The following is a 288,358-nucleotide window of genomic DNA, read 5'->3' on the forward strand; positions in this document are numbered from 1 at the left end:
CCTATACAGAACCATCCCCAAGATTCACACCATGTGCCTGAGCGTATTGCCCAAATGCTTCCTGAACTCTGTCAGGCTTGGTGCTGTGACCACTACTCTGGGGAGACTGTTCCAGTACCAACCACCTCTGGGTGAAAAACTTCTTTCTAACATCCAACCTAAACCTCTCCTGGCACAACTTCAGGCCATTCCCTCAGGTCCTGTCACTGGTCCTACAAAGCAGAGCCAATTGACTGAAGAACACCTTAAACGTATTTGAGCAAATGGCCCTCATGGACAGCCCACAAATTATTTTCAGAGAAAACTTAGGTCCCAAGAAAGCAGGAGCTTCTTTACATATGATGAGCACACTTACCCATTTGGAGACTATAGGGCAAGACGAGACAGCTGCTAAAACTCTTAAAGGGATCTCTGTGAGAGATGTTAACCTGGTATTCCTTGCTGCAATAAATAAGGATGACCATGCTGGTTTTTAAATAAGACAATTAAGTGACTTATGAAAAAAGTAATATGGAGCTTTGCACTGCCTGGCTGCTTATTTTTTCCCTCATCTCTCTTTCATAGGCAATGCTGTGTGTGCTGCTACAGCTCCCACACATATGCTGCACATAAACACAGATGAACTTTTGGAACTGCTACATGAGTTAGAGAAATGCACAAACTGAACCCAGAGGCATCTGTGGTAAACAGAAGAAACACAGGGCAGTGACATCCCTCCAAAGACGCTTCTTTTTCTTTCATGCCAAGCTATCCAAGATGATTGAGGGGCTTAAATTGGAACTGTCACCCAGTGCCACATGACCCCAAGTCCTCACTTGTGACAACAGGTCAGAGAGCTGTTTGTTTCAAAGGGCTAGTCTGTCAAATTCTCCTGGAAAATTTTCATGGAATCTAGCATCCAGGAAAGCATCTGAGATGCCAAAAAGCTTCCAGCCTGATAAGAAGGTGATCAGTTTCACAAGCAAAACTTGTTTGCAGAAGCAGGATCCCAAGCAGATCTCAAACAGACAGCAGAAATAGCTGCCACTAGCACCCTCAAGGCAGGGCAACAGCAGCCTCTGATAACCTTCAAAATACAGTGCGATCGTAGCATTTATTTGTTACCACAGTGCTTATGAAAGTGGGGCTTGTACAATACACACACAGCATCCCTATTCCACAACAATTTCTTATCTAAATAGACAAGTAAATAAAAGCTAGAGAGAGGATTAAGCATACAAACAGAGCAAGAGGAGTAACAGCCTGCAAATTTCATGTCAGTTCAGCTACTTTTATTTACTTCTCCTTTGGGCAGAGTTTAATTAGTAAGGGATTAGTTGACAAAAAGAGGACAGGGGATATTAAAGATATGCATGAAAGCGACAATGCAATGGCTAGAGGGAGTGAGAAGAGGTACACAGAAAGCAGCTGGAGCGAGGCTGAGCTCAGAGTTTGTAAGAAAGGAAGCTCAGGGGGTTGCAGAAGGTGGCTGCACGGCTTAGGGCAGCAGTGTTCATAACTGGAGCTGTAAAAAGCAAGCTGATGCTTGTGGTGTTAACTGCATAGGGACAGAGGCACTGCCGTGTCTTGCCTCTAACAAGTTCATAGCACAGAGGCAGTCCTGAATTGGTAATAAGGATACACAACCAGCCCACAAAGAGTCTCACATAGGTACTATACAGAAAAGTTGCAGATTTTAACTACTACTGTGCCAGAATCAACCTTGAGCTGGCTCCTAAAAAAAACATTTGTCTGGCAAAAAAGCTGATGGATCTCAGAGGGTGCCCATTCTCTGCTGTTCCAGATCAGAATGCTGAGAAACCCCAGGAACTCCCACTTCACTGCTCAGTCATCTCAGGGCTAAGGCAGGAGGAATCCATAACATATCCTCTTCCAAGGGCATTGAGCAAAGCACCACTGAGCATCAGCGCAGCTGATGACAGGGCCTGGTTTCTGGAGCCTCCTTGGGATCCAGGAAGGGCCCTCAGTGTGGCATGAGAAAGCTGGGGCTGCTGTGGGAAACTGAAGTTAGCAATAAAGAATAAGAAATTGAAATTAAAAAGATGTCTGAACAGGAACTAAAACCCTAATGTTAACACAATCCGGGGGGGAGTAGAAAGAAGGTGCATTGCTGTTGCTTATTTTTTTCTAGTGAAAGATAAGCTATTCGGTCTTTCTAAATTTTAATTCTATGCCAAATTTTGAAGACAGAAGCTATTTGTGTATTGCTGTAGCCATCAGTGAAATGTAGAGGGAAAGAAGGAGGAACTGCCAGTGGATGGTGGTATTGTATAAGATAAAATAAGTAGCTTCCCACTTCTTACCTTGCATTTATCAACCAGCGGTAGCTAATAAACACGACAGTCCTTCACTACACTCTTAGCTTTCAAAACATCATCTCATAGTGGGCTGGAAAGCAATTGAGGCTGAGACATGGAGGAGATGAAAAAACTGCAGAAATAAGCAAAATGAAATTAGGAGATGGGATTAAATAGGAAGGTCAGAAAGCAGAGAGAGCAGAAAAGGGGAGGATGAAAACATGGGGAAAAAAGAAACCAGATGAGAGGACAGATAGTCACCAGGGCAAAGAATTAAAAAATGGTGCTTGGGCAAATAATTTATTGAAGAATGTGATTTTTAAAAATGAATACAAAAGATCAATTACAGATTGACTATTTAGAATTCATTCTGGACTGAAGGGGAAAGAATAACAGCATTTGTGTACAGCAGATTTTCTGACCCACCTTCTCCTTTCCTGCCAGGTATATGCTCCATCATTGCTATGCACGTTACAGAGGGTAACTGTACTCTACCTGAAGGATGCAGGTTTTAAATGGAAAGTAACTTAACCACAGCTGATCCTGTTTATACTGTGAAAGCATTTTTGAACTCCCATGCTATTACTCTGATCAATTCTGCGCATTCTTTCCTGCGGAAGGGTCATCTCTAGTTGAGCATAAGTGTTGTTTGAATTGTTGAAGTCTAGTTTAAGAATCACAGACAGAATGCTGATAAAAAAAAATATAAATCTGAACAGCTTATTAACACCATTTCTAACAATACACGGGAAGAAACTTTTGTCTCACAGAATTCTGTTCCAGAAATTAACAAATTCTATAATTTTTTCCTTATTTTTCAGTTTTAAGTTTTGTATCTTTTAAATGTAATTTCAGTGGTTATGTGTGTGTTATACTCTAAAATTTTTGTGTGTGAATATATTTGCCACATCAAAGAATCCCTTTGAAAATACTGTTTGGAGCTGAATGTGGCTTATAGAGGCCCTGCAGTAGCCTGAATTGCTGCTCAATATGAGATTGTCATAGAACGGCTGAAGTAGGAAGGGGCCTGTGTTGATCACCTCGTCAAATCCACAGTAAGACCAGGGTCAACTAGGGCAACACTAGGTTGTTCAGGACAGTGTTCAGTTGGGTTTTGAGTATTTCCAAGAATGGAGACTTTACAAGCTCTCCAGAGACCACTGTCCCAGTGTTGGATCACACCCTTATATTAAAAAGTCTGTTCAAATGGAATTTTTTGTGTTTCAGTTTGTGCTCGTTGCCTCCTATCCTTTCACCGGGGAATGCTGAGAAGCCTGGTTCTGCCTCTTTACTCCCTCTCATCAAGTATATTTAAATGTTGTTAAAATTCCCCCTTGAATCTTCTCTTCTGAAAGATAAACAATCCCAGCTCTGTTCAGCATGCAGAGTAATACATGTATAATATATTTGGCCTTGTAGAATAGTATACTGAAACTGCAAACACTTCCAGAAATACAAATCTGTAAGAAGGAAAAAAAAATGGAAGCAAGAGGCCAGTGTCATCTTCATAGAAAAGCAAGATCACAACCTTACTAAATAATACATGACAACTACTCAAGCTTCTTCATGAAAGTGATAAGGCAATTTTTAAATATGAGAACAAATTTACAATTACTGCTTTTGGAAACAATAAAGATATACTCGTCTTCACAGAAAATAGTCAAAAACTATTCAAAACTTTTCTGTTTGGAATTAACACCAAATAAGAAGCTTCCCAATACCAAAATATCAAAATGACGAAGGCCAACTGAGCAACAAAAGGTTTTAAAGAATTAGAGAAAATGTTTCCATACCCTTAGTCTGCATCAGCTACATTTCCAAAAATGCAGCCACGAGATGCAGATAAAGTCAGTTGGCCCAGAGCCCTTCAGAAAGAATAGAAAATAATAAGACTTCATTTAACAGTGTAAGATAAGGTGACTAGAGATATAAGGAACAAAGCATGATCTGAGTAGTGGCAACGTCACACTGGTAATGTTACACTGAATAAATCATAAGGGAGTCTACTGGTGGTAACATTATCAAAATTAATTGTGTGAGATTCCATGGAGGGATTCAGCAGCAACAGTACTGGGAAAACCAGCTTCTGCACATACTGAGAATCCCTTGTATAAATAATGATAAGTATGATACTGTTGGCTGGATAGAAAAGAGACAGGAATCTATCAGAAGCATAAAACAAGCTTGTTAGAAGAGAGGTCAATACCTGTACAGCTGACAGACAACTTATTTCTCAAAGCATCTTTGACAGAAGAGGTTTTTTCACAGCATTTCTCTGAGTTCAAAGAGAGTAGGTTTATTATGATACTAAATTAAAAAGAAAAGCAATACTATAAATAAAAGTGGTGTTTAAATTACTTAATTTTCTAAGCCTTGCCAGGCCTAGTTAAATCCAGCCTCTGCACTACTTTTTCCAATTTTTCTACATTTTGTAATGAAAATATTGGAATTAAATTTGGACATTTATTCTTTCTGAACTTTGTGTTAGGACAGCCATTAACTTTGCTAATGACAGTCCTCATCACACATACAGATCAGGACATTTCAGCTCAGGTCTGTAAGAGTCCTGCTGACAGTCACCTGTCCCTTGCTGAAAACAAAGGCAACACCCATCCCTCCTGAAAAAGGAGAGTAAGAAATTGTTAATTATAAAAAATATACAGTTTCCACTGTAGCAAAAAAATTCCATACACTTGCACATATTTTTATATTTCTAGGTAGGTTTTTAATTTATCTCCTTTCAACCACAGCTTCAGTGGCACACAATCCTGGTGCACATACTACAAGACCTTTTCTTGAGCCAAAACTATTCCCTACCAGATGAGTCCTGTGCACAGGAAGTATGGTCATTTCATACTTCACTCTCACATGGTAAATGTAGAAAGTAAAATACTGATGAACAAATGCAGCCACTGCAGATGGCAGGGAATAACTACAAAGTGTGAAAAAAAAAAATGTGAACAGTGCTACGCTAATAAACAAAGAGTAACTTTTACCTCACACTCAAAGAAGGAAAAACTAAACTAGTGTAAAGATACAAACACGTGTCATACTTTAGATATCTCCCTTCTTGCCTTCTCTCTCACTGCTAAACATCTCACACTATCATCAAAAAAACCTGAGCTACCAATGTTTTCTGTTTCTGATTAGACCAACATGTATTGTAAAAGACCCCATCTCTGCTTGCTTCATGTACAGAGACATACTAAATAGCTTCAATTTTTTTATAGCTGTTAACTAGGATGTTCAGCTTAATCTGCTGCATTGCTGAGAATGGTTTTGTGAATAGCAAATCCATCAGTTAACTCAGTCACCTAAATCTAGAAAGACCCTTTCCCAGCATCAAGAGAAAAACAACTTGTCAAGCATAGGAAGAAACATGTTTCAGCTCATTATGGTTTCCCAGGATATACACTTAAGCAGCTCCAGGAATAACAGAAAGTTGTGTGTTGGTATGCAAGCAAGTGCCCAATAATCTCTTTGAGCAGATGTCCTGTAGTCTTTATCTCCAGTGACTGGAAGTTAGTGGTCACCTTGCTGTTTTACTGCCCACTAGGAAAACAAAATCATTTTAATCCCATTTAATCTGATGTTTGCAGATACCAAAGAAAGATCATATCAATATCAACATGAGCATAATTTGCTTGTCAATAATCATCCTGAAGCAACAGTCAGGCTGAGGTATTTTTCTCATAATTATGATGAATTACTGAGTTAATACTGTGCATTTTTCATATTGATTGGTAACTTGTCACGTAAACGTATGCACACAATAGTTTTTCCTTTTCTTAATACTAAGAGGTGCTAGAAGTTCATAATTGTGTTAGCAACAGCATAACAGCAAAGCTTTTAAAAAATCCCAGAGAAACTTAGAGATATCTTTCAACTGTAGAAGTCTAGGTTTACATTCATTAAAGGCGATGAAGAGCTGCATTAATGCATCACCTGCTTCAATTGTGAGTTCCGACTAGAATTCCACAATGTTCTCTGCCAGTGCAGAACAGAAGAACATCAGGCTTCTTGTCTTGGAGGAAAGAGGCATTATAGAAAATAGACAAGTTTGTTGTACCATTCAGTCTGAGCAGGAGTTGTAACTACTGAGTAAGCTTGATTTTAATGGCAAATTAATCTGAAGGATTACAGCTCAGTGCCTAACAGTAGTCATGGATCAGATCAAAGACTCAGTCAATCTACTATCTTATCTGTATTTATGGCAAATAAATGGGTAAGGAAATCACATAAAGAACAGGCAAGCAAAAGTTACCCAGTTCCTAGCTTGTCTTTAATGTGTTTGACTGACTTTGCGGAAGAGCTTGCAACTGGAAAAACACATGTATCCCAATCCTTGATGGTCCTACCATTCAAGAATTTCTCAAATTCCTGCTTATTCTTATATAAAGGAAATAATTTTTTATGAAATCATAATTAAATTGGGAATTTTATTGTCTCAGCAAGTTGTGGAGACCAAAAACTTGAAAGGCTCAGGAAGAAGCTGATAGATGCCTGAAAATTAAATTGAGTATTTTCCTGTGCTCATATTACAAGAAAAACTAAGCAATTTAATAGTTTCCTCAACTTTTCTGTCATTTCTCTTTCAGGACAAAGACTCCAAGCCTGTGTGACGTTTCCTTGTATGGAAATATTCCGTTCCTCTGATAATCTTCATCACAATCCCATTTAAACTTCTAATTGCTCTAGGCGTTATTGCTACTGCAGAACAACAGTATGAGATGCCATTTCAGTTTTTAAAAAATTTGCTTTCCTTTCTATCCCTTTCTAATAAACCACTAATATTCTTTTTCCCTTTTTGATCATGGCTAAAGATTAAACATTATTCTTTCAATCTCTCCTTGCCAAATGGCTGTTAATGATTCAGTGCTAATAAATATCTGTTCATTGATAGCATTATTTTTTCCCCATTGATACAGTTTATCTGCAGCCTTATGATCTACATTCAGCGACCAGGACATAGGTCTGCATCTGTTCACTATTATTATAAATCTTAGAGACTTTGAGCAATTATGCAACATCAGCAGATTTTGTCGCCTTATCATTTTCTCCACCTTCCAGCATAAAACCTTTGACTGGGAACACCTTTGAAATGCTTGATTTTTTACAGATGATCTTCCTTTTTACTCCACAACAACTTAGCTGGATTAAGAGCAGACTCATGAAAAACAGTTGGGTGACCAAGGACATTGTATCAGCTAAATCATTCTTGTTAGCATGTTTATTTATTTTATTATGTCTTCTGTCCATCTCCCCAGTACAGAAGTCAGACATGCTGAAGCACAATTCTCCAGCTTTGTGCCACAACCTTTCTGAAAACTTTCCTTTGATATAGAGGCTGACGTAAACACTCAGTGGCACAGTCAGCAACTCAGAATCTTAACCTCTGAGTTTCTTTTAAACTCTTGAATCTGTTATTGGTCATTTCTTGTAATTCAAATTTACAGCTTTATTCTAAACCAAACAATTATTCCACTTCTGGCATTTAGTCAGACTAAAAAATATCTTCATTTTCACAGCATTTTCTGCATTACTGTTGTTGGGATGAAAGGGTCAAAAGCAAAAGATATGGTGAGGAGGCAGTAGATTTAACTCAAGAGACTTTTGCAGCTGGCAGTGTGAGGCCTGGGAAAGATCAGTGGGGGAAATCCCATTTCTTACACCTACTGATGTTTATCCTCTGCCTGTTTTGAGAAGTAGGATTCCCATGTAGAGATAACACCTTCTCACAGATATGCCTGAGGGCCCTGCTGGAAGGGAGTGAGACCATAAAGCCCAGGGGAGAGCTTGAGGTAACGCGCACATGCCAGGCCTGTTGTGATGTAGAGGCCAGGAACAGCCCCCATGATGCTCTTTTCCCCACTGCATGATTTTGCAGTAGTGTATTTAGGGTTTCCAACTTTGGAATAAACTTTTCCTTAATACCTTAGCCATGCTTTGGTCATCTGCGTTTACCTGCGTGCATATCACTTTTAACACTGTTATTTTAATGACACCCCAGTAGAAATGTAGTGCACTAGCCCAATGCTGTCACAGTCTATGGCCATCAGCAAAGTAAGTTGTATGACACTCTTCCAGGATATACTGGCTGAGTTCAGTTTTTAAGGAAGAATATAGGAATTTCCAGAAGAAATGGGTTTTAAAAAACAATTTGTTTGAAAAATAAGAACATTTGCAAGCACAGTGTCTGGACGCCAATCTGTTCTTTCAGGGAGAAAATATTTAGCTTAGTTTCAAACTGGCTTTTCCTGATGTGATCATATTTGTTCCCTGCTCTTAAGGTATTGTCAATGAAACATGAAAAACCCCAGTAAACAAAATATAGGTATTTTTTACCTGACCTGAGAGATATGTACTTCTTTTTTTTTTTTTACATCATTTACTGAATAAATATAAATCTGGTATTAGTTCAGTAAGAAAATAAAAACATGGTAGTTGGGTAGCAATAGAGGGCAAAATACAAATACTGCTCAAGTAGAAAAGCTCAAAAAGCAAAAGACATTTTTGTTCTTCATGGCAAAGTCTTTAAATCTGTTACAGGGCTGCTGATGCCTAACTTTGATATGCAAACCAGAATATCTAAAAATAAAATATTTGTAAAATTCAGAATATTACTTTATGAAATATTTTATCTGCATTTTAATGCATGAGAAAAGGGTGAAAAAGTCATTCTTGCTTACACGTATCACCTTGTTTGTTCCTATTGAGTTTTTTCTATTTCTCCCAGGGTCATTCCCTCCATTTGCAGATATGGAAGCTGAGAAACAGGGCTTGGTTTGGTCAAACTAAACAGCAAAGAAGGGAGCAGAAGAACCCAGGTTTCCTCACTTTTAATCAGAAGCCTAAAGCTGTGCCTGGTGTACTTTGGCTGCTAAGTACCAATCTGGCTCTTATGGAAACAGTGAATGCCAGAGACAGACTTGAGGCTATTTAAAATGTATTTCAAACTTTTATAACTCCCCTTCCTTAAGGTGGGATACACCTCTCAGGTGCACCATGAACATTATAAAGAAAACAGTTGGGTAAACCACGAGGTGAAATTGCTCAGGAAAACTACAACCAGAAGTCGAACTGAGATGGTATGATCTGTGACTGGTGGTATAGAATCTGACTTTGTTTCATCAGTAACATGAGTTAGCTGTCACCCTGAGAGGTGGACACCTAGGTAAGGTACCTAAAATGCAGCACAGTGCATAACAACTCCTAGGTCATCTTTATGTGACAATGACTTAACAATTTACAACAAAGGTCTTTCAAATAGAGTCCTCGAAGGCCTAAAGGGTCATTTTTCTGCAAACAAAGGAAACAGCTTTAGTTGTACCTAAACAGCATATCAGTTTATTATTTTAGGTATGTGCAGAGATACACTGAGATGACCAGTATTGAGTTTGATTTAACCCATTTACAAGCACTTATCCTGGGTGAATGGATATTTTAGCATCCAGTTTTGCCCTTTGTGGTAGTATATTTGTTATGCACTATTGAATTTCAGCAGAATATTTTAATCACCTTTTTAACAATATATAATTATTGTTGACAGCAAACCAACAAGAAGAAACACTTCTAGATTAATTAACAGTGACCTATAATTAAACATTGCAGTACTTAGAGATGGAGTGGTCCCTCGATAACATTGCTCTACTTTTAATGAGTGTTTATCATTCTTGTTTGCTTCCCCTGTGGCAGTTATCAAGGTTAGTTACAAAATTTCTTAATTAAATGGAAAAACATAGAAGACATTGTCTTAACAGAAAACAGCTTGAAATATTCGTGACTTAAGCATAATCTTAAAGTATGCAGACTCCTTCCCCACAAATTTTTAATCACAGTTTACCTCAAGTAATACCTAGAACTAAACTACAGTGCTGTATTCTAGGATTGTGCCTGTTCCTTTTCCTCTGAAGACAGAAGTATGTGTTATTAAATGTTTATCTTCTCCAACATGTGAATGACTCAAAAAATGTGTTTTTAAATTAAGCTTTGATATAGGATTTGTGATTCCTGGTCCAAGCTTCAGTAACCAGTTTCTACAGTAATTATGTAAATCTCTTTATTGCACATTTTCAAAATGTAGTCTGATGCTTAAATTAGATTCCTAATGGAATTAAAGGATCACATTCCTACCAAATTCCATATGGAGTTTGGTACCCAGAGTGCTCTGAGGAAATAATCTGACTTTCACCAATTCTGCATTTTCAGATGTCACCAGAAACAGAAAATTCCACCACACTGAGAAAAATTCTCTGCAATTCCTGTTGTTTCAGATTGAAAGCTGAACTAAAAAAATAAGATATAACTAAAAATAAGATCACATATAAGAGGGAGCTTCATCTTTAAACTATAACATGCTTATAAATTCTTGCTAAAGCTCAACTGGTTCATACAAGTACTATTTCTATGATTACACTATATATAATATGATTATTATATGTAAAATATGTAAAGACAAATTCTGGTAAAGAATGATCCTTATATAATATGAAATTTTTCTTCAGTAGAAATCCTGATTGTGCTGCTGGCAAAATATTCTTTATTTTTTTTCTTAGAACAAAAAACAATGTGCATGAAAGGTTATATATAAAACATTAAAAGAAGCACTAGAAAAATCAGAAAAAAAAAAAGTGAAAATAAAAAAAAGACCTTGTTTGGTCCCAGCCAAGTCTCTGTACTAGCTGGTCTGAGTAGTTAAAATCAGGCAATCTTGGGAAGGGAGGGAGGTTACCATTGTTTAAATCCTAGGTAAAAATAGAATACTGATTGGGTTCAAATGAAGGTTGTTCTTAGAGTAACTTGCTCTTACAGATTCTTATTGCCAGTCCAGATACTTCTTATGTTAAAGCACAGTTGCACAAAAATCTCCAAGGGGTACAGAACATCAGAAATTGCTACCTGGTAGCATTTTTAGTAGTGATGCAACAATAAAAAAGGTCTTGAAAAATAAAAGGATAAGGATGGACCACTTACACATGCCAAATATGTAACCAGAATAGTTATCTGGGAAACTGGAGGAGAGCTGTCTGAGAAGTGTATTTACTCACTGCCAGTTCTTGGCCTGGTTAGAGCTATGTGCTTGAAAGAGCATTTCCCAGCACTTTCTGTTTTTCTCCCACCATGCAGCACTTTCCCTTCCCCACTCACAGTTTGGCATCAGAGTCTGCCAGCCCTGAACACTGCTGCAATTTACTGCTGAGTCATCACTTCACCACTGTCACAGAACATCATCATCACTGCTCTTACAGGAATATTGCAACAGCAACCTTTTGGTATGAGGAGAGAGGATTCCAAGACATAGGCAGTGGAAGAGCAGAGCATAGTAGGTTCTTTCAGAAAAAGCTATCTTCTTCAAAGGAAGTTCCCTGGGGTTTGTGATCACTGGTTTGGAAACAGCAGAATTAGCGCTCCCCACGCTTTCATCTCTGCTCACATGCTATACTTCCAGAGCGCCCAAAGGATCAATGTTCGAAGGCAATGGGAACTAGAAGAGACTTCTGTTGTTTATCATGGTGTTGCTGAAGTCTTCTGGGGTTGACAGATGCCACTGCAGAAGGTTAATAAGATGAAAAAAGCTCTTCCAGCTGGACCGTAAGAGGGATTATGTCTGAGCAGCAGATAAACAGATTATTCCAGAAACAGACACTGCTTTTTTTTAAAACTTCGTCACTCTTGTCTTACCACTCCAGTCCCCCAGGCTAGAAGTGTGTGTGTTGAAGGGGCTTGCCCAGCTCTTGCATTCTGGCACCTGTTGCACTCTGCCTAGTTGCAATTCAATGCAGTCCAAGGCGGGGGACACCTGAAAAATAATAAGACAAAAGACGTTTGGGGATTTGAGTTCGTTAAGAAAACAGAATTCTTCTACTTGACTGAAATATTCTTATTTCCTGCATGATTGCTCTTGAAAACTGTGAATGATCAATAGACAGCATGCATTTGAAAACTGGATTAATATTTTTGATCATTTGCCTTGCTCTCCAAGTTCAGGGAAGCAGAGGTAAGTTCACGTATTAAAGGTTTAGATTAATTTTACATTGCATATGTTAAGAAACAAAATAATTTCAAGATCAGGAGTTTTCATATTACAGAATTTTGTGTTTGGAATGTGGTATTTTGACAATTCAACTAGAGACAGTACAGTTACTGACACACTGTTATAAAGCTGAAAAAGGAAATGTTGGCCTTAATTCTCATGTATGTTTCCCATGCTTTACAATCTCAGTAAGAGATGCCATCTAGATCCATTTTAGCTGAATATGTTCTGTTATGACAAAATATAATTTCAAAAACAACTATAATGAAGATGAAAAACAGTTGAAAGAACATCTAAGTGCTGACATTTTAAAAGATGGTCTTTCATCCCAGAAAAAAAGAGAAAATAGTAAAGTCTATCTTTGCATTTACTAGCCACTGTCAGAAAAAAAGTTCAAAAACTTTTAGATAGACAAATTCTGGAGGAATACACCATGCTGACAAATATGCAAAAACCAGCAATACTAGTAAGGATTACTGTAATAATAATTGTAAAATGATTTGCAAGAAAAAAATACAGACAACTCCTCTGTACTTAATTCAATAGCTAACAATGACTCATTTTAAAAATATTAAAAAGTTCACAGCAATTTCAAAGTTCCTTCAACAACAAAAAAGAAAAGATGGTGATGTGATTTTTCTTGATTAGTTCTATATTCAGTACACTTAGAGCTTTGGTGAATATGTTTAATTTTGGAGGAGGTTCCTTAATAACATTTACATCCATGCTTTGATATTTACATAATCGAATTAAAAGCCAACATAACTGCTTTATGTGCCCCCATGTCAATGATTTCTTTTTTTATGTCAATCTCAGGCCTGTTCATTAAATGCAAAGAATGTAAAATGATAAAAGAGAAGTATCCTCAATGTTCTCTAAATATTTGTTAAAGAGACAGTGTGAAATATAGTCTGCTGTCAATACTATTTGGAAAGTTTTATTTGCACTTTTTGTCTTGCTTTTCTTTGCACAGATTTTCTGTAAGAAATACAGAACACAGTTCTTATATGTCACCTAAATGATGTAAATCTTCTCCAGTGGACAATTAAAGTACTGAAAAAAAAATCCCTGGAGAAATGTACTGTATAAGTTAACCCTAGATTCATATTGTGGTGCTCTTTGATTTTACTTTTTAATACCACGTAAATAGTGTCATTTAATCATTAATGATACTTTAGAAATGTGGCCAAAAATGAGAGAATGGGTGGTATTTCAACTCTGACAAGAAGAAAAGTTCTATCAAAATGCACTGGGTTTACGTTTAAGTTGCATATTCTATGATGGAAAGAGACAGAATGAATTCCAGACAATTCATGCATGTTTGATGGCATCATTGTAGTCCATATTTATAATTATGAACTGAGAAAGTAATAATGTTAAAAGTGGGATCATATAGTTTCACTCCATTGCAAACCGTGATTGTGTTACAACACATTTTGTGTAAAACACCAGCCAAATGCTGGGAGGCTATCTTGACAGGAATACAAAATTGTCTATCACCTGCCTAAGAGATGCAGTAGAAGACTTGCTACATAAAATGTTCATCAACACTCAGGAAACTACGACCAGTCATAAACTTTACTTAACATCTTGCTTATGTAGCAATGTTCAAATTTTCTCATTTTTGATGGCTTTCAGGGGAAAAAAAATATTTCTATACATTCATGTGAATAATTAGAAAAATTCCTCCCCTTTATAAAGTATATATGATATGCATAAATGTATAATAATTCCTTTTTATTGACATGTAGTCATGCCACGTATAATATTTTTTAACTATGTTATTTCAAATGTATGCACACAGATCTCAAAAAACTTAATGGTTGTAGTAAGAAACTTCTTTTTCAGAGCAGAGGTGCTTCCAGAACTGTTATTTTATGACTTAGCATTAGGGTCATATACTTAGAGAAAGTGTTTTTCAAAAGTACACAGGCTGTCCCATTAGTCTGAACACTTGTATGAATCACTCAGTAGTGAACCTAACACAGATGTTTTGAGGGTTATTTTGAGGCTATTCAAGTTTGCAGGACATGTAAACTGTGACAGGCTAGGAAATAAGAGACTACGATATAAAATATCCCCATCTTAAATGAAAAAAACCATACAGACAATTTCTAAATATTTATAGAGTTAATCAGTTGATATCTTTTCCTCGTTAAAAAAAAACAAAACAAACAAAAAACCAAAACCAAACAAAACTATCTTAAATTCAAATTCTGCATTTACTCGCACTTTTATAAAAAGTGGGTTAACTTTTTAAAAGTGAGGCTTGCTTAGTAATGTGTTTTGGTTCTTCCTCCCTGTCCCTATTTAAGGACCAAAAGAGTGCTTCTTCCAGGCATTTGGAGGCTGTCCAGGAGCACCTTCAGTTCCACAGTAAACAAACAGGAAACTGTAGGAAGCAAAATAAACACTTTAGACATACAGCGTTTAACTTTGGCCATAATTTTCCCACTGTCCTGACACAAACTGTCTCTAGCAATGGAAAGGGAAAGTGAGGGGAATAAAATCTTTGTAACAGCACAAAATCTATGCACAAAATCTGGATAGAAAACCAATGAACACCCAGACTAAATACCAAAATCCAGAGAAGCTTTGAACACTCAAAACTATGCCTTGAGGCTGGGTACATCCTGGCATTTGATACTGAGAATGTAAGGGAGCTAGAGCGCGTTCAAGGCTGTTTTGTGTTACTTTTTTATTCAGCAAGCAAATATTCGCTATTTACTCAGCCATTCCTTAGGACACAAAGGCTTTGTGTTTGCTCTATGAAATCATTTTAATTCATTCTGACTGACCCCTTCACACTAGGCTGTTCCAATTCAGCAACAAATGTTGCAGATCTTCATTACTATAACTGCCCAATAAAAAAAAGGGTTAAGTAAATTTGTTAAGCCAAAGGAAAAGGTAATTCAAAGAACATAAAGCTTCAAAGAAAGAAAGAAAAAGACATCTGCCTTTTGCCCTAATATTATCTTCTACCTTCATCCATAAAATAAGAATTATCAAGTTAAAGTTAGGTTTCTTGGTTGTGCTTATAAACAAATGAAAAGTAAACTTTTTTTTTCCCCCTTCCCAAGCAAACATAACACTGCATTTTATATGGGTTTTAACATACTAATTTTCTGGCTAAAAGCCAAACTTGAATACAAATACTAGAACATTGTCACTGAATCTTAAAGATTAATTCCAGAAATAGTCACACCTGTGACAAAAGGATCAGTGAACCAAATGTGAATGAACAGCTAGGTATGTGGGATTTTTTCTCTGAAAACACCTGTGGACAAGATCACTATTAATAGGATTTCTCCTTTTACAGGACATTAATTTACAGGCTGTTATAAAATAACCCAAAGTCTTAACCTCCTAGAAATCCAGATCATTTATCCTATTCTTTATTTCTCAGCTAACTGTGGAGTCCCTATGGCCTCAGCAGTGCACAAAGTGACATGGCCAACACCCATCAGATGTAGTCAAACAGTGTCTTCTTTCCAGAGGAAGACAGTTCTTCACAGAAGGAAAACTGTGTATGCATTCTACTACATGCATTTCAATGTTTTAAAATATTTTATATATGTTTTCCCCCTGCTTTTCTACCTCTGTCCAACCTAGTTCCCTTGGGATTAAAATTAGTTTTCTGCTCATTTTCTATCACACAATTATTCTATTTTTATCAGGAATTAGGTGCACTATCCTGCACGTTCCATGCATTTTGTACTTTGTAAGCCCAGCTGTGCTTTAATTTCTTCCCTTTACGAATGTGTGATGTTGAATAACACGTGCTAAAAAGAAATATCTCTCTCTCTCCCCCTGCTTTTATATACATGTACACTAGCATTTAGTCACTGTCAGTTGCTATTTACTGGACAGACACTTCAGAATAGTAACCTATCTGGAAAACATAGGATTAACTATCATCTGGGAGTACCCTGACCCCTGCCACAGTGTAGGTGTGTTTTTATACCCTTACATAACAGCACACCTTATCACTGTATGCAAGCATACCACCAGTCTGACAGAGTAACACTATCATCATTGCACAAAAGCATGAGGACCCGAGGTATAACTCAGAAATTGAAGTCCTGACTTGTAAGAAGCATTGCAGTCATAAAGCAGGACTGCGAAGAGTTTGCTGGGCTGATTCTCAGACCAGCTGCCTAGTCATACAGACATTTGCAAATCAGTAGGACCCAGACTCATAGCTACACTAATTGTACTTAGGCCACCATGCTTTTCTTTTCAGTGGTGAGGTTCTACTAGCTTTTAAACTTCTACTTTGGTGCAGAGCCAAAATTATCTTCTTATTGGCCACTCTGAATCTTTCAATACCTCTCTCAGATTTTACTCAATTGTATATTAACAATCTTAGTAAGCCAGTTACCTGAAATACCAGATTTAGTGGCTATGTTCTAGGTATACCTTTCATACATATTAGTCAACACAGATCATAGAAATCCCAGGAGTTTCAGGTAGGAAACAGCAGCGCACTCATCTTTCATTTTGTGATTTCATGGTGACAGCACAAAACGAAGACGGTTCTAATTGAGTTCTTTTCCCTTTCCTCTTCTCCATCAAAACTAGACAAACAAGTTGCCATGCTTAGATCAAGAATTGGACTAGGTGTCCTCCAAACCAAACTTGGTCTATGCAGCTTGATACATAACTAAGTTAAATAAGGTTAAGTCCAAGTCACTCTGGCTAATTGACTCCATCTCATTTTGACACAGAGACTGTAGATTGTACTGCAGGATAAGTGACCCTAAACCATGAGGAAAATCAAACTGTTCCAAATACACAAGCTGAAGCAAAGAGATGGCACTGGGGCTTCTGGCAGCTGGAAGCATTCCCTTATGCCAACCATCCTAATTGTCAATATATTTGAATACAGGTATCTCAATAAGCTCATTCTGCACCAAGACTCTTTGCTGTCTATATCAATATTTCAATAGTTTTGATAGTGTGAGTCAAAGTATAACTGCAACTTGAACTTACACTGTGTCACTGGCTTTCTCAGAGGATAGCTGTACATCTCGAGAATGACTACTCAGAAAAATAATAGCAGAGGTGTTCAACTTAGTGTTTCATCACTACAGATTGGATGCATGCCTCCAAGAACTACTGAAACATTTAAAGCATTTTCTTGCATCCCTTGATGTAAACCATATCAGTTAATAGAACAGCCTTTCAGGTCAGATGCTACAAAGATGGCCAAGGAAAAACAAATAGATACACATTTCATATGTCAACATTAAAAAAGTCATTTTCAATGCTGTTTCTAGTCCAGATTCTGGACCTTAAGAAGAATGTTATAGGATTCAGAGGTTGGCAATGAAACCATAGATGGTCTTTGATATTTTCTAAGAATTCCAGTAGCAGAAGTTCACAGAGTTGATAAATAAAAATTTGTACTTTTCTGTCTGAAAGAGGATGTATAAATTTCTACCTTTAATGAGAGTTATTATGTCTAGGAAAACATGAGTTTCTCATGATATTTTTTCAGGTTGGAAGAAAATGTGTGAAAATCACATGCTGACTCATAAAGATATCAGCATGTTCAATATTTGTGGTTGGTACAGACAACATTTAATGTGAATGTGGATTCATCATTAGTATAGGACAACTATATTCACAAAAACAGGAAAAGCTTATCAGTGGCATATTATGTTTTCTATTCTCATCTATAATAATTATTTTGCCATGAATTGTATAGTTAGCACAATTCAAAGATAGTACCAAATTATCTGCTTACAGAGGGAGAAAAGACTATGTTTGCCTGCTCCAGGGTCTATGAATAAATTTCATAAAACTGGCTTCAAATTATCTTCTTACCTTTCTTTCTGAAGTTGGTTAACAATTGCATTTCTCCACTTGGCATAGAAAACCACATGGCTTTGTGTATTTGAGAGGAGGGGAATAGCCGAGGGATTATGATATTTGCTTTAGTTTCTCTGTGTTACCTACTTGCCAAAATTAAATTCTTCACACTTACTGAAATCCAAAAGCACATTGGCTGATGACAGTAGTGACCTTTGGTACCGAAACGTAAATCTAGGTTAATTTAAAGGGTTCTGAAAAAGAACAATTACCTAATGCCATCTCCTAGCTTTGAATATAAAACCATTAAAACAAAAAGGTTTCGAGGTTTTAATAAAATTTACCCATTTACTAATATCATAGATTTCAAAATAACTTATTCTTCTTCAGATTTGTTTCCATACATGTTCTGTAATGTAGATTGTTTCATTATAACCAAACATTTAGTATTCTTAACGTAAGAATAACAACAGGATACATATCACGTAAGGATTCATGGGAACCTTACCTTATTTGAGCACTGTTAACAGTAACTGCATTCCTCATCTTCCATAAACATTTAAAGAAACATCCTCATGCATTTCTGCCAAGAAGCAGATTTATGAAAACCCACCATTTTCCCGGATTCTCAAGAAAGAAAATCCCTTGGTACAGATCTGTTTTTAAAAATTAACCTAGTCTTTAAAAGGTTGAAAATTATAGAACTTACCTTTTAAGCAGAAGCCAGGAATTCCTCTCCTGTGTCATAGAGAGCTTGAATGCAGCTTGGGAATATGTGTAAGGTGATGTTTTGTCATGGTGAATCCAAGCAAGAGATACAGGGTTCAGACCAGTATTGTCTCCACTGCACAAGCAGGGTCTAGCACTTCCCTGATGTGTAAGGTGATGCTGAGTCTTATGTCACAAGATATGAGAGGTACATGAAGCGTTCTGTATTGCTGGGTGTAACCAGCTTGGTGGTACTTGTACGGGAAGTTTGCTAGGAGATGTTGGCCAGCTTACCACAGCTTAACTTTACACTGGAGGCCTGGACCTGGCCCCCAGAGCACTTTGCCACAATGAGATACCCAGGCCTCACTCCACAGGCAATGTTACTATTTAGTCACATTTAAGAACAGAATTCGCAAACTCAACATACCAAACAGGAATTACCAAACTCATCTTTGTCAATATTTTTTCTGAGAAATTAGAATTATTCACTTTTAATATAAATGCCTTAGCACTCTTTCCCTCTTTTAGAAACAGAGGCATTCTCTTATGACCACAATTCCTCTTCTTCTGAAGCTAAGCATCAAAGTCAGCTGCTTATCTTTCAGCAAAACTTGCCCACAGTAGTGGATACTGCCCTCTTACCCAGCAGTTCACTGGCTAAGTGCACTAAACCTGGAGAACTGAGATCTAAAGTGAGTTCCCTCCTGTGCCTCAGCTATCCCAGTTAGAGACCAGATGAGACCCACCAGGATGCAACAATGATTTTGGCTGAGTCCCCTTAGTAATTCCTTTCAATGTTCTTTCACTGTGTGTATTAAAAACAATTAAATAATATATTGGACCCAAAGATAACTACAAGCAAGCCATATAATCTTGTGTTTAAGGGCACTGAGCTCTCAGAGACAAGACTTGAGCAGATTAAATATTAGCATTAATTTTTCTAACATGGAATTCCATACTCTGAAGTTTTTAAAACTGTGAGCCTTTATGGTTGTAAAAACAAGCTTGGACATGCAATGCAAACACAGTTACAGTGTCTGAAAAAGCCCTGGCAAAGCAGGCCCAAACACCAAGAATACAAGAAAAGGGCCTCCACTTTCACATCTGTATAGGAAGATAGACATTGTTGCATGATTCCCTGAGAGAAGATAGGTGCTGCTCTTAGTACTCACACGCAGGATCTAGGTTGCATTTGATGATAAGGCCATGCCATATTTTAATCTGTTCCTGCTCATCTAAGCCCCTTTGGCCCAGTTAGACTCTTCACATGCAAATGACCTGAGGAAATATGGCATGACAAAAAATAAAAATTTAAAAGGAATATAAGGAGAGAACATGTCATGGGCAAGTGCCACTAGAACATGGGATCTTCACTTGCCATGACAGGAGGAGACTAGTTGTAGGTAAGAGTCTAGGATATTACCTCTCTTTGTACTTTCTATGCTTCATCTGGTGTTTACACTGATCAGCCCTTTAAGAAATCTCAAGACCAACTTTCCGTAACCAGTCAGCCACGCTTTGGTTACTGGCTCAGTTATCAACGTAGGACTGTTGGCCCCACTATATATTTAGCAGCAACACATTTACAGGATCTTTGCTGAATTAAACTTGATTAGCTTTCCTCATCATATTTCAGCAGTTCCCTTAAATAAGCCTTAACTTTTAATTAACAATTATTTTATTTTGTGGGCAATACATCTCATTTGTCAGTCAAGCATTCCTCTCTATCCTAAGCACATCCACTTATTTTTCAGACTCATTTGCTTTTTCACACATTTCAAACCTTGTGATGATTTAAGGATGGATTACTCAGACTTTTGTCACCTTGAATTTTGCTGCCAAATCTTTAGTTACCATATCTTAAATTCTTATCTTTGTATACAATAACATCTAAATTTTCTCAGGGCAAACTAAAAGTCTACTGCCAAAATAATGCTGTCTGTAAACGTTCCTACACAGAAGTTGTCTACATTGCTGGAAAAAACCCAAACTACAAACACCAAAATTGGAGGCCTCCCAAAACTGATACTATTAAGAAAGAGAAATTAATAAAGCTGTATAGAGAAGCATCCACTATAGTTATACGAAAAGGTGTGAATATGAGCTTCTTGTTCCTGTGTTTATAAAAGTAAATTTAAAAAAACAAACAAACAAACAACAACCCCCCCCCCCAATGCTGACCAGTAATCCAAATGGCTTTAAACTCTTTCTCTAGAATCCAGTTCAATAATGATATGCTTTTCCTTTTTCATAATGGATATTATTAAAAACTCATAAGAATTCTCACCTTTGAAAAATATTCCTCCTGCCTTGTTATTTTAGTTATGGTGTAAATTTGATAACACAGGTCTCAAGAGACACAGAGGAGAGGCCTGACCTAATTCCACAGATTTCAGATTTTTATTTTGTGAAATGAATACCATTTATCTTCCTGGAAACAAAACCTGAAGAACAGAACTATGCACTTGAGATATCAGTATGGTTATCAAAGCAATTTGATTAGATCCCATATTAATTTGATCGCTGTATCATATTTTGGAAATTGCTTTATGGTATTTTGGAAAAATTTTGTTATATTTGTTTGAGTTCAGGACTAGAGGTCAGGAACTCCAGATTTTAATAACAGCTGACAGAGACTATGCAGACAAAACTGCCTCAATATTTTTCCTCAAGTATGTCACCTGGAAAATGAGGACAACGGTATAGATTCTTTCATGTGAGAATAAAGGAGGAGAATTACAGCTTTGGTTAAGACATCTTGGAGAATAAGCTGAAGTACACTAAACTGTTAGCAGACTTATATAGATGTCTGCCCTTCTGGCCTAAAACTATCAAAGAAAACTCAAAATCTTAAATATAACTCTTAAAGGTAAAACCGAGTTAAACAACAGAGTTAAATAAGAAAAAGTCAAATTGGATAGTGTTTATTTAGGGTAAACTTTGAATGTTTTAATTACATATGTTTATTTCAGAAAAAAGATTGAGGACAAAAAAATTTAGAAAGATTATTTATTTTAAGAAAAGCATACCAGCATAGTATCATTGGGATTTTTTACATGATCAAATGATGTACCCTGTAAAATTGCACCTCTCCAGTTTACTCTGTTACCATGTTGTATGGTAATATTGGGCAGTCATATGGAGAAAAGGGCTGATGCTTTCTCCAATTCAAATTTTGCTTAAGTTTAGTTAAAAAGTGATTTCAAGGAATTATGATAATAAGAGTTATTCTAGTAATGGAAATTTACTAACCAGAAGGTATAAATTAAATGAAACCTATTACAATAGAGATACTTTAGAAACAGACCCCTCAAAAAAAAAAAAAAAAAAAAAAAAGGAAAAAAAATGAACATTGAAGGGAAAGAATGAAAAGAGAAAGAATTTAAATCCATCCGAAACTGGCTGGCAGAACAGCTCTAACTGAAGCAGAAAAAGTATGGTCATTTTCTCAGCCTGAAAAGCCCAAAAAGGGACTCTAACCTAGAGAGTTTGAAATCATTACAACAATCATTTGAAAAGAATCTCCTTTGTCAGTATTATGAACAGTATAGTTCTTAATTCAAGTTAATGACTTAGGGATAAATCCTGGAGAAGAAGCAAATCCTTCAAGAAAGGCCTCTGCTTCATACAAAAGCTATCAAAGAGCTTAGTGACAAAATCCTCTGCCCCAGTTGGTCAGGCTGCCTGGGCAGCTGGTCTGTTGCAGTTAACATACATTGCAAAAGGTACACCTTGTAAAAGGACTTAAAACTGGCTACCTTCCATGTGGATATTTGGTTAGAGTATTTCAGGGGTCTTCTTTGAGGTTTCAATGGCATTGGATTTGTTCTCTCATCCCATGTATCATTTAAATAACTCAGTGTCTCAGCTGATGCAGTGTTTGGCTACTTGTGGTTTCTGATTAACTTAGTAATGCATATTCACAGTTTTTATGCAGTTTCTGGTTCATGATCAGACATTAATGTGGAAAAATTACTTCCATTTCATTTAACGTCAAACATTATATGACTGCATCATCATTTTAAATTACCTTGCAACAATTAGACAGTTACAGGTCTACAGATTGCTGCCTCTGGTATGCATTACAAAACATTATGATAACCTATTGCCCTTATTTTATAACTTCCTTTCTTTCAGACAATATTCATTGTAATCAACCAGTAGATTTTTTGCTCTATCAGAGTAGTATCTATATCAAAATATAGATGTCACTACTATGATTTCTACACTGTAAACATTGGATGTTCATTTTGAAGTTAAATAAGAACTGAGACAAATAGATGCACATACATATGTATACTGACATACATGGTGGAACTTTCCCCATTCTTTATTTCAAGTACTATTCTTTCTGTAACAGTACTCTTTTCAAATATTTTTCTTTATCATTTATCTGCCTACTTTTAACATTTAATTAACACAATTCCAAATTGTCAAGATAATGTGGTTTTAACCTTCCTTATTTTCTCTTGATTTGCCTAAGAACATGATAATTAGTGTTTGTTATATGCAAACATATATCATCATATGTTATATGACATTTCTTCTTTCTCCAGCAAACTGCTAATCTTTTACTTTTTTTGATAGTGCTGCTCTTACTGAATTTATTCCTTTTTAACATGATTATTTCCTTTTATTCTTCTGTTAAAAGCTTTTAAACAATTTTTCAAAGTATTTTTTTCATTTGGTTCATCAGGATTCAGGAACATATACACCTTGTTTAAAGTTTTGTAGTTCTCCGAAAACGTCCTTTACTCTGTTTACATTTCTCTTTAATTTTTATGTGTAATTACTGTATCAAATGTATTAAAAGGCAACTAAAAAGGTATTTCCAAATTAATTGTAACATCTTTATTAATATATATACAAAATTTTGGAAGACAGTCTAAAAGATACTTACTGCTCTTGTCACATGAGCCTGCAAAATGTTATATTTCAGCTCATTTAAATGCGTACTTTATATGCTATTTTTTATCATCAACATTTTACATTAACTTCAGCTGCTATGTCATGTAATACTGAATCACAAATACTTAGGAAGTGGAACTAAATTAGTCATGACTTTTTGCATGCCTTTTGTGATGGAAGTTCTTGTGCTTGAGCCTATTTGGACACTCTAGAAGCATTTCAATTTTTCATAGCTGAATAGCTCCATAAGTAAATTCTAGATCTTCGATTCCCACTCACTGGTTTCACTTTTTTCAACTGTAGTTGTTCCACTTTGCCAGGAATTGTTGAAGATCTATTGAAATACAATGCCAGAGCTTCCACAGCACCTATCAACCAGTTGAAAAGAAACAATTGTAGTCTGTTCTAGCTAATACTTCAGTTTATGTGAGGGAAGGATAGAGGAGTGCAATGTGGAGTAAAAGAGAGAGACTGGAAACAGCTCTTTCTTTTCCCAAGGGCAATAAAACTCCTGTTCAACTTTTGAAAGCTTCAGGGTCCAGTTCTTGGGATAGGTTCAAGACTATGAACCTGATGTAAAGGGAGATGTGCCTTGAAGCCCAAAGGAACTGTAAGAATATCTTAAAGGGTGGAGATTTAAGGTACAATAATTTCTCATTTAACTTCTCCGATAGTGTAGACACCTACTTACACTGTAGACTGATACAGATATTCTTTGTTTTCCCCAGGCTCCAGACCATTACTTATCACTGCTCTGTAAAGTTCCCTACAGGTCAATATGCTCACAAATGAGATGTTGTAGCACAAAGTTCAAGCACTTAAATGTCCTTTGTGGATCTAATCTAAAGTCGCTTTTGAAAACAGGATTTAGGGCTTCTGACACTTTTACCCTATGTGTCCTGGGGTCACGTGTTGAGATATAAGGAAATTAATTGCCAGGTCTCTTGAGCCCCAGTTCCCCCATGTGAACACAGGATGCTTCTCCTCAGCACACTAATTTGGTCAGGGCATTGACACCACTATAATGTAACAAAAAGGACTCTCAAGTTTATGCCCATTTTCCAGATATGAACTTGCCTTGGATACCTACTGCCTATGCAAAGTATGTTTATGTACATGCTTATTTTTATCTTTTCCAGAAATTCCTAATAAAATAAACCATGCTGAAGCCAAACATCTTGCAGACGCCTCAGGGTCAGACAAAACTGAAAGAACAACAAAGAGGTCCAGAGTATCAACCATAAGGAGGATATTTGACATGGCAAAGCACCGAACAAAGAGGTCATCCTTTTTCTCAACTGGTGTGAAAGTTTGCCCACAAGAATCTGTGAAGCAGATTTTAGCCAGTCACCAAGCTTACTATAGATTAAGAGGTAAGATGATTATTGTAGCATGTACTTCCTCCTGCAAAGTCTTTCTTTTAATTGAGGAAACACAGTAATTTTCCAGAATCTTGTTCTTCACCTTTAAGCAGTGTATGTGCTATTTGCTTTATGGTTTATTTTTACCATAGATAAGCATAACATAGATAAAGTTACATGTGCATCAGCAGGGTTCAAGACAGAATTACCAGAAGAAAATAAAAAAATGCACTCAAAGGACTAATGAACTTGGAGTAATTGCATAATGTTCTAGCATGGCTGAACGTGAAGACCAAATTGTGCTTGCATTACTGTGTAAAGATGTACCACCTTTCTCATAAGTGCAGCAGGTACCATCGTTGCAAGTCTGAATTAATCCCACCAGTTTAAGACAAACAATGAAAGTATTAATTGGTCATTGCACAAATATGTTGGTGTATCTGTAGTTACAGTAAGTCTGTAGCAGTGTTAGTATACAACAAGCACTCAGATAATTGTCAGCAGGTCATGAAAAGAACTTAGTCTTATTTTCAAAAGGTCTCAAATATTTCTTCTGCCTTTTCTCAACTAATTCGCTCTCTCCCTAGCCATTTTTTACTTCCGTTCCCCATAGAGAGCCTATAGAGTTATCACTCCAACTCTGGGTCCCTAGAGAGCACGGTGCAAATAGGCTCCTGGTTTTCATATTTTCTCTCTTCCTCCCTCTATCCCTTCCAGTCTTTCACTCAGTGACTGTTTCAATTTGTATTAGAAAAATGCATATTTTTGCACTGCAGCTGGACAGTCCAAAGCTAATTCTAAAACAAAGTCAGCAATTCTGGAATGCAAGTATCCAAGGCAACGTCTGCTCTCTAAATCTCCTCTGCTTATCTGTTTTTCCTCTATATTGGTCTCCAACCATTCACATACATCCATGTAACTTGGCTCCTTCTTGGTTCTCTTTTAGATAGCTCTCTGAAATGAAACCTGGATGTAGAGCTGCAAAACTTTTACTCCAGCAGCCACTTGCTAGAAGTAGCATAGGAAAATTACACTAATGTCTGTAGCTATTCCTATAGATACAAAAGTATTTGGTCTCCATTGTAGCATCGTATGGGCACTAGAGAGAAATCTGAAATGTGTTAAACAGGTTGATCCAAGAAGCATTTCTTAAGTTCAAATTAATCCTGAAAGTCCCTGAAACTCACTGGTTACATCCCAAATGGGGCTGAAAACAAGCTGTCCTGAAACAGGTTGATATCATTAGCTTGAACTCAAAGAACCGTACATATGACCCTTTTTTTAAAAAACTGAATATGACAATACTACCGACTTTTTGGAGAGCAGCACATCACCTGGACTCTATAATAGTGCAGGCAGGTTTAAACTTACATCTCCTTTTCCTCAGCAGTGTTCTACACTCACAAAATTCTCTGAACAGGTGTCATCTAGTTCTTCAACTGAAACCTGAGTACTTCCCCAAAAAGAAAGCAATCAAACAGATGACTGCAGCTGAATAATTTGTACACTCATTCAGAAAAAGGTGTTTCTGCTCCCTTGAATAGTTGCACATATTGCATTACAGTATCCTTCATTAAAACCTCAAAAAACTTTTCCTGCAAGGAAAGATCACAATCCTTGAATCTGTAACCACAGTACAAGCCTTCATGGAAAGGTAATCTGGTATCCATGCTGGAGCCTTACAGCCTGTGCCTATCTGTGGCACAATCTTACCTTCATTTTGTTTCATACATATACTTTCAAGTCTGTTCTTTTCTGTGTCTAAAGTCTAGGAGATCACTTCTACCCCTCCAAGTCCCATGACACATTTAGAACTGTAATAGCACCGTGGATCATATCAGTCTTCTAGAGAATTTTTCTGCTTTCTAAGAAAAATTACACTTTTTTTTTTTTTTAACACACACAAATATACTTCCAGGAATGAGCACATGACACAAAAGAGCTCAAATACAGGAGCTCAGACAGTTTCTATTGGATAACCTGAGGCTACTGTGACCCTACACCAACTCTGAAATAATACACTATAGCATAAATCACAATGAGGACAGTCCCTCATGTGGGGCAAACTGGGTGAAAGCATAGAATCATCTACAACACCTCCTCAACTGGTCATGTGTCACATTTATCTGGTAACTGGATTACTTATCATCAGATGGTATATCTTTATTCAGCAGTTGCCGCTCAGAGAAACAGATACCAGAGAGCTGCAAGAAAAAGAGGATAAAAAGTAGCTTTAACTGCTAGCTCATAATGAATAAATCTCCTCAAAAGACAGCCTGTTCCTTTTTAATAGTCTGAGCACATCTGCTGCACATGCAGTTGCTCTACGGGGAAGGCAGGTTGCTCCTGAGGTATTATTGAGGGGCTCTAACCCAGCTGGGTGAGTACATCCCTACAGCAAGTTTAGAGTATACCTAGAGAAATGACTGCGCTAATTTCAGAGACATCGATAATGCAGATAATGAACTCACTCTAAGTCAAAGTAGCTATCAAGTACTGAAAATAAATGACCCATCTCACAGTAATGAGCTTTGCAAAGTAAAGTGCTACAGGCAACAGTTTTTAAATTGCAAGTTTCTGTTAAAATGTTTTTTTCTAATAAGTTTTAAAATTCCTCTCTCTAAAATTCCTCTCTCTTAATTTTAACCAACATTTCGAAGTGTGTTGCTTCATTTTGCGTGATGAATGTGTAAACGTGCAAATACCAAATCACTTTTAAAAGGCTTTCAAGTTTACTTTTTGGTAGAAAGCATCCATCCCCAGCCCCTTTCTTCTTACTCAGTCTGCCAGGAAGCTGTGTGGGAAGCCTTTCGTATTTTTCTGGATCGGATTCCTGATACTTCTGAATATCAGAACTGGGTTACTGCCTGCCAGAGGGAAACCTTTTGCATATTCGACATTGGCAAAAACTTCAGCAATTCCCAAGAGCATCTGGAAATAATCCAACGGGTAAGGATTACTGACACTTGTTTATAAACTGGGAGAGACTTCCAAGTCCCTCCCTATCTGCTTATTTAAGGGCAAAGTATTGCTCAGGAGGAGGAGGGGGCATATCTTAGAAAAAAAATATACAAGGATAGTAAGAAAAAGAGCTAACAGGTTTCTGCTCTATCTGGTTGGATACACCCACTAGTAAAATGCTGTTTTTCTTAATCTTTTTGCAGCGAGTAAAACATAGAACCTTCCAGGAAAGGTAAGTAGCACAAGTAGAACCTTGTCACTTGATGTTACTGCCTTTTTTGAAAAAGATATGTGTAGATGCATGTGGATGTGAACAGATATACAGATAGTATTGTGGTGTATTTGGTGTGTGCTGTGAGAGAGGTGTATACTGTATGTACCATAGTACACAGCAATTGAATCACAAATAATGGAGGTGGCCAAATGTCTGAGTTACCTGTTCACTTCGAGACACCACATAATGTTTTCTCAGACTGATGTGAGCATGAAACCCTGTCAGAGACATGGCTCTTCATTAGACCAGTGTTGATTGGGAGTATGACAAAAGTTGCTATATAGTTTCTCATATAGGAAAGTCCAAGAGCTTAACAAAGTTTATCTGAGAGGCTTCATTAAGCAATAATATAAAAACTCTATGCCTTCACTTTACCCTTCTCCTGTATTTTTACACATCATGACAGTGTCAACTAATGTGATACTTTCTTCTACAAACTCTTTGAAAGAAATATGCTTCTGGCAACACTCAGAAGTCTGACAATGGCAGGATTAAAGTTACAAAAATACTGAACTCTGTCTCTCTGCATATAAATGCTGTAGTACACCCAGACAAATCATTGTCCATAACTCCTCTGAATAATGTATTATTTTTTCCTTCAAGTTTTTTTGATTTTCAGGACGTTTTCAGGCAAATAATCTTTTGCATTCATAAGTTACACTGTCTCATGATCACAGAGATCTTAGGCATCTCTGTTCATTCCAACATGAGAGATCTGAGGGCTTTTTCTCAGAAATGTATTTTTAATAATGTAGGCCCTAATTAAACTCCCCTGGAAGGCCAAAGGGAGGTCTTTTCATTCAGTCTAGTGCAAAGAGCAGCAGCTAGGCATTAAGTGACTGATCTCAGAGTTCTTAAATTCTTTGTCAACAGTATGGTTTTCCCTAGACATAGTTGAGAAGATGAAGTAAATGCTATGAAATTACTCGTATTTTAGCGGGAAATACAGCCAGCCATGATTATGCATGGTTGGACTTCATCTTTACTGTTATGTGGCTTGGGAAACATTTTGTATCTTCTGTAGATGCCACATAGAGAGATCAGTCTCCAGTTAAAACACAACACATAATTAGTTAGCATTGTGAAAACATTATAAAATAGTACTTTTGTTCTCACTGCATAAGATATCCAGAGGATGTGGTAAATCAGTTGTTGTTCATGTTCTTTATTTATGTTATTAAACATCTCAGTTGGTCCCTTATAGAAATGTATCTCATACATCCTTTCTGTCTACACTGCAGGCTTTATGCTATCTCAGTTAACACCACATCACACATTTACAACACCCTTATTCTTTCGCTCATACCAGTTTTCACAAATACTGCATCTGTGTGCACTGTAGAAATTTTGAGGAATTCTATTCTCATTTATTTCGAAGACTGGGTTTTTTATTTTATGTTGTGGGTTTTTTCCACACCCTACTTAGAACTCAAAACAATTGAAATTCTTCGCACCCCAATTTCAGGAAAAAAAAAAATCTCAAAATGTCCCTAAGAAGATTCTTATCTAAAAATCTAAATTTTCCCAAAAGCTGAATGAATAAAAATTTGGTTTTAGAGCAGAAATTATTCCATAACCTTAACAACATGAATATCTAATACATCTATAATAAAATGTACTTAGATATACATACTAGTTCTGCTTTTCAGGCAAGCCAACAGTTGCAATTGCAAAAGGTGTTCATTACCTCATGGCTGTAAAACTTACAACAGAAAATAATATCAACAATACAAAACCAAACCCTGTGATACAAGGCAGACAACCTTACATCATACCCACCATATTCTTTCTTGGGTTTTCAGCTGTCTTCCATGGGGACCATGGCAGGCATTAACCCATGAACATTACATCTCATAGTAATCTGGATCCAGGAATCTGACTTGAAACTATCATTATTTGGAAGCATTCTTATGATATTATAATGCAGGCCAACAACTGAAAAATAAATACATCCATCCTCTCCTCAAACCATACCATACAAAACTCTCTTGGTACTGTGAAATGTCCATTGGTCCTAAAATTAGGAGAGGCCCAAAGCTCTCACTGAACTATATTGACAGGATGAAATATAGCAAAGGAGACAAAAGTTGGTTTAGATGGTGTACAAGAAGTCTTGCTTCCATTTTAGACAGTGGTCTACCATTCCTTAAGCTCAAAGGGAAACAAAAACAGACCCAGTGCAGTGATTTAATCTCTGTAATCCCATCCCTCCAGTTGCATGGATAAAATCAGTCATGAAATCTCATGAGCAGATTCCTAACAGGACAGATAGTCCTTGGTGGAGGAATATATCAAATCAGTATTTTTGTAAGAGCAAATATTCAACTGAAGTAGAGGAAACGAAATACATAAGCTGTCGAATAAAAAATATGATCTACTGTTCCACTGCCTGTTTAACCAGCTTACAAAATATTCCATTAGAAATAACTTCACTCATTTAAACCACACTTCTATATTTCTAAATTTTTTTACACTTTTTTCATTGCCAGTACAGTATGGAGATAATTAAATCACTCATTTATTTTTAATTGATAGGAAAGATGAAATATCCACAGAGAAAATAGGAGGCAAAAAGGTGGAAGAAATTCCTTCCATTTCTACAGGTAAGATCAAGTCTGCTTTTTGTATGTCTGTCCTTTAAATAGAATTGCTAAAGTCAGTCATTCTTAGGTCTTAAAAGGCTGTAATTTAATGAATGCAGTAGAAGCGTGACAAGTTCAGTGAAGTACAAAAAAAATGTTTTTAACAAAATAATCTTTATGAAGCAACTTTTATCTCTTTACAGCATGTCTGCTACTCAAATGTAGCATTCCAAGTTGATTTTTGCTTTCAGTCACACACATGCAATGCTACTGATGTTTGACCTGGAAGAAAGTCTGTCTATTGTATAAAACATAGCAGCTTTGCCCATGCCATAAGTCACGGCCACCTTCCAGTGGCACAGGCTTGTGCTCAAGCACACCCTCCTTAAGGAAAGCTGCTCCAGTGAGCTGACACCTGACCAACAAAGAAAGGGGAAGATTTTTGATGTGCAAACTTGTTCTTGCCTGACTTTTCTTTTAACCCCCCTGCAGGCTCCCCTGGCACACCCCTCTCTCCATATGCACCTAATGGCACGCTGCTCAATGAAATCGTTAACGACACGAAGACTCCTGTGAAGGTCAGGGCAGCCTGTTTTCCTATCCCATTTTTTCACTCACCTTTTTTTTTTTTGAGCTCAGCTAGAAGAAAAGAGGAAGAAGCCTTATAAACACTTAGTGCTTCAAAACCATGAGTTCTCCCATCTGTTTCAACCAGTGGAACTGAAGGGGTCTATTAGCATCTGTTCTGTACCAGAGTAGGGCATGATGTTTCTCAAGCATGAGATAGAAAGTATACAAGTATGGAAACCAGCTTTTAGGAAGAGTCTTCATTCTTTGAAGGAGGGGCCTGTTGCCTATCTTGCACCATTTTGCAACCTTATTATTTAATAAATAACACAAAAAACCATACCTTCTAGGACTGCCACAACACAGGAGATAAGACTGGCCCTTCCTTGCCTTTTTCTGGCCAGACAACCAGCTATCAAAGAAGCATCTCCACTGCTGTCTCTTCAGAGCAGCCATGCAGCACAGCTCTGGAAACTACCCCTTCCTCCACAGATTTACAGCAGCTGCCACCAGTTACCTCTGAGAGAGGGGTGGAGTGCTGGGAGGAGTTGTTGTTTTCCCTATCCTGGCTGCTAGAAAGGTAGTCCTGATCTCAGCACAGCTGTGTGGCCTCAGGGAACCTCCCTCTGGAGGCATTACCTGGGAGGACCCTGCTTCTGAGGAGCCTTCGCTCTTACATTTTCTCTTTGCTCTGAGAGTTTTTCCAATCTGTAGAACAGCTACTTGAAAAACCTCTTTTTTTTTTTTTTTTGAGGGGGGGTGGTGCATACTGACTGTAGGAAGAGGCTCATTTGGGGGCAGGAATGCTGGGTGAGGCCTTGCCATCACATCCCTGGCAAATCACCACTGTTCCCCATCCCACCTATATAAGCTCCTCAGCTCTAGCACAGGAATTGCACTGGCATGATCCCATATAAATGCTGTTTTTACTGCCCAAAATTATTACATCCTTGTAATGTAAGAAAGCAAAATGATCTTTAAATAGTCTCAACTTTCTATTACCTACCTGTATCTCAGATCTTACAGCGAAAGAGCGAATAGAATATGAGGGAGAAGTGGGTTTAAAATCACTTATTTGTGATGTTTGAGATGTACCAGATGATTGTCATTAACCAGTTTCTCCTTGTTACAGATATCCTTATTCTTTCTTGCCCAATCCTCTATCACCAGCTTCCTAAAGGCTAGCTCCTCAAAAGTCATAGGGCAGCTATGTAGAAAGAGCATATTCCCGAATCTTCCATTTATATGATAGAACATTACAGAATGCTCTTTCTCTAACTCATGAGCCCCATTTCTAGACACAACACAAAACGTACATTCTTCTAAAACTGAGGTATCCTGAGGAATGATATAGCAGAGCTGAGTTTTGCAGAATCAGTGGGTGCAGAAAGTGCTCTCTCCCATTTCACTCCACATTATGTGGTTCTATTATTAACATCTTACTTTCTCTCTTATCCCCTGCCACTGCAATCACACTTATTTCTTGTTCTGCTTATTTTTGGAAGGTATGAAAGCCTAGGTGTTATGTATGGGACAGATGTCTCGAGCAGCCTTATGCCAGTTTACCTGGCAGCAGAAATGGAAACTTCAACCTCGCTGTGAGATTCAGGCTGATGAGCTTGCTGCTCTTTTGGGCCAGTTTCTTCTTGACCTTGTTGTATTTGTTTGTATTTTCTCCAAGGTGCAAGAAGTCTGGCTGAGAGTAGAATTATCCTTGAGCAAATAAAAAAGATAAATTCGTGTTTAAAGAATACAGAATATCTGTGTATTGCAAATAAGTATGAACATGCAATGTATATGCAGTACATACAGTAAAGAAGAATTTGTTTTTTGTTCTGAGATCTTTGTATTTTTAACGGGCTTTCTTTAGAACCCTGAAAGATTTTATTCATTAAAAAAAATGTAATAAAATACACTGGCAGTGAAATGCAACGATGGTATGTGTTAACGTTAGTAACAAGATTTGTGAAGAAAGACTTAGAGCTTGGTAGAAGGCAGGAGTTTCGTGGGTGAGCTCTCTGCATCACCTCTTCAGGTACTTGCATTCCAAGACTTGAAATTTGAAGCTCAGCTCTGTTTGTGAATAAGGAATGAGAGATACCTTCTGATCTTAAAATTATCAAATGTAACTTTACTTTAATAACTTTATATTTAGGATGAACTAGGAAATCTTTGTCAATGCACCCATAGCGACTTTGCCCCTTGGGGCAGCACATCACAGCCTACAAATTAATTGACATTTGGAATTTAATGTAATTAAAGAACAAAAATTAGTAAATGTAATGAAAAACTACAAATACTGTTGGGAAACTGCAAACAAAATGAGTCCTTTTGACAGCAGTAAAGTCAACTGCACAAGAAAGGTGTATCACAGGTAGGGCTAATTCTCATTTATTAACAGAAAACCCAAATGCAAACTTCTGAACGTGAAACAGAGAGTGGAACTCTGCTCTGACTGACCATGGATTTTCTGAGTGTGGGATTTCAACTAGCTTGTAGAATTTTCTTGTCATTCTCCTTGATGTCACACATTGTCCTCCAAAGTGGCAAGTAAAGCTATATGACTTTACAATGATGGAAGTAAGACTTGGAAACAGTTTCTGTGCAAGAAATGGCTTGATTCTCTTCACCTTCATTTATGCATATCAAAGGCAATGCTCAAGTTACAATAGTAAAACTTGTTTGCAAAGAGAGAAGAATTAAGCCAACATATATGTATAGAAACTGTTATCTTTTGTAGAATATGGTTCAGAAAGTTATTTTGGGGATGGGCTTAAAAGGGAACCTAATCTACCTGTTAAATACCAACACGTTGGGAAAAAAAATCACTTTGATTTATTGCTTCACTTTTTTTCATTTCTTCTTCTTTTCCAGGAGCTGGGAACAAATGCAGTCCCTGAACTCCCCATGGAGCAAATGGTAGAGTTCAGTGTAACTCTCACTGATCAGGAGTACACAGCTGAACTTAGTGATCCCAACTCCCCAGAGTATCAACAACTAGCTGCCAAATTTCAGCTACAGGTAAGGAGGCTGAGTGAATGCAAAAATGTTGACTTTATATCTTGGCTGAGATTCATACTATGAACCTGCCCTCACCATGAAATAGAATTAGAATCTACTGCCCTCACTTTGAACAGATAATTCCTGTCATCTCAAGACCTTAAGTTTTTCCCCTCATTCAAGCTATCTGTTCAGCCACCAAGCTAACAAGCCGAAAGCTTTGACAGAAATAGAGCCTCAGATAACTGATGAACAGAATAACTTTAGGAATATCCTTCAGGCTTAATCAAGAATTCATGGACAGTACTTTGTCATAATTTAATTTCTACAATAAACCTAACGAGAAATGTAATATAAATGTTTAAAGTAATTAGTTACTGTTGTCTGAACTATTTTTCAAAAGACTTGCACTCATTTTGTTGTGCATTGACATAGTTTCTGTAAGAATTGGAACATGTCTAGTGTTTTCATATAATTAATAATATTAACTGAATGTTCAGCTATCAGTTTATCAGCAGATAGCAGATAATGACTTGAGATTCCTAAAAGGTTTTCTTAGTAAAATCAGCTAAAGCTTCTCATCAGTTTTATGAACATTCCTTAATGCAAGTTATTTTGCTTTCCTAGTTCAGTTCCAGATATGCATAGAAAAGTGGCAAAGGATGTGCTGGCAGAGCTGATAAAAAATGGTTTTTCTCAAGATTTCCAGTATTACCCTCAAACAGAAGTGCCTGAAGACTTTGTTTACTAACTATATAATGCGTCTTCTATTCAAAACCATTTAATCATACACTTGTTAACATTAAAGTTAAAAGTATATTGTTATTCTGCTTGTACAAAATGGTTAAAACTGTTTAATTTATAAATGACTTGTCAAATAATCTAAACCCATCTGCATTTGGTTAATATTTCTAAGTAATTAACAATTTACAGGTGATTTGAATCACAAAACTATACATGAACCAAAACTGCTGAAAAGCCATTTGGTTCATGTTATTTGACTTGCTCTCTTATGATCTAGATTATCACTGATTTACATAATTACTGAAAAAGAGCTATATTTTGTGCTTTATTTTGCCTGTTAACAGTTAATATAGCCAGTATATACAAAGCAAACACTGTAAACTGAGCAATTATGATACCACAAAGAAGGCAGTTGAGACTGTTTCATAAAGCTCTTTCTCAAAAATAAAAAATATTGTCTAGATGGTCAACCTGTGCTTGCCTTTTAGTTACAGATCTTACACTATATTAATTTTTTATGGTTTTATACAGATGAAAAGAATATTTGAGAAACTTCCAGGATTCAAAGAAATCCGCGTATTAGGATTTAAGTAAGTAAGAAAACAGGGCTCTCTTTTCTGTTGGCTTCTAGGGTTCTTCTGTTCCTTCTTGTCCTTCAAGATGAAGAGGCCTGTGGACTAGTGTGGGGGCGGAGGAGGGGAGGGGTATGTTGCTGTAAACAGAAAAGAGTTTTATGGTAATACTATGGAGACAATATGGCAAGAATTGCAAACACATTCCAAGTGAGACTATGAGGTTTTGAATTACTAAATAGAAGTAGTTTTGATTCACTGAGAGGTGAAGGGTACAATAAATTCTTTGAATTGTTTGCTATCAACCCTATATTAAGGACTTTTTAAAATTACAGGGTACAGAGAGTTAGCAGTACGATTATTTAGGTGACTACTTTTTTGTGTGTGGATCCTGTGCTGTTCAGAGATCACAGTGAAGAGAGGATTGCAGGAGGCTACACGTCTCTACATATAAAACTTTTCCAGTACTTGTTTTCCAGGTGTTTCAAACAATTTAAAATTTTTAATTTTTTTTTGTAGTAAATTCGAGTTCTGTCTTTCAATTTCTTTTAGTTTTAACTTCCTTGTATGTTTATTACTAATACAAGCTCTTATGTACTTTTTCAATAGAGAATCTACAGGGGAGGGGGAGATAAAAAAATGGGTTATGCTTCTACAGATAAGAGCACATTGTGTAAAGGATTAAATGAACAATAACTAATAGTAAGAAACTATACAAAATTGAAAAGGAATACAATGCAGGGAGAAAAGACGTAAATTTATGTGGGCTTACAGCACTGCATCAGAAACATTCAATCCTTCTAGTAATATTTAATACATGTTAAAGAATGCTCATGTTGCAATGTAATTTTAGACAAGAGCATCCTTCTTCCTAGCATTTCTCTCTGCAAAACTGCTGGGAGAAAGGAGAGAGAAAAGCAAAATAGACTGAAAATTAGTTGCTTTTATTTTTATATTGAAATCAATAAAACAAAGAGCTGCCACAGAAAAAGCAGAGAAGTCTATAGTAGCATCTCATAGTTACAACTTGCAATAACTAACCCCTTTCAGTTATGACTCCAGATTGGGGATCCATTTCAGTTTAGTATCTTGGACTTAGGAAGTGACATGAAAGTATATTCATCAATATGGAAGACCAGGATTGATTCCCACCATCTAGTAATTTAGTTAACTCCTGAGAGGTACAGATCAGCAAAGACAGGTGTTGCTGTCCATTCTCCCTAAGCCATATTAGTGTATATTAGCAGCATTTCCCCCATGACAACATTATATTCTGAATTCTAGAGAATTCATCAGGGAAAATAACAAGGCATTATATACAGAAGGTCAACATAGGCATGTCTTCCAGAGGTAATTAATACTTCAAGTTACCCCTGTACCTAGAGTCTCAGTAGGCACCATGTATGATAACAGTAATCATTGCTGCTACTGCCACAGGTGTTCATTGCCACCATAAAGACAGAGATTAGCACAGACAGTGCTCAAACTGCACCATTTGGGGTGGGAAATAGGAAAGCTTATATTTCAAACTATCATGGTAAAGTAAAATTCCTCTGTCCCCACACAAAACATGGTGATTACTATTGTTTGGAAGGGAAAAAGTGAACTGATTAAGAGCAGACTGTCATTTTCACACAGAGATAAAAATTATAGATGGCACGTACAAGATAAGATAAATTGTCAAAAGATGGTTGTGATGTGTATGACTGAACGATTCACCAGTATACATGAATCTTTGTTTTTCTTTCTTTTGCAATCCTTTCTCACACCCTTTCTTCTGTGATGAAATGAAGACAGAAGAAGGAGAAAGATGGGTAATCTTTCTGTAATGCTTAATTAAGATTAATAATTTTATTGACTAATTATTAATAATGATTATTAATCCTTTTATTATGTACATAGATACATCAGTAAATATCCTTTATCTTGATGTGGCAAAGTGAATTGATTATGTTCTGCCTAAGTACAATATCTGTGATGTGAAGCAGCAGGGATGGCTTTTACTTTTATCTGAAAGGTTCCTGTAATCAAATTTCGTCAAGATCTCTCTGAAGGAAAGAAAATGTTTGATCTAAGAAAATTCACGTTCAGATGACTGAAGAATTTTATCAGTCGTATACTGAAAGTGAAAAATAAATAGGGAAACTTTATATTCCAGTTTCATTTTTGATCTGCTGTTTCCTAACTGTATTCCCATATACACATTATTTTCAATAAGTACGTAGAATTTGATTTGTTATCTCCATTGTCAAGCCAGATAAAAAAGCAAAGAGACCAGTTACTAGCTTGATAAAATGCAGGGAGTTTTTGACTAGTAATACAAACAGATGCAGTCTATTGTTGTTGCTGCTTAAAAGTGCTCCTGGGGAATAATTTGTCTAGCAGTTCCCAGAATTTCTCTTTTACTCATACTTTAAAAGGAAGAATTGTCTGCTGTTTTTCCTGAATTCTTGCAATGTCATATAAATTTAAATATATATACATACTAGATAAAGTGAAATTCCTTTCTCTACAGTTATTTGATATTGTAAAAAGCAACATAGTATAGAAATGTTTACAATGTACTCATTATTTTTCATTTTAATTAGGTGATTAACATTTATGAAAAGTCATGTGTTAATAATGGTGAGCATTTGAGACTTCCATTGAACATCTAGGGAGAAGCTATAAACACCCATTTGGAGTTGGAAGAGCTAATACCCCTTGTGAAAAGTGATTTGCTTGCCACATTAACTAATTTTTTTGCTGTTCTTTGAAAAAGAGTAAAAAATTGCCTCAGTTGTGATAAGATTTTTACTTATCTGCAGTTTTATGGACTGCCTAACCCCTTTTCGGAGGATCCTCCATAATGTGTGATTATGGCTTCTAGTAACGCCAGCATGCATTTATGGCTGTTTGAATCAGTAGTCAATGACTGATCAGTAGTCAAGGTTTCTGAGTAGTGAGATTAAACTGTATTATATTAGAATATTTTTACAATTTTCTTCATAATTTGAATTTCTATTTAAAATCATGACTAGAAGAAAAAAGGTATAGCAAAAGTAATTTGAAGGTGACAATCTGGTTAGAAAGAAGTAAATCTGCATCACTTTTACAGAAGATAATATGGTTGCATATTTGTTTGTTGGTAAAATTGGTTCTCAGTCAGTAACTGATTTTGCTGCACTGGGCATTTTTACCTTTCCCCTTGCAGATCAAGCAGCACTATAGCACGGTATGTGGTGAACTTTGAGAGAGACGGCTCAGAAATCAAAAGCACAGCAGATGACATCTCAACTATTGGATCTAATAAAGTTGAAAGTGAAAAAATTCCAATTTCTCCAGTGGAAGAGAGGGAGATATCAGGAACTAAACTCACAGTAACAGACCTTCAGCAACTGGTTGCCATTGCACTCCATGAAGACCAGTCCCTGCCAATGGACCTCGGGACACTTCAGTTTACTGATGGTTAGTAGGCAGGCAGGTGCCAGACGCAAGTCTGAACCTTGCCTTTCCAAACTGGTGCAATTTCAGTAAGGTGTATTTCGCTGCTCTAAAAGATTGTTTTCATTTCTTTAGTGTTGCATAGCATCCAAAGGATGCAGAGATGTAAGTTAAATTTTATAGCAAAGTGTGCCTCTGTATTTATACAGCCAAACATCCAATCATATTAGAGGATCTATTTTTTTCTTTCTTTGTTTAGAAAATCTGGATATTTGGCACACTAAGATAATTAAGAGGAGAAAAATAAAAGAAATACTATGAATATTCACTGTATCATTTTAACTTCCCAGTCTGGACAGTCTCCTCTCTTTAGCAAGACAAAAAGTGAGGGCTTCCTCCAACCTAAAAATTTTCTGAAACTTTCTGAAAGAACTTCAGAACTTTCTGAAAGTTCTGTCTTGATTGTCAGCAAGCCATCTAAGCTCTCCATGAAGTCAGAGAGACAGACACTTTAAAGAGCATTTGGTCCCAAGATAAAATCAGTAAAGGTGTGTTTCACTCTGAAACACAGAGGGAGTATAGATGACAAAGCTGGGTGTGAGGACCTCCAGCAGAAGGTTGAAGGTCTGCACCCTGTTCAGTAATCCAGATAATAAATATCCCCTTCTGGTCCATCAATTATTTTTGCAAAACCAGCATATCCCTAATTTTGGGAAGGTGGGTTAAAAGGTGGGAAATTATTTAAAATAATTTTTCATATGTATATTTACCAAAACAATCTTAAAACACATGCTAAATTTAACTATAGTGTTTAATTTGCAAACAGCAGCATTTTTTTGCCAAAAAAAATTATTCAGATGAACTAATACTTTCTGTAAGAATAAAATGTCATATTTAAACGTAGATTCAAAGTCCCCGCAAAAAATAGATATAGAACACTTCAATAATATATATTTTAATCAACTTTTTCCCAGCCGTTATTTTTAATAATCAGTTTTAGAAAAACAGCTGTTGTGCAATGACTTTTAAAGAGCTCCTCTGGGGGGGTGAAGGGACCAATGGGGCACTAAAGCCAAAACACTGACGTTAACAATGGTGTGGACTCTAGGTAAAACTGAAGTAAATTTAGGCTTAATGAACAATTTAATATAATGAGTCACCATAATCTATGCAGATTTAACTGAGGGGTTCGTACTTCAGCTGATTTTAAGCATTCCTCCATTGTTCAGCTCTCCACAGACCTATCCCATTTATACTAAGTAAAGCGTACAAAGAACACTGCATATAAAATTGTGATTTTCCTCATAATTGTCAGGTTGAATGGACATTGATGGCTCACTCTTCTTAACATGGATTTTAAAAAGTATTTTTTCGATGGAGAACAGTTTACTACTGGTTTTTACTGACCTTATGTGTTTTGATCAGTTTTCAGCGTGCCGATGTTGAAATGTTGTTTTCTCTCTCTCTCTAATGTTTTTGATTTTGTTTTGTTTTGTTTTGTTTTTTGGGGGCTTTTTTGTTTTGTTTTGTTTTGGTTTTGGTTTTGTTTTTTTCAGAATCCATTATACCACCTAGTGATTTTGATAATGATATCCAAGGCATGGTCACTATTCCTCTGGCAGGCCCTGATTTGGTAAGTTAATACTGGTTGTCATATTTATTTATTTTTCCATGGAAAACAAAATTAAACAGCGTTAAGGTGGACATAAATATCAAAAAAACCCTCGTTTCATATGCTAACATCTGCTTTTTGTACTTGCTGTAAGGATGAATGTGTTGTTATACTGCAACAAAGATAGTGTTTAGAGCATTTACAGATGAGTATTGCTGCCTGATTACCTTTTCCAGTTTTAATTACAAAGTAAGCAAGGTCTTACTAGTTCAGTAGTACAGAGCAACTGAGAGAGATAATGAAGGCCATTTTTAAAATTACAGGAAACATGATTAGGATCACATGCACATGCCAAACATTTTATACATCCCATGACTTCATAGCAGCCTTCCAGTGTCTGAAGGGGGCCTACAAGAAAGCTGAAGAGGGACTTTTCGTCAGGAACTGTGGTGATAGGACAAGGAGTAATGGGTTCAAACTGAAAGATGGGAAATTCAGGTTAGATATATGGAAGAAATTCTTTACTTTGAGGGTGGTGAGGCACTGGAACAGGTTGCCCAGAGAAGTTGTGGGTGCCCCAACCCAGGCACTGTTCAAGGCCGGGCTGGATGTGGCATTGAACACATCCAGTGGAGGGTGCCCCTGCCCATGGCAGAGGGGTTGGAACTAGATGGTCTTTAAGGTCCCTTCCAACCCAAACCATTGTATGACTCAGTGTTGACTTAACTGTTTGCAAGTTCATGTGGCTAAAGATTATTGGCCTTTTTAGGAATAAAACTTAAACATTATAATGAAAGCTGCTTTTTTAAAATTTTTCAGGAGGAATCTATGAGTGTGGAACTTCCACTAGGTTACCCCAGCCCAGCAACAGTGGACCAAATAGGAGACACCTTGGTTGATGAATTTACAACTGGAAGTCCTGCTCTAAGTGAAGAAGAGATCAGCATCCCTGAAGAATTTAATAATTTTATTACATCTGAACCTGAGTTCCCTACCAAACCCTCCAGAGACCCATTTCAGGACAGATCTCTACAAAAAGTTACTGACCACCAAAGTTTCACAGTGCCTTTCAGTGCTCTGGGGAGCACTAGCAGTCCTCCAAAATCAGAGGTTTCCTATCTGCCTCCTCCAGCAGATGAATCTGCTAGCAGTGGCTTAATCACTGATGGTTATGAGTCTCCAGTGGAGCAGGCTACCACACTGGCAATTTATACCACAGGTAGCTTTACCCCACCTAGTCTGCAAGCCAGAGATGAGGATTATGAACATGAGGAGAAGACAGAACTGACTGATATAACAGAACCACCTTTCGAGGAAGCTGACCAAGACATTCCGCCTGAACAAGGTAAGACACAAAAGATTTTTATGAGAGAGTGTAGGAGAGATGTATGTGATGACACATGCAATCACATGTTGGTACAGCAAGCATTCCTTTCCATTGTGATAGGAAATTTTTCTGGGCCATCAAAGGTGAAAAATTTACATTTCTGATGCCCACTTCAGGAAAATCCTAATGTAGCTCACTTCAAGGTTGTCAAAGCCAAAAATCCAAACCAAAACAAAACCAACCTAACCCAACAACAGATGTCTAAGGATAAGGCACACTTACTACAGAGTATTAGGGGAAAATTTCAAAAAGGCAGGGCAGAAAGATACGTCAGGGAAGAAAAAAAGGATATCCAAGGCTAACATAAAAAAATTGGTATTTAAAACATGGAAAATAAATTACTTTGGGATCTACAGTCGGTTCTGGATGACAGCAGGAAGAATATAATGAAATAACTTATTCAGATTTATTATTCAGAAAAGTTTACATATCTGCATGTCTGATCAATGTGAAAAACTTTTAAAAAATTCTGTTTTCTGTGTTTGTTTATTCAGTTTTATCCACACAGGAGGGTTTTTTAGAGGCACCCAGCTACATGAGAAAAAAAATACATAATAAATAAAAAAATCTATACATGTGGAGAAAAGTCTGTATAATGTAGCCTTTAAAAAGAAAAATACATGATAGATATGCTTCCCACAGTTGACCCTGCGGATGAAAAAAACTTCAGACAAAGCTTTTAGGGTCACCCTTAGGGCACAGACAAATTATATTTTTCCCTGAAGCAGCAGAATGACAGTAAGGGTACTGCTTCCATCACTTCCATTAGCGCCTCAGAAAGCCATACTAGGCACTGTGGAGACCTATGGTGTGCAGGTAGCTAAATTGTGTGGGGCAGCAGCCTCCACTGGCAAAGAAGCAAGAGCCACGATTCCTGCAGTTGCCCTCCATCTCTCCCAGCTCTTGTCGGCTCCATCTCCTCTCCTGCTCCCTGAACTGGCCTTACCATCTGAGCATTAGGTCAGTAAATTCAAATTTTACTTGCACTTCAAAGCCTGTGCTAGCTGTCTAAGATGCAAGAGGTCACTATAGACACATGGGAGGAATTAGGTCTTGGATGACTATTCATATGTTCTTTGTCTCAGATTTTTGACTGACCCTCCCAAAAGAAAAGCAGAGGGCAGGTAATCACTTCATAGGGGTCAGCAGGACTCTCTGATGTCCCTGCATAGTCTCTAAGCAATACTAAAAAAAACCTGCAGAAAAAAATGAACTAAAGACAAATTCAGGGCAAAATTCCCAAATATGCATTAGCTCACACAACACACTTGTGTTTCTGGATCCACAAAAACATCATGCTCAACGCTTGCAAGTTTGTTCCCTGCTGCAGGAGAGTTTGTTGTTCCCTTAGGAGGCTCTACTGTGTCCCTGTTCAACGAGCTCTGCGCTTGCCCAGTCCTTGGCCTTTCATGTCCCTCCCTGCACTCCAGATGTCTCTTGAAATGAGCATAATGAACCTTCCTTCCACTTTGAAGGTATTTTTCCTGATCCAGCATGCCCAGATACATGGGCATACCTGTACCCCTGCTGCCCAGCCACATCCTGTAAGGCAAACACTGATTTCATAGCTGATTGGAAACACCCCACTTGCCTGTTGATAACATCCTTTACCATGGCAGAAATGTGACAGTGGGGAATGCCCATATACCATACTGTCTATGATATTGTTTGTCTGGATCCAGCAAATAACAAGACTGGCATTTTAAAGAATAAAGGGTGTAAAAACTGCCACTTGGGAACATACAGGAATGAGCTCTGGACTTGGAAGAGCATAACATTTCCGTGGTCATGTTGTTACATGGTAGTTTATGCACTGAGTAAGAACTTCCCATTCTATAATCTTGCCTTTTTTACACGGAGTTATGAAGTGAGAGGAAAGCAAATACTTTATGATTAGCAGAGTGAGTTAAAGATTAGAAAATCACTTCTTATATGAATCAGTTGTCAAATGTTCCTGAAAATAAAGTTTATGATAAAAAACATTAAATGCAACTATTTTCAAATTCGTGCTGAGAAGTCTTGCAGTGCTACTGATAAAAGCACAGCATACATTCAAATAGCACTCATTATAACCGTGGAAAAGCATTACATTTGCAGGGGAAAGAAAGTCATGCATTTTTCATTCTATTCACTCGTTGCGTTAAGGACTTGATATCATAAAAAACACATAAAGCCACATATCTGTTTCGCAGTTTGCTAAATAGCTGAAAAACCTTGTCACTTATCAGCTCCAGATGACTGAAGAGAAGCAGCAGAGGGTATATGACTCACCTGTGATGACCCTTCAAACACTAACAAATTGTTGTATATATGGGTTGGAACATGTCAATCTGCAAGAGAACAAACTGTCTAGAGTTGTAAGAAAAAAGATCCTCCCACAATAAGGCATACTATCTTACACAACTTATGTCTAAAACAAGCACTTGAGTATATGAATTCCACCTTTATTTCTGCAGCTGAGTAGCAGAGGGAAAATAATTGTCCTTGTCTAAAAAGAATGGATGCTGTATTAGCAGTGTCTCAAAACTGTAGTTATTATATTTTTTTTAAAGCTTATAGTACACAAAACATGCTGCATGCTTAACAGTCAGGAGACCTGTTGAAAACTATTGAGGTTTAAAATGTATTCACTTTAGAACTTTTTCTCTTTTTAAGCTCTTCTCAATTCTAGCAGTCCTGTGTACAGCATCTCCTGTATTTTTTTGTTTCCCTATATATTGCATATTTCATAATGATAGAATGCGATCTGGAAATTCAGGTTTTATTAAAGTCAGCAATATTGGTGCAATTAATTTTCATATGGTAAGCAGAATTTGCTAGGCCCAGAATTTTTCACTCTTTGTTCCTGGCTGCATTTCATAGCTGCATTTCTTAGTAATATTAAAAAAAATAATCTTTTAACTATTACTCCTGTGAAATAGCAAAACTACTCTGACAGTGCTTTATGAGGTTGAACAGAAGTTTAGGGTCTAAACAGTTGCCTGGAATTCTACTGCATTAATTTCCAGCTGTCCCCACTCTACTGTCCAGAAGATGGAGCAAATTTTTCTTCCTTGCATGTTCAAAACTTAAAAGTCACACTTCTTTGCCTTGAAAAGAAGAGCTGGCTATCAAAAATAACACAGTCTGAGATTCTTTTAGGTATCAGCTCTTCTTCATGGATGGACTTTATTGCATTGGTTATCACATGTGTGCAGCTACAGGCTGAACATTACTACAGAATTCTGAATATTGAATGTCTACAACCTACACAACTACTTTAACTGTGCCTACCCGAGGTAGCAAATCAAAGCAATGAAAAAAATTCTTTCACACCTCCCAAAAAGATAATCAGACTTGACCTCACACACACAAATATACACAAAGTTCTGCATACAACATTTAGAGAAAGGAGAGTAAAAACATGTGAGGGATGAAGAGTCAAACTAATGAGAGGTGTCCTTTTAAGGCATGCAGGATGGGATTTGTCAGGCTTGGGCTGCCAGTGGAAGGAATGAACCAGGAGTATGTGTGAGGCTTCCTTCAGACAGTACTGTGCTCATTCTGCACAGTGATGTTGTCCATGGGCAGTAGAGAGCAGGTCAGTGAGGATTAGACAGACATGCTGGCCAAATGGTCATGGCAGTCACTCCACCCCTTGGAGTAGGCCAGAACTATAAGGAAGATGCCAAGCTGTCTTTAGAGTAAGCCTACTCTTCTGAGATTTCACAATAGAATTGAAAGAAAACCATGACACAAATTTCCAGATGCCTTATTGAAAAGTTCTGAAACACCTGCATCAGATGTGGTTTAAACATTTGACTTTTCAAAGAGTTTTCCTTTGCTCTAGCACCTCTAAAATCTCAGCTATTTCTATTTTTCATTTATAATCAGAGTGAAAAAAAGGTTTTTTTCCTACTGTCAGAATTGATATGTGTTCACTCTTATCTAGCATTCCTCTTTCTTCTTCATATTTTTTCCCTTCTGGAGTTAAAGCTCATTAATATATCTTCTGTATGGTTAACTTCTTCCTTTCTTTGCAGTCTTCCTGTAGCTCTGTCTAAACCAGTATGACAATTCAGAAAGGAAGCCCTTTGTGTAATGTATTAAGAAGGCTGTTATTTCAAAACCTAAGCAAATTTCAGCAGTAAAAAAATGTAAACAAATATATAAACAGATAAAAGAGTTCATAATGTCTGCAAGAACAATAATGATATATTTTGGCTTCTTAAATAGTAAGAAGAAATTTAATTCGTATTTGTTTTAATTGTAGCTACTAATGAATTGTACAATCCAGGTAAATGGTTATCCCAAAATCATCATGACCATCATGGAGGAGGCATTATTTCTGAAGTTATTCCAGAAGTGTAGGACAAAAAAAAGCTAGCAGTAAAATCATTCAGCTGTTCAGTTGTACTGCTTCTCAGTCTCTTCAGGCTGGGTCATCCTCAAGCTCTCAAGAAAAAGTCTGAGACAAAGACTCTGCAGGGTATACCACAGGGGTTTTTTTCTGTGAGAAAAAAATATTGATGAGGAGTAGATGGTGGTCACATTTCTGTATGTGTAACTGATAAAAAGCCTAATTAATTGCCTTAGTTGCTCTCATGTTCACACAAACTTGTTGTGAGTGGTACCCTTTAATATTTTCTTCCTACCCAACAGTTAATTCAGTGGTGCACTCTTCACTCACTACTATTTCCAAGTAATCTTTAGAAAAATTCCGTTTTCTCCATGTTCTCTTTCTGCCTCTGGTTCATCCTCAGCTGCTTAAGCACTGTCTTTGCTTAGCATAACTTTCTATTTGGCATAACCAGCATTGTCACAGAAAAGAAAACCCCACTGCTTCTTGCAAGAACGTCTCCAGATGTTCCCAGGATTGGAATTCACTCATTCTTTGTGTCAGGAACACTCATCATTTCTTTCACATCGATGGTTATAGAGGGTAAGAACCCTTCGTTTCCTTGCATGTTTTTCTGGTTTTCGTACATTTTCTTTGACCATAAACTGACAGGATTTTCTTGACATTATCCCCCATCAGCTTCTCTCTGTGCCCTTTCTGCTTGCTGCTTCAGATGTGCAAAGAATGATTTTTGTGAAGGTGCCAGCTGTTTGATGTTTGGAGAAGTGAACAGGTAGGTCTAACTGTGTCATTTTCTCAAGCCCTGTATATGATATTGATTAGTCTGAAAGTTGTCTATGAACTGAAGATGAGGCTGAATATGTAAGAGTTTCAGCAGGCCCATATTAGGATATGTCACATTTAAGGAAAGTTTCATAGTATGTTCACTGTTTTGAGAAGTTAGAATTGCATACTCAGAGAACTACAACTATCCTGAAGAATCCTAAACATATTAGACTAAGTTATTAGCGTCTACTCAGAATTTAATGATAGGCTGCTACCCAACTGCCTCTGTGCTGGGAACAGCAGGAACAATCTGAATAGAACAAAATCTACATCACATCTTCAAAACATACTTAAAAATGCTAAAATGAAATGACTAGTCCAAGCAAAAAGGTATGAGAGAAAGAGAGCATTATCTATTTTCCCAATTTAACACATGAGTTGTTTAAATTATTAAGCTACCTAACTGCTTCGGTTTAGTTTTACTTTAAGGTTAAGCTTTGCTTGCTTCAAATATTATTTCTTGTTCATGACCCCCCAGATACACAATATAAATGCATCTTAACCAAAACAAGTGATAATTTTGTTTATATGCAGTTGGTAATTCCAATGACTCATTGAAAGGACTGTGTGAAGCACAGAAAACAATTTATATTTTTGCGAAGAAAATTTGCTTATCCAGATGCCAATCTTCTGAGCTAAATGTATAATGAAAAAATGTAACACCTCTTTCTGCACCCACATAGACAGCAGGAAGATATATCTCAGTGCTCTGCCTCTTGTTCACACATACTGTTAAGTCTCTTCCCCAGACAAAGGTGCATTGTTTCCATGTGTTTACTCCTGGACCAGATGCTCATAGTCTACACACACACTTGGAGTGTCTTTCTCCCACAGTCATTACTGTGTGTTGCTGGTCAACTCCATTGTACTTGCCACTAATTCTCAGCTACCTGTGCCCTTTTAGACTTTCACAGCTAACCATCCTTCAGTACCTCTATTTCCTAAATGCATCATTTCTCCTGTAATTAGCATCCCTCCTGATGATCTCCCCCTTCCAGTTCAATGCTATTTCACTGCAAACTAATCATCCCTCCAAATTCACCATAATACTCCACTTGTCAAAATTTAATCTTTTCATTGTTTGCAAGAAGCCCTCCCCTATGAGTGAGATGCAACATATGTAATACAGGCTTTCATGCATTTCAGTCTTGGATCCCATCTTGTGTTAAAACCAAACCTTTCTGTCTGTGTGCAGAGACAAGATCTAAAGATGAAAAATTAGGGGGTTCTGTTGCCTGCAGCCTAGGAAGACAGGAGCAGCCACAAAGGCTACAGAGACTCAGAGGAGAGGAAGGAAGGAGTACTTGCCATATGCTAACACTGAAAACTTGACAAGCTAACAACCCACCCCTAATTTTTCTTCATCTTTGTTACTGTGTGTGAAGGAGCTCTTTCTCCGGGGGGGGACATACAGGTGTTGCCACATGTGGTCTAATTCCACTTTGTTCCAGAAAATTAGTTTTCTTTAGAAATAAAGGCAGTTTATTTGAGGCAGTTTACAGTCTTTAGACACAATTGCAATAATTCTAATCTCCTAGTAAAAAGAGAATATAAAAAGGCAGAAATAATTTCAGAATTTAAAGAACCAGTATCACAAATAACTTATATCAATGTCCTGAATAAAATTATTTTAAAGCCTCTGACCTATGCAGTGATAAAATTAGAAAAATATTTTGCAACAAATAATACAGACTTTTGGGCTGGGAGTGTAAGATTAAACTTTGCCAGGTCTCAAATGAATTAAACTAATGAAGTTTACGTGTCATGAAGTGCAGTTGGAACAAATATTAGGTGAAGTGGCACTGCTGAGACTAACATGCTCTAAATAATGCATTTCCCTCACTCATTAAAATCCTTGGTCTTGCTAGAAATGCTGGCCTTGAGAAATAATGTGTTATGATTAAATGATATTAAAACTTTGATTTTCTAAAATCATTACAGTCTTCTCCTTGGAGGATTCAGTATCCCTCCAGCATAAGAAAGTCCATTTGACCTCAGCTTGGAATTTTTAATAGTCCATTCCTTGTTAGAAAAATCTCATGCCACCTGCACTGGACTATTATAGACAAGTTTTAATTTGGGTGCTCTGAATCATCTCAGCTCCATCATCTGCTCCATGTCTGGATGCAGTTTTGTATCTTGTGCCTCAGAGAGGGCTTGGCCTTCCAACTTTGATCTTCTCAGCCATCCTGAGATGCCTCACATAGATGGCACTGATGCTAATATCAATTTATTTAAGCTGCTTGTTAGTCAGTTTGAAAGATCCCATAGTATTTAAAACTAACAAACAAAAATACATAAAAACCTTAAATGGAGGTATATTTGCAATAATGTTTATACTGAATTTAATGGGTTCATGTTTATGAAAATCTAGTATCTAAACTCCTGCCAGGAGTGTCATACACTTACATGTCGCAATTGAAAAAAAAAAAAAAAAGTAAGTTCTGACTTCTGGTTGAAGATAACATGCATTTTTTCCCAAAAAGTTCTCAACATTTCTTTCTCAATGTAACTTTATACAAAGTTCTGTAGAGGAAAGGACTAAACACAGTCTCAAGCAATGATATCCGGGAGTAAATCAGAAGGAGGGAGAGGTTTCCCTTTCGTTCTGTATGACATCTTCATACCAAGGAAGGTTTCTAAAGGAATTTCAAAGCAAACATACAGATAATGGTTGTGTGGATCCATTTTACTGCACTGTGTAGTTATTGCTGGCTTTAGCATTCAAACTGCCTCCTCCCTGACAGCAGGTCTCTGGCTGGTATGAGCTACTCAGATTCAGAATCCAAGTATGACGGGTGGATTTAAGAAGTTAAATCAGTGCTATGGCATCTGGCCCAAAGTCATTATCCATATCACTAAAATTGAAATGTATTCTTACAATGCAACATAGAGTAAAACCAGCAGGATCTTCCCAGTTAAAGATCTCCTTCTGTCTCTCAGAGTCATTTGTTCCATTTCAAAACTATGAGAAAAATCAGACCATCTACATCCAAGGCAAAATTTAGAACAAAATACTCCTCATTCTGTGACTTTCATTCCATGAATTGTTTTCACATACAAGTGACTATATAGTACAGGGGAAAAAAGTGTATTCAGTGTTTTCATTTTTCTTGGCAAGTCCTACAGTGCTCCTCTGATGATGAGATTTTAAGAGAGTCACCAGATTTAACTTTCTAATTTCATGTTTTTCTTTTCTGTTTTAGGTCATTGGTCAACACATTACTTGAATTTATATAATGTGATTTCTATTTTGTTTTTACCATTTTGCAAACTAATAAACTTCAATCCCACAAAACTGTCTGATGGTGTGATCATCTACAAAAATTTGCTCTGTTTTTTTGAGAACAATTGAGAAAAATAGCAAAAATGGGCAGAAATTTGGAGAGTAATTTCAATTCTGAAAGATGAGTATTATAACTTGTCAGACTTTGTTTCCAAACATTCTAAAGTAAAATAAATCAAAAATAGTATTCCAGGTTTTCCATTTGAGGTGCTTCAAAATCATTACAGTGGCATGCAGGAGTGTTCACAACATTTAGATGGATGCTTCTTTATGTTTCCACGTGTTTGTAAAGACCCAGGCTGTTTTCACATAGATTTCATTATTTTAAATTCATGAAAGAAATTTTTCAAATTTAATTGAGAACATTCAAAAATGGGAACAAGAGCTATGGTTTTAAGTGAGATGGTTTTTATTCAGCTTTGATTCTATTCCTTTGTGGAAGGATGCAAATTCATTGATGCAAATACCAATCAAGTCCTGACTTCCAAAATTAGCATGGTACCTTGCTTGTTTAAGATATGTTTAAATGATTTTACTATGGTAGTAAATAGTGCAGAACTTCAATACAAAATAGCTTACAATAAATAATATTATAAATAACAGCATTTTTAAAGTTTCCATTGTAAATGTACTTATTAATCCCCTTACTTCACAAGAGCATTTTAATCTCAGTCAAATAATTTTTTAGCAAGGATTTTACTCAGAAAAATGACTTTTAGAGTGCTTGAGCACTAGTATGTCATTTTATCTGGCAATCTCAGAAGCAGATGAGGTAAAGGTTCTGTAAATGGTAAAAGTGACTTGTCGTGTTATGGAAGCAACCTACCACTGACCTACTGTCCATACAAAGTATCTGATTATACCTGACCTGATTATACTTCTCCTGTCTGTGTAGTATTATAAAACACTGGAATGGTGTCTCAACATCCAGCTTCATAATCTTTATTGCAAGTATGAATAGTGTTAACTGTCTAAAGCATTTAATATGGAAATGCTGACTTTTCTTCTGCTGTAGACAGAAGAGTGCTGAAGTAAATGGATGTTTCTGCATCTTTTCAGAGTCTTAACTTAGAGAGGTAGAACAGTCACCATAATGAGGTGCAGCATCTCTTGAAGTCAGTAGAAAGATTGTAGTGGGATGATGGTTCAGACCTGAGTTTAACAGATTGACCACTCTCCAGTCTCTTTTCCACAGACATTTCCATTGCATAGTTTCAGTGCAAAATGGACTCAAACACTGCTACTCAGAGCTTTGGGGATGCTTCAAAACCACCAGCTATTCCTGTATTGTTTAAAGTACTTTTATGTTTCTAAAATGCCTCGTCCTCTCAAACTGCTGAACATGAGAATGCCAAAAACAGTTGTTAAGGTTTAACAGTCACGTTTCTCAGCATATGAATTTGACACAGGTCTGTAAAATAAGCTTGCCCAATTAGCTCAGTTGATTAGAGCACAGTGCTAATAATGCCGAGGTTGTGGGGTTGATCCCATTTACTTATGAGTTGGACGTGATGATCCTTGGGGGTCCCTTCCAACTCAGAATATTCTGTGAATTAATTGTATATCTATTGTATTTCCACTTGTACCTAAATGATTAGCTTGAAGTTGAAAAATTTAAAAAATTACATTAAATGTATTTATTGCATGGCTTCAAATCTTTAAAGAAATAGTCTTATTCAGAAAACTGTAATTGAACTAAAGTTCTTAATAAAACAGCAAATGGCAAGCTAAATTACTATTTTTCATCCATGCAATGGCCAATGCATCAGAAAACGGTAATCAAAGAAAAAATGAAGTTGTAATACCACAAGAAATTGATATTTCAGAGGGCTCTTACAGGTACAGTGACCAAACATGAAATTGCTAAAGGCAGATGTGGTTAAGGGAGCTTCCATTTCCCAAGGAGAGATGGATCAATCAAAATATTAACCCTCAGATATTCTGTAAAGGGAATTCCTTCTCTGTACTGAAAACATTGTGCGAGTTGAGTAAGACCAGTTAACTTGAATCAGTGAAAAGTTTATGGACAGTCAGGCTGTTGTGAACTGCATCATTCTGCTGCTCTCAGAGAGAATTCACTGCAATGAGGGAAAAGTTGCAGAGCAGTAAAAGTAGTCAAGGCTTGGCTTTACTCTTAATGGTTTGCTCTAAATCTTTATGCATCTTTGAGGAACAAGTGAAGAGTTCTTTGCTTTTTATTTCTTCAGTGATTGCAGAAGTAAGCGATACTACTGACCCCCCAAGAAAGAAATCATAGTAAAGATCTCAAAGAGAGATGAGAGCCGTGTTATAACTCTCTTTGTTAAGAAACATCCCAAATCAAACACAGAGTCTGTTGCCGTGGACAAATTACTCAGCTAAGCAGGAAAGTCAGTAAAACAGGGTTGTCCAGTTGGTACCAAATAGAAAGTTGGCCTTGATGTCGGTGTGTGGAGCACAGCTAAAGTAGCACCCTTGAAAGATTAATTCATAATGAACATAGACAAGATTATTAAGCTATAGTTGGTCAATGCCCTGAATTCTGAAGTGTTTTAGCTTTTCAGGTTTTGATTTTGCAAATTTTATGTTACCCTCAAGGTTTTCAGAGTGTCAGGTAGGACTGAATGGCTCTGAGAATAATGAGACAAGATTATCATTACTAAGTAGTATTTTATTAGGATAGAAAATACTCCTCTTGTGACATCATGTGAGAATGGCATTTATTTGCATCTTTGGTGCCAAGAATATTGATAATGAAGCAGAGGTGAGAGGTATGAACACTTTCAGAATAAACTGAAGGCTTCTCCTGGAAGTTACACAGAGTACTACATAGTAGTGGAGCTAGAGATGCAGCTCTTAGACTGTTCTGTAAAAAGTTAAACTACTCAAAAAGTTTCAGTGTGGGCACTAAGGAAAAAGGGTTAAGAGAGTCAAGATTTTTTTAGGACTGAAGATGGAGAAGAGATGGGGTTCACTCCCAGTGAACTGAGGTTCACTGGAGTCAGTGTCGAGAAGTTCTGTTGGGTTCACTGGACACTGAACCTGGCTTCTGAAGAATTCATATAGACAGTCAGAATGACAGCCATAGATCAGTCTGGATCTTCTGGCTTGCATTTACAATTAAAAAGAAACATAATCAGTAATTATGTACTGCAAGACACTTGTTGTGACCCATTAGGTTAATGATCCTCTTCTCCTAATTCTCCTAATCCTCATCTTACTTGTGCCCTAGTTAAAAACTAAAAGCCTTAAACATAAATTCAGCACTTTGTATACAATAGTCCTGTACCCAGGGATCTGGTGGCATTTCAGGCATCAACAAAATATGTAAATTTGAATGCAGCTATTTGCTGTTTATCCATCTGGTACTGATATCAGCAGAGCTGCACATAAGGTGATCCTTGCTCCACAGTATGAACCAATCTCTTAACTGCACACTCTTTCCTTCATTAGTTATTTTCGTCAGCCAGCAAGTATACAAATAGATACATATACATTGTAATACTGTAACTTTCATATACAGAACATAGACACAATACCCATCAGTGGACTTGGAAAATTTGTCTACTGCCAATAGGAAATGTCAGTGCTTATTAAGCTCATGAATGAAAAGAAATGCCAGGACCTCTTAATGCACAGGCTTCTGGGCCTGCTTATTAATGCAAACCCTCTAGAAAAATGTCTCATGACAATTTGACCTTTCCCAAACAATAACTCCTTATTCATGGTCAATTAGAAGTGTTTTCCTCATTTAAAAAAAAATGAGGACCAACTAATTAGATACCTAAAATAAAGTTGTTGAAATGGCCATTGATTTTTTTCTGGTAACTCAAAACTATGTATTTTATTCCCTCAGCAGAGAATAAATGTCTGCATGCTGCACTCCTTTTACAAAGATTTAATATAGCATGGGCCCAGGAAATGGCCTCTTAATTTAGTGTTTACATGTCTTTGCCAACAGCAGTTTAATTTTAGATATAAAACACTCAGTACAATACTGTCCTGCCTTGTCCATGTAATACAAAAAATTATCTAGAGAGTTCAGTGAACATCTTTGTGGGAGGATAAGTGGTGGCTGAGAGTTAGAGTTGTGGTTTTTACTGCCTGACATCAGTTTTTAATTCCATGACATTGTTTAACCTTCAGTATGGTTACTCTGGGGGTATATTTGAATTGAGCATCTTATTTTGTGCCCTCTGTGGGTTCCCTACACCTAAATGATAGTGTTGTAGACCAAATTTTATGTTGAAATTAAATATGCTGAGATTGTCTAAATCTACAGAGTTTGTACTTCCAGAGGTGTTATTAAATAATTGTCTTCTGCTGTAAAAATCTCATCTACAAGGCAAACTGGTGAGGTTTTACAAATATTTGCTTTTTGATGAACAATGTGTTTTATGTTTAATTGCAGAATTATATATATATATATGTATATATCTATATATAGATATAGTCCAACCCCTTTACAATAAGCAAGGACATCTTCAACTGTATCAGGTTGCTCAGAGCCCTGTCCAACCTGACCTTCAGTGTTTCCAGGAATGCAGCATCCACCACTTCTTTGGGCAATGTGTTCCAGTGTTTCACCACCTTTATCATAAAAAAAAGTCTTCCTTATATATAGTCTGAAAACCAATATATATGATGTTATATTTAAAAGCAACATTTGAAATGCAAAGGGGTTTTTTTGTTGTTGTTTTTTTTTTTTTTTAAGTGACCAGTAGGTCAAGGGAGGTGATTCTCCCCTGAATTCTGCCCTTGTGACACCCCCCCTGGAGTTCTGCATTCAGCTCTGGGGCCCCCCAATATAAGAAGGATGTGGACCTGCTGGTATGGGTCCAGAGGAGGGCCGTGAGGATGCTCAGAGGGCAGGAGCATCTCTCTTATGAAGACAGGCTGAGAGAGTTGGGGTTGTTCAGCCTAGAGAAGAGAAGGCTCCAGGGAGACCATACAACAGCCTTCCTGTACATAAAGGGGGCCTACAAGAAAGTTGGAGAGGGATCTTTTACAAGGGCATGTAGTGATAAGACAAGGGAGAATGTCTTAAACTGAAGGGGTTTAGATTTAGATTAAATATTAGGAAGAAATCCTTTACTGTGAGGGTGATGAGGCACAAGAACATGTTGCCCAGAGAAGTTGTAGATGCTCCATCTCTGGGACTGATCAAGACCAGGTTGCATGGTGTTCTGAGCAAGCTGGTGTAGTGGAAGTTGTCCCATCAAAACTAGGTCATCTTTATGATCCCTTCCAACTCAAACCAACCTATGATTCTATGAAATGTCTAGGTCTTCTTTGTTTCACCCGTAGTTTTTAACTTCTTAGGATTGAATTTTATCAAAATCTCATGTAGACAGATGAAAAGCTTAGTAAAACCAGTTGCAAGTCATTTTACTGCTGATTTCAACATATTGCTTGCGTAGGCAAGTCGCAGTAGTAATGTGACACCAGTTAGACAAAGTACATGCAACAGAACAAGTCAGATGTCCCTGGTTTTGGGACTGATGCTGTGCTACAGTAAGTGCTCAGCAGCCTTTTAGGTGAGCCCGTTTATTTTCCCATTGCAAGGGGACCTCTGTGGTCAGTCACCATCTGTCTCTCTCAGCTGGAGACAGAGTGACTGATAAGAATTGGCAGCTTATGAAAACAGGTGATACATGTGCAGAGATCATCTTGGTATGCCCTCAAGGCCTTTTAAGTTACTTTGCTTGTAATAAGAGGATGCCAGAAGACCTAGTTTATGTATAGACCATATGTATATATATATACACACAGCTGTATGCCAAATATGCAGCATATATATATGGTTATCCTGCTTCAAACCTGCTGCAATTTTAAAGCAATTTCGGTACTTCTTTCTCCCGCAGTTATCTTTCTAAAATATAATGTGCCTAACAAATGCCATCACAATCATGTCCTCAAGTGTATGCCTTCATGCTCAGAGAAGGTTGGTCTGTGGAGCTGCAGGCTCATCCCATCAGTAGATCATCCTGCATTAATGCCTTATGCACTAATGCTAAGAAGGCTGTTCTGAGGTCTCTTAACTGATAAGTGACTCTCACTCCTTATCGGCGTAACAAGTAATAGCAAGAGCTTTGTAAACAGAGAACATCACTAGGCTTTGCTTTTCTAATCTGTCTGTATCTGTGATCACACAAGAAGCATGAGGATATCACAAGAGAAAAGCATCTCAAGTCCTTAATGAAATATCAGGGAATTAATTTAGAAGTAAGGAAACAGTGGTACAAAGAACATCCATGGGCAACTCCTTTGCCATGGCCACGACAGTTGCCACCTCCTTCAGTCAAGGATATTCCCAATGCAAAAGTTTGCTCTCCTTTCATATTTTTATTGGCAACTGGGAGGAAATTAGTGTGTAGGGGATGGGAGAGTTCATCAACTGGAGAAAAACTTCTTTCCTAACAGCTGATAAGTGGTTTTGCCTGCAAGGAGCTGCTAAAACTTCCATGTGGAGAGTGGATGTCCGTGGAAAAGGACAAAGTCATCACCGTGGGTAGATACATGTTGCTTGGAGGCCATCATTTTCTGTGAAGTTATGTGTCCAGGCAACCCAAATTCAGAATCACATTTATGACACTTTAGATTTGAATTTCACCTACAGCTATCAAATATCCTAGATCCATGCCAAGCCCCAATGGAGACCTCCTAAAATTTCTGCTTCAGGTGCAGCAGATGATTTCTTAAGTTTTTAATTGTTTTCAGTGGTGCTGTTGGGTAAAGCAATGCAGCTTGCATCTGAAGGGGCTGTACCATTTTTTGAAACCACAATTTATGATTACTGGCAAATAACAGCTTTAACTTCTCACAGAGGGGAACAGAATGACTCCAGCATACAAGTGATCCGAGCAGACAGTGCAAAGCTGCGATCTACTCTTTCAGACAATATAAACTGACAGTGTGATTATGTGCCTTCAGAACAAGAATGTGCTTTAGAGGCTCAGGAAATACTTACCAAGTGTAAATAATAAACACAGAACCCCCAGAAATCTCATCACTCAAACATGTGCATGAGGTCTTTTATTCCAGTAACTGCTTCCTGGGTGATGGAACATTTTCATGTTTAGATAGTATTAAAGCTTGTTTTTAAAAATTTTTCTGTGGAAATACTATATACAGGGGGGTTTTTCCATGCTCAATGTTTTTTATGCTTGCTTTTCAACATGGCTGTTTGTTTTTACCCTGTTTTTCTGCAGCAGTTAAGATCATGGAAGAACCAGAATCATCAGGCGATGATGTTTTTGTTACAGCCAGCACTTATGAACGTTGCCTTTCTTATTGGTTCAAGTGATCTCTCTACCATGCAGCCTGAAGGTGTTGTTACAGATGTGCTTTCATCAGACCAAATAGCACCACTGCCTGCAGCAACCAGCCCATCCTACAGCCCCTCTGAGATCATCGAACAGTCCCTCGAATTACCAGATTCCTCAGCGCCTACCCCTGAGAGTGCTCCTCCCGATGGCACTGGGATGGGAGTGCAGGATATCGTGCACGAGTTGGATCACATCGGTGGGCTGAGCACAGCAGCTCTGGATGAAGGGGAGCACGGCAGCGGTTATATCCCAGTGCTGACAACTAAGCCTGCAGAAACCACCCCAGCTCCTACGCTGAAATATGTAACTACCAGCTCCATGACAACTGCAGGCAAAGGCAAAGAGCTAGTGGTTTTCTTCAGCCTGAGGGTAACCAACATGCACTTTTCTGATGACCTCTTCAACAGGAGTTCGACAGAATACAAAGCACTAGAACAACAGTTCATGCAATTGGTGGGTGAAAATCAACTTGATATGTGGCAGTTGGGTACAGCTGAAAGGAATACATCAAATTGCACAGTATTTTTACAATATCAGACCCTATTACAGTCAGTCTGATAAGCTGCATTTTTAAAGGATCTATAAACCTCACACAGTATGGAGACAGAATTTATGAAACCAGTGATGAAAGTTTTTACTTGTTCAAGAGACTTCAGACATATGCCTGGCATGTAATTTATTTGGCTTTTTCTTACATTCACTTCAACAGTATAGCAGTGCTGATTACATCTAAGGCTTATGTCTGCTTGCTGGATTTTAAAATAGGCCTTTAAAAATATATCATAGCTTAGCAGGGGGACTGTGATTAGATATGGATTTTCTCTTTGGGTACAACAGGGCAGCAGGTCAGCTCAGTAACATGCCTATTATGCTATGCCCCAACCTGCCTGGATTCAATGTTTGAAAATAATTAAAGTTGGCTTTGAGTGAGGTACTATTCATCTTCAGATGAATAAACTCCCCAGCTGCTATGCATTTTCATTACAGGGGGAATTGCTGCCCATCTATCTCAATCTATTATTGAGAAAGATGCAGAAGTCCAGAAGAAGATAGTGCTAAATGGAAAAGTTAATTTGTTCATGGAGCTTAACAATTGTATTAAATTCAGTGAAATGAGTGTGTGATGTTTGTACTTCATAATGAAAAGTGACTATAAGAGGAAATTAACAGCAGGAAGACACTGACAGGAAGTTAAAATAAAGGCAAATTTCTGTTTTGCAGCTCCTTCCATACCTTCAGTCCAACCTTACAGGTTTCAAGCACTTGGAAATACTTAACTTCAGGAATGGAAGTGTGATTGTGAACAGCAAAATGAAATTTGCCAGGACAGTGCCATACAATATCACAGAAGCAGTACACTGTGTTTTGGAAGACTTCTGTGATGCTGCAGCCCAACACCTCAATTTGGAGATTGACAGCTATTCCTTGGATATTGAGCCAGGTAAGATTGTGTTACTAATGTATGTGCAAAGTCAGAACCAAGCAAATAATCTTTTTCAGATTGTTACAGCTCCAGAAGTATGACTGTTTCGGAAATAACCATATTAGCAATAGCATCCCAGTGATCTGGAATAATAAGGAAAACCAAGATGTTGCAAATTATCTGCAGGCATATTTTCATAATAATGAAAAGCTGGGTGGAGCTGTTGGTCTGTTCACCAGCTGTTGTTGCATGTTCACCAACTGGTTTTCAGAGCCAAATATAGTGACTCTCTAGAATAAGGGTTGGGTGAAGACAGGTATAAGAAATGCTCATGTGCATTTTACAGGCATGACATGCAAATCTTGCACCTGAGTATGTAAACATAATTTCTGATGATTATTCCAAAACTGTAAGCAAACTATAGTTTGTTTTTTTAGCAAACTCTGTAGCCCTTTTTAAAGCCCTTTTTTAAAGGGCTACAGAGTTCACACAACAGAAGGAGATAATTTCTAGAAATAATAGATTCTACAGATACTAATCAGAGCATGACTACATGTAGCAGTCCATAGATTTGTAATTCCAGAATCCCTCTTGATTTAATAGCTTTCAAATAAGTCTGTAGTAGAAAGTCAGTAACCACACATCTGGACACTATTGTTATGTCAGAAGCTTAATGTTTTCAAAAACTATATTGTTTTATAAAAATTGAAGCCTGAATCTATCTTCGGGTTCTGGTAATTATTTGAGGACTGCATTTAATTTCATTGTCATGGAGAAAAATTATATCAATATCTGAGTGTGCAGATGCCTTTAGACATTTTGGTTAAGCTGTCTTTTTATGTACAGAACTCTGACAATTCCAAAACAAAAGTCCATTTACGATTCATGCAGGCAGTTTCTAACCAGTTTTCATTTTACATATCTCCTTGTGGCCACTAAAAGCATAGCTAGTTTATGGTAAAGAAAGTTAACGAAATCACAGCATTCAAACCTTCAGATACTGTCATGATAAACTGATGTTTTGATGAAGAAATTATTAACTAATGATAAAAAGTTAACTTTGGGCTACCACACGTTCTCTGCTTTAGTAGTAAATTTTCATTAAATAAAAATTAAAATGAGAAAGTTGCTAAAATGCAAACACATAAAAATTTAAAAATCTTTCATCTTCATCCATATTGGCTGCTTTCCTGATGTGGTATTTCAAAAAAACAGTATATAATGGTTTGCTGAGACAGCTGTTCTTTCTAGGCTTATGAGCAGTAGTAAAATGTCAAAATAGAAGAATTTGTGTTTAGAAAGCCAGTATATTCCCATACAGGTATTTCAAAGCCCTCTGTTTTTATTTCAGAAAACAAACAAATAAAAAAACACACCCCCCAACCTGTTAGTAACTGAGGTAACAATGTTCTATCAATTGAAACGCTGATGGAGCTGGCAGTCTAAAAATAAGATCAAGAGTCAGGAGCTGCAAAAAGATGACTACATTGGTCATAGATAATACCATAAAGAAGGACTTTTAAAATACCGCATGCATATTCTGTAATCTAAACAAAGTGAAACAGAAAGCATAACCAGGTCACAGGTATGTATTAAGGAAAATGAAATGTTATGACAAAAAAAATAACCCTCTAACCCAGCAAAGTGCTCATGCCAAGCTCTGCTTGTTCTTAAGAGTTTACATGTACACACACTCACAGTCCAGGAGCAAAGTATATCAAATCAACATGAGCATTGTGTATAGCAAGGGAAATTGCATGCCAGAACTCACTAGTCTAAATGCAAAACAGGAACTAGCCATAGAATTACAGAGAGGTCAAAAGTGAACAGGATGGATTCACTTCTACCACTGAAGCATATTCCAGTGTGTGTCTGAGATTTCCAGTACTGCTACAAAAAATTCAATGCTCATTTTTCATTATTATTATTACTGAGCATCTAGTACAGAGCATGAAGTGGCTGCAGAAGAAAATTCTCAGCCCAGTTAGTACCTACAAGTAGTAGCTGCAATACCCAGTACAAATCTTTTTAAAATACGTATGTATTAAGGGTCATATAGCCAGCTCATACCTGTATATCTGCTCTCACTTCCTTCTCTGCATTCTCCTTGCCCAGTTTCTACATCTTTTTTTCCCCTTCTGGGTTCACATATCTACTAAAACTCTTTGCTGGCAAGTACAAATTTGTATCATCTGGTCTGTCTCATCTTTTGCCTTCTAATGGTTTTATCCCATAGTATGCAGAAAACAGGCTCTAGGAGACAAGATTGGTGGATGCAGCCCTCATCTTCACATCTTCATCACCCCATCAGCACAAGCTGGGCTGAGCACTGGGTTAAAATTACTCCTTCTGGTCTTTTTTTTTTTTTTTTTTTTTTTTTGCATTTTAGTAAGCAGCAGAGAATAGAAAGGAAAAATAGACTTGTGTGACAGCTGGAGTTGGACTTTAAGCTGTCTCTGATTTAGGCCTTCCCGTGAACATCAGCAGCTCCTTTTCACTTAATATCAAAGAGGCATCCCTTACTAATATTTAAAAAATAAAACAAACAAAAAAGAGCAAGGCCTGCAAGCACATACTTTCTTTAAACCATGCCAATATTTCTGGGTTGCAGATCATAGTACTGTGTAATATTCAATAACCTAATTCCCTCCCTCTATCTTGTCCTAAATTATGTGTTGAGGATCATTACAGCTGAAACTGTTCTCACACAGAAGTAGCCATGAGTATAAAACTAGCACTTACAGTAAAAACAGAATAAAAATATCCAAATGTGAAAATCCTTGTCAGTGACATAAAAATGACAGCTTAACAGTGATGGGGTAAATAAATGCAGAAGTCGATATAAATTTGCATGCTTGTTGTGTCATCTACAGGAAGAAGGATGTGCATCCTTTATGCTAGACTCCATCCTCCTATTAACATGCCCGAGTGTCAAGGCCAGTAAATGGGAATTGTTTTCTCTAGCTGCCACAAAGCCTGCCAAGTCACTTTGTGGTAATGCTTCAATTAATAATTTACCCATCTTTACAGCTGATCAGGCAGACCCATGCAAATTCATGGCATGTGACAAGTTTCCGAATGCATAATGAACGAGTGGACAAAGGAAGCTGACTGCCTTTGTAAACCTGGTTATGCCAGCCAAGATGGATTGCCCTGCCGGAGCCTGTGCGAGCTGGAACCGCATCTTTGTGTCAATGGTGGGAAATGCGAGTTAGTTCCAGGAAGAGGAGCTGTCTGCAGGTAAAGAGATGGTGATCAACATGAATCTCTTAACATCCTCCTGATAATGTCTATCACAGATCAAGTAGGGCTGAGTATACTTTTCAACAGCACAAACTAGGCTAATAAGCCAAAATCTCAACATTCAGATACCTAAAGTTACACTGCAATACTTTCAAATAGCCTCACCACAGCTAAATCCATTTCAGCCTGTTAGGACGCACAGAACACCGTGACCTAGTTACTTTTTAGAAAAGTACTTTTTAGAAATTTATTAGAAATTCAGCATCATTGGCAGAGATGACACACACAAAGCCATGCATTTCCAAATACATATGGGAAAAATGCAGTAGCACATTCATGGTTTGGATACTATATAGTAGATTTTAAGAAATTACATTTTCCTAAGATGTATTAAAATCTAATCATATAAACACACCAATGAGGACTACTGATTCCAGACCACCCAATAAGCACTAAGGGCTGAGGCTGCTATCAGGGCTTTCTGGGAAAGAGTTGAAGATTAGCAGCTCCTCCTAACTGCAAATATATTCTGTAAGAATTTTCACACAAAAGTATCTTAAGTCAATATTGAAAACTACACAGTACTTGAACATATTAATTCTGTTTTAAAGGATTAAGTTTTTTCTCACTTTAGGACTAGACAATCCAGAGCATTATGTGAAACTGTATATTCAATGTGCACACAGTAACTGACCAGCCACATGTATCAGTAAAAACAAGTTAAAATTCTTGCATTTGTTTATTCCTCTTAATATTGACTTGACTAGGTTAATGATAGGTCTTCTAGCTTAGTTAGGATTAATGTCAAAAAATAAGACCACTAAGCAAATTATTCATACGATAATTTCACTGTAGCAACAATACTGCCATAATCCATTTCCTTCAGTGGCCATCACAGAAAGATTAATAGAAGATTATATTGAATTCACCACAGTTACTGCCAAATTCCTAACTTGCAGAGTCACACTAGGGTAGCTGAAGTTTTATACTAGGAATCAGCCAGTGAGCTACAAAGGTCCTTTTCAAACTTTACTGAGGTAGCAAGGAGTACAGCCTACTCCTCCAAGACTGATGCACTAAGGAAAATAAAACCTTTTCCTTTTAGAAAAGCCCTGACTTGATGAACAGAATAACCAAACCATCATGTGGAATTACAAAGGATTAAAATAATGAGCAAAATTTTAGTGAATTATAGCAAGTTACAAACTTACCCCCAGTCTCATCCTGACAGCTTGTGCAAACTTGTACAGTGAGAGAGAGAAAATTATGGCCTACTATTTGCCCTGTTTTGTGGGTGAATTCACGCAGCACCGTCTTAGTTTTCCACTAACTGGAAACCCTGTGTTTCACATAAAGTACGGCAATCTTCCTTGCTTTAAAGGGAGCTATTTATAGAATCATAGATTCATTAAGGTTGGAAAAAAGCCCCAAGTCATAAAGTCCAACCTTTGACTGAACAGTGTGTCAACTAAACCATAGCAGTGAGTGCCACGCCCAGATGTTCCTTGAACACTTCTGGGGATGGTGACTTAACCACTTCCTTGCATAGTTCATGCCAATGCTTGACAACCCTTTCAGTGAAGACATTTTTCCTGATGTCCAACCTGAACTTCCCCTGATTCAGCTTGAGGCCATTTCTTCTTGTCCTATCATGAGGAGTAGTGTCCCGTCTATTTGTAGCAGAATTTTTATGTCAGGCCTTGCTACTCAGAGTGAAATCACCAGTACGCAGATATAGGCTTCAAAGATATGTTCAGACATTACCTTAAAACACATCTGAACTTCTCGGGTTCTAAAACTCAAATATTATTTCAATTTCACCCGTGGGGTTAGAAACCTGTCAGAGATGTTTAAAATGCACAATTTCCTAAAATTTGTAGGTTGACAAAGAAAATATCAGTGTCTTTTAACACTCATGAATGTAAGAATATTATCTTTCCCTTATTATCAATCACATTATTTCATGTAGATACATAGCAACTAATTGTAGTGGAAATAATGTGCTCATAATTAATTGCAGATTTTGTTTTCATTTTTTGTCTTCCTCTCCTTATTTTAGATGCCCTGTACGTAGACACCAGCTTTACCAAGGACAGCGTGTGCCAAATTTGCTCCAGAACCCACACAACCCTTCATTTCTAAACCTCTCATTCTTGGCTTACTAAGCCTTGCTTTTCTTTTCATCATTTTAATTATTAAGTTAAGAAAATGCAAAAGAAACTCTAATTTGCAGTAAGCTGCTCACAATCTTTTTCTTCAAATTTCAAAATATTCCTTTTGTTTCTTTTGCAATTTAAAATCTTACCTAAACAAAAATGTTCTGCATTGTAGAAGGCCTACTCTCAGCAGCTGCAATTCAGAAAATGCTGTAAGGATTAATCCTGCTTTGAACACGATGAACCCATATCTAGCTTTTGTCACGGCTTGCAGTGTAAGTGCTTGTCTCAGTTCCTCAGAGATCATTGACCATGAAGCGTTACACGAACTTGAAAACACAATTCAGCCTGGAGGTAAAATGCATGAAAATCCTTCTCTTACCCCTCAGCAAACAGCCCCACCTGAAAAACAGGTCCATCTTCAAGTATTAACTCCACAACTAAATCAAACTTGAACCTATTCTCTCTCTTGGCAACTTCAGAACTGAAAATACTAACACATTCATTGCTTCCCACATTTACTGCTGTGTAGACTTCATAACAGGACTACAGAACTGCTTTCTCACAGCTCTTGCATGGCTCTGGTGGTCCATCCTATCTGAGTGCTTTTTGTGATTTAGTGAAATAATCAGTGGTTTGACATTTTGGTTTTTTCTTACTCTTGTAGGTCACCAGGCCAGTTTACAAAGCCAAGACTGACAAGTTAGTCCTTGAAATTCTTCGTTTCCAGCATCAGCCAGACAAAACCAAGGTTTGTGGAACTTTAAAAATTTGTTGTTTCCCATTTGTCAATATACAAGGAAGCCTCTTTGTAGTAATTTTGTACAAAGAAAAACTCAGATTTTTTGGATGCTTGATTTGACAACCATTTCTTCTTAAGTGTTTTTATGCAACAAAGTTATATTCTGTATAACTATGTGCTAATGTGGCAGTCACTGGAACACATGAAGGAAGAAGGAATATCTAAAATGACAAAGTAACACAAAATGCAAACCAAATGGGAGGTTTAAAAAGCAATATAAAAATTTTAAAAATTAAAGATTATACAAAAATAACTTGAGCTAGGTTAAGCTACATAGATTTTGAACGAGTAGGAATTCTAATTTGAGCAGCATACTGTTCATACTTCAAATATTATTTCAAGTTCAAACTTCTTATATCTTTGTGGGGGAAAAAATTGACAAAAATGAGAAAAGCTGAGGGAAAAATTTCTCCAGAATTTCCAGATTGTTTCTTACTTCTGATGTATCTGAGTATGCCCTCTTGAGAGGTAGAAAAAAAGCCTTCACTTTGCTGTTTTCATTTTTCTGAATCCAGTCCAGTTAGGAACCAAAAAGTTTTGCTATAGCTGTTAGTACCCATTGTTATTGTGGGGAATATCAGTACAGGACTGCCCTGGAATTACCTGAACACTATGGGAGACAGGATACCACCTACATGAATCTTTGGCTCGTTACATGTTATTGGTATGTAAATAAAGGAGCACGTAATGATGCCATATAGGAAGATTATTTTCACTGATCTTCATCATACCCAGGTCTGGTCTCTTCAAGTACCAGGTCACAGTTATAGACTGAGGTGAAAATGGGGGGACTGGAATGCAGAGATAGAAATGGACAAAGCAGCAGGGAGCAGCACTTTGGAAAAGCTCAAGAATTAATTGGTTTCACTGCTTATAAAAAACACAAGCACAGAAGTTTGCAATTAGTATTTTACACCCATCTTAAATAAATGTGCCTGTGGGTAATTCAGACAACTAAATTTCATACTACCTAAACTACTTAAAATTACTGCATAGAAAAGCACTTAATTATTAAAGTAATTTAATATTTATTAAAGTAATAAAAGGACACATTGTGAAAGAAAATCAGACCTGTGTCATCAAGACTATTTGAATTGTAAGAAGTATACAAAGATCTTCTCAAGATCCAGTTAAATAAATTAATTTAGTGGGAAGTCAGGAAACAAGAAAATTGAAATAGGTTCAAAAAATTAGGTGGCTTTTTTCACTGTTACTTACATTCACAATGAGTGTTTACATCACCCTTATGTTCAACACATTTTAATAATTTAAAAAAGGCAATGGAGGGAAAAAATTTATGAAGAACAGCTTTCATGAGCTGAAACTAAGAGGACCACTTTGATATCACAATCTAAAAAGCTCCTTTCAGATTAGAATTTTTAAAAAGAAAATGGCACTTTTGAATATGAATTTTCTGGAGGACACGGATCTCTAGGACTCATAGGCCAAACTGAGGATTCCAATAATTAAATTCTGTTTTGCTATACGCAATGAAAGCAGTGACAGCTTTTAGGACGTATTATCTACAATAAGTACAGCTCTATTTATGAAGGCATATTTAAAAATAGGCATAAAGTTCCAACAGAAGCTAAATAACCTTCAATTCCTTCCTAAACATAAAAAATGTCTCCAGTTTATTTACAGAATCACTACACGGAAAATTATTGCAAAGCTCAGTTGTCAGGAGGGGTTTGGCTGGGTAGGTTTTAGCCCAATTAGTAAATAGTCCAAAACCTAACAATCTTTAACACTTCCAGGGATGGGGCATCCACAAGTTCTCTGGACAATCTTTTCCAGTGCCTTGCCACCCTCACAGGAAATATTTATTTACATCTAATCTAAACCCACTCTTTCAGTTTGAAGCCATTCCTCCCTTGTCCTGTCACTATATACCCTTGTAAAAAGTTCGCTAGAAGGTCTCCTGGACCCTTCTCTTCTCCAGTCTCAATTGCCCTTACAATGAACTAAGACATTATCTCAACAGGTGTTAGTGTGACCTTCCCTATTAGCACTAGATACATAGCGTACATTTTCAAATTAAACAATGTTTTTCAAATGTCTTACAAGACTTTCTCTTACAGGTATTCAAAAAAGAAGATCTGCATTAAAGGCTGGACTTCAGGATGATTATGCACATGAAAAAAATTCAAGGATTCCTAAAGATATAACATTTTGGCTCTAAAATCAGGACACATTAAAAAAATTGTTTTACTGAAGAAAAGCAACATGAGCAAGTTGAGCATCTATTATACAGTGTCTAAAATTTACCTGGTAGGAAGTCAATTGTTAAGATGCATGCATTAAGCATCCAGTGCTTACAGGTTTAACTGTTTTATTTAAGAGCCGAGTGCTAGAAACAGATTTTGCTGAAACATGACATTTTTCAGTATTTGTCAATGGAACTTCACCATATTTCCATACCTTTATTAACCTCCTTACACACAATAATGTAAGTGGTGAACAGAAATACGAACTGTGATTGACCAAAGGACACATTAAAAGCATCCGGGAACTTCATTCTCTCCCTCAATGCTCACATTGCAAATCACACACAAGTTGGAATTAATTTTTTTAAGGGTTTCTATGAACATTGTTTATACATATGTACATATACACTTAACTGCTTAATTTCTGGTGACAGTGAAACTATCAGATTATCCTAAGACTTCAAACTTTTTGCTGAGGCACAATACCTGGAGTTTCATCTTTTCAGAACAAGATATTTACATTCACAAGCACCCTCCTGGTAAAAAGTAGGTTAGAATTGCACATGATTGTGTACACTTTAAACTCAGTATGCACACAAATAATTTTGAGAAGTTACTGTTAGTTTTTGTAGAAGAAATCTAAGCAGACATCGGGCAGCCTTTAAGTATTTTGTAGGCTTATTAATTTATGCACTACAAATCCACAATCTTGATTCAAGTATGAGCATTATTTTACCTTGAGCATCTGTTTCTTGAATATATCTATGTTTATATCTATGTTTATATCCTGCACCAGTGTTGTACAATATTCAGGCACTGTCTGCTGCTTGGTGCACACCAGAAGTCGTACTTACAGCTCAAACTGAGCTTTGACAAAGTTCATGACTATTCTGGATGATAGGTCCTCATTCAGATGTGAAACTTTTGTGTATTGGGACAGCAGCTGATTTCAGCAACAATTCTTCTCTCTTCGTACCGCGCAGTTACCACAGCAAAGACTGAACTTTACCTTATTATGTCACTCAGAAGAACTGTTTACGAATTCCAAACAAGTAACTGCACGGATTTGCCTGCAAAACCACCGAAACTGGTGATAGTGTACGAATGAAGGCAAAGCACCAAGAATACAAGGTTGAGTTTCTACAGCTGAAATAGTATTTTTACTTACTTTATTGAAGTAGAAAAAAAGATAAAGAAGAAACCTAAGATGTGGTTTTACCCAGTAACACTTCAGAATAAAACTACTTTAAAAATATTTCTTGCAGGGCACTGGAAGTCATCCCTGCCAACAAATGTTAGCTTTTCACTATTGCTCATGTAAGCTAAGAATACATTAAGAATGCTGATAGCATTCCATCTTTTTTCCATTACAAATGTTTTTGTATGTGTTTAGTGTATTTCAAGTCATACTAGTTATCACTAGCCAGATTAAAAAGTAAGTAGTTTTAAAATGTGTCTTTTAATAATGATTATTCATGATTGTATTTATCACTCTCAACTATTAATTACCAAATATATTTGCTGGACGTAAGCCTTTTGTATTTCAATAAAACATAATAAAACTATTTACTTGAAAATTTCACTGGGAATTGAACTGGTACTTAATGTCAAACTAAAACATATCACATTACCTTAAAACGGATGTAAAGTTACAGCTGGAGAGAAAAGCCATAAGGAAAGTGAAACAAAATTACATTTCCCAGATAACAAAGCCCAAATTACTTGAATCTTTTTATGTTAGAAAACTACCACTCTGATCTGGCCCTTAAGACAAGAAAGTTTTCTAAGACTCTTTTTAAGGGGAAAACAAACAAACAAGCAAAACCCACAAAACTTCTCCATCTCAGACATAAAGTTTCCCCTGCAGCATACAAACTCAAAGCAGTAGAACTGGTTTCACTAGTCACTGACTGTCATGAAAAATGAAAAATATGCAAAGAATACACAGCATAGCAAATTATAGATACATGGGAAGTGATAGCAATAAATAAAAAATAGTAATAAAAGTAAAGATATTTGTTTTAAAAATACTGAGAAATTAAGGATGAAACTTAAAAGTAAAAAAATCAGAATTTTTTAATATCAGAATGTCATTATGGAGAAACACTTACTTTAGAAAGTAAAGACAAAACCTTCACTAAAGTAAAACTTTGAAAAGTAAGCATCAAAAACATCTGATAGAAAAGCAGCAGGGAGTTCCAGCACAGAAATCCTTTTACCCTTCTCATAACTTAATTTACTCTTATTATTATGCTTTAAATCTTCAAAGACAAAATGGTAAGAAGATACAAGTGAGATTTCAACATGGAATGTGTTATTTTTAATTTTTAATTTTCAGTACAGTATTAGGAGGTCATTTAAATACTTTAAAAAGATTTTGAGAAAAACCCAAAGGATTAAACTAAGTTAAGAAAAACAATCTTCTCAGTGGATGAAAGATAAGTATTTAACGACCTTATGATCTTCAAAGTAGCATTCTCAAGAAATGGATATTTCAGGGTTACCTAGTCAGGAATGTAGCCTAGTGTGGTGATTCTCTTCCCTCCTTTGTTTTGTGGACTGTTTCAGGCAGATCTCAACTATAACAAACAGGTTCACTGATAGGCAGGAAGAATTTATTTTTAAAAAAAAAATCAAACATAGAGAGAACCAGCCAATGTGCTTTAAAAACCAAAATTTTTCTCTATAACCACAGATCAGAAGGGCATTAGGTCATACTACAGTCGAACTCCCTCCCCTCTTTTTTTTTAATTTCCTCTCCAAATCAACCAATTGTATAATTATCTGACACGGTAGATGGGATCACAGAAATAATTTGTAAGCACTGAACATTGCTTGACATGTAAGAAAAATAAAATAGTCTGAAACTAACTGAAAATTAATTTTGTTGCACAGAAAGATCAGTAAAAATAAGAGCAGATGCTGCTTTTGATGCAGAGAAAGAAAAATAATAATAACAAAAAAAAAAAGCAGCCTGCTACTGTGCAAACTAGAATATCCTGATTTTGGAATGTATTGCTTGCCTCAGTCATACTGCTGGAGCACTGCAGAGAGGTGGGAATATCTCATTTGAGAACGTCCAACCACCAGACCCTCTTCCACTATTTTAAAGTCCATTTTATTTTCCCAATAGCTATATTTTTTAGTCATTTAGTTAACAAAAATTCCCACACACCTATTTGAAGAACAAATTTTCTTTCTGATGCCAGTCAAGGTAATCCTAGCATAATCAAAGGTACAGATTGGAAAAATTCAGTTAATTTTATTCATTTTAAGTTCCCCACAGGTATGTTTACACATATTTACTAAAATATTTAAGCTTATATATGTGTATAAACAGACACACACTTAAATAATGAGGTTCCTTGCTTACTATGTCCAGTCTCATAAGATCCATGGTTTTGTATATATATATATACACACAATATATATGTACACACATACACTGGGACTGAACATGTTAAGTCAAGCAGCTAAATCCAGACAGTAATAAACACAGGTCAGGTCAGTGATTTTCCTTGTGGGATCATGTGAGTGAGCACAGCTTCCTGCAGTGTTAAGTTTCCAGAGACTGGAAGTTGTGAAACTTCGGTTCCAGTGTAGTAATACATTAAACCAGTAACCTAAATTTCCTAAGCTGCACCTTTAAATTCATGCAACACTGTACAGGTTTGCACACAACTTGCTATCCAGCAGTCTGATGCACCTCTCCTTTCATCTTACAGACAAATTATTGTTTTAGGGAAGAATTTGGGTAAAATTAAAACATTTCCTCGTTTGCAAGAGGCTGAGTGGGTATGCAGCAGAAGCTGAGATTCCCTGATGCAGTGGGTCTGTACAGAGTTAACTACTACTGAATATCTCCACAAGTATTATAGTAAGGAGTGTATTTATAACAACAAGCAGACTGTGGCATACAACCACAATCTAAGGTCAGCATCAGGAGCTCTCTCTGTGCTACAGAACTGTACCTCTTGAAAATTATTAAGTATATTTATGCATTAAAAAACTAACATTTCCAAGAGGTTTCAAACTGAGTAAAGACTGAGGAAATTTTCTTATAGTGTAAACAAAATTTGTCACTTAAAAGAGCAAGACTTCATTTTTGAATCAGGTTAAATAAGTAATTGGACATCAAGCTACTTATATTTTGAATTCCTATTAGAGAGATAAATAGTCAAGTTTAATTTGTTGAAATAATGGCCAGCATAGTAAAACAATGTTCACATAAGTGAAAGAGATGCATCTTAAAACTGTATGAAATTAACGATTCCCACCCACAAAAACTCCCAAAACAACCTGCTTAATGAGGGAACTGTTACAAGCTATGAAACTTGACAGAAGAGATTATGACAAAGCTCAGAGTAGTGTCCAAATCGCTGTAGTATTTCAGTATACTAAAATTTGTAGCTATTTAATTAGCACATAGTATTAAGATGATGCATTATGTTATTAGACCAATGTTTTACACACTCTAACAAAAGGTAGAGACCTTGTATATCTTGTTACAATTAAAAAACACAATGTCTGAGGCTCAGGCCTCAATATTCAGTTAAGTTATACTGACATCAAAAAGCTGAACGTATTTCCCTTATCCTATCCTTAATCTTATACCTCCAGATACAAGGCTTGGACAATTTTGCATAATATTTTGAAATTACACTACCTGGCTAACAAACTGTCCAAGAGTTCCTAATGGAAATGCGGTCAGAAAAATAAGTCTAAAGCAAATTTCTACTGAAACAGAAAAAAGAGAAAAAACTAAGAAGTGGTATAAGCCCTAATGAGCAGTACATTCTTTGAGGACCTCCAATATTACACTATATTGACACATATGAATGCTCTTCTCAGAATGTACAGAAAACCATTTCTCTTAAACCAAGACAGAGAATTGAATTAAATAGGAATTTATGGGTCTCAAGTTTAGGAGGATTTCCCATCAGGTTCTGAAAAAAAAACAACTAAATACAGACACTAAACAGTTTGCAAATCAGGACATAAAATGTCTCAGAGATATAAAAGTATACTCCAACTTCTCCGTAACAGAAGTCAAAGCTAAGGCCTCACAATTCCAGTTAGAAACAGCATATCCTCTTTACTAGATCACTTGAAGCCAACTATTCAGTGTTTGAAGCAGGACTTTTATAAAAAGGTGGTTGCAATGCAGTTCTTTGTAATATGTACCCGAGTAAATAGAGATTGCTTAGAAGTGTTAAGAGTTCTAACAGAAACTGTTAAAGAAAATAAACAAAATGCAACAAACTACACTGACTGAAGTTTCTTCAAGGTCCTCATACCTAGTAAAGTTCACTACACAAATTAAACATCATAAAGTACAAATTAACAAACCACGTGATTAATAAAACCTCTTCACTTTATATTAAACATCTCTAATATGATTATAGAATGTTTACGTCCTCTGTTGCCCAGAGGAACTCTTCCCTTTGTATCACAGGCAAGGGTTCTCATCTCGAACACTACTGTGCAAAATGCCAATTCATTTCAACAGGTTCTGCAGCATCGCCGTAGCGTACGTAGGACGAGCTTGTCTGCTTGCAATTGCATTTTGAAGATATGGATACCTCCACAGCGCTCCCAAATTTCTTCAAACTGTCTCGGCAAAATTTCAGCACCTCGCTTTCGGGTTAACCCAGTCTCTTCAAGATTAAGCTCGCACATATCCATATCATCCTTACCTGAAATGGTAAAGGGAAAATAAAACATCATTCAAAAGTCCCATAAAACAAATTAGATCTTTGTTAATTAGATTCCATCTCTGAAGCTCTGGTTTGTTAAAAGGTTTCGGAGCTTATGGGGAAATAAGTTGTCAGATAAATATTTTTTGGTTTGGTTTTTTTGTTACACACAGAGTACCACAGAGGTATCACAATAAACTAGTATCACATGTTGCAATTGACAAAGTTGTGCTTAAAAAGTGAGCAAAAAGGAACAAAGGAAAGAAGTGAAAAGATCAGCATCTTGATATATTCTCCTGAAATCCATTACAGGCTGACAACTGCATTTGTTTTACGTATACTTTCAGTTTTAGGCCATTTCACAGCAAACTGCTGTTACTATCTGTTTAAATGTAACAAAGCAACTAAGAACTCCAGACTTTTGACCAACTAATCTGTCAGCCTCCCATGCAAAACAAACAGCATTTACCAAATGGGACTAACGTAGGGAATCCAACAAAATGATGGGTGTAGTTCAAACACTAAATTATAATCTCATTTTTAATAGGTGATCCATCGAATGTGGTACTCATGACAGCAGTGCTACTTTTTGCTATGGGCTTTGACACTGAATAGTAACAGTTGGTGTAAGAAATTCTATTAAAAATAATTTGCAGGAAACAAACTTTTGTTGGCAGTAAGGTATAACTGAAGAGAAACAAATTGGTTATAGACTTTTCCTTGGTCTCTAAGTTAAATACAAAACCACAGAACCATAAACAGCATTCCTCCAGTGTTTTCCCCCCCTTTCATTATCCTCCAGAAAAGCTGGATATATTTCACCACCAGACAAATCTCTACTGTCCATTGCAATATTTAGTTTTTATTTTAAACATTGAAGATTAAAAAGCTATTCTCCCACATTAGGCAGCATAAATAGGGTAAAAGCATCAGTTTGCTATTAGCTTCATATTATGGAAAGACAATATAACGTATGCACAAATTGTTGTGATACAAACTGGTTGTAATTTTTCAAAGCTAACTAAAAAACAATACAACGATGAGTAGAACTTTCCCAGATAAACTGTGATTTTTATCTTCGTGCTGTCTCCAGTTCAGAATAATCAGAGGGCACTTAATAAAAATATTTACATCAGAACCACTCTATCTCTGACTTCCCAAATCGAAGCATGTGCACAAGTAGAACATGTGGCCAAATGGTATTTGAAAAGTTTGGCCATTAAGAACAGTCCCAAATCCTAAAATTCTGCCCAGATAAGAACTGCTGGAGGAAAAAAAAAAAAAAAGAAGATACAACTTGGGAAACTTGTATCCTCTGTCTTTTCCTAAAGTAACTTACCAACTCTGAACCTTTTCAAAGTTTTGAATTTTGCTTTCAATACCAACCCGCTACAAGGAGAATGGGTGCCTTGTCAGGATGAAGTTCCATTTGTCGAGCAATCCATGGCCCATCAAAATGTGCATACCACCAACCCTTCTTCTTGTTCTGGGGGTCTTTGTACTGGTCCGCGGGGCGGATGAAGGGAATGCGGAAGTAACGCTGTTGTCTGTTCATTTCAATCTCTTGCTGTCTGCTCGGCAGCTGGGCTGTTGGGTTCTGTTGTGCTATCATACAGAAGAAAGCCCCAAAAATAAGCAAAAAAAATTAGAGAACAAGAAAGCCATATTACTACTTGCTTGATTAATAAGCAAATCTAAAAAAAAAAAAAAACAAAACCCAAAACAACTAACCAAACAAGAAAACAAACTAAACTCCAAAACCCAAGAGATTCTCTCTAATTCAAGGTCAGCTGAAGTCTCATCAAACCTAAAAAGTACTTCCATTTCATATAAGTGGGTTCTGTAAATCACGACAGCTACAACACTGGTCAGGAAAGGCTCATGTTAATATTTTATCTATGGTTGCTTAATGGAATGTTTAGACAAAAAAAGCAAGTAAAATAATGCACTCTGCTTTAAATCAATATTTAAGGTAAAACTTCCCATATAAGATGTCTTACAAACCAGGAACATTCATCAGTAACTGCTTTAGTTCTGTCAATCTCTTTGTAAAACAAGATCAAAGTGTAAAGCATTTAAAGTTACAAAACACAAAACATCACTTTAAGATTTTTGACAGTCAACACAGAAAGGTGTAAATATTGTTAGAAATTACTAATTTGTTAATAGAAATGTTGACAACAAATACTGCTTATCACAAAGCTGCCACCAAACATAACTTTCTGCCTAGATTTCTGTGCGCTAAACTCTGGCATCAGAACTACTTTATTCTTTATTTCAGACCATTAAGATCAACCAAGCAAACTTCTAAAGGGGACAGAGTTATATGAAGTTTTTTGAAGCTTCATATATATTTTTGGTAAATATTTTCTGTATGCATTTTTGGACTCTCTGAGTTCCACACATTTCAGTTTCCAGAGAGAAACTTTCTTTAAAATGAAAGCTCTCTCTGTGTTAATTGATCAATTGATCCAACTTCCTGACGGTATGTATATACTATCATAATTAGTTTTAAATGGCAAATGTTCTTACAAGCAAGATCCTTTCCTATACTAACTGCCTCCTGCAAAAATTTGGTACTGAACTTTTTAGTGTTTTACACCACCACTGTTACATATACCCTCTTTAAGAAACTCTGAATGTGGATCTGTGCCATCTCTACAAAAGAGAGTCAGTATTAACAGTTGCATGTTTCAGCATAAAGAGAAAAATCAGAAGTGAATTCCATTTTTGTTCAGTGTCTACTGAGCAGCAAAGATAATTTCTGAGCTAATATTTAATATGAAAAACAACAATCACTTTTAATAATGTATTTTTACAATCACGAACAAGATTAATATAGACCAACAACTGCAACTTGAAATTTCTTCTGCTTTGATTCAAGCAAAAATAGTTATTCTGAGCCTGAGGAGCAGAACCTTAAAAAAATACCATGTGTTATACATAACATATATACCCCTTTTTTCCCCCATGTCTGCATAAACAAAGAGAAGGAGAAAACCAGTATTTTAACAGGTGAATGCTACTTTTTTACATCGACTCTGATAAAACATGTACCTTACAGGAAGACACAGTTTATAGGAAATTAATACTATTTTCTACAAATTGTCTGAACACCTATCTCAGCAGATCAGTGCTTTAGTATTGTCAAATACTTTTTGCACTGCAATAATAATTGCTAAGGCTTCTTTCTACCCCTATGCATATCTACATCCAAGAGCAAATCTAGAGGACAGGAACACTAAGCAGCCAATATAGCCTCTGTTTCTCAGTGCTATGGAACTGAATTTCTTTATTCAGAAGAAACCATCACCTGAATGTTAGTTTATGTGCTAGGAAAATAGCTGTTATATTAAATTGATTACAGAGTTTTGCTACAACAAAAAGCCATATGCTGACAGTGAAAAAATATTAGAACAAACAAGTTATTTTGTAGGGCGTATGGAAAAAAATGGGAGATTATATCTTCAAATAACCCACATAAAAAGGTTATTTCATTCTCCCTTCCCACTACTGCTCAAATGGGTAGGATTTCATGAAGACAAGTACATTTGTAAATTACTAGAATAATGTATAATTATCATCAAATTAATAACATTGCCAAATTGTAAAATAGATTATTCTCACAATTAAATTCTATGTACAAGTGTAGCAAAACACTGGATTAATTAATGTTAGTATCAAGCTGTCAAGTCTTCCTATTCTTCAAGGTTAGCTTAAATAACCATCTCCTCACTTACTTGAGTTGCTCAAAAATGGTGCAAAATCTGTGAACAATATTACATGTTGAACAAAACATAAAAGCGCTGATCCTTTAAAAGTTACTGTTTCATTACCTCAACATTTTTCACCAATGCTGATGATATACAACTGGGAATTCTAGTTGCAATAAACACAGATACTAAATATTTCTATTAATTTTGTACTTCTATTTTCATCAGAATTTAATCTTGAAATTTATTACTTCTATAATTTGTGATGCCAGTTACAAAAACTCAGTCGTATACATGCTAAGCACAAATTGCTGTGACAAATCCACTCGTTAATTAATGTAGCACTTTTCATTTTTGATATTTCTGCTACAAAAAATTTTCCAAACCTCCGGAATACTGAATCTGCCTATTCCAATAATAATATGCAAACCAATGTTTAGCTTCTATACTGAATGTATTTATTTAAGTAAAGGATACCTGTAAAATTGTATTACATCAATGAAGATATGGAAAGAAGAAACTGCATCATTTGAAGTACACATCCACTGACACCTGAAAGTCTTTTAGCTTTAGCACCCAAGAAGTCAGAATCCCTTCTTACTACCTGCTCAGATCACTATCATACATAGATGTGAAATGCCCACGTAGTATAATTATTTGGAATAGGAAGAATCATTCTGACATTAAGAGTCTCTATAGGTTGCCATCAATTTCTTCTGAACCGCAGTGTCCTTTTCTTCACAAATACGATGCCGTATTTCAAGAAAAGTAAAAAAATGCAATGAGAACCACTGATAAAAATGCTGTAAATGTCTGAATACATGGGATGAGAACATGAGTACTCCAAGCTTTGTGTGCACAAATCCAAAGATTTTCTGCTCTTTGATACTTCCCATCAGCAATACTGTGCATGATATGTATTTTATCCATTTAGCTCCACAGAGAACTTGTCAATTCAAACTCAAAGCAATTTACCGCTTTGCAGAAGTGCTTCAAGTGCCTTTTCCTGCTGTTTCAGTCATTAGCTTTCTTAAGCACTTAAAACCACATTACTGGGCACAGTCATAAGGACCCATTCTTTAGTAATATCTTCTCCAGGGGTTCAGATTTCACTTGCCATATCTGTACCAAAGTTCCCTGAAAACCTCAAATTCTCAAGCAATGCACACTCAGTAAATGAATGAAGGGGAAGGAGACAACTTCATCTATGAACTGAGAGAAAGTAGGGCACCTGTATTCCCTGAGATCTTTATCCTCCATGTCCCAGGACAATGCTCTAATCTCAGGCTAAGGGGACTCTGGGGACAGCACTTTCTCTCCATCTTCCCTTTCCTCTGCCTCTTGCTTCAACTGTATGGCAGGAACACTATCCATTCTGCAAATGGCACTCCAAAATTGGGCACTGAATTTTCAGTCTGGCAGTATTAAACATGGCAACTCCTACACTTTCTTGATGAGCTTGAAAGGCAGTCACTTATTAGTACATTGCTTTGACAATAAACATGCATCTGTGAAATCAGCAGAATGAAGGACTAATAAGAAAGCAGGGACTACAAAATCCCTTAAACAAAAATTGCAATATCACCACTCACAGAATTTTTAAAAAGAGAATGTACGGTAATGTACGTAAGGCTTACCACGATGTAAATGATAAATCAGCACCTTTTAAAAGTATCTATATTTATATCTAAATAGCTATATATTATGAGATAATAAAGTAGCACAGCAATGAACACTTAGCAAAAATGCCTGTATCAAGAACGAATTTTAACAGATGTGACTTGGATGTAAGAAAAGGTTTTAGGGAGAGCTATTCAACACAGTTATCTGGGTCTATTAAAGTATTTTAATTTCTGCAAAGTATTTGCCAGTTTCAATCTTTTCAAAGTAGCTACCTTAAATAGACGTAAAAGTACTCTTAAAACCCCCAGGAATTTCCTTCAACCTAGCAAACTCAAAATTGATTTTAGAAATGTTTTCTTTAGAATATGGCCAAAAGTGATTATAAACACAAAATTATCTCTCCTCACCATAGTCTGTGACTGATTTGGGAGCACGCTGTTCTGTTTCTGCATTGCGTTTCTTATTCTTGGATTTCCAAGCATGATACACCTTTAGCCTTCGGTGGAACTCTTCTCTGCAAGCTGCCAACAGTTCAATATCTATCCCAAAAATGAGGAGGGAAGGGATGAGTGAGAAAAATCAGAAAAATTATTTATTAAATGCTTTTTTATATTGATAGGTATATAATTTGAGATCAAGTTGTAACACTTGTTATAATACTAAAATGTAATATAATAAACTTCATTATCTGTATCACAGGGCCTGTATTTTATGGCCCAGAAATTACCTCAGAGTTCTATGTACCCTTTCCTTTAGAGTAAAGGCAATTCCCAAAGCAACTTTTTACTGGGGGATTTGGAGCAGTGAAATGCGACAAAACTCTTAGTTCACTAAATTTGCCAGTTGACACTATCACAGACAAGCAGTACAGAAACATAAAATTTCACTGCTGAACTTTATTTCTGCAACTGTAAAAAAGAAAACCAGCAATATGACTGCTCATATCTAGGTATATTACTTGCATATTTTCATTTTGCTGAGTTTCATTATACAAAGAGAATGAATGATCTCAAGGTTCTTTCCTTAGTCATCTAAGAGTACCCAAACTGGCTTCACTAGGGATGAACACACGTGAGCACCAGGTATTACTGCAGCACCTAGTCAGGTGGAAAACATTGCTCCAGTCTTGCATGTGTAAAAACAGCATAAGAGAATGGATTTGTTTCCAATTTCTATTCAGCGAAAAATAGAAGGATCTTAAATCAGAAGTTAACCAACCGCTTTCAATGAGAAACAGGAAGAAACAGTAGTATCTAATAAAGGAATAATTCTTATCTTTTCTGTCTTCAGACTGGGGGAAAAGTAATTAATGCCCCAACTGTGAGCTTCCCAAAAGAAGTTGGAAAAATTAACAAACAATCTAAATATCCAAGACAGAAAATATTTTATGCTGTGCTTTATATGATATTTGCTTTCTTTGTGATCTGATGACAGCAAGAAGTGATAGCAAATGATTTCTTAGAACACAAAATTCCAGGTAAAGCACAATAACTATTATCCCTTTGTGGGAATACAAAAATCTGAGACAATTTATTTAAGAAATTATAATACAAATTTCATGGCCCAAGAGTTTACTATCACAAATATATAATAACTAAAGAGAAAAAAAAGAAATTGTTTCCTTAATATGTAAACAGCTTCATTTATTGCTGCTTTTGGGGTAACAGAACTTTTTAAATAATTTGTTATTAATTCAAACCTGAATAAAGTTTTTATCAGTGTTATAGGAAGAAAGTAACATGCAACTGCAACTTGACCTCTTTCTCAAATCAGAAAAAATTCCACTTACCACAGGATGTATTGATTGTATCACGAAGCTCTGCATATTTCCACTTACTGAGATCATGCTTCTTAGTACCAGCAGCAGCTTTTGTGGCTTGCACTGCAGGACCCCTAAGATTATTAAAAAAATATATATATTTTTCAAGTATTAAACAGGAAGTGTTGTAAGAGGAGGAAGAGATTCCATGAACAACACTGCGACACTCTTATTGCCACAAAAATCAGTAGCAAACAGACTGAATTTAAAGGTAAAATACCACATTATTTTCAAGATGTTCATATTAAGAGAAAATTAAAACATATTTTATGTCCAAAATCACATAGTTATCTGACAGGCCTCCTAGAGATTAAAAGGAATTGCCATTAATAGTGCTTATATGTGAAAAGGTGCATGTTCTATCTCTGTGTATCTCATCCCATGCTGATGTCCATTTTACTTAGTACTAGCCAAGATGCAGAAAAGAGACAACAAAGAATGGCCATAGACATTTTTAGTTCCATTCAAAAACAGACAAGAAAAATATTTCTGAGGTAGAACAAGGAGAAGGAAGAAAAGGCACTTCCTCTGCTCTTTAAAATTGGATTAGGACAAAATCCTCGTTCCAAAAGTTGATGAAATATTCTGTGTCTTTAAAAAAAGCCTAATTTGAGAGAGAAATAAAATTATTTCTATATTAATTGTTAATGGCTGTCTGAGAACAGTAACATTTATTTGGGAAGGATATGAATCCTCAAGAAATATCAAGGTAAAAATACCACACAGAGGAAAGGCTGATTAGTACAGAGACATCCAAACCCATTTTTTTTTCAAAGGCCAAAGGTATTCATCATGTAGGTAATATACAAGAAAGCCAACAGCAAATACAAGTGAGAAATTATTACTAAAATCTCCATGATCTTTAAAAGCATGTTCAAGGTTTCCATGTACAAAACAAACATTAAATGTAAAGATAAACTTGAATTTTATTTTTTTCCATAAATATGGTATGGATAAGAAGTGGAAGAACCCTCCCTTAGGAATGGCAAACCTCCCACGGATTAATTGCATACAAAAGGAGTTCAAAACACTCCAACGTTCAGTGATGATCAGCACACTTGAACACTAAGAAATTCAAAAACACACACATGATTTTACCAACCTCCACTAACGCTCATGACTAAAAAACATAAAGCAAATTGAATTATCTTCTGGGATCTGAGAGGATTTGTTCAGAAGAAACTAGATCTTTAACAGGATAGCAGAATTCTTGATGCAATGTCATATTAAAAAATCACAGGAGATAAAACCAGAAGAAAACAAGCCTTTTCATTTGAAGGTCTGTGCAATAATCTCTTTGTGGGACTGGAACATTATTACAGTAAGTATAACCCAGTGAATACTATTTTAACATTTATTTTTCCATAAAGGTCTCATGGTACTCTGAAGCTTGACGTTTATTTTTCCCTCTTTAAAACAGGTTATAAACACCTATTATAACCTGAAAAATTTCTTTATGCAGATATAGCAGTTTTGAAAGCAGAGATAACAAATGCAATTTAAGTTTCATAGAATAAAACAATCTGTTTAACTAAATGTTCTTCTTAACTGCACCATCCCTTCAATATAATTAAAACTAGTTTTACTGTAGTGTCAGCTTAATAATGCCTACTCATACTACTAATCTGACTCAACACACAGCTTCCAGTTATAGTACATGAGAATTCTGACATAAAAAAATTAGCTCTGACTTAGCACTACTCATAAGTGTAAAACAGATAACTGGACAAACTCCTTCAAAATATATTTTAATATTTTGTTATTGTTGGCATACCTGTAGGACATTAAAGGATTGCTGCTAAATATTTTCCACTGCCTGGTGTCTAAACTTCTTGAACCTAATTTAACAAATCCTAAGGATTTTCCTTATTTAGCAACACTACCCACCACTTCAAGAGTTTGCTACATAATTTAGAGCAGCAGAACTAGGCTATACAATCTCTGGTTAAACTAGTAATCTTTAAGAATCCTAATCCAATTGAATGGCTTAGTCTTTCTATTGCAGTACTACTCTGCACTCTGCAGATCACTCTTTTGTTTTCTACACGACTTTCAGCGTAGCAGTCTGGCAGTAAGAGGAGCATCACACTTGACAATCAGTATTCACTGCTCAGTCCAAGAGTTATGTATTGTAAACAATATTTTCAGACTTTAAAAATAAAAAAAAAAATTTAAAAAAATCAGTCTCAAGTAAAAAGTTTCCAGTGTATGAAAAGTGAGAAAATTCAGTTTAACAAGTACGCAGTAAGAAGTATTGCATTTTGAATTCAACCACAACACAGATGCTGATTTTGCCCCGAAGTTTTGTCATTTTTCTGTACATTAAAAATTGGCCATTGTGAATGGAACTATGTCAATATATGCAATGCAATCTGGCCATTTCAATTTGCATACTAACTTAATTACACACAACATGGTTTATTTCCATCCTCAAGTTGCATAAAACACTTTTTAATTACTCACATATGGAGGACATTATAACAAATTCTTTGAATGGAGAATTAGTATTCTAGCACCAGCTAGTGAGAGACTGTTCCAGCAGAATTGTATTCAGACCTCAACCAGCGTTCTCCTTTCCTTCTGCATTGTGCACAAAATCCTGCATTAGCATTCAAGAAATCTCAGAAGGGCCTTTTGTTTAGATGTCTTAAGAGGCATTTTAATATGCTCTTAACATGGTAATTTTCAAAACTGCTTTTATTTGAAATTAATTATATTTAGAATATTTTCTTATTAAAAGCACCAAAATTATGTTGACATAACTAACTTAATTAACTCTGTGCTGAATCTGTAGAAATATGCCTTTGAAAGAGGTGGAGCCCACTGCTTTATTATCACAAAGGTGAAAAGAGAAGAAGCTGGAGAAACATTACAAAATTACACAAATATCAGGCTATGTGAACTATTCTTTTTTTTTTTAATATAATCAATAAAAATTGTAGAAAAATAATTGCTGAAAAAAAGGTGGTGATAGTGTAAATTTATCTGAAAGATAATTTACTTATTGTTTATCACTTGAAAAAACCCAGATTCCATTATTTTTAATTTCATATAATTCAACCCATTTCATGTGAGATTTGTTTTTATAAAATGATTGATTCATTTCATGTCGTCCTGTCACCTACCTAGACAATATTTCTGACATTTCTGTGGCCATTTGTTCCCTATAAGAAAATTGATAAATGATCATAAACCAAACGTACTCATATAAAACAAGCCTTTTTAACTGTGAAAGGTTCTTGCCAATCAAACTGAAGTTAAATAAAGTGCACAGAAAATGGCTACTTAATTTAGATTATTTCCATTTAATATAATATATAATATATATATATGCACACACAGAGTCCTGATTTTGTAAAGAGCAATAAATTACAGGACAATCAAAATGGAAGGTATGTGAAAAACCTTAAAGTAATTATAATTATCCTTAAATAGGATATTATTAGGTATAATATTATTAAAGTATTTATTAGATATAAGCAAAGTAGTGAATATAAGGTATAATGATTTAGAGGTTACAGAAGCATGTTAATAAAGATTATTATGGAGTATTAGTATACAAGAGCACAATATCAATTTCTTTTCAATTAATTAGTGGGGAGTTTTTTCTATTAGGGCATGCAAATGCAAAAAAATGCCATACGCAGTCATTTGTGGTTTTCTCCCATTGGCTCTGCAAATAGAAGATATATGTTAGATAGACTACTTCCCAGTTAACTTTCTAATAATCTGAAGTGGGAAAAGGTGGGTCATAGTATTTCCTGCTCTTTCACATCTTATCTTTTTTTTTTTTTTTTAACTGAGAAACAGGATTTTTCCCCCTCCTTTCTCATTTAATCACGAGTTAAATTATAATCAGGAAAAAATGTACAGCTGAAAACTTTGCCCACCATTCCAAAATCAGAGACTTTGAGCCATGCTACTGATACATTTCTTTCTTGGATATCACAAGAAATAAGCAATCCTCATGCAGCTTCTCTGGGAACAGGGCAGATGCTTCTTCATGCAAGCTGCGAAAAGACTCTGAGTCTTAACTGCCAAACAAGAAACCTACAGGTGCACATATGTAGCACTAAATATGCTACAAATTAAAACTTTTTTGGGTTGTTCCAACTTAACACACAGAACAGATAGTCTAGCAACACTTTCTCTGTGACTAGCTTCTTTTGGTGTCACATGCTATACTGTATCTTTCACTAAGTCGCATAAATTAAAAACATTACACAGTTGAAAGCAAATATCTATTATTAACTTATTTTTTACTTAAGTGCTAAGTACTGCTGTTAATTTACCCCTAGGTGCCATAAAACCCTTATTACACATCCTTTTAAACTATGGATGAGTAATAAAATTGGATGAAGCTAGAAGTCCAGCATTTCCCACACAGAATAAGCACAAATAAAAATGCTGGATCTACTGCCAGAAAAACAATTTTTCTTCTTTGACAGAAGCCAACAAATATTTTTTTAAAGGAACTGCTAATACTTATGTACTTTTAATAAAGTAGAGGCTACTCATTTTCAAATATGGTACACACAGGTACCACATTTTGCTTAAAAATAAGCATATAAAATCACCTTGTTCTTACTCTTTTCACTCCACAGCTAGCACCATACAAGAGAAAATATCCTTTTATTCATACCAATGTGTAAGCATGAAAAGATTTTTTACAAAATTGTGTGAAAACAGCATAGAACAAGTATACTGCACGAATTTAGTATGAAGGGATACATGCCTTATCTTACTACAGTGGAACTTTAACAGAAAAGGTTGTTTTTAGTGTATCATATGGTAATGTGCAAGTCTTAAATGCAGAAGATGGCTTAATGTAACTTCCTCAGACTCTAGTAAAATTTTGATTGGTATCAGTTAAAATAAGTTCTGAGAATTTATGTTTTAGTTATTAAATTAGCATTTTATTCAAACCAAAAGAGTTTTAATTTCAGAGAATTCCTCTAGTTTCTACATTTAAGCCAATTCCTGAAGTTATGTGAAAATCTACCCTTTGATTTTAGTAGAAGACATTGGGGCCTGGGGAATGTTTTAGTTTGGTTTGAAGCAAACCAAAATAAAATAAATCAAAGATTAAATTAAAAGCATTCTAGTCAATTTTTGAACATCCTTAAAACTATTTGAAGTAGACTTTAGAAACGGTAGGGGGAAAAAATTTGCCAATGAGACAAAAGAAATCTCACATAAGCAGAAAAATCTATTATTTTTTCCAGATTTGTGTATTATCAAAGGATTTACATCACTATCCTAACTTGTTCAGACCATTCAGCACTTTCCGATCATGCAAAAGAGACTTCAGTCTCCTACCGCTACACATCAGAGGAAACTGGCAGTCATAAACAGTTATGACGATGGTTAGTTCATCATCCATTCTGGGATTATACAAGAAAGACAAATACTAAAATCACCCATGAGCAGCAGGAAACACTGAGATTAGAAGTTCACTGACAGAAAAAATTATTGAGTTCTCTAAGCCTTCTTGTCTATTGCTTCCCTTTTTTCGTATTTAAGAGAACTCTGCCAGGTTGCAACACTGGAGTGACTTTGTGTTTACCTTTAAAGTATTGTACCAAAATCCAAACAGGGAAAGGCGTGAGGCACTGAAACAGGCTGCCCTGTTTCAGGGCAGGGAAGCTGTGGATGCCCCACCCCTGGAGCTGTTCAAGGCCTGGTTGGATGGGGCTTTGAGCAACCTGGTCTAGTGTAAGGTGTCCCTGCCCATGGCAGGGGCATTGGAACCAGATGACCTTCAAGGGCCTTCCAACCCAAGCCATTTTATGATTTTATGAATTAAGCATGTTAGTCTTATTGGTGACAGCTACTGTATAACTGAGGGCAAGACAACAACGATTTTATTGGAAGCGTCTAGAATCAGTATTGTACATGACAAAAACATTACCCACCTACCTCAAAGTAGGTATGCAGCTATTTAAAAAAAAAAGTATACATCTAGATAAAATTTGGGTAACAAAGAAAACACATCTGGGAGCTTGAAATTCCATGGAAACACAAGGAATTTTTTCACACTCCTTTCAACAACAAACTGAGCAGACTAGTACTAATGAAGTCACCAATTATGTGATCATGCTCATAGGTACGTTTATGCAATTTGACCAGTAAGTACCATCTTTACAGGAACTTCTAAGTTGCTTGTAAGGCACCTTTTACACATGAAGAGCTCTTGCTTTGCAGACAGGTAATGAGGATCTCTATACCAAAAGTCTAGCAATTCTTATGACATATCAAAAGTTCACACAAAATGAAACTAGTACAGTATTTAATTTTCAAATACATCTACATTAGATATTTCATTCACTTAAAAACTTACCAGCATGACACAGAAATAGCTATTATTATTATTATTTCTGCCTTCAAAGAGGGATTCTTGTTTAAATCCCCCCCCCAAATTCACACTGTACAAGCAGAATCATCAAGTATTAGAAAAGGTGTATTTTATTACTACTTACCACTGAAGAAATTCCATTCCCTACTTTAAATGAGTCATAAATTTAAATTGATTGCCATCCTTGTCGGAACTCAAAAAGAGAACTGCAATTGTATTCACAAGCAACTACAAAATTACTGATGTAGCAAGATGCAAAATGAAGAAAGTCTTTAAGCAAAAGCAATCTTTCTAACAAATTTCACAAGTTAATTTGAAAAGATTCTAGTGCACTGACTTAAGAGGTCCATTTAATGAATACAAAGATACATAAAACCAGCAAGAGTGTAGTCTTCTCAAATGGATCAGGATAGGAAGAAGCAAACATAAAAAAAAAAAAAAAAAGAGAGAAAAATGTAACTACTTAACCCCATACCTGCGCAATCCTAAATCAAGCTGAGGCTCATCATTGATGAGTTCTGCTTCACTCTGGGCAATTCTCATTGCAAGTTCGTGGTCACGACGTTCCTGCTCAAGCACTGCCTGGTGCTGGGTTTCCTCTTCTCGTTCTCTAGCTAGCTGAGCTTCAATTTCAGCCTGTTTTATAAAAAGACATCTTTAACCTTATCCAATTGAAACCAAAACGCTACATAAGCAATATTAGAAAAATATGCTAAGTAGCATATTAATAGCTTTCAAAATGTGCAAAATTTACAGAACTGAAAAATTAACAGCATCAGTATTCAGTTTGACCCAAGAAAAATGAAACTGCTACAGATTGCACCTTGGTTTCCATATAGTTTATCAAGTAATTATTGTCCACCACTTGTGTTACCTATTAAATAAAGTGCCAAATAATTATTACTCATTAAAAAAAATACACTAAGCTTTTTGTTCACTATTATGAAAACTAGTCTTCAAAACTTTTTAGAATCATTAAAATTCAAATGATACAGAGCACTATAGTTTACTCCTCCAAGCACTAACACAGTACTTCATTGATATTCTGCACTTGACATTACAGGACTTTGCAATAGGCACTGCTTTGCATATGGGTCCGAATCCAGATGTGACTTCCAGTAAAAGTGACAAACTTGACTGAGATGGAACATCTGCAAAAACTTCAAAGGCTTAACTAGAATTCTCCAGTGTTGTGTATTTTTAACTTTAAAATAACTTTCAAATCCCTTTAAAAACAGATGCACCTCTACTCAGAAGACCAACAGCTGCATGTGAACTAGAAATAGGTGATCTGTCTTGGGCCCTATTCATGACTTTTGCCTTACATTTCTACTAAAGCAACACGGTGAATGACTGAGATGTGCATTTATAAAATTAAGCCATTAGACTCAGTGGAGAACCTAAGCTGCAAAAAAGATTCAAAAATAAGTAAATAAATACAAAAAAACAAACAACCCCAAAACAACCACCACGAACAAAAAAAAAAAAAGTCAAAACCACACAGAGCTAAAATATTAACCTGAATACGCTTTTCTTCATCTTCCCTCTTTTTCCTCTCTTCCTCTTCCAATTTTCTCTTTGCCTCAATATCAGATTTCCTATTACAAAGAAGAGAAGGAAATGAGAACATGTTGTTATGATGCAAGTGAACATGAGATAGTGAGAGACAGAAAGTGTCTTCCAAAACTGAACGGTAATCCAGACGTCAGTACAGTCCTGATAACAGGGCACTACATGTAAAGTCAAGACATTTTTAAGTTCATCTGTACTTGCAGCTACATCATATCATCTCTTCCATTCGCTATTCTAACACTTGCCTTATAATTCACTGGGAAAGGAAACACTTCCACGCTGCACAGCACACCAGGAATACAATCCAAGTAACTTTCTATGTGTACAGCTATTAAAACAACCTCATTAAAAAGCCTTTCCTATTTTCTTCTCATTCTATAATCAGCAACTTATTCATGACTCACAGACGTCTTTCTTCTTCCCTTCCTTCGTTTCTGTTCTTCCTCTTCACGTCTCTCTTTCTTTTTTCCATTTCCTCCTGGATGCGTCGTAGCTCTCTGCTTGTTCCCTCTGCTGCTCTTTTGCAGTGCACTCAGAAGCTGCTCTGAGCTTTTAACTAAAGCATCATTTCTTTCTGTATCTGTTCTCTAGTCATTACAGTGGTCTGCAAAAATAATAAGGGGATTATATTCTTTTGCATTTATACTCTGCTTTTAAAATATCTATTGAAATAATATTAAGTGAAATGACAACACTGAGCACTATAATAAAATATATATACACGTCAGGGTGGGGAAGCTTGAGTTCATTCTTCTTTCTTTCTGAAATCCTGAGGATTCATTATTGTCCTCTCTCATGTAAAACCATAAAAGTAATCTCCTTTTCACCCCAGAAATTAAACATGACTTCTTTAAAACATGCCTTCATATTTTAAATTTTGCAGTTTTAAGCAACAAAAATTAATTCTTACCATGCTAGGATGAAAACTAAGGCCTGTCCATGTCCATTTTGTTCTTATCTGCTATAGTGGTTATTTACAGCTCTGCCTTTCATGTCATAGAATATAATATTTTTCTCACTACTTCTGCTAGCACTCAGAAAAAATATTGGGCCATGCTGTGACTAACTTTTTAGAAAAAGGCATTAGTAGCAAATGACAGGTTGAAAATACTCTAAAAAAGCCTTTGCTACATCCATTTTCAAACCTAATTGACAGCTACAATTTAATTTCATTTTACAATTCACATCATACTAATAAAACTGCAATATGGGATGTTTGCTGACCTTTTCTGAGGGTGTATCATGGCAATAATCAAATTATATTATTTTATTAGAAAAGAGAATTCTAAGTTGACAGGTTAACTCTAGCATCTTTTCAACTGTGATTTTAAATAAAAAGATCTTAATATGGTACACTAAGGAAGCTGTAATATTGCATAAAACAAGAATCCAACAAAAACAATTTTTTCTAACATTAATAAATGCCAGTGTGCTTTCATTTCCTTTTACTTCTGTGGTATGGAACTGAGAACTATAGACCCTGAAGCATAATCAGTGAGTTGAATTTTCTTTACTACCAAGTCTGAAAAACCTCTTAACTGGAACAGAAATCTCTTTATCCTGTGATAAAGGCTTGTCTGTTTCAGCCCTGATGAAGTTAAAATATTGCTAATATGCATTATTCCAATAATAAAAGCAATAAGTAAATTACTGACAACACTTCTCATAATATCAACATGCATTTTTGCTTTAAATTCTTCAGTGCCCATTTTGAAACAAAGATAATAACACCAAAGTATAGACATACAGACCTAGTTTCAGGATTCACTTAGGTTACATTCACAATAATTTTAAACAGGATTTACCCAGTGAATGAAATTAAAACCACTATAGTAAAGTACCTTTTCTATTAAAGAAAAATGCTTTGGCCTTCTACTTTAGATGAAATTTTTTAAAGATTCCAGTGATAAGAAACTATTTCTCTCCTTATTATCACATACCTTAATTTTGTTCATTAATGCATCAATAGAATACTCCAGCTCCTTGACCTGCTTGCTTGTCTCTGCTTTTCCCTCCTTCAGGGCACTTACTACTTCATTGAATTTATCAAGTCTCTTCTTCAGTGTACGCACTTTTATCAGGCCATCAATGCTGTGAAGAAAAGGCAGTTTATCTGTACTTGATATGTTTTTAGAAGGTGATATTTCTAAAACTACCACTAATCACTCGCTCAGAAGAGGAAGATGGCAGACAAATTATGCCTTCTGACAAAAGTCACCCTCTTTTTTGAAATTCAAACATTATCACATCAAGTAACTAAGTAATGTAGCCTTTTGCACACAGTAACTAAAAGTGACTAGCAGTCAATGACTCAAAACAGAAAAAAAGCCTTTTTATTTTGAGAATTAATGTTGGGTTGGTTTTTTCCCCCCCCCAGTATTAAATCCTTAGTTCACTAGAGAATTTTGACTGAAGTGGATAAAGGCTGAGTAGTGCCACTTACTCAAAAAGCTAATGGGACTGAAACAGATAAAACTTAACAACACAGCAGGGAACACAGTCATTAGACCCCGTAGGAGTGAAAAAACAAGGCTAGGGGAAGAATCCAGGAAAACTTGGGAGTTTTTTTTAAGAAACTATTGAAGGACATGCACAGAAGTTACAAATCTACAGTCAGTCTTCCTAAACAGAAATCACGGAACTCAGAATCACAAAAAAACAACACATAAAAAGTAGAAACTAAATCAATTAATTAAAGATGAGCACCAAACAGCTTAAAATAAAGGAAAATGGTCAGAAATGTAAGGTTCAAAATGAAATACGACTTTTAAAGGATGTAAAGGAAAAAATTCTATAAGAAGCCCACTACTGAAGAACAGAGCTGGATCTCTATCAAACAACACAAAGATGTCAGAAGAGCTTAATGACCGAAGTGTTTTTTTCCATTAGTATTCCATGCAGTCAGCTAATGGAATTATTTAATTTCAAGAGGAGACAAGACAGGTAAAACAAAATTATTTCTAAGTTAAAAAAAGAATGGGTAAAGGACAAAAATTACTGAGCTTAAAATTCATTTTAGACAGACTTCTAAAAGAAGGATTTCTAAAAACTAGGCTGCCCCTGAAGGATTTTATGAGCAAAGAGCTACATAAACATCTCTTAGGAAAGGTTTCAGATTTAGTCTATGATCCTTGGGAAAGAGAACAGAAACTCTCAAGGTCTCCTTCAATAGTAAATCTCTGCTTTTTACAGTCACAAGAGAATATTATTTAAAACTATCTTTTCTTCAGCCAAGGAATATCTTCTTACCGTGGTTTGTGCTTTCTCTTGCAAAGCCACATACGACTAGTCTTTTGTATTTTAATGCAGGCACAGGCTCGATATTTTATCTTATTTGTCACTGTAAAGACACAGAAGATATCGTCTCAATGTTTTATACAATTTAACATGATTCCTATATTACACATTTCATAGCTCGAAACCATATGTAGACTCCCTGTGTTTGAGAGCTTGTTCTATATTGGAAACACAAACATTTAAGACACAGTGGACAGCAGAATTAACAATCTTGGGCCAGACATAGAGGCTCCCACCCAAAAACCGACAGGAACAATGAAGCACGTGTGCACCACACACATGCACCATCACCTCCCTCCAGATTCATAAACATCAGTAAACCTCTGTTAAAAGTCATGGGATCTAGCAAGCAGGAAACACTTGAAGTCGAAGTGCTGTGTTGAACAGTAATCAAGCCAATATCTGCTAGAGATAATAAAGTGGATGCAACTTTGCAGAGCATTTCTTGACAACACCAGAATGAAAAAAAAACCCCATGAAACAAACCTTTAGCTGTTGAAATCAATTGTTTGGACTTCCATATGTAACCATCTGCTATATGTGTCCTGGCCACATTTCAAGGTGATAATAATTGCTTTTCCGTCTTTTTAAGAACATTTTGATTTAATAAACATAAAATACCTACATTTAATCACTGAGAGAGAACACCATTGAACTTTTTTCCAACGACTGCAGATAAGCAGCGATTCACTCGTTTAACCAGCTCTGCCAAGTGATCCGGATCAGACTTCATATCTGATCGAACTCTGCAACTATACAATAATTACAATTATTGTAAAATTAGGAGAACAGAGAGTGTTAGACATTGTTATTTAAGATCATGCTTAATTAAAAGTTAAAATATTTTAACATAAATTGTATGTCCTCATTATATCAGCTTTCAGTTACTGAAAGTGAGCAGATATATTTGACATCACTTTATGTTTAATGATAACAGAAATGACAACTGTAGGGTTTTTGTTTGTTGTGTTTATTGATGTCCAACACTTGGCATTTTGAATAATCAACCACATACTAATCACTAAAAATATTTATTGCCAAAAATCAATTGTTTTGCTACATCCTGAAAACTTACTCTAGCTTCCACAACTTCAGGACACATCTAATCTGTATATCTGGGGAAAAACTAAAACCTGAAAATACTTCCCAATTTTTAACCTTTGTATAAGAGCCTGCTGAAGGCAACCTTTTCTAAAAATCCTGCATTCTGATTTTTAGTAATTTGATAGTAAGAACATTCTTCTGAGAGTACAATAATTTTCCTTTCTAATCACAACAGATCCCTACTTCATCTCCTTTCTCGCATAGCAGCAGCAATGCTCAGAATCACAGAAAGAGATTTCAGCTATAAATAGATTTTACTAGAAAATATTTCTCTTTGTTCTGACTTTTTAATAGTCAACATAAGTCTGGGAATACAAATATGCATTAGAATACAGCAGCAGCAGCAAGACTATAAAATCAATGTATCAGTACTAATATTCGGGGGGGGGTTCATAGAAAATGAACAATATTTACAAAAATCCTGGGCAGTCTTATTTAGGTTGGCCACACGTTTAGGAATGAGTTGAACAACATCACCTTCAAAGGTCTCTTCCAACTGAAATTATTTTTAAGATTCACATTCAAGAACTCCAAGAAGAAGATTACCTTGCCAGGTCTAAAAAACACTTGGTTAGCCCAAATTGTAATCATTTTCATTCAGTCCCAAGGCTTTAAATAGTGCCTGAAACACAGAAAACAGAAAGGATTATATTTTGCCCCTTTAAAAAGACAGAAAATTCAAAAAAAACACAAAAACAACCCCCACAATACATTTTCTCTCCTGGCTGATACAGAAGAATTATTTATTTCTTACTTTGCAAAAAAGCCTAGGGTCCAGTCGAGCCAATTTTTCAGGCAAGTATTTCTTGTACATATTATATAATTCATGAAATGAAGCTCGTGAAGGGAAACCACCTTGCATTAAATCCAGAACTGACACCATCCCTAGATTCACAGAAACACATGTACAAAAGCTCATGTTAGTAACATGGAAAGTAAGCACCTAATTTTATGATAACAAGTAGTTTATAACATACGCCTCAAAGACATTGTCCAGAGGACTAACCACAAAGTTCAGTTGAGACTTGATCCAGCCTCTAACATTTTTTGATACTGTGATCAGTCACAAAAAGTTAATACTGAGCAGATGAGAAGAACCCATACAATTTTCTCCCTATTTGAGAGGCAAGTAACACTCAATCATGAAGAGGAATTTTTTTTCTAGTATTTCTTCTAAATATTCTTTTCTTTTTCAGCAGACTTGGCATTTTCATTTTTAAAGGGGAAAAAAACCCAAACGAAACGAAATAAAAAACCCCCCCACCAAATAATGTCCAACCAGGCTTTTATTTTATGATGTCAATGGTATTCGTGAGATGTTGTGCAGATGCAACAACAAATGCATATGCAGTGCTAGAACATTGCTGTACTTAAAATATGAGGTATCAGCTGCTAAGATGAAACTTTACTGTCCTGAATAATGTTACTACATTTTGGCTTTGCAAGGAGGACATCAGTAACACCCAGACACAGTCAGTAAAAGACTCGAAATACTTAAGGCAGCACAGGCCATGCCAGTTTTTGCCACTGCTTTTCATAACCCTACCAACGGAGCCTGCACATAAGTTTTTAAGTTAGCCCCTTTACTTATGGTTGTTGTCTTACAACTTAAACTTTTACATAGTTGCTTTCAATTGAAATTTGATTGTTTTAAACAAAGTCTTTTTCAAAAAGATTTTATAACATTACATCTTGGTATTTTAACATTACCATGCTATGACTTTGGTTACTAGATTAAGCTTCATTTACTGTTGCAAAGAAAGCATAGATAGACAACTGAGCTTGTAAGACTACTGTAAAGCGCCACAGTTGTTGTTGGGGAGAGGAGGTAATTTGCTATTTTTATCTCTCATGGCAAATGCTATAACCTGAAGAAATCTGCTACTAATGATGTTAATGGAACACTAAAGTACTGAAACTTGTTTAGCTTTTGTTATGATAAAATTACATGTGAAATATGTCAGCTTCTCAAAACATCAACTGAAAACTACTGAAAGTACAAAGATACAGAAAAGGGAAAAATATATCGAAGTGCTTTGTTGAACAAACACCCTATAAAGAATGAAAATGCCAGCACAATTCCCAAGCAAGCAGTTACTTCCACTGTTCCACGGGGGCATGAGCAAAACTGCTAATAGTCACTCTTGAAATAAAGCTGTAAATTTGGAAAGCATCTAGCATTTCAAGAATAATGAAGATGGAGCATTACAGTCTTCAGTATACAAAGCAACAAGAAAGACTATACTGAAGTGTCTGTGTTGCATGTTCAGCTCCAAATCAAATGAATAGAGACATAAAGACATTTTGAAAACTAAACCAATATGATTAACTCTATCATAGTATCTATAAAATCTATAAAAGAAACAAGTGTGCTTCAATTATTAGATATCTCAGCTAATACTGACTGCCTTTAAATGCACACGGGAGTTTCTTACACTTCGACTGTCCCAGTAATTTAAAACAATGCTATTGTTCCAGACTGAACTATTGCCCTATTAAAACTGTGGGCACACCAAAGAAATGAATTCAGCTCCAGGTCAGGAAATCAAATTTATGTACCAGTGTACGGCTACATGGTTTCTTACATATGCATGTGGTGCTTGACCTCTAATTATAATAAAACAGTCAATGGAAATTACATCAACTCTTCTTGCAAAGAAGAGACCTTATGGTACTTCAGATGATTAATTTCTAGAGTTCTATTGGTTAAAATGAGTGCTAAGTTACTAAGATCTAAATAACTGCGCATAAGGCATAAATAACCTGCCTTCTAGTAAACAGCAGTTCAAGCAAGGAAATATTGCTTTCATCTCACATATTCAAACTTAGATTAATCTGTACTGCCCAAGGTAAAAAACATAGGAAAAAATATGAGAGGCATATATTACCTGAACACTGAAGCTGAGACAGGATCTGTCCTCCTTCAAAATGGTGACTTGTCATCTTTAAATTAGGTTTGATACAGCGAATAAAGCTAGACCCCTATGACCAAACAAGAAGTTAGTAGAATCTAAACATTTTTAAAACTCCTAAAATAACAGTTAATCATTTAACACTTACGGGTGGGAAAAAAAAAGATACAAAATAATAATGTTCTAAAAGAGAAATGTCGACATTATCATTGAACCACAGAATGTCGAGGGGTTCATCTAGGTCATCTAGTCCCAACCCCATTCTTTTTCTTTTGTATATCAGTTTTGGCACTGTAGCCTTGGTCTAAACCAGTTAACTGATGTAACTGATCTCATGGCTAAGCTATTAATTGGATCCTCAATTTTGTAGAGTTTTCACTCAACAATGTTCTTCTCCTAACATTAGTACAATCTAATTAATATTTATCAGTCTAGATTCTACTACCCTCATTATCTTCTACAGGTCACATCACTTAAAATGCCTCAGTCCTTCAGAACTTCACATCAGTGAACATGCCACCAGACTCCTGACATTAGAATGATGCCAGATGAACTTGACCTTCCCTCAACTTCTACTTTTACAACTTCCTTTGGCTCACAGCTTTAGTCTCCCTTCCCCATTGTTGTTTCAATCTGCTTCTCTCTTATGACCTGTGTTCCAACCTCTACAATTTTGACTACTGCTTCTCTGATCATTTCACATTCATAAGGATGACATTTTGCAAAGGACCATCCAATTATCCAGGTTTTCCTGGAACAGGTGACCCTAATGAAACCTTTATATACTAACAGCAAAATCAGGACTGAGAACACATAGTATTAATCCTGGTTTGCAGCGTCTTCTCTCTTTGTTCCATCTCTCAGCTGAGAGTGAGAGAATATCTTCAAGGGAGCTCTAGGTCAACAATACTTCCTCAGTCATGGGTTAGCTAAACTCAAGAGTACAGCAAGCCTGGCCACACATTTTTTCCCTGGACTGTGTGTCAGTTCCAGAGTGTTTTGTGTGAAAGACATCATCTTTCAGACCAGCCGCATGACTACAGTAAAATCTTGTATGTGGCTACACTCCAGCACCTGACTGACCCCTTTGTTCCACTTGGTTTTCCCCCCTTTTTCTTTTTTTGACAAAGTGCAACCTTGTATATAAAATTGGTTAGAACGTGTGGTTCAGAGAAACAAGACTGTGTGCCTACAACTCCAAGTTCTACAAGAAAATGGGGCATGTTGAACTACATGGAGAATTCACAAGCTATCTAAATACATCTGCTAAATTAACAAATACACATTAGGGGACTAAGTTTCTTTGGCCACCTGTGAAATGAAAAATTTTACTTTTAATAGCTTTATGGAATCTGAAAACAGTAATTAATAATAATTATCATCTGCCTTACTTTTAAATAACATTTCTAAATTTTCTGCAAATTAGTAATCAGTGTAACCAGTGAATGGAAGAAGTAAAAATAACAAAAAGGTGATTGCAGCCCAAATAGATTTCATCTTGTTTACTCAAATTGCATAACTTTCACTCTACGAGAACTTTTTAAAGGTGATGTAGTTTGAGGTTTTTTTTCAAGTAAATCAACAACCATCACATGCACAGGAAGACCTTTCAAAAGTGCCATAAAGCTGCAACTCTAAAGCAATTACTAATCACACTTACTGGAAGCCATATTGAGAAAAATTATGAACCTTCATCGGTATATATACTTACAGATACTGTGAAGCTTCTCAAGAAGCAAATTTAACTGAGTCTGTAAAGAAAACAGGTATTTCAAGAGCCTTAACCATGGCAACTACAGAAATACACACACCAAATAGAAGTATACCATTACTGCATGCATAGTCATTGTTATTACAACAGAATTGATTAAACCAAACATTCACAAATTTTAACAGACAAAATCATGCAAGTGTGCATGAATGGTCCTGAGGAAACTGTTGTGTGTTAATTGCACAGTACGTATGGACTAGTTACTTATTACAAAATCGTTATCAAAGAAACATGCAAGTCCATTGGGAAAATAAAGAAATAACGACTTTCATCTATAACAAGCATATATTTGTATGTTAAATAATTAACACAGAAAACATATTCTCAGAGTTTTCTTGTGGGTTTTTTTCAAGCTAAGTTAACATTCACCTGCAATAATCTATTTTTATTTCCAAACTTCCAACTTTCCAATTTTCTGTTGATGACAATAACTACAATTTTAAAATCGCATTACTGAGGTTGCATTTAACAAACTGTGATGAGAAAAGACTGCAGTCCTACTATTGTCTGAGGGCAAGTCTTCAAGATAACCAAAGACTTAAGGCTATCAGGGAAAACAACTTACAGAGTTGCTTTTGAAAGTAATTGGTAGGGATTTCAATATTCCAAACCACACCAGGAAAACAGCAATATCTTTACTTTAGAGATGTGTCTGTTTTGCCACATAGATTACTGCTGTGTCAGCCTTTCTAGTTTACTAGCAATCTTGAAGTATATAGACTGTAGGAAGACAAAATTCAGTATGGTCCTAACGTATTCTTAATTTTCTGTACTGAAAGCAAATTGAAACTATTTGACTTTTGACTTTCTTTTTAACCAGATCTTTCAACTATATTCTACAGTTGCCAGTTGTACTCCCAGTGGATAAAACTGGTTTGAATTTTTTAACTTAACATGGATATGGTTAGAAAGAGAGAAGTGCCACGAGAGGCATGACAAACACTAATAACCTCCTGCTCAGTTCTCACTTACACATACTCTTTATACCTCAACTTGATCATAATTATTATATTTTCTTAAGTTAGAAACAGCTAATTTTGAAAGGGACAGCCTAATTTCCATCAACAAAATACATTTCTGCTTGAGGAAAAATACCCCTCCTTATACTCTGTGATTTGACAAGAAATAAGCCAGAGCAATGCTCAGGTAAATTTGTCTAATAAAATGTGCATACAAGTAAAACATATTGCTAAAACTACTGCTCTTGAATTGTCACAATTCAATTCATCATTAGCATAGTAAGGTAAAATAATTTCAAAGATTCTTTAATAGATCTGATGATGAATTAATCATTATTTCCTCAACTGATTTATGAGAATTAATTTTAATTAGTTATAAGGAAGGGACATGTGAAGGATTTCATAAAGAGAAGTCCCTACAACATCATCTAATAATTGATATAATTAGAAGAATTTTCATTTTAGAAGACCGACTTACATACTAACGTGCTAAGAATTTTTATTCTTAAAGAGAGGAAGTATCTAGTAAGATAAGAGAACTTATTTTGATGTCATCTGAAGTGAAATTTTCAAGGCTATTAGTGTTCATCAGCATCACATGCTGTGTCTGGGAAGGTAACACTAAATGAATTACTGGAAGGAACACATACATTCAAAATGCCATGAAACTTGAAAACATTGAAAGAATTATAGATTGATGGGCCAGATCCAAAGAGGACTTTAGTTATGTTCTAGGTGCAGAGGTGAACACCAAATTTCAGAGGTCAGTCCCAAAAGTTCCCCACTCAATTGCTACTTAATTTTAAAAATGTCTCCCTTTCTAATTCAGTTCTCCTTGGACATTGGTAACATACAGAAGTCCATATCTACTGGACATGGGGTGCTAAATCTGAGAGAAACTGAAAATCCAGATGGAAGAAAGTGGAAACTCTCAAAAGATCCCACAGTTGGTTTCATTTTAATAATGCGGTTCTAAAAAATAGTGAATCTCACCTTCACCTACAACAGACTCATGGCTGCAGAGTTTGCTTAGGACACTGGCTTATCTATATGTAATTTTTCAGTCTGCCTTCTGATCATGTATTTTATATAAACCAATTGCTACAGTTTAATTCTACAACCACTATGGAATAAGAAGGAGGAGGAAATAATCATCAGAGCAAAACTCAGGAGAGCAGGCTACCCAATTCCCAGTTATATGTCAAAACCACTACCTTACAAGTCAGGCTCTGTCTCCTACTCTTCCTGCCCCATGAAAATTTTACTTCTGGCTACATAACAACACATCTCCAGAAGGTCAAAGAGAATACCCTTGTCAGACTGACCAATAACTTGGTGCTCACTACAAGAAATACAATAGCCATAAAACACAGTATAGACCTGAAGCAGAGTGCTGCTACCTATCCTTCATGTTCTTCAGCCTCTGCATCTTTAGAGAACAGTTTCCAAATGCTAGCCACAAGATATGATTATGCAAGAAGGAATTCATCTTGCAGTCTTGATTCAGCACTTAACCTTGATACGGAGCAGAAATACTCTTTTGCTACTGGCAGTGTCCCACTCTACAAGAAGATTTTTGGATTGTCTAAGATACGTTCCCCAGGGACTGCAAGGAGTCTAGTTAGGAAAATTATGTGGGTTTATGGTTGCTCTAGATAAGGTAGCACACCAAAACTGTTGCCGCACCTGACGTGAAGGCATGCAAATCCTTCATTGGATCTGGCCCAGATGTGTTGAGAAGAGCTCTTGCTGAAATTGCAGCAGCTCTACCAATGCTAAATCCAGGAGATTGAAAAATTTACCTGCAGCCCACGGTGTGCCTGCTTTTCATCTCTTAATTCCCCTATAGTTCTCTTTCTAGCCATCCTGAGCTGGAATAGTCCAGCTAAAATAAAACTGCTGAATGAGAAAAGGATGTAGAAAAAATTTGGAGAAGACAAGGTTTGAAGGTCAGCTTTACAACAAGCAGAAGAAAGGAGAAAATGAGGAGAAGCATCAGATTCAGGTATTGAGAAAGGAAACATTCAGCACAATGGACATCTTCCTGTGTAAGCCATGACTATATTTCAGAAGAGAAAAAAAGTGGTTAAGTATGAATTTTAAGAGTGGCCAACTGTAGTGAATCAATACATCTTCTAGAAGGCATGATTAATTTAAATTTAAATCTCAAACATTAAACATTTGAATAAAGACTTCCATGGGGCTTTGCAAGATTCTGACTTAAAAATCACTGTATAATCTCTGTAAGGACTATTATGAAGATATTTTCATCAGAAATGCATAGCACATAGATTGAGTATATTGGTTTCTTATAATTCCACAGAAAAAACCCCTGTCTTTTTAACACAATTTTCTCTTGAATCTTAAGCTACTGCTAGCTCTCCCATCTTAGGTTCTACTAATGCAGGTAACTTAAAACTGCCATACATTACAAGAAGATAAGACTCTTTGTTATATGATGTTACCTTGAATTTGTTTCCCACACTGATGAAACTAAGTTTCCCAGCTTTTTGTTTGGGATCCTTGTTGTTGTTAGTGTTAGCTTCAAACAATTCTCGAACAAACTTGTCCTTGGATTCACATATAAGAGACTGAAGGGACATGTGCAAGCATCATTGTTTTTTTCCACAAATTGCATCTGAAAGACAACCCAAGAGATAACAGCACATTTGTTTCACTGCCCAGTTACCTTGGTCTAATAAGAAACTAAAGAAACTAAGTCACACACTAAATTCAAAAATCAGCAAGGTGTAATACTCATACATTATTCCAAACAACTTTTCAACTGGATATACAAAAAACACTAATGACAGAGAGAAAGGACATTCCTAAATTTGAAGGATGGTTGTTGGAATCATGAAACCCAAAGTAAGGTTTAGTGCTTTTAAGAGATCAGTTGTGTATTTGATAAGACTATCCTTGTTTCCCTTTCCAGGACTCAGCACATCATCACCCTGAGAGTTTTGAGAGCTTAATTCTTCACTGCTTGTAATATCATAAAATCTGTTGTGAAATGGGAATTAATGTTCACACTTTAATTGGTATATTTATACAGTTTAGAAAATGAAATGAAAACTGGTTATTTTAGTAGTACTATGACTATTTATGAACAGTTGGTTTTAATAAACATATTGTCCCTTCCTACAAACTTTATCTCTCTGGTTTGTTTGAAACGGGATCACTAGCTTTCAGAAGTCAAGAACATACATTACATTGAAATTCAGAGATCAAGACACTAGTATCCAATTTCATATTACCTAAAATCTCAATAGCTTTTGGTGCAACTTTAATAGAGACTTTGATATTAATTAACAGAAGAGGCCAAGACTACTTGAAAGAAAATGTCAATTTGCCAGATATCCCATAAAAGGACTTAATGGTGATGAGAATCAAATGGACAAACCACAGGCCTCCAAATTCCCTGGACCATGAAAACACCAAGACTAGAATATGAATGCAGCCAAATGACTGTTCTCATCATAAATCAGAATATGAGAACTGCCACAAGAGCAGCGAAAAAGAAAAACAAATAACAGAAGAACAAGGCAACTATAGTCCAAAAGTTTTAAGGCTCAAGCTAAGTAAGCCCCTCTGATGGAAAGCATAAATTAAGTCTAGCTTATTAACACAGTTCTGGACCACAGCTACCTCATATCTGATTAGCTCTGACAGATAATATATGTAATCAAATCTGTCACCTCTGTTCCTGAAGACACTCTCAGGCATTATTAATGTACCATGATGAAGTACACAGTTAAAAATAGAGCACTTGGAACAAATAAAAATTTGTTCCAATTTATTGTAATTCCGATTTTTTTTATTATTTTGATATTGACTCTGAGCAACCTCAGAAAAATCATGGAGGTACACAGACTTCAACTTTCTTATTTGTAAAAGGACCTACAGAATGTGTCTACTTCAAAACAGCACAGTAATCATTATCACTCGAAGTATTTTGAAGTAAATAAAACCAAACCCTTCAAGTACACATTTTCAAATGAGAAAAAAAGGTCTTTGGAAGTAGCTTCCTTCATACATGCTGCAGTTACAACACAGAACAACAAAGTATTATGGATCTTCATTTTATCCTAAACTCTTATTTTTAAAAATTGATGGTGTTTCAATGTTTTTGTATGATGAATAGCAGTCCAAAAGGTACAAGAATCTGGAATGTATTTTGAGGGTAGCAATTTCAGGTATTTTTATTCTTACATGAATGAGTCCATTGCCAGCACAAACTGAAAACATGAAGAATTACGCAGTGACTATTTACAAGGATAAGCATGCTAAGCATGCTTCCAAAAAGCTACTCTTCAGTCTAACAAAACTTTTCGATCACACAGTATATTTCTCTCCCTAAGATGAAAACACCTTTTGATGCAAAATTTCCAGTAGATCATGAATCAATATATTTAATATTGACATCATAGACCTATATACTTGAAACAAACTTTACACAAAATATATCAGTAAAATTGTCTGTAACCTGAAAAGTTAAAAGAAACTGTTAATTCTGATAAACACCCAAAAAATTAGTTTCAAAGTTTAGAAATATCACTTCTGAATTTCTCTTCTGATGAAAGCAAATGTTATCATTTAACCTATATACACTGAAAATATAAATGTACTACAAAGCACAACAAAAATGTTTCATGAGTAAAATTACCGTCTCATAGCATACTGCTCCTGCAAAGTGTCGGATAATAAAGCCTTCGTCGTCCCTGATATTTCTGTGAACAGCCAATTTAGACTTCCTAGGAATCTGGAATTAAGAAGTTGAATTACAAAAGAAGAATTACAATGGAGAGTAAGAAAAAGTTTATTCTTAGAACACCACCATGATCTACTGGGAACACTAGGTATTAAAATTACATTTCCTATAAGTACAATTGGGATGATCACTACCATTCCTGTTCAAACCATGACATTCCAAACCCTAATTTCAGTCTCATTCACACTTTTAGAAACATCACATTCAAAATACAAGTCATCAGGATTGCTAACACCAGCTAGTGGATTTTGGTTTTGACTTTATTTGCCAATTCTATACCATTCATTCCACAGCTGATGAATATGATTCGACAGAAGCTTAATATAGGGCTTGGGATGTATATTTTAACAGGCAACCACCTCGCTGATCATACACATACCGACAAAAATGTTTCATTGCACAGCAATCCAGGTAAGTGGAAACTTAATGAAAGACAAATGGATGACAATTTCATTTGGCTTCCCTTGTTTGTGTTTTTTCATTTATTTTTTTTTTTATTTCAACAGGATTCATTATTTAAATTGCAATAATTTGCATTAATTTTCCAATAAAGTGCTCTCTGTTAAAAAATAAATCAACAAAAAGGTTTTCCTTGTATGATCTCTGAACTGCTAGCTAGATACCCCACCTGAGCCAAATATTCTCCAAAGCAAGCAATTTTTAAAAGGAACAACAATAGTTCATCTGATATGAAACAATTTAAAATGTGTTTTTATTTTCTATTCATGCTTTACATGTTAACAAACTTAAAATGTAAGTGAAGAATATGGCTTTAGTTTCAGCAGGATATTAGAATTTGTTGAAGACTTAAGGCCTTCAGTGAACTTTCCATCAAATCTAATAACCAAACTTGTCCTTAGCAAACAAGTACGGATTGTGCAGACAGGTATGGCATGAGATTTCTTAGGAAAGGTTTTCATTAAACTGAAGTGTTACTATCAGCTGTTCCAAGAACTGTTTTATTTAAAACAAAACAGACAGCAAAAATAAACCTACTGAGAGCCTGAAATGGTCCTTGTGCTTTTGGTGCACAACTGAAGTAAATGTTGATCACTTGGTTGGGGAAGACGATTTTCTTCATCCAAAATATCCAGTACACCTACTAATTTTGCTTCAATCAAATCTATTAATAAAACAAAATATATTTACAAAAACTGAATATATAAACTCATATCAGAACTGAACATTGCAAGTGTAAATGCTGCTGATCTGATTCTGTATAAATATTTGTAGGGAAAGTTGTTCACACAAAATATAAGAAGTCATTGCAAATTAATTCTGTATATCTGATTGCTGATTTAATTGATACCCCATACATATCAAGTTCTAACTCATAACACATGCAACACGGGGGAAAAGGATCAGGTATGGATTGTTTGATTTTTACTCTCAGTCTGAGGCGAATTTAGTCATCTTAATTTCCAATAGGTGCCTAAGTGTTCCTATGGTATGATCACAGGTCTTTATGGGATATTGTTTAGATTGTTGGGGTGTTTTTTTGTTTCATCACACATCCAAAATTAGAAGCCTAATACTTCCATTGACAACAGAAGCCCAGGGACTAAAACAAAATGCATTTGTTTTAGGAAAGGCAGACCAGACTGAGCATGTGTTGGTGGTTTCACAACTTCTAACTAGTGTATTGCCTTGACCTCTCACCTATATACCAAAGCCCTTGAAAGCCAACATAGAAATTCATGCTCTTGAAACTGTTAAGACACAAGAATTTTGTAGCTTTTGAAACTTTTTTCCATTGTCTGTGAAACTGTTCTTGTAAGAGGAATTTTTACTACATTTTTCTTCTATGGAAAGAAGAAATATCTAATGCTTGCACTGAAGCAATGCTTATGAACTCTTATTATTTTGAATTGTATGAGGCTATATATAAAATCATAAAATTACTAGTGTTATACACTATTTTGACTCTTCTGCTTGAAGCTTTTTTCTCCATGACATCAAGGAATAGCTTAACATTTCAAGAAAAACCTACCTATACAGTCCTGATTATCTACATAACGCACTCATTAACCCCCAGGCCTTCTTTCTGGTAAAGTTCTTGTTCCTAAATAAAAAAATGTAATTGCAAAGAGAAAACACCACTCATCATATTTTTATTGAATAACATGAAGTTATTTTAAAATATAGGATGAATCAACATACATTTGAGAATTTCCTTACATAGATTAATATATTCCAACGTTGCCACCTTAATGATAAGCCCATGCAAAAGTATTCCTATTTGGTATGAGAGATGTCCAGAGTGTGGATAACTCATTTAACGAGGGGTAAAAAAGAAGAAGGAAAAAATATTGTTGGTTTTCAAAATGCCACATTCTTTTCTGACACACCCAGATGTCACACAGTGTGAAAACTGATTTTTTTTAATTCAAGCATAATGTGCAATCTTACGAAAACCAGAGTTACTTTAGGTATCTCTTAAGCAAAAAAATAAGTGCTCAAATACAACAGTAAAAAAAAAAAAATCCTCAATATAATACTAAATATATCATACCTCTTTCAGAATTCTTTCATTAAAAAACTGCTGCAGTTTCTCATTACAGTAGTTTTATACAGAATTGTTCAAAACTGTTGTGTTCAAAGTATTCTGAAAGACAGAAGTTAAACTTTTATGACAAACGTTCCAAGAATTTATATTAAATAGCAAATAAGAGAAGCTTCACAATGCTAATATTTAACATGTTCGGATCCATACCTGTTTCTTTCAGCAAAATGAAACCTTTTACAGATTTTCAATTTGTACACAAGACAGATCTAAAAATATTGCAGCAGATCGTATTTCTAAGACAAATGACAGACAGCTGACAGTAAACCAAAGCAAGATGCTACCATACAGAGAAATTGTACCAATACGTCCTCATGCACCTATGCTTCAAAAGGCTGGCACAGGATAACATAGCTCTAAACACCTGAAAACCAAAGATTCCCTTGAACAACATTAGAAGGGCCAGAGCACACCACAATACATGCCCTATTCTGAATCTCAGTGAGCTGAAAGGACAGAAGCTTTACAGGGACCTTTAACGCCAAAGAGAAAACCCTCCCACTCCTCGTCACAGAATTTATCATTGAATCTTTGGTGGCAACAAGTGACAGCTAGAAATAACTTTAAGTATACTTACCAAAACCAGCTATATCTAGAACTCCAATGAAGAAAGAAGAAGTCTCAAACGGAAAACACTGGTTTACCCTTTTCACTACATGGTCAAACAGATGACTGTACACTGTTTTAGCCAAGGCATCACGAGCATTGTTGCTTGTTCCACTTTCAAGGGTACCCTAGAAAAACAAATACAGATCTTACTTTTCATAATTCCTTACTCTGAAATGCTGAGATTGGACTCTAAACTTAAAACCAGCCTTTTCAATTACTGCAAATTAGGACACAAAAACCCTCTGAACTCTAAGCCAAGGCAGGAACAATCTTGCCAAGCCAGACTAACCAATCTTACCTGTAAGAAGAAAGAATAATGTTTCGCTACCATCAGTAGAAATAAGATTCTGATGCTTCATAATCATTAGATAATTAGAAACTATATTAACAATTTCCAGACAAAGATACTTAAAATCTATACATCCCCATCGAAAAAAATATTTCATCTATTTATTTATGAGCTGCTTGGTTAGAATAAAGCCTATAGTTTAGTTTTTGTTCTGACATCTTTGTCCTCTATGCTTCTGTAAGGGCTATAACTAAGGCTATAAGGCCATAGGCAATAAAAGTAAAAGTAAAAAGTAAGAAATAAGGCAGTGTGTTCTCATGGTGAAAGATGCAATCCCAAACAAGGATTTTTTTTAAAACACTGGAAGAAGAGGTCTTTTACTAGATGAGAATTTATTTTCATCCTCTTATTTATAGACCTTTCTTCTGCATAATTTATTACAAGTCTATATCATAATTTAAAAGTTCTATTAAAAAACAAAACCCAACAACAATGCCATGAGTCACAGTTTCAAAGCCTATGAAATGCAGGAGGAAACTGTGGGAATATCAGGCAACTATAACCACATGTTTAGATATACATGTAATAATATATTAGCTATTTCATGAACTCAGCATGACAGTGACATGCTTAGAATGCATGCATTTCAAAACACACTTAACCCCTCATATCATGATAAATATATTCTGCGGGATTTTGGTTTTTTTTAAGAAGGTTACAAATTAACAGATAAGAGTACCAAAAGTAAGGAATGGTTATACTGTATGCCAGAAGCAGAATAGGAAAATTCATGTAAGAATAAGTGTTATGGAAGGGTTTAAGAAACAATGTGAGGTGATTATGAAAAATGAACTTTTGGCTTTATCGTATGACTGCAAACTGCACTTGGGTCCTAAACATGTTGCCAGAGAATTTAAAGCAAAAGTCCCACCAATCTGAAGAGAATCAGATAGAACAGAATGAGATTGCCAAACTTCACAACTCCACAGTATTTTTACATGTCATAAAAACTATAGAGAGGAAAAAAATTAACTGAAATACTAATAGCCCTTTGCCCAGACAGTATCAAAATTTCATACATGGAAAGGTGGCCTCCAGTTAAGAACAACTATGGGTATACAAAGTCTTTGCACAACACTGTATCATGACACACAGATATATCCATTATTAAGTAAATAAAAAGAAGAGATTTTTAGGGAAAGGAACAGGGAAAAATAATCCATCAATAATCCTTGTCATGAGGAATACAGGATGGATGGCTATATGCCAAAGATTCTTATGCTTTTTCTAAATATCTCGATTAGCTGGCTTCATAAAATATATCACTTCTCCCCATATAAATTCCTATATTACATCTCCCGATGTACCTTGCCTCTCTTATGTTTAGACCATTCAGCACTACATAACAATAAATAATAAGAGAATAGTCCAGCTAAGGTGGTGGGTAACCAGTTTTAAAACTCCTCAAGCAGGCAGTAAAATCTACCTTTAAAAAAATCTCTTATCTGAGCTGTTTATTAAGCCCTATGTCCACGGTACAAGATGCTCCCAGCGCAGAACTGTGCTATCATCCAACCAGGTAGTTTTCTGTACAGAAGGGTAGAAAAACTGGCAGGTCAGCAGAAGGAAAACTTAACTCTACACAGCTGTGCTGGTTCTTGCTGGAGTAGGGTTAATTTTCTCACAGTAGCTGCTATGGGACTGTGTTTCGGATTTGTGCTAGAAACAGTCTTGATAACACAGGGATGTTTTAGATACTGCTGAGAGTCAAGGCCCTTTCTGCTCCTCACCCCACCCCACCAGAGAGGAAGCTGGGGGTGAACAAGAATTTGGGAAGGACAACAGCCGGACAGCTATAGAGGGACATTGTATACTATGTGGAGTCATGCTCAGTAATAAAAGCTGGAGGAAGAAGACGAAAAAGATGATGTTCAGAGTTACGACATTTTGTCTTCCCAGCTTGCTTTGATTGTGTGTGTGGCTTTTGGTTTTAACCTGTTAAACTGTCTTTATCTCACCCATGAAATTTTCTCACTTTACCCTTCCGATTCTCTCCCCTATCCCACAGGGAAGGAGGCATAACCAAGTGGCGGTGTGGGACTTAGTTGACAGCTGGGGTTAAATCACAACAACAGCTTACCTATATTGCAGCATTTCCTTCACTTCCTAGAATTCATAAGCACTAAACTAACTCCAATTATTATTTTTGTATTTTTTCAAGGATGATATTTCTGATGGAGAAACGCGAGACTGATGGAGATCATTTTCTATTGTGACTGGTAAGTCAGGGAAGCGAGAGACTCCGTACACTAAGGACATCTGCAGCTACAATACATTAGATAGTAATTAGCTTTAACACACAATCTTGTCTTCCACTTAGTATCTCTTCACTTATCTTAAGGTAATGAGTACTGACAGGAAATCTTATCTTATAAATAGAAGGAAGGTACCTTTGTATTCTGTTCGGATACGTTTAAGAGATCAGTATACTAATCCCAACGTCAGCTGCAGGCCTATTATATTAATACAATACACTAAAATCATTTATTGGTTTCCATTTACTTTTTTAAACACATGGCAAATAGTCATACCTCTAGAGCATGTGTTTACAAAATGGTCCTGTTTTGCAAAGCAAATTCTGCCATTATTAAACAAAATTCCAAGAACTGCACAAAACCTTACTGTTCAATTTCATAGTATGCAGCAAAACACATGGAAAGAAAATGTACCCTGCAATGTAATTTTTGCTCAGATGAAAGTACAGACACACAAAGCAATGCTGAAAATGCACTGAGACAGTAGAAACACAAGAGCCCTATTACAGAATTGACGTTCAGACCAAGTAACTTCCTTGTCATGAACTTGCTTTCCCTCAGCTCTTCCTTTCCTTTGGTCTGCAGACAAACAAATGAATATCTTTCCTCCTCCTGTTTCTTGTCTGAACAGGAAAAGATAAATTCTCCTGTCTCCTTTTTACCTTCTCCCCCTCTCCTTCATCCATGAGCTAACTGTAAGGAACAAGGAAGAATTTTTTTCCAAATTCTATGGTCTTTGTTAAGGCAGCAACAAAAAACCCTGTTTGGTCTTCATGCTAATTTCTTCACCAAGGTTTCCACTGATCTAGAGTCTGAGGCCTAGGGGAAAGCACTCTGATGGGCTAGATTTAGGCTGTGTGCAATTCCACACACTTCCCAAACATCTTCCAGAACAAATAAAATTCAATTAAAAATATGTATAATTTGCCCATGGCTGACAAAAATTAAGGGAGTGAGAGCAGGTGAAGCGATACCCATTAAATACTGTCAGCCAATATGGTAACTCATTCATAAATAAATGGCCTGGATTAAATAAATCTACCTATGTAACTAAGGAATATAAGCAGCACACTTATAATTTGAGAAAAGTTGAAGTTCCAAAAACTGTAGAAAAATATTTCTTGAAAAAATGTTTTTTCCAACAGAGGCTTCAGTAGCACCACTAAAAAAAATGCCTTCTGGTAGAAAATCTACTGCAAAAGAAGGTGAAGGACATGGAATGATGTAAATTAATTTTTTCACCCTGTAACATAATTTATTTTGTGACAATGGAGACCTCTTGGAAGTCTTCATGAAAAAGGAGAAACTGAGTAAGAGAGTGGCACAGTGTATTTACAGTCTAAGAGAAGTACCAGATTTTGAATCCTAACACATTATTTCACTCTGCAAACACACTTCACATGGATGGCAAAAACATCAGCCAACAAGGTGATCGTTATGTGCTTTTGGGAGGCAAGGACAGATAAACATAGTGCAGCTGTCAAGTCTCTCTGCCAGTGTTTTTAATAAAATTCAGAGACAGCATTTAGCATCACCCTCCTACTATTTCTTGTTGGCCCAGTAGAACAAAGTCTTTGTTATACTCTAAGCACAGTGATTTCAGCCGAGCTATTTATTCACTGTGACCTATTAGCACTCACATGATCCACTTGCACACAAAAGGTCCCTAAGAAAGAGAGAGAGAAATGACTAGCTCTTTAGGTTGCTGGAACAAAATAAAACAATGTACTTGTCAAAACTCTAATATTAACAGCAATCAAATATTTTCTAAACTACATTACCATAGAAGAAAAATTGTATCTATTTAATTAGTATCTAAAATAGTCCAATCCACTTTCCTTGTATATGCAGTAAGCCACACAAGAAGAAAATGCTGTATTTATTGATGTATGTTTGCTTTTAGCTGCACAAGTTTAGAAAGAGGCTTAATGCATTAATCCTTGAGAGAGTGGAAGGAGCCCTCTGAATTCATTTTGACACCCCCAAAATAAAACACTGGGGGAAAAATAAGATCTACTGGCACAAAAACATAGCTCCTTGTGTTGGCAGACTTTTGAAACAGTACACTGCTAACAATGCCCCAAGTTTATCAGGATAAATACACTGAGCAGAAAATTTTTAAAGTTTTAATCCAAAGTAAACTTAAAGCTGTAACAAAACCTATATTTGTTCTTAAAAAACCTTCCTTGACAGTGTCATTTGGGATATGGTGAAAGGGAAGCAGTATATTATGATGCTTCAGTGCTTGATATGTGCCACCAAAAATTCTCAAAAGGAAACTATACAGACAAGCTTTATCTATGTGTTATGTATACAACAGCCAAAACTAATCCGTTATCAGAGGCTGAATCAGCAGTTCACTGAGAGAACTTCCAGTGGAATGCCATCTGAATCTGACATGGATGCAATTTGTTCAAAGCCCTGCTGCTTCTATTTAACACTTCTACTTAAAAGGAACATGAAAGTAAGAGTATTTTCAAAAAACAGTCTAATAATACTGAACTAAGAAAGCAGAAAATCTTGGTAACATTATTAGCATACAAAATTATTTTCACAAATTGATAATGTAAAAATCCAGAAGATATATTTCAGTAAAGGAAAGTGTGTAGTGGTATGCTTAAGAGAATTCAAAAATACAAATGCAAGATGGAGAATAACCAGGTATGCAGTAAGTTAACAGAGAAAGATCAGCAATTATGGTGGATAACAACCTGAATTAAGTAAAAAATGTTACTAACTTTCCAAATCTGCAATTCTCATATTGCCATGCATTAATATGAATACCATCTGTACTGTGTAATATATAATTTTCTACTCTAATGTTATCCGTAATACTGGTAAAGGCTGTCCTGGGTGAATATATCGAAGAGTTTGCTGTCGATTCAGCCATGGTCTGGAAGAAAGAAAATAGTAAAACTTGGAAAATGTTGACCACTGGAGGCACTTTGTCCTACAGGACCAATGTCTTCCTACACTAAAGGTTGTAATAAAAGAAAAAATTATTTGTAACTTTCCATATTATCTGATAAGGTACCAAGATAATAGTAACTAAAAGTACCCAATTTCTAAAAACTGGAGAGAGGCAGGGGAGAGAGAAGGAATTTACAAAAACTCTCTGGAAATGAACTACTGAATTACAGGATCTAGATCTTGAGCTTTTAACTGAAGGCAGAATAACACATTTACCCCCCCAATCATTACTTACCATTTGTCACTGCGTTATAACTTTTTCGTGGTAGTCACTATGAAGTTCTAGCTCTTGAACATCTGTTCTTTCAAAGTACAGAAATAAGCAGACCACCAAGAAGTCTAGTTGCCTGCTCTATCTAGAAATACACCTCGAACATCAGCTATTTGGTAGTAATGTTTTTTACTTGAACAAGAGCCCACACCTGTGCTAAACTTAAGACTCCTAAATATGAGTTAGTTCAGAGGTGTCTCTGCATTCCCCTGAAAAACACCCCATGGTGTTCAAACTGCACAGGATGTCATGGTTGATTTATTATGCTAAATTTTGGCCGGGGAGATCAGTTTCACCCTGGAGATCAGGAAGTGGGCACGGAACAGCATTTCCACTATAGCTATTTCTTCTCTTTAACAGAATGAGCTCTTGACTACTGCAACTTTCACTGCTCAAATCCATTACATTCCTTAAAGACTTTTTTTAAAAGTCAATGCTCTCAAATGACCAAAGACCAATTTTTCACCTCAGAAGTCTGACATAACCCGAGCACGCATTAACTAACACCTACCACCTTTACTGGTCACAGTGACATACCAAGGTTAAATCGATCATCTGTTACTTTGTTTCAGTTCATAAGTTTATGAAATGTTAACAAATACTTCAATATAAATAATAGTAATAAATTTCAAAAGACAAAATATGCAAGGAACTTAAACCATATTAATACACATAATTATGACTTTCGTGTATGAAACTTCTGGTGTAATGTGCATAAAGTATTTCTGATTCACTGAAACAAGCTGACTGTTTCCATAAGTCAATAAGAAGCACACGTGTATTCTTCCAGTAAGTGAAGAGAATGTTAATTAGTTTCCTAATTAAAAGATTGCTGCGTTCAGCTAAACACTGAGAATTACTTTTAATGTGCGCAAACTGCTTAGTCCAAGTTCAGCTTTTGATGTAATGTTTTAACTCCAAGCAAATACACAACATAGAAAACTAAATGCTAAAACACAGGATTCAGTTGCAGGCAGCTCAGCTAGCATCCCCGACAGCTTGCATGCTAGGATCAACCTCAGCAAGGGAAACTGTGTGGTGGAAGCCAGAGTGTTCCGTTACAAAAGGTAACGGTAATGAAATAATTTTCATAAAACTCAGTTTCACAAGAGTCATAACTCTCATGGTATTGATATGATACCATCAGTACCACGTTTATACATGTTCTTTGCCATTATTCCTTCTCCATGTGCATACAAGAAATCACCATCCTGCTTCTATGTCTAGGAAGTTACTTTGATAATAGCTTCAGGAAAAAAAACCCAAACATTTTCTATTAAAATTATCCTGTTCCATTATTTTTTTTTTTTTATATTTGTGAAACATTATTAACTTTGCAGTCAAACTTTTAAGAAACACTTTTAACTTTGCAGTCAAGACAAAATGTTTGTTACCAGCAACAGCAAGAAGCAGCATTATTTCTGGACTACCATTTGCAGTGGACTTTTTAAACTGAAACATGATTTCAGAAGAATTAGATGTGGCAAACACAGGGGCACTGATTGTTCAGATGTTCAGAAATGTGGATACAGTACCCTCTAATTAAAGTATTCCAGCTCTAATTTCACAGGGCAGTGTTCAGAGGAGCACTGTGCAGCCCTCATGACAAGAGAGATTCAAGTGTCTTCTGAAATACTTTAGGCACAGCATTAACATTCCTTGATACAGTGTATCTGTTAAATCTATCACTATATCAAATTTTCTGTGTAGGCTGTGGATTTAACAGGGTGACTGCTATACTTCTTTAGCCACACAGTGTACTCACTGACATATGAGAAGTTGTATAAACCTCATAGTGACTTACTCAAAGCCTTTCTTTTACCAAAAAAGAAAAGAAAAAAAAAAAAGAGACATTATACAACTGCCACTCTTCCAAGTAAAATTTAAAAAAAACCCTGCAACGTCCCTAAAAACAACAAAACAAGCAAGCCTGGGCATACAAAAATGTGTACCTGGATCAACTGATTAAAATAATAAAAAAAAATTATATATATTTATATATATATATATATAAAATATGGACTGCATATGGATTGTCTATGAATACATATGGTATATTTTACAAGCATTATATATGAAGGTACAATTATAAATATGTAATATAATATATAAGGCCTATACTGATACAGAGAATATATTTAAGACCTATTTTCCCCTCTCCCCCGTCCGTCCCCACACTCGCCCCACGCCCGGCCCGCCCCGGCCCCGCCGCACTCACTTGATGACCGTGCCTTTGGCGCCCCCTGCCGTCGTGAGCATGACGCGCGTAGTGAGGCTCCCGCGCAGGTCGTCCTGGTCGAGGCCCAGCAGGGCGGCGCAGCGCTCCAGCGACGGCTGGCTCCGCGCCCGCGGCGTGCAGCCCCCTGGCGAGAGACACACACACACCGCGTCACACACCCCACAGCACCCGCACCCCCTGAGGGACACACACACACACCGCGTCACGCACCGCACAGCACCCGCACCCCCTGAGGGACACACACACACACCGCGTCACGCACCGCACAGCACCCGCACCGCGCACCCCACAGCACGGCAGGGCAACAGCCACCAACTGGCCAGTGATGATCCCACCCTGACCCTGCTGGTCATCGTCCACTAACACGTAATGTTACCAGTGAAGGTAATGTCAGCTTTGAAGGAATTAAAGGTTTGCCTCTGGAAATTACTTCATATAGTTAAATGGGAAGGAAGAGTCAGTTTTGAAAACCCAAGAAAATGCCACGAAATAAATGCAAAAATAACCCCCTGCCAAAAACTACGCACATAATTCTGTATTTCTAGAACACTGTCCAGGCTGTTCAAAAACCATAGGGAAGCACTATCCCAAAATGCAGAAGTGCTAACACCTACAAACTAGCTGTAGTGACTTAAAACTTCTGGACTTAGATATTCCTGTAATCCTCCAGGCCTCCTTGCTATGCAGCAGAAGTGCCTGGTATGGCAGACTCCTGCCATTTGCATTTTTCAGATACAGGTATGTACACTTCCTAAGTAAACAGCCAAGAGAAGTGCTCCCTTTTGCTCTCTGCACCTCAGCCCTCTGTGCCAGGGCTAGGCCAGCACAGATCTCCCAACTGGAGCACAAAACACTTTAGGAAAATCTAAGTTATTTACATGTATTTCCTGTTTTTTGCAGTAAGAATTTGTTCACAGTAAAATTTATTTCTACAGGTAAGCGAAGAGGCCAAAAGGGATGAATAAGTAGTCAAACATTACTTGAATTCTTTCCATTCCTCTACAATGACACTAAAAGGGGGGGGGGGGGGGAGAAGGGAGGAGTCCTTAAAAGTTTAAGGCTTTTGTGACTTAATTTTGGATGCTCTGAAATACCATCTGACTTGTAGAAAACAACTTTTGTTTGGTGTTTCCCAGAAAGCAGTAACAGAACTTGAGAGAGTCTCTGGTAAGAGACATATTGCCTGGAGCAGTTGGAATGCACACCCTGTGTGAACACACATACAAGGTGAGAGCAGAATAAAGCCCAATGCAATGATCATTTCAGAAGTTCAATAATTTACTCCAGAAGAAAAATTTCTCTGAATTTCAACATTCAGAAAAGACAAGTTTTCTGGTGACCTTCCCTTTTCTAAACCCTGGCTTTCCTCACCATCCATGGTTCCTCCTCTTCTTGTTTGTTTGCCTCCTGAAACTTCCTCTCCACTCACATTTGTACCTTTTTCACTCTGTTCCACCTTGTCAACCCCGAAGTCCCAACTCACAAAAGACCCAAACAGGGAAGCTCCCTGAGAAGCTTGCTGTTGAACTCCGTGAAGTCATTACCCTTCTCTACCCCTGCATCTTTCAGATTCATTCACATTAATCATGTTCATTTCAGTCATCTTCATAAAGATGGAAACATCATGAACTGACACTGGGGAGGTTCTGATTTGACCTATGGAAAGGAGATGAGAAAAAAAAAACAAAAACAAAACAACACCTGCTCTATGCCAACCCTAAGATACCCAGTCTGAATTCAGCATTTGCCCAACTGATGGGATTAGAGACCTCTCATGATCTCTTCTGAACAGAATGTTCTGTACAGTTCCGTGGTGATTCTGTGCTTGGGGTTGGGAACTGGTGAACCTGCGAGGCTAGTACTCATTTAACTCATTTAAAACACCTATTAAAATGTTCTTTGGTATGCCCTTCCAAACAACTTTACCGACAGCTATACATACTTGAAGCAGGACCAAGAGGAACCAGTATCTTGGAACTCAAGGTAAAGTCCTAGATGCTTATATTTTCTACTATAGTTATATTTGTAGTACATCCAGACCATGAGTTTCTTCAGTCCTTCAGGAGTATATAGACAGCAGTTCTCAATTTAGAGAGGCTGATTTCAGTAGTAAGGTAAGAATGACAGTCCCCAAAATATCAATTCTCCTTCCTCAACTTTCCTGCACATTCTGCTATTAAGTCCCAGCTACACCTGTACTAACCCATCTTGTGAGCAACATCTTAAATTAGGAAGTTTATATTGCCCTAAGTTTTTGCTGTAACTTTTTTTTTCCTCACCTCTCAAAATACTACTATGATGGTATTCTTGGAAGCCAAAGGACATAATGCCTTTCCCTACAGATATTCTAATTACAAGATAGTTTCATGAGGTTAGTGAGAAGTGGATTTTAAAATTATCATTAAAACACAAGTATGATTTTGAGACACAGAATGTCTCTTTCCTTTATATTAAACTCTTCACTGAACATTTGCATTGAAAGCCTATTTGCTTTTAGAGCATGTAAAGAAGTACAGTTTTAAAACAAGTAGGTAAACTTGACTTCAAAAGGGGGTGAATTAAGACTGAATTACCCTTGAACACAAAGCAGCTTTCTAAAGCCATAATTCACATGGAAAGGAAACATCTCTAATCAAGAGACATTTCCAGTCTTTTTACAGAAAACAATTTATGCTTCATCTAACCTGATGTACTCCCAGCTTCCTCAAAATCAATATTTCCAAGATGAAGGACACCAGCCACTACTCTAAAAAGATCAAGTTTTTCTTCATCATCCAGTCCAATCTTTTTCATTGCTGTGCACATTCTGTTGAAATCTCCATGATCATCTAACAGTGGATCCTTCAAGGAACCTTCTTTAAGATACTAGAAAACAAGATAAACCACAAATTCAGTAAGTGATTTGAAGTAGGTAGGCAAATATTTCCAGTCAAGAATAAGCCATAACAAAAAGCATAAAAAAGCATGCCAAACTAGGTAAAAAGAGATTCGAGCTCTTCATGTAATACAGGCTTCACAAGGACCCGAATTTATTTTAACTTGTTGATACTTCGAAGCATGATCTTCAAACTTAAATTTCAAAGCAAACTTCAAACTATCTTCAGAAGGCAGAAGCTGGAGAATGTGACAGCTAAGGACAGGGGAACACGGGATAGCAAGCAGGAGAAAGGAAGACTTCAGCTAAGAGAGCTATCAAAGCATTTATACAAAGGAGTCCTTCGAATCCCAAGCAGTTGAAAGAAGATCGAGGTCCTTGTAGTAGGATGACAGAATAACAGGCCATGGGAAAGGACCATAGGACAAATCAGTTATCCCTATTCTAAACAGAATTATTTAGAGAAATGTACCTGGTAATATTTGCTGCTAATTAAGAAATAGAACTTGCAGTGGTCTATGGGTTAGAAGAATAGCAGCTATGTTCTGAAATACCAATTTAACATTTTGCTGATTTTTCTGATTTATATACATAGAAAGCTATTTTAACTATAAACGAGTTTAAACAGTAGATAGTAACACATCTGCATGCAATCAAGAGACTACCTGAACATGCACAGACTGAGCTACGTTTTTACAGTTATTTTTAAATTTTTTTCAATTAGAAAGAATAATTAACTAAATAGAAGCCTTGTTAATGTCAAATAAGCTAACGTCATTTTTATCAAAACAAAACACCACATGCATCTGAAAAATTCACTTCACACAACATGTAGGCACATCAATAACATTAAACTACATGTTAATTATGTAAAATGATCACCTCATCTTCCTGATAAGGAAAACAGAAAAATAATTGAAGTATTAATTGACTATTCCAGCTAATTTATTAAAATAAACAATCTTAGTATTTTTTTATAAAATGACAGAGTAAATACTACATTTCCAATTTAAAAAGCCCAGCAAGGTAATATATTTCCTGTTTAAATGGCTAGACTAGGTTTAAATATCATTGAACTTTGATCCTCTATTGAGCCTTCAAATTGATATACCTGTAACATACAAGTATTATTGTATCAGAAGTTCCAGTACTTTTATGTTTTACATATATTTTCAGAATTATTCTCTTAGTTGTTTTAGTTTAGACAACACTTATTTCAAAGTAAGTCTTCTCTTATTTCAAATTAAGTCCTTTAGAGGACAAGTTTTATGACAGAACACCCGCCTGTAAATCATATCAGTAACAGAAGATTGCACAGGTTCATCTTCCAGTAGCAAGAGTAAGTGAACGTTGATACTCTATGCCTACATAAATGACCTGACCGGTGTCGCTACAAATCTTCGTTTAAGGCAAATTGGGTAATCTGAGACAAAATCTCCAACCCATATCATAGCCTATATGCCTGACATGAACAAAATAATCTCTGAGCTTTCTGCCTCACAGTAATGTAAAATCACTCTCCACCATCCCTGATTATAGAAAATAGCGTACGTTTGAGCAAAAGAAATCAGGATTGTGTGCTCAGTGTTACAACATACAACCACTAGAAATCAAGGGGTAAACAATGTTGACTTGAGAAAAGGAAGTATCTATACTGTCTCTCATAGCTAGGCATGAGCTTCAAACCCAAGTTATCAAAAGTAAAAGAGATGGCCTGGTGATTTGGTGGAAAGAAGCTTTTGAGTAAAGTTATTTTTGTATTTTTGCCAATATATGCAGCTTATCCTGCTACGGAATCACAAATACGGATTTGATTAATATTTGAAATATCTTCCAGCTATACAAATGGATTTCATACTTTAGGTATGAGTAGATGAAAATTTTATTAGAGAACACAGCAGAAGTTTAATTATGTGTTTAAAGAACTTCCAATTCATATATACTATTAATTCAGAACAAATTTTTTAGTACCTCATGTAAACAAGCTCAAAGGCTTAAATGCTAAAGAATCCTGGTAATTCCAGTTCTAAAAAAACATAAGCAGAGGTGGAGCAAGAGGACATAAATGTTTTTAAGATAGTAAAAATGGCTCTGGGAAAAAAAACCATTGCTTCTGACTTATTCTTAGCAGTAGTAAGATTTTAAAAAGGAAAATTACAGAAAGTCTTGGATAGATTTTTGTTTTCCACAGAAGACAAGCTGCATAATTTAGTGTTACCTTATTATAAGAATGAAAAGGAAACCATTTTATATACACTGTTCCGCTTGGGATTTTATGATGCATGTTAAAATGTATTTCTAGGTCTGAACTCCAAAACAGAGATCTGAATAGAGCAGCTTTGACAGCACCCATTAGACCTATAAAGATGTGTAAAATTCATTCCATTCTGTAAAAGTATAATAATTTTCTACTCTATCTGCATTAGTTAATAATATAAACTAACTGAAGATACAAACATACCTCAGGACTCTTGCGATTTTGCAAAATCTGTTTGTCCGTTTCTTTGTTAGCAAAAAATCTGGTACAGCCTCGATTTAAATACTGTAAAAATAAAAAAGTGGAAGTGGATACTTAAAGACAGAAGTAAGGAAAACGTATGCTTTTATTTAAGGCTTGCCCTACATAGCTTGATTTAAAATTATACAAACAATACAGTAAATAGTCAGAATTCATTCCTTACAAATGTATTTATTTACATCTACAAAATCAAAGAACTGCACCAATAACAAACTTCTGTTGAAAGCTTCTTCATTTTGACAACTAAAATACTTTTTGACACATTGGGATATTAATTTTTTTAAGTCACACAATATTTTCCTAATGTTTGATTCTATTAAACCTATTAATGGAGTCCGGGATTACACAAAAGACACCCAAAATTAGGAACAAAAGAAATTAATCTTCTGGCCTATGTATAATACCGAAGTACTAATTTTTTTCCTCACCAGTGAAATATTTCTATAAGAGAGACAGAATGTATTCAAAAACCTGAAGAATATTAAAAGCTTGTAACATGCTATAAGCAGAAGCCTTATTCAAAACCTGGCTTCTGATATACATCTCATGTTGTACAGTAAATTCAGATTTACTATTCAGTAAATCATAGTGAATTTAGATTCAGATAATGACTGCCCTTTTCAGCAAAACAGGATCGCCAGCTTTTTCTTTCAGATTTGTTCAGCTGAATGTAAGAACCCTGTCCAAAAGCTTGGACAGAGCCCTTTGTCTAAAGGAAGTGAACTGATTCTTTGCTCTTTGGTTGAACAAAGATGATGTTTTCAACTAGCTGAACACAGACAATTCTACACTTTGATTAAAATTTATATGCAAAATTCTAAAACCTCAAAATATTCTTCAAAGCATTCTAGTAGAAGAAAACGTGGTGACAAAACTTAATATTAAAACAAAGTGACAGCTGTTCAAAGTTAGCTTTGAACACTGAAAAGTGTTCTTTATCAGCCAATAAGAATGCAAAGTACAGCATATTTTAAACATGATATATCCCTAGATTACAGTATTAGTAACACGATCCCAGAAACTGAGGATGGGAAGTGAAAAAGGTCATGCTCTTCAAGAGAGTGTGAAAACTTATCTGACTGGCTGAGAATGTGAACCAGCATGGTATTCAATAATAATGTAGGATACATTTAATCGCAAGATAATGGCTTTCATTGGAAGCTAAAACCTGAAGTAAATTTGCATACTAAATCAGGGAGAAATTATATTTTTAAAAGCACACAAATACACAGCTTCAGGTTAGCATATAGAACATCTAAATACCACTGTACTTGGGCTTTGGTTCATTTGGGGTTTTTATAATGAAGTACAACATCCCATTATAACTTCAGTGACCCAAATATAAGGCAATCTGACCTCTCTTCCTGAAATTTAGATCTGAAAAAGTTCAGCTTCAACTGAACTGTACTCCAGGTACAGATTTACTGTGCAGCTTTACTTTCACAGCCATGTGGTGCAGCCTAGGGCACCTCGATCTACAATGTTCAGCACAGGGTTACCTCATGACTTTGAATTTCTGAAAACTTTTGCAGAGGAGCCTAAAGCACAAGCACCCAGTGTACTTAAGAGAAACCAGGCTTGAGTCTTAGAATTCAAGCTGGCCCTAATTTGGACTGACTTTATAAGCTAAAAGGCATAATAGAGCCAATGCAAAACTGTGGCTTTAGGGATGAGTTTTTTTAAATAATCAATTTTAGAGTATGAATTTTTAATTAATGGTTTTTTTGTCAAAAATATAGCATTAATATGAAATCACGGATCAGTCATCAAACCCTGCCGAGTATAATATCACCATCTGTTGTTGTTTTATTATTATTGTTATTGAAAGATGCCATTTCTATGAAATTAACTTTTTACAGTTTGTTTTCCTAAAAGTCTCCTATAAAATGATACTTGATGGAAATTCAGTGCAATTCAACTAATAAGCTTTAAGTATATTTATATTAATTTACATACATACAAAGATGAAAATTATCCTAAGGGTTTTTTAATTAATCTATTTTAAGGGGGAATAAAAACAGTGGTAAATTTTTTATTTGACATGCAGAATGGATCTTTCACATGCAAGGAACTCAGGATTAAATACTAATTTATGGTAAAGCAATAAGTATTCTTAATGGAAATTAAAGTGCCCGCTGCAACCTTAGTAGAGGTAAAAAAAGAAAAACGTCACGGTGTGATAAAGCTGGTGTGACTGTAACTCTCTATAAATGAAATATGCAAGTAAGCATCTTCTGTAAAAGAACTCAGGCTGTTCAGTGCTGTACTGTACCAGCCTGATTTTAAAAAGGTTATATATAATTCTGACCTTGACATCTGCAACCTTGGGGGCTCTCACGAGCAGAACTTTTGATTTTAAAAAATCCCCAAGAGTGTGTAGTGAGCATATGCAGTTCCAGAAATAAAAATCTATTAACTTCATAAGTTTTAATGGAAAAGTGGCTGCACAATAAAAATACGTATTTGAATATTTGTTCAAGATTTTAGCTTTAAAACATACAAGAGAATACTGTGCAGAATAATTGCACAGTAGAGAAGAAAATTTGGAAAACTAGCTCCATATTAGACAAAATTAAGAAGTCTTGGCTGTTTTTAAGTATTGTGTTCATTGGGTGTTTCAAAAGAAAAACTTTCCTTCTAGAGAATGGAAGCAGTTCTTTCCTAATAAGCATCGGATCAAGTTTTCATCACACAACTGAGTACAAATAGATAAAACAGAAGAAGATACAAACTAAATAGTTAAAGAAATCATGTAAGCTCTACAAAGGCCCCTAGGAACGCCTTGAGAAAGTAAGGAACCTGTCCTAAAATACTGCCATGGCTTTTACAGAGCAAGATCACCTTGATGCCACAGTACAAATGTACAATGTTGCAGCAGCAACCTGTTTGGTCACCAGCGTACACCCACCTTCCCCACAGTGAGTGCTTTAAGTTAGGTCTCGCCTGTGCAACCCCCACTTTGCACAAAGCTAGGAGGAACTTTGTATATTTTAAGTTCTAGCCCTCTTGGAATTCTGATGAAAATGAGTACAAAAGATATTAGGAAAAGTAATAGATAAGCACAGTCCAAGCTTTATTTAGAAATCCAACAAAGAAAACAATCTACACACTAACGTATTTCTTTGTTAGCAGTGCTTCTCATTTAAGATCAAGGAAGTCTAAAAGATGACAGTCATTTAGCTTATGTCCTTGTAATTCCACATTGTTGTGTTACAAAACCCTTCCAAACCCAAGGGATTTGGTCTGTGTGTTTTAGAAATACACAAAATTCTGCTTTCATGACATTCCAAGCCAAGCATAAGGCAAGAAATGGTAAGAGATGGAGATAAATGACAGAACATAACCAAACAACTGACCAGTAGGATTTGATTTACCAATTATGATTCTTTTCAATGCAAGTCAACAAAGCACGTGGTGATATTTTTAGATATTTCAAGTAGATAGTTCAGGTGTGATTGTCAGAAGGAAAAAAAAAAAACAGAACCAAACAAAAAACCTAATGATTCATTTAAATGTAATTAAATAGCAGGAATGAGTGACTGAAGGCAAGAGTTTTCATCTTCTTAGCAAAATTGGTGATGAGAGTATAAGATGTGAATAGGCTTGGAAGGACCCTGAAAAAGATGGCTGAAGCTTGCTTTGGAAAGAAAAAGAAGGCATAATCAGGGGAACGATGAGAAACAGCTATATCAGTAAAGTTGTGCTAGTTAGAAAAGCATTCAATAATGTCTTTTTCTCAAGGAAAAAAACCCTGCAATAATCGAAATGTAACATACTGAGAAATTAAAGTATAATATTAAAACAAGGGACGTGGTTGGAAGTCTGTTGGTTTACTGTTAGAAACATAACACAGAATCAGGGTTAATCAGGAGAAAACATATAATCTCAAAAAAGGCAAAACCCCTAAAAATAAAGCACGGAGGGAAGAAGGGAAGACAGTAAACAAATCAGAAGTCACAAGAACAGGCAGACTGGATTGAATTAAAGGCCCATATTATCCAACCACAACGTCTTCTCCAACCAAGGCTTTTACTGTTCTTTTCTGAGTTGGGATGACAAAACTGTGTATGTTATTTAGAAATACAGATGTATATTGCTGTAACTCACTATTTAATTCTCCCTTCATTTCCTAACAACTCCTAAAATTTTACTGTGCTTTCTCCCTGCCACTGAACATTAACCTAACATTTTTAAAGAAGTATGCACAAAGATTCCAAGTCATTCCCTTCTGTTTAAGGTCACTTTCATTTAGGTATACTTCAGAGTATTATATTAAGTACTAGTTTTATTTGCATTCTGTTAGCTTCACCATTGCTTGAGTGATTCGACCAGTAACAGGTTGTAGAAAGATTTCAACTGGAAGGGACTGGTGAGTCTTATCCTGTAACGTGGAGTGACCATAAAGGACAAAGTATGATGATGATGCAAATAAGAGGCATAAAACTGGAGCAGTACAAATGTTAGTCTAAAATATAGAGTATGATGGAACAGTGTAGAAAAGACAAGTGTTGTGAAAACATACAGACTGTAATAGAGAAATACAACCATCTTTCACTGTAGTGTGATCCTTGGTGGCAAGCATGATGAAAGAAACATTTAAGAGAGAGAATTGTGGAACAACACCTGTCTTCCTAAACACATGGTTGGGATAGGAAGAAATAAATACAGTTTTTAGGACTTAAAATATAGATTACCCACAGAACAGTTAGATCACAATCAAGAAATTCATACATTATACCTCTAGAAGAGTCCATAACATCATTACTAGCAGCTGGGTATGCAACAGTACATGTTCTGGAAAAGTAAAGATTCCTCAATTATATGACACAGAGAAAAATCATAGGAATTCTTCCAGTAAGGAAAAATGTCAGGCAGCTTTATTTGACAAAAAAAAAATATAATTTTTGTAATAGCAATGAGTCTGTTCAAGATAATACATAGAGATTTTAGTATGATCCATATGAAAAATCCACGTATGACAATATTAGAAGTTTTACAAATGCTGATTCTGATACTCACCCTAAAGTTGTCAGGAGAGCTTAGATATAGTTTTTCCCTAATGTCTTCTGGAGCACCAGCACAAAGCCTGTAAAAGATATGATAATTCCTCTCTTCTTTGCCTTGCACACAGATCCTAGATTTCTCCAGAAGGTAGTGTGATACAAATCCACCAACCACCGAGTTCTAGGAAAAAGAAATATTTTTCTGATTATCTGAATATTTTTTGGATTATTTGAGATTCAGTTTTTCAATTTATGTTTGTCTGATCACAGCTTACTCAATGGACACTGCTCCAAAGAATATTAAAATATCCCTACACCTAATACATACTAAGATTAGAAAAGAAACCATTGCCTTTACCGTAACTTCCCTCAGCTCATGTATTGGGTACATATACACTCTTAAAACAAAATCTGATTCACCCTAAAAAGCAGAAATCCTTAGCAGAATTCCAGTAGTTGCTGCAAAGAGCATTGCTACAGCAATCCTTTCACTTTTTGGATGGCAGTGCTCTTACAACCTTCTCTAATTGCTTTTCACTGAGACACTTTTAAAAGAGAAGGAATGGTTAAAATTATAGAATACATATCTGGACAACATCTTAGGCAAACCAATTGTGAAAGAACATTATTTCCCAAAATATACACTTCTTTTCTGAGATGGAACACAGATTTTGAAAGCCATTTGTTATCCGGCCTATGATAAAATTCCCTGTGCCTAGAGAAATCTTAATAGAAAGGAAATTCCTAAACTTAATGGTCATTACAGCAACTAAGAAGGGCTTACTGACTGACAAATTTGAGTATGGTTATTCAGTCATTCACGAGGTCTCGGTTTGTACTCACATTGCTTTGAGAAATCAGACCAAATAAGGTGACCACAAAGTAAAACAGGGGCTCAAGTAAACAGGCTGATCTTGCAGTGGAAAACTGAAACAATTTTTTAAGCAATTTCTGAAGGTACTGAGTGCTGTTTGCTTCAGCTAAAGCAATTAATCTGAAAGACCATGTAAGTGTTGACAGATAAGTTGACAGATCATGAATGCATCATTTCAAGTAGAAATCTGGATCCTTTCCACAAGCTTATTAACATGAACTGGACCAACAGATAAAGTCCCTCTACCTAGAAAGGAATTTAGTTTACTATCTAAACTATTAGCCAAAGATCTGAAGTTTAGTTACAAAACCAAGTGATGAAAACTTAGGAAAAGACTGCAAGCTCAAGACCAGATAATAAGCTTAAATTCTGCAGGAAAGAACAAATTCTTTCAGTTCCTCTGTCCTCAGTCAGAAAGAGGAGGCGGCATGTACAGAATCTCTACAGAGATCATCAATAAAAGTCTTCAAGTTGGACGTACTGGACAGACATACAGTCATCCTTAATTGTGCGATACATACACTACCCAAACAAAACTACACCCAAACAAAGAAAATTTTTCTTAAATTACACAGTGAGTAGTATTTCTGTCAAAAAACAATTCCTTGACTTCTGTCACATACATGTTACTATGTGAGGTCCTAACATTTCATAAAATACATTAAAAAATCAACAATTCATTTAAAGCTAAAATACTTTATATCTAATATGCAACTCACACTTATTTGTGTACTAAAGGAATGTATGTGAATTATTCTTTGTATATGCCTTTTTGCAGTGAAGAGACTAATTTTTAATCTTTCGTGGGTGGAAGTAATTTTCCTACTGACTTGAACCACTGCTTTCCAGTAATGACACAGTACTGTGTGGCTCTGGTTTTCCTTTCAAGGTGACAGAATACAAATCACATCTGTAAAGTAGGACAGTAGCTATTTGCTGCAAGATTAATAAGTCTATTCAGCCTTCTGCCAGTCTAGCATTTCCATTTTGTGACAAAAAATAATCACTGGTTATTCTGTAACAAGCTCCCAGTACCTTTTCATTGAAGTGGATTTCAACAAATTTCCCAAAACGACTGCTGTTGTTGTTGCGAACAGTCTTTGCATTTCCAAAGGCTTCTAATAGGGGATTTGCTGTTTAAAAAAATTAATTTTTGTAGTGTTAGAATCTGATCAAGAGACTACTAAAAAGAAAGAGAGAACAAACACCAATTATTCAGTGAACTTATGGGGAATAAGGTTTGAAAATTAAAGGGAAAATATTACCTATTAGGAATAATCAGTTCTATAGATTGTACCAGATATATTGTGGTAGAACATAAATCTAGGTACTTAGATATCACATAACACTGCAAAGTATTTTAATCAATACTATAAGAAATTCAGAGGCAAATGCCAAAAATCATTCCGCTATGCTGTTCTACACAAGTAGGTAAATAACTAATACATAAACTATATGAGACAACACACAATTTGACACTTCCTAGTCAGTTATTATTCATAAAATCTAAACTACCCACTTATTCCACAGACAAAAATGCCACTTAAATGTCATGCATGCAATGTATTAGATTGATTAGGGAATTAAAAAAAAAAAATAGACAAGTGTTGATTTCAAAAACTACTTCAAACTGCCCTTTCAAATTAGGTCAGTTAAGTGATTGAGTGATTTTATTTTTTTTACTGGCTGCTGATTTCAAGCACGTTAAAGCCCATACAGAAAGAGTGGCAGCAAGCAGTCTAACGCACATATATATATATATATATGAACACAAATATCATGCACTGTTTAATCTGTTTGAAAATGCTTAGTAGTTATGAAACAAAGGCCTCTGAAAGACTGCATTTTACTAGCTTTGAAGATCAAAAACAAACAGTTGACTGAATCTCACTAACAATAAGCCATTAAAAATATCTAAAAGATATTTTAAGGCTTCTAGTTAAAAATATGCATTGGAAACTAAGCAAGCAGAAACTCAGATTTAAAACTCCACTGACAACCAACTACATATCTGCTCCTGCAACAATTAAAGAATGAAGGAATAACATCAATGCTTGGATAAAGTATGGATGATATGGCATAATTTAGTAGGACATAAGAATTGACATTTTGTTTTGGCTACATTTTCTCTGTTTTTAACTTAAAGCTTATGAAAATACAAATCTGACTTCTTCAGAGATCTTTGATAACTATTCAGGCATTTATGTAATATTAACTTCTAAAGAAAAGATAAAAACATATTGCAAGAGTCTTTCAGCTAGGTTAAATGTTCTCTATTAACACATATGCAATAAGCATGGTCGTTAAACTTGTGCCCAAAAAACTTCAGAATTCATGCATCAGATGCTGGTTTAAACTAAAAAAACCCAAACTCTTCGAGGAATACCTACAAGTACCAATTAATTTGCGTCGGGCATTATCCAGCTCCTGATCACTTTCTGAGTTCCTTTAGCACACAGTGGATTTCACTAAGGAACTGCTTTAAGCAAACCCATGTCAACAAGAGATTAAAGCCTGCAAGTCCTTCTCTTGAACAACAGAAAACAGAAAAATTTCAAGCAAAAGAAAAGGTGAACAAATTTTTAAAGAAAAAGAGTCAGGAAATTTTAAAATAAATTTACTATACGCTATAGAAGACTAAAACTGATATATGAGGCAATATTAGGTTGGTTGCTTGTTTTAGAGATGTTTGTATTTCTCAAAACTTATGTTTTGTTCAGTTAGGAAGTGCATGCAACATTAAAGAGGCTCATCTAGATGATCAACACAGTCTCTTCTGACCTGGTTTGGATTATTATAAGACAAATACAATCAAAGAGCTAATCTGAATTATGTGATTTCTGACAAAAAAAGATGTAACAGAAAAATGACCCAGGACTATAATTTAAAAGAACTTCCCTGTTTTATCTGCCTTTGAGAACTTTATGGTGATTAGGAGGAATTGCACTTTCCTCGTAATAACAGATAGTCATGAAAACATAATTTTGTCCTTGCAGATTATATGCAGTTTAAAATCCAATCTTGGGTACATAATGTGTAAAGTTCAATTCAAACACGCACTCATTTTCTGGATCAAGGACTGTATGATACTATAGTAAACAAAAATAAAGTGAAACAAGAATAAAAAAATATTTTTCAGAATCTAGGATGAAGGTCAACTACCCATAAATTATGCCCTAGGAAGTCTGATAGTACTTATATCCTAGCTTTTATTCAGTTGCTGTTGACTCACACTTCTGAAAAAAATATAAGTGTTGGAACTTTGAGTTAAATGAAAGAAAATTCAATACCTTCTACAATTCTGTCATCAATATCCTGGCCACTGCCATAGGATTCTGTTAAATACCTGTAAAGCAAGAAAAAAACATTGGTATCATTTATCTCATGTCAGATTACCTCAATTAAACAGGGTTAAGCATGGCTATGCACCATGCTTACTAACCATTTACTATAGGGAAAGCATACTGAGTAAGTTACAAATACCTATATGTTTTTAAATAAATGCAGTTTAAATCTTCTTTTTTGTTAAAACAAAAATATTCTTGCATACTTCAGGGTTTTTTCAATACTCCAAGACCTGTTAGAAATTTCTTTTAGACATGTATATGGAAATTACAGTTTTATACAAATACAATCAAACTATTACTCTACTATCTGTATTTCTTAATAAATCTTAGTAAACACATAAGGTTTCATGTCTATTTCCCAAATTTAAGATTGTTTCCATGCATACAGTTTCTGTGTTCATAACTATCAGAGTTAATAAAAACCCCCACATGGAGATGGTGAAGATGGGAAATTGCAGGTGCATAATTAAGGCAAGATTCAATTTAGCAATTGAAGAAATGATTTTAAATAAATTCACAACATATTTGCTCTAAAGTTCCAGCCTTTTTTTTTTTTTCTCCTTGTGCTCAGGGCGTGCTTTCTACAAATTCGCAAGTAAATCTGGGACAAGCTTAAAACAGATACTAAAAATAGGGCCTTCCAAAAAAATTTTATAAACACTAACTGAGCTGTATTAGTACATTTTGTGTTCTGATCATGCAAGGGTAAAATCATCCAGCTCTTAAAACTCAATATGTTTTGTACATGGACTCTATGGGGGCAGGTGGTGGGGAGAAGCAACAGCAATGTTGCTTGTTGTGTGATCAGAACTTCCTTTGCTGAGAAGCGGAGGAACAACTTCCTTTAAGAGCATTCCTCAAGAGATATTCTCCCAGTGCCAGACTTTTTTTCCACTTTTAGCAGGACCAAAGTTGGGATGTCCCCTGTGAGAATCATTACCAGCACCTTGCAGTAATTCTTACAGCTATCTGTGAATTACTGCACAAGGACAGAGAAGAGCAGTATGACAGGCAGACAGACAGTTGGGACAGTTCTTCCTAGGATGTGGAAGATAATAACTCTATATAAATACTAGAAAATACATGATGTCAGGAAAATGGCATTAAAGATTTATAGAAGGAAACAAGGACAAGGTGGGGTGAGGGAGTGTGTTCACACTGCCTGCTCTGTGCTTCCCTGCATAATTGAGTCACCTATGATATAGGTGTATTTAGGGAGCTCTCCAGTTACAGTGTTCCAGAGGGATAAAAAGCACTTAAAGTATAATGCCAGTAAGTGGAAGCAAGACTGATATACATTAGCAACATGGCTTCCATAGAGTTTAAAATGCTTGGCTTAGTATTGCTCATATACAAACATTAACAAATAAATAAACCCCATTGTTCAGTCTTATTCAGTAAACTAGGGTGAAGTACATTACAGTTAAAAACCCTGGATACACAAGCAAACTAAAAAAAAACTAAGGCAGGAAAACAGAGAAATGCACATTTATGGCAAAACCAACAGTGTCTTGCAAGATACAGTTAAAATGTCTAGTTATGTTTTTTTATCTACCACAACACCAGATGTGCAATACTAAAATGCCTGCATCACAAACCATAATAACTACATGATGTCACTACAAGTGAGTTAAGGTTTCTATGAGTATGTAGCTATTTCCACGTATCATCATGTCAGCACTTAAGTTTAATTCAATTAATTTCTTGTAATAAAGTGCATGTAAGAAGCTAATACATATCTTACTGAATTGTGTCTTAAACCTACTGATTACCATTTGCTCTGTATGTCAACCAAATGCATCAACACAAGAGATTCACATAATAACTTTGGTCCAAATGCACAAACCTTAGAACAAATTTAGTGTTTTCTGTCTTGCCAGCTCCTGATTCTCCAGAGACTATGATGGACTGACTCATCTTGAGCACTTTCATGTCACGGAATGCTTTATCAGCTTAAAAAGAAGAATACATTAAACATGACACATACTAATATTCAGCAGAATTGCAAGGATAAAGTTGAGCTACAATGCAAAAATCGAAATGTAACATTTTTAGGAATAAAAAGTAAATCTTTAAATTAAATGCATTACAATTCATTGAAGTCTGTTTCTGTTTAATTTACAGTACAGTTGTTCATCTTCCAACCCGACATGTAAGAACTCGAAGGCCTGAAAACAAAGACCTACTCAACTATATCCAGGACAAAACAAAACCAAACCAACCACCTATAACTACACCTCTTGAATTAAATGTATTTACAAAATAGTAACCAATGTGGCTTTAGTATGTTTTTCAAAGGGAAACTTTCAGTTTCAGTACTTTGCAACAAGTAACATCTGAGACAAGGAAACTTGGAAAAACATCAATTTCTTGCTATGCAACAGGTACTAAACCCCCAGCTATTTATACTTTTGATTACAAAACAAAATGCAAAACAATGAGAAGGCTTTTAACAAGTCAAATCTTAATTACAGTTTCCAATTATTTTTTTTATTTAAAAAAGTGACTGAAATCAGATTTATCCCATAAATAACATTTCAATATATTTTCCATCTGTAACATGAGCATATAAAAGAAAGAGTGTATGTGCTCTGGCAACATAATAAAAGGCAAAGAAAATCACTACACTGAAAGACAGTGCCAATCATTATTAAACCATTTTTCACTTGCAAAATCTGAATTTCTTCATTTCTTTTTTAGAGCTTTTTTTTTCTAAATGGTTGCAAATTAAACTGCTTAGACTTGAAACACTAGAGGTGCAGAATAATCATAAAAGGGTTGTCATGGTTGCTTATTTCCAAGTTCTTCAAACTGCATATTGAAGATGAGAAGACTTGCAATTAGTGGGTTTATTTTATAACACATCAAAATAAATTAATTACTGTTAGAGGTGGAAATTTATAAGTAACTGTGACATAATCAGTGTTTGTTTTTAAAAGACAAATATAGGTTCAGTACATACCAATGGCAAAAACATGTGGTGGCAATGTTCCAAGCGATCTACCCTGGTACTTTTTAATAGTATCTGAAGAATAAAACTTAGGTATATCAAAGTATGGATTCACTGCAATAAGAATGTTGGCTACATAGGTCTGTGAAGAAAACAATTAACATGAAACTATTAGCCAGTATCCAAGCAAGTGGTTAACAGCACTTTTTACAACAACTGTTACTATTGAAGACTACAGTCTAAGTATAACAATTACATTTATGATTCTCTCCAGTAAATGCAGATACAAGACAGGACATATTTTTAGAATTCCTTTTATTATCTTCTCATGACTTCTGTGACATTCCCTTGGGAAAATTTGCTAACCACCAAGCTATGGAGTATGTCCTGAATCTGACCTTTCTTCTAACCTCCTTTTATATTATTTCCTATTGTCTGCATTACTGGATCAAGGATAGGATTCCAAAACCTCCTCCTCAAAAGTGAATAAACTAAGCTCGTGGACAGCATAATGCACTGTCCTCCAGCGAGGAGGATCACTTTAAAATATCTAATGGAAGCAACTCAGCAAGAAGGACTGAAAGGATCCTGCCTGGGAATGCACTCAAGCCAGGCAATAAAAGCATTCAGCTGAGAGAAAATTAGCTATAGCTGCTTCCACAGAGAGAAATACAGAATGCCAATGTTCTCTCACAGAGAAGGAATTTGAGAAGAATCTCAAATGAAGGCTGCTTTTTACCTTTCCACAGGATAAGGAAGACTGAAGAAAAGTTTTTTCTGAAAAAAACTTTCATAGCTTTGTTATAATGGCCAGATTACATACAGGGAAGAAGAGAGGTCAGAATCAAAGATAAAAGCAGATATGCAGCAAAAGATCTAAAGAAAATGAGATAAACTTTCAGCCTTAATAACTTATTTGCTTTGTTGTTACTGAAATGTCACTAGGTAACTGAATTTTGGACACTATTGTGATCTGTTGATAGAAGGTTGAATCACTGTTTCTTAGATGTTTCTATTTTTAGCACTTATTTCACTGCAGGAAAACTTTTCTTCGAGAGCTGCAGGTACTAATATTAATTTTCCTTTTAATAACAAGAGAAATGCTGTTAACCAGGATTTAAAAAGGCAGAAGGCTGTTTACAGGGCAGTTAAAATATAAACCGGAAAAACAAAAGTCAATTTTTTTTCCCCCTCCAGAAAATACACCCACCACTCTGAATAACATATTAGTAGTACTTGTTTACAATGAAGAACAGCTTTATGAACTGAAATGCTATCCTACCTCATAATCAGTTCAGATTCAGAATTTTACCTCCTTAGAGGTTTATTGTTTGGTTAGGTTTTTTTAAGGATTATTTTCCCAGAACAGCATTCAAATGGCCTTTTTTATTTATTTATTTTAAAACTAGGGCTTGATCTTGGGACATAAAAAATTTATAGCTATGTAAATCAACTGCAGCAGAAGAAAACAGCTATACTTTCTTTTTATATTTATATAAAAGGGTTTAACTAAATTAATTTACAGCAGTATGCTAAAAGTTGATTATTTTAACACAGACACTTAAAAATTATGTAGAACTGTTTTGTATTATCCCCAGCCAGCTTTCTATTAGACAAAAAAATAAGAAAGAAGGAAAACTTTATCTTCTGTTTCACAGCTGTCAATGTCCGGGCAGATGGCAAGGACAAAATGTAATTTAGTCAGAATTCATTAAGTACAATTAGGCAATTTGATAGCAATATAAAAGATTAAGATGGACATCTGAGCTAGGAGGTGTCAAAGACAGCACCTGTTTGCTTCGTTCAAAAATAATGAAGAAAGAAAACCATCTTTGCTAACAGTGAAGTAAGGTACCTGTAGGAACAGAGCTTTGTGATACAAAGCAGTGCTGTGGTTGCACATGAACAGTCATGTAGAAAAAAATGTATTGCTCTGCCTGGTAAAAATTAGCTGGCATTATTGTGATTAATGTGATTCTGATCTCAAACGAAGTATAATGTAAGAAAAAAAAAGGTGCAAAAAAGGCCTACAACTTCAACATTTCCGTGTTAGCAGTTCTGTTATAGGAAAAAAAACAGAATTGGAAACATTTGTTGAATGTTTGAAGGGACATCTATATTAGACTGGTTCTCATGACTTATAATACTTACGTAAATTCTGTCCTTACTGTACCGAACTTTGATATTGTGAAGGAGAGTGGCCTCATTTAATACATCAGGGAACCTGCAAGTAAAAGACAATCACATACCATTAAGAGCTCAGGAGTACCTTATGTACAGACAAAACCTAAATTTTAAGATTAAGGAGAATTTTACTTCCCCTCTCTTTGGTTACAGTTTAATCCTATCATTTCCTTACATGTCTTGAGGCAAAACTGCTGACTCAGTATACACTTTAAAAACCACAGACCTGCTCTTTACCGTACTGGAAGCTGCAGAACAAAGAGTCAGACTGCAGGAGCCTCAACACAGGCTCTGCTCAGCATAAGCCTTTTACCAGCTTGTCAGTTGAATACTGTGCATCTCACTCCATGCAGGACTCTAAGCACAGAAACTGGTGCCTACCAAAATCCCTAGCAATGACTGTGTCCTTCCTTCCAGCTCCCTTCTCAAGTCTCAGCCACAGTGTCCCCCAGAGTACTGCCACCCAGCTGACCTTCAGAATAACAGCTAGCTCTGGGGATTGATGGATATGAACATCTAATCGGGAAACACTGTCTGGAGGCAGCAGCAGCCATCATCCCAACAGCAGGCACCAACCCCACCTTCCCTGCTTCAATTCTGAATTTTGTTAGTACTAGGCCTTCTCAGAGAAACTGTTAGGGGAAAAAAATGCTAACACACCAAACCCAAGCTTTATTTTTCTCCTTTGTTCTTTAACAGAAAATACCTGAACTAACTGCTAAAATATACATAAAATATATATAAGGTGGTGGCTCTAGGCAGCAAGTGACCATCCACAGAAAGCTTCAGACCATACAGGTGTACGTTCCAGCAAAGCTGGTTCTTGTTTTCAGCTATAAAGCACTCAAAAGTGTCAGCTGCCTTAATTATAGAGGTAATTTCCACTTCCCATTGTAACATTGTTAAAAACATTATCCCTAAACCATCTGAGGTCACTACTCATTACACAGCCTCCATTTTCAAATATGTGCAACTCTTTTCATCTTGCTGCTTAACATGCACAACACTGTTTTGTTTAGTTACAACTGATTGACTGCCATACTCATAAACTTAACAGTATCAGCACCACTTTAAAAGCTGTATACATCTGAATACTGTGGATGGAGCAAGCACTGTCCTGTAATGTCTCTTCTTTTTAAGGAAAGACTGGAGGTGGCACTTAGTGCCATGGTCAAGTTGACATGGTGGTGTTAGGTCATCGCTTGGACTCAATCTCAGAGGTCTTTTCCAACATCATTGATTCTGTGAATCTGTAATAGTAACTTCTACCCTGTATGTTACACAAGGGTTACATACGCACTTCTCATCTATAATGACCAACAAAGTTGTTTGAAGTTGAACTGATGCCCTTTCTCAAGGGCTTCAGCAGAAAAAAAAAGTATTCCAACTTATTTACACAAACATTTAAGAAGGGCTGCCAGTTCATTGACCCAAAGTCAACCTGTGCAGCCACCTACACGAGGATGCCTGAAGTCAGGTTCACCAGCCATTTGCAGCCTCCCTTTGGGTTGCTTAGCTCCACTGAGCCCTTCCTTCCCTTACATGACCAAATACAGCTTTGCTTCAAATGTCTGGAATCATTCACGATTCTCAAAGGACCTTGCCACTTCTGGATTGGTCAGAAGAAACCATCTTCCTCCACAAAATCCCTTGCACTCACATTCCTGTGTTGGCAGAGGTACACAAAGCACACTTTAGCTTTACACTAAGCAAACTCTTCCTCTGGATTACAACAGCCTTAAATCATGCCTGTGCACAATTCCTTCATGAAGCAGGAGGGTGGCCCCCATCACCATGGCTTTTCCTTTGCCACCACAGCAGACACACGTTCCCACACAACCCCACAGTCTCTGGTAGGTGCAGCAATCAAGTGCAGACACCCAGCACTGCACAGCAGGACTAGTCCTCCCCTCCCCAAGCACACTCAGTTCACATGGCTGAGAAAATGGCTCTGGGACCACAAATTGCAGGTCTGTCTTCACCTCTTTTAATGAGATCATTCCAAGAGAAAGAGACATTAGAAGGAAATGGGCCAGAAACAGAAACTCCGGTTTGCTCTAATGTAAGTTAAAGTCTCCTTCTCTCCCTCTGTATTGCCTGGAAGGAAACAGGGTGTTAAAAAACTAGCAAATTTCAAAATTAAGCCATTTGGATTCTCAGTACTGAGGTGAGAAACAATTGTCCATTGACTCCCTTGACTGTGTATCTTCATAATAACCTCTCAGGGTTTGCAGTGATCAGTTAATCATCAACTTTTTATTACCATGCTTATCTCAACACCAAACGAACCCAGATTTCATTGTGTCCCCAGTACTCTCTTTACAAGTCCTTGTTAAAGCAGTTATACCTGCAGACTCAGGGAGCAAATGGGAGCTTGCTCCCAGAGGGAATGTCACCACCTCCGCTCAAGACATGCAAACTAGGGCTTATGACAGCAGCTTTGAAATGCTTCTCTAGAATAAATCCTTTAAAAGAGGCATCCATATCCAGAGGCAAAGGAAGTCACCAGGAGAAAGAGAATTCTGAATATTCACATGGCTCATGCCTAAATATAGCCAGTGTATATATGTGCATTCAGTTGCCCATATATTTACTTATACACACACACTAAGTTCACATAAGTGAAGTGAAGCGCTAAAAGCTAGGAAATATCAATGTCAAATTTACTCACACTGGCTCTCCTGGCACACACAATGAGTCAGGGTTTGTAAGGAAAATTATTTATCAAGTAATTGCAAGGCTTTGCATATATAGAAGCGGGGGTTTTCTTAAGAGTCTTATCTGATACCCTGTCCCCCTTCATTTTTTTTCACCCCAGAAGTTTAAAAGAAATTAATCTTTTTCTTGGCTATTAAAAGAAATTCCACATATGGTAACACGTATGAGTGGGGCTTGGGAGGACCCAAAGAGGAGTGTGAATCTCAAAAAAAGGAAGTAAATGTGTTGTCTCTGTACTGTTTGCAATATTTACTAAAAATTCTCATTTAAGGATGGGCTTGATAGTAAGAAAGGTGTCTCTTGCAGCTAGTGCATTTGGCACATGGAAGACTAAGGGTGCAAAAAAGCAATACATCAGCAAATTAGTTCCTAGAAGGGAGTTAATCAGTAAAGTATAGCTTGGAATGATAAGCATATTATTAACTAGTCTTTCAGGATTTTTTGGAACAGTATTACGAGCACTCAGTATGGTTTTTTTCTTAAAGATCAATAACACTCAACACAAGTGCTCTCTGACAGAAGGAAAATGAACTTGGGATTCACACATCCTGCAGGTAAACCTCAACTAGTGAGCACCAAGTGAAAATACATTAGAAAAGTCAAAATAATGTTTGATTCAGACAGGATTACTGGAAAAAAGTATTTTTAAGATTTATCTTTTACTTGGTAAGCCAAAGAAGACATTTTCTCTGACTAATTTAATTGAACAGTGTTCTGATGCAATCTCAAATTATTTCCATAATCTCATTCCAAATTTTGATTCCCTGACTATGACACTGAAGTGCCAGGACACCTCAGTAAAATCATTGTGACAGATGCACAGGTTAAATGCATTTCCCTAACAATCATTAAGTGCAGAGAATACAGACACCAACTTTGAAAAATTTCAACCCACATCCTGTTTGCAAAAACACAAGCAACTGAAATCAAGGCTACCAGCTTGGTTCTAATTATAACAACACTGCACCACCTCAGTCAGATTATAAGACTCAGATCTCATCTTTTTGTTCCTTATGGAGCAGCTGTAACAGCTGTATTTCCTGCCATGGGATATAAATACTAAACCCTATTCCAAGACAGGAACTGGGGTAACGTCACCTAAACAACTTTCAGCCTCCTAGCCTCTATTTTAAATGAAGAACAATAGAAGATACTTTTGCTCACTATTTATGAAGTCACCAGTATTTTCACCAAGCAGTAAGTACTACAGGGAATGTTAAAGAGATTTGCCCTCATCAGATATTCAAGGCAGTAGAGGCTCTGTGATTTGCAGAGCAGCAGCAGTAGCAAAATATTTGTTTAAAGTTCTCTAAAAGCTGATGATAGTGCTTAGTCAACTTTCTTGGTATTCTCTCCCTCTCCCCAGATTTGACTAGTTTTCATCCGCCTAACTGTAAAATATTGAATGAAATAAAAGACCTGCACATTAACAGTGAATGTTATTACACAAGGTCACCTCAAAACTCCTCCACCAGTACTCCTGTATCCAGTTCAACTATTTTCTTTCCCAGTGGTCCTGATAGGTCCACATTCCTGTCTCCAGTTTTGGGAAGGTTATTTTAAAATTTATTTTCCATCACCTGTACTTCCACAGGAATACTATCTGAGAAATGTCTTACATCCAGGAAAATGCTGTACAATACAGCTGCTGATAAAGCAACTAAGTCTTTTGCCACACTATAAAAAATTGTTAGACCCATAATGTGAATGCAGTATTTCTGAAGTCAAGTAACAGTTGTATATGGGAATATTGTGACTATCTGTTTCTCTAAACTGTTCAACTGAAAATTAAAAAGCACAATAAATTATATTTAAAACAGGCTTACTTTAAGAAGTTTAAAGGACTAGTAAAGGTCATACATAAATTCAAACAAAGACTACAAGGAAGCAACAGGAAGTTTGTAAGGAAACAATATTCTCTTAATTGCAGATTTTTTTTCAAATAAATAATTTATTTTTAAATTCATAACTTACAATTATCTTCTACATCCTTTTTGCTATCCTCCTCTGCAGGAAACACTTGATTGATAGCAGCCTGGAAGGTCTGTTAGATGAGAAACATTAACATTGTCAGAAAATAAAATACAAATATAGTTCAAAGATATCGCATGCAATGATACAAGTCAGTGCACTGTAATTGTGCATGATTTAAAATTAAGTTGCCAGCTTTATACTTCAGAAATGGAAATTTTACGAAGTTACTAGATGCAGACAAAAGCTGCTGCATTTATATTACTACATGACATTATAAAAATGAAGTCATTGTAATACACATTTTATTGCAATAATATTTGATCCTCGTATCAAAATTTGCATGTAATAATGTGCAATACAAAAAAAAAAGAGACTAAAAAAGTACTGCAAAGGGAACAACATTGTAAATAACACACACCTTCCTCAGTTTTTCTAAGAAGGAACAAAATCCAAATTATTAGTTCAGTCAAAGGACTGTGCTGTCATTATCATACTCTGTTTTAAAATATTCCTACTTAAAATATAAATGTTCGATACATAACATCCTCTGTAACACCAAATATTGTAGCTTTGGTTGTTGTCTGCTGGTGGTTTTAATTCAATAAATCAATACTAAAGTAAAACAAGACCTTCCTTCAACCCCTGTATTCCAGTTATACAAAACAGCCATTTATCAAGTGTTCACATCCAACTGCAAAAATTCATAACAAAAGCAACTTTGTTTCTTCTTTCCTCACCAGAAATCATAATTTATATTCTTGTAAAAAGGAAGGAAAAACATCCCAGCACACATGCATTACAGCATCTGCACAAAAAATATCTATTGTACAAGGGAGATTTTTAATTATACTTTTCTGTTTACTATAGTAATAGCTCGTTTGCACCAGCCATGAATGAACAAAACCCCTGTTGTGCCAATTAAACATGACAGCCGCCATGCCGCTGCAGGCAGAGGCTCCTTTCCCCATGGAAATGGAGACAAGAAGTCTAGTCTCATACTTGAAAAGGCAACTAACAGGATCTAAGGAATGAATTTAATAAACAAACAAACAAACAAACATGTTTGCTTGTTTAACACTGTACTCAGCAAGGTAGTCCCCTGAGAAAGATCTCGCAGGGAAGTTTAGGAGAAAGACAGCAACTTGGTTCATATTTGCTTCAGCACTATATGAGAGCTTCTGGGGTTTACACCATCAGGAACAGCCAGAAATTCCAACTCCCTTTGAAGGGGAAAGGGTTAAAAATGTTTCAGAGCAGAACTAATTGCTGCCAGTCAGAAAACATTAAATCTACTTCCCTACAAAGTTATCATAAGGTATGCAATTTCCAGCCATAATAAAATATATTTTGTCATCTTCTTATCAGGATCTAATGCATAAAAATATGCACAAGAAGCTTTCCTAAGGGAAATGGAGCTGCTTGCATTGGAACATCTGAACATCTGTCAGACCAACTTCCTCCAAAATATCCTTTAACAGAGTCTGGCAGAGCCATGGAAGCCCTGAACGTCTTTACCTACCTCAGAAAGTTTCCAGCTGCTATTCAGAGTTTTAGCAGAGCAGAGATTCCCCACACACCCTTTTCTCCCTCTCACAGTACAGCAGTAATAACATATAATCATCATTATTTTCTCTACAAGTCTACCAATAGTGAAGGTATGTATCATTGGGTAAAGATATATTTGAACACAACAGTTACCCTTTGCATGAAACAGTGGGAAAGTTTAAAAACATGACCAACTTCATGAAAATATAACTTCATTTCTTGTTCTTGTCTGCTGATGTGTAGCCCAGTACAAAACAGTGTAACCACTAAAAATGACAGACTTTTTTTCCACAGAAGAGAATGAACCAGCTATTCTCTAAGACTCTTCATAAACCTCTGATATTTTAACATTTGTGGAATTAAAGTCAGCCATGCTAGAACTATCCCAGAAGAGGAAGAGCTTTTTTAACGTCCTCACCACTCAGCCTTCTGATTCAAGATAAATTTAAATGAGAAAAAAAAATAAGAGTTCATGCTGCATTACTGCCTCCATTTTTCATTCAATGTAAGTTATGAGTAATTTCTAGAATATTTCAGAAGTGATAAAACAAAGCAAAATGAAGACTTATCTGAAAGCTGATGTTTTCCTATTGGAGTTTTTTAGATAAGAACATAAGTCTAGTTTCACAGCTGTCAACAAAAAATTCACTGCTGTATGCCACAGTTTGAATACTGCTTTATGTAAGGTGATTACTTCTTATGTAGGTAAGTATGATACAGAAGAAGTACAGAGCTCCAAGTACTAAAACCTAATATTTTAAATAGGAAAATGACCAAGGTATTCCAGATCTATCAATAAAAAATGCAAAGAAATTCTTTACTATATTGCTCCATTTTTACTGTTTTTAAATGTTTATTGTAAAGAAAAAAATGCTTCAGGTACTTGGTGGAAGACTTTTGCATTAAGCATAGCTTAGCACGAGCTTGTTCTAAGAAATTGGAGAGGTTATTAGTCTTATGAGACAATAAAGTGGTCTCAGGAAACAAAACAGGGTTTAAGGGGTTTTTAAGTGGGTTTTTAAGTGGGTTTTCTTCCTCCCTTTGTAAGGAACCACCCCTTGAAATCCAATGGCAATCTTAACTATTCTCCCAGAAACTAGATGAGTGAAAAAAGATACCTTTCCATTCAAGCAGGATCTTCTTTCTACCATGTAATCCAATACGTGTAACCATGCCCTCCTTTATACTTTCCAGTTAAAGACAGGAGACCTCCCTACTCTCAGCTGTATTTCCCAAACCAACCTAAAGCAGCACAAACGGTGTGTAGGACAGACGAGAACATCTCTCGTTTGCACAAGTAAGTTCCACTCACTGCTAAAAAAAAAACAAAAACAAAAAAACCAAAACAAAAACAACCATAAAAGAAATACAAACACCTTAGCTCAAAGCACTGAACTTTGGACATTCTGATCCTTACTTTCAAAGGACATTTATTCCTTTATACTTAGCCTGAAAAAATACCTTTCTGGTTACTCACAGCATACCAGAGCAGGTGCCCCATAAAGCGCTCTATGACTCTTCCGAACTGGCACAGAGCCATAAGGCACCTCTCAGCTGACAGCAGGAGGGGTGTCAGTAAGTGCCTGCAGCACCTCACGCCTTCCCAATGACTGCCAGAAACTCATTACTGCTGATGCTCTAGGAAGTGCCTTCCCCCCACTCCTCAGTGCCCCATGGAGCCCAGGATGGCATCTCTTCCTAATCGCTTTACTTAGATTTGCTACCTCTAGGAAAAGAGTTAATTCCCCATTTGGCATTTCACTGTCAGCTGCCTTCTCTCCATTACAGCATCAAGGAACAAAACATATGCAGCAACAGGATCTGAGAGAAAACATTCCAAGTAGAAGTGTAAATGCATATCAGCCTTACAAGCCAATGATCTATTTTTTGGGAAGAGGTTCCCATCATGTAACACATGCATCGTCTGTTCAGGCAACACACTCCTGCAGCTTGCATTATTGTTCCTCATACAGTGCAGGCTGGGTGAGCCAGGTCCCCACCTCTCTTCAGACAGACAGCCTTGCCACAGAGCTGTAAACACTTGGGTATGGGCTGCAGTACCCAAAACTGCTATTGCTGGTTTGTAAGTGAACCAGTGTGTTGGCCAACTACCTTCACAGAAACTGGGCTGGGTAACTTGATTTCATAATACAAAGCTATCTACCACCACAGCGACCCCAGCTTGCCACTGCTTGCTGCTCTCCTGAAAACTTTCCACTTCTTCATTTTTAAGGTGGATCTGTTCTCTGACCTCGTTTGGTGTCATGCACAGCTCAGCAGGCAGAACTGAGAGGGTGCCACTCTGCAACACCAGAGCTAGCTACAGGTGGGGCAGGGAGTGGGAATTTTAAGAGAATATTAAACTGCTGCCTTGCAGCATTTATTGCAGTTATTAACAACATAAAGTATAATAAAAGACAATAATCAAACATATGCATACGCATTTCCTTTTCAGCTTGTGACCTCTGGTAAAGCTACCAGCGCCTACAGAGAATACATATGACATGGTAATGACCCAGATTAAAAAATAATAATAAGTTACACTGCCCAGATATGTTTACAAGATCAGGTTACTCCTCTTCTCCCTGTAATTATCATGAGCAACTCTGGGGCTGCTGGATCACTCCTTACTGAAGAGCACGTCTGAACTATTATTTTAAGAAAACAAAGTTGATGATAATGGGTATTAATGCTGACTACTTTAAATGAATGGCCTAAGTACATAGGAACAGAGTTTTCTTAAAAAGACAAAAAGCAATGGGAAAATGTTTCACTGTTAAAAAAAAAAAGGACTGAGAAGGTAATCATGAAAACTTTTTACTCCACGTCTATTAATATACGGAACTTTGATAATTAAAATATAGGACCGTAATCTCTACAGCATTTAGACTGTGAAGTGTTTGTTCCCTTAGACAAATGAACATTAGGCTCTTAATTGATCTGCTTAATTCAAAACAGCCAACAGCAGAATAACAAACTATCTAGACAAAAGAGATTTTTTTGTTGTGAACCATGAAACAAAATATTTGTATTTTAGGATATATTAGGATTTGTTGTTGGGTTTTTGTTTGGTTCAGTTTTATGTTTGTGGTTTTCTTAGTTATATAGGGTCCCTGAAACGAGGGTATATTAGAAATAAATACTGACCCAGAAGAACCCTTGTTGCCTGTTTCTGTTTCAGTATACAGGCTTTTGCTCTTTATTGCATCAGGACCATCTGGGGATATAACCATAAATAGCACTGGGGGTGAAAATTATTTAAGTCAATTAAAGACAACTTAGCCGCAGATTTGGAATATTTAATATTCTTGTCTGGATAATTTTGCTTTTCCCCAAACTCAAGAATGCATGCTCCTCCTCCTACTAAACATATAGACTTTATCTCTCACATTCAAAAATGAGATGTTACACTTGCTTTGTATTTCTAAGGAAAGCAAAATCAACTTCCTCTCCAAGGTGCACGAAAAAGAAAGCCTATAAACATTGCTTCAAAAGGAAGGACTGCTGCATAACCTTCTGACCTGTGACAAGGCATTCTCTACTATTGCTGACATGAAAAAAGAAGTTGCAAAACACATTTTTGTCTTTTTTACATACTTGAAGATACAGAAAGGACAGCATTATTAGAAAGGGCACATAAAACATATTCACACAGAATGAAATCACAAGTTTTAAGAGCGTCTGATCTTATTCCAGCTCGTAAAACCCAGGATGCTGACCATTTGAATTAGGATCACTGATAGCTACAAGGTGCTTCCTGTAAGAACTGACATTTAATTATGACACACTGAATCTGAAAGATGTCATGATAATTGAAGCAGTTGGAACACACTACTTAGGATTAATTAGGTCTTCATTTTAAATGTTACATTTATTTTGACTTTAATTTGATATAGCACTTCTATAGGACCTTTGTTTAACTTCATGTTACTTCTCAAGGTACTTGAGGTAAGAGGATTCATCTTTCAGTCTTCATCAGTCTAATAACAAGGTGTCTAATCTTAGCCAGAGCCTAGCACATCCCTCTAGGACCATTTCTATGCATGTAAGGGAAAAGACATAAGCTAATCTCAACAGCAGGCTCTTAATCAGTCTCTAATTTAGAAAAATAAAGCATACAGTACTGAATCAAATGGCTACAGAGATTCAAACCTCCTCTCTTTCATGAGCACGTACTCAATGCACATGCAGATAACTGACAGAAAGCACACACTTCTTGTCAGCATGAGGGTTCATTGCAATACAAGTTAAAGCTAAGCAAAGATCCTTAGCCAAACTTAGAACAGAAAACTGATTTTCCATGCCTTCAGGCTGTGTGTAATTGTAGATACTGGCAAAGATTTGGCCTACAGGTAAAATGGTTTATTGTATGTTTTTTCTTTATTCCTTTGTTTGTGAGACACTTACCTTGCCTTTCTGATTCAAGGGCTCAATAGTTAAGTTGTCAGTGCCAATGTCCACAATCATCCCCATCTGAAACCCATCAGTTGGGTGTGGAGCCCAAACGGGCTTCCCGTCTTCCATTGTGGGATTTATCCAGTATTTCCTGTAAGAAAAAAAAAATAAAAAAAACTTTGTATACAAATTCCGTAAGTCATCAGGATTCACTACACAGACTTCAGTTTATTATGCTTATTCCTATTATTCAGTGTGAAGGGAGCCAGCTCCCACAGACTGGAGCCAGCCTTTTTCCAACCTGCACCACTTTGCCTAAAGAGGACACCCTCAGATTTGAGTATGGAGAAGATTCAAGAACAGATCAATTTCTCAGGGGATCCACACACTGCTCCCTGCAGCTCTTTCCCCAGCTTCCCTAACTTGTGAACCAAGAAAAGAGATCAATTTAGAAAGGCAAGACAGATTTCAAAGCTAAGACTATACTTAGGAGTGTGTATATATATACATATATGGATAAACATGTAAAGACACACGTACACACACATATATATATCTACCTGGATGTGCAGGCAGAGGGTCACATGACTAATGGATAGTTGTCTGCACCTGATTTGGCGAACAAATACTTGAATTTCTGCAAGACTCACATGTTGAGGCATGTGGGCAGAAATCCAGTCTCTTGGCATTTGAGACAAATGAATGTGTTCACTCTTTTTGTGTGGCTGAGACTACGGTTTTTAAATAACCCACAAATATATTTGGTCTCGATTTATTATACTATAAGCCTTTGAGAGACTGACCTCCTGATACTGTAACACTACAGCTCTGCCTCTTAAGGAACACCAACCTTACTTTCTATAAAAACGTGATGTGAGAATTGTTTCAGAAGAATTTTCACGTACAAGTGAAATGGATGCAAAGGCCAAGACGTTCAAACCTTATGGTCCTCGAGTTATGCAGCTAAATAAGCTCCCAGTTAAAAAGGAGTATTTGATTACACGCAATACGCATTGAGCTGACCAGGAAAGTTGCCAAGATTGGCGCACACTGAATGGCTCATGGTGCCATTTTAAAAATGCTGAATTGGTCCCTTTTTTTTGTGGGTTTTTTTTTTTTTTAAACCTACTTTATAGTCCTTACCCTAATAAGGATAGAGTCCACTCAGCTTGAAAGGCTCACTTCTCCTGGCTGTTTCTTACTCTCTTCCAAAACTCATTCAGATACTAAACTGACATGCTTTAGTGATTCCAAAATTTGTAAAAAGTATCTCATACCACAAAGGTGTAACTTGCATCTCTCAGCACAAATGAAATAAGCCTACCAAGCAGCAAAGGAAACACTAGCAGCAAACGCCAGAAGTCTGTAAACTAGAGAAAGTGTCCCATACTTTCTTTTCCCACATCTGAAGGAAAAAGAAGATCCAAAATTTCTCACAACCAGCGAAGGCTGCAGATCTCTTTGCCATAGGCAGTGGCAAGGAAGAAGAATGACTGGCCCACCAGAAAGCTGTACAACCATGAGCAGAAAAGGACATTCTTGTCCCACAGAGGATCTCTCAGGACATACTGCACTTCACATACTTTTTATTGCCTCCAAGGACAGGTTAGAAAGGTTTGAAGAGAAGGAAAAGGCTTGCTGTGATCTCTTTGAGAACGCTTCTGGTCTTAGCATCTTACTTAACAGCAAACTGTGTCTTATTCCTTTGCAACTTTAATGTGAAATAATAGAAGATAAGTAATTCTAAAGAAAAAACAAAGATATTTTTTAAATTAAGTAGTATTCTAATGGGACTTAAAAAAAAACAGCTACTTACGTTAGTGTTGATGTCTAGTTTTGTGTTTAAATTTACTCAGTTAATCCGTTCTTTTCCCCCGAATTCAGTTCAGGATGCAAAAAAGCTCATGAAGATTTTAACAAATATTTCTCTTGTATCCTACTCATGCAATTCATGCTATTTAAAACATTACAATTATTACAGGAAAACTTGTGGGTTACTTTCCTCCCACAAACAGAGCATATTAACTTCTTTTAACTACTCACAGGAAGTTTATGTTCTAAAATCTCCAGTGTCACATTCACTTCTATTTACTTAAAGCCTTTTGACACAGCCCATGAACTCTACGAAGCAGCATCTTCATCATGTGCTGCCATCACCATACGATAAATCATGTAAACAACATCTGTATTCACTCACAATTGGCTGTTGGCCATTTTTTTTTCACTTTAGGATACTGAAAAAGGAATATTTTTCTTCCAGCAAGATCTGACCTCTGAGTCCAACTGCCATCATGGGCATAGTTGCTAAACAGCTGAGTTTATTTCTGGCTATAACCAAGACTACATTTCTTCACAAACCTATCATTTGCTTTTAAAATGCTAGTTCAACTTAGTACTTAAGCTATATGTCCAACAACCACTAAAAATAAGGCTGTCTTTTATATCCCGAGTAGCATAGCATGGCCAAGGCTCCAGACATAACCATATGGCACAAGAAACAAATTCTAAAATTACTACCAAACTTTCAGCAGAAGTTAGAATACAACCTCCCCAGTTCACATCCAGATGCTTCTGCTTTGCTTACCAACAGGGCCTCCGGCATTCTAATATATTCTTAAGGCTACTTCATACTTTATTAATGTATTATGATAGAGGAGTGTCACAAGTTGAAAAAATCCTCTTGAAGAACAGGGCAGTGACTGAATTCAGCCACCACCAGGAAATGCATGTTTAAGAAGAGTACCTGAGGCTTTGCAAGCACCTAAGAAGCCATTGGGTGAAAGCATCTAAGTAGAAGTGTTTATTCATGAGACAATTAGTTTTAATAAATACAGTCTTCTGTCTGAGAAGTGACACAAAACCAGTTGTAACATTTTGGTTTTGGCACCACTCCATTTCTGTCCACTGTGATTCCACCAGGGAACACACTGAAATTGGATACCAAAACCAATCAGGTCATACCTGCTCTATTTACCCCTTCATCTGATGTATGTGCCATTGCCTTGAGACAGATGCATGAAGCCTATTTCTGAACAAGCTCTTAAATAGCCAATTTCAAGCCCAGCATTTTAAGGTGAGCAGAACCAAAAAGATCAAAGTTCAACTACTAGGTAAGTCCTCGGAAAGAGAAAACATCACTTTTTAACAACATGGAATTGTATTTACTGATTAAACATACTCACAAGAGTACAAACTAGAAAAATACGAGATTTGGATGGAGAGCCTTCAAATCGCATTTTCACCATAAAAACCACAGACCCAGTCTGGTTACAGACCTTTCATTAATAACTATCAGTGGGAACAAACTTTTTTCCCCAACATAGCATGCATCTAATTCAATGTACATGCAGTCAGCTTCACCACACTGCTGAAAGAGCACACAGCTTCTGAAAACAGTCAAAGCAAAGGAGACTCACGTCCAGGCTAAAGCACTAAAGCAACACCAACACCAAGGAGTCACCTGAATGATGCCTTCCAAAGGAAGCCAAAAGAAGCTATCTTCCACATTTGTATTTGTATAGATGCACTCAATATATACCTAACTCTCCACAATTAAGACTTCTTCCAACACGAAGAAGACAATTCACAAAGGTCATGTTTATAACTGGGAAGTCAGCTGCTCTTTCTCTCCCTACAGTCTGCAGAAAGAGACCAGGAACCTGGTACTGGAGTTTTCTCTCTGTTAAGTAGAAAAGGGATAATAAGAAAATAAACCTTTGCCTAAACGTTGGAAACTTAATTCCTTCAAATGGCAGATTTTATTTTTTCATAATTGGCATGCAGTAATTAGACCTTGCCTTAATTATCAGTAAGAGTACTTGACACATTCAGCACTGGCTAAACACTAGTAGCCAGCACTTCAACAACTTGAAAGACAAAGCTATACTGCACTACACAGATTCCAAGAAAAACACTCATCAACATTCCTGAACTTTCCTCTGCACTATTATCTCCCCTTCTGGACAATGTTTAATGGTATTTTTTTCTCAAAAAAATTATCTACATAACACATTGAGTATATGAAACAACTACTAATTCCTCATTTGAAAGCTGACACGCTATCACCCCACTTACATTTACCTAAACAGTATTGATTTTAAAAGGATGTAATACAACTGTATTTGGATGTTTTAGATTATTCAAAAGGAAATCAAACACTACCATCTCATGAAAGAATTCTAGGAAGGCAAAATATAGTAATGCAATCTAAACTTGTTAACAGAGCCCAGAGGTAGGCATTTGCATGATCTGATCCTATTTACTCTCTATGAACAATCTGCTATACCAAAGCATTATACTGATCTCTGAATTAACTCATTAAAACAAATGAAAAATTGGACTTCATTAAACAACCGACAGTATCTCATTAGGAGATGGCTAAGCCTGAGGAAAATAAACTAGCCAGAATAGGTACAGTAGCAAATTATCATAGTAGAACACATAGGCTATTTTATATTAAAAACACCTCGTACTTGTGTGTTTGAGAGCTGCTCAAAATTCTCAGATTACAGCAGGCATGTGAGAATGCTTTGGGAAAGGTCCTGTGAACGTATAGAAGAGAGCAGACAGAGAAAAACATTGATACAGAGTGGTAGCTTACTTTCAGACAAATTACTTTTTCAACCCTAGTTCACTGCTTAACTGAAACTTCAATAAATTAAAGCTCAGGCAGCATTCTGCACTCTACTGCAGGTGACACAGTATTTCAAAGGAGCTGCAGGTATAGTACCGATTTATTTTTATTTAAGCTAAATGCAATACAGCTATAACCACACTGTTTAACTGAATATTAAATCCATTCTGGTTTTATTTTTATTTACTTTTCCAATTCACTACAAACTTGCTCTAACACGTTCTGCTTCATCCATGTCACACTGCAGCTTTCTCATACCTAAAATAACATCAGCAAGGTAAGTCTGTCAAGTGGAGACTTCTGCCAAACTGGAAAAGAAGAAATGAGCTGGAATATAGCTCAGCACAGAAGTATCTTCAAAAATAATTTCCTTGGAAAATCTTAATGCCAACTTGTTAATTATCAATACATTGTAGATGTATGCAAGTAAACAAAGAGTAATTATTCCCACATCTGAGAATTATTAGCTAAAATCTTCTTTTAAAGCTACCTGCTCTGACTGCTGGAGACAATTTGAGTTCAACAGCTGATGGATTTATTCTCATGGCATGCTCATTTTCTTGTATGTTTGCATGTATCAGCATGTTTTCAATAATCAGCAGCCAGAAACTGATTTCCGTAGTATTTCCAGATGAACCACTCTTTGTATTCACTTTGTAATTAGCATTCACATAGGAAATACCTCCTCTGCTCTTGTGTTTACTACTCACAATGTCTTCGAAAAGACAAGACAGTCCCTCATGCTTAAAGCAAAGGAGAAATCTCATTTTATTTTCTCCACAGTAAACATGGCAATTCCCAATTACAAAAAACTGTTCCAGACCTCTAAAGCAAAACTGCAATGCTCTGTATCACTTCTGAAAACAACTTTGCCTAGAACATCTGTGGTCCTGGAAGAACGGATTTTAAGGAGCAGAAGGGGCATGGTAGGGACAGGATTAGCTGAAGACCTGTACAGCTTCCTCTAAACCATCTCACCTTCCTGTCTCTTAACTGCTGCTCAAGCCAAATCACCCCAGATAAGCTTCTGGCTTTGCTCCCTGGTTTTGCGTCTTCCTCTCCTGGCCACCTTGAGAAGTACTGATGCAGGGTGGGAGATGGTCTGAGTAAGAACAAGTACTTTGAAAAAAACATACAACTATTTTACCTAAAAGAATAAATTGAAGGGAACAAGCAGCTTCCATTTGTCCATCAATACCGATAGATTTAGCTCTCCACAATTGTAGTATGGAAGCATTTAAAGAATGACTCAAAGAACAAGCCATTATCTTATATGAAGCTTTTTTGGGGACCCTATGAAAATGTTAACAGTAGTTCCAGCTTCAAGAGTGTAAAATCTACCAAAAAGTAACATCTCACTTTTACTAAGCCAAATCAAAACCGCTGGCTGCAAAACCCTCAGTTGACAGTTTTTCCATCTGCCAACAATGGTGGCTGCAGGAGCAAGTGTTTGGGGGGGAAGCTTTCCAGTGGACTCTCCCCAACCAGGTTTACTAATTTTTTTAATACATCCCTCACCAGATCCTGCTACAAAGATCTTTGTAGCACCTGACCTAACTGTCCCCCAAGTGCCCTGGGCCCACCTGTGCTCCCCATGGCAAGTACAGACTGGATTCATCAAAATGGGGGTTATGCAATAATATCCTACTGCAGAAACAGCTCAAAATGAGAACAAAACAAACAAATTAAAAAACCACTCTTAATTTCATGAAAGCTAGGCTGAAAAAGTCTTATTGCAGCAGGGTAGTTCTAGTTAAGTTCTTAACAAAATTCTAGCTAGTTTTAAAATTCTGTTCAACTTCAATAGTAACTATTTATCCAATTCAACTGCTGTCATACAAGACTGAGATGGATTTTGTACAGCTTGTAAATTTGTAAAAGTCTAAACAGAGAGGTTGTGCTCTTTTGACATGACACTGAGAACTTAAAACTCAAAATCATATTAGGTTCAGCAAGGTCTGATGATTTTCTCTGAGATTCCTGCTCTTCTGCCAGCTTTATAAGCTACTGTTCCCTCAATAACATTGTTTGTATTTTAGTTCCTACCAACAAAATAGTGAGGTCTTTGTCCCAATTCTTGTTCATGAAAATAACCTGAGTGGAGCTTCCTGACAAACCAAGAATTAAGTATGCCAAGGGGATCTGCACAAGCATTTTTAACCAACAGCAATACCTACTCCAGGATAGATATATATATATATATATATATACTCTTTCTGCAACAAGCAGAAAGAGGAAAAGTAGCAAAACCCAAAACACAATGTCAAATTTGAGCAGTGAAGTTAAAATTAAAGAAAGAACTCCTCAGTTATGGTCTGGACACCACTTCAGAAGCATTACAAAACAGAAATGCAGACCAGAAAAAAAGCCTTTCCTCTGCTATGAGGCAGATTTGAAAGAGGTCGTTCAAACCAACTTAACTCTTTCAGGCTGTGCAAGTCAGCCCTAACAAAACCAGCAGGCAGAGAGAGGGGAAGAAAGGACATACTAAGGCTGAACTTACTGAACAGATAAAGACATTAAAGCAAAGCAAAATCATCTCAAGCCATCTCATGATAAAGTATAAAGAACACATAGGATGCACTCCTCTAGATCTAGCTGGAGTAGTTCAAGCAGGTGAGGTGAAATCAGGAGTTTCACTCCTGAAGCAGTTGTCATGCCGTGTGACCACCGGCAGCAGTGCTTAAGCATGCCAACTTAAATCATGCTCCATGATAGCCTCAACAAGGTCAGGCAACTTCAAACCCCTTCAGCTAGCACCTTAACAGTGTACCACCTTTTCCAAGTGTAAACATCAGAAAGCACAAACACTTCTTGAAGGTTGAGGATGAGTCCCTCTAAGCTAATGCAGTTTAAATTCTCCTCCGGTTATGTAATTTCCAGTCTTCCCCACCCATTCGTCTTCTACATCTCATACTCTCCTACTGTCAAATTAGGGAGCCTCATTTCCCCACCTAATGTGCTTGCCAAGCTCTTGCTCATCTTCAGGTGACCTAATACAAGAACTGCTGTTTTTATTCTCTTTTAAGACTATGCACCCACTGGTTTGTTTACAAGATAAAAGCTACTAATTGGCCGAAGTCTACCAAACACAAGGGACCTCACCTCTAGCACAAAAACTAGAAAATCAGATGACACAAACAAAAAACCAGTAAGATAATCTTTCCTTTGATTCCCAGATGTTTAAAGGAAATGCTATCACTCATCATAAACATTGGTTTGATGTGGAAATACCTGGTCACTAGCTTTCATAATCTGAATTGCAGAAGCTGCCCATTATGATAAATTATCAGCACCCCAGAATTATAATCCTCTGTAGACCATCATCAGTGTTGGCTAAAAGCACATCTTGGTGTAGTTAGCAGGGGCCTGTACCAGTTAAAGGAAGCATGTATTGCATTTTACACCAGCTTTTGTCAAGCTGATTTGGAAAGAAGCTGAATCACAGTAATTTATTTTAAGTCATATGAACACAGATACACCCAGAAAATTCATACCCTCAATACGAGAAAATCTGAGGAATATTTCCAACCACCAGTTTCAGGGGAAAAAACCCAAACCACAAACCAATCCTCAGTTTGAATGTTTTTGAATTTTGGTAATCTATCAGCAATTCAAGAACTCTCCACAACTTAACTAATTTTCAGAAAAATACTTGAAGTAGAAAGCCTACATGACCTGGCGACAATACCATTTTGTTAGAAGAGTCACGCTAAGTGCCCAGAATTCAAGCAACCCTGTAATTCCAACAGAGAAAGTCATGACAGAATGGTAACCTTGAGCCTGTCAGTAACTGTTCTCTGTGGGTGCCCTCGTGAATGTTTTAGAAATAGCCTGGGGACTCCCACGGGTAACCAACACACACTCTTGTCACCTCCTTGAACCCATTTGTCTTGTCATGTTTTAAACTTCAGCTATATAGCCCTCTCGTTGCAGTATAGTAGAACAAAGTTAAGTAAGTACAGAGATAAACAAGCAACCAACCTGCACTGAGTTTTATCAGTTTGATAAATACATATGTGCACAAATAACAGAACAGAGACACATTTGCATGATAAATTGCTTCTAAAAGTCCAGCGATTAAAAAAACATTGCCAAACAACACTTCCTGGTACATATCAGAGTGAAAATGGAACTAATACTTCAGAAAAATAAGAATAGATACTCAGCCAGGATCCAAGTCAAGTCAAATAAACTAGACACTGCAGATGGCAGCATCAAAGGCTGCTGGACGGTCTGCAGGAAACCTCAGATGCTTGACCTCAGATCACTGCAAAGAGGCTGGGCTAGAAAAAATACAATTGTACTTTCTGACTTATTACCAGCACAACAAATAGCAAGTAAATCAGATGTTTCCAAATAGTACCAACTTTGATTTAGCCACTTTATTAAAGGAGAAAATACTAGAACAAATGACAATCAGCATCTGCAGATTAACGGGTATAATCCAGGAACTGTTTACTGCCATCCCTCTCTGTACAGAATCTATAATTCTTTCAGAGACAGAATTAGTTCCTAAAAATGCTTACATTACCAGTTTCAATTTCCTTTTTCATCTCTCCGTATCAGCATGTACTTCTCACAAAAAGTACACGTGTAATTTATAGGCAATGGGATGAAACACAGACAATCCACTATAGATCAGTGAACTCGGGAGAAACTCCCTCTTCAGAAACGCATAACTAAAAAGGGAAGATTCTTGTCAAAATCTACTCAAATATTGTCTAAAAAAGAAAAAAAAAAGGGACAAAAATCTATTGCCAAGTTCACAGATGTCATTGATAAAGTAATTCTGAGGGAGGTGACTGAAAGCTTTCTCTTAACATAAAAGAGCAGGAGACTCATTTCAGACAGTCTTAACAGCAAAGGACAAAAAAGCTACTCAAAAAAGTGACAGAGAACAGGTTTTGTCAGCCAATCCATCAGTTTTCTTGGGAAGGTAAGTATAATGGGCCCATTACTATGACACAAGAAAACAGTAATTACAGCAAAATATAAAGATCATTTATACTATCTCAATCTTAAAAAAAGATTTGGAATGTATGCTTTAGGAATAAAATCCACCTAAACCCCATAAAAATTATCAAAGGGCTGGAACACCTCTCCTATGAAGAAAGGCTGAGAGAGCTGGGATTGTTCACTGCAAAGAAGAGAAGGCTCCCCAGAGACTTTATTGCAGCCTTTCCATACATCAAAGAGGCCTGTAAGAAAGATGGAGAGAGACTTTCTGCCAAGGCCTGTAGTAACAGGACAAGGGACAACAGATTTAAACTGAAAAAGGGTAGATTTAGATTGGACATAAGAAAGAAATTCTTTACAATGAGGCTTGCCTGGAGAAGCTGTGGATGTCCCATTCCTGGAAACGTTCAAAGTTAGGTTGGATGGCACTTTGAATAACCTAGTGAGGACAGAGGGGTTGGACTAGATCTCTTTAAAGCTCCCTTCCAACTGAAACCATTCTGTGACTCTAAAATAACCTTTAATTCTTCTACTGTTCCAGAATAGTTTGTATTTTTACAGAAGACCAAGTGCTGTAAAGGCTTGGCATCTGAACAGCAACAAATCAGACAAAATCTGCTATTAGCACTGACAGGATCTTGGCAGCAGGGAAAACTGCAAACCATAACAACTTCCACATTAGCCACATCCTGACCACAGCTCAAGTCTCTCTTTTTTTTTTTTTTTTTGGTAAGACACTAGCTCTCTGCAAGTTTTGAGAAAGTTCTGGGCTTCCCTAAACCTTGGCATGGGGTCATGCAGTATATGGACTTTGGACCACAGCTAATCTTTGCTCAGGTGCCACAGCCGAAGACAAATGTACTCCTTCCAAACAGGTTGTTTTTCTTATTACTGACTTGGTGTCTCAGGAAGCCGCAGAAAGCAACTGCTGCAGCTCCCATAGCTCCATACTTTTACAGACCACAAGTTACAAGAAATCCAGCTCAAGAACATCACGCTCAATTCTTATTCAGAAAATAGTTATAAGATTGAGATCAAAGTCCAACTGTGTTTTACCAACTGATTTTAAAACTTCAAATACATTATCTGAACACTACTTCCTGTACCCATCATGTATAAAATGTTACTTATTAATTTAACAGGAATTCTGCAAGAAAGTGCATCCCTGCTCATGATTCTGTTATAGTCAACAATGACTAAAAATTACCAACCAGCATTACCACAAAAATGGTTATAAATTTTCTGCCCAAGTATTACAAGATCTACACAAGAAACTAGGCTTGGCCAAATCCATCTTTTAGAAGAAATCTGAGTTTGATAGCAAGTGTCATGGTGCAGGCAATATAGCAAACACACTCTCTCTTCACATGCAAGAGCCATCACTGAGGCTGTGAACTGTACTGAAGCACAGCGACTGCAGGCAGGCTGGGTCTAAGTATGTCTGATATGAAAGTAAACTGAAAATAACTCATGCAGAATCACGCTCCCAGGACCAACCCTTAAGCATAATTACAAATTCTGTACAGAAGCTCATGCGGAGGACAAACCACCACAGTCACATGCTAAGATCAGCCTATTTATTTTGGCAAAGAGGCAAGAAGTGAAGTCAAGGAAAGCCTTTAGTCAGGTTGTAAATTCAGCCATAAAATGTGTCTCAGGTGTTTTTTAAATTCAAAACTTCCTGAGCAATTACAGTTGGAAAAAAAATCTGGGAGAATGAGCACTACCATGCTGCCACTGCTATTTCCCAATTGGGGTCAGTAGCTCAAAGATGAGAACATTTTTTTGTGGCACCTGAGCCTTCATTTCAGACCATGCAAAATATTTTATACAAAAAGCATACCTCCAGAGGTTAGAGAACTCTTCTAAGGAAAAACACCAGGTCACCGCGTCCTGCCACATGCAGCCTTCATTTCAATCAGTTGGAATGGTTTCAATCTAGATGCCTAGGACACGTTATCCATCTGATGATAATCTGACGGTTAGATGTTTTTAAGGGGGTAGTGGACCTAAGATCGGATGACAGAGTGAAGCAGGCACTCTGCTAAATAAAAAGATACTGCAATCATCACAGCCATTTTTTCCTTTTCCTCCTTAATTATATGAATATTTAGGTTCAATTTCATTTTCCTCTCTTTAACTAATATCCAAGAATTTCACATTGTAGTGAGGTGAGGATCATATTACATTAATTTTCACCTCAGGAACAAAATGAAAAATGGAAACACCAATATTATTTTCAACTCTAAGTAACACACTTCTTTAATTTTGTTTGGTTTTATCCCTTTCTACAACATTTTTAATTAAACTGAACATATTGTAAGGCAAAACTATTTAAAGTATTATGCTCCCAAAATCAAAGATATCTAACAGAAGTCATGTATGTATATTTAGCTATTTCTGGTTTAGATTTTGGGTTTGGTTTTTTTTACTAATTGTAAAGATTTTAATATCCATTATCTCAATAAAAGGAGAATTTCCGAAATAAAGGGCGTATTATTTACAGATTTTCTTCAAGTCAGTATTTTTTCTGAGTGTGAAAGAAGTTTTAAACTCAAGGGATACACCTATATTAGCAAATAACATGGTACAACAGGAGTAACTGTGTACAGTGAAACAGCAGCACTGAGGGGCCAGTGTCCAAATTACACACATTTTGAGGGGTTTACTAATTTTAGCGTGTACCAAGTATCTCTAGTCTGGTCCCCTTGCCTGAATATGAATGCACAGCTGCAGAATATCAGGTATTTTTCTAAGAAGCATTTTCCATTCTAGTGTCATCATAATGGAAACCACTTTGGTGTTGGGCCTGCAGTGCCATAAATGCAGACAACCAGGAGGTTCACCAGAAGAGCAAGGTCCTGAGATGAACTAAAACACCAGTGGAGGAGACACACCTCTGCTCATTTCTTCATCCAGCTGCTGGTGGTTACTGGCATGGGAAAAGACAGAAATTGTAGGCTCTTGCTCTAATAATCACAAGCCAGGTTTTCTCCTTTTTTATCTGCACTTCACCTTTATCACCATTTTAATCTAGGCTTTATTCTTTAATACTGAGCATGAGTGATCATATAAATTGTAGCTACCAATCATACAGTATTACTTAACGAGAAAACCAGCCTTAAAACAATGCAAAGATACTGTTTTAAGTAACTTAAGCTAAGTTTTTCTTCCTTCTTCCCTCCCCAAGGACTAACTATTGCTACTACAAAAAAATTTTGCCTTAGACCTCCAAACTTCAATATTCTTCTTTCAAAAAACAGAGTCCAAGCACCAGCTAAATGCGAGTTTTGCCCTTCATAGTTTATATAATTGCAGTGTTCTCACTCTCTAAAACCAAAGTATGATTAAAATTATCTTTAGTTCCATCTAAATTGTCCCAAGATGCTTTAACAATCCCCAGCCTGTGAGCTGCCACCAGGCAGTTCTCCCCAGCCTGCCCATGGGCACTGTATTCCAAGTGCCTGACAACAGCTTCCGGACTATGGAAGGACACACGGAGATACTATTGTCTAATCAAATAGGTCTCAAAGTAAAATATCACTTCCATGCTCAGCTGGTAACTTAACACCAGCTCCCCAACAGATGATGCTGTGGACTGGAAATCTGGAAGCAGCAGCAACAGGAATGTAAGTCCTGTTCCTGCATGTTTCGACATAACCCTGTTCAGCAGTCCCAAACAAAGGCTTGTGTTTATTCAACCTACAAATAACTTTAATCATCGTGTGTTGTCTAAAACTGGAGTATGGATTCCTCTCTCTGGACATTAATCTTCCTGCTGCTTGTCAGACAGAAGAGATTTGAATTAGGGCTTTGAGTCAAAAGCACATTTGCAATCGTGCAGACCTAACCATGTATCGAAATTTCTGTTCCTGTTCAACATCATGTTATAAAAGTAAACTTTAATTTCATTAGTGGGCAATATGTAAAACACAACTCCAAATTGTTTTAAAGACACACTGGAAGATAGTATTAAAAATATCCTCAAGGGAAGTGTATAAGGTTCACACACAGAGTTTAAAGTTCCCAAATACAAGATTGGTGTGACATTACTCTTCCCCACAGACACCTCCAAAAAAAAAATCAAAAACAAAACAGAAACAAAACAAGTAAAGCCCTCCTTCCCCTCTGTCAGAACAAGAGGTACCCAGGACAAAAGTCACATTTCCCATTTCTTGGTACCCTTCTCCCCAGCTTGGGCAGTACCAGTCCCAGCAACAACAGAAAAATATCTCTGCCAAAGTGCTTGTTTTAATCCATACTTGAGAGAAATTCTTTACTAAGAGAGTGGGGAGGTGCTGAAATATATTGCCTAGAGAACTTGTGGATGCCCCATCCCTGTAAGTGTTCAAGACCAGACTGGATGGAGCTTTGAGCAACCGGGTCTAACGCCACATGGCAGGGGGGATAGAACTAGATGATATTTAAAGTCACTTCCAACCCAAACCACTCTAAGATTCTATGATGCTGTGTTAAAAACAAAGTAAGTAAGTCTACGTGAACTTAGAATTACAATTAGACTCAAGGAACATATAATCCTTTCTTGGACATAAAAGTTTTCCTTTACTGGAAACAAAATATTTGATACAGAAATACAAAGACTATCCAAAACATTAAGCATATTTTCTAAATGATTCATGTTTAAAACTCAGGCCTTTCTAAACCCATAGGTTTTCCACAGCTTTGAAAATTTTGTTCAATATTTCTGAAATGTCAGCAGGTTCTCATCTTCCCCAGCTGATGTTACCTAAAACATTTTGCAAAAAAATCTCAATATACATACAAGCATGGCCTGAATTACTTGGACACAACCTGAGTTCAGATGTTCAAGACCAATATAGGAAATCATGGCTTTGATCTTCAGAGACTAAATATACATTTTTAAACATTTTAAAATGAAGGATCTGCATATAGTATTTACCAAACAACTGTATTTTTTGTTATTGTGTTTGTGCAACACAAAAAGGCAAAATTTAATAGAATCTCCATCAGCAGAGTTTCTGGAATGTACAGCCAGAATTTCTTTGAGCTCTCTCATGTCAAGGATGGTTGACATCACGTTTCCCAGCTGTAAAAGTAGGGCAGTTTATGTGGATCGCAGAGATTTGGCCCATATGACCTTTAGTATTTAAGTAACACTCCCCTAGAACAGTTAAAAAGAACTGTTGTTTTGGCAGCCCCCAAACGGGGACTAAGAAAAAGTAACATTCCAAAGACTCCACAGCTATGAAATTTTTAACAGAATCCTGGTGCTCAACAGAAACTTCAGGGGGTCCAGAAATCAAAAAGACGAAATGATTTTTTTAGTAAGAAAACTGTCATCAAAGGTTCAAACCATGTATCAGCTACTTATCTACATATACAAAGGGCAGTCAATATGCTCGATATCAAAACCATCAAGAAAGGCAATCAAATGGATTTGCCTAAATGAGTGGAAGGACCAGGAAGCATGAAACAGCCATTTCCACTTAATACTTTTATCTAATTAACATTCTCAAGGAAATTTCTGATTTTCTCAACACTATTTCCAAGAAACAAGCCCAACTCAGTTTAATGCAACCTGCTATACATCATTAGAATGTCACTCAGGTGACACAAGAGGAAACCCTAAACTTAATTAGATCAGTTCAGATCAGTTGCTATAAAATCCATGGGTTTTGTTATTTGGCACATTTAAACCTATTATCCATTTAATCAATTAGAGAAGAGGATAACGTGAAATAGTTCTTAAGCATGCTTCAAAGATACTTAAATCTTCTTATATTTTTTCTTTTAATTCCAACACTTTCTGTGATCAAAAGCAGCATGTTTAAAGCCTTCCTCCAATTGTAGACCAACCTAACTCAATAATTTCAAAATTTTTCCCACTGAAAGACACCTTATTACTAATTTCTAACCTTGAAGACACATCCCCTTGTTCTTCCACGGCCAAGGCAAACATTTTCTTCTTGCATTTCTCTACAACTTTGCTCTAAATGCTCAGTACCAGCCACACAGAAATTCCATGAAGTTTTAAGTAAACCCTTTGCCAAATAAAAAACCAGTAAGGATCATGTAATCACAGGTTAAAGATATATAATATTTACATGGAAAACAGACCTATAGAATTATTCCATCTAGCAGAAGCGGCTGTAATACAGAGTCAGTGGAAACAGACTGGAAACTGGAACTATTTTGAACACAATTTTGAAAATGTTTTGAAGAATTACTTTTAACCCCTAACACAGATTTTAAATTGGGACTAGATTTTTTTTTCCTTCCTAGTTCAATATTTCTCTATCTGATTTGTAAGATGTCCCACTCAGCCTGCAAGGTAGCTACTTTTTTTTCCAGTACACATACAGACACAGCCAAAGGTAAGTGCTAGTGCCTTCTGCCAGAAACACTTGAGAGTCAATTCCAGTCTGGTTTCAGCATTTGCAGATATTCCATGCATTCAGAAATGTCAATGATGTCAATCAAAAGGCCTAGGAGACAATTCAAGAAGTCACATGCAAAGTCATGATGTTAAAAACATTTAATTAACACATTTGTGATTACAAGCAAGACTTTCACTGCTGACTGCCAAACAGCAAACCACAAAACAGTCCCTGATTTTTTTTTCATGGAAAACTACCATGATACTAGTTTCTAAAAGACAAGAAATACAATTCTAAATGAAATGAACTGATCAAAGATGCAAAAGAGACTGTGCTGCTATTGAAAGAAAGACTGTGGAGTCATATGAAACTTAAGAAGACAATTTTTCTCAGGGCTTTACAAAGCATCCTCTTCAGCTCCTGGATTTGTGGTCTACAATGCTGCAACTCAAGTTCACTCAAGCACTCTATTTAGAACTCCAATCTGGAAGTCTTCAGCACTTCCTACATTCTAGCAAATATATTCTTTATTTCAGACATATGGAGTCCATATATCTTCTCTCATCCAAAATTTGAGCTCCATAGGAGCTTAATTTACAGTGATCAGGAATTCAACACAAGTTAGATATGACCAATTCAAATTTCTCCTTGTGAATAGAAACATTTCAAATTTCACAATGGTTATTTCTTGTCACTGTTGAATGACCTGAGCATCATCTTGGAGGGGGCAAGGGGAAGCTAACAGTAAACGTGTTACAGATTTTCTGCATTTCCTTTCTGGAGTAAAAATCTTCCTCAGGGATGAGTTTTTGGTTTTGAATTATTCATGGGAACTAGAAAACTAAAAGCCATTAAGTACAATTGTCTCACGTTATTGTGTGATTAGAGATCGTCTACGGTCATCTTAGAAAATATTCAAAACACAGTGTAAAAGAAACAATTGTGTAGAATGAGACTACGATGAAAAACCTGGAGGATTAACACAAGTCAGGTACTTCCTCAGGAACCCAGAAAATTCCAGTTCCTTGGTGCTGAGACAGCACCAAAGACATGGGGTTCAGTCACCTTCCAGTGAACTGTATGAAGTCTTGAGACAAGAACTCAAGAACAATTGAGTTCTAAGTGTAAGATGTAGTACAGAGCAGCCCAACTGATACAACTCGCAACCCACTGAAATAAGAAAAGCCAAAATGAAACAAAAACCCACAGCCAATGAACAGACTCATTTTGCAAAATGCATCAACACTTGAGTCAGACCCTCATCACACCATGTTAATGGAGACTCCAACTCTCTTTACAAAGACTCCTGTTCCACCCTCCACAATAGCCTACCTGTCTTTAATTACAGGGAAGTACGTTTCCTTTTATTGACTGAAGGACACAGGGTCTGAAGAATGATCTTATTATTTTTATTAATAAATAGAGGTTATTTAAAAGAAGCACTCGACTATAGTTCAGAAGACTGAATTGTAAACCTGGAGTATATTTTTGCTACAGTATCACCCAAAAAACAAAAGCAGACAATATTTCTTTCTTACTACACAGAAAGAAAACTAATAATACCAAGTTGACATTGCATTTTGGTATCAATGCTCTGTTAAAAGGAAATTCACAACTTCCAGAATTTCTGCTTTATTTAGACGACTAGTAAAAAGAACTTGCTAGCTATAATGGTTTGCTCTGACTAACTTAAAAAATATACATGCTTCTTGAATAGCTCCAATAACTTGGGAACGACAAAGGAAACAAGATTAATCAAATGCTTTCTCAAATGCGTGCACATCCTGCAATAGCAGTTTCCTATGCTACCTTCACAGACAAGGGTGAGCCATGCTGGCTATCTTCCCAGTGTTATGACCTGTAAAGGATACAAATCTAAATTTGCTAAAATAAAAATACCACTGCATCTGGTCTGTTAAGAAATAATAAATTCTTTTTTTTCAGAAGTGATAAGTCAGCAAAAGTTGCTGACATCCAAGTTAAAGCACACAAGAGAGAAACACAATTATATTTCACAGGTTATCAAAAAAGTATTTGCTTTGTCAGCTTGCACTCTATAAAACTCACTCAAGTTTTACTGATGCTGTAATTTAACTAATTTCTTCACGCATCCAGCAGCTTGTGTTGTGTGTTGATCCTCCTTTGCTACGGAAGCTTTTGACATCATTCTAGAAACGTATACAGAGCACGTCCCATAATAACAGCATTAGGGAACCCTAATACACCAGGTGTGGCTCTAGAGATGAAGGCTGAGCCACCCAGGAAGTGCTCTAATAACTACATCAGCCTTCCCGTAAGCCTTTACTGCTAAGGGTCTCTTGAACTAGATTTATACAGAAAAATATCAGAGAGGTATAGGAGGGAGGACTGATGTTTTGCCTGACATGTTGTTCTATTGTAGCAGTGGATTAAAAATTAGACCTTGACTGTAGTGAATGATTTTCATCTTCTTTGATACTTGGCTGCTCCCTCTTCTCAAGGCATCCTACGGTTTACCTCTTCCCCCAGCCTCAAAATGCCTTTTATTTAAAAAAAAAAAAAAAAAAAGTTACTCTCTAGAGAGAAATGAGAGAAATTCACATTCATTTTTAAAGCTGCCAGCTATCAGTAAGTCAAAAACCACAGAAATAGCAGAATCACTGAAGACACCGTAGAGAAAACATGACAGCAGAAAGGGCCAATCCTAAAAATCAGCACTGATGCTATTCCAGGTAAGAAAAACTCCTTGCAATGCTCTGAACTTTTTTTTGTTTGGGGAACACCAGGAGGTCGGGAGCTTTCCACTCTGCCAGTGGAGCCGTGCTAATCCTGCACTGTGCTGAGCCTCTGAGCTCAGCTAGTCTGCGAAGCTCTGCCTGGAAGGTGAACCACATCTGCTCAGCCGCCTCCATTGAGCATTCCCACAGATCAGCAGCCACTGCTCCAGATCATGCCTTCCCCAGCATAGGTGGCTGCTTCTGTCTACACCACCCTGGTCAACACCAGTATTAATAATTTTGGACCTCTGGTTGTTACTCCCCTTCTCAAGTCCTTCGTACTCTAAACTGCTTTCCTCTTACACATTAAGCTGCATCTAAAATTAGCCTGTAAAGCAGATTTTCATCTCAAAGCATCAGTACTCCCCCCACTTCCATATTTTCTAAAACAGGAAAACAGATTGCTACTTTGATCCAGGAATCCAGTGAATCCACATGCATTTTAGGGGGTAAAAGGCATACGGTGTTCTTTGCAGGGCCCAGAGCAAGCTCAGTGCATTACATCCGGTGCAAGGACCACCATGGACAGCCAAAGGAGTCTCCAACAGAGCAGCCACCCTCAACAGCCTGCAACAACAGAAAGTACTCCGTCCTGCTGATTCACATGGGGAGCAAGCATGTTCTACTGCAGAGGTTCCAGGCTGTGTTGAGCGCACACCAGCAAAGCTTATCCTAAGAGGCATGTTCCCCACAGCAAATTGTTCTCCATGTCACTCTCCCAACCTCAGCCTGATGAGCAGGGTTAACTGTAGGTTGACAGCTTCCAAGTAATTACAGGCAGCCCAATCCAGTGCTTACTGGTATGACACTGCTCATCCTCAACAAGAGAATGCAAAAAACAAAGAAAATAAGAAATTTTGTTAAAACTCTCTCCCTCTCCAGTCTTTAAATTCTGCTTCTACCAGATGTTTTGCCCTGCATCTCTCCGCTACCCTTCTCACTAGACACCAAGCCTGGCTGATAAGTAAAGCAAAAGCCAGTATCTCTTTCATCCTCAGAAAACCACACTGATGTAGCCAGTTTAACTTGCTCTATTGTACAAACTCCATTTGCAATCTGTCTTGGTATATGCAGTCCACACAGAGCATGTGAAGCTGCATGCTCATCTACAGGCCTGACGCCATGCAAATCCTTCCCATTTCCAGCAAGTTGTGAAACACAAAAGGCAGGATATCCTGGAAGTAGCAACATAAATGAAAAAAAGAAAAAAATTTAAAAAAAAAAAATAGAGCAAGTGTCCTGGGAATAACTTACACAGGACTTCTTTAAGGGCAGCTGATCCTGAAAAAAGAAGTCTGATTCAGAGGGAGACACATTGTGAAGCCTCCACAAATACATGCACCTGAAGCACCAAGGAACCAGATCATTCTAGAGTGATCCAGGCAGATGAATGATGGACAAGACACAATGCAACCCAGGAAGCCAATCCAGGTGACATGCTAACAACATACAGTGGAGTATTCATTATGTTTTATACTCCGGTGAACTCCAAATGAACACTATCACACGCATCTGGGTCAAAATTTGACTGCCATTACATGCAACAGTGCAAAGAGGTGATATCAGTACAACAGAGCCAAGGTTTGCATCCTACATGTTACTTGCTATAGCCTGTAGCACCCAAGCTCCACACCAAGCCATTCCTGTCCCACCTGGGTGGGAGTCCTTTGGAGGAGAGTGCTGGTACCTGAAAAAGGGGAAATCCTCCCTCAGAGATGGGAAGATCTTTTAAAAATCCTTCATTCTTCTCACACATTTTCTCCTTTTTAGTAATGAAATAGATGTGAAGACCTTGACAGAGGTATAATAATAGAGAAGGCACAGTTGTTTTTCTTTACTTCCATGCCTACTAGTGAAAGCTTTTAGCATATATTAGAAGTGCAGCAGAGTTCAAACACTTGCAGGAGATGCCTAAGTGGTAATTTGTCAGAAAAAAGGAAAAAAATCCTTCCTTTTTCAACAGTAGTAACTTGAAGTCTGTTAAGACATGAGGTTCAAAAATAAACAGCATGCCCACCAAGCAGTAAACATTTTTTAAATGCTTGCTAGCATTACTAGACTAATTTCCCACAACATAAAATTGGTTTTCCTGAAAATGTGGCTACTATTTGACACTCAACTTATTTTGTCTCTGTCTTCAGATGTGTGACAATTACACAGTTTTTCCTTACACAAAGGCCTGAAACAAAGTAAAATTAAATACTTAGAAAAAAACCCCTGCCTTTACCACACAGATATGTCCACTTCATTGTCAGACTGGGGACTCCTACTTAGAATTTTGTGGGTTTGCCCACCTATAAGATGTTCATCACAAAATTAGGTCATGAATTTACAATGAAGCAGCTGATCTAACTAAAAAAAACAAAGCCACAGGAGCCTCATGCACAGCTGTATCAAATTTCTCCCTACAGCTTATGTACAGTGGAGGAAGTAACAGATCCTTTTGAGAAGGCTCCTGTCTTACCTGGATCCTCTCAAAACTTTTTGGTCATTTTCAACAAGATGACCAAAGGTAATGAGAGAGGCTGGTAAAAAGAATGTGCTGAGTCCTAGAAAAACATGAGCCAATTAGTTTTCATTAATTAGAACTAACCACACCTTAGCACACCTTCAAATTGCACTCCAAAACATTTAGCTGTCTTGGGGTGAAATACTTAGCCCAGATTGCAAGGCCTCGGGGTCTTCTTACGCCCCTGGCAGACATATCCAGGGTCAGTGCCTGGGCATGTATGGGGATCAGGCAGCATCTTGCAGTTGCTGAGGAAAACATGGCTTTAAAAGTCCAGCCCAGACACGGTAGGAAGGGCAACCCCCAGTGCTAACCTGCTTTGCATCAAAACACCATTTTTATTCTACTACTATCTTTAAATGTTTCCTCTTGAATCTGCTGGGGTCTCTTTGGTCCTCTCAGGTCCCCAGACTTTCCTACCTTGGCATCACCCTTCAGTCTTCATGTGTTACTCAGAAGGAGCTCACCTCAAACTACTCCTCCCAGTAGTTTCCCTCTCCCCTTCTTCTACCTTCTCCCTAGGACTAAAGTAGCAGTCAGTAAGCAAACATGCCAGTGATATGAAGTGCCTTTTGTCTGCCCTCTTCCCTCCCAAAGGGATTCATCAAGAAACCAGGATTAATACAGAAAACAACTAATCTCAAATAGCTGTTTGTTTCTTTTAAATCATACAAATTTCCACTTCTATCCTATGCACTCAAGCAGTCAGTACTTATTCCTCACACAAAATCCCAAGTTTTTACTAAAAAAAATTAAAAATAAAAAAAAAATCAAGAAATAATAGAACTGCATTTCTTTTAAGGGATAAAAAATCCCTTTCCTTCTACAGAAATCAGTAACTGATCTGAGACTGTAACAGAATGGTTTGCAACAGAAGCTGCAGAGGGCAATCTAAAAAAAGAAGTCTATGAACAAACTTTACATGTTATAACCCCTGCTAGGCTGACTACTACATGAACAGTCACAGAATTCTGTAGGAACAGAAATAAAGAAGCTAAACTCCAACACTTGATAAAATAAAGTACTTTCAGTTCCAAGTTAAAAGAAATCTGATGTAATACTTGACAAAAGTACATACATGGATGCAAAACTGGAAAAAGATGCAAGGATTTAAATTGAAAGAGAATAATGCATAAGAGTATATGGTCAACATATTATTTATATTTATCTTTGCTGCTTTGGTGTGGAATATACATAATTAGAATTTAGCATGAAACCCAGAAATACCTGTAGTATCAGTTGTCTTATCATGGAAAGACTGCATGTTCATTGACAATAGGAAAGATTGTCACAGACCCAGAAAAGCAGCTACTTAGACCAATGACTGAACCGTAAAAAAAACCATGTTCTGTGGGTGTTCTTTTGAGCAAGACATGACTTGTAATGCATGATAAAAGGCTAAGAAACTTCATGTCTCAGATTCCTCTCCCTGGGTTAGTAAAATAATCTTTTTCCTTTGAAAGGATGTAGGCCTTTAAAGCAAAATATAAAACAAGGCCTCAAATTTGTTTTAGATTACCATCAGAATATGATAAAAAAGTTATTTGAAAAAAACAAATTTCCCCTAAACAAAGCTTGAAATTTGTTCTTGCATAACTGATGTAAAAAAATACTAAGGTGTTAAGACTACTTTTGAAAAAGCCCATAATGCACCTCCAAACACCCAAAGAATAAAGATTTTAATACAGGACATTCATGCAGTGAACCAAACACTATCTCAAGGTCAATACAATCTAAGGTTGAGTGTCTGACCATGACTAATTTCAGATGCTTGAGAAGATGCAAGAGTAATGTAACGGGATGACAACTGAAGACAGAGATCATCTCACTGTCTCCAAAACTCCAAGTGTACAGAAGAAACAGAAGTGTTTTGTTCCCAACAGCTCCAGTTCAAGACAACTACGACAGCCTATTTCTCTCCTGTTTCCCAAGAACTTTGAAATTTGAAGCAATGCTCTCAACCATGGCCAAAAGAAGATCAGTTACCAAAATCTATAAAAAGCATTAAAGGCTCTTCTTTGGAAAAAAATTAAAAGAGGAGGACAAACAGGACCAGCAGCATGCTCATCAAAAGGCAAGCCAACAAGTATGAGAGAAGGAGAAACAGCATTGTTCCTGTAGCATCCACATAAGTAACACTATTTGCTAAACAGCAGAGAGATGAATTCCACTGCAGTGCCCCATTCGTGTACCCAAGCACCTGCCATCAAGACTGGCTGCGTGAACACTGTCAAGGCTTCAAAGCAACTGCAAACACTGAAAAAAACCCACCTCAATAGGAGCCTATAAAATGAGACAAAGATTTATCTCATCAGTTTTCCTATCTTTGTAAAGAAAAACAAAAACAAAAACAAAAAAAAACCACACAACAACAAAAAACACAAAATAAATTGATTCTCACCTCCAAACCCACCACATGTACTAGACCCAACTGTTTTTATCTTTAGACAGTAATAAAAGTCCACGTTATCTTTGGGCCTTCTGAAGTCTGTGATCTTTTACAATCCCCTCCTACTGCTATGACTGCCCTGGTGTGTAACTCTGTCTGGGAATGCCTGCCCACAGCATGGCGGTCAGAACTAGATGGATCCTTAAGGTCTTTTCCATCCAGGTCATACTGAGATTCTATGATTCTATTAAATTCTCTTTATGTCCTCATTTCTCTCTGTAAAAAACTACTGGAGGCATTTGTCTAACTTTTGATAGAGGCAATGAAGGTCTAAGAGACTGCACAACATGTTGCAGTTTCCTGAGAGAGGGTGAGCTGACCAGGCGATGGCTCAGGGCAGTACACCCCTCGTGTGCCTCCCCTCATTTCTGCTCCTCACTACATGCTACTGCTGCACTCTTACAGAAGCTCTGAAATGCTTGACATCCCTCTGCAGCATGCATATTGAGAAGAGAAAGGTGATGAGATTTGCTGCTTTCTGCAGAGCCATCAGTTTGCATTGGGATGTGAAAGAGCCCCAATAACCATCATCACAGCTGGGAAGGGCACAGCAGATGCTGCAGTTGAAGAAGATCTCCTCTTGGAGAGGGCCAGCAGGCAGTTCCCTCAGCCCAACTATTCCCAAAATTACAACCTGGCAGAATCACAAAAACTGAAGGAATTAAAAGCGTTTGTCAGATTCTTCATTCCTGAATGCTCTGATCCCTGTTCTGGAAACTTTGCAGTACGTAAGCAAGGCTAACAGCACAGGAGGTTATCACACACCATTAAACCTCGAACTAGACGAGCAGCTACAGAGCATCCCACCCCCAAAACTCTCCAGTGCCTCCCCTCAAACAAGCAGAGTGCCATGAAGGTCAGGTTTTGTGCGCCTGCACACAGCGCTCACCCAGACATGACAAAAGGAGATACAGCAAAATTGTCTGCCTTTGGCACAGAGGACTCTGTGAAAGGGTTTTACTGCTTATCACCTCTATCACCGTAGAGCAGCTGCACTTGAATAAATCAGTAAAGAGCTAAGCACAGATGTGAATTCAGAAGGAGGTGTCCTCAGCCCAGCACAGGCACAGCCACCTTCGTGGGTCGTGCCTAAGGACTGGAGGACATGCTAATACAGTATCACCTTCTAGTCAGGTTCCTTTGGATCCAGGACTAATGAGAACACACCTGAGATGATCAAAACCTTGCTAAGTGTCATGGCAATGAAGACAGCATAGCAGATGAGAGAGAGGGACAGAGCTCTGGACGTACACATCACAAGGTGAACTTGCTCAAAATGCAAAAAGTAAGAATATTTACATTGCTTCAGATTCAGGATCCATAGAAACATTTGGATATAATTCAGGAAGTTGCTGCTATTTTTGTAAAATACAGCTGATATCGAAGAGATTTTTGTGAACCACTGGCTTTGTTAAATTCTCTGCTTCTGTTTTGGTTTTTTTCCCCCTCAAATTTCAAATCAGTCTGCTAAGTCTTGTTAATTACAAGGAAAACAAATTTGCTCATAAAACAATTATCCGCTATGTAACTAATACTCTTAATTTAATTGTCTGTTTAACTGCCTTTGCAAAATAAATTCAGCAAGCTCTTTCAAGGCATGTTGCTTCAAAAAAACCAACAGAAGAATTTTCTTTTATGGTAAATAAGGCCTTTTCTTCAGCATTTACAAATCCAGAGTTCGCTCAGACTTTCAGCTTAAGACTCAGAATTTCTCTTTCGAATCTTCTGAGAGCAGATCAAACCCCAAAAGATGCACACATGGATGTGGCCACCCCAGTTCTAGTAGTGATCATGACACCTCCATTCGGCACTGCCAGGGCCAGATCCCAGTTTGGAAACTGGTCCCTTTCTGTCTTTAGCACACAGAGACCAGGCAAGCACAGCACCAGCGACACTGCAAGCTGCACATATGAAAAGTGAGGTTTAATTCCAGATGTCTGATCCATCTCTCATTCCCTGGAGTAAGCAGAAACTACGCTTCATTCACCCACTTGCAGAGGAAGAAGAATCATTCAGCTGACAAGAAAAGACTCCTGGCTTGACAGAAGTGCTTCAGGAGTCACGAAAATGCTGGGAGTGACCTGCAGCACAGCCACGGCAGCCAGACACCAGCCCACACTTAATCGAGTGCTCATGCCCTGCTACTGATAGTACCTGCAATTCAGCTCACAGAGCTCCCACATGCCTACAGGAGCTGCAGCCGGCACTTGCCAGCAGGTTACATGTCATCTGCCTGCAACTCCCTTTTCAAAGTGAAAAAGGCAGTATGCTACTGGGGCTCCCAAACCACCTGTGCTAAGCTGTCCACAGGTGGCAACAGGCTTTGCCTCTGAGCTGCGGCACAACAGCACAGGAGCACAACCTCACTCCCCCCCATGCTGCTCAACAAAAATTAAAAAAGCAAGAACTTATCTATTTATTTATTTATTTATTTATTAATACCAGTATTTTTTAATTGGTATTCTAAGATGGTCACTTACTGAAAGGCAGTTTTAACATGCTCTCTCCAGTAGAATATGTACCATTAACTCTCTGCGGTCATTACTTACAGAGATGGTTCTACCAGACATTAAACTGCCCATAGATTTATCTGTCTTTTTCTTGCCATCAGAGCCTTAGGAAAAACCCCAAAGGCTGCTGATACTTCACATTCTGCTTTGCAAAACTTGTTTCTGTTGGGGTTTTTTTGGGAGGAGGAAGATGCATCCACAGATATCCGTTCAAAAATTACATTTTTCCTATGTGTTTTTCATATTATTACAGTATCTAGCAATACTTCAGAAACACTAGTCTCAGTCACCAGTATTTACTACAAACATAATACAGTCATTCCAAGAAACAGCTAAGCAAAAACTTCAATAGATGGCATGTTATGTTAAAATGTTGCCATTTTAATCTTCCCATGCATACTTTAAAAAATGGATACAAATGAGAAACACATGTTACTTAGCAAGTCTGATTTCCCTTTTTTTTTTTTTTAATAGGGTGACAGTTCTTTAAAAGTGTTTCAGAACCAAAGACACTGTAACACTAGGACATAAATTATGAGGCCACATACTATATATATTACAGCAGATGATGAATACCTCAGGTTTTATCCCTCTGATTTTCCTGGTTTAAATCACAGTATGTTCCTACAACTATATTTCCTCCGGTATTACAGGCTATACTCCTAAACCACAACATTTTGCTGTCAAATGAAATAGTTTGCCTCAACACTAATTCTTTTAAAACCAAATGCCTTAAACTGTAACATGAGATGACCAGCAATAATTGAAAGATTCTAGGACTTTATCACAGAAACTGCCTATCTCTTGAGCACTGAAATTTCTTTTTTCCATATAAACTCAGGCCAGAATACAGACAGCAACTGAAGAAATCATCAAGCTCAAGCCCCTGAGTGAGAAAAAGTAAGATAATTTTGAATAATGTTTTTAATATATCCTTAACACAAGTCCTATTTGACTTTCAAAAACCTTCGCAGAAAGGAGATTGCACAACCTCAGCTTTGTTCCAGTTCTCCCTAAGGCATAACAGATTTTAAGAACATCATCCAGTCTTTGGTGCAGACTAGTTTAATCTTTTTCGATGCAGTCACAGACCACTTCTCACTAATTTTAAGACTGTAGTATCTTCTTGTCCCCTGATCTCTTTCTGCTGGAACCGAGCTTGTCTAGCCTTTTTAGAACACATTTGGCAATCACATGTAGTCTCTGTAGATGACACTTGCCAAACCCTTCCTAAGCCTTGATGACCATTTTCGGTGGATTGAGACATTCACATTTGTCTTTCTGAATGGGCTTTGGCCAAAACTAAACACATTATTCTGTTAATTAAATTTCATTAGTACAAGACAAAAATTTAAATTACAAACTTCAACAGTACTGCACCCCCATGCTTACTGAGATCTCTGATAACCCTCAGACGTGCTTCCATGGTGCTGCTGCCAGGTTGACTAACTACCTGATTATGGGATCTTCTTCCTGAAAATAGTATCTTGCACTCAAATACAGCCTTTGAACTTATCAAAAACCTCTTGTCTTCCAAAGCAGATCATCAAAAATACATCCTGAAACACCTACTTGTCTTCTTCAGATTTTGTGCTAATTCTGTTGATCAAAGACATCAGTGACAACAAGTACAAAGGTGCCAGAACTCCCCCAGCACCACTTAAACCGACTTGCAGTTTGATGGTGACTCATAAGCATTCTCCGAGAATTATCACCCAGACTTGCTATCTCTAGATCTGGTCCCTTTGGTTCAGCTATTCTCAAACACTTCAGATGAACAATTTCCATAAGAGCAGCCCTACTGGGTCAGGGGCAGGTTTGTTGTCTGCACTAGGTCAATGCCTGAAATTAATATAAGAACTTGATAAATAATTGACAGTACTTCCCCAGTTTATTCTCCCGGGCTCTGTGTTCAGCTCAGTGACACCCTGAGCTACTGGAGGTACTTGGCACAAGTAATCCTTAGTGGATTTTTCTTCCATTAATTTGTCCGGCTGCTTTTCAAGTCCCTGTAAACTTTCAATATCCACACGCTTCTGAAAGAATCTCCAAAGTTTAACTAACTACACACTGGGTCAAAACCACACCCCCTTTGTTCATTTTGAACCTGCTAGATTAATCTCATACTTCCACACTGTGTACTGATAAAAAGTTAGTCCCCACTCAACTTTGCCACATCACTCATGAGACTGTCAAAATTTAAAAACCCTCAAAGCTTTCCTCAGAGTAGCATTATCAAGTACCACAAAAATATGAAGACTAGATTGGGTCACAAAGCCTTCTCCACCCTGGCAGATTAGGCACAAGGAAGCACTACTTCACCTTGCTTATGAGAACATTATTATTAATGGGTCAAAATACTGACCCATTATCAAAACAAAGGCACACGGCAATGCCAGAGGCTGAAGGACACAGTATTTAGTGCAGATTATACAGGAATGCCCACTCTGACTAGAAATTTGGGGGTGGGGAAATTAGTTCAACTTACAACTTCTGCAATGGTTTTGATACTGACATGGTTTTGATTCAGAAAGCTATTAAGCCCCACAAGAAAGTTTACTACCTTTATATTCACACTGCTGGCTTTATAGTTTCACAGTCAAAGGCATAACTGTACCGTCACTAAATAGTTTATTAACTTAGACACATTAAAAACACATACACTAAAAATGCAGTCAAGTTAAATCTTAATTTCTTTCTACATTATTAAAAACATTGCACAGGTTTGTAACTTGTACTCTGACAATGTCCATATTTACTCTCCTACCTCAAGAATACTGAGATCTTTCTTTTGCAGTTATTTTATAAATTGTACACTTCATAGTTATCTTGTAGGTTAGCACAGTTTAATTATATTTAAATAAATACTGCAAGACATTTGCTTATACATTTAAATTTTCATAATGATCATTTTAATTATTAAATTACTTCCATTTTATTAGGGTTTTTTCACTAAAAAATAAAACTAAAAACTGCAGATGACATTTAACTCACGAGTTCATCTCCACCCTGTTAATTTGTCACACTTGCAACAGACGAAAGACAGTCCCGTGGCCAACCTTTGTACTCGGATGGCTGTGAACCCAATCCATAGGCCGCTCTGCAGCCCGGTGATGCCAAATGAACTGTAAGAAATTAGGTCGCCTCAAAGGTCTGTTCCCCTCCTCAAGACCAAGAGGGGACACAAGTCTCGACATACGACTTCTCTTCATCTTTGTAAAAAAAGGGCCGACAGTCAGCAACATTCAGATGAAGCAATATGTAGCAATCATCCTTTTACAGAACCCCTCATCTAATAGTTTAGCTAAACTAATAGTTTAGCTATTGCCGTCTTACAGGCCTTTGGTGGCATTTACTAGTTCAGAACCTGAGGACCAAGCATCAGGCAAGCATCAACAATATATGTGCTGTACTGCAAGTTCTATCCAAGACCATTAAAGGGACGAACCTTTTTAATTTTTCCTAGTCAGTAATGAACGCGAGTTACAGGAACTGGGTATCGGTTTTTAGTTGTACAAGGCGCTGATACACACTGCTCTCCAAAACCGCAGCCTGCAAAAGTACTTCGTGGAGAAATACTCTAAGAGAAGATGTTTTTCCATCGCACTACCAGTCATGCTGAGTTCGGCCAGTAAGGGCTGTAAAAATTTTATTTGCTGTGACAGCACAGAAATGTTCCTGAAGCAAGGAGGGGAGCTCAGTTGTAACTCTGTAGGGATGGGATTTCATAGAGGATGATACTAAAAACCAAACCCACAGAGGAAAAAAATTCCCATATCAGCGGATTTAGGGAAGTAAAGAACAGTCCAGAGGGATTTTAACTGCACCTCGCCGGGAAGCTCCGGGTGTAGCAGGTCCGTCCCGCGGTGCGCTGGCGGGAGCGCTCACCCCGCCGAGGGCCCTTTCCGGCCCTTCCCCGCCCCGATCGCACCTGCCCGGCGGGAAGGGCGGCGGGGGGAGCCGGGGGGGCAGCGCCGCGGCCGGGCCGGTGGGCCGGCACCTCCCCTGGGAGGCAGGAGGGCGCGGAGGGCGGCGGGGGCCGAGGAGCCGCGTCCTTACCTGCTGCCGGTGCTCCTGGCGGTAGTGCTACGCTCGCCGCCCCGCCCGCTGCCAGCCCTGCTACTGCTGCTACTGTCGCCGCGGCTGCTGCGCTGCTCTGCACCGCCCCCGCCGCTCGGCTCGGCCCGGCTCGGCCCGGCACGTCACCGCCACAGGGGCTGGCCGGGGGCGGGGGCAGCGCCGGCCGGGGCGGGGGCAGCCGGAGAGGCCGGCCCGGCCTTCTCTGCCGTCCGGGGCCGTGTGACAGGAGCCCTGGCCCGCTGTCCGCCAGCCCGCCCGCCCCGGCACTGCCGCGGCCGCCCCTCTGTGCGGAGGACACAGCACCCCGCAGCCCTGGTGGTACTGAGGGGCTGGCTCGGGGACGCGCCTGGCTTGTGGCTGGGCCGTGATTATTCTGGTAGAAGTTGGGTTTCTTTCTTTATTTTTACCAACGCAGTTGCAAAAAGGGTCAGGTCTGGGTTGTCTTTGTCTTTATTGAACATCACCCCATAAAGAAAGGTACAGAGCAGGTGGTGGTTCTACCGCTGCTTAAGCTTCGGCAGTCAGAGGCTGTTTCAGCCCGGTTCCTCCACCAGGCTCCCCCTGGCCCTGTGCAGTCCCTGCCCTGTCCCCAGGGTCTTGCCCTGACAGATGTTACACGGGTGGGAGCAGCGACGGTCACACAAGCTGCTCAGTGGCACAACAGCATCGCTTGCCCCCGCCCTGTCCCCGCTGTGGCTCCTGCGAGGCGACACAGGTGCCAGCCTGCCTTCCCACCGGACTCCATGGTGGCTCTGCGGGATTTCCCTGGCATCTGCCTACACCCAGCTATTCATCCTGGTGGCTGGTGGTGTGAGAGTGGCCCAACTGGACGGCATTGCATCATGCTCAGCCCTGGCGTCACCACTGAGGGCACCCACAGCCGCCCCTCCCTGACCAGCCGTGCTGCAGCTCTGCGTCGCCTCCCTGTCCCTTGGCTTTACCACGACTCATTCCTAGCGTCGCTAGCTGGTTTGTCAGCTTTCCTATAAACACTTTGCTTCTCTCCACACAACACTTCACGAGTGGCACAATGACTTGACAATATGTGCAAAGCCTCCTTGTTCTCCACTTGATGATTCTTATATATTTTGCTGACAAAGGCAAACAAATGAGTTCATACTTCAAAATTTCGTGCTTTCCCTAATTTTCCAGCCCTAGCTTTCTTTAGGCAGGGTATGCTTCACTGCATCTTTTTTGAGTGTCTGGACAACACCAGGGACAATTGTGAATACAGCCTCTAGCTAATAAATAATTTAAACAAATTTCTTCCAGCCGTATCTACCCCTGTAGATATGATACTCATCACAATGCCTTGGCCTCTTTTAGGGGACAAAGAAAACTCAGGGAGAACCTAGAGAAACTCAGGGGTTTCTGTCAGGGATCATTATGGATGTACACATGGAAGGAAAATGGCAGTACACAAAGTGCATGAGTAATCCTACATCCTGGGCAGAGCATGGGTGGAGTTAAATCCTGTATCCAGATTAACATTCCTATAACTCCTGAAATGTGCTATGAGCTTGTTTTGGTCTTTAAAAGATTCCACGTGCCTGCAAAGCAGCAAGGTGAATTTGACAGTTGCATCTTCACTTGACGTAATTTAGGAATGTTTAACAATTTGGACAAATCAAAATATTGTATAACTTCTAGAAAATGGGAGCTTGTCTCTGGCATTACCTTTCAGGGCAGTACCTAGTACGGTTAGCCTTACTTTTATTTGTAAAAGACAGATAAGGATAATTGTTATCTGTGGGAAAAAAAGTGAATGGGCAAGTAAATGAAAATATAAATTTGCTGACTGGATATAACCCTCTCTGTTAGCAAAACAGGATATAATGTCAGGAAACGGTCAACAAAATACTTCCAGTGTAAACAAGCGAATCAGTTCTCCAGTACTGTGGAAGCCAAGCACTGCTGAGCACTATCTCACCATCTGACGTGATCTCCCTCATCAGGAGGAGCCCATCTCTACTCTCTCCTTTTTTTTTCCTGGGAAATTTAAAAATAACCCAGGACACAACAGCATCTGTTCCGTAAATCTTCTGGGAAAATACAGGAAAACTCACAAGTGAAATCTGAGTGCAAGAACTTCAAACTACGCAAAGAGTGTGGGGGGAAAGTGGAAAGAGAAAACAAGGTAAAACATGTTTTACTGTACTTGCCTGTATGTAAGGAGGCAGGCAAGAAGCATTTTGAGTTTCATTCCTAGGAAAATTGGGCAACCCTTTGTCATTTCAGTCTAACCAAGGCTTTTGAGAACACCAGGAACAGTGCAGATGGGTTGGAGCTACCGCCCAGTTTTTGCTTAATAGCTGTATAAGGAGCAGATGCAGTTTGAGGCTAGGAGGGAGACCAGAGTGCCTTCAGCATCATCTCCCCGTTCCTCCCACACCTCAATGTGTCAAGCGGGGGCAAACAGCAGTGGAGGAACATTGATTCACAAGCTGCAAGGCACAGATATGGTCTGTCAGCACAGCTGGCACTCAGGGGCAGGCTCAGACTGTACACATCAGAACAGGAGGTTCTGTTGTGAGGAACGAGAGCTCTATTAGCATCGTCTTAAATGTGTAAGCACCATATTCTGGATGGCCTACCAGAAATCCCATGAGTATACCAAAGGCAGAAAGATCACCAATACAAGGGCAGCACGACATTTTAACAGGACTAGTAACATGCATATGTGCTTCTGCTGTAGCCCTGCTGCAGAGAACTGACAGTATTCCAGATATCCAAGGTGTCTGTGTTCAGCCATTTATAAAAATTGAATATTTTGATATGAATCCAGGTTGTTAGGGATTATAGCAAACAGCTTCTATCATTAAAGTTGCCATATATTTTTTAAAAATATATTTTAATTGTATGAGCCACTGTATTTTGTCAGACTTAGTTTTGCAAGGATGAGCAGCTAAAGGACCCCAGGTGACTTCTCAGAAAACCCTGAGAAGATATCATGCATGTTTTAATTTCAAAGAATATCATATAATGTCTTGGATATTAAAATTTCAATGAACATAAATTCTTACGTATAATTCAGTGGATCAAAATTCAGACCATTCAGTATAAATAAAAAAAGATAAAGGCCTTCACACTTGCATGACTAGAAATTTCACTCCTGAGATGGTTGTTCTCAAGTGCTAGTATCATGAGTGTTAAGTTTCTTTTCCTACACTTTATTATGAAAAATTAAATGCAAAAATCAGGTTTGACATTGACTACAAGCCTTTGCTGAATGCATCTCTCCACACGGAAAGCTTATTGTGTTTGAATCATGTTGGTATTAGCTACAGCAGTTTTACACAGCCCATGTAATGGGTAAAGTTCTGCCTGTAAGAATGTCCATGGGCACTAAAGACACAGCCAATGAGTTAATGAGGCCAGAAGTTCATTTACTTTACATGCTTTGTTGACATACTCAAGTGTATATGAATGTGATGTAATTACACTGTATCCATGTAATGTGGTCATGTTAAATACTTCATGGATTGCCAGCATCAACTCTTGGAGTTTCCTAACTGTATTTTAGTTTAGCGCTTCGATACTTCCTAAAATGATTTTATATTTTTGCAAATAATTTCTGAAAAAAACCTAAACCTAAATTCACTGGTGTTAGAACTGTTTTAGAATTACCCATGCAGAGTTTGCAAATGTGGCTATTGTAGCTGCCAGCACAATTTATCTGTTATTTCTCTGGATAAAGAATAGTTTGCTCATATGTTCGCAAAAGAACATTTCTAACTGGCTCAAGGTTTAGCAGCTTATGTTTAGAGACAGAAAAAGAACAAGAAAATTTGCCGGGATTTTAGCAGTGGTAGATGACGTTCCTTTCAGGATCAACCTTTGGTTTCTTTCTGAGCAGGCTTACTCTAGATAAGCACCATTCATTTCCTTATCATGTAAATTATTTACTGGAAAATTGGTGTGTAAGTCTCACTGCTTCCTTTCACTTAGTGTTATGTGCACATACACAATTCTCTGATTTTGACAGTAGTGAAATGATCCTTTTTTTTCCTCTCTTTCCAGTACAGTTTACATGAACACCTACTTTGACTACGCCTAATTTTTTTAATATTCCAACTTTTCCACAGGCCTTCTGTATTTCAAGAGCTTCATACAAGTTGCAAAAAAAAAAAAATTAGACATTATGTTTTAAGGTAAAAGCTAATTTTTAAAGTCTTCCTATTTCATTTCAGTTGGTGAGTAGTTTCTTCTTTGACCACTTGTTAGTTAAGGAAGGTTGATGGTTTTGCATTTTCAGCCCTACCAATGTTTGACTGTTTCTGAAGCTCTGTTTTTTTGACTGGGACTAAGTCTCTTGGACTGGCTCTGTTTTTCAATTTCCTCTCCTTAAGGATAATTCAATTAAGCAAATAGATTATTTTGAGTTGTGGGTAGCTCCAGAGAACTAAGCTTGCATAAAAAATAGCATGAAAGGAGGTAAGGGGAATCCCTGACTTGTGAACTCGTAATCCTTCTGACTGAAATCCATTGCTTTTTGCTTTACTTTTGTGAGCAGATTCATTCTATAAACACAAATGGTGAGGACAGGAAAATGAGATTACAGTACCCCAGGGTAGCTGGAAGATATTCCTGGAGTCATCCCAGTATTTGAAGACAGATGGATTCCATTCCTGGTACAACACGCCCCATGTCTCTGGGGAAAGACTTTTCTTCTGTTTCTGCTGCAGCTTCTCTCTGACAAAGGTATCATGGGCCCACTCACACGTATTTAGAAGTAGAATGGGCCTCAGTGGTTTAGATATTTCATCTGGAGAGGGAGGAGCTCTAGTGTAGGAATGAGAACCCAGTAAAAGCCACACAGAAAACACACAATCGTAATTGCCATAGAGCTGCGTTTTTTTAATTTTTGCTTCTTGCTCCCACTCCCCCTCAATGCACTCTGTGGTCACCTGTATGGATTTCCTTTTTGGTGATGAACAGCAGTTGCCAGTAAAATAACCACAGGCTCATCTGAAAAACAGAAATAGCCTGCAGTAAATAGGTAACCTGTAGATGACAGCCATAGGGCTGTCCTTCCTTCATGGAGCAGAGGCTACTCACTGGCAATTAAATGAACTTCAGTATGGATTCGGTTGATCATGGGACTGAGAGCTTCTCATACTTTTTAGCGAAGTGGAGACCTTTTTTTGAGGAATTCTGTGAGGTTTATTAATTTGTAAATCTTTCCGTAAAGGCCACTGCTCATCTAGTGTGTTCCTAAACAAGTGTGTCCTGTAAAACATAGTGTGAGGACTTTCCTTCCATCCCATTTCAGACATTTCATTTTAGGCATTTTTAGTTTTAGTTTTTGAGCCAGTCTTGAGAAAGAAAAGTTTAAGAGGAGTAAGTGATCCCCTTGAAATTCTAACACACCTTTGGGCAGGGACCAGAGGAAGTCTGGCAATAATTTAATTCACAAAATATGGGGGTCCAGCTGCAGCTCTCCTACTCTTCACATTGATCTAAGAAGCAAGAAGAAAATACACAAGAAACATGCTGCTAGGCTGAAAAGGAATATTTCTAAGGCAGGAATGAAATTCTGCAAAGCACCTCCCTTCTGTCTAGCCTTCACATGTCACTGTGGGGTTATTATACAGAACAGAGAGAGTTTAATTTACATTGCCTGTAGAATAAATCCACTCTCAAAGATGTAAACTCTGTTGCTGATGCACTTGAACGCTACCAAAAGCACACACAGACTAAACTTGCCTCCCTGCACCCTTTCCATATGTATACTAGCTAGATTATCTTGAACCTCACCTGAGTGCTTTCCTGCTGGTGAGCAGCCCTTGAGCTGGGTTTTATACCTACACTTAGATTCCACTGCCAGCTCTTCAACCCTAAGACTTTTAGTACAGGATAAGGCAATCCTCACTGAGAAATTAAACATCCACTGTAGCATGATGTTCTCTCCTGGCATGCTTACTTGCTCCAGAGAGTGCCAAATTGTCTAGTTCTGACTCAGTTACTAAATCTGCTAATAATGTGCATCACCTATCTGTTCACAAACTGTTCTTGGACTTGCAAGAATACTCAAATTACTCTAGAAAAATAGCAGGTAGGAAAAACTGCTGTATTTTTCTTTCAGTTGCTTATAATACCTTCACTAAGCTTCAGCTGCTCAGTTTAAAATTTTCCAAATTAGATATTTGCTGCAAATTGAATGGTAGCTAAAATGGTTCTGCTCATATTGTTAAAGAACAGTAACACTAATTAAGCTTTGCAAGAAAGTTGCCTGCAGACGTGTAGCATAGATTTAAATTTGGCAAGCAAGTTGTGTTTTATGCCAGAGATGTGCCTTTTGCCCATAGTCTTGCAATGCAACAAGTTTAGCAAAGCTGTGAACTTGTGATGAGTGTTAACTGTGGGTGGCTTTGACCCCTGTATCTTCATTCTCAGAACAGCACACCTGGAACTGCAGCACTCCTGTTGCTGTGCTGCCCAGGATTTCCTTTGCAACGCCCTCGCACCAGACAGGTTTGTCACACCAAGTGCAGGAACTGAGAGCAAACTCACAGAATCACAGTCTGGTTGACGTTGAAGGGGACCTCAGGAGTCATCTGGTCTGATCCCCTGCTCAAGCAGGGATCCCTAGAGCCAGCTGCCCAGGACCATATCCAGACAGCCTTTGAATATCTCTGAGGATGCAAATTCCAGAGCCTCTCAGGCCAACCCACACTGGTGCTCGGTCACCCTCACAGTAAGAAAGTGTTTCCTGATGCTCAGAGAGAACCTCCTGTATTTCAGTTTGTGCCATTGCCTTTGGTCCTGTCACTGGGCACCACTGAAGAGCCTGGCTCCATCTTGTTTAGGTATTGATACATGTTGATGAGATTCCAACCTGACCCTTCTGTTCTCCAGGCTGAACACTCCCAGCTCTGTAAGCCTATTCTCATAGGAGGAATGCTCCAGTCACTTAATCACCTTTTGTGGCCCTTCACTGGACTCTCCCTAGTATGACCATATCCCTCTTGTTCTGGAGAGCCCAGACTGAGATACAATACTCCATGTGTGGCCTTAACAGTGCTGAGTAGAGGGGAACCTCCCTCGATGTGCTGGTGACTCTTCCCAGTGCAGTCCAGGATACTCAGTGCTTTCTTTGCAGCAAGGGCACATTGCCAGTTGATATTCAACTCTGTGTCCACAAGGACCCCCAGGTCCTTTTCTGCAAAACTGTTTACTAACAGTAAATAATTAGTAAATAATTAGGCCTGCAGAATGACCTTGTACCTGCAGTTGTTCCCCACTAGGGGCTGGACTTTGAGCTTCCCTTTGGAGGTTCCTATCAGCCCCTATCTCCAGTCTTTTGAGGTCCCCTCTGGATCCCTCTAGCAGCACAGCCCTTCAGTGTATCAGCCGCTCTTCTCAGATTTGTATCACCTGCAAACTTGCTGAGGGGACCCTCTGTCCCATCATCCAGATTGTTAATGAAGGTGTTGAACAGTAGTGCCAGTATTCACCCCTGGGATGCACTGCTGGTTACAGGCCTCCAACTGGACCTTGTACCATGGATCACCATCCTCTGGGCCCAGATGTTCAGCTGTTACTCAATACATATGTCTGCTCATCCAGCCCATACGTCCTCAGCCTCTCTGCTGATGAAGTTGCCAACATAGGGTCATGGAGGAAAAAGACAGTAGCAGCCATTCTTATGGAGTGCAGACTGAAGAACTGAGCTTAGAGACATGGTAAAAGATTGACAGATGTAGAGCCAAGAGAGACTGGGAGAAGAACCAGTGCAGAAAGAATTTCATCAGGGGTTTGGAATGAGGGAAAACAGCAAGGGGCAAGTGGTGCTTGAGCAAAATCTGTAACAACCACCAGAACAAGTTCTCCTCTTGGATGTTTTCCTCTAGGTAAGCTAGAAAATTACAACATACAACATACTATGACTGGAGTAACAAAAATGAGAATTGTGGCATTAGTTCTACAAGTGACCATCATACACTGACAATGGAAGTCAGAAAAGCCAAAATGTGCAAAATGCAAATAGTGTATGCACTGAGACTAGAACAAGCACTAGAAAGGTAGAAAACATTCAAATATTGTTAAATTGTACAAGGAGCCTTAATTTAGTCCACTTGCATGTACAGACTTCTGTGTGATCACATGTAGTGTCTTCTCCAGACATCACTTCTCTCAATGAATGCTAAATTAGTGTTTAGGGAACTTAAAATTTCACAGTAAAGACAACTATGGGCTATATTATTCCTGTTGTTCTGTGAGAAGATAATGAAAAAAAATCATCTTTGTGAAACCATCTAAATATTTGTTTTCAGATATGAACACATGACCCATTGCTACAGGAAAATTATCCAATATTTGGCAAGTTACTTAAACATATTTTCCAGTGGTTATTAGCTATGTTCGTATATTCAGATGCCCAACTTTAGATGCTTAGGGTAAGATTTGCCAGAGTTTGTAAACCCACGGAAATCAAATGACAGCTCTATGTAAGTACTGTAGAAGGCACTCCAATGTGTAAAGAACAGAGCAAAAACTGGAAAACAGAATTAAACAGTCACTTCAATTCTGGCTTCTGATAATCTCAGGTCAATAAAATGTCTAGGCAAACAGTTCTCCTAACTACAAAATCGGTTTCTCTCAAGTAGCTCAATAAACAGCAAGCATCTTTTTAAGCTAACTTTTCAATGCTCACAAGTGAGAGCAGCTGGAGTGTGAATTTCAGCAGTTTAGAGTAGCTTAACTTAGTTAAACTATAACACTTTTAATCTCCTTCCCTGAGCTTCAGCACTCAAGTTGCAAAACGGAGATAATCAAGCAACTCTGACTGCGGACAGAGTAAGAGCAAAGCCAAGTTCACCCTGTCTAGCTTCTAACTGGCCTGAAAAAATTTAGCATCTGAATAAAGGCACTTGAATTCAACACCGTCCCTAGGAAAAGGGAAACTCCATTGACTCTGAGAACTAACTTACTTGCTTTTCATAGACAACCAAGACACAGGAATGCAATTTAGATACTCAAATCAGGCTGACTATACTGCATCCAAATTCAGTAACCATGTATGACAGACTAACAGAGTAGAATGAAAATCTCACAAAAATGACTGTACAATAAGGTGTAGAGACGAATGAGCTAATAAATTCTTTCAGAGACCACTCCTTTGCAAAACAAAGGCCTGGTTTAGGCCTGGCTTCTGGGGGGTGAGAGGGGAGAGCTCTATGACTTTTTAATTAAATACCATATCATAAGCTGTCCATAAAAACACATCCAATACGTTACTACAGACATTTGTTTAAAAACGTCTTCTTGATTCTGGAACCTTAACAATCATTTGCAGTGCAAATTTTGTTTGAAGTCTAGAAATTTCAGTGGTCTTTTGGATGGGAGGAAGCTGTGCAACTTCTCACGGCCTTTTATTGCCCTTTTGTAACACAGACAGATCTTATTACAATATTGTTTACAAAGCAGTTTAAGTTTCAGAACTGAGGAACATTTAAGTAAGAAATATATTCCATTTGTTTGCATTCCAGTACAACTTATGTCCTATTTCTGTGAGAAATGTGTCATGCTTTTAATAGTGCTCTTTTGGGGTTAGCCTATCTGATTTTCTTGTATTACAGAACTGACACACTATCTGGCATATTACTGAATATATTACATAGTATGAAGTAAATTTCCAGGCCTGAAGTTATGAAGTTCTCTAGAATTAAAATAATTACTCTATTTTCAGTCTGCTGCATAAACAGTGCATTCATCAAGGCCAGGTTGGACAGGGCTCTGAGCAACCTGGTCTTTTGGGAGGTGTCCCTGCCCACAGCAGGGGGGTTGGAACTAAGTGATCTTTAAGGTCCCTTCCAACCCAAACGATTCTGTGATCCTAGATCTTTGGATCATAGAGCTTTAAATTCCCAACCAAGTATTTCCTGAGAGTTCCTATAATTAATGTCATAGGTTTGCTCCAATATACAGTAATATCCCCGTCCAAGCTACCACTGCACTTCTTACATACACGTAAAGATATGGGAAACACAGTGTTAGTTTTCCAGAATTCCAGTTATGAAGGACAAGCCTGATGTAAACAGGTAATGTCACAGAGCTTGATTTAAAAACTGTTACATCTGGAAAACTTTGGTGGCAGAGGTTTGTGTTAGAGTTTGCAAACTACTGCTGTGAGACGGCATCAGAATATTTAGTTGTATTTAGTACATTTAGTTGAGATCACTGTATATGTAAAATTAAACTAAGTTCATAAACTCAGAAATATTTTTAAAAATATAGTTAATAAATTTCCATAAGTTGAACCACTGGAGAAATATAACATGTTTTAATTTCTGGGTTAAAGACCAGACTCTAAACAGATTCTTCACACAGGAAACGCAGGCTGGTTGGAGCACAGTGCTCTTCCCCTAAGTGTACTCCTCACAGCTTATGGGGGAACAAAGACTCAGCTGAATCAAACTAGTCTGGCTCCCATTAACCTTATCCAGTCAGCTTGCAGTAAAAGCGAATCTGGTCCTGAAGATGGAATTTGTAACTATTATCTAAAACTGAGACACTGCACAAATGGACACAGGTACTATGTGGATTTGACTATTCTATTAAAATAAACCATCTACTTATAGAGTACAGTCAGCCTCATTCTGTAGTTGTTTTTCTCATATAGAAGAATCTTTTATTTAAAAATTAATAGTTTTCATTTCTCCCACTCCTGAATTACTTTATCTGATGCTTGTTTTGGGTAAAGTCATACCCCAAAGAACTCTAGAGAGAGTTAGATAATAACTAATAAGCATTAACTACTAATAAATAAGGAGGGATGAAAAAGAAAACAAAAAACAAACCAGATATGGCAGGTTTCTGTCTCATTTACTAGAATCTGGATACTTTGAAATCCAGATAACCTTTTGTTCACATATGTTCATGTATGAATGTAGCTCATGTACATTTTTAAGCATTATGCATCACAAATAGCACTGCTTACTCTTCCCTTGGGACATAAACTATGAGCCTCAACAACAACAACAGAAAAAAAAAAAAAAAAAAAAAAAAAGAAAAACAAAAAAAAAAAAAAAAAAAGAAAAAATTAAGATCTAGCAAAGACATAGCCTGGCTGTTTAAACCTAGGTTGCAGGTAGCCATTAACTGAATAAGGAATCCCTAAGGTATGGTGTATATTGCTCAGTTTCCTTTTGTAACCACAGGGTTGCAAGAGTCCGTGCGCAAATTTGTTAAAAGCAAGCAAAATCAAGTCTGTCAGAAAATTAAAACAGACCACAACAGTCACCTTCCAGATTACATCCTCCCTTAACCAGACTGGAGCCTACAAAACAGACATCTTTCACTGCATCTTTGAGCAGGCATGATTAAGCAGAAAGGATTTTGTTTAAAAATATGGTGGTGAAAGATAAGTAAAACAGCTGTTACCTCACCTCTTACTGTTTCAAAGCTGTGATTTGCAACATTAGCTCCCCTTTGGTTTCCAGAAGTAGATGGGAAGAGTCAAAAGACTTGGGGAGAAGTACCTCTGTGAACCCAAGTCACTGCACAGAGGTTCTTTATGGGCACTGCATATGCAACACTGAAGAAAGACTGTTACAAGAAGTGTCATACCAAAATAAAAATAAAATCTTTTACCCAGACTCCTGCAGCTCTCCTCATTATGGCCCCAAGAATCAGGACTGCAAAGAACAACCATCTTTATAGCTACTTCTGCTCCAATGCTAAACCACGAGCATCACGTTATCAACGTAAAGCTTTAACCAGTGACTGAAATGACATTCTATTTAAAAATATGAGGGAAAAAATTACAGTGGGTTGCAAAACTAAGGAAACTGCTGCAGTTTGTTTATAAGAGAAGACCAGTAGTTCACTCCAGTTTCCGGAGATACTATGTTAATGGGAATTAAGAATCATACATGGTCTGCTTAACTCATTTGCTATGAAAGACATTAAAAAAAAAAAATCAACAGCACAGTTTCCTTATCTTGGTGTAAAGTTTTCTTGATTTTTCACTCTTTCTTTACTGAATGTTTTGGAAGTTAGATTCTTCCAAGACAAGAATGTAAGTGCAACCTCAAAAATCGACAACACAGTTCTTCTGTTTGAAGTCTCCGGTCTTGAAAGAGTGTGCTCAGTCTCTCAAGCAGGAAAAAAAGAACTGTCACAAGGGACTACTTAGATGTCTCTTCTGCTTTTGCAGCTATCCTGCAAATGTGCACCAGAAGTACATGCATTTTTAAAGCTAAGTAATCTAAAACTTTAGTCAGAATTCCTAACTGTTATTCTACCCAACATGAAAAACAATACAAACAGATACATTTAATTAGGTGGCCATCTGATACCTTACACTGCAAAATGCAGTCAGGCTTTTAAAGCATTTGTAATCCTAAATCTTCTGAAGGAATATACAACATATACTTTCCACAGAGTGTATGTGTTGTCATATAATTATTAAATAAACATATCTAGTCCCCACCCCACTAACTTCCACTCAGTAATCTGATTCAGAAAACCTGTTGAATTGTAAAACTTGTTGAATTGCAAAACACTGCAGCGTTGCCGACCACTATGTTAAGAACACTTATCAAGCACATGCAGTAGTGAGCTTGTTAAACCAAGCCAGAAAGGCTTTAAATAACTCATACTTAATTCTGTAGGTTTTTTTCTATTAATGTCACATTTTATTAAAAAAATAAGTTTCCTATATTTAACATGTATAGTAGCTTGCTGTGACTGAAGATCTTGAGACCTTTAACATTAAATGACAGTAAATCCAGCACTTTCTTCACAGCTTTGAAAAAGGGGAAGAAGAAAGGATGAAGGGAAGGACAGGAAACAGGAAGGAAAAGGAGGAAGCACCAGGCCATTCCTAGCAAGAGAACCAAATAGTTCTACAGCATCAAAATATGAACTTGCATCACAAACGTTAGAAAAAGGAAAACTATTATAATTGACCAAATGTAGAGAGATTCCAATATAATTAGAACATAACATTGGGAAAGACTAGACTGGGAAGGAATACATTCTATTTGCAACTGTCTCTCCTCTATTTCCAAGAAATTATTTTCCTTCCTTCTCTACAAGCCATTGCTGATTTACTCACAGTTGTATAAACTACTATTCCAATATGTCAGTGGTGCTGAAGCCAGACACACAAGATGCTGCAGTTCCACAACCTGGAACTATTTTATCCCTGATTTTCCCCAACAATGGCAAGAATACTGGGTGAGTTTGAAGGAGGAAACAACTTGGAGATGTGCACATTACATATTTAATTTGTAGTCCAGAAGATTGCCCCCAGATACTTTGAACAAAAAACCTGCACAGCAGTCACCTCTCACATAAAACATATATGTGGTGCTTACATATTCTCCGTGGGGCCCAGGGTTTATGAGGAGAGAAACAAGGGAACAAACAACTCCCCTAAATCCCACGGGTTACCTGTGCAAAAGATTAGCAGCTCGTGGTTGTATTGCTCTAAGTGCAACCACTCTGCCTTGGTGAGAGAACTCTCTGCAAACAGAGAGTGTCACAGAGAGTCCTCTGTGCAGGAATGCCCTGGAAGTAATATCATTAGCAGCCATGTTTTCAGGGTTTAGCAAGAATGAAAACTCACGGAGACCATGAAGTACTCGGTTAGACTTGGTGTTGTATACAAAAATAAATCTCGAGGGACAGAGTTCAGCTAATGAACTCTCTGCTGCTTCTCTTTGGGAGAATCAAATGGTAAATGGCATTCCCAGTAGAAAAATCAGGAGAGTAAATACTATCTGCAAGGAGGGATAGAAAATCCCTCTCTACCCCAAACAAATTCCTTCCTGGGAAAAGATACTTTCTGGTTACCTTCAAAGATATCTATATTAGCAGAAAACTGGAGATAACATACCCTTCCATGAACTTTCTCTTACTTTCCTCACTTGAATGCCAAAGCCTTTCTAGAACACAGATAAAAGGCTATGTTTGCAGTTTAAGCAACGATGGCATTTGAGATTGTTGTAAAATCAAAATAAACTGGAAATACCCAAACAAATCCCAACATTAGTTGGATGCTACCTAAAGCCAAGAACAAACAAGCAAGCAATGAACACTGGCATTTTGGTTTTTTGCGTGGATATTACAAAAAATAGTAATCATACACTTTTTTTCTTTTTAAATGTTCATTACTTAGATAAAGCACGTATGAATGTAACATTCAGAATTGTAACATAGAAAATGTAATATGGGCAATCTGCTATTCCAAGTACACTTACCAAAATACAATTTTATAATGAAGAAAGTCTCAAAATACACCTGTACAACAACTGGGATCCACAAAATATGATTTAATAGAATCACTCAAGATCACTTCATTGAAATCACTTTTATAATACTGTTTTTAAAGAGTCATCTCTGGTGAAAGAGCATTCTCTCCCTTTTCCTAGCCCATCCCACTAAAGCAAGGGTTGAATTGTAACTGCAATGCATATCTTTTAAAACCCTAAATCTGAAGCAGTCCTATGAACTATGACACTGCCTACACTTAGATACGGGGAGGATGGGAATCACCCTCTCTGAGGCCATGGTACATTGAAACACTTACCCATATTATTGTCTGTAGCGCAAGCAGAATAATCTTGTAAAGGGCAATTAAATAGGGTCAAAATATGAATTAATTATCTCACTACCAAATCATTCCCTATGTGTTACTTAAGCCTGTAACATTACAACGTTACTGAAAAAGAAAAAGGTAACCATTTTATCCTATATTTTCTTTATTTGCTTTATGTTTAGAATTTGCTATTTAACTTCTATTAACAGAAATACATATAACAAAAGCTCCCTATCAAGTGGAAAAAAAGTAATTACAAATGCTGAAAAAGTTGGCCTCATTAACATATGTACAGACTCACTTACTTAATACACATCTTTGTGGGAATTAAACCATTTTATGACACACATTTATACAGGCATTAAACATTCCCAAGTAATTTTGAGCAGAGAATATGCCAAATCTTTAGTCTGGGCAGACAAAAATGTAGATTTCAGTTTTGATTGTGGAACTAACATGCAACATTCAGTCTGAGCTGCTGTTGGTAAGTTGTTCTGTCTTTTCCTGCAAAATTGAACTTGGATCTCTTTGTCCCTTCTTTTCCTTGTTCTGCTGTTCCTGGAGCTTCAGGATTAATTTTCGTATTTCTTCTCTTTTTGTTTTCATTCTTGGGCGTGGAAACCAGTCTGTTAAGTTCATTGGTAGCTCAAAACTCAAAATGGGGTTCTGAAAAGAAAGGTCATTTGGATATTAAGTAAGGAGTTACAACCTAAAAGACTGAAGAAAACTACAGTGAGTAAAAGTTCCAAGCTTCATTCCATCAGAATGGAACAAAATTTCTACAATTTCTGTGTTTTGTACATGCACAATTATGGTAAAAGTCAATCAAGCTTCAGTATGTTACAGAGTAACGTTCATCCAGATCACAGTTCTGATTTTAAGAAGGTCCAAACAATCTACTCTTTTTGCTACATCTTTTAGACAAAGCATTTGACTGCAAAAATGTGTAAAACTGATCTAATAATAATAAAAAAAAGGACAGAAAATTACTGTAAAGATATAAGACATTTTTTAAGAATGACTAACATAAAAATCTAGAGCTGATTAGGAATCCATTAATAAACATTCCTGTTCTTATAAGTAACCCTTAGGACCACAATCAACTAGGAAAGTCAGTTTTAAATTTCACCCTAAAAAACAAAGCCCCCAGCTACCACCAGCGTTTTTTATACTTACATTCTGTTGTCTAGCTAGAGATCATTCATTCAAAGAATTACAAGAATATACTATGAGACATTATCTATGCCCCTCTTCAGTGATACTGTACAACTCCACTCTAATGAAATGACAGTTTGTGGAATAGTGTTTTCTCTCAAACAAACTCCTCCTTTTGTTTATTCCAGTTTACATCATTACCGGGGTTATTTCAGGGTGAATTACATTCATCGCTGAGGTACCACGAGCAAGAAGAACACTAGTGAGGAACACTAGTGACACTGCCCAGGGAGGTGTCGGTGCGGGTGCTGCACAGGCTCTCCGGGCAGGGTCGCAGCGCCTGCCCGGCCCCGCTCAGTGGCCCCACGGCGGCCCCTGGTGGCCACTGCCCGGACCCCCCACACCGCCCCAGGGAAACGCGGGCCACACACTGGGCAGGGCCCGATGTAGTTCGGCAATCAGTTTGCAAGAAGGAACGAGCTAAGATTATTGAAACTTGGTGGCTTCTCACACTCCTGGTATACAAAACAGGAAGCGCTTGGCTACAAGTTGTATGCTCTCATGTATTCACTGGTAAAAGCAAAAGCTTTTGTCTTCCATTATCATGAATGCACTCTGCTCTCGTGTAAAGTAGGAATGAGTGGAGGGTTGAGGAATGAAGAAGCAGCTGCCAGCTTTTCCAGGGAAGGGGTAGCTACTGTAGAATTAAGGAACCAAAGCACCATGGATTCTAAAGAGAGTTAGTGTCCCATGCAGGCAACATTTCACTTGACCATCATTTCTCCTCCCAACCAAGACCAGAAGGTGCCAGTACCTCCACTTAAGAAAGGAGTTTGTAACTTGAAGACCAAGTCAGCTGAAGTAACTGTTTAACCAATTCCTTCAATGGAAACAAGATTTGGCATTTTACTGTAACAATTCACTTGTATGTCTTCCTGCAAGTTAATAAAACAAACAAAACAAAAACTCCCTACCTGTGCCACATTACTGAATTTGTTAGTCACAGTTCTTAGGGAGAAGAGAACAAGCTTTTTGTACTGCATTTTTAGTTTAGATTTTGAACTCAAATTCTTACTTGACTAATTTTAAAGGGTACACACCAAAAGAACACAAAGGTGGAATCTAAATGTATTTTGTAAAATTCCCTCCAAAAATTCCATGGCTTATGATTTCTCATATGTATGTACAACCTAAGAGGATAATTAGCTTATTTTCCAAGAAGTTATTATGTATGTTATGTATAAATTAGTTTATAATACATGATCTCACAAATAGGTATAAGACCTAAACTAGAAGCTTTTTATAATTGCAATAATTTTCATAGCTTATATTTGATTGCTGCAGGAAACAGAAATAGATACACAAACATACATACCTCAAAAAAACTCTCCACATACTGCAGTATGTACACTCCACAATCACTGAAGTTGTTCTGTTGTGGCACTTTTGGGTTGGAACCTTTCATGACATCTTTGGAAAAGCTTCTTTTGCTGCCTTTCCTGACTTCCCATTCCACCTCTAAATATCTACGATAAAAGAGCATGCAAATGAAAACCCATTTTGCTTTCATTCCTTGAAACATTTTGAAAAAAAAGACAAAAAACCAACTCAACCAAACCAAACTAAAAAAGCCCCCAACACCAGATATGAAACTTACTCCCTTAGTGTTTTCACAACGTTTGACCGGGAAGGGCCTCTCAGTGAGTCCATAAGCAAAATGCAGGGCCTAAGAGAGAATACAATTTTTAAGTACACAGTATTTTACAGCAGCCTGAAAAACACAACAGTACACAGAAAGGGTTTGTGAGGTGACCTTAACAAAACTATTGTTAAGGTCACCTCACAAATACTACAAAGTTCTGCCAGCACTGCTGGAACCCCCTAACTGGGATAGCTAAATGGCAAGTTACCTTTATATTTATCCATATACTAAGTACACTTAGGAATGCACTTAAAGATATAGTACTATCAGACCAAAATGATTCGTTACTGGCAAAAACTAGTTGCTTATAACACCCTCAGGTGTTTGATGCTCTTTTAGATGCACAAGTCTCTCTGTAGAGAGATGAGAAAGCTAAGGCACAGAGCCCAGAAACATCCCTCTGAAGCAGCAGCTGGAGGATAGATGGGACTCTCCACAGCATCTAAGACAATCCTAGGAATACATGTTCAAGAAGTGATCAGCCTGAATCTGAAATCTAGCTGGTAGTTACATACAAAACACACCCTACTTTATTTGAAAGGCTTTAAAAAATAATGTACCCATAACCAAATATTTTCCAGAGAACTAAGTCCGCTTAAGTCCTCTTGCACACTACAGATGCCAATACCCTACCACTCGATCTAAAGGGCACTGCCTTTTCAGTAGCTACAAATGCTATTGTATCAGCCACCTTATATGCAACAGCTGGATTTATACATCAAAGCTAATTCATACCAGAGATCAGAATTTTAGCATTAGATGTAATATGTAAGGAAGAATTTCTATACAGAGGGAGTGACTGGACACTGGAATAGGCTGCTCAGGGAGGTGGTGGAGTCACCATCCCTGGAGGTGTTTAAGAAGAGACTGGATGTGGCTGCCATAGTCTAGTAGACGAGGTGGTGTTGGGTCAAAGGCTGGACTCGATCTCAGAGGTCTTTTCCAGCCTAGTTGATTCTGTCTGTGTGATTCTGTGATGTGTATTTTGAGGGGTAAATAAATGCAGATTACTCTTCATGAATCTCTGCTTTTTTTCACATTCAGATAAGGTATCCTTTAAAGAAGTTTCAAACTAGTAAATTTGGATAAAATATTTGCATGCATTTATGTATAGATGTGTTTGCATTTATAAACTAATTTACATGTATGCAATTTTTTAAGCATAACCACATAATCGCTTCAATGTTTTCTTGTACCTGTTTTAATTTCTGATAAAATAAAGCTATTATTTATATAGGTAATGCTCTTTAAAAAAGCATAATCTAGTACTTTGAAGGAGAGAGAGGTGACAGCTTTTTCAGGGTAATTTTCTATTTCATAAAGAAGTAATTTTAAAATATGCTAATAGTAAAGTATTTAAGTGCTCTTAATGACTTGATACTTAAGTGTCAAAGATATTATGAAATTTCCCATTTGGATTAAAATACTGTCTCCTGGAAAGTATTATGTATACATAATCTGTCATTAAAATGGGACAAATTTAGCCAAGCTATAATCGGAAGCTCATAAATATTCTTAAAACTCACAACACAGAGGGACTTTTACTCCTTTATGAAAATGTATTGCCACATATTTCATATCATCAGTAGATCTACAATTTTATTCTACATCATAAGAGTGTAATTGTGAAAGTCTTCATCTTTCTACTAAACATTATATTCAAAAATAAGGAAAATATAAAAATGAATAAATGATGAAAACGTAGAAAGGAAACTGTCAAGACAGCAAAACTAGTAACAGTATTTCTGAACTTGGAATCAGGCATTTCTGTCACACCAAAATGCAAACAACTGCAGTCAATGTTTACTAAGAAATTATTTCTGGGTTTCATATAGAAAAAAATTTTCAAATCCAAAACAGATAAAAAATTAAACAAAAAAAGTGTTAAAAAAATACTAAGAACAGAGAGAGACAATAAAGAGGAACAGTGAAAACACATCTAGATAAGGGGGCAGTTAAAAATTATTCCCATTTTCTTTTACTAATTTGACTAGTGGCAAAAGTTTTCTTTAGTATTACTTTCATTTCAAGATATTAATCTGCTTTTTAATAGAGGACACATTTGAACACGCTTCCACACATTCCTTTTGTAGGAATCCAAGTGCAAGATATCAAAGAACAGCCTTATTGGAAGAAAAAAAAATCTTTGCTTGCCTGAAGCAGTGCACAAACTTAACAGAAACCCAAAAAGCTATTATTTCACCACTAGTTTCATTCAATACATTTTCTGCTCACTGAAGCTGATAGTACGAAGTATAAAATTCTCTCTCAAACACTAAGAGCACGCTGATTAAAAGTGTAGGAAGACTCAGGTATGAGAATTTCCCACAATTACTGTCCTTTATATTTCATAAACTTTTATGAAATTCTCATTTTAACTGTTTTAATACTTACTGTTTGCAGATAGTTGGCTTCAGGTACCATTGTCCCATTTCTGAATTACAGTTATCATCTACAAGGCCACCATCATCACTACTGTCTTCCTACAGAAGTAAGATGGTTACAGGTGTTTAAAAGCTAATATTGTTTTTTTCAAACAGATGCAAAAGGAATTATTGCTACACTCAACCATTTTCATTCAAGACCAATAACCTAAGTTTAATAAAGAAATGGCAGCTTTAATCTGAAATGACTGATTGTTTGTAAAGTTTGCCAACTTTTAGTCACATGGTTTCTCAAATCCATGCTGGAATGGCACGGATTGAATGGTGCTATTTATTTGAGGCCTGCTGAAACTAGAAAAAAGCTGCAGCTGGTATTTTCAAAACACTGCTGCCTTGAAAGAGGTTCATCTCCATTATTTGGTTATAATCTAAATTATCAATACTTTTCTTGCTAATGAATACTAGAAACTTGTTTGGTGGTTTCACATATGTTATCTTCTAGGTGAAACGAGACAAAAATCTGCAACAAACTCACACCTAAAACTCTATTTTTGCTCCAGAATGCAACAAGTTGATTCTCAGGGCAAGGAAGACTAAATCACCATGATACTGTATATTATGGGTTGTAAAAACAGTCATGTCACAAACCTGGAAATATCTTCTGACCTTTTGATTTGACTGCTATGAAACATATGGAAGTTTTATGAACAAACACACTAAGTTATTCTATCTAAAAGTAACCCAGTGATCCACAATTTCTTACCGTTCTACTGACTTCAGTGTTACTACCACAGATAATTGTGTTACGGGGAAAGAGATGCTTTCAAAAATTGGGAACCCCTGTATCAGCATGATTTGTGAAAATTTTTGTGAGAGTTGTGTACACTTCACAATGATCCTGTGACTGATATCCTCAAGCTATGCCATGAACATTATCATATTAGAAACTACTGCCTAGTTCCTAATACACTTGTTTCTGTTGCAGCCTCAACTCCTTTTTTTAGCAGATGTAAAGGTAGGTAGACTCCGCATCACAGTCTATGATTTCTATACTTGCTTTGTGCATTTTAGAGGATATCAGTGACAGCTTCAGCCTAAATTCTAAGCTACACTGCAGCCAAGGAACTTGGAATCTGCTCCTCCTCTCAAGCAACACAGCTGGCCATGTGCTTGCTGCACTGCCTTCATGCCATGTACTTCATTCTCCATCTTCTGGGAACTCTAACTCCTACAAAATAGACAGTCAGGCACTTCCATCAGGCAAAACTCAGAATGTCTACACGAGTGGCACAACAGGAGAGGTGGGCTGAGTCCATCTGAAATGCACAGTTATGGTTCTACATAAACTGGAGCTTTTGTATGTGTGTACACAGATACTATTTGGAAGTCATTACAGATAGCTGCAGACTCTGAAAAATAATAGTTTGTTCTGGACTCAAAGGTGAAAACCTGAAATCATACACCTGGAACACGAACAGGAAGCCAATTAAGAAGAGCAAATGTGTAACTTCTAGCTTGCTCACATCGATCTCACACTGCAGAAGCAACAGGGCTATGGAATAATGCCCTCATACCCAGTACTGAGTCAGTAAAGGACATTTTGATGATCAGTTTTTCCACAGCTCTAAAATCTAAATGTTTTCCAATATGAACAAGAAAGGTATTTGATTATATATCCAGTCTGTGCAAATCTGATTAGGAGAAGCACCAATGAAACAAAACAGCAGAGTAGCACATACTTATAAATGTGGCTGTTTATGTCCAGGAAATGCAGCTGAGAGAAGAGTAACTTGCTCTTGCGTTTGGTAGATAAAACATGGGGGAGGGGGAAATGAAAGACAGAAACATATTAACTTTCAGAGTTTCCACTAAAATCACTGTGTAATATTGTCACTATGCGAAAGACTCAGAAAATTAAATGCAGGTTCAGTACAGCAGTTCTCTTAAACAGCTAAACTAACAGATGTATAATCCTCTCTGTCAGCTGATCTGCAAATTTTTGTGGGTAACCAGTCCTTTGGATTTGACACTTACAAAGATAACTAGCTTAAACAATGCAAATTCACAATGTGTATACTGCTTTTAAGCTGTCCATTCAAAATACAACACAACAGTTCACATTTCCTAAATAAAACTGCTAAATTCTTTACCTGGTTATCTTGGTCTTCAGAAAAATCTATAAGCTCATCTTCATTTAGTTTACTGCCATCAGCTGAGTCTTCACTATAGTTTAGTCTGATTTTGTGCAATCCATCTGTATCAATCACAGACAGTAGGATATTTAAACATCAAAAACCCGACGTCATCTCTGAAGACCAAACACATTTTAAATACCTCAGATGTCCTCAGGATTCCTCACAGTAACTGTGATACACCTAACATATAATAATTTAATCATGGACATGAACAAAAGTGAAAAGCTTCTTCTAATTAGTATAACAGAAAATATATCTTATTCTGTGAAATGCCTAAAAAAAAAATCTGAGACCCCTAGACTAAAACCCACCATGAAATTGCCCCATAGTTCCATGAACAGTATAAACTGGTACTGCCACCAAAAGGGGCACTCTGATTTTACTCTCTACTTATTCCTAACCCTAGTTGGTTCCTTCTGTGACACCAAATACATTCACACACAGTGGACCAGACTGAGAAAGAGCCACAGGCTTATTATTTTTTAATTGGAAACACTTCCTTGATCACTGTGCCGTTAAATCAAGACTTGTGCTGGTAAAAGCAAAAATGCAGCTTGGGAACACACTGCTAGGGAGAGGACAGAATGAAAGATCAGCTCTCCTGGGAGCAGCAGCTTAGAAATATTTCTGAAACTTCACTGCTACATAAAAAGAATATCTGTAAATTCACTGTCTACCCCCTCTATATATCTAGTCATTTGGGAAACACCATCAGAAGAAATAAAGAATCATGAATGTTATAGCTATACCTGTGCAAGAGGCAGATACAGATAGCTACAGGCTCACTAGTCTTACTATACCACCATACAAGACTTCAGAACAGATTTTGAGGAAAAAAACCAGTAAACTGTGGAAATAAGTGAAAAATAAGTAACTCGTACCAGCAAAACCCAAAAGCTTCCCAGAAAAGGGCTATGTAATATATCTAAACAATCACAACAATAAAAACATTGCTTATGGTGTCACTGGAGGACATACTACCTATTAAAGAAAACTAGGATTTCTGTAAGAACAGTAAATAGGGCAATAAACTAGCTAATGGAGAAGACCAGAGAACACCTGCATTTGAGAATATTTTCAACAGAGAATCTGAAGTACCACTTCGGAAAGAGGTCACCAGGGGAGTTCCACAGGGACAAATTTGAAAATTAGTCTTACTCAGTGCCTTTGAAAAGACCTTAGCATAAGAAGTGGGTCATATACTAATGTGACTTATTGCTGACAGATTTCTAAAAAATAAAAATTGGTATTGAGAAGAATCACATCTCATTCAAAAACTGAGCAATACAAAGAGGATTAGTTAAGTAATAAATTAGATACATTTTGGATGATTTCTTCAAAGCTATTTAGGTATGAACTCCTACTGATTCACAGGTTCAACACCAGGATTTAGTTTGAGATCCAGACATCTCAGTTTAGGTTCCCATATATAGCTAGCACTTAGGATCTCACAATGTTGAAAGTAAACCATAATTAGAGCACAGATCTACTCAACTAAACAGCTACTCTACATGTGCTTTAGGATGAGAAGAGCAGGTCTCTTGGTTTCACTGACCCTATGGAAGAGGCACCTGATATCTTTTGAGATAACCCTGGATATCCAGGACATATGTAGGAATTGGCACAGTGAACATCCACACCCTTCTGGAGCAACAATTGAAGACTGGTCAGAAAAACCAAGGCAGAATGCCCCCTTCCATCTGGTTGAAATGGAAGATTAAATACACAGCACATCTAAATTTAGCAGCCTAAACATATCCTTAGAGTCACTCTCACCCTTAAACCAGGACTATGACCAGTAAGAACATCTGCATTAAAGAAAGGGAGCATCATCTGCAATAGTTGAGCAAGAGAGTCTGAGCATTTAAGTTAGAAACAGAATGACCATCAGCTGCCAATACAGAGCAGCCATAAAAAACCCCCAAGAAATGTAATCCTAGCAATTAATTACAGACAAGTACCAGTAGCAGCATCCAAGACATGAGACTACATCATATAGCAGCAATATCATAAACAGTAACAATGACACATAAAATGAAAAATCAGTTCAAACAAGAACAGATCTATGTGCACCCCCAGCACCCCTCCAAGACCTTCTAGAAAAAAGTGACAATGTTATCACAAATGAATAAATTTAGATTAGACAGTAATAGAAGATCCACAAAGATAGTGAAGTTGTAATGGCCTCCAGTACAGAGATTAAACCACCTGATTAATAATATTTTCAAAACTTGTACTATAAGTGATACAGTTCCTTACTGTGTAAATTAAGTCAGTAGGAATACTACTGGTGACTAAAGTAAAAGCTTTTGCATGACCAGGTGTTTTGTACTTTATACCTCAAGGGGATCCAAACCTTGAGTGAACAGAGAAAATGATCTGTTCCTAATTTCTTTACCTGCCTTTAAAAGTTATGCCAGCTCCTTTGTTCACTTGGGTACAAATACTGTTGCAGATCACTGAACTCAGTTTCCACAGCACTAAAGCATGGAAAAAGCCTCTCTAAATGTAACATGGAAGAAATTTTTTTTCTTTAGAATTACTTTCTTCTTACTTGTTTTTACCCACCTTATCAGTACATTAAAAAAATAAATAGTGTTGAAGTAAAACCTCAAACACTAGAAGATACTGAAATTAAGGTTGCTCAAAATCTTAATTCAGTTTTCTCATACACATACATTATAAGGATCCATGGTAAACTACTATTCTTTCCTTAACAATTACAGTCTTAAGTGATGCAAAGAGATATCTACGAAGTTATCTTGTTTGGAAAAAGGGCACAAAACTGAAAAAGTAATCTGATTTTGGCAGTGTTTTATCTCCAGCCCTTTGCCATGAGAGTTATGTCAACAGCCACAAAAACTTTTTAAATGCAATAGCTGTGTATTACTTATATTGCAAGCACTTGAAATTCAGCCACATACTAAACATTCAAAGTATGAAGTTTACACAATTGCAGAAGTAGTAACAGATGTGAAATCTCCAAATGTTTCATTAAAATGTGCATACTTTTACCATTACATACCCAAAGATTGGCTAGCAGCTGTGAATTCACCCTGTATACCATTTTTATCCAGAGTTCTATGGTCTAGTTTATGGCATGCTGATTCCACAGTGTTAGGTTCTTCCACATCACTGTCTGTTTGATTCAGTTTTTTGAAAGCACTTTTCCCCCTACAAGGACTTCGTCTACAACATGAAGACTCACTGTCCTCTGTTTCAGTGTTTGGGTCAATTAAAGCTGTATTGTACTTTTTGGTCAACGTTTTCTTTGCTGTGGACTTGGAAGGCGAGTTTTGTGCATCTAATTCATTTGGCAAAGGAGATGGTGCGTTGCTCTCTCCATCTGAAGAGGAAGATTTCATCGGCATTGCAGCATTTTCATGATAGTGGGGATTTGGTTCATATTTGGGCTTTTCTAAACCAGGGAAACAGATAACAGCCAAAAACCAGTGGGCTCTGCAAAGGAAAAAAAAAACGATTAAAAACTAGCAATTACATTAATGCTCACAGTTAAACCTGAAATTGGTAAAAACCAAGCAAAACACTGAGTACACACACACAAAATAAACGCGCGTCCATAATTATTCAAAGATAAACTGTAATAGCTGTTCACTTTTCTGAGCAAGTTTTACTAAGCCTTCACAGACTTCCTTAAAAGTAGGATTTCTTCATGCAAGTAATCACCAACAAATATATTAATATGATGCAGTTAGTTGAAAACAGGTGCTAACTATATATTTTAATTTGCTCATACTTTACATATTTCTTTCGTTCTCTGAATTAAAACTTACTCCTTTTTTAGTATTTCTTCATCAGCGCATGAATTAGAGATTGTAGAGTTCATGTTTTATGGCTGTTTTAACTTTTCTAGTACTTCAGCACTAGCAGTATAGCTAGTCAGATCTAACAGTATAGCTGAATTGCCCATACTCTTCCACCTATGAAATCTTCCAATTGTATTCAACACTTCACATTTTAGAAGAAATCTTGCCAACAGTGAGTTAAAGAAGGGGAAAAAAGAGTGTTTATTATGCTATCACCATGACTCTGTTGTCCTCTTCACCCTTCACAGAACTGACGTTCTAACTTCTTCAGGATCAAAAATAGTTATATTCCTCAAAACAAAATAGGTTTTGTCCCAGTTTCCTCCTATCTCCTTGTCTTTTTGGGCTTCACTGACTTGCCACTCAGTCAGAAATGGAGCAGCAGCAAATTCAGGGACTGAGGCATTACAAGTGGATTTTAAATGACCCCATTTAGAAATTTTCTGAACGATCTCTGATTCCCTACAGCAAATAACACAACAGAAGCTAGCTTTATATTATACAGGTGTGTTTTAGAAAAAGAAGAAAAAGCAGTAGCTAAAAACGCTTATGATTATGAAGCCTAAACTCTATCGAAACTTAATGGCAGTTAAAGTAAGTGGCCTTTGAAAACTGCATGTGAAGCATGGAGGCATGGAGTACATATTAAGTACTGCCAAACCCTAGAATTTGTGTGTACTCTACTAATATAGACTTTACGTGCCAATTATGTAAACAGACTAGCAAATTAACCTGGATGCAAAAAGAAAACGCCTTGTAACTTTTAAGACAACAACATATCTTCATTGGAAACTTGAACAAGAAGGACTGTACAGGCAAAGGACACTGATGCAGTTGTGGTTAAATCACCATATTGTTCTCAAGTTAATTCTCCCCTAGAGTCAATCTGCCCACCTCCAGTTACTGTAGTTTGACAGCCTGTTAGATGATGAGTCCATATTGCCTAAACTAGTGGTTATGGGACAGTTTGGAAAGGCTTTCTGGAAACAGTCACTGAAGTCCAGCAACTACCCATCAAACCACTACTTTCTCATTTCCCTGGATATGTGGGTATTTTTCTGCTCTGCAATATTCTTACTGTACATACCAGGAAACCACTTTTGCAAATGAGTGTCCTATTATCCTATTACCACTCACTGAGCTTCAACTCATGGTGAAGGATAGTTCCAAAGGCATGAACAGGATTCTTTCCAGGTAACAGATGCACATTAGAAGTCCATTTTTCACGCCCTCATCCCATGCTCTCTCATAGATGAGTCCATGAAACCAAACTAGTCTAAACCCACATCCCCAACCCACACACAATGTGAACATTATGCCTTCAGTACAAACTACTATGTGTTAAGTTACTAGCAATATAAGTAATTCTTACAAAACCACAGAACTATTTATTTTCATTTTCAGGTGGCTTCTAAGTCACCCTGTCTGGTATTTGCAGCAGATAAACCTCATTTCTCCTATGCATAAGCAATGTAGACATCTGAATGATACAAGAGACGATGGTGGGAAGTAACTACATAACAAGTGCTAAGGCAACTCAAAATTTAAACTACAGATACTTCAAAGTTCTGGTACTTGAAGCTTCATGGGAGAGGGATGGCAAGGACAAAGTCTGTAGTGGACAGGAGGAATACCTTACATCTGAGTAAACTGAATAACTTAAGTATCTAAAAAACTAAAGTTAGTGCTTGTGAACAGCTTTCTTGGGAATATAATTCCAACTTTATAAAAAGGATAGATCTATGTATGGCCAGTTGTCTCCTAACTGTCTCTCTACAAATAGCCTCAGAATGGAGCTGGAGAGGAGGTAGGAAAAAGAGAAGATTCAAAAATCTTCCTCCCACCACACAATGGCATGGTATCTAGATAAATTTCTTTTTATTAAACTTACTAGCTTTCTATTTAAAAAACCCTCTTTTTTGATTTTTGAAATATTAGCTAGCATGGCTATGTGAAGTTAGTTAGAAAACTCCTCTCTCTCTGTCCTGACTTTATTTATATTTATTTATTGTATCCTTTGAAAACGCAGCAGTCTACTTTGGTTTAAGGACTGTTTAGATTATTTCTGTGAAATACAGAAATGTGTTTGTGACTATTTGCTCTGATCTTAAGGAAAGTAAGCATCAAAGTCCTTAGCAACTATGACAATGCTAATGGTCTTCCTCCTGACCCACAAAAAATATCAGAAAAAAAGGATATAAAAGAAAAAGAAAGAATAAGGTTCCCAAGGTGGTAGAGATTTTTAATTGAATTTTCTTCCAATATTGGTTTATTGTAACTAAAGGATGATCCCACCTCTACAGTGAGATCTCATTAGAAAGGACTAAAAAATGTAAATCCAAAAGTTATCAGCGACAAAAGCTTAGGGGAAAGAGCTCCAGAGAATGAGATAAAACTTAGAAAAAGTACTCAAAAAAGTTAATTTTTCCTCAGTCTTTCTACTGCCTGATACTTCTTATACTACAGCATTTAAAGGTCTTACGTAACTATTCTGTTTTTATCACCTGGAAGAAGTTGTTACCTTCAATTCACACTACAATGTAGCTTTAAATTTTAGAATTATGAAGCTTAAACCTTTACAAAATATGATAAAAAGGTATGTTCACTTACGCTTCATTAAGGGGAACAAAAATGAAATCTTTCTCAAAAATGTCAACATGCCGTGTCCACGTTCTTACTCGTCCATGTCGCTTTTGTTGTATTCTGCAAGAAGAAACCAATACATAATTTGTAAGGTGGCCTAATTTATTTGAGGGACCTTTTTCCAGATATTTTCACCTTGACAGCTTGTTGAAATTTTCAAGGCATATTCTATGTTTGCTATGGGTCTGGATGAAATTTTCAAGGCATATTCTATTTGCTATGGGTCTGGATGAAGTTTTCAAGGCATATTCTATGTTTGCTATGGGTCTGGATGCCTCCTTGAGTTCTGTTCTTCTGTACAAGAAGCATCTGTTCCTGTAGTCTTCACTGTACTTAGCTCTTAGTTAAAATGACTGATCAACAGACTTACGAAAGGTTTGAAGTCTCATGAATATTTCTTCTTTCTCTTTGATTAAGGCGTTTATAGAAGAATGAACTGAACACATGTATTCTATCAGCATCTTCTTTTTTTAGCTTTTCAAGTACCAAATACCTAATTAAAACAAACAAACAAACAACAAAAAAAAAAAAAAAGAAAAAATGAATAGAGGTGTTAAAGTATTCACCACCAGAGTGAAAAGGACTGCCAACAGTGCTAGACTTGATGATCTCAGAGGTCTTTTCCAACTCAGCTGATTCTATGATCCCCACCAAATTGATGCAGCTTCTCAAAAAACAGCTATTTGGAGCTGACAATCCACAGGAACCAATTAATGCGAAGTTTGCGTAAATATTTAAGGTATTAAGTGCTCTGCTCAATCAACAAGTTGTTCTCCTGCTGTTGCATTTATTTTTTTACCACAGTAAGAAAACAAATTTTCAATGAATTTGTTACACAACAACCTATTTTGTATTTCAGCCACTAGATCTCCAAACACTCCTAAGAGTGACACACACTCATTCTCTTTTCACTTCTATAATATTTTAATAGACCGAAAATTATACACACGTACCTTATGTGTAGCATAAACACAGTGGCATGTAACAACTTAATAAGCTTCTAACATTTGTAGCATCAGAAAATCTCAAAATTAATGTATGTATTACATTATTCAAACCAAAAAAGGCTTTTTCTTTTTTTAGTGAAATTTGCTCTTCGGAAGTTAAAAAAATTATAAAGAACCTTTCTCCATGTAAGAACAACATCACTGCCAAGCAGGATGGGAGAGGAACCAAAATTTCTTGCAAAATTACAAAACAACCTTTAAAATTACAGTTATACATAGTTGGAGACCAAGTGTTATCAACTGACCTATTAATTTTTAATGTCAGAACTTCTCAAGTTTTAAAGTAAAAGACAACTAAAAACTGATGTGAAATAAAACTTACTTTAAATAAAAATCAATAATAACATCATTTAAAAATTCGCCTTCATTTAGACAATGGAGGTCTTCGTTGGTCACAGAAATACCGCCTTTAGCTGGAGAAGGCGGATAAACTATCAACCTGGGAAGAAAAATACATTCAATAAGAAGTATGAAATGCCAAAAAACCCTCAGAGAATTGTTACAGGGAAAAGATAATTATCTTACTTTTCTATAGGACCAATAAATACTGTATGTGGTTCACCAATTTCTTCATCATCCTCAAAAAACGGTAACTGTTTATTTCGCTGCTGCATTTTGGACTCAGAAGGAACCTTAAAAGAATAAAGTCAATATTAACTTGCATATGGTGCTCAATTTTACTGAAGTGGTAATAAAACTCTGGAAGCCCAGCAGTGTAATATCCATTGTTTTTGAAAAAGACTTCAAGTTTGGTTTTTTTCTTTCCTATTTTCATCTATTACACTTAGTTCTCTATTCATTTCTTGCAGAGTCACTAAACTCTAATTCTTTAAAAGGTAGTTTGTTTAAACAAAGCATTAATTAAATGTAACTACAACACTGCAACTTAATTTCTTGTTTGAGATATTGTAATTTTACCAGTAGATGAATTGGGAAAAAATTATGTTGTCTAATTATACTACAGATTTCTCACCACAGAATAATTTTTAAATAACATTTCTTGTGGACCATTGTATAACCTTACAATCAAACTAAACACCTTAAAAAGTACTGTGAGTGCACAGGCTATTTCCCATAGTTTCATAATCCACCATGGACAATTATGGGAATCCTCATATTAAAGTAATCAAAAATTGTTGGAAATTTTTTTTTGGCTAATGACTAATACACTATCTTTAGTGTATTTGTAACCCAAATAATATAATGATTTTGTTCTAAAACAAAAACATAATTACATTTTTTATTTTGCTTTCTCTGTGAGATGGGCTTCCTTTGGAATTGTCTTCCAAGCACTTAGTAAATGCAACAAGCCTGGCATTGGCTTCTTCAAAGGAAATTTTCACAAAGAAGTCAGAAATATTATTTCTAATACCAATGTCAGTAATTATTTTTTCAAATATTGAGTTTGCATGAGGATCAAGACCGGTTTCAAAAATCAAAATTATGTATTGTTCTTCTTGACCTATAAAGAAGCAGAGAGAAAACTATTCATTTAGGAAAAAAATAAAGCATGTTGCAATAATAAACAAATTTTATAAAATCATGGGACAACATGAGTACACACTGCTGACAATACATGTAAGCAGTAATACAGATCTGTGCAGACAGACAGAAGGATTAACTACCAAATCTTTCTCACCTACATTTGCGAAGAGTGCATTCAACTTCTGCCTTAATCTAGCAATGTTAATTATACCTGATAAATTTTTAAATGACACTGAATGCAAAGCCAAAACATATTTTGTTTGAAATAACATCTTCTCTGCTTACTGACAGTAAGACTCTGTAATCAATACTTTCTCTTTTTCTTACTGCTGTTCCTATCCTATTGTTTCAGTACAATTCCAGAAATTATGTATTCAGCGTAATGTCCCCTCTGATCCTAGAAGGCTATACTATAAAACATCACTGTTTTTGAAGAAGTTGGAGAGAATGAGTTGGATCAAGCAGCTATTATATAAATACCACTCATTTATATCATCTGAAAAATCAAAAAGCAGTAAATTGCACTGAGAGGAATTATTTTAGGCAGTCAGACACAGGAAAAGGATTCAGGCTGCAAATCCCAGTCTCACATAGCTGCCTAACACAGAGCTGCCAGGACCTGTTTCTCCCTAAGAACAGTTTCAGACACATCTATAACCATTTCCCTTTGGTCATTCCTAACCCAGCGTGCTAACTGTTGTGAAAAATAATTCTTCAGCAGCATAATTCTCAATTTACTGCACAGAGAATTTAGATGTGTAACTGGGTTTTGGGCATTCCTGTTTTGGGAACTAGGCATCTACACACAATTGTATACAAAGCTATGGATTCAGGCTTGAATTAATTTCATTGTTTACAAGGCAAAGAGCAACTGTGTTATCATAGAATGTTCCTAAGTATCAAATACAATAAAGCAGTTAGATATAAAACTAGTTCAGTGCCACAGCCTCAGGGAAAAGAGCTGGGAGGCACTGCTGAGAGGCATGCCAAGGGAAGGACTTCTCACACAGACAGCTCAGGAAGCTTTTCCTTTTTTCACTTGTGAACACCTGTGTCCACCTGGGGTCTACTTCCTGCTCTCAGAATTGTGTAAAGGTCCCTGCGTGCTCTCCGATTACTTTTGTGATTATAATCCTTCTTACAGCTCATACTTTCTATAGGAGGTGGATAAGGTTATTGTAATAGTATTGTGGAAGCACACAATTCTGAGACTGGTGAAAGCCTTCTTCCTCCATTTGAATGCATCATGTTTGTACAAAACTGAGTATAAATATTCACAAAATTTAACCTAAAGAAAAGCCTGCTTAAGGGTAAGAGGACTCTATGCTGATTGTAACAGGAGTGCATATGAAGATGCCAGGTCCTTGAAAACTATGTGGAAATTAAATTTTATTTTGACATACACGAAGACTATCCACGTATTTTCCAAGCAGATATTGGTCTAACTCATAACATCACTACAAGTATACTGGGGAAAGAAACCCAAGCCAAGCCATACAACAGTTTCTACTGAAACTAAGGCCTGTCAGGAGTACAGCAGAGAAAGCAGAAGAATAGTAAAATCTGTCACATAAGTGTAAAGACTCATATACAAAAGCTAAACAAACCAACTTGCTTTCATTGACTACAAATATTAGTGAAAAAAGTTATACTAAACTGACTGAATGCTGTAATTAATTAGCATGTGTCTGGACAAACAGAATGCCAAGCTGTTCTGAACTGTAACTCTTCACCAGCCTTGGAAGGTGACAGTGTCTGAAAATGCACTACACCTACCCCAGCCAATGATGACCATTTTAGTCTTAACGCATTTAGTCTAAATTCATGACCCAAAATATTAAAATACAATTTAAAGTCAATAGTAGACTAAAATTGTTTTACTTACTGTCTCCTTTACATTCGTACCAGACATTATCTTTACTCATTTTCAGTTGATCTCTCAGGCTACTACAGGTTGCAGGTACTGTTTGTAGGAAAACTACTGGCAATTTTCGGACACTACACCATTCACATTTGGTAAGCTCTGAAGTTTTCAGGTTAATCTCTCTGATATCATTTTCTGATTCTACGAGAAAATAATACCATGATATTAAATTATAACAAAAATTTTTAGCTTTCCTTTACAATTTCCACCTTGATTTTAACAAGAAATCAGTATGTGCTCACTAACATTCTTAAAAGTTTTTAAGACTTTGAAGTTAACGCATATCCAGGAAGTGATGGGGTTTTATATCTTAAATAAGACAAACTGAATTCCAATGTCACCTGTCAGGAATCAGAAACAAACTGTTTTCTTCTCACCAACTTCAATCTACTCTTTATTCCATGGGGAAAAAACCCCCACCATTTCCGGTGGTTTAAATTTGCAAATATTACTATGACACATTTTACAATAGGTTTGTAAAACTTTCTTTGTAGAAAGTTCTCTTATGAAAAATAACTTTAAAAAGAAGAGGAGAATAAACATGTGCAGAAAAATGATCTGACAAGGTGACAAGGTACTGCTCTCAGCTGAATTCCAAAGAGAAACGACGGTAACATGGTAAATTTTTAACACTACATCTGATGCTGCCAAGGCCAATGTTGAGTATTTTACAGGTTTTACTGAATTATAAAACTGAACACAGAAATTGATGTAGATGCAAAACTCAAAAAAATTAAATGGAAAAAGTACTAAATGCTCCAACAGACACAACATTTAATGAATCACCATTTTTATACTATTGAGGGATCAGGTCCAATGGAAATAATTTCACTGTGCACCTTTTTTCACTAAACTTGATAGCTGTCTTCTACAAATTATAGTAAGTTTTTTAGTGTTTTATTTTTAAAAATACATTTAATGCATGAAAACTGGTAGTTTCTATTCATCTTTATTTTAGATGCAACATAAATACTTGACTGACAAAAGCTACATTTTACAGGCTGTGAGACACCTTTCTGCATATAATAATGACAAAACACAATAGCTCTCTCTAGAAATAACAAAAGCAAAATTCAATAGAGCTGTATCTTAAGACTGCACCCAACAAAAGGTAGCAAAGTTTTTCAGGCCCAGAACAAAATCCTACAAAAGAAAAGGAAGAAAACAGAGCAAGTGTTGTAAGCTCACCATTTCCTAACCTATATCATTTATTCTTTATAACATATTTCTTTCAGTAACACGAAATATACAACTTCTAGGCAAGAGAAAAAATTACCAAGGGAGATATAGACAAGAAAGGTCTAAGACACCTGGGTGGTTTTTACTGTCTACTTATGATAGCCAAAATAATGAACTAATATAGTGTTAAAGAGCTAACAAGTTTTACAGGAAGGTTACTCTTGCTTTTATTTTTGATAATGATTTTCAAGACAACCATAGCCCATCATCACCAGAATATCTACAGATCTTCAACTCAGATGAAGGGGAAAAACTAATGACCCAGCTGTATGCACAGCACAAATTGCTAAGTCCCGCTATCAGTGAATTTTTTTCTGTCAGTAGATGGCAGAGATAATGCAAAATCCTTTTGTTTTTTATTCACCAGATAGTTCAGGTCAAATTTGTACTCTCCATTTTTTTTCTCTTATCTGACTACAGGCACCAGTATAATTTATTACATAAATGACAAAACCAGAATGAATACTGAATTATCATTCACTTGTTAATACCTTTAACAAAGTTACTTCATTCAAAATATATATATTGAGTACCAACATAAAGTGAAAAATGTACTCACCTTCTTGACTCTCTAGCCGTATTTTGATATAATCCAGGCAAAACTGAAAGACAACATAATAGTAAGATTTCACATCTTCTCCAAACCAAAACTGACTGAAAGCCTTTTAACTGTTAGTAAATACATTTCAATTGACTAAGTACTTCAGTAATAAACATTTTAAAATTAAAATTTTAAATGTTAAATTTTTTAAAACACCCAAAATGTACATTTTAGCACAACTCAAGGAGGCAAGCACATTCTTTACTACTCAAGAGTCCTGTTCAGTCCTACTGTTGAATCTTAGATCTCTCTCAAGTACTCAGTTTCCAAAAGTATTTACAATACCTTGAAAAACATAACAAATTGGATTTCTTCAAAAGGGAATGTTATCTATCATTATTTAAGCAAATTAAAAAAAAAAACAGGGTTTTGCAGAAAGGTGGAAAGAACAAGTAACACCTCTCTCCTGTTTCTGTGGTTACCCCAGCAAGAAGTATGTGTTTTATCTGGCTTACTGCATACAACTAACCTTCAATGTCTCCTTGAAAACTTCCACGTAACTTGGAAGGCTAACAAAAAAAAAAAATTGTTCTACAGAAGCAAAATTAATTCACCTGTAGGACAATGCTTCTTCCTCCCACCTATCAATATCCACATTTTTTGTTGCTGTTGTTTTCAATTTTCTTAAGAAATGCATACTAACCCATAACTCCCCAGCAACCAAGTAAACAGGATTTTCAAGGCTTTTGCAGGCACAATGTTTCTATTAAAAACCAGAGCTAGACTGCAGGTGTTAGTATGCAATAGTAATCTGAGTTTCTTTGGAAATCATGGCCTCTGGAATTATGGACAAACTCAAGTATGAAAATAACAATGTCCATGAAAACCTGAAAGGAGAGCTGTCAAATAAACAAGTTTACTTACAATCACAGGTTCCACTACCATTCTTCGTAGCGTTCCTATTCGTATACTTCGACAGTTCAGAATGACACTTTCACAGGAATTTTGATAATTTAGAGGTACAGCCTCGGTTACCATCTCTTGAGAAATAACTTTACGACGTTTTACTGGAGTGTCAGACAGAATGTTCCCAAACTGAAAAGTAATTTTCAAGGTTTCAGAATGTCTCACTAAGCTTTATTGCTAAACCAAGCTTGTTAAAACTAAGGACTAAATTTTCGGCAAGTTTTCTGTTGGTCAACAGGATTACTTGCTAGAGCTTCCACCTCATATACAGAAGGTAGATATTTACTAAAAGACTTTTTGGGAGCCTGAGGATGTTAACATTGCTACATTCAAGAAGAAAAAAAAAGGTAAAGCTGACACTTGTAGACATTTTGTTAACATTTTCAAATAATGAATAGTGCTTCTAAAATTGCCAAAACCAATTCAATTTTAGTCATTTCGAAACACCATGCACCTGGCAAAGCAAAGTTATTTTTAGGATATTTTATTTATTTAGATAAAAACACTAATGCCCTAAAAATACAACAATGTTGGTGGTTTCATTTTTTTCCAGTTTTTGTTAATCCAAGCTTTTGGTGACCAAGTAATTTTTGAGGTACAACACATCACCACATTAGCAGAGTAGAATCTTCCAGAAATATAAATAAGCCAAATCAGAATTCCTCCAGGCATCTCTACAGAACTACTAAGATGCTTATAGGATAGATTCCAGGGTCAGGAGACTATGTACTGAAAGAAGGCCATGTGGAGTTTGGCTTCAATTCAAGAAAGTCTCTAGATGCTGACTGAAGCTGTAATCTCAATGAAGTATCCTGTTTACCAACAGAACAATCTTACAAAAAACCTATTAAAATGAAATAAAGCCTGCTGATAGCCATCAGATTAATGTATTTATTTGTTGTATTGCTTATATTGCTCTAGTTTATTGAATTTTCTGTACACTAGTCTTCTCTTTGGTATTTATATCGTTTCAAAAAGCTAACCATGAGCAAGCATTCTTTTTTGTTACAAAATACAATTAAACTCCCACAGAAAAACATTCTACAGGATTCAGTATTCTATTAAGACTAAATCTCAAAAATTATTTCCAAGTCCCATCTTGGCAATAATTCAAAATATAGTTTTGGGTGCTTCATTTAATACACTGGAGAAGGTAGGGATCTAAATCCCTGTAATTAAATATTTTCCTAAGACTCTTGTTGAAGAGAGCTTTTCATTTTTGTCTACTGGACTGGCTAAATATTATTAAAAGCTTAAAACACATCACACACAATAAAACAGCAAACATCAAAGTGGTGCTATATTCAAATAGCCCCTTCAGTGAAGAATTAATGCATGTTTTGAGAGAAACACAACTGAATGAAGCTTTTCCTATCGTATCTGGCAAAACTGTTGTGATACCTGCAATTCTTGGTCTTGAATCAATGAAAAATTCACCAAAAAAAGATCTATATCCCTTGTTTTCAAATGTAAGCTCTTTTCTACTTTTATCTAAAATATGTAGTTAATTTCCAGTTTTAAAACTGGTTTGTAAAGACTAGTGACCAGGAACATATGGATATACAAAGAAAAACATTTGAGAGACTTTGAGAAGTCTTAGACACCAGTGCCTTCACAACGCAGCGCTTTCAGTTAATTCAGCAAATACCACTAGAATAACTTAATTCAGAACTTTTTATAATCCAATCTTTTAGCCCCACAGCTTTATTGTAGGCTTAGAGGTTCACAGCTTTATATTGACAGTGATGACTAATTATACACTATATTATAAACATCCACAGTTTCATCAATTACAGCACTAGAATGTTGGCTTCTTTAGTGTTCTAACTCAGAAAACATAAAGGACTGGAAATCTGATCAGATACTCTTGTTGAATCAAACTCACAATAGTGAAACTGGACGAGTGACTCAAGAATGGTTTTAATCAGCACTATTAATCCAATACCAATTGTCACAGGAAATTTATTCCTCTTAATTGCTCACTACTGAGACAGCTTTTACCACAGCGGGAAATCTGTCCCTTTTGACCACACTTAAGGTGTCTGCTCATGGTACATTTTTTTGTCTTTGTTTATGCAATTTTTACAGTAATATTCAACTAAAAAACAAAACTCCCATCACAAAACCCCTAAAATAAGTGCTATTAGTTGGGACAGCTGTCGAAGTATTTTAATTTTCAAGGGCCACTATTGATACAAGTATCCCTTTTCAAGTTTAACTTCGTATGTCCAAAGTCTTAACAGGCAACAGCTGGTTCTGACATTCTTCTGCAAACTAAGTAAGCCCTTGAGCTTCATAGAGAATCCCTGCCCAGTCTCAAAGAGTAAACATTCAACACAGAAGCATTTATGTTAACAGCATAACTCAAATCATCATGAATCCTTGTAAAAACATAATGAACGCATTTTCTTATGTTTCCAGTATTATGTAGGCCAAAATACTACTTGATTAGCTGCTGAATAAGAAAAACAATCAAATATAGTCAAAATCTGACAATGCGAAACAAGCCTTTACATATTCCGTTTATTATTTGATTTTTGTTTTCTTTAAACAAAGCATTAAATAGTACCTGATCTTTCATTCTTGCTTTTCTTGGTAGTGTGACTGCAATTTCTGTATCTGTTGTTATACTACCTATCCTCTGTTCTATTCCACAACTGTTCTCCTTTAATGCTGCTTCCACCTTTCCTGTAGAAGGAGCTGGGGAGGAGCGGGCTGAATCTGCAGGACGAGGTGAAATGCTTTCCATTCTCCTAGTGCTGCCACTATTCTCCTCCTCATCATCATCACTAGACAAAACAACTAAACAGAAAATATTAAATTCTCAACCACTAAATTTTTCTGTAACAGAAATTTTTTTTTTCAAATAATAGTTTAAAAGTAATTTATATAATTGTCCTGCAGTGCCAAAAAAGTCCACATGTATCATTATATTATGCTTTTATTAATGTTTATTTGGAATCTGCTTGCAGGTGCTCTCTCCCTCGTTTTTCATTTCTCACAACTAACTCTACAAAAAATGGGTATCATTAATCCACCTCTAGACGTGAAGCCATACTTTCCTTGGTTCAATCAAGAATTGACAGTAAATAATGCAACTTAAAAACCAACAAGAGAAATTATGACTGAAATCATTCAAATCAGTAGAACAACGTGGTCTAATAAAATAAGCACAGAACCAGAAACATAATTCCTCCTATTCCATCCTTCCTGTTTATAAATTGAATTTACATAGAGAAAGCACAAAAATTAACATTTTACAAACTGTGAAATTTAAATAGATGTGTAGTTCAAAAGAAAAGGGAGAAATTATTAAATAGAAATAAAATACTGCCTTCCCTTTGGGAGAATGAATAATGGAAATCTGCAAAGAATGCTTTTTCTAAAAACTATAAAGTGTAAGTCTTTTTCAAACAAATAAGAAAAAGATTAACAAAATAATTTTTGCTTTCCTCAATCTTCATCTTCCTTGGAGAGGACCTCTGCATATAAAAAGGAAATTATTAAAAGTTCTGTCCCCCTTCCCCAAGAACATATACACAAAAAAATTCCATGCAACATCAGTAATGTAAACCTGCACAAACAGTTCCTTCATTATACTATATTTTGGGTTTCCAGCTTAGGGCTGTAGTCATAAAAAAGTACTTACTTGGATCATTTAATTCAGATGGTCTTGTACTTCTCTGTCTTAAGCTTCCTGTAATTTTAGGATTTTTTGTCCCAGTTATAAGACCAACTTTTCCATTGTGCCTTAACATAGAATGTCCTACAACTTCATTACTCAGTAGAATATCTGCTGGACCTTTTCCAACAGCAGAACTATAAAACTTCTTTGTGCTGAACCCTGTACCTGAAGATTTTTGCCCTGCTGAATTCTGATGTATTGAAGAACGTGATAAAGGTCCCACAGATTCACTTAATGTCACAGTTTGTCTGGAGACTTTTTGCAAATCCTTTAGAGAAGCACTTTCACAATGTCGGCATTTGGTCTGATTTTCATTTGCCCTCCCACAATTTGGGCAATCAGTAGAATAATCAATCTGTTCCAAAAGGTAAAGGAGAAACACACACACGATCAGTAATTGTAAGCAGAAACATACCATTAACAAATCTTGCACTTAATTTCTGTTCAGAATGAATCACAGAATCGTTTAGGTTGGAAAAGACCTTTAATATCGTGAAGCCCAACCATAAACCCAGCACTGACAAGTCACCACTAAACTATATCCCCAGGTGCCACATCGACTTATCTTTTAAATACCTCCAGGGATGGTGACTCAACCACATCCCTGGGCAGTCTCTTCTAATATCTGAAAACCCTTTCGGTGAAGAAGTTCTTCATAATATCCAGAGGAGACTGACACCGCTATGTTAGCAATTACAGTAAGCAGAGAAAGTAAACATTAAAATACGGTTTGATTTTTTTTTTCTTTTAAGAAAATGAAAAATATTCTACCAGGAACAAACATAATTTGTGGCAATTTTGGAAAAAGTGATTAATGTTGGACAATTCAGATTTTCCTTCTTGCCTTTTTTTCCCTTAAGTAACACACTGTTCAGATACATCTATCCATCAGCAAGATCATCCAGCTGTATAATTTCTGTAAAAAGAGTTTTGTTGTGAAATAACCTAAGGATCCACAGAGCAGTGCCAAAGAGGACTCAAAGAAACCTCTTAGGTCAAAGTCATTTGTCTTTCCAAGATATTTTCTAACAGCCTGGCAAGGCATGCAGGAAAAATCACTCCTCAAGGGAGGGGAAAAAAAAAAGTAAATACATTGCTCGAGTCCTTTATCTCCAAAAAGAAAGCAGGACTTGAGGAATAGGAGTTCCCCAAACTTACAAGAAAGCAGGGGCTCAAAGAAAAATGTGTATCCTATCACTGCAAAGACAGAGGTATCTTTTGTTTTTCTCACATGTACTAGGTCCAACTTAATTATGTATTACAAGTGTAGAACTTGGACTTCTAAACCTAAGGGATTCAATACTAACACATAAACTACGGAATGTGTACCAAACTGAACACAGGACACCTCTAGAGCTGAAATTTAGTGCATGTTATTGTCTACTGGAACACTGAACTCAAAAGGCATTAACCACTGTACTGTGACCTACTGAAGATAACAAATACCTACATCCCACCAAAACCTCTTGAAACCTAGTTTCAAAACACAGTTATCACAATCTACACTGCCCCCACTCCCACTCATGAACACGCTTCCAACAGTTCCTCAGGTGTGCAACCTTGAATCAATTCAAACCCAAATGTAAAGAGTGAAGTCATACAATGACAAAGTATTATTTTTACCAAATTTCTGCAACTTAACAAAGCTACGCATACTGTAGAGAAACAAAAAAATCCCCCCGTGTATAAAATATATCAGACCTTTAAAACCTGAGTGGTGGGAAGAGATACCAAGTGACATGAAAACCAGTTGTGCCTCAGTGCTGTTACCAGATGTAGTTCTTAGAAAGTTACTGCTTATCAAATTGAAGAATTTCAGTCAGACATTAAAATATTCAAGAAAAGGTACCAACTGTACCTGAAGGATGTTAGAGTAACGGCACCCCTCTACTGCAACCACACACCAAGAATTTTAAGCCAGTTTCTTTAATAACATCATATTAATTAACTAAATATGCAATAGAAATGCGTAAGGGCAGTACCGAGTGTTTCCGCCTAACAAAGAAATACAGTCTGAGTACTTTCTAATACACAAGAGCAAGCACAAGCTAAGTATATACAATAATCATAGATCTGTGATTTATTTTTTTAATCAAGATCTCCTTACAGGAAGGTTTTCTTTGATAGTCATACAGTGTGACCTGTATGTGGGCATTATGAAACTTCCATAGTAACCTGTGAAGTTGATAAAAATAGAGAGCCTTAGAGGAATTTCAAAAATATCTTACATCCGATGTTCAGAAAAGCTCCTGATAAAAACATGTTGGTTGGTTGCATCTAGACCATAGAGAATACCATTTGCATACCCAAAAGAGCTAGTTTCACTGAAAAAGCAAGCAACTTAGTAAGAAGTACTTGCATTTTTGCAGTACTTTACTGTTTTGAGTAGAGAAAATCATGAAATTATCAGTCTCTAGTTTATCAAACAACCATTCAATTAAATCACAGATTCTTGTTCTTTTCTGTTCAAATCAAAATATAAATATTTCATGGTTAGTATTAATATGAACATTTAAATATCTCTATCATTGTAACTTTTTTTTATTTGTGTAAATCTTCCTCCCAACTCTAAGGATTTTTAAAACATTACCTTGTTTCACCCCTTCAAAGTCTGCTTTTAAAATATGCATCAATTTTTAAAGTTAACTCTTTACATGTTTTTAAAATCTAACCCACCTTTGACTGAGTTAAGCATTTTTTTGTAGCAGAAGATTGACTCAAGTCAGATTGATATGAATTGCAGTGACTTTTCTGTCGTACTTTTCTCTTTATTTCACATTCTGATTCTGAGTCTTCTGTATTTTCCATTCCACTGTCTAGAAGAGAAAAAATGCAACAATGTTAACATGACATGCCCACTCATACGCTGTTATATTTATGATCAACTTAGTTCTTTACATACACTAACCTGAACCAAACACAAACACCTTTTTAAACTTCCAACAAACTACACTGCTTCAAGTGTCTCATGATCTGTTGTATGAGTAAGAAAAAATTCCCCAAAGTAAATTCAAAAATGTTGTTTTACTAATACTGCCTCAGTGTCTCTCAGTGACAATTTGTATCTTGATATCTTTGAAGGAGGTTTTGGATTTGCAAGTCTGTACTAACTTCACTGCAGATCAAATGGAAGGTCTGCTGCCAAATTAGGAGGGGATGCTAGATTATGCTGTTGGTAATCTTTACTACAGAATTACTGATGAATGCATTTAGAATAATTGGGAATGTTCTGTGTAATTACAATTTCACAGAATCATCAAGGTTGGAAGAGACTTTCAAGATCATCTAGTCTAACTATCAACCTGGCACCACCATAATCACCCCTTAACCATATCCCCATGTGCCACATCCAGACATCTCTTGAACATTTCCAGAGACTGTGACTGCCACCTCCATGGGCAATTTATTCCAAGGCCTAACCATTCTTTCAGTGAAAAGATTTTTTCAAGTATCTAATCTGAACCTTCCCTGGCATAACATAAGGCCTTTACATCTTTTCCTTTCACCTGAGACATGGCAGAAGAGACTGCCCCCCACCTGGCTACAGCATTCTTTCAGGTAGTTGTTGAGAGGAATAAGGTCTCCCCTGAGCCTCTTTTTCTCCAGACTAGACACCCCCAGCTCCCTTAGCTGCTCCTCATATGACTTGTGCTCCCTTCACCAGCTTCATTGTCCTTTCCGGACACACTCCAGCATCCCAACATCCTTTTTAAAGTGAGGGACCCAGAAATGGACACAGTACTCGAGGTGCAGTCTCAGTAGTGCCGAGCCATCACTTTTCCAGTTCTGCTGTCCACACTATTCTTGATACAGACCAAGATGCCAGTGGCCATCTTGGCCACCGGGGCACACTGCCAGGTATAAACCAGCAGATTTTCTCTTTCAGATTTACTCCTTCAACACAAGACACAGCAGTACAGTGAATTACAGTGTTTTATACTGGGGCATTCATTTCAATACTGTAAGAGTATAGGAACACAAAACCCCATGAATTAAAATCTCACCCTGCGCATTTTAAGAAGGGGAATATGTTGTACAAGAGTGCCTCAATTAGATTTAAGGTAAAAGTGCTACTTATATTCCCTAGTTTAATTGCAGTCTCCATATTGGAACTTTTTTTAACACTGTCTTTTTTTCAAAAGCTATGAATACTTTTTCAGTATACATACTGATGATTTCACAAATATCCTACTATCAGACCACATCTCAAAACTAAAGAATACCTTGTTTTCAAAAAAGAAACAATAAAAGGTGGGGTTTTTTCCTAAGTTAACTTACTTTTGAGTAGTACTGCTGAAATTCTACTTAACATTTAACCTAAAATGGCACAGCAAAACAACTTGCCAGTGGAGATGGCTATGCAGCTGAATAGCAGGTTTACAGAGTGTATCTGTACTAACAAAGCTTAACAAAACACAAAAGTGAATTTTCTTTTCCAGTTTCACAATTTCCACACCTCAAGGCAAACTACATTTTCTCTATTTCACCTCCATCAATTTTCCCTAACAACAATATAAGACTGTTTCAGCTGAGGTACAGAGCAGTGCTGATGCTGCTCTTCTATTAACTCCTTCAGTGTATCAATATACCAAGTGTTTGTTGGTTACCATGTCCTACTGTTCTCATACTAACACTACTGCAAAAGTTCCTCATCAATAATTCACAAACAAGCTGGAGGCCTGGGCTCAGACTGGATGATCTCCAGAGATCTGTTCCATGTCCAATTCTGTGACTCTATAAATTTTCCCTTATTTCTCTTGTTTTTAAAGTAACTGAAGCCTAATTTAAAATTACTTATTACAAGACTGAACTGGTTACAGAAATCTGTCAAAAAGGGCAAAATGCTCACTTCATGCACAAACTTATATAAAGCTAGAATAACATGATGTAAGGCAATAAATATATATACACACACACACACACACTAAAGGTTATGTAAGATTTGGCAACACCCCCATATTCAAAAAATTATTCTGCTTAAAAGAAATGAGAACTCTAAAGATAACTTACCCACTCCTTGTGACCGTGGTAATCTAATGTGGTCTGCCTCTACTTTCTGAAGCTGAGGTGGGTATTCTTTTCTGGAAAATTAATTAGATGTATGGTTGTTCTTTCGACAGACACCATTATAATTTAGTCACAATTATACATGAACAAAATAAACCTGAAATGTATCTGAAAGCTCTGAATAAGTAACTTCTCCTATTACATACTATTTGTACACTTAAAAAAGTATTGCCAGAATGCTAGGAACAGCCACAGTAAATGTCTTGGAAGTGTTTCTAATCTAAATCTCTTCTGACAATAATCAATAGTTCAGGGGTTTCTCACTTGCAGACCCAAGTCTCTAAATACTGAAGCCTGCATCTTCCCCCACCCCTCGTCATTCAAGAAATACAAGACAGATACTTTTAAAAGCCAAGAATAGAAACAAATATTATTTTAATATTAAAGTAGATTCCACAAGTTCCACAACTTAAAAAACAGGAAAAGAAGATGCAAAACAGAGGGAAGAGATCTGACATCAAAAACTGTTCTGGCCAGAAACCAGAAAGAACAACACAGGATAAAACATAGTTCCTATATATTTGTTTTTAAAATATTGTAATTAATTTAGACAAATTACTGGATAATAAAACTTCTGTTGGTGTAATTTGCATAATAAAGATATCACATATTTTTTGTGCAAATTAATGCAATATAAGGTATTATAGTAAGATTTGTTTAAGTTTCCTGAAAGATATTTTCAGTTTACATACACATGCATCAAACTATGCTACTACCAAATTAAGATTCCTGAAGTTCACTGCATCTCGGTTACTGTTTGTGGTACTTTTCTTTGTCAGTGCTTCCTCTGCCCTGAAGCTGTAGGTTACTGTTCCTGTCATAACAGAAGATGGCATGCACCTGAAACACAGGAAGCCTTGCCAACAACGTCAGCAGAAACTGGTTTTATTTGCAAGTTAAGCAATGGGCTGCAAATAGGCCACACACATCCCATCCTGCTACCTCTGATTACAACCAACAGCAAAGGGGTGAAGCACACAGCTGTAGGCAGTAACACCACCAACTAACAGCTTAATTTTGAGGACCCATCTGAAAAAAATTTGGCTGTGGCTGATATAGACTTCAGCACTAATAAAATAAGACTTTATTTCTTCCAGGACAGCATTTCCTAATGCATCATATTATAAAAACTTTGAATTTTCTGCATTTCTAGGTAATATTTCTCAGGGTCTTCACATATTTTATTATTAACTAACAGCTTTTGTCTGACAAGTCATAATTACCTTTCAGTAGTATTTCATAACGTCTTGTTTTGAACATAACCACTCTTAGAAAAATTATTTTCTAACACTGAAATTATATTTAACAGAAACAATATTGAAACTATTTGTCATTTAATTGAAAGCAAACAATAAAGCGCAAACGATACGGCAGATTTAGAATACTAAAATTTCTTTTAAAATGTAGTCAACAATTCAAAGTCTCTGGACATTTCTAGTTTACAATTTTTCTTCTAAGAATCAAACAAGATTGTATTACATTTTTAACATGCAATATATATTTGTCTTTTAAAGATGATAAATTCATTATTTACCATAAACGGCTAAATAATTCTTTTACAATAAATCAGAATACAGTAGCATTATCTATCCCATCTGAATTTTATGTTAGCAGCATAGACTCATATTCATACCTATTCAATGGCCAAACACTTGCAAGAATACAGAAGAGCTAGCAAAAAATGTGTATCTTTTTTCTCCTACAATACAGAATTGTTACTCATATGCTCACAATGAAGGAGTGGCACCCAAACCTAACTCACAAAAACCAGCTCCAAATCAACTGAGGCTTCCCAGCAAAGTTTAGCATTGTTAGCAATTCAAGGTCAGGCTTGAAGTTGCTTTGAATTAGAAAGAAAAGTGAAGATGATTTCAAACACTACTTAATTTCATATTTCATCTGAAAAAAAAATGCTTTCTTGGAGACAGTGACAGCCCTCCCACAAGAAGGCAGAAACACTAAGTGCCTCCTACTAGTTTCCTTTCCTGAAAACCCCACACACAAACAGGAAGGCAGAGCCCACCACCACGAAGTTTTTACAGATTACAGCACTAAGGTGCCCCTCTCAACACAATGTTTATTGCCATCTGAACGCTTGCAGATCCATTAATACCTTCTCCAGTAAAGCACTCAGTACATTGAGCCATTTAATTGCATGTCAGTGCAGAAACAGAATGAAAACTATGGTGGTCTTTTAAACTGAACATGACACATGCTCAATTAACATGTTGTTAAACCCTAACCAAAACTAAGTCTTCCATTTCAACAGGAGTAACTGAGAGATCAAACACCTGAACAGATCAAGATGCAAGACTACCTACATACTGTCTCTAACAGTTAAACACCCCAAGAAATACAATATTGATTGCTGTTCCTACCATCCTAGCAAATACTTAAAATATAATTTTTTTTTCCCTGTTACATTTCCTAAAAATATTTATGAGATTCAGATTTTGCTTGAAGAACAAGGCTCCATTCTAAGAGGTTAAACAATTTTAGACATCTCATTTATCTCGTCCATTATAAGCACTTTTAATACCTTTAAGTACAAGGGAAGTAGACCAGTATTTGATAAAAGCAATCTCCAGAAGTAGTAAAGCATCAAACACAAAACATTAATCATGGTACCAAGAAAGATCCGGCTTTTTCTGCAATGGACATGACCGAATACTGAGGCAGTCTGGATTGTGCAGTCATGAACTTTTGACATATCTTAACAGCTAAGTCCTAGAGCATTCTTGACCAAGCATGTTTTGCCCAGACAGAATGGTGTCGCTGATTTTGTATTTTAAGCAAACATTAATGATTACTGCCATATTCCTTTACTGGTGGAATTGGACCTTAATATCTTCACGTTGGACTGCTAGACAGACCTCCGTAACACACCCTAGCCAAATTGACATTTTCACTTCATTTCTTCTCTAGAAAAACAAAAAACAAAAAAAGGGGGCAGGGGAAAGGGCAGAACCACAATTTCTGGCTATGCCAGAAAGAAATAAACATGAAGAAACAGCTGGATCTGGGAATTTAGGAGACAGTGCCACCCACAATTTGGCACACCACATCAAAAAGCTTGCACCAACTCCTAACTTTGTTGAGGTGTAGGCTTACACAAGAGCTGTGTTTAATGTGCAGCCTGCCTCTTTGAGAGGCCACCTTGTTCAACCTTTCCTCTGCTTCTGTATGCTACTATTTGGAGATACACCACTGCAGGCAGGCTGTTGGTTTTTACATCATTACACAAAAGAAGAGTAAAGCATGGTAAGACTGAAGCACCAAGCTGCTGAGGTAAGATTTACCTTCAGCATGTCTTATAGGAAAAACAGAGTGAAAAAGTCAAAAGCTGAAAAGAGAAGGAGCAGCACTGGGAACAGGGTTTTTAGTACACAGGTCAGTAACCCCATCTGGCCCAGAAAGTCAGGAGTTGCAGTTGTACTTATCATGAAAGTAACGTTGAAAACTATATTTAGCAGCTCCTGCCTACATCTTCCCCTGCTAGACAGCAACAAAAAACAGGGAAAGAAAAAAAGAATGCATCCAGTAGTATTGGGTTAAGAAATAGCAGGTATCCCCATGAGAAAATTAAGATCACACCAGCATGGAATACAACCTGTGTCTTCTATGCCATTCAGTGACACTAACTGGCTGGTGAGTTTGATAGTTCTTTTAAGAAGTAACAAAAGGCAGTAAACCAGAAAGGCTTGATTTTATTACTGAATTTGAAGTAAATTTGGAAAATCCTGAATTCACAAAGAACTGTGTTATTTTTATCATTAATGGTTAAACATTATATACACTTTTTAAACAAATCAACCTGGTATCAAGTTCATACTGCCAAAAATCACCTACATAGAGAAGATATTTATAAAAACTCAATGAATTCCTTACTATCCACAAAACCTTTCCACTAACATACAATTATAAACTATGTATGAAGAAAAACAATTGTATGGTATTTCATACTGCTAACAAAATATTAACAGCAGTAAACCAGATGCAAAACAAGTGAGAAATGAGCCTGAAATGAGCAATCCAAAACCAGTGTGTCTGCTTTTGCTATACATTTTCTGTTAATTGTTTTAACATATATACTTCATGAACAAAATGTACACAGTAATGCAACAAAAATCTTTAATGCTATTCAAACCAAGCTGAGATGAGAGTGAAAGTTGTTAAACAACCTACTAAAATCTGCTTCAGAATCATTCTATTACACAAAGTTTGCTGCTTTACAAAAAGAATTAGCAGAATGCTTATCTAATTTGACATTGGTTATATGAATAGAGAGATAAAGTTCCAGTGGAAACGCACCTAAAGTTCACATTAACACAGCGTTATTTAGAGATGAATGTAAAAGTCCTTTTTCAGTCAAAGAGCGTAAATGAACCACAAAAACAGAGCAAAACACAACCAACCCCCATCACACATAAGCAGATATGATTTCCTGGATTAAATATTCTTTAACTAGCATTGCTACAGCACTCAATCAGTTAATTTACTTAATGCTCATTGCCATGCTCATTTGATCAACAGTAAGCTTACCTTTCCTTTCGGTCCAGATTGCTTAAATATGAAAAAAGAAAAAAACACATAAGATGCAAAGCCCCATATGTGTTGTACATCACTAAATGCAAAGGTTATTAAACATAAGCTATAACTGTTTCATTGTCTCTTGCATTCACTGGACTAGTTTTCAAACAAGCACTATAATTTTTTATCACATTTTTGTTAGACTAATTAGAAACGCAAAAATGTTACTTCAAAGACAGTAACAGTCAGTGGTCTAAATAATACATTGACTTGAGTCTTTTTCAGTGTGTAAAATTCAATTAATTCTGATCTTAACCTGGTCATGTCAATTCACTTCAATGTAGAAGATGGTAAGACAGAATCCTAATATGTGAGTTAAGATCATGCCTCATTTCCAATCACAGAATCATTAAGGTTGGAAAAGACCTCAAAGACAGAGGCCAAAGACCTCAAAGACAGAGGTCAACCATTAAAACAATCCCCAACTGCCATACAAAGGATTAAAAAGAATTATGTAAGAACTTGTTTCTAACCATTTAAAAAAAAATATTTAAAGTGTTTAATTGAGAAAAAGGTTTCAGAAAATAGTCTTTAAATATTTAAGAAACCACATGCAAAAGCTAGAGAAAAATAGACAGAAACCTCTTTCTGAGGTTTGGGCTAAAAAAAAAGTCTTACAAAATATTTAGGAAATAGTTTCACAAGCATCTCCTTTAACGTAAGTTAACATAAAATGGAATGTAGCTGATGCTCACAACTCTAGTCCTCTGTATACCAAGACTGATATAAAAATAGATCTAACTAAGCATAGCATTCAGACAACCTGAAAATAGCATCTTTATGTCTCCTGTCTTCAAAATTTGCAATGTGGAATGCTGCAAGCTTTTAATCAACGTGACTGTTCCTCCCAACCATCAAAAGCCTAATGACCTTCTGTCACATATGCATTACACTAACAGTGTTCTAAAACAGAACGAATTCAAATTGTTTCCTGTTTTACTTCAGTCACACTAAACAGAATACTATTATTACAGAGTAATAAAATCTCATGCTCCTTTTCTTTTCACAAACAAAACACAAGAAAAGAGCAAACTTTAATTCTCTTGTTACTCAGAAAACGGCAGGAGCGGAAGTAAGGCAGGTAAGAACGTGGTCATGATAATCCTACAGAATGCAGTATGAAAACACATTCCATCTCCATAGTGCTCTGGGAAGAGAGTAAAAGGACTTCAGAACTGAATGTGACCACAGCAACTTAGAGTGGGGTGCAGGTAATCAGCCAATGATGTGTGAAGGTGGGGAAAAATTGCTTCTAACAGGATCTAGCCTTCACAAACAATAAACACTGCTTTTGTGCAGGCCACATCTCAGTTTTTAAATCCAGTCAGATTCAAACCATGTCTGCATGGAGCCATATCCACTATCTTTGTATCCTTGGCACAGTTAAGACGAAATTTGGATTACCTCTTTATAGGTGTTGTAAAGAATCTCACTCTGAAGGAACACATACTTAATACTAGGGAAACTTAAAGATAGGAAAAAAATTCTAGAATCCCTTATACTGTACACTGTCATTATATTAGATGCCTCAAAATCCCTTATTAATATAATAGATTTAAATGAATTCTCCTTTTTACATATCACAAAGATTATGAAATTAGAACCTCGGACAGATACGGGAATTATAATGATCAGTGTCCCTACCAATTGCTTCATGCAGCTCATGCATAAAATTTGTTACACATGCTGTACATACTTGCTATTTCAGTGCCAAGTTTTACAGAACAGTCAGTCAATAGCACAAGACAAAACTATGTATCTATTAAATGAAGCAAAATAGTTTGAACTAACTACAACACCAGGCCAAGCTATATCTGAAAATCCGTTGTATCAAAAGTGACAAATTTTAATTTAATCCCCAGATTCCACTGGAAAAACCATGAATAATATTCATCATAATATTACTTTGAAATATCAATTTTGTTGCACTAGAAACTTTATTTTAAATATGAGTGCAGCCGATACTCAGCCAGACTTTAAGTTAACATGCACATGCAAAAAACTTGCAGAAAGAGGTAAGAAATACAGTACAAATCACAAACTTCAAATTCAACTTGACAGAGATTACAACCAAGTTGCATAATTAGCTTGCCCCATGTGATACTATCCGCACTCAAAAAACCCAGTATAAATAACAGAATCTGTAACATCAGTGCCAGAGACGCAAACTGCTCAGAACTAATCTAATCATGTTTTTATTTTTTGTTATCCTTTCAGAAATCTACCATAAATTTATGTACAATAGATTAGGTTAGATAAAATTATTTTCTCCATATTGTTAGTGATCACCACACCATAACACAATTCCACAAATGCAAACAAGGAACCCAACTCTGAGCTCTAAGGTGTTGTGGTTTTTTTTTTCTACGCTAATTTACAGGTGACACAATTTCCGTGCTATGAGCTTTTCTGTCTCAATATATACCTATAATTTTATTCTTGGTTTATTTTCCGCATATAGTCATTTTTAAGGAATCACCATCACGGCATTTATTTTTAAATTCAATTAATGCCTAATGTCAGTAAAGACTAGCAAAAAAGGATAAAAAAACTCCTACACAACAAAAAATACATGACAAAAAAATATTACACATTTCATATGGGATTGTTTTGACAATTTCTTGCCTTTAAAACTCCAAAATGTGCCTAGCATAAGAGTTAATTTTCTGTTGCTAATATAAGTGAATTACAATAACAATCCTAAAAGAAAACATACTAGAAACACAGAAGATGACTACTATCCAATTACTTCACCCAGTACTCAGCCTATGTTATTGTGAGAAATACTTCTTGATAAATTTGAGAGGGGACAAAGCAAAACTACCTTACTAAATTAGTCAGCTGTGCCCAGCATCTCTCTCCAGGGACACATCCACACACTAAAATGGGCAACCTTTTATCTCCTCCCCAGGCCAGGGGTAGTACCTGTCCCCTTTCCCACTGGCTGGGTACTCAGGGACTCACATTCTCTCTGGACCGCCTACTTTGCCCCAAGGCTCCCTCCCCCTTTCATCTTCTGCCTTTTTTGGCAAGTCTTTAGCATAACCTTTCCTACCGGTTCTTAACAACTCTTGCAGATGGCAAGGAGCAGTCTAAACCACATCTAAGCAATAAGCAGCTACAAGCAAGAAACAAGGGTTAGCCTCTCCCCACCCCCCCACCAGTCACTCTGGCTTCAGCAAAACATTGCTTGACTTCTCATATTATGCATTAGCTTGCTTTCTGCATGTCACACGTACCAAGTCACTACCCTTTTCTTCTTCACATTACACTGTAGGTTTAAAAAGAAGCAAGTCCCATAGGCAAGGAAGGCAATCAGGCAAGTCTAATATCCCCTGAAGATTAAGAATCTCTGGAGCAGGCTGAAGAAACCTATGGCACTCATCTTGACTGGCTGTTTCCAAGAACCATCTCAACAAAGTTTAATCAAATACACCAGTATTATCAAGGTCAACATTCAAAGCAGTCTTGCGTGATTATGCTTACTTCAGATCATTTTAATTAGCACTGAAGATCAAGATTTTATCCCTCAGAATTACAAAAAAATCCAAACAAACAACCCCCCCCACCAAACAAAAGCAAGCACAAGCACAAACAAACAAACCCCACCAGAAAGGTAAGGGCATGTATGCTTAAAGATGTGCCATACTTTACTCAATGGAAACTAGATAATATTCTAAAAAAGACTTCATGCAAAAAAGAGCACAGCTGGTTCAGCCTAAACCACACTGACAACATAAACCTCATCTTTCAGTTAAATTCATGGCAAAAACTCTGCCAATCCTTCTTAGTCATCCCAGATGACTAAGTCATCCCAATGATTGAAAGAAATGAGAGAAATACAAAGAGAAGAGAGATACCTACTACTGCATCTGCTATTACTAAGGGGTTGGAAATGTCCATGCTATATAACATATACAGACTACCGTACTGTTTGAAATGGAAGGAGGCAACAGTGGTCTAAGTCTTCAAGGACTGGACAAGACGGCAACTCTCACATAAGGAAACACTGACAGAGTTGAGGTTGTTCAGCCTGAGAAGTGAAGGCTCCAGGGAGACCCTACTGCAGCCTTTCAGTACGTGAAGGGGGCCTGAAGATGGGGACAAACAGTTTAACAGGGCCTATTTCAACAGCGTAATGGTTTTAATCTAAAAGAGGGTAGATTCAGATCAGGTAGAAGAAAGAAGTTCTTCACAATGAGGTGGTGAAACACTGTAACAGGTTGCCCCTAGAGGTAATAGATGCCTCATCCCTGGAAACATTCAAGGTCAGGCTGGATGGCGCTCTGAGCAACCTTGATCTAATTGAAGATGTCCCTGCTCACTGAAGAGCAGTTGGACTACATGACCTTTAAAGGACCCTTCCAACCCAAACTGTCCAGTGATTCTATTATTCTATGACTGCAAAGCCCCTTTTTCACTCTGTTTCTTCAATGCCAGATTACACTAATACATGTTTGGATCACATAATTTATTCTCATTAGTATATGGGCTTTGTTTTTCTGAAGTTAGCAAATCCAAGTGAGGGAAGTGGGATGAAAAAAAAGGATAGCTACACATGATCCCACCACCCCAAAAAATCTATGGTAAAAAATAGAGAGAAAAAAAGAAGGCAGAAAAAGGAAGCTAGACAATACTGACAGGAGACAGCATTCATGTGGGATGGTGGAAATCCATGCAATTCAAATATAAAAAGAGTTCTGAATGGATAAACTTAAAAAAAAAATCCTTAAAGCAGTGGTTATCTTATATGTTTTTGATGCACTGGGTGTGAAAAGCATGTTAAAAACATCTAAAAACAACCCTGCAATTTAGAGAAATCTGATGGGGTTTCAAGTTTCCAAATCAATGAAATTCAATTCAGCATAGTTCAGAAAGGTTCCCCAGTTTCCAGTCATCCTCTCACATAAACGCAAAATTTTGCTTTTGTTAGATTTTCCAGTTTATATGTTTTATGCTGTATGTATAGACTATATGCGATCAACAGATCTATAATTTAATCTTTAGATGGATCTTATACAAGCTGGAGTTGCTGCAAATTAGTATTTGCTGATCATGTTGTCAGTTATGTGAATTTCTACTGCATACTATGTTTGTTCATTTCAAAGTGTTTTCTAAAAATACTTATGTTAGCAGATGCTCTCCTGCTATGTGCCATAGTGTGTTTTAAAATGAGTAAATTCTAATATTATATGATAATAATTCCTGAAATATAATGATTTCATGAAACTTTAGTAATTAAGATCAAAGCTCATAATCAAGAATGCAGCCATATGATTACTTACATTTGCTTAAAACACTTCATAGCATAAGAAAAACCATTACATACAAAACCAGAGAGGACTTTTTACAGCTGAAATATCTGGAGAAACAAATGTAATCAGTCTTACCTTTGGGCTGCTGTTTTTACTACTGTTGTCTGTGCATGCGCATGGTGAAAACGTCTGCCATGTACCACAGTTACAGGACCAGACATATTCTGAGCATTTTCACTGCAAACATACAAAAAAATGTTTAAGAAAAGACTCTGGTGTATTTGTACAGTCAGCTAAAAACTGTGGTGTCCTACTTTTATAAGAACAGCCATACAAAACCAAAAATCAAAGTATTTCTGAACCACTAATACAACTTGTTAGGATTCTTTTACAGGCATAAAACCATTCAGCCCTATCATAAAACAGATAAATAGGAATATATATTATTTTTTTTCTCCTGGAAGAAAAGGCATTCTGATTAATAATATTTCTCAGAAATACTATCCTGCTGTTTGTCCTGTTACAAGCAATGAAAAAAACCCTGAAGTACCAAAATTCTCAAAAAAGTTGACAACCAATTCCTAATCCTTCCTTTACATTCCCCCAAAAGATGAAAGTGAGCAAACTGTTAGTTTGCTTTTTACATTCCAGTTTAGCATTACAAACCCTTTTGGGAGCCTTATATGGAATATCATAAGTCAAGATTAGAAGCTTTCAGAGCATTTCTGACTGATCCTAAGATAACTATTATGATCTGACTGATCATAACATAACCATGAACATAACAGAATAAGACTTATCAAAACCAAATGGTAAAACTCTCTTTTCTAGAACAGGAAGTTTAGAAACATTATAAATGATCTAACAGTTCAACTTCCTGAAAATTAACCTAATAGCAGCCTATTCAAACACCAACCTCTTGAAACTAAACGCATTCATCCCAGATGCTTCCAAGGCAAGACTATGCAACTCCAGCTGGTCAGTGATCAGCCAGACCAATTTACAGTCAACTCTCTGTTTAATGTTGCCACTCAAAAAATAAAAAGCTGACAGCTACTTGCCCTAAATACTTTAGAGTGTCTCAAATCCTCTTTGGCTTTCAGTTTAATGTCTTCGAAAAAGAAAACAGAACCAGAGTGCAGAAATGTCTTCTCAAAGGCTTAAGGCCTAAGGAGTTTAAACAAGCAAGCAAGCAAGCAAGCAAGCCTTTAAACACCTATCTCATGTTTTATCTTTGTATTTGTTGGATCTGAGCTTTGCTAAACTATCATTATTATGAAACTCTGTCTTGTGCCCCCACAGTAGAAAAAAATGTTAAGGCAGCACTTCTGCTTTCTGCCTCACACTCAGGTAGTGAGAAACTCCAGTAGGTGCTGGAAGAGAGTATTACAGACTGCTCGGGGATCAGGTTTGAGTCAAAGCAGACCATTCTAGACGGCAGACCTAAATGGTTCATACGGCGTCAGACATTTCCAACTCAGACAGCTGTAAAACGCAATCTGCTCTATAATCTTGTTCTCTGAAGAGAACATACCCCACGCAGAGAGAAATATCAGAATATTCAATCATTAAGTCTTAGCAAGTTGCAAAATGGGCACATCAGACCTGAAACCTGAGTTTGCAAGTTTCAGCACAGTTTCATTAAGATATGACATTAAAACCAGGATGATATAATGGTCAGAAAGTTCCTGGAAAGAACAAATGTTCTAGAAGTCTCAAAGAACTTACAATATATTAACAACATATGTCTCATTAACGTTATCTCAGAAACCACACAATGACTTGAAGCACTCTGATGTTACACTATAAGATTCTATCAGCTGATCAGCTGATCCTATGGACTTCTTAACACCCCAAATTCAAGAGGCAAAGCACAAAAGAATCCCTCACTGGGCAAAGGGATGAATCTAGAAGTAACGGAAGCACAACCAAAAACACTGGACACAATTACAGAGTACATTAATTCTGCTGTTCATCAAATAACTTTTTTAATAAAACATTACCCCAAAAAAAGTAAAAGGGACTTAATTTGAGAAATTTTGACAGAAGTTATTGAAAACTAGCAAAGATAAAAGCAATTTAAAGTAAGACCTCATGATTAAAAAAATACAAACAAAACCGTTATGGTTAGGTTAGAGTTTGATACTGGATTTGCTTAATCAGGTAACAGACCATAACTTCTTGGTTGGTTTAAGTTTTTGTAGATGTAAGTGGGTATATACACCAAAAACTTCTTCTCGCTGTCCTTGCATATCCCTTCTTCCTATCACTCGCCCTCTGAATTTTAGGGATTATTATACTACAATACTACTCATTTAAGTAAAGCCCCACTGATCTGAAGTTTTTAGTGCCTCTTCTGCAAATAAAGTGGAAAAAAAGACTTCACCATTGTGATAAAAATCACCATCAACGGATCAAGAACATCAAGTATCTGATCTTCTTGTATTTAATTTAGCAGCTTAGCTGCATGATCAACTTCCAGAATCTTCTCTACTTGAAGAGTTCAAATCCTGATGGAGTAACTATTCAGCACCTTCCATTGTGCATGTCAAAGTGAACACACCACTGGTCATCACTGCAGGGACCAGACCACAAACCTTTATTGATGCATGTGTTATGAAAGATACAACACTATCACAAATAAGTTATTAATTCAAGATAATCACTTAGAGCATAATCACATTTCCAAGCAGACTCAGAGACCAAAATCTGAGAAACTGTCACAATGGCCTCTACACATCCATTATTCGCAACTAAAATTCTTCATCAATGACAGTTTATTAAGAGGAAGAGAATACTTATATTTTTCATTTAAATTCAGTATGCAGCTCAGTACTAGACAGAGGGTAGATGCCTGTTTACATGCCACAGATTTTACTCTTTTAGTTGAATTTTATAAATCATACTAGGTCTTGGGTTTATAATGTATTACTTGTCAACAGAAGGCAGACCCAGTCCAGCTAACAGAATGTCTGATCTAAATGCTTAGACCATCTAAAAAAACCTCAGTAACTATTTATTTTAAAAACAATTCTGTTCTGGAACTTAATCAAAACAATGGATACAGTGAAGTATGCCTGCTTTAACAGAAAATGAAGAAAAATTACATAGTAATGTTGGATTTCACTACAAATCCCACAGCCAGACAGAGGAAAATTCTAGTTACTTGTTTAAAATGGTTAGGTGTACTCAAAACAACAACCAAATATAATGTGTATGCACAGGCTTCTTCACTAAACCAGATCAAAGGAGCCTTGACAGATTTCTAAAAGTTACTTTTATCTTCATGTCTATGTTCAAGAACAGAATCCTAAAGAATGGAAATGACCAGGGTGATTCTGTAAGAACTGGTAAATTTGAAGAGGATTAAAACAGAAATCTGGATATAATCTTATAAATGTGTTGTGTATACAAAAAAAAAAAATCAAAAGACTGAAACACAAAACATTATTTGTACAGCACAAATCAAGGACAATGAAGTACTGTGGTAATTTGTGTAAATGTAAAAAGAATTTAATAGAGGGACAGAAGGAAGTACCCATGTTCAGAGATGGCAAGAGCTGACAAAGAAGTGCTTGAATGTGCTGAAAAATAACAGACCTCTGTGCAAGGCTCTTTTAGCCTATAACAAAAAACTCGCCATTATTAAAAAAAATTTATTTTTAAAACAACTTTTTAAAGTTCCAAATAACATCCCATTAGTCAAGACATCAGGTTCAAGATCAAAACAGCAGGAGAGGATACACATCACATAGGACTTCAAGGATTTATTTTCTTGAGTGACTTTGTGATAAGAATGGTCCCACTAACCAACAATGCTCTTAGGGTGATCCCTAAGATGAAAGAACAAAGACAAGAACATCCCTCATGCAGCCACACAGAGGTTGGATATTCGATGACTGCTCCAATTATAGCTAGCTATCTTATGAACTTTTCCTTCCTGCAAAGGTCACCAAACTGATTGCACTTCAGTAACACGAAATGCTCCCTGAGAAAGTTCTGTGAATATGTCATTTTTTTCTTATATGCTAAGTAAAGAAATAAGTCTCTTACAAGCTAGGGACAGTAGTAACAAGCAAGTATGACACTGAATGGTTTAACACTGTTCCTGTCAGCACTAAATGCAAGTGACAAGCTCAAGCTATCATACAGGAGTATGGCATTTGCTGAATCCTTTAAAGATATAGTCTCTGACTCCTAAATTAAATTCTATCTTGCAGCAAGGAAAACAGAAAATGCATCCTGAGTTAACCTTGGCAATTCATGGTCATGGAAAGAAGAGATTCTTGATGGGGATGTTACCAATATTCTTTTATCTGCTAGCACTGTATAGAAGAAAAAATAGCACACGCAGGCAATGTCTGTAAGGTACTGACAAATATGCCAGCGAATGCTCTAATTCCATTTCCGTAGACTTCTGGTACTTTACTAATGTGCTGTTAAACATTTTGGAAGAGAAAAGACCTTAACAATCTAGTTTTCTGTCTTTACTGAGAAACACAGCACAGTGTAGCTCCTCAAAATGCACAGCAGATAATGTAAATACACCAGAAATTCTGTTCATTTAGTATTGACTTGTATCAATGATCAAGTAGGCAAGCCAACATAAAACTAAATGTATTACCTAAGTTTCTTGCTATTTCCCATCATGTTGAGGCCGATTGCATTCCCCTTAAAAAGTCTGAAGCTTCCAGCTTTGCCACGCCTTGCAAATGCTTTTATGGAATCACTGCTAGTGCCAATAGTTCCAGGCCGACAACGAAATGACTGTAACAACAGAATTCACATACATTAAAATAATTGCATAAAATTAAAAGGACAAAATTATTTACAAGTTATTAGTATAAACAGTACTTTGGCCTCCTTTTCAAACTGCTTTTGTATTGAATTTCACGTAAAATACACTGCCTAAACCCTTAGCCACTAGGATTCCTTACTAAACAAAATATAATATATAATTTATATATAATAAAATAGTAATAATTGTCTAAATTTAATGTTAGTTATTCATGCTTATATTTTCATACTACAATACAAATCAAGATGGGAACAAAAACATTAAGGGTGGGCAGATAGACAGCTTGAGCATATGGTCCTAAACCATCACATAAATGTCCATTTTTTAATGCTGCACAGATGACTATGCAATATTGTTTAAGAACTTAGCATGCTTTAAAGATACATTTTCACCATGAGATAAAGAGATTACTTACCTTTCTTTCTTCATTGGGACTGAAAGGCTCATCGCTCTCATCTAAACTGAGCAGATTTGCCTCGCTAGACAGGTGTGGGAGAGGAAAGCACATATGTTGTAATCCAACAGAGTACAAGCAAAACATTTTAAACACACAAAGCGTTTCTTATTTCTCTTCCCTCTTTAAATTTAAATGCATCATACACATACTGTATTTACAGGCATGAAACCACAGGAACATGAAATAAGTGACACAGTGATCAGATGCATTATGTGAACCTGAACTCAGAGTGCACATCAAATTATTTCACAAAAAGCAAAACTAAAGGGATTAATTCAATTACTGACACCACAAAAGAGTTTACACCCTATTCTGACGTTGAGTCAAATATTTCATTAACCTGTAAAACAAAATTTGTTCATGCATATCAATGTTCAAAACTGAAAACTTCATAGTGTTTTAGGAGAAGAACTTAATATAAATAAATTTTATCCCATAGCGATTACTATCAAAATATCTCTTCTTAAAAATAACATATTCAGTTCGGTTCTACTGCTCATTAAAATGTGTTTCTTTAGTACTTTCAATGTCTGTAATCCCCAAATATTAAAATGAGGAAGAAGATTAAAAAAAAAGAATGTATTCTTTTCATTAATAGGCAATTACCCTCAAATAATCTTAAGTATTTAAATTAGAACCTCAATCACATTTTATACAGACAGCAGGTAGACTAGGCTAACATATTCTTGCTTTCCGGAGAAGCACCTGCAGATAATCCTTTCTCATCAATCCTAATAAGGTTACTTCTCTCTGGGCCACAAGAAAACAACACAATTTTTAGCCAACTTGTAATTGCATGGTTTGGAGAGTTTTAAGCAAGATCATTCGGGCAGAAATTACTTAAGAATACAAGCAGTTACGCCAGGAGTTCCAAGGGAACAACTACACAAACAATTATGGAGGTGAAGGTGGAAACATTTCTCAGCTGCAGATATGACATGCTGACTGCAATATATACAGTGACTTTAGCTCTTTATATATATTAGGTAATCACTCAAATGAATGATTTCCTTTCATGTTACAATTTATTTTTTCCACCTTACACAATACAGATATCCTTACAGCAAATAAAATAAAAGAAAAAAGTTCTTGACTGATAGGGTGAGATCTGCAGACTCCAAAACTTCAGGAAAGAGAAACTCTGAAACTTCTGGAAACTCTGAAACTGTGCAAACTGTTGCCTTTGATATGGCAAGAATGATGTAAATGTCAACACACAGACAGTGGCACATTGCTGTATTTCCCCTTCATTTACAGACCACCACAATTCTAGGTGCTCAATGGAAAATGAACAGCGTAGTGGATCATCAGTAATTTCAAACAAAGACAAAAGAGTACAGTTGTACTTCTGTACAGACTACACATGGATATTAAAATTCTAAAATACTGCAACATTTTTTAAACTCTGTTTCAGGAGAGATTATTCTTTCAAAGAAGGCTCACTGAGCCTTCTCTACCCTTCATCAGAAGACAACAAATTTAACAATTTCAGAAGTTTTCCAGATCCTAAAGAATAAAGAAAAACCTGCAGCACAGATATGAACAGCAACCTACGGTATCTGCAGCTCTGGCATTCACCTACTGTACTGACCTAGCCAGATCATTTCACCTCTAGAAACATTTTCATTCTTCAGCTTCAGTTCATACAAAAGTCAAGACGATTTTCAAAATGCCTTTGTCCTGTGGCTACACTTTTAGGATTTCAACATGCCACAATACTGCAACCACTTTAACAAAGGGCATTTGAGGGGGATGCTGAGAGAGAAGGCAACACACTGCAAATCATAGAATCAGCTGGGTTGGAAGGGACCTCAGAGATCATCAAGTCCAATCCTTGCTCCACTACCACTGCGGTTACTAGACCATGGCACTAAGTGCCACATCCAGTCTCTTTTTAAAAATCTCCAGAGATGGAGAATCCACTACTTCCCTGGGCAGCCCATTCCCTTGTCTGATCACCCTCTCTGGAAAGAAATTCTTTCTAATATCTAACCTAAACCTCCCCTGGCACAACTTGAGACCATGCCCTCTTGTCTTACTGATAGCCGCCTGGGAAAAGAGACCAACCCCCACCTGGCTACAACCTCCTTTCAGGCAGTTGCAGAGAGTGATGAGGTCTCCCCTGAGCCTCCTCTTCTCCAGGCTGAACAGCCCCAGCTCCCTCAGCCTCTCCTCATAGGACTTGTGCTCAAGTCCCTTCACCAGCCTAGTTGCCCTCCTCTGGACCTGCTCCAGCATCTCAATATCCTTCCTGAACTGAGGGGCCCAGAACTGGACACAGTACTCCAGGTGTGGCCTCACCAGTGCTGAGTACAGGGGAAATTAACAAAACACTGAACCAGTGCTTAAATCAAAGTGAACAAGTATCTCTTATGATGCAACATGACTAGAAAAATATCAGGGAATTGAAAATTTTAAACCGTATCTTTAGATCTCAAGGAATGCGAAGTATATGCAAGCGCTAGGCTTGCCTGCAAGGGACAGAGCTTTGAGCCCTGTGGACATGGCTAAGATGCTGTTCTATACCACCCACATCATCACTGGGGGGCATGGCTTCCAGGGGGGAAGGAAAAACAAACCAGAAGTTCACCATTTTGTTCAGTTTTCTTCCTTAAGAAAGCTGCTGGGACCCAGCACTGCAGACTCTGTCCCTCTCCTGCTGCTGCCTGTCCCTCTCCTACCGCTGCCCGTCCCTTCTATCCCCTGGGAAGAACGCAACTCCAAGGGAAGAACGCAACTCCAAGCGGCCAAAAGAGCTGAGCCCATGTGGTGCTGCGACCTTAAAACACCCATCCATGACAGCCCACCGCGGCACCAGTGCGAGAAGCAGCCGTGGGGAACGGAGTGGTGGAGGCAAGCCTGAGCCCAGCTGAATGGAGCCCAGCTGTGCCGTGGGCATCCAGCCGAGTGGAGTCAGGAGGAGCCGAGCACGGCTGAGCTGGGCTGGTCAGGGTGGCACAGAGGATCTGGCTTTTGGGGGTTTCTCCATCATTGTTTTTCATTGTCTTGGGCTCGAGGACAGGGAAAGTCGGCCGCAGAGAGCGCCTGCCACAGTGTCTTTGTTCGGGAGTAACCCTGTGTCACTGCTGAGCTGCAGGAACGTTCAAAATCTTGTCTTTGTCTTGGTGGCCATGCAGAAGCGAGTCAATGTGGTGAATACCTTTTGTGTGTAAAGCACCTTCTCTCCTGTATACTTCTGTTATTAATATCGTTGCTGTTACTGCGCGTTTCTTACTCCATTGCTGTTTGCTTGTTACCTCAACCCATAGTCTGCCTTTGTCCCTCTCTCACTGGAGGTGGGCAGGAGGAAAGGAGAGTGGCTTATTTGGAGTTTAATTCCCAGCTGGTGTTAAACCACCACAATGCATCAGTACCAGAAAGGCTGTTTTTTCAGAGAGCAGAATAGACAGCAACTGAGTAATGCCTATTTGCTCATGTATCACATGCTTGCAGTTGCCTGCTTCAAAGATGCAATTTATACAGCCCTGAAAAAAAACCACTATACCAGTCAGCAACGTTTTTAACACTGCTGAAATTAAACCTCAGTGGTCGTGCTGGGAGAATGCTATGCCTCCACACTTTGTCGCTTTTAACCTGCGCATTCCCTGGTTATTTTCATATTGGAACAATAATTTCTAATTTTTCAATACTTTCATTAAAATTTTATAACAAATGAATGTTAAGTTTTTACTAAAATTAAGGGGAAAAAATAGAAGTAATTTACCTAAATAGAGTTCTTTCCAAAAGGGAATGCATAATTACACATTCAAATTTAGGCACTGAACAAGAAAAACAAAAATTTCTGTTTACTTATGTCTAATCACTTGCCATTTGTTTAATGTTTCAAATGCAACAGTTAGTTAGATAGCTCAGTTTACTAGACCATGTTTTCACTACTACCTTCAAGCACCCAAACTTTAATGTGGCAGGAAGAATGTGACAAGGAATCATGGGAGTTGTAGTCTTCCGGGTTCTCACGCATGCTCAATCAATACTTGATTGTCATTGGTTGGGAGATCACGTAACATATTTAAGCGCTGTATTTAAACCTAAGTGTTTTGGAATAAACCTCAATTCTGCTCTGGCATTCGTTTGTGCCTTACTTTAAACCTCTGTTGACCACTGAGGTTACATTCCAATAAGGTGCAAGCATATTTCTATCAACTACCAACCGATCCAGCTGTGTTTCAAACCTAATTGGAATTTCTTTCTGAAAATTATTACATATAAAACCAGGACGTTGCCAGATTTCCCCTCACAGTGCACTGTGTACATTCTTTATTTTAAGTTATGTGGTGGTAGGCAGCACATTAAAAAAAAGCCCCAGTATCAGGGGCACAAGAAAAGTAGTGGTATTATTCAACTCATTCACAGTGCCATTCCATTAAAAAAAAGCATAATTAAGGGTTAATTTAACCTTAATTAAAACTACTAAAAATTAAGAACTGAGCCTCTGAACAAAAAGTTTTCATCACTTCAAAGGCTATAGTATCTTACTAACAAGCTCAAAAAAGAAGCATAAGACACCTATATAAATATGGGAGGGTTTTTTGCGAACATATTACATATTTTAAAAGTACTGGGAAAAAGCCAAACAGAAATAAATAAAATAGTACATTGTTTTTCCATTCAGCAGCTCATCGCCCAAAATAAAAGGGAAAAAAAATTAAAACTTTTGAAAGAAAATGGTAGTTAAGAAAGGATACCACAGTGCAAATAACCCAGAACCATTTATTTGTATTCATTGTTTTTGATAAGGCTGCTCTTGAACAAATCTCAGTGGAAGGTAGAAGTCTAGACTATTAAGAAAACAGTATGACAGCCAAGAGCAAACTGGGCCCATCCATTTACAAAACCACTGTGGAGCATACTGAGGTATATTTCAAAAACATTTATCCAGATATGAAAAAGGAAGTAACTATAAATTATTCAAGACACTTGAAGAACAATCATATGTAACACTAGAAAGCATCGTGTAACACGTTAATTTCACACATCAAGTTATTTAATATATTAGTTTGGCCACGTTTGCACAAGTCTGCCATCCTTCCACGTGTTCTGCTACATGAGATACGCATCATTCCCACCATTTATTCTGTGATGGACTACACAGGTTTCAATGTGTTCAACTGACCCATTGGTCTTTTTTCCTGTTGTTCTACGTAAAGGTTCCTCTCCTGTGGGATCTCCCAGTACAAAGCAAGAAAAATCTCACATCACTTGCTACTATCTTGATTGCTGTCTTCAGTAGAGCAAATCTTTTAGAGTATCAAAAATATTACTTTTACTCTTTCAAGTGGACTGAATATTATCCGTAGGCATTGACTTTGGGATAAGATACTTGTCAATTATCATTCTGAATTTCCATAACGCTAGTTCCATGACAAGTGTCACCTGTAGCATCATTTTAAACTTACATAGTGTTGAGTGATCAATAATTTTTCCAAACCTTCTTCAGTGTACAAATATTACTTAGTCTTTTTGTGTTGATTACTCGATACCTTACCATTATTAAATGGTTTAAAGGACACCTTCTTTTAAAAAAATCTATCTATTCTAAAAATTGCTTTGGTAGGAGGTCACATACTCTATGTTCAATTCACTGAAGAAAGATAATCCAAGTAGACATCCAGTACTAACCAACAACATTAGCACAGGTCTCATGGGGTAATACAAGAATACAGCCAATCCTTTAAGTGCTGGAATGTTGTTCTTAGGCTAGTTCAAAACAAACTTGTTGTGTGTCTGCCACTAAGAGGGCAAAAAGCTGTGACAAGGTCAGGCACTATAATACCAGTGCCTCAACAACAACCATGAGATGCATCCAGCTGCTCGCTTCAGACTTGCAGTTCTCTCCACAAAGACATGCAGCAAGATTCAAACATTGTAGTAAATATGAGCACACCATAGCAAATAAGAACGACATATTTAAGTAATTGTCAGAATACCTACTTACTGCACAATATACTCAAAATATTGGGGGGATGCAAAGCTTTATGCTGGAACAATTATATGAAATGTTCTAAGGCTAAAGGGAATTTAGAAGAAAAAAGGACAGTTTACTGGTGTTTGTTTTCTAAATATTCCCTTTTGTCAGTGTTTTCTTATATAAAATAAAAATGCATCAGAAAAGCAAAATACATAAATTATTTCAAAATGCTCATAGCCCACTATGCCTTTAAGACAAATAAACCCAGGTATTACCAAAAGTAAATACATGGGCAGCTGAAACTGTGTAGCTGTTCGGAGGGAGTGAGAAGCTGCCTCAAATGGTATCAGAGGATGGGTAAGTAAAAAAGGCACGATCTCCAGTTTAAATCAATTTTCAACTACTCTTTTATCTCTGTTTCCAGATAAGATTCTGCATAATTCAAAGATATAAAAGCAAATTACTGATCTAAGTAGGTAATAAAAATTCAATTCTGGCTACAGGAAAACTGTTTATTGTACAGAATATTTGAAAGGAATGAAAAATCACCCAGACATACAATCTTAAAATCAAATACAATTATATGAAACATATGTTCCATAATAATTTTTCTCTTTTTTTCAGCATCACTACTCTATACCTATCTCATTCTGTGTTCATAAGTCAACATCAGCTGGAGATGGACAGAAAACAGCAGTAAAGTATGAGAAGAAAAAAAGCTGTGAGGCTTACAAATGTGAGTTAGTTTTATTTCTGAAGGCAAAGACTAACTGTATGGTATGTACTGCCCTTATACTTAAAACATATTACTGTGCACCAGAAATGGATGTAAAGTTGCTAAGGAAAAAAGCTAGTTTAATTTTATAAAACTAAAACGCCCTTAATTTGTGAACCTTTCAAAAAAATGGTTTTAACTTCTGATACAGCTCTTTGACAAGAGCTCTGAATGCCTCCCTCACAGTTCAATGAATTCCTGAACTAATTTTTTAATGACTAAAACTTCACATTTCTTAATGTTTTAATAAGATTACAGCATAGCCTGCTGCTGCAGCCTATGTGGTTGCATGTCTACTTTACCATCTCCCTTCCAACACAGAGAATTTGGCAGAATATGACAAGATACAAATTCATATATGAATATTTTTGTACTTAATCACAGGATTCAGTGTTTTCTTACTAGAGAACCACAGCATACTTTTTAAACTTGAAGGTTCTAATCTCCAAATATCTAAGAACAACAAATAATCTGACACGCATTCTTCGTGCATGACATTTGTTTTTTAACAATTCATTAGTCATTTTGGAAATAAATACAATAATATTGAGAAAACATATTAGTAACAAAAGAAGTCAAATGGACAAAGTATGCATTCAAACTACATAGATGGGATTTAAGTTTTAGACAAAATCCAAATATACTAAGTAAAGGAATAAATTATAATGGAACAAAACCAGCCTTAACTCTACTCAGTGAAATAAGCACAAGGGAAAAAAATCTACAACTTTTAAGCTCAGTTTAACCTGATGGAGGCACAAAGCTACTGAAGTACTTTAATTGTAACTGTGAAGTACACAGTAACATCATCACTAAAGGAAAAGCTGAAACTGCTTACACACACTACCTACTGATTTCCTTATTTTGTGTGTTGACATATTTCTTATGTGTTCCTTAGACTTACACAGAAGCTCCAAAGACAACTGCAACACTTGTGCCCTATGTGGTAAGCCCCATGTTCACAATTAATTTACATTATAATGCACTTTTATATGGCAAGACTTATCTGAAACAATTTTTCTTAATTACTGGTATTTTAAGACATTATATATTGTTTCTTATGCATAAATTACAAAAAATAAGTATTTAATTATAAACAGACATTTATACTTCCAGTAGCCTAGATAAAAGACATCCTTACTCTTTCTCTGCATCTCCTTCACTTTCTTCTGCATGATCAAAGCTCCAATTACTTTTAAAACCTCCATCTCTCTTGGACTGTGATCTATCCAAAGCTGAAATGAGAACAAGTTAAGATAAGTCTTGATTTCAAGCTGAGTCATTAATAACACAAACTAGAAAAGTAAACCAGATGTATGTATATTCCCCAAGTATTTATTTTATTGATGTCAATGTTCAACTATCATCTGATGAATAAGTTCATCAATGCAGTGGCGATTCGTTTACTTAAATAAATATGAGTATCTGTCAACATCTTATTAATGCACTAAGTTAGCAAGCTGTTAAAAATTATGACCTGAGGTAGTATAACAACTGTTTTCAACTTATTTCAACTGTTTTATTGAAACCCATAAATTTAAGGGTAGCTTCTCTGATATGAACTATGTCACACACAGAAAGGGTTCTAAAATTTATTACTTCATTATCTAATACCCAAACACATATATTAATTTTTCCATATAAAAGGAACAGTTCTGAATAGTCCCAAGCACCATTTCAGCATAATATACTTTTTTTTTTAATTCAACATCTGACATTGTTAATTCAACTGAATTAACATTTGATGCTAACTGAATTTCAGTGTTATCATCAACTAAGTAAAAACCTGAACTTTCTGAAAACAATCATACTACATAAAATTTCAGATTACTATGGAGATTTTCATATAATACGATGGCAAGGGATATTCTTAAGTGAGATGGTCCAAAGCATGGAGATAGTACTCATTACAGCAAGACATTGTTCCCTCTGGGTCCTAACTACTGCAACTAAGAGCAATCTCACACAAAGTCTGTATGACAAACTATGCAGCTGCTTTGATTTTGGTACAATTTAAATGCGTCTTTTCTTACTACATTTTTCTTTACGTTGTTGGAAACGCACTTAGAATTAATAAATGCAACTTCGATAGAAAAGAATAAGAAAATCACAACCAACAATAGATGTCTATGGCAAAGTATAAACACTGCCCACAGAAATATTTATTACATTTTCAACCTCTGCTTCCATCTACTTGCATCTACTGCATGCTTCCTGAGCCAGGGGTCATATTTTTGTTTTTAACAGCTATTCCCACCTTCTTCTTCTCCCTGCTTGCTTTTTTAATCAAACCTTCTTTAAAGAATCAACAGCATCTTGCAGCAGAGAGTACCTCCGCTTAATTATATGATGACGTATCTCCTTTAGTTTGTTCTGATTCAAACTGGTACCTTTTGCTCTTACTTAGTACTCTACTCCTTCACTCCATATACTTAGGAAGACACTAATAAGTAATCCTTCCCTATTCCCTCATGATCGCATAGATCCCTGTTGTGTCCTTTCATGGTCATCCTTTTCCCAGGCAGAAAAAGAAGAAGTGAGTCAGCTTAATTTTTCCTCAGATGAAAGCTGTTTCATGCCTTTAAATAACTCTCTGATGCATCTTTCAGAACCTCTTCTAGTCTACTCTACCCCTTTTGAGATGAGGATACACACACTACAAGGAAAACTCAAAATCCCATGGATTTCTACAGAAGCAACATGATATTTCTGTTTTGTTCTTTATTCCTTTCCTAGTTGTTTTTTATTTCCTTTCCCTTTTGTTCTTTATTCCTTTCCTAGACCTGTTTTCACTGCTAAGGAGAATTGCATTGATCTTTATGTACTGGATAATGCCATCTTTCATCATGATTGGTTAAGAACCACTTCAGAGCCAATCACTGCCTCCAAAAATCCTCTTTCCTACTTCTCATTCACTTAGGTTACTTGACGTTTACCTACACTAAATTTCACGCATTATTTCAACCCACATAACTCAAAAACTGAGCATCTACAATTTGCTTTCAATAGCCAGCCATTATACTAACTCAAGTAAAGTTTAAACATCTAAAAACTTTGCCACTTTACTATCATAACGTTTTCCTTACATCTGTGCACCAATGTTAACATAGATCCTCATGTAATTCAATTCAACTTCTTCTATTAACAAAATGAAACTTTTTTGCCCTCCCTTTCCATCTGTTGCCAAACTTTTCTTATAAAACTTTCCATTTTATTCAGAGACTACTTAGCCTCTCCCAAAGCCTTTTGTAAAGGACTTTACGGACATAACAATGAAATAAAATCTGGTCTTTATTATCATTTCTATGAATTTGGGTTGCATGGTCACAAAGCTCACATGTAAAGTTCCTCAAACACTTCCAATGCCTTTTAAAAAAGCTGATATCACACTAGCTACCTTCCTTACCTGTAGCACAAAGATGATGCTAAACACAAGTAACACGCTCCACCCATTAGCTCCTTTATTTCCCCGTTCCTCTTACAACACTTGGATGAATGCCATTTGATCCTCCTGCCTTATTTACCAGCTTGCTTCATGTACTGTAATTTCTTCCACTGATGTTTCGTTTTGAGTCATATATTCTATCACATTCCTTACTAAGAAAGATGATGGCATGAAGAGGTCTGTAGAGTGTTGTCAAAGCAAGTGCGAGCGATTCCATTCTTCAGCTGTGACCTTATCTAAGCCAACTTTCACAACAGGGTTGTCTATTGACCCTCCAGATACTCCTGAAACTTTCCTACTGAGTTTGAAGAAATACTTAACAATAGTTTTTATGCTTGTTGGGAGTTACTAATTAATTTTTCCTCACCTCACTGTAATTATAGGTTAAATCCACCAGCTTTGTTATTATTTCCTAATTTCATTATTCAGATGAAAGATCAGATTTAAGCAGTATGATGTTTTATTTCAGATATTACACTCTACCCTGCTGTTTAGCCAGGCCAACATTTGAGGGGCCTTTTGAAATGTATTTAAATAAGCAGGATGCATACTGTAAGCCTCCAAGATGCTATCTTTAAATAACTCCCAAGCTGGCTGCAAACATTTCTGGATTGGACAGTTTGTCCACCGCTACTGATCAATGCAGCTGTCCATGCAAGAACAGTCTTAATATCTCCGTCCTGCTCACTCAGATCTGGATCACTTTTCACACTCTCTAGCATTCTTGGTCCTAACAAAAATGTAAATCTAGAAGTATACCATCATGTTAGCCAGAGTGTTCACCTGAGTTACTTTATCTGAATGGTCACTTGGTATCTGATTCTACACAGGAATTTATTATCTTTTCTTTTAACAGGGATAACAAGTAACCTGTTACACAGGCTAAGTTGCTGACTATTTTATAGTAAGATTTAAATTTGGAACCTCCATGTTGCGATTTTCACTATGTACACTATCAAGCCCATTTTAATCAGCAAGATGCCTTCATACCCAGTGTAAAAGACAATTTCATCTCTTTCTTTGTTGTTTTCACATTGACCAGTTTGGTGAACAAAATGGCAAACTCTGTCTTTATCTCCTGGCAGGGCTGTCTTCATTGTCCTGAGAGGACATTTTTAGACTACCTGCCAGCCCCCCTGGAGAGTCTACAGCAGAGAAAAGTTACATTTTCCCACCTCGGCAGAGCCAGCCTGCCCAGATACCAACGGTCTAACCAATTGGCAGCGTGGAGGAGTCTGCCCGGAGGCAAGCCAGCCAATGAGCGTCAACTGTGGGGTATTTAAGACTGTGCCCAGCGTCACCAAGAGAGTTTTTTGTTGGTGGTCTTTCATTTTAGGGGTCCAAGACAGCTAGAGTTCAGTTTTGTTTGGGCCCAGGACACACCATGTTCAAGACCCAGTCCACCAGGTTCCAGTGTTCCAGTCTGCTCCGGTCTTGGCCCCACTTCTCGCTCCATCGCACCTGACTCCATCTCGCCTGCCTCTGTTCCACCTCTCCCGCTCGCCTCCAGCTTGGTCGGGTTCAACTCAGGGTCCAGTGTCGGCTGCTGACCCCCACGCCTGCTTTTGTCCATCTCACCTGCCTGCTGCCATCCCGCCTACCCATCCACCCTGCTCACCACCTGCCTCTGTCTGATGGTCCTCCTGCTGACTGCTTGAGGTCGTATGCACCCGGTTTCTTCCCTCACTGGTGGTGGCAATTCTTTTGTAGTTTAATTTTGTAGCTTTTTGCTTTCCTTATTTTTCCCCCTTCTCCTCCCCCCTTCCCTCGTTTTTACCATTTACTTATTGATAAAAATAAAGTTTTCTCATTTTCTGTTTGAGACCTTAACATTTGAATTTAGTACCTTAATCTCGTCTTCGTAGTATCCATTTAAAGAACCTTGTTGCAGCTGCTAACCGGACTATAACACCCAGAAGCTGAAAATATTCAGAACAGCAGAGTTGACCCTAACGTCAACAGAAGCCAATTGCAGTACCTCTGCCCAAGAAAGGCAGCATGCTGGAGCAGATTTCACTACAATTTTTCCTCCCCCACAAGCTCCCTTTGGTGTGGTTACACCAAGGGAGATAGCAATTCCAAGCCCAAGAAACTACCTGTAATTTAAACAGACAACTTACACAGGTGTAGCTGACATAGCTCACTGCTTTTTTGAACACCTGTTATCACTTACATCAGTTACAACAGGTTGCCCAAAGAACTTCTGGATGCTCCATTTCTGGAAGTGTTTAAGGCCAGGCTGGATGGAGTCCTGAGCAACTTGATCTAGTGAATGGCATCCCTGTCCATGGCAGGGGAGTTGGAATTAGATGACCTTTAAGGTCTCTTTCAACCCAAACCATTCTATGATTCTGTAAAGTCAACTCATCAAAGTCAGATGCATTTACTGTCCACACAAAGACCAATTTTTCTAGTAAAATGACTTTTCCGTATGTATCACTGGATTGCCAGAATTACTCCTTACCACTCCCAGAATATAACAGTAGAGACTTTAAGGTTTCTATTACACACAATAGCTTTTATAAGTCTTTCATCTGCTGAGATCTCATCTATTTCTGCATGTCCAAGAACCATCCCGAACATGAAACCTAAATCAAACAAAGGTTTAATTCAGGACCCAGGTCCTTTTCCAGGAAGATCTGCAGTTTACGTTCTTTTCCCCCACTTACACTGGTAAAGAAATAATACAAGCCTCATCTTACAAATGCTTAGACCATCACAACTGCAACCAACTTATCAGATACTGCAGTGTTCACACAGAAAATGTAAATTAATTTAAATGTACTCAGAATCATTGCCTTCATCCTGACTCATATTTAAGTAAATTAAAAAGAATGCTTCTAAGCTTTCTAATCTGTGGCTCATTTAGAGTCATCAGATATATTGTTAAGAGGATAGAAGCACTCATAAAAGCCTGACACAGAAATATTTTTTGGTTTACTTTCCCCCTTGCTTCATTATTCTTCCAGACAGGCTTCTATGCAAAATAGCTTTTTATCTTTCAGCTTTGATACCATCAACTCTAGTACATCAACTCTGTAACCACGGTGAGGTTGCATTTTCACATTCTGAAGCAGCACTGCATGAACAGTTTTACACATCCCTCTCACTTCCTAAAAGCTGAGGCTTCTTGCTCCTATCCTGCACCCTGTGATATGTGAGCACTGACAGCAAATCTGGTGAAGGAAACTAATTCAGGCAAAAACCCCTTGAGCAGCAGAGGAGGGGAAAAGTTTTTTTCAACCATATCAGTTCCCTCCTCTGTTCAACCACACTAGCACAGCACAGCTGTGACAGCACAGCACAGATAAGATCCATCCAGAAATGGGATTGTTTTAAGTACTAAGAAATTTGTAATACAAAGAAATTTGCATGGAATTGTAGCCTAACCTAGATTTATAGATATATATTTAGAGACCTAGTGCTTAAAAGATGCTTTAACTTTCTGCTTCCTAAATTAGCTGCAGAGGCAAAACATATGTCAAAAGCACCTCCAATAACAGGCAGTAATCAAAACCTCATAGCAAGTGAAATATTACACAGAGTAGAGAGTTTAGTAGTAAAGTTCTGTGATACCAGTGTAACGGATACTAAGTACGGACATTCACACATGAAGGAATTTAATTTCTCAGATGGCAAACAAAAACCCCCACGCCCTTTTAAGAATGTGATGTGAAGAGAAAACCAATGATAAATACAGAGCATCCACTCCTGGACAAAAAGTTCGCAAAGCAAAAGCATTTATGAAAGACCTGTACTTCAAAGATGGAAATCATTTGCATATTCTCATAAATGGGGTTTTTTTCAGGACATGCACACTGGGCTGCTTACAGTGCAGAATATCATACTGAATGACAGGACTGAAGAACACAGAACTGTGTTAGTTTGATCACTTGCCGAACTGCGTTTAACATTTTTAAAGTATTAACAAGGAGTAACAGAGGAGGATAAAAGGACAGAACTTTAAAGTATGTTAAACATGTTTTTTGTGATGCCTTTCAAAGTTTTTCTGGTAAGGTAGTGGTGATAACCACATGATGGATTAGCATTTCTTGACCTTTCGTACTGACTATCCCAATAGAGATATACAGGTACCACCCAAGGATGCTGCCCTTATGACAGCATCAGAAAACAATACAGAAGTACTTCAAGAGGTCTTCTTTACTTAAACCAGTAGCAAAAGGAATGCTACAGAGAATGGGGGCACTTTCTTCTCAAGGAGACAGGAACCTAGTGACAAAGGACATGAAAAAAACTGAAGAACTTGATACTTTCTTCCATCACCTCAGATTTCACTGCTAAGTCCTTCTGACCTCACAATTCCCCAACTCTACCAGCAGAATCTGTAAGAATGCAACATCACCCACTGTTGAGGAAGGTATGATTAAAGACCACTTAAGCCAGTTGTACATGTAAAAGTCTACAGGATCAGACAGAATATATCTGATGATGTTGAGGGAGCTTGGCAATGTCACTGTTAGGACCCTGTACATTATCTTTAAAAGGCCATGGTACCAGAGAGGTTCTCAAAGACTGGAAAAACATCACTGCCCTTCAAGTTGGGCAACAAGGATGATCTGGTGAACTAGATTTACCATGCGGGTGCTCAAGAGTGGACCAGGTTCACCTGGGAAGCAATGGAGACTGGACAAATCCCTAAGCAACCTGCTCTAACTGGGCTTGGTTTGGACATGATGTTCCAACCCACGTGATTCCCACCAGCAGATAAATAAAACCAGTGACTGTTCGCAGGTACAAAGCATCACCTAAGGCAACTGCACCACCATTACAAACACATCCAAAATGAAGCAGCTTGGTCACTCTTCTTCTTTTCCCTCTCTGAGTAAGTCTGACACCCACTCAAACTTTCTACACAAGTAAAATAATTCAAATAACATCAAAAGCAGGTTCACCCAATAAATGGGGAAAAAAAGAAACAAACAAAAAAGTAATTTTTTTCATCTCTATTCATATTATTATGAATATAAATAATTCTTTACTTACATAAGATCACTATTGCTAGACTGGAGACATACTAAAATTCAGAAAGGAAGAACGAAGTTTCATTGTTTCTGTAGGAAAGGTAAGTATAAGAGCAGTATCTTCCTATTTTATGGATAAAATTACAGGATAAAAGGTTAGTATAGGCTAGGAACAATTTCTGAACTGTCAATTTACTCACAAAATGTGAAAAAGCCATTTCAAGGAAGATGACACTTGAACAAGAATTCCAGAACACAATGTCTGTGGCAAATCAGTATGTGATGTTAATCACGTATGATCTCAAATTCTGAATACTGGAAAAGTTTTAGAAGATAAGCAAAACACAGCAGGAAACCTTACAGTATATTATGCATCTGATTTGCACATTCCGTTATGCACCATGGGATCCATCTTCATATAAAACCTAAGCTTGTGCAACCGAGAATACAGCAGCACTAAACAAACAGCAATCTATTTTTAAAAAGTGCTAAAAGGCAGTTACATACAGAACAAGATTAATAACCTAGCCTAACTATCTTGAAATTAGGCAACTGATACTTTGAAAAGTGTCACATTTGCTGCAATAATTGCAACATCAGGTTGAAATAAAGCATGTATCTACATACCAAAAGGAATTAGGAAAAAATATCAAGAATTTGTACTATTTAACACTTCCGGATTTATCCTGTAAACTTTCAAAGATTATGTCAGATAGATATTATCCCCTGTATAAAAACATACAGAAATTAAATCCACAAAGGTTCTATGATCTCTACAAGAACTTAACATGCAAATGCAGGAATGGTTTGTGTTGGAAGGGACCTCAAATATCATCTTGTTCCAACTCTGCTGTCATGGGCAGGGACACCTTCCACAAGACCAGGTTGCTCACAGCTCCATCCAGGCTGGCCTTGAACACTTCCACGAGAAGTGTTTCCTCCAAAACAAGTAACTTTAAAAGGTAATTAGAGCTGAAAAAAGCAAGGCACCTCTTTGATGTTATCAATTGTTCAAAAATCACATGAAATGGGCAGCAAAAAAAGCATACATAAAGAAAACTCTCAGCAACTTTAATTAAAAAAAACTCAAAAATGTGGTCACGTGAAAAAGGCACATTTCAGAAAAATTTGAGTGGGGAATGGCCGATGAAAGAGTTAGTTAAACTCTAAGTGGTTAGAAAAAAATTTGCATTTCCCTTTCTGTAAAGGCTGAATAACCAGGGTTTCTTCCTATTCTTATGACAATGAAAAGCTTTCACTTATATGAGAGAGCAGTCAGCTGAACTGGATCTCTGATACAGCTGAAGAGTACCAGACTAGATCCACCAACACTTCCCCCCCATCTCGAGGATTAGTTTCCAGCCAACTAGCCATGAAGCCTGTGGAGCGCCGCTGTTGACTCAAGCCCAGCTGTGAGCACACTGTCTCTGGGAGGGGCAGCAGCACTGTAACTCTGAGCAGCACACAGCAGTAGGCCTGACTGTGCCCTAAATTGCTGGCACAATTCCTTGCACAGCCATACAGCATAGTCCCACACACGGGGCCTGCTAAGAGCCGGAAAGTCACCCTGCAAATTCACGTACAGTTAAAAATCAAGTACATTACATCTGTTAAAAAAAAAAGCAAACAAACCAGTGAAATGCAACACAAATATAGGCAAGAGTCTCCTGCTCCATACACTATACATTTCTACTTCCTTTGCAATTAGAGATCATTACATTATGCAGTGAAGCATGATGTATGTAATGCAACTCCAGTACTGCATCAAAAGCACTGAAATCTTTCTAATGGAAGTACCAAACTTCTCCAAAACTAATAATGAGTTTAAGGAACAGTGACAACTGCTAACTAAGCCAGAGTATGCTAAAATTCACTAAGTAGCCTGTATTTTTTAAAAAGCTAAAAAATAACTAATATCCCTTGAAAAACCAACATTTTCTCAGTAATTCCTTGTAAAAGCAGTGAAGATGAAGAAGTGCTATGAATCAACTCATTTTTAATAAATAATAGATGCCAGTCTGCTAATTGTACCTAGTTATAAAACCACTTTTCAAGAAATAGCACTCAAAACACAGCTGAAGCAAAACATCCACCTTCTTAAGAGATGATCCTGCAACCAAAAATGAGTTTCAGCCACTTCCATCCAAACATGAAGCACCTGCTTACCTTGATCTATCTGTTCGTTCTATGTCAGGGCACAGTCTGTCTTCCACCTAATGAGCAGAGCCTTTTCTAACAGTCTTTGCTAGATGACAACCTCTTTATCAATGACAGATAATTTTTTGTGGTATTCATCAAGTAAAGCAGGTAAAGATTCAGGTACAACATCCTTGCCTTACAGCAGAACTATTAAATCTCAATTAAAGGTTTACTGCCCCACTGTGCCAGCTATATGTAATCATAATAACCTGGACCAGAGCAGTGCTGAAGTTCACTTCTAAAAGTTTAGTCCCAATTGTAAAGGATTCTTAAATTGTTTCTTAAACAGTAAGCCTTGGTAGAAATAAAGTTACAATGGACTCTAGTAAATGTTTCTGGAGGAAGTGAGCCTCAGAAATTACAAAGGCAATTGTAAATATGAAACTTAACATCTACTGCATAGTTCAAATTCTCATCTAATGGGCTCTTGAACAATCTTTCTGTTAGACTGGCGTATTAAATTCTGTCATCAGCAGTATAGTCATATTTTGCTAAATGAGCCATAAAAATTGGACATGCCAAACAAATACAACATTATATCCTAAGACATTAATAAAAATACATCAGTAGAATGAATTTTAGTACAAATGAAACAATTGTATGGCACTGGATAAAAACATGCTCATGAAAATAACAAATATTTTGCAGCTGTTTCTTACAGACGTAAATTTCTAAGATTACATATTATTAATCATGTATTATAGTATTATGTTTTACCACACCAGCAGAATATTATTAGCATTTATCATTCCTAAAACATTGTTGTGGCAAGTCTTACAATAAAAACAACCAACCAACCAAAATCTCACAAACAAAAACACAGAGAGACTTTGCTCCAGCTCCAGCTTATATGGTTTGAAAACAAACAAACAAAAACCCAGGAAAGCTTCACACAGTTTCTGAATCATCACTTTTCTTTATTTATAATCACTCAAGATTCAAAGAAAGATATCGAAAAGTCTTTCACCTGAAATTATTCTTTTATAGAAATTCTAGGGACACATTCAGAAATGTTTTCTTGACTCATGCAACCCTTACAGCACTAGTCCATTAACAAACACTTTTTTAACACCTGTTGACCAACCTGGGAAGAATAACCACAGTTGGGTAATTTATTCCCTCCAGTCTCCAGCCTTCACCATAAACTTGTTCTTCACAGAAGTTAACCTGTTATTTAAAATAATTGCACTTCCCTGAACAGAATAAAGCTGGTGTTTAACTTTGGAATAGATATTTTTTGTGTAAGTTATGTATCACACCTTCACCTGACTCAACAGATCACCAGGCAGAGATGAAAAGGGGAATGTCCTACTCTTCTCACGGAGTCTGTATGCTCTCCCAATCCAAGCCACTGTCCTGTCTCTACAGTTTACCCTTCAGTGAGAAAATTCAACAAAGGTTTGGCAAAGTGCCAGTCTGGCAAGAGAGTACACAGCAAATTCAATTTCTTTGGCAATCAAGTGGTGAGTCTCAAGGGTGGGGGAGAGCACAGGTAGCTCTGCTTCCAAAATGGAGCTGCACCCACTGTGGATCTGACATTCATAAGCAAATGACTTGGCCAAAAGAAGACACCAATTTTTACTTCATCACAGCTTAAGGTCAGCTTCACCTGAAAATATTAGGCATACTAGGCTGCAGAATACAGTAAGAGGAAGCTAAGAACACATGCTGTTTAAAAATTAAATGTGTAAGATAAACTGCCAACAGATTTAATTCTACTAAGTGAATAAGAATAGTAATATTTTTACTAATGCTTTAATTTTCTTCATTTTAAGTAAGTAAGCAAGTACAGAGTATAAAACAGATTTCAATCTATATAGGAATGCCTCTACCTTAAAAAAAATCCTCCAAATTGGAAACAAATAGGTGCTAAAACATGCCAAAAGAAAAAAAAATTTCTCAGTGTGCTCCCCTCACCCCCAATGCAAGCACCTTTTAGAACAACCAAGTAAGAAGAACAATTACATTTGCTCTTTTTCCCCAAAAAACCCAGAATCTGTTCCTGGTATGTCAACAGTCTCCCTCACCACAACAGCTCCACTTTTATTTATCTTGTTTTCTCAGTCTCCTGCAGTATCTTAAGCTATCCTGCACACTCTTCCACTCCTTTCTCTGCATCACACACAGATGAAGGCATACAATGCCCTGATTCCTGAGTGCTCCAGCTGCCCTGACCCCTGACTGCCCAGCCAGTGTATGGTACTACCACCAGTTAGCAGCAAACTGAACCTTGCTGAGGCAACACTGGAACCTTCTATTCAGGGGCACTAATTTTGACTTCTGTTTCATAGAAGCTGCCAAGTTTCATGAAATTTCTAGCTATCTACCTCTGAGTCCTTTACTCCTCTGTAAACAAAAGGGTTTAAGTTCTGGGAAAATAAAAGTTACACTACTGTATTTGTTACTCATAACAAAGCACTAGCCAGGGACCAGATTTTTTACTATGACAGTGGTGAGACACTGAACAGGTTGCCCAGGGAGGCTGTGGATGCCCCAACCCTGAAAGTGTTCAAAGCCAGGTTGGATGGGGCTTTGAGCAGCCTGGTCTAGTGGAAAGTGTCTCTGCCTATGGCAGGGGGATCGGAACCAGGTGATCCTATCAGTGGGAAAGTAGGAGGCAAAATTATGAGCGGTGACTCAAAAAAATCCCATATTCTTATAAATCAGTATTTAAAAGTGACAAGTTTAGTGATTAGTCTCACATTATAGGACCTGTTACAACACAAAACTCCTCAGTTATCTCAATTAAGAGACAAAGCTAAAACTCTATAGAAGCGATGAAGCTTGATGCTGCACCAAAATTCATGCAGTCTTCCAAAAACAACATAGTACAACAGCCAAAGTTGCTGCTGAAACCATCAAAATAAATAACCCATTTTGCTTTTTTTCTGGTACATAAAACAAGAAGCAAAACACTAAAATATCTAAATAGGTTCATCATAAAAGTATCTAGCAAGCATCACATTTGCAAGCTGCTGGTTTAGGTTTGCTATCAAACCATATATTAATGTTACTACTTATGTTATTACTATCAGTTTTTTAGTTATATAAAGAAGAGTATAAGGATCTCTTCTAGCAACATTCTCATTTAATTTCTTCTTTTGCCACTAAAAACCAGCATAAAATCTGTACTTTTTCTGAGGAAAGAGTAGTGCTTTACTATCAAATCAAAGTGCCAGAAAATAATGGATGAGGCAACCCAAACAAGACAGTTACTCTTACACCTGAAGTTTCTGTATCCCACTTTGTGAAACATTATTACAGCAGAAGTTACTTATGAAAAACTACCAAATAACAAATGTCTCCTAATGAAAACTCGAAAATTGCACTTTGGATGCTTTCCACTCCAAAAAGCTGAGGACAAGCCTGGACTCCTAGAATCCTATGTCTCAAAATTAAGAAGGTGATGATGTGGAAGAGGATTGGAGCACAGGCTATTACTTCAGAATGCATTGCTAAGCATATTACAATGTATGTTATAGAGCAGTAACTGATAAATTTTCTTTTTAGTATCTTCCTACATGCTTTAAGAAGCACCCTGTCTTTCTTAATATTTATACCACCTATCACCCAAGTCTGTCCAGAATATATAAAAAATACAAACAGTAAGAAGATATTTTCAATTTAACTTTTCTGAGAAATAGTTCTCAACAAGTGGGTTTCATTCATAGAAAACAAGTCAATAAGAAGGGTCCTTATTCTTAAAACCACTGGAAAGGACAACTGAATAGTCTTTAGGTCTAAGAAGACACATGTGCAGTGCTGCAAAGAAATTCTGAATGGATCAGAGGACTGGGAGACATAAACAAGTCATGAAAGAATCACAAATTTACCACTTTTAGATAGAAGATTACTCTTAAGAAAAATAGAAAAAAGGAACAGAACATGTCTGGACATTGATGGGATCGATGCAAACCAGAGAATATTCGACAGGATAAAGCAGGAGTTTAGATACAGAGAAGGTCAATGACACCCAAAACATCTCTTTCCCTCATTTTCATGCTCAGTGTTATCTCCACTAGATCAAAAAGCACCGGACACTACTTCAAAGATAATTACAATTAATAATTAAATTGCACTGTTAAGAAAAAAATAAAGAGTTGTGGCAGATAGAAAATTTCAGGGTTCTACCTGAATATAAACTCCACTCTACCCTCCTAATTTGTATTGCTCCAGCCAGAGATTTTTCAATATCATTAAAAACAGAAAAAAAAAAGGAGAGGAAAGGCTGACCACCACTTCAAATGGCAACTCTATGACTCTACACAAATACACAAATGCAGTGTGCTTCTGTACCATTCCAGAATCTCAGCCACCTCTAAGAAAATACACCAGTCTAAACCCTTGCTTTGGTGAAAACAATTCTTTACATGTGAGCTGAAAGAAGAACAAAGCAATCCTCTGGAGTCCTCTGGCAGACAACTGTGAAGTTTATACTGCTGCTGCTATTGGGTAGTCCGCATAGTTTTCTCTATTGTTATTAGGAAACCTGTAGCCAAAAAAATGGAATGAAAATTGAGGAAATTGCTGTCACGGTATTACTGAAATCTCTTGGCAGCTCTGAAGGTAGAGACTGGCAACATTCCTTAGAAAGGAGATCCCTGAAAGCAAATTCAATACTGGTTCTCGGTGTCACCACTGTAACCACCAGAAGACTGAAATAAGAAAACAGGAGCAAATAATATATTTCTCCTTTCTTTTGGAAAATACTTTGAAGTTTATCTGTTACCTATGGCATAGAGAAACTTTAAATTTCATGCTGCAGAAGCGAAATTACAATTTCCTTGCAAGTCAGTAATAGTGAAAGAGGCAGAAAACAAGTGTTCCCATAATTTTTCTGCAGGGGTAATGACCAACAGTACTCTCAACATGCTTAACATGCCTCCTCTAAATCCAAGTGGATTTGCCTATCATGCTCTATATTTTAGGTGTGATTATCAATTAAAAAACACAGGAATTGCTGCAGATGGAAATATCAAACGTCTAAACTTGTATTCCTCCACATCAGGAAAGAATTCCCATGTAACAGGACTACTTTGTCAGTGTGAATTTCTGCATATTTGGCTCATAACTTTGAAACATTATTGCAGAAAAGTAAATTCAGCGCAGTCTTACTAATTCCACTTGCAAACTACATTAAATAACAAAAATAAGGTACTTTCCACACATATTAATTCTAACAGTCCTGACACTTCAAGAAGAGTAATCATGCGTGTCCTGTATATCAATGTATATGCGATAGGTACCAACTATTAGCACTGCTCCAGAATAACAAACACAGCTTTATAAAGAGTTCAATATTATAGTCCTGGGGTCTTTTTCACATTTCTGCTAAACAGTCTATACAATACAGCAGAAAAAATGATGACACATTAGATACGCAGAACTGGACGAAAAACATGTACTAGTATGAATCACTGTGCTCAGAACAGCATTACCAGAAAGGCAACAGATAAATCATTCAAGGAACAACCTTCCAGAAAGAACACTTTGTTTTCACTGGAGAATAAAACAATAAAAATATTAAAGGAAGCACTTTTACAGTAGACTGATTGACATATTTCTTCATAGTAACATCTGTTACGCTAAATGAGTGAAAAGCAGTATCTTACTGGACATGGGGAATCAAAATCAAAATTCTGAACAACTATCATACTGGAAAGCAATTTATTTAATTTAAATGTACGTTTGGCCTGACTGGTAGTCAACATAAGCATGACAGCACTAGAAATGTCTATGTACATGTACGTATACACACACACACACATATAAAGGTACATATTGAACCAGCACAGTTTTCATCAGATTGAGTTCAACTGGTGATAGATCTGACATCCATTTGGCCTATTCTTCATCTGTTTTACACACTTAAGGCAGGGATGGACAAAGATCTCCTCCTCTTTGCCAGCCTTTAAGAAAACACTTCCAAAAACATCAAGTAAATACTTTTTGGTTGTTGCTTACACAGACTTCAAGAGAGTCCATGAAGTATACACACTTAGACTAGTTATAGATACGACTCTAAGCTCATGTATTAATCATCATCCTGAAATAAAAGCTGCTGTATTTCCAACTCTGTACACTTTTATCCCCATTTTTGTCCCCGTTATACTTGTTCCACAAGTCTGGCACTCTCATGCTTGTCTAGCTTTTGGATAACGATGGTTCTAACATCATTAGGTTGATCCAATATGCTGGCGTACATTTCAAGATTGCATATTGCCAAAAAACTCGTGTGTGTGTGTGTGTATATATATATAGCTAGAGATATATATCTATTTATAGATGCTCTATGCCTTTACTTTTTTCTATAAAGTAAACACTCCTAATAAGTACCTCTCAAATAACATCTGAAAGCCCTCTTTTCCCTTTGCTTCAAATCACTACAAACTTTAACAGCTCTTACTAGATCTGCTCCAGTATTATCATCCCATTTGGACTTGGACTACTCTTAGAAATTTTCTGTCACCACCATCCACATTAGATTTTCTTCACACACAGGTGCACACTTGCATACTCTTAGGGTTTCTATCACATCATCAGTCCTGAAATGAACACGTCAAAATGAATGTGCCCCCAAATAACGGGGAAACACAAAACCAGTTGATTAACTCAGTTTACCCATCATGGAACACTGAAGCTTCAAATGGGGATGCTATCCAGTTAGTCCTGCTGATGGAAAGAGAACTCATATGCAAAAAAAGTGTGGGAGTTGCATATGAAACCTATCTTTTCTTGAGTACTTGCTAGCTGGACAGGTGGCCAAGGTGCACTTAGACAGTGACTAATCATCACCTTGACACTTTCAGCTGCCTGCACAAACCTCACTATATTCTGTGCAGAGTTCAGGAAACATAACTGAGTGACCGCATTTGACCACCAAACCCTTTAAAGGTATAAGGGCTGGAACATGACAGCTGTTATTAACCAAAAAGAGTTTCTGAACATCAGAACTTCAGATTAATTATTTAAAACAACAAGCAGTATTTTGTTCACACAGTACGTCTATTCCAGAACATGTAATAAAAAACCAAAACCCAAGATCCTGCAGCAAGAGAAAACCTGCAAGAGGTATGTCCTGTGTAATACAGGTATTGCAAAATCTCCAATGCTAAACTTATCCCTCTACTTGAAAAACTCTACTTACGAGTAGTTAATTTCTTTTACATATATTTTTCTTTGTTATCATCATGATAATTTGGCAGAATTTAGCAGACTATTGACCTATGCCATCAGGAGATGTGATTATAGCAATTTTGCAAGACTACAACAGCGGATTTTTGGATGTATCAGTGAAACTGTAAAAGCTCAACAGCTAAAAATATTCGAATTTCAAGAGACTTTTTGCATTATAATTAAAAGCTATACAGTAATCAAAAAATCCTCAAAAGAGCAGTAACAATCCACAATAACATCAATAATTTTATTCGTATAACAGAAAAAAAATTAGCGCTTTACAAACGCTAAAGGTTTCTTTCAAATGCAGATAATAAGGTTCATCATCATCTTCGTATCAAAAATGTAACCTCAGTCCCAAACCTTCAAAGAAGCCTTTCAGAAATACTCATCTTATGGTGAGGCGAAAGAGTGCGGGCTAGGCCGGGGCCTGGAAGCGGAGTGGAATCAGGGAAATGCAGCCCTGGCCTCCCCTCCTCGCCCGACGCTCCCCCTGCCCGGCACCCCCCGAGCCCACCGCCCTCCGAGCCACGACTGAGTCCTCCCGCTGCACCCAGCCCGGGCTGCTCTCGGCGCTGCCCCTACAAAGGGAAGACGCCGCACTCCCAACGCCTCGGAACAGTAAAAGAAAGAAAGAAAGAAAAAAGAGAAGAACCAAATCGCCCTCACTAAGCCCTCCCTCAAAAGCAGGTCTCTTTACACCAGATCTAAACACGGCACCCACCCTTCCCCCACCGCGAAGCCACCTCTCATTGTCGTCGCCCCCAGAGGGGACCCATTACCCCCCTCCGTGTACACACACACGCCCGCCTCCCCCATTCCCCAGTCTGTGCCATGCCCCTTTACTGGTCGCCAGAAGGGAAGCGCAGCCCGCGGGCCACATTCCCCCCGTCACAGCCCTGCACGCACCTTCCAGAAAGGAGCTGTCTCTGCAGCCGCCGCCGCCGCCACCGGCCATCTTCCCGCTGCCGCGCCGCGCTCCCTCACTCCATCGCCCAGCGCAGCGGCGGGGCCCGGCCCTTCCCCCGGCCTGCCCGCCCCCACTGCGGAAGGCTGGCTGACCCGCAGCGGCGGCAGTGCCGCCGAGGCCCGGCCCTCTCCCGCTCCCCGGGCCGCGCTGCCTTCCGGCCCCCGCGCAGGAGGAAGCGGCGGCGGCGGTAGCGCGCCCGCTCCTCCCTCAACGCCCGCCGCCGGCACCCCCCGAGCGGCTCCAGCCGGGCCCGGCAGAGCGGCTGCCGATGGCGCCCGGCGGGGCCGATGGGCCTGGCCGGGACTCCGCCGCAGGCGCCTCCGAGAACGCGGGGAGGGCGAGGGGACGGTGCGCGCAGCGCTGCCGCCCCTCTCTTCCATGAACGGCACTTCCCTGCCCGGACCCGCGGCTCTCCCGGCCCGGGAGCTGCCGGCTTTCCCGGCCCCCGGACGATAAAATGGCCGCAGCAGCGCTGCAGCCGGTAGTACCTCGGGCTCTCCCGCTCCCTCCTCGATCAGCCTGGAGGCAGCAGCTTTTGGGAGGCGAGGAGGTGGATCGGATAAAATGAATGGAGTTTGAGGCGTGCAGGAGTCCATTGCGCAGCGCTGGGGCCCGCTGGCCTCTCACTCCCGCTCCGGCAAAAGGTCTTGCCAAGCTTCAAAGACTCCTCTCAATCATAAAATCTTCTGAGGCCTGATCAAGGCATATTTAAATCCAAAACTTGGATTTGCAGAATGTGTTAAAGTGAAATTGCAAGTCATGGCCCCACGTACATTTGATTTGTAAAAATCCTTTTTTTAGTATGTAAGGTTTTACATTTTAAAAAGCTGTCCTATGAAGCCTAAGTAGCAAAACCATGCATACTTTAAAAACTCCAAGGTAAATTATGGCAGTCTAGAGCTATGGAAAACCAGATGCTCCTTTCTGGAGCAGGTTCTTTCATCTGGGATTCTAGTGACTGTAGAATTGGGAAATGTTTATATCTAATTTAAAGCACCTAGTTCCTAACACGACTCATCCCTGACAAGCGAGCTTTCAAAAATGCTTGAACTGAAAGGTTTGTAGACTAAAGTCCTAAATTAGGTAAGTAGAAGTACCTAGTGCATATGAAAATTAAAAACTAGAGAGAGGAAAGTTGTTGTTTTCCTTCTAAATTGGTTGGTTTTGTTCCTGACTTTTCTGTGTTGACATCAACCATATGCATAAGCCAGTGTGAGAGTGCTCAGTTTTTACACAATCAAGAGGCAAAAAGAAGCAGAGAAGAGTGCAGAGCTGGCCTGGAAGATGACAGGAGATGTCAGACTGCTCCCCAAGTGCTACGTCACACCACCAGAGCTAACAAGCAATTAGAAAGAATCCCAAAAGCTGGAACAGTGCTGGCAAACCTACAAATCTCAATCTTCAAAATCTCCTTAGAAAAAAAGGCTTTTTCTGAAAGATCACAAAATATTGTTTCATTAGTAATGGGATTAACAGGAAACAATCAGGAAAAATTGGTGCAAGCTATTTATACAGAGAATAGAAAACCATATGCTCAATAGAAACCTAATATTAAAAAACAAAACAAAACCAAAAACCAAAATGAGAATAAAGGAATTTTAGAATCTAATTTTCAAGAAATAATCTATTGTATCTTAGAAAAGTGTTGTCTAGACAGAAGGTTTGCTGTGGAGGTTACAGCATTAATCCACAAAAACAAATTCTTGCTGATAGTTGAGACCAGACTGATTTAAGACTACCCAATTCTACACAACTTTTAAAAAACTGAGGATTATGAGTTATGATGATGAATTATTTGAATAAATGTTTGGTACACAGTAGTGGGCTTTTGTTGATTAAAGCATCAGATACAGCTTCAGAGTCTTATTTTTAATGAACTGAGGCACAGCATAGATTAAAATAAGTTTAGAAGCAGAAAGGACAAGTTATCAATATTCTAGATGCGTGCTTGATTTTAGGCTTTTTGATTGATAACATAAAAGAGCTACCCCAAAATTACATCTTATTCTACTGTTCTTTTTGTTTTATTTTGAAGCTCTTTAAGGATGCAAAAGGATAATACATAGTCAAAACTCTTATTCATTTATTTTTCATTAAGTTTTTAATAGTAATCTTATTCTCTGCCTTAGAGTGGCTTGTTTTTCCATGGGAGAAGTATCTGTGGGGGGAATGAAATACTGAGAGCACTCAAGTCTTGCAAAATCTTTTCAGCATCGTCTTAACTTCGCTTGGAACCAGAGGATTTTCATTGTGTATGAGAATTGACTGAGTGATCAATGAAAAAGAGAAAACTGGTATTCCCCTTCCTTCTGGGAGGGTAACCTTTAGCAACCTCTAGAAGTTGACACGTCCCACTGTGGGTAGTTGACAATTGGAGGCCGCAGTCTGAGGTCCTGCGTTTACAAACACTTGCACGTGCACGGCTCTCTTCTCACAGCACTGTGTAGAGTGGGAAGCTGATTACTTTATTAGGCAATGATGAAGAATTTTTGTTTCACCTTAGAAATCTATTTTTTACCTCTCTTCCCACAATGAAAAAGTTGTTAATAATGAATGTGGCTTAAATGATTCAGTACTGCAACTCTTGAAAAAATGTGGTTTTTTAATTTGTATTTCTGATTCTTTCCAGTGACTTCTTGTTTCCCCTATGTTTTTTTAAGGTTAGCCAACAAATGGAGGTGGCTGCTCCCCAAAACAGTAGTTCCTTACATAAGGAATAAAATTGAATTGGGATTGCAGTTTTGCAACTTCTGTTGTTGTAGTGTACATTACCTAATTTTCTTTACTGGTACATAAATTGCATATAGATGTTTAAGGGAATTTATAGGCACCTTGAAATTTTAATTTTTTTTTGGTTATTTACAACCCATGAACCCGTTCTGTAGATTATAAATAAATGATTTTTGGCAGTCCCACCTTTCAGAAATTCATGCTTATGGACTGAATAATTTTCACTTGTTTTTCACTGTTGTTCTTAGTTTTAAGTTCCTTGAATGTATTGATGATGCACCTTCTGTGTTCTTGGTTTTTAAAAAAATAACCATTTTCTTGGTGCTCTCATGGCCTGATGCCTGGGGGGTTTTCCCCCATCTGTATTTTTAAAGCAAAATCAGTTTTGTACGTTGTCCTGTAATGTCTTTTTCTTTCTATTAAAGCTAGTGTTTTAATTTTAGGAGTGTCTTACTACATATTATTCCAGGATAGCTGTCATACAATAGTTAACTCTTCAGGAATGTTCCCAAAGGAAAAAGTGCCATTCATCTATGTGCTAGGACTTCTAATGATATGTCAGGATGTGGAAAAGTTTTCTGTTAAATTTTGTTATCAAAGATGGCTTGTCAAGTAGGTACTAAATGACTAAGGACTGCTAAAGAATATTGGAACTTTGTCTAAAATGTTTTCTGAATTCCTTCCTTGAAGGAGACCTGGTTTTTAAATCTGATCAGCGTACCTCAAAACACAACCTTGTGCTATTAACAAACAAATACCTATTAGGTTTTCTCCTACTCTTATAAACATTTTGAAATTTAAAATCCCATTATTCATTGTGTTGGGTGTTGTTTATCTGTTACATTTGATCATTACTGCGTTAGACCCATTCAAAGAGAAACAGTTTTGCTTTAAATATGCAAATTCTTGTGATGGACAGTGAAATTAAACAACTGCATTGGGATAAAAAACATAATGACTCATTAAGCATCAAAGTCAGATTTGTAGGTATAAAAGAGTGATTGAGGGATATGCCAACATTGTTTGCCACAACACAGCATTAGATACTACTTTTGGAAGTAAAAATTTCTTTTTGCAAGGTTGGGCTACATTTGGAAGGCTGTTTTTCCTAGAAGAAAAAACCTGCAGAATTTGTTGCACAGTCCAGAAGCATTGCATCAGTTACCTTACCTAAATGGAAGAAAAACTATGATTGTGGAAATAAGTAAAACTTACTAAATAAGAATAATTTCAAATGTATACATGGAATCGTACTATAGAAGAAAGGGAATGAATATATGTGTATATAAGATAGAATATGAAATATTCCACTTGAAAAATTTGGGATAACCTTATATATTTTGATTATTTCTTAGTAATGTATATTGGGTAAATGTACATTAAATATCTGAGGCAAATATTGATCTTTAACGCAAAACAAAACTGTTGATAGTTGTGTAAGTGTTAGAAGGGGAGCATGTAAAAGGCCCAAGAGAACACATCAGATCTGAGATGCATAGAATATACTTTCAGTGTATATTCAAAATGTTTATATAGAAGGTATTTCAGCATATTTTGACTAATTTTTAAATATTTTTTTAAGTTTCCTGAAGCAACTCTGTTGTTAATCTGAAATAAACTTTTACTTGCCTTCAGTGTTCTTATGGTGGTTCTCTAAGGGAAATATATTTTTGCATACAGACTGATGAAATACATTTATTGATTGTGTTCCAAGATTTAAGATTAGGCAACAGTGTAATTTTTTTCTTTGCCTTTTAGTGTAGCTCGTCATTTTATTGATAAGAGCAGAAGTTCTAACTGATTTAAAGGAGGAAATATAGAAAATGTTTCATTTGTCAACATAAATAGCATACCATAACCACAATAGTCTTTCACCTACTAACAAAAAGAATATAATAAATGCATCTACAGCACAAAATGTTAAAATCAAAGACTATGTAATCAGGAAAATAAAATAATAGAAATTTTTACTGCAATAAAAATTAAAACATAGCAAGAATTCAGACTGTTACTTAAGGCATGTCGGGCATCCAAAACCATCCAGCATACAAAACATACTGTGCGTTTTTTGCACGGGGGCAAATCCTGCCTCTAATCTCTTGCTTTTCAAATCAATGGGAAATATGTCTTATGTCAACTTCCAAAGTATGTTTAAACACATTTAATAGATACTGAAACTTCTTTTGTATGTAGTTATACAGAAGTCACTCTCATGATCACACATGGAAAGAAATATGGGTTCTTAATTGCCACCTAACAGAACTTGCAGATGGTCTTTATAATGGTCTCACCCATCAGAAATGGAAACTCTTTTGTAGCTCATATCCTTGGAGGTCCTTTGTCAATAATCATTAGCCTTAAGAACTTTATGTTAGTAGAGATGGCTAATTTAAACAAATGCTTGTAATAGACAGAAAATATCTAATCGAAATTGTTACAGCAGGCTCACGCCTCTTAGAGGAGGATCACCTTTTCTCTGCCTGTCTCTTTCATTAGATGCCAATTTGTCTAAAGCTTCAAGAATACTTACTTTTCAGAGCAATTTTAAGGTGATTTTTTATCAAATGTTATGTGTTTCAAGTGGGAAACTTCTGAATCATGTTTCTAAAAGTAAACTACACCAAGAGTTCATAAAACAGCAGGTATTAACCTGTACACATACAAGCAAAAATACATTCCAAAGCAAAGAAAAAGGTCAGGTTTGTGTACCTGTGAACATGACCCGTGAGGTTGTATCAATCATAATGAAAGCAGAGAGAAAAAAATCAGGACATTTTCCCTGTACTCATTTTGCGTGACCTACTCCCCTACTGCTCGTGCTGCTGACTAAGACACTGAGTTTGTTCCTTACAAGTTCCCCTTCTAATCAGAACTTCTGAAACCTCTTTCTTAATGTACAAAACAGATCTGAGATCTGGACTATGAAGATGGGTGTGCTCCTGTCAGTGTATTGTAGTGGTTAAGTATAGTGGTGTGCTCTGCCTCACCTGTGAAGTGCAGACAGTTAAAGTATATGTAGCAATGACCATACTGGAAATAATAGAATCTTCACAGTACATGATTTGAAAGATGTAAAGGGAAAATGTCGTTTGTCATTTTGCATAGAGTTAAGTTTTAAAGACTTAAAACGTCACTGGCATATGCCCTTAAAAGTCTCGGTTTCAGTCTCCACAGCTAGAATATTAGAAAGATGTGGGGGGAGGGAGGACGGGATGTCCATATTAACCTCAACGATCTTTTCTAGAAATAGATTTCTTCTACCTCAGAGTTCACTATGCTCTTTTGAGTAACCTTGCTATAGTGGGAGATTGCTGTTGTTTATCTCAGTCTTTTATCTTCTACAGTTTCTTCAGTCTTCCTTCATTTATTGTGTTTAATCTCTCTGGAGTCTAACTTGTCTGTATTTAAAGGTGGGGCATTCAAAACAGGATGCAATACTAATGTAGGTCTCTCCAAAGCTGAATGGGTGGAATGACTGTCTTTTGCTTCTGACATACTGCAGTTCCCCTCAATATATCCTAGAATATTTTTTGATGAAATCGCAGATCATGGTCAATCTGTAATCTAATATAAATCATCAGTCCTTTTTTGTAGTGTTGTTCCCTAGTCAGCTATATCTCAATTTGTATTAGTTAATTTGATTTCTCCATTTAAAGTGATTTTCTACTTGTCTTCACTGCACATCATCTTGATGGTTTAGGTAATTTCTTTTAATTCTAATCCTGTCCTTAACCTAACCACTTTTTAGGTACTTGCAGCTTTGTGGTCTGGCAGTGAAAATAATAGAATTATAGCTGGAATAAACCTGTGTAGGATCAAGTTCTTCTCTCAGACTGTCAGGGAAACACACTGAGAGTGCATTTTTCCGGTCTATATTCTGGTTCAGGTTTAAGAAGTCATACATGACAGTGGCTAATGTTTTACTAGAGACAGTATCACCTGCATTCCCTCCCTATTAGTCCTGCATGCCAGCTATTCCGATGAAGATAAACAGAACTGTAGTGTGACATCAGAGCTTTCTAGAGATTCTCAGGGGACTGGAATACAGGTTCCAGAGGTGTATAAGATAACCTTCCTATCTGTGTAGAAGTCCAAAGTGCTTTGATCTTCTCAGTCTTTTTCCTCTTTTCCTGAAGAAGAGAATGGCATTCTGAGACATTATTTCCCTCTGTTAGAAGGATGTGAATGTCCACTGCTATTTTTGACAGAATCACAGAATCAATTAGGTTGGAAAAGACCTCTTGAGATCATTGAGTCCAACCTATGATGGAATACCACCACGTCAGCTAGACCATGGCACTGAATGCCACGACCACGTTCATCCTTTAATGAAGGTGTGTGCTAACAGCACCAATCCACGTGAAATACTGTTATACATGCAGTAATTGTCAAATGGTAGAATGTGTGCTTGGAGGGCTCAAGGCGAGATAAAGTTTTCTCCAGAATTATACAAATAACTAAACTAGCTCCTATATAATCCATATGAAATAAGAGGTAAGAAATATTGATTGAACAGAGCCTTGGCCGTGATGGCGTCTGTAGAGAACCTTGATTGGTGTAAGCAAAATGAGCCTTGAGACAGAGGAGGTTAAAGAAATTAGGGTTACCTCATGTGCCCAAAGTTATACTGTATAAGAATAACTTAGTGGGGGGAGATATTCTAACCCACAGTGATTTGTGAGTTCTGTGGTCTTTGTTAACGAGCTGTACCAGTTTGTAAAGTGGCCTATCACAAGCATTGGTTTTAACTTTACATTTTCTCCAAGTCTTTATGCTCCTTGATAAATGACAATGTCAGTCATTATGTATCTACCTTTTATTCGTCCCAGGCATATCCTTATCATTAGCTGCATGTATAAAAACAAGATTAATCTGGTTGTCATTGGTCATTATTCCTAATGGGTACCATTAGTTCATGTTATTCTTCAAGTATTCACATGTAGCTGTTAAATGTAGGAGGCCAACAACCAAAGAGATAGTTGGGATCATGGAATAGCTGCTACCACTCTGAGTCCTGTCAGAAATTGGTGGAGCCTCTATAGTAACACACTCATTCAGATTAAAACATCAATAGTGTTGCTGTTGATTTTGTCAAAAGCTAAGGAGATCTTAACTGCTATGAAAATAACCACTATGTGACTGGCCTGCAGATTTTACAGGAGTGAATTAGACTGGGTTTCTGTTACAGTCTTTTTTATGCTAAACATTCTGGAGAATCTCTTTGGTAGTTATTTGTCTTTTCTAGGAGCATGAGGTCCACATCACTGTGCTAGCATATTGTGAACATATGTAAGCATATTACTCAGAGGAAAGTGTTTAGTGCTCAGAAGAAATATAATGTTCCTTTTAATATTATGAAGACATTAATCTCTATTTCTTTTTAAGAAAACCCTCCAACTTGTGATTAAATTTGCTTACTTAATATATCGAACTCTGTATATTTATATAAAAGGTATGTAGATCACAAGCACTGTTTTCCTTATTTTTAAACAAAATAAAGACAGAAAAACTAAACAGTTTCCATCAGTTTGAAGATAAATGTACTTTGACTGAGGGTCTATGGTTGCTAAAACATTGTGAAATTTTAGCAGACTGTTTAAATTATGGTTACCATATGAGGACATTTTAAAGTGGAGTTGACCTGTTATGTCTGTCCTGTTTTCTGCCTGGTACTATAGAAGCTAAATGTATTGGTTTTCAGCACAAAAAAGTTTTAAAGTTCTGTATCAGTTTTCGTCATAAAAATTCCAGACTCGGTGCCACCCATAGAGATGAATAAAGATTGTAAAGATTGTAGTAATTCTATGGGAAATTCAGCAAGTTAAATAAAATCTTCTTAAGAATAGATAAAATAATTTAAAGAAAAGAAAATTAAGTCTTATTCATTACCTGCAACTAGTTTTGCAAGGGGAAAATCATCACTGAAATCATGAAAATCATGGCACTTGAAATGTCCTGGGAAGAAGTTCAGTGTTGTAGAATGTTTCTTATAGCATGAAACTTTGTTGCTTTCATACAGAAGAAGTTTTTAAGATGCCTTAGAACTATATGTATGCTATCCATTCACATTTGTAGGATCTGATGAACAATATTTGCATCGAGTGTGTTTTGAGTTCTATTACTGTCCTCATTGGTATATTTTATAGCAACGTATCAGCTACCATCTTCTCCTCAAAACACAAACTCAACCTTGTTTTCCGAATCTCTTTATCCACTTTTCACTTCTCTTTGTGGTTCCTGCACTAAATGCAATCCTTCAACTTCTGTCATTGCTCAAGTTCTTCCCTTTCTTCAGTCTTCCCTAAAATCCTTTTCTCTGGCTCTTTGATTCAGTTTCTGTTTTTAGTTTTTTTCCTCGTACACTCCATACCAAAATCCTTCCCATGTTTCCAGCAGAGAGTTCTCCACCCCTTTTCTTCCACAATTGCCACCTCATTCCTGCCTTTTGTTATGGCTCTCTCCCACTGCTGCTTCTGCTATATTAGTTTTTTAGGATCTATGATCCATATTCAGTAATGTAGGACAGTGTTAGCTGAAATTTAGCTAGATGAATAAAAAGAAAATCTTGCCCCTATTTCTTGAGTATCTTTTCTTTAATGCCATAATTCAGTTTGGTAATAAAACACATTCATCTCTTCTTATATTAGCTAACACGTCATTTTGCTTTAAAAGTGTTGCATACATACATGTAAGACTGAAACAGCATGCAAAACAAATTTCATGCTCAGTGCAAAGAACCTCAACAAAAACATAATTAATGCAACACAATGTTTGAGATTTTAAGCCAACAAAAGCCAGACCATTTAGAGCTAAGGTTCCCATAGCAACCTGACTCTGTCTCCTCCTGTGTCTGTGTGATAGGGTCTTTTTTTACATGACCACATATTGCTAGAGAATGTGCTGTATTATTCCATAAATAGAATAGCAGTTTAATAGGTGAGTTAAGTACAGAAGGACTTACCAAATTTTATATGTCTTCAAAGGAAGTTATATCATTGTGCCTTGTAGAGGTAGTGTACATATATAAATACTAGAAAAAATTTTTGCATAAACTTCAGCATGATGTTACAACATCATTAGCATAAATCCTGCCTGCAAATGAATTTTTGGTGTGTTTTTAGTTTCCCAGATATCTGTTTCCCTAAATAATTATGGGAGGAAAATTGTTGGTAATTCTTAAAAATAATACAAGCAGACTCTTTAATTTTAAGTAATTATATTTCAGAGTAGGCAGCCACATAAAAGCATATGGGAATTCAAAAGGGGCAGACTTCAGTACCTGAAATCATCCCATTTAACTATAAGGACTTAAAAAAAGGGGCCAAAGTTATGTATACACCTTGCAATTTCTCTACAATTTAGGAAATAGAAGAGCATCTCCAAAGGATGATTCATTGCTCCTGAGGAAGTGATTTGCCTTCTACCTGTCTTAATCTGCTAACTATACAGTAGGCCTGGAGAAACCAGACAAGATTTCTTCCTGACCCAGTTTATTTCTTCAAGTACGATTAAGCCAAGCTGTACTGTCCAAGAAAAAGAAATGAGATTTTCAGGTATTTCAGAGTACCTAATGTGTCTTAGGGGTTATATCCAGGAGCCTCCCCAGACTACACTGATATCAGTGTCTAAATCAGTGACTTCATATTCTTGACAATACAGGTAAGTTCTACATTAGATAGGACAACACAGGCCACCTCTTTTGAGTAGATACAAAATAGTACTGTGATTATTCTGGGCTTACATTGACTGCAGAAAGACAAATTATACCTTATTTGACCTAATATTAAGGTGATGCAGACAATAATACTTGATTTATATATAAAAACTGTTGGAAGAACTTAACTTCATTTCTGTGTGTGTATTTGAACCAACAGAAACCAGATTCAACTCTTTACATTTTTCAGCTGTGGCATTTTTGATACAGGACTGTCTCAGAGAACACAGAAATGTATTTTTAAAGGCATTGAATAAGGTACCTGAGCACTCAACTCATGAGTTTTGATTTCTACTTCTGGATGTTGGGTCAGGCGCTACAGCTCAAAGGTAATCAAACCCTAAGTTTTTGTTGGATTGGGATCAAGTTGAAAAAGTTGAGATCTTTGGTAATTTATGGTACCCTTGAAATGTATGTTTGGAAGTGGAAATGTTTTATGCGACAGTGATACAAAACTCTAGCAAACCAGATGGCAGTCAGTTAATTTGGAGAGGATTTTAAAACAAGAATAATACGATGAAGAAAAACAAATAGCATTGAGAGAAATACTCCTGACACAAAGGAGAGAAATGTCATCCATTTCCTTGTCTGGGCTGCAAAATACATTTTTCCATATTCAGTTTCTTTGTAAAAAAAAGACAAAGACCTGGTTAATGTTCTGGTGGTGTTAGAAGCTAAACAGGTGGATACCACTGGCATTCAACCACTGTTAGGTCTGAAGAAATCTGACACTCAACATTTAGATGACTGGCAAATCCCTGAAGTATCTGCTTTCCTGTAATAATATATACACAACAATAAGACAATGTATCCCAATAAAGGTGAGTAGCAGTCTGAAATATTGAATAGTTCCCCAGGGAACTGTAATGAGGAACTATTCAAGTTATATCCTCTTTCTCACAGAAATGTTACAAGGCAGTAATCGTATTGTGCTATGCTGGATTAAACTTTGTTGAAACTAGCATGTTTAATTGTAAAACCTTCATTTAAGGTAGTAGTGAGAGAAAGTTAAGGTTTTTTTTTCACCCAAACAAAAATCAAATGTTTGAAATCCTGGAGATCTGAATGCTCAGAATGAGAAACTTTCATCTAGATACAGTTTGGTAAGACAAAGTGGGGAAATAGGGCAGATGAAAACTCATAAACAACAAGCAGAAACATAATGGGGAAAAAAACTTGAGAGTTTGAAGAGTACAAGTGTGTGCCGCTGTTAAAAGTAAAGACTTATATTTCAGAGGGCAGGATGAATATGGTGCTTTCGGAAAACTTCATAAAAGAGTTTGGCAAAATAAACATTTGAAGAAAAGTACAAAGATCAGTGTTTACAGAGCCATACTGCTGTCTACTCTTTTATATGGATCCGAATCATTGGTCATCTACCGCCACCACCTGCAACTCTTAGAACACTTCCATCAACGCTGCCTTTGTGCAATCCTAAACATCCACTGGTCAGATTATGTGACCGATACATCTGTTCTTGAACAAGCAGCAGTTACAAGTGTTGAGGCCGTGTTGCTGAGAACACAGTTGCGCTGGGCAGGACACGTCTCCAGGATGAAGGACCACCGCCTCCCTAAGATCTTGCTTTATGGTGAACTTGCCACCGGCTGCCGCATGAGAGGAGCCCTGAAGAGAAGATACAAGGACTCCCTGAAACAACATCTCAGCCTTTGCCATATTGATCAACAGAACTGGTCTACTCTGGCCTCAAATCGGGAGGTATCAAGACACACCATCTATAACACTGTGGATGCTTTTGAGAACGCACGCAGGATCACTCTTGAGGAGAAAAGACAACACAGAAAGAATTGTGCCTTGCAGAATATTCCACCTAAGGAGTCCTTCTGCTGTGCCTTTTGCAACTGGATTTGTCTATCTTGTATTGGCCTTTTTAGCCACCAGTGTGCTTGTAACAAATGTGGGTAGAGCCCTTCCCAAATCTTTGTTCATGAAGCCTAGCCATGATATGTCAGAGGGCAGGATGAAATGGTTTCTGATGCCATGAACAGGGGAACTCTTAAATTATCTGAATCCTCTTATACCCAGGAAAGTAGAGCCTTGCAAATTCCTGTAGGTAAATGCAGTAGCAACAAGTGTATTTAACCTCCTAACAAATTTGTCATCCTGGTTGAAACAGTTCAAAACATTCCCTGTAGTGTTAATCTGCATGACAGAGTTCACAGACAACAGCATATTATTTCCTCTTCTAAGACAGGAATAACTGCAGCACCCGACCATCCACCTCGGCAGGCATGTGAGGAATGCCATACACATGGCCTGGCTGTATCCTGGGACGAGAACCCCAGTAGCCTTGAGGGTCCGTAGGCAAAGTGTTGTTTCCTTACAGGGTTTTAGGTCAATTATATTTTTAAATTTCTTCATACATAGTTACTTACAGGCTCATAGCAACTGCCTGGAGGAAGTGGATTTAGAAACGGGACAGGAAAACATCTTCTGTGTGTTGCCTTGTCTGAAGAAGAAGGGAAACCTCTGATGGGTGGGAAGGAAAAAAGAAACAAACTAAACAAAACAAAAACAAACAAACAATACCGAAAAAAACCCCAGGATGCATCTGGCCCATAAACAAAAGTCACCTGTTGGGGGAGCCTTCTGGTGGGGTTTCCTGAGGCAGCTCCAGACTCAACTCCCCCCAGCTGCCACCTCAGCGCCCTGGGCCCAGCCTGAGGCGGCCCTGCCTTCTCCCCTCACTGTAAATGCCAGTAGCAGGGCTGTCCCTCAAAGAAGGGCTCTGGCATAGATCTCTGCTCTGGCTGTGCCTGGTGGATGGAAAAAGGGGAGGAAAGATCTTTGACCAAGTGTAAAAATGTATTCACAACTGTCTAAAGAAACCTGGGGGTACAGCTGTGGTTAAATATAGACACTGTGTTACTGGTTGCCATGTTACTCTAAGAGAGCGGTTTGCAAATCTAGTGAACATAAGCATTATTTTCAACTGGAAAACTCACAAGCCTTTTTTTTCTTATGCAGCTGGTCAAACCATTGTTATTTTGCTCAAGCTATTTGTTATGAACTTCATGATCACCAACATTTCCCCAGCATTATTCTGCGTGTAGGGTATTTGTAAGTATATTGGTCATAGCACTTGGATTACTATAAGTAAATATATTAGTCTCGCAACAGATTGCGATGTAAATATGATACTAGCATTGTAAACAACAAATGCAGTATTTCAGTTTCTTATAAACAGTAGTGACTCATAAACAAAAACTGTATGTTGAACTACCCATAATTTAAATGTACCTGTAAGAATAGGCTACCACCTAGCAAAGGGTAACTGCAGAGAGATTCAGTTAGCCTTATCATCACCATTTGCCTTTCTTGGGTCATGAAGATGTTCTTGATGTTTTTAGACTCCACATGTATCATCTGCAGGACATTTGTAAGCCATAATGCCATGGGAAGTGTCAACATGTAAGACTGTTTTGGAACAGTGTAATGATCTTGAAAGAAGTTGGTAATTTATTCAACTTTCAGACAGAAGAGGTTGAATACAACAACTCTTTCAGTTATGGGAGAAAGGAGTCTGAAGTACTGAAAGCAGTAGACCCCAAAGGAAAGGGTAAAAATACTGAGAATGAGAATTACATGAGAGAGGACAGAGATCCAAATAAAGCTTTCAAGTCCTTCAGCAGGACTAGTTTCAGAGAACTGGACAATTTACTTGGGCAAATAAATATGAAGTAAAAAAATTAATACTTGGTCTTAGTTTGTGTTTTAGGAGACAGCTTGTAGTGGGTTTCTGTGGCTGGGTTTTGGTGGTGGTGGTGGGGCCTACAGGGATGGCTTCTGTTAGAAACTGCTAGAAGCTTCCCCTGTTCCGTGGAACCAATGCCAGCCGGCTCCAGGACGGACTTCCTGCCGCTGGCCAAGGCCCAGACAATTAGGAGTGATAGTAACACCTCTGTGATAACATATTTAAGAAAAGGAGATTGTCACGCAGAAGAAAATTCCAACCAGGGAAGAGCAGATGAGAACATGGGAATAACAATGTAGACTCCAAGGTGAGTGCAGAAGGAGGGGCAGGAGGTGCTCCAGGCACCGGAGCTGTGGCCTCTGTGGCCCGTGGTGCAGACCATGGTGAAGCAGCTGTGCCCCTGCAGCCCATGGAGGACCATCGGGGTGCAGAGACCCACCTGCAGCCCATGGAGGAGCCTGTGCTGGAGCAGGTGGATGCATGAAGGAGGCTGTGACCCCGTGGGAGGCCCAGGATGGAGTGGGGTCCTGCTGGAGACCTGCAGCCCATGGAGGGGGAAGCCCACGCTGGAGCAGGTTTTTCCCAGGTAGGACTTGTGGCCCCTGTGGGGGACTCATGCTGGTACAGCTCATCCGTGAAGGACTGCACCCCATGGAGGAGTGCCCCACGGGACAGCAGTTTGGGAAGAACTGCTGCCTGAAGGATGGACTCACACTGGAGAGGTCCACCAAGGACTGTCTTCCATGAGAGGGACCCCACGGGAGCAGGGGAAGGACTCCTCTCTCTGAGCAGCGACAGAAACAACAACTGACTGGAACCCCCATTCCTGTCCCCCTGCACCACTGGGGGGAAGGTGGGAGAACATGGAAGGAAGGAGGGGTGGGGGGAAGGTGGTTTTAAGACTATTTTATTTCTCACTCTTTGGCTCTTATCTTGTTAGTAATAAATATAAGTACTATCCCCACTTTGAGTCTTGTTTTGCCCGTGAAGGTAATCAGTCACTGACCTCTTCCAGCTCTTTTTTCTACTCATGAATTCTTACCTGTTTTTTTCTCTCTCCTCTGTCCAGTTGCAGAGGGAGGGTGAGTGAGCAGCTTCAGTGAGTACCTGGTATTGGGCCAGGGTCAACCCACTACACAGCTACATAATACAGATAATACTGACTGATATTTACATGAGGTCAGTTATTATTAACAAAATATGTCACAAATATATAATCTCAAAATACCTACCCTTAGAAGTAAGAATTCTCTTATTAATGGTATTATAGAAATAAATGTCTGTTATAGATACCTATCCCCTGAGAAGTCAGTCTTTGAACTATTTACAGCTTCTAATGCCTTAAAATTCTCCTAAAAAAATAAACTTATCCTCACTTAAAGAAACATAAGCACAGACAGTGGGATTTGTGTTTCTTGTCTTTAGATGAATGCAGAACTATAGTCTACATCTGAGCTACAGCTCTGTCATTCTTTTATGTTTAATAGAGAGAAATAGGCACTTTTAAGGTATGACTCATTTGAGATATATTTAGCTTAATCTACTTTAGAATGAGATGAATTGCTTCCTCAAATCTCCTTTTCATTGACTATAAAGGGTATCTAGATGTCTAGCTCAGACATAGATTTCTGTCGTGTAGGAGTCCCTATTTGATGAGATGAATTGTATCCTGAGAGACTTACCAGAAAGTACAGGGCTGGCTATTTGAGTTACTGAATCACACATATATATCTGGTCTTAAAGGAGAAGGTCCTGGATAATGTTAGATTTCTGTGCCCTCTGCAATTGTCACATGATCAATTTAATTTTTTATTCCTTTCCTCACTAATTTTTCTGGGCAGCTGTAGGAATCAGGCCTATTGCCATTACATACGTGAACGGATTACTACTGTGGGCATGATGGCCTTCTGATGGGGGTGATAGGTTATCAGGAAGAGGCTGGATGACCCTAATCACTGAAGAGTGAGTGATACTAACCTGTCCTGGTTATTCTCTTGGGCAAGATCCACAGCTTTTGTAATCTCTCTCTTTGTAACTCTTAATATCCCTCATTTATATGTAAATGTTCCTCCCCCCTCCCTATTTATGGTGGCAGTAACAGGATATTTGACTACAGTCTCACCCTCACCTCGTCCAAAAGTATAAATTGGCATTTGAAATCCTCTATACCAGGGGACAAGAATATGACCACCTTGCAAACAAGTCAATTGGCTTGCTGCTTTCTCCTCAAAGCAGGGATTCCTCTTTGATAAAATTTGCACATCCAGCTGTGTTGAAGTATACCCATGAACACTTGTACACAGCACTATACACTTATGTTTTGTAGATCTAGTGAATCTATCACCAGCAGTCTTGGTTATAATCACAAATTAAGCCTAGCCGTACCCAAGCACCTCTGATCTCTCAGGACTAGCTGGAAAGCAAGGGAGTTTATTTTCTGCCAAATTTCCATACTCTCAATGCAACAGCAAGTTGTCCTCTAAGGCTTTTGGACCCTGATTTATGTTCAGAAGCCTATATGTCATGCTACAATTAGATGGTCATTCTGTGCCAGTGCTGAAAGCTGATGCATTCTCACACTGCAAGTGTTCTGAGCCAGGCAAGAGTGTGTGCTCTTGGGGCCTGGCCCTGGCCCATTAACTGTGCCACTTAGCAGCCTTGTTAGCTCTGGCGTGGTGTGACGTTTGCTGCACTCATGCATCTCTTGATCAGCACAGAACCTAGGCAGAGGGGGCCTGTCTAAAATAACCACATAGACGGAGCTGCAGAACCCTGCCATCTGCAGTCTGCTGCTCATCTGATTAGGATTATGACTGTAAAAGGGTAGACTATTGCATGTAAGTAAAGTAGAAAAGGTCTAATGATGTGTTTGAATAGGTGAATATATAAAGCTATACATTCTTCCTTTTGTGTGATCTGAATGAGTACACAACTCTAAAGAAAAGAGTGTCCAGTTTTCTAGATAGGAAGAGCCAAAATTTGGTGTTACACTAGTGTGAGCAACAAGTAACTAGCAAGAGCTATTTTTAAGCTTGCAATCAGAGTAATTACGATTAGAGCAAAAAGGATATGATGTACAGTCATTGGGTTGTGGTAAGACTGAAATTCTCCAATGAGATGGCCTTTACAAAAATTATGTGTTAATCTCAGGAATTTCAAGTGACAACTGCACTTTATGCAGTCTGAATTTATAATCATTGCATCCACAGTATTATTCTCCTTTTTTCTTAGCTTCATTACTTACTGTGGAAACAGCTATATGACATTTTTCCTTAGCTGTTGTGTTACCTCCTGAGAACAGAACTTAGACTAAATTCTTTCTTATCCTGCCTCACACATATGTCATTTTACTTGTGGAAGCAGCACCTTTAATCAATTTTAGTTAGAACTTCTCTCTTCTGTCTTCTCTGGAAAGAAAATTTTTCAACTCATGAAAGTATGTTGTTACGGCAATGTTTTATAGTACTGACCTATGCATTTGAAGAATATAAATGCAAAATTTTAAGCAAGCAAGAGACTACTTGTCTGTGCTTCAACGTAAAGTGGAACACTGTCCTTCCACAAGACACTTTTGAAGTAAATTAAAGGATTATGTTCTTTTGATTTTTCATTCCCTTGTAAAGTTGAAACTGGAGAATGGCTCTTCTTAAGTTTTTGAGGGAGTGTTCTAATTAGTGAGTTGAAGAACAGCTCCTAAATATGTCAACAGTTAGGCAGTCTTGGATTTCTAAACTATGAGCACTAATAAAAGAACAAGTGTCCTTGAAAATGACTTTCTCACCTTTTCAAATCACAATTCTAGAACTATGTAGTCAGATGAATTGCAGTTGAATGTATTTCTTTTTTATGACACTAGTCTTGTCCACACTGTGCCATTAACATACAACAAAGAAAACCCCATCTCGACAGTCTTAATCTTAAAAATAGGCTAAACTAACTATGAAAGTGTGTATGAACATTTCACTCTTCAGAAGAATTTACAAATCTTATAAAATACTCTGTCATATCCCTGAACTCTGTGACACAAGGAACCACAATATTGGGTAGCCAAATTGGTTTAAGACATCAGGAGGTATAGCGCTGTTTGATGACAAACCTCTTCTATGCCTGGTGTTTAGTGGATGCATTATGATGGACTTTTAACTGGCTGTATTTAGTCATGCTGTATTTTCACAAAAGCATCAAGAAGCTTTGAGATAGCTGGCTCAACTTTGATCTGAGTTTCACTTACTGAATTCCTAATTAAATTTTTTAGTGTGAAGACTCCAGTATTTTATTAATCTAGCAATTTCTCTGAGTCTGTCACAAGGGGGCAGATTCGTGCTGTGCTGTTGAAGTCTGTATTTTTTTCCCAGCAATCAGCAGTAGCATCCAGCAAGCTACAAGAGAATGTTCAGACTGATCATTTGAGAATTCTTAAGGTACCTTGTTGTCTACAGTTTGGTTTTCGTATCAATATTGAATGACGAGTGGTTTATTTAGGTATTTCAGTCTCAGAATGAATCCTTGTACTAGGGGATTGTATTTGTAACTTTGTAATGCAAGAAATGAAATAAAACAATGTATTGTCATGCATTTTCCATTCTACTTACTATTCATGTAGTATTCAGTCAAACAGTACAAATCATTAGCTATTGCCACTTTTGTAACTTTTATGACTTATAAATACAAATGAGAAAAGTTTGATTCATTAAAGCTTTTTTTCCAAAACTTCTAACTCACAGTTTCTGGTAATCATGTGTTAATAATATTTATGAAGGTAAATTAAACCAGTGGAAATTTAGTTCCATAAATAAACCCCTTTCTTAAAAACTCAAAACTTTATTGTCTCTTTTATGCTTGTTACTGAATTCAAGGTAACAGCATTCAAAATTGTTTATGTTATGATTAGACCTCACTATGTTTACATACTACTGAAAGAGGAACAATGCTGCAGCTTATGGATTTTTCAAGATAACCCTGTGCTCAAGACCTTAAACACTTAACACAAGCTAGTGTCTAACTCAAATAACTGTTAAAGAATTCCTTGAATTTTTACCTAGAAAATAAACAAAACATTTTGCTTTGTGTACCAGAGAAGACCAGTATTAATTCCATTGAATTTACTGCATGCTGTAAAGAGAATAAAAAAGGTATTTCTGTTAAAATTCTTTTGTAGCAAGAGACTATTTCTTGTGCTGAGAAGTTTTAGACTGAACATGCACTGTAGTACTTTGAGCAAGCATTTTTAGAACATATTTGTGTACTGAAGTGTGCCTCATTTTTAATACCTATGATTAGGAAAATAAGTACATAAATAATAAATAAGTGAATGAATAAGCTGCTAAAAGGATAAAGTTAAAATTGTCTTCCACTTCTTACCATGGGTAGCAGAAATGTTACCAGTGTCACCCGATGAAAATAAATGAGAGATGATTATATGAAAACACATCTAACCGAATTTCAGGGATGAATGTCACCAAAATACTTTGTTTTCTAGACCTCAACATGTAGGCTAGTCTATACAGACAGAATCTTCTATGTGCAAAACTCTAACATGCAGGCACAATTTTAAGCTTCTTAAGTACGTGCAAAATGAGATAATTCAGAAGGTTATAATTGGATAACAAATAGTGGCTTTACACTATAAAAGCAACCCATCTTCTGAAGTATCAGGTCTCCTTTGTAAGGCAAGATAAAAAAACCCAACAACCTTATTTTTAACAGAGTTGTAATTAATCTTTACTGGAAGATGGCAAGATTTTTTTTTTCTGAAGTAAAATGTCTCAAACCAAATAAAAATAACCTGAATCTGAAACTGAGATCACGTGTATAAAATGTCAGGTCAGATGTTTAAGGTATAAGAAAGTATAGGAAATAGAATCTAGCTAGTAGTTTTACATAGTCTCTCTCTCTCTCTCTCTAAATAAATAAATAATGTGTTTATATATAAATATATATTTATATAGTGATAAAAAACTCTATCAAAAGTAGTGGCATTTGGCTAAAATATCTTAACAAATTAAATTCTGATGACAATTCAAACACAAATTATTTAAATGGGATTATATGTCTTCATATGTACTCAAATATGCATGTTCAAATGTCCAGATTTGTTACAAATGAGCAAATGATGTAGGTATCTGTTCCCAGTCTGCAGGTCGTATGTATGTGGGATGAAGTACAGTGATGATTGTTTTAAGATCAAATGGAAGGCTTTAAAAAGCCTTGTTGTTGAAATTTGTGCTCTGTTTTTAAAAGAGCATGATGTCAATGCCTTTGCCAGTTTCTACATCAGAACAGCCTTATTTAGGTGTCTGTAATTGTTATGTATACTTCTTGTATTTTTAAGGGTCCCATGGTAATAGTTAAATGAGAGAAAGAGAAATGTATTTATTATGCCAAATATTTATTCCATGCTGCCATTACTCCTACTGGTAAGTCTGGTGTGTACTGACCTTATTCATTGTATCCAGGACATTATGCAAGGGAAAAACATGCATAATGTTGTTGTGGACAGTACATCCCACACTTGAATAGAATCAAAGTACTCTTTAAGACATTTTCTAGAATCTAACCAGAGATACAGACCAGATGGCAAACATTCAGCATACTGTGTTTGCAAATTTCAGTTGCGCCCTTTAAAATCTTTCTGGATGTGAACAGACTTTTTATTCTCTATGCACAGTAAACCATCGTTCAGGATGTGTATCTGATCTTTTCCCTTTTATTTTGAATTCAGTAACAAAGTAAAATGACCAGAAACTTTTGGAAAACAGTGACAAAGGCGATGGTAAGAAAGTGCTTTTTTAATTCAGTTTTATTTTATAGTATTCCTAGAATAAAAATGTTGGAAAATTAATTTTGAATCTTAATTCAGTGGATAAATGGAATCTATTGCTTAATACCTTTTCAAATATTGATCTCATATCAAAAACAGTATGACAGAAGACCTGATGACATTTATACTGTTGTTACAGGTTATGTTTGACTTGGATTTTTTTGGCAATATATATTTATATAGACATATGCATATATGTATGATAGTAAGATATTTAATAAGTTGATTACAGTTAGAAAAAATAATTTATCTTCTAATTTTTATGAAAGTATTTTTATCACTTTCACAATCATGCATTTCTACAAGAAGACAGAGGGCACACAACTGAATGGAATTTGATTTGATTTGATTTGATTTTGTTTTGTTTTGTTTCTTTCTCAAGAAATATTTTCATATTTTGAATTATGTTTCTTTATGTTCCCCATCCTGAAAGCTATAATGTGTTCTTTGTTTTCCTACACTGAATGTGAGGGAAGCCCTCTCCCTAAAGGGTAGATTTAGGTTAGATATTAGGAAGAAATTCTTCACTGTGAGGGTGGTGAGGCACTGTAACAGGTTACCCAGAGAAGCTGTGGATGCCATATCCCTGGCAGTGTTCAAGGCCAGATTGAATGGTGCTTTGAGCACCCTCAAGTGGAAGGTGTCCCTATCTATGGCAGGAGGGTTTGAACTAGATGATCTTCAAGGTCTCTTCCAACCTAAGCCGTTCTATGATTCTGTAATGTTCACAAAAAAGTCAGTAGCAAACTGAAAAGAGCATCATATTTTTCACGTTACTCAGTTTTGCAGTGAAAATGACCAGACATATGCTGTCTTAAAACAAAAGCTTAGTTCTGAGTACAGTTCATTTTATCCACCTACTTTTATATCATGATCTAAGACGAAAAGAGTTGATAAATTCTTAAGAAGGGGTGATAAGGAATGGTTGTAGCTCATGTATTCAGGACTGTATTAGTATACATGAGCTACAGGCAAATGTCGACTTGTAAGCATTTTTACCTTGGAGAGAAAATAGGAAATGCACATGCAGTGCTCCAGATGCCTGAATTTCAATTCTGAGTCAAGTTGCTGAAATGAGAACTTTTCTGTCCAGTGAGCCTGTGGTTAACCCTGCTGTAGGCCTGAGAAAGTTGGTGTAAAACTGCTGGATTTTTCATAAACTATTTCTTTACATTCCAATCTGAATACTCTAAAATACCATTTATTACTCCAGCAGGCAATTTCTAAAATGACTGCCCAGAACATCAGAAGTTTGTGTTCTTGCTGAGTGCAAACCTCTCCAATAGAGACTCAGCTTTATGGTTGTAACTGAAAGAACAGCTGTGAAAAAACAGAGGGTACATCTTTTACTGCTAAATTAAACTGGTCCAAACTATGAGCCTGAACACTGATACATCACCAAACCTTTAAATTATCAGAGCCTAACCTGTGACAATTTTAGTCTGTGACAGGCAGGCCAGGGTCTATTCCCAGTAGGCAGTCTGGCAAAAGGTAAAGGAGAGCCATGTGGCCACGGTATTAATTACTAATACGGGTGTAGGCAGGGACGGTGAAACCGGAAACCCATTATCATGTTAATGAGGCTGCTAAAATGGAAACATTTAAACGTTGGTAGGAAAGGTTTTATTTCCAAAGGAGCTGTATAAATGATGCAGTAGAATAAGAGCCCTTGTGGTTCATCTTGTTTTACAGGGCATAGAACAGGGAGCAATGTACCACATGGCCCATTCTGCACTGACTCTGAGGTGTGACCTCCATAGGTGGAGCATATGTTTTAAATATGAAGAGTTATAAATATATAATTACATTACTGGTTTGGTTGTGTGGTTTTTTTTTCTTTTTTTTTGCTATGTGCCTTGTGTTTTCCTTCACTAATAGCTGAAATGTATTTGCATCAGTCATGAGAATGGGTGGTATATATTTGTCTTAAGACTCTAAATAACTGGTTAGTTATTGTGCCTTTTATAAATGTGTTATAATACACTTTGAAATCTAAATGGATAGTAATAAGCTTTGAAATCACTAAGTAAGCTTTGAAATTGCTAAGTTTAGAGGACCAATGAATTTTAAATTAAAAGTAATAATTGTGATGGTTTTGGTTGCAAGTGGCACAATTAGACATCTTGCATGACAAAGTTTAATGTAAATTTAACAGTTTTCAAAAGCACTGAAACCCTGTACCGCTAGATGTCATTATGTAATCATTGAGGATACATGGAAGACTACTGATAACCCACACACATAAAGCAGGAGTTGATAATACTGCACCACAATAAATATTTTTGTTTTCAAGTAGGAATAAAAACATCTCATACAACTTTTAATGCTGTCAGTGTAAGACCAGGACATAAGATATATTTGAATATAGTTTTTGTAACAGCATGCCAGTAATTGCTAGCCTATTACCTCAGACTATCAGTACGTACACACTTAAAATGATCTGTGGGAAATTTAATGATATTAAAAATGGGGAGAGATGACAAAGGCATTGTGAGTACAATTGCACTCATACAATGTAAAGTTTCTTCTGCATTTCCACCATTTGTATCCAGTCTTGATTTACGGCTACAGATGAGTTTCAGTTAAAACCCTGGAGATAAATAACTCCAAACTCTGATGATGTTTAACACTCATTTCCAGTTAGGAATTTTTCAAATGTTCCCTGTGTTTAGAATGGGACTAACTCCTGGAACCCATAATTCATGAACTTTACTGTGCTTGAAATCCAGTCTCAGATCCAAAATTTGCGGCCTCAGTGTATCTTTACCACAAGTACTGAAGCCCCTGGGACATATTTGAACAATGCCTATTCAGTTTACTATATGCTATGATAGCTTCATAATGAGAGAAAATATCCGTAAGAAACTAGTTTTCCAGTGCTTCGGTTCTGCAGGCAGTACCTGTAGCCTAAAGTCTTATCTTGTTAGAAATGACTGCAATGCTGACCACATTTCTATAGGCATATAGCTCTCACTGATTCACCTTTATAAATTAAAGCAAATCTGGTTTCTAAGTTTCTCTCAAGAATTTTGATAAAAATTCAAATTTCACTTATCTGTAAGTCTTGTTTAGACATGTTTTTAGTTAAAGTTCACGGAAAAAGAATCTTATTTCTGACCTGTATTAAATTTCCTGTTGGTAATGGAGCCAGCAGGGAGTGGAGAGTCTTCAGAGCTGTTCGTGGTAGAAAACCTCTATTTGTGGCACTAGTCTCTTCTAGATCCGGGAGGCTGCCAAAAGTTGCAGGCAGTTTTTTTAGTGAATGCCTGAGTAGTCAAACTCTTCAGTGGATCACTACAGGAAGAAGCTTTCTATCCTGTATACTTGTAATATTTCTCATTAGAATATGTAAGCAGAAGATATATAAATAGATGTTATTTTGAGTTTTAATTCTTTTGAGGATTAACCTAATACAGTTTTATTTAAATACAAGTATAATAAACATAATCTATTCTTTCACCAGTCACACTCATTCCCTCTACACTGGATAATATAGTAGAATAAGGTTAATATACTATACAGTCTACTGGGCCATATGTATACAAGTGTATTTCATATAGCATGGCAAGTCTGTCTGCTACCAACACATCTGTCTGAGGCAGTTTAATTATTTTCTAGCTTTTCTTTCCTTGTTTCTTTCTTTCTTTCTTTTTCTTTCTTTCTTTCTTTCTTTCTTTCTCTCTCTCTCTCTCTCTCTCTCTCTCGCTCCCTCCCTCCCTCCCTCCCTCCCTTCCTTCCTTCCTTCCTTTCTTCCTTTCTTTCTAGCAGGTTTTTTTTGGTGGTTGTAGTTGTTGCTTTGTATACACTGAGTATGAGGTAGCATTCCTTATAAATATCTGATATAAATAAGACTTGAATCAGAGTCAGTAAACTTTCCTGAGTTAACAATGGTGCTTTGAAGAGGTTTTGGTATTTTGTGCTATGCCCTTTCTTGTTTATACTGGCTTCAGCTGATGTAAGCATGACCACAGAGACAGTTTATGTCAAGTTCAAGTAGAAAAGTTGGGTTGAAACTTGAAGAAAAACATTATCAGCTCAGCTAAGTATATATCTCGACCTAGTTGATAGATCTCAGTAGTCTTTGCTGTCTGTGGCATAATTTTCTGGCTAGACAGAAAAGCTGAAGAAAAAGTAGAAAACATAGAGCTGCTTAATGTAATGAAATGGAGAACAGAAAATTAGCTTTTTTTTGTTTAAAATAGTTGCTTGAATGAAAATAGATCTGTGAAGGAAATGCAGGGTTTTTTCAGCGGTACAGACAGATACCTGGGATATCAAAGCAATAGGTTAAAATGGCAAGGGTGAAAGTCATGTAATCTATTTTCAGGTGTCATGGGCATCTGATTTAGCCTCAGCCTCTTATGATCAGTAGAGAAAAACACTTCCAGGGAGTGATTTCATCAACTTTATTAGTAGGAGAGGAATTACGCTTTAGAAGTACTTGTTTCTCTCAACAGCACAGGGAGAGTGGACAACTAGCCCAAAAGCATATTAGTACAACTGAATCCCAAGCTGATCATAATGTATATAATCTGTGGTATGGATATCATAATATAATGATGGTGGAGACTCTCCCTTGCTGCTCAAATCAGAATGTGGGAGAAGGAGCCTCCTGGCCCTCCTTGGCCCTCCTTTCTGTAGAAATTCCTCAGGTTTTGCATGCAGAACTCTTTTAAACTGATAGGTGTTTGGTACCAAATTAATTGGGGAGTTTTTAGCTGCTTTACTGACATCTCTCTACGTACCATATAAAAAATAGTTATCTTGAGCTCATTGTGGTTATGTTTTCATTCCATATAATGTAAAGTTTGTTTGCTGAAGCCCAAAGTCACAAACACTCCCATGAAGTTTTGTTAGAGTATCTAATCTGAAGTGGTTTTGGGTATCAGATTTCTCACATCCAGACTCCTCGTATGAAGGGCAATTGTGGGATTTCTTTTTGGGAAGAGTAATAAAATTATGTATTTCTATGTAACCACTGTTAGCATCATGAATTAGTCTCAGAGCTGTGAATAGAGTTTAAGCAATATTTTCTTGTTGTAATACACTGAAAAGTTGTAATGTGCAGTTTATTAAATTGATGGAGCTAGATAAGTAACAAAAGTTAATCAAGGAACTGCCATGCTGTTTTTTTAACAAATAGTGAATTTCTGTTTTACCATGAGGTGTACCACAGAAAGAATGAGAAGCTTTATAAGCTGTGGGAGTCCAAGAGAATGTGTATCTTTGTGATTCCATTTTTTTACAAAGGTCAGGTGAAGGGTGACTTTATTTTGTTGGTAGCTGAAGAGAAGACAAACGTGTTTACATTCCACAGGAATTAATTTCATGATTGTGGTGAAGTCAAAGAAGAGGAATTTGGGAGGGTTTGCTCATTAGTGATCTTTCAGAACAGCATTTCAGTACTCCTTCTTTTCCTTTTATATTCTTCAACTCACCTATTTTTATTTTATCCAGACAGTATAGAAAACAAAAATTTGTCTTTGTTTATGAAGTTGTTCTTTATAAATAAGGTTTGCTACAGTTGTGCTTATTCAGTTGTAACAAAGTAATTTGGTAATATTTATAAAGTTCTTATTTGTGAAGATAAGGATGTTGAAGAATTATTAAAAGCGTGGCAAATTTATTCTGCTGCCATCTCTTGAACTTACTTATTGAAGAAACCTGAAGCAATATCTGGGATCTCAGAAATATTTCCATAAAAAAGGGAGATATTGATATTAAATTCTATAAATGGGTTTGGAGTTTATATGAACCACATATTTTTGGACTAGATTTTGTGCTTTGTGGAATCTCTCAAAAGTGCAGATCTTAATATTTGTGGAGTAACCTATTTTCCCATACATTCTTGTCATGTATCCAGGAAAAAAATCTGGGATAGAATAAAATGACATCCACTAGCTAGGATTAAATAAAAAAAGCAGGGAATCAGTGATAACAAAAAAAGGGTGTCTAAAAAGTCAGAGGGTATTCACTAAAATTCCTCCAGCTTCTGTCCATGACCTGAAAACAGAGGTGGAAGGACCTTTCCCCACAGTGCCTCTGTAAAGGTTTTACTGGGTTTGGTTGGTGAGAGTTGTCAAAGTAAGGTGATACTGCTCTTCACTGGGAAGTGAGACCTTTTTCTTTAGGGTGCAGTGTTTTCCTAGGGATGACTAGTTTTGCCTATGTCCTTGCCTGCACAGTGGAGGCTGTCTTTTTTTCTGCACTCAAGTGTTACTTGTAGCTTCAGACCCTGCCCGTCCTTTGCCTTTCTAGTCTACTACACTCAACTACTGGTAACTCGCTTGTATTCAGAAGGAAAAATGTGTAGCAGGGAGCTGGTGAGGGGCTTCATCCTTTCCTATTACCCTAAAACTTCTCATATATAGCTCTTATTCTACACCCGCCTCAGTTCCACCTCTGGCATCCTGATGATTTGAGATCAGTAGTTTGATTGTCCAGGAGTATTGCATAGATTACCAGCTACACTTAAATACAGTGTTTTTCCAGGTTTGCTTTGTCCCACCAATTTTAAGTCTTCACAGGGTGTGAAAGGTCTGTGATATGCTGCTGTGCTATGCAGGGCCCACTTGCCCCTACTCTGGCTCTGTGCTGCTGCCTGGTCCATTCCCTTGTCCCTAAGACCTACGCCAAAAATGCTGGTGAGCAAATGCAAAACAGTTATTTTGTGTATTTTTTCTCTACTTTTAAAGTAGTTACTTTGTAGTTTGAGCACAGTGATTAGGCTGATCCTATGAGTGGCAAGATGTAAAATGGTTGTATGTGTGGAAACAGATAGAAAGCAAACATGCTGCCTGCCCATCACCTTTACATGCCCACTCCTTTCTGCTGCTTCCTTCCAAAAAGAAAATGTTTTGAGGACACAACATTTGTGTAATATTTTGGCCTTTTAGAGATGGATGTTGCCTTCAGATGGGTTTCAGCTTCTTGAGTTAAAGTCTTTCCTCAGGTCTGAGTAAAGCTAGAGTGTTTACAGTAATCTGTGGTTGCACTTGTAAAGTGTAGTAGTTAACTGGCTTCAATTATCAGTACAGAAAGCTAGTTAATATCCCTGACTAATTTACTTTATTATTTCTCATCGTATTTTTCTTCTGATGTTACAGTAGCCCACG

The 288,358-nt window shown here is 37.0% G+C and overlaps 3 protein-coding genes across 5 annotated transcripts; 1 reads left to right on the forward strand and 2 right to left on the reverse strand.

The window, feature by feature from the left end:
• Nucleotides 1–11,431: 11,431 nt before the first annotated feature.
• Nucleotides 11,432–65,455, forward strand: IMPG1 (interphotoreceptor matrix proteoglycan 1). The gene is given in 22 exon segments (XM_032684457.1): nucleotides 11,432–12,294; nucleotides 24,903–25,136; nucleotides 27,907–28,073; nucleotides 28,289–28,317; nucleotides 30,895–30,962; nucleotides 31,434–31,519; nucleotides 34,383–34,529; nucleotides 35,784–35,842; nucleotides 37,618–37,638; nucleotides 39,018–39,271; nucleotides 40,804–40,880; nucleotides 41,679–42,204; nucleotides 57,887–57,956; nucleotides 57,958–58,456; nucleotides 59,225–59,444; nucleotides 62,457–62,498; nucleotides 62,501–62,666; nucleotides 64,729–64,763; nucleotides 64,766–64,901; nucleotides 65,001–65,050; nucleotides 65,053–65,089; nucleotides 65,091–65,455. Coding segments are annotated over 22 exon segments (3,180 nt in total). The 5' UTR covers nucleotides 11,432–12,227; the 3' UTR covers nucleotides 65,281–65,455.
• Nucleotides 65,456–70,462: 5,007 nt separating this feature from the next.
• Nucleotides 70,463–175,385, reverse strand: MYO6 (myosin VI). Its single transcript, XM_032681272.1, is given in 46 exon segments — nucleotides 70,463–73,411; nucleotides 73,414–73,530; nucleotides 74,917–75,135; nucleotides 77,271–77,297; nucleotides 79,274–79,405; nucleotides 80,656–80,759; nucleotides 83,811–83,849; nucleotides 84,329–84,358; nucleotides 87,516–87,676; nucleotides 88,560–88,638; nucleotides 89,017–89,124; nucleotides 89,126–89,180; nucleotides 89,183–89,216; nucleotides 90,553–90,703; nucleotides 91,862–91,952; nucleotides 92,535–92,591; nucleotides 92,594–92,655; nucleotides 93,543–93,587; nucleotides 93,589–93,635; nucleotides 93,768–93,898; nucleotides 95,902–95,995; nucleotides 97,637–97,651; nucleotides 97,653–97,676; nucleotides 101,121–101,266; nucleotides 101,269–101,293; nucleotides 103,322–103,417; nucleotides 104,423–104,469; nucleotides 104,472–104,549; nucleotides 105,417–105,446; nucleotides 105,449–105,488; nucleotides 105,939–105,992; nucleotides 105,994–106,031; nucleotides 106,567–106,701; nucleotides 106,704–106,723; nucleotides 114,662–114,806; nucleotides 117,367–117,547; nucleotides 120,019–120,099; nucleotides 125,095–125,259; nucleotides 126,988–127,085; nucleotides 129,243–129,298; nucleotides 131,146–131,251; nucleotides 132,262–132,391; nucleotides 134,401–134,473; nucleotides 139,122–139,195; nucleotides 145,078–145,216; nucleotides 175,300–175,385. Coding segments are annotated over 45 exon segments (3,837 nt in total). The 5' UTR covers nucleotides 145,195–145,216; nucleotides 175,300–175,385; the 3' UTR covers nucleotides 70,463–73,331.
• Nucleotides 175,386–187,939: 12,554 nt separating this feature from the next.
• SENP6 (SUMO specific peptidase 6) lies at nucleotides 187,940–260,401 on the reverse strand. 3 transcript variants are annotated; one of them, XM_032681266.1, is made up of 24 exons: nucleotides 260,204–260,401; nucleotides 242,634–242,727; nucleotides 234,747–234,810; nucleotides 234,158–234,300; nucleotides 229,669–229,770; nucleotides 224,231–224,251; nucleotides 219,632–219,702; nucleotides 217,298–217,437; nucleotides 214,586–214,976; nucleotides 213,506–213,738; nucleotides 210,895–211,065; nucleotides 209,989–210,031; nucleotides 208,152–208,331; nucleotides 206,017–206,243; nucleotides 205,307–205,413; nucleotides 205,104–205,220; nucleotides 204,145–204,267; nucleotides 203,742–203,834; nucleotides 200,330–200,763; nucleotides 197,260–197,363; nucleotides 195,120–195,208; nucleotides 192,681–192,749; nucleotides 192,399–192,549; nucleotides 187,940–190,534 (listed from the first exon to the last, which is right to left on the reverse strand). In XM_032681266.1, exons 1-24 carry the CDS (start codon nucleotides 260,250–260,252, stop codon nucleotides 190,334–190,336), a joined length of 3,417 nt encoding a protein of 1,138 aa, XP_032537157.1. In that variant the 5' UTR covers nucleotides 260,253–260,401; the 3' UTR covers nucleotides 187,940–190,333. The 3 variants fall into 3 exon arrangements, with proteins under 3 accessions (XP_032537157.1, XP_032537159.1, XP_032537158.1); XM_032681268.1 differs by lacking the exon at nucleotides 260,204–260,401 and adding an exon at nucleotides 247,058–247,081; XM_032681267.1 differs by lacking the exon at nucleotides 224,231–224,251.
• Nucleotides 260,402–288,358: the final 27,957 nt, after the last annotated feature.

The sequence above is a fragment of the Chiroxiphia lanceolata genome, chromosome 3 (genome assembly GCF_009829145.1).
Source record: "Chiroxiphia lanceolata isolate bChiLan1 chromosome 3, bChiLan1.pri, whole genome shotgun sequence".
NCBI lineage: Eukaryota > Metazoa > Chordata > Aves > Passeriformes > Pipridae > Chiroxiphia > Chiroxiphia lanceolata.

What these genes read in the sequence shown, in the direction of transcription:
- SENP6 (XM_032681266.1), bottom strand. Translation starts at nt 260,252, where the DNA reads ATGGCCGGTGGCGGCGGCGGCGGCTGCAGAGACAGCTCCTTTCTGGAA. An exon ending in TTTATTGGTCCTATAGAAAA is followed by an intron (nt 205,221 to 205,306) that starts GTAAGATAATTA and finishes TTTTCTTCCCAG; the next exon opens with GTTGATAGTTTATCCGCCTT. An exon ending in ATTATTGATTTTTATTTAAA is followed by an intron (nt 204,268 to 205,103) that starts GTAAGTTTTATT and finishes TGTTTTAATTAG; the next exon opens with GTATTTGGTACTTGAAAAGC.